General features: G+C 41.1%; 1 protein-coding gene and 1 long non-coding RNA gene across 4 annotated transcripts; one reads left to right on the top strand and one right to left on the bottom strand.

Moving 5' to 3' along the window:
* Nucleotides 1-51,555: 51,555 nt before the first annotated feature.
* LOC125466203 (neurabin-2-like) lies at nt 51,556-262,739 on the bottom strand. Of its 3 annotated transcripts, none has more exons than XM_048560421.2 (11): nt 262,139-262,739; nt 256,011-257,693; nt 133,630-133,762; nt 131,500-131,620; nt 123,615-123,719; nt 110,001-110,136; nt 92,523-92,678; nt 85,221-85,274; nt 79,107-79,336; nt 77,071-77,167; nt 51,556-62,735 (listed from the first exon to the last, which is right to left on the bottom strand). In XM_048560421.2, exons 2-11 carry the CDS (start codon nt 257,559-257,561, stop codon nt 62,682-62,684), a joined length of 2,637 nt encoding a protein of 878 aa, XP_048416378.1. In that variant the 5' UTR covers nt 257,562-257,693; nt 262,139-262,739; the 3' UTR covers nt 51,556-62,681. The 3 variants fall into 3 exon arrangements, with proteins under 3 accessions (XP_048416378.1, XP_048416380.1, XP_048416379.1); XM_048560423.2 differs by lacking the exon at nt 262,139-262,739 and adding an exon at nt 257,804-257,866; XM_048560422.2 differs by lacking the exon at nt 262,139-262,739 and adding an exon at nt 257,804-257,843 and having other exon boundaries at nt 256,011-257,725.
* LOC125466205 (uncharacterized) lies at nt 151,477-200,517 on the top strand. Its single transcript, XR_007250403.2, has 3 exons — nt 151,477-151,708; nt 151,796-151,944; nt 200,334-200,517. It is a non-coding gene; the product is annotated as an uncharacterized LOC125466205 (long non-coding RNA).
* Nucleotides 262,740-270,236: the final 7,497 nt, after the last annotated feature.

Below are 270,236 nucleotides of genomic sequence, written 5' to 3'. Positions count from 1 at the left end.
TTATTAAAATGATTACACTGGATTGATTTTATTGGAAGTGCAATTCTCATTTGAAGGAATGCAATTAGTGTGCTGATGAGTTTAGGTATGTTCCCGATAAAAAAGACACAAAGTGGGATGTTGGCAGCTCTTGACCTTGTGAGGTATGATGGAGGCACCAAAACAGAAAGCAAAGAAGAAGATAAGATAATAAAATGTCAGGCTGGATGAACACAGCAGGCCCAGCAGCATCTCAGGAGCACAAAAGCTGATATTTCGGGCCTAGACCCTTCATCAGAGAGGGGGATGGGGTAAGGGTTCTGGAATAAATAGGGAGAGAGGGGGAGGCGGACCGAAGATGGAGAGAAAAGAAGATAGGTGGAGAGGAGAGTATAAGTGGGGAGGTAGGGAGGGGATAGGTCAAGGAGGTGGGATGAGGTTAGTAGGTAGGAGATGGAGGTGCGGCTTGGGGTGGGAGGAAGGGAGGGGTGAGAGGAAGAACAGGTTAGGGAGGCAGAGACAGGTTGGACTGGTTTTGGGATGCAGTGGGTGTAGGGGAAGAGCTGGGCTGGTTGTGTGGTGCAGTGCAGGGAGGGGATGAACTGGGCTGGTTTTGGGATGCGGTGGGGGAAGGGGAGATTTTGAAGCTGGTGAAGTCCACATTGATACCATTGGGCTACAGGGTTCCCAAGCGGAATATGAGTTGCTGTTCCTGCAACCTTCGGGTGGCATCATTGTGGCACTGCAGGAGGCCCATGATGGACATGTCATCTAAAGAATGGGAGGGGGAGTGGAAATGGTTTGCGACTGGGAGGTGCAGTTCTTTAATGCAAACCAAGCGGAGGTGTTCTGCAAAGCGGTCCCCAAGCCTCCGCTTGGTTTCCCCAATGTAGAGGAAGCCACACCGGGTACAATGGATGCAGTATACCACATTGGCAGATGTGCAGGTGAACCTCTGCTTGGGAACCCTGCAGCCCAATGGTATCAATGTGGACTTCACCAGCTTCAAAATCTCCCCTTCCCCCACCGCATCCCAAAACCAGCCCAGATCGTCCCCTCCCCCCACTGCACCACACAACCAGCCCAGCTCCTCCCCTCCCCCCACTGCATCCCAAAACCAGTCCAACCTGTCTCTGCCTCCCTAACCTGTTCTTCCTCTCACCCCTCCCTTCCTCCCACCCCAAGCCGCACCTGCATCTCCTACCTCTAACCTCATCCCACCTCCTTGACCTGTCCGTCTTCCCTGGACTGTCTATCCCCTCACTACCTCCTCATCTATACTCTCCTCTCCACCTATCTTCTTTTCTCTCCATCTTCGGTCCGCCTCCCCCTCTCTCCCTATTTATTCCAGAACCCTCACCCCATTCCCCTCTCTGATGAAGGGTCTAGGCCCGAAATGTCAGCTTTTGTGCTCCTGAGATGGTGCTGGGCCTGCTATGTTCATCCAGCCTCACATTTTATTATCTTGGATTCTCCAGCATCTGCAGTTCCCATTATCAAAGAAGAAGATAAGTTGACCTTCGAGACTCTCGTGTTTTTCTCAACAACGGAAGAAACGCTTTGAAGGAAGTTAAAGAGCTTTCGGAATGAATAAATGCTGGATGGTGTAGGAGTTCCCAACAGCTGAAGCAAGAATAGGTTGCAGTTACTCACACAATGGAATATAAAATTATCCTTAGGGAACAAGTGAATAAAAAAAATCCTACATTTTGAAGGAGTGTCGCATAGTAGTTTACTCTCAGCAAGGGTCTAGATTTGAAATCTGGACTAAATTAAATGATGACAGTTTGATTTACAAGCAGAGAAAGAAAACTCACAAAGGAATCCCACAAGCTGCTAATTAGCTACATTTTGGCACTAATTAGGCCATTCACTTTTACCCTTTCCTCTTTTTTTGGAACTGAATGCTTTATTTATGTTTTAAAACTATATGTTCATTCTTTTATTTCTGTTATAGGCAGACTCATGATAACAGCTGGAGTGTACAGTTATGCAGAGAACTTTTTGTTGCTCTGAGGAAGTGTCTGTTAGTCTGCACTTTGAACAAGGAATTGATTTTACACTGACAAGATGGTTCAGTGAAGCAAGGGTTGAAAGATGTGTCAACACACTGCAGGGGAGCCAATGTAGCACCATTGTTCAAGAAGCAAGGAAGGGATTTACAAGAAACCTGCAGTCTAACCTCAACCTGTTCTGCATAACGTCTCTTGCTTCGCCACATGCTCAATGCCCAAAGAAAGTCCAACCAGTCCTCCAGTGTTCGGGAGCAACTGATCCATGCAGCAGCTTTAAGTTAGCAAAGTACATATTAGCAAACTTCCAAAATGCATTGAAGAAACAAACCAGTATCCAACTGGCAAGGGAAACTATTGGAAACAGTTCTGAGGCACAGCATTAATCTGTATTTGGAGAGTCAAGGATTAATCAAGAATAGTCAGCATGGTTTTGCTAAGGGAAGATCACATCCTGACCAATTTGAATGGATTATTCTGAGACATGAGATAATGGGAACTGCAGATGCTGGAGATTCCAAGATAATAAAATGTGAGGCTGGATGAACACAGCAGGCCAAGCAGCATCTCAGGAGCACAAAAGCTGACGTTTCGGGCCTAGACCCTTCATCAGAGAGGGGGATGGGGGGAGGGAACTGGAATAAATAGGGAGAGAGGGGGAGGCGGACCGAAGATGGAGAGTAAAGAAGATAGGTGGAGAGAGTGTAGGTGGGGAGGTAGGGAGGGGATAGGTCAGTCCAGGGAAAACGGACAGGTCAAGGAGGTGGGATGAGGTTAGTAGGTAGCTGGGGGTGCGGCTTGGGGTGGGAGGAAGGGATGGGTGAGAGGAAGAACCGGTTAGGGAGGTAGAGACAGGTTGGACTGGTTTTGGGATGCAGTGGGTGGGGGGGAAGAGCTGGGCTGGTTGTGTGGTGCAGTGGGGGGAGGGGATGAACTGGGCTGGTTTAGGGATGCAGTAGGGGAAGGGGAGATTTTGAAACTGGTGAAGTCCACATTGATACCATATGGCTGCAGGATTCCCAGGCGGAATATGAGTTCCCACTTCCTACAGACTAAGGGGGTGGCCATACGCACCCGCATGGGCCCCAGCTATGCCTGCTCTTTGTAGGTTACGTGGAACAGTCCCTCTTCCGCACCTACACAGGCCCCAAACCCCACCTCTTCCTCCGGTACATTGATGACTGTATCGGCGCCGCCTCTTGCTCCCCAGAGGAGCTCGAACAGTTCATCCACTTCACCAACACCTTCCACCCCAACCTTCAGTTCACCTGGGCCATCTCCAGCACATCCCTCACCTTCCTGGACCTCTCAGTCTCCATCTCAGGCAACCAGCTTGTAACTGATGTCCATTTCAAGCCCACCGACTCCCACAGCTACCTAGAATACACCTCCTCCCACGACCCTCCTGCAAAAATTCCATCCCCTATTCCCAATTCCTCCGCCTCCGCCGCATCTGCTCCCACGATAAGACATTCCACTCCCGCACATCCCAGATGTCCAAGTTCTTTAAGAACAGCAACTTTCCCCCCACGGTGATCGAGAACGCCCTTGACCGCGTCTCCCGCATTTCCCGCGACACATCCCTCACACCCCGCCCCCGCCACAACCGCCCCAAGAGGATCCCCCTCGTTCTCACACACCACCCTACCAACCTCTGGATACAACGCATTATCCTCCGACACTTCCGCCATTTACAATCCGACCCCACCACCCAAGACATTTTTCCATCCCCTCCCCTGTCTGCTTTCCGGAGAGACCACTCTCTCCGTGACTCCCTTGTTCGCTCCACACTGCCCTCCAACCCCACCACACCCGGCACCTTCCCCTGCAACCGCAGGAAATGCTACACTTGTCCCCACACCTCCACCCTCACCCCCATCCCAGGCCCCAAGATGACATTCCACATTAAGCAGAGGTTCACCTGCACATCTGCCAATGTGGTATACTGCATCCACTGTACCCGGTGCGGCTTCCTCTACATTGGGGAAACCAAGCGGAGGCTTGGGGACCGCTTTGCAGAACACCTCCGCTCAGTTCGCAACAAACAACTGCACCTCCCAGTCGCAAACCATTTCCACTCCCCCTCCCATTCTCTTGATGACATGTCCATCATGCGCCTCCTGCAGTGCCACAATGATGCCACCCGAAGGTTGCAGGAACAGCAACTCATATTCCGCCTGGGAACCCTGCAGCCATATGGTATCAATGTGGGCTTCACCAGTTTCAAAATCTCCCCTTCCCCAACTGCATCCCTAAACCAGCCCAGTTCATCCCCTCCCCCCACTGCACCACACAACCAGCCCAGCTCTTCCCCCCCACCCACTGCATCCCAAAACCAGTCCAACCTGTCTCTGCCTCCCTAACCGGTTCTTCCTCTCACCCATCCCTTCCTCCCACCCCAAGCCGCACCCCCAGCTACCTACTAACCTCATCCCACCTCCTTGACCTGTCCGTTTTCCCTGGACTGACCTATCCCCTCCCTACCTCCCCACCTACACTCTCTCCACCTATCTTCTTTACTCTCCATCTTCGGTCCGCCTCCCCCTCTCTCCCTATTTATTCCAGTTCCCTCCCCCCATCCCCCTCTCTGATGAAGGGTCTAGGCCCGAAACGTCAGCTTTTGTGCTCCTGAGATGCTGCTTGGCCTGCTGTGTTCATCCAGCCTCACATTTTATTATTCTGAGACATAATCAGTTGATTACATATTGACAATGCATTCTAAGTGGTATCCTTGGACCTTAGCAAGGCTTTTGATAACATCCTGTTTGGAGACTGATAGCGAGGATAGAAACCCATGGAATCCTTGGAAATTTAGCAAATTGGATACAGAATTTGGTGGTGGTCCAATGGTGTTTTGTGCTTGGAAACCTGTGTCCAGTGGGCCCCTGCAGGGATCAGAGTTGGGTCCCTTGCTGTTTGTGGCATAGATTGAAACTTGAAAGTAGGAGGGTTGATTGGTAAGTTTGCGAAAGAAATAAAAGTTTATGGGTTGGTAATTAGTGAGGAGGATAGCTTTAGTTTACAGGGGGATGTGCTGACCAGTGGCAAATGGAATTCAATCTGGATAAGTGTGAAGTGATGCACTTGGGCAAGATAAACAAGGGAAAAGAATATATGATGAATGGTAGGATGTTGGCAAGCACCAAAGGTCATATTTACTAATCCCCTAAGGTAGTTCCTCAGCATCTAGCACATTGCCTGGTTCAATTGTGCAGAACACAGCTTGACAAGATGTTGTTGTACACTCTGTCTAGGCTATACTGGAGGAACTCCAGTAGACTGTTGCAAGCTGCAGAACCACATCTTTAGCAGCCCTACCAACTGTTCCACCAGATAAGAGTGCTGCACACCTAAGTGACTGACAGAGTACAGCAGCAAGAAAACAGTGAGGATAAAGATACACAGTCACTTGATTTCACAGTTACAAAGATGTTAAGATGTGCACTTGCAATGCTAAGCTGCACAAGGCAATGGGCCATGTGCTGAAAAATGGTATTAGAATAGCTAGGTGGTTGTTGCTGACTAGCATGGACATGATAGACTGAAGGGCCATTTTCTGCAGATGTCTATGGCTCTATGACTCAAAACTATTATCATAGATACTGAAATTGCATATAAATTTGCAGGATAGCTTAGAAGAAGCATTTCCACATGGTGTGACATGAAGGATAAGTATACCGCAGAGGGAAATTGTAGGACAGGCTCCATTCCATAGAGCTTGATGTTGCACATGAGTTGTACTACAGACCCTGAAGAAATCTTTGACAAGGCAGCCTACAGAGTAACAAAACACTCAGAGCAATGGAAATCTATAATGATTTTCAAGGAGCATGGAAACATTGCTTTCTAACCCTATGGTAACACAGTTTTAATGAGGAAAAGTGAGAGAAGTTTCTATTACAACATAAATATAAGAAAGGATGGCTTGGGTAGAATGACCTGTCTTTGTGCTTTTTGTCCTATATAATCTTCTGCAAACATAGACTAATTTTGTTTCAGCTACTATTGCAGTATAAGTTGTTTTCACCAAAAATCTTGATGCTGGAAATAGCCAATATTGTGAACTATGAGAAGGCTATAGAGACTATGATGGATTAGGAAATCAATTGGCAGATCAAATGTAATACTGAAAAATGTTGCACAATTGATTCAGGTTGGAAGAATGGGGAGAGGCAATATAAAAGGGATATGCTTCTAAAAGGGGTAAAAGCTTCTGAGGGACTTGGACAGATACATGTACAAACGTTGATGGCAACAAGGCAGTTTGAGGGCATGGTTAATAAAATGTATAGGATTCTATGTTGTAAAGATAGTGTCATTAAGCACAATGACAAGAAAGATATGATAAACCTGTATGAAATGTTGGTTCAGCCTCAACTGAAGTATTATGCAGTTCTAAACATGACAGTTAAGGAAAGATGTTAAGACATTGGGGAGTGGGCAAAAAGTGAATCAATTTTTCCAATAGTTCCAGGCTGAAGCATTTTAGTTACGTGGATATATTGAAGAAGCTGGCACTATTCTCCTTTAAGAAGGATTAGAGAAGAGTTGGTAGCGGTAATCACAATCACAAAGCTTCCATTAGAGTAGACAGTGTAAAACTGTCCCCATTGGTGGAAGGACCAAGAGCCAGAGGACACCAAGTTATCACGTGAAAACAAGCAATGACTACAATGAAAAAGTTTTTAGTTTAACACAATGAGTCATTAGGATCTGGAATGCACTGCCTCATAATGTAGTGCAGGAGACTATAGGAGAGGCAGATTTATTTGTGGCTCTCAAAAAGAAATTGATCGTAATCTGAACAAATAACTTGCAAGGCTAGCAGGAAAAGGAAATTGGAACTGTGCAAGTTGCACTTTGTGAAACTAGGCACAGATGTAATGAGCGTGAACAGCATCTTTTCTGCATTGTGACCATTCTATGAATTGCATAGATGTTCAGAGATGCAATTATTAAGGTAGCCAATACAATCCTCCCTTTAAGGTAACAAGGTGTAGGGCTGGATGAACGCCGCAGGCCAAGCAGCATCAGTGGAGCAGGAAGGCTGACGTTTCAGGCCTAGACCCTTCTTCAGAAATGGATCCTCCCTTTCCCTGCTCTGCATAACCTCTCTTGCTTTGCCACATGCTCAATGCTCAAAGAAAGTCCAACCAGTCCTCCAGTGTTCGGGAGCAACTGATCCATGCAGCAGCTTTAAGTTAGCAAAGTACATATTAGCAAACTTCCAAAATGCATTGAAGAAACAAACCAGTATCCAACTGGCACGCGGCTAATGATCACATTCAATAAGATTGGTGTGTGTCATTTAACTTTGGGTATAGTTATGCAATGTTAAGAAGTCCCGAGAAGAAGCCAATCAGCATTGCACAGATAACTTGTTTTACAATTCCTGCATGGCGTCAGCATCCCCCATCTCTCTGCCTTCTTTCAGCCATCTGCACTTGTCAAGTTCCAGATCTTTTATGCATTTCTGACTTAATAGTTTCATAATTCTTTATTTATCATTTAATGATTGGTCTAAGGTTTAAGTTTTGGAATTTAAATTCAAACATTTCTTAAATCTAACTTCTTGACCAGGGATTTAGTCATTTGTGACTTTTTCTTCTGTGGTTCCATGCCAAATTTTGTTTAAAAACTCTCTGGTGACATATCTTGGAACATTTTATTATCTTAGGGATGTAACATATCTGCGAATTATTGTAGTTACCAACTCCCACAAGAAACTCTACATATCCTAATTGTTGTTACCTACTTGGATCCGAGGGGCCCAATTAATACTTAAAGCGCTGTTCTATTGTCCTATATGCAAGGGGTACAAAATTGTGAATGGACGCCAATTGTTAGGCTGGGTTGGTGAATAAGCAGTACACCCATTAAAGTCATGATCTAATCTCAAATGTTAGTTTGTGCCACCATTTTGTGGTGAACCACCAAGTTGAGGAAAGTACAAACACCTTGATTTCACTCTTTTCCCCAAATGTAAATCAGAAGGGCAGATAGATCATGTATTTTCATCTTTAAGCTGTTGTCAGATCTGATCTCCAGAAGCTCTGGATAACACAATGCACACTCCCTACCCCACTTCCCAATGTGGTCATGCACCTTCATTGCAGGTTGAACTTGGATCTCATATTTCATGTAGATCACTGCCTCTGTTCCTATGTATTCACCGAACTGGACCAAGTCAAGCCCTGACCACCCTCCAGGAGCAGAACTGAAATAAAATCTGAGGCAGTTCACTTATCATATTGCAATACACTCCAGTTGGTTATAATAAGACAAAGCCAAATGTTCATATTCTTGCATGTCCTAAAGTTTGCTAAGGCCAATGGACTACTTTTGAAGTGGAGTTATTGTTGTTGGCTGAGCGTAAAATCTGTATTTAATGCAATCCCATAGTGGAATTTAGTGTAGTAAGTTGAGTTCTCACTGGCTCTCCAACCATCAAGAGCCCCACATAGTCTCTTTTGGGAAAGCCCACTGCATTAAGTATCCATTAGGCTCTATACGGACAGCAGTAGGTCATTCCCCAGGATTAAACCTCAGAGGTTTAAATCCAGTTCCATCTCCATAATAGTTGACAGGTCTGGAGCTTTCATTGAAGGTTTAACTGTGGAAGCAGTGGCAGCTGCAAGACATAGTTCCAGGATCAGCGAAGGAATGTAGGCCACAGTGAGTGAGGTGGGCTAGTGTTCACCAGCTATGGGTCACAGGGGCGTGAAAGTAGCCAGAAGAAAGGGAAATAGGGTTGGTCCTGGCAGGTTCACCTCCTTCCCCATATCTGATCCATGGTTCATGGACTGTGTGCCTTTAAATGAAAGACCCCGGATATCCAGGGGCCTACAAGTAACCCAAAATGCCATATCCCTGTCAATTACTGGAGTGGGATCAGTGTTTTAGGTGGCCATTAATTGCTCTATCAAGCAATTCAATTGTCAGCTGAGTAGAAAGGATGTTCTTAACTTAAGTAACTTAATCAGGGCAGAGGCGGGAAGGTAGCAGCATCCCCATACACCACTGCCCTGTCCAATTAGGTACCCCCTGGACAGGGCATTAAATTCTACCGCATTTCTCTAACCATTTGGTTCAGTCCTAAATTCTCCTTTCAGCTCAGTGTCCTCCTCTCCTTGTAAAGGAACATAAGAGACTGGTTTAAAAAAGGAAAATCACGAATACAGGATGACAAGGCGCAGAGCTGGATGAACACAGCTGTCACCATTCAGCTCTACACCTTGTTATCTCTGATTCTCCAGCATCTGCAGTTCCTACTATCTCTAACTCACAAATATAGATTGGTTTGCAAAAGTAAACCGCATATATATTCATTCCAATCAATTTTTTTTCTAGAGATATAAATATTCATGTAATGCGCAGTAGACTAAATGGACTGAATAGCCTATTTCCGTTCCTACATCAATATCTTATGGTATACCATTCGTCATCAATAATATACCATTTTACAAAAGAAAAACAATTTTGTACTTATTGAATTCAGTAATCACTTCTGATAACTAATTTAAGTGGAATTATTTAATTTAGTTCCAATTGATATTTTCATTACACATGTGGGTATATTCATTACAAATGATGTGACCCTGGTGGGATCGAATTTTACCCATTTCAACTGAGAATGGTCTATTCACAGAGGACAATTTGACTCTAATCTACTAGTTTGATTGAACAGCTGGTGCTGGAATGTTTCAGTAGGTCTACAGAAGGGACCAAACGGTGAGTGAAGATCATGTCGTTTCATTTTTGGAATAACATCTCATAATGTGTTATTAAGTCTCTACCATATCCTCTTGAACGCTGACCATCTATCATAGGGCACTGACTCTTTGCCCTACCTTCAGTGAAACCTATACTATCAATGGCATGGGCTTAGAGAAATTCTTAAATTCTCTTTTAGAAAGTAATATATTTTTTGTATTTTTAATTTTTTAAATGCATTCATTTATTCTTATCTAGTTTGCCATTTTAAGCATAGGCATTAACTTACTTTTTTCAAAGCTATTTTCTTTAAATGCTTTGAAGACCAACATTATTTTAAATGTAATCAGTGATAAATTTTCAAGGGCTGGTGTTTGATATTTAACAACTTGGAACTGTGCAGGGAAAATATATGAGTAGAAGTTTTATTTACAATGTTCTTTTCTTTAAAAGAACTGCTTAATCCTTTCAGCTGTTCACTTCCAACTTCTACATATTGTTTAGTTTATTCATGAATTCACGCCCAGGTTTAATTACTTGAACAGACTGAGCAGTAAAAATATAAAACAGCCACAGTCCCATACAAAGATTAAACAGTAGAGCTTGATATGCATATCTGCCTGTCTTCTCATATCAGCAAATATAATTTGTAATGTTAATTACTTTGTTTTTATTTCTATTCCTTCCTACCTCACAATTCTAATATTTCTCTTGACTACCATTTAATAAGGTTTTAAATGAGTAATAATCTCCCTCACTATTTTAGAATGAGATTGGTATTCAGCAGTTAACAACAAGGGCAAAACTTCACATTAGATTCTGCACTTACAATACATTTCACTTACCCACATACATCCTGCTGTTTATTGCCATCTATTATTTTTTAATAAACTTTACAGAGCAACGTGTGAGCTTCGGAGAGGTAATGAAACCAACAGCTGTGAGCAATGGAAAATATCATGCTGATGTATTAGGGAATACAGCTCAACAGTTTAAGGCACATCATACAGGTAGAATAAGAAGAACCTTGCTCTGCATCTTACCAGTATTGTGCTGAATTTATCAAAATGCCTGATGGAAACACAGGATTGAACCTTAACTTACTTCAGCTAAGTCCGAATAGCTTTGAGATTTTTGGAGAGATTTTTGCCATAAGGCCCTGCTGGTTTTCTCAGCGCTTCTTACCAAACTCACCTCATTAACTACCCACCCAACCCCTATATACACCGTCATGTCTAATTCTAGCCTCAATCTTACTTCACACCATTGCCAAACTGACTAACCACTTAACAGGGATCCCCGAATCTATCTCAGTGTTTCATGCACTTATGCCATCTTTAAAAGCCTGCTGTGCTCTCTCAGTAGGGACCTGTGCTGCACGGTTCCTGAAATTTGCTCCTGACATGGTGGACATTGGTTCCCTGCTCCTCGGGCATGGGCCTGGAGGTCCTGCTTGATGGAGTGGATGTAAAGGTGGCACTTCATCTACTCCCAGGCCCAGCAGTGGAAGGCACTATAGCAGACCGTGCCAGTAGGGTCCAAGGTTGCCACCTGGGTTAAAGTAGCTTATCCATCAGGAAGAATGCATAACATTGTAGGTAGAAAGTTATTGACATTTTCCACCCCTTCAGCCACCATCTTCTCTCTGATACCGCATTCTCTCCCTCTGCTACTGTACCTATGTCCCACCAAGGCCTATGCTCTATCACTCTCGTTAAAGCCTGCAACATCTTCCCTCACTCACTCTCATCCTGGCCAATTTCGTACACAAATAACTCTGCATGTCTTCTGTTGAAATTGTATCAGAGATAATGGGAACTGCAGATGCTGGAGAATCCAAGATAATAAAGTGTGAAGCTGAATGAACACGGCAGGCCAAGCAGCATCTCAGGAGCGCAAAAGCTGACGTTTCGGGCCTAGACCCTTCATCAGAGAGCCTCTCTGATGAAGGGTCTAGGCCCGAAACATCAGCTTTTGTGCTCTGAGATGCTGCTTGGCCTGCTGTGTTCATCCAGCTTCACACTTTATTACCTATGTCTTCCGTTGACACTGCATGTGTTTTTCTAGCATTATGGTACGATTACAGATGGCTTGAACCTCTATTCTTGTTCTGTTTTGAAGATCCACTCGAACATCAGAAGCCCATATATTGGTGAGAAGACAAACACTGACTTTTCCCCTAGGTACTCGGTCACAGCTATTTACCATTTGTAGTTCACATTTAGGAGTCCAGAGAACATGGAAGACAGTGCAGGTTGTGCTTGGCATCATCAGCTGCCGTCTCAGCCTAGTAAACAAGGCACCCCTTGTCTGATTAATCCCAATGACTTTGAGGTATGGAAATTTGGTCAATGCACCTGCAATGTGTTTACTGTATAGTCTTCTGCATGTGCTGTAGATACAAGATTGACGTTGGATAATGTCATACAGCAATCTGCCCACTACTTGATTAATGGCTACTGGCAACCATAGCAAGCTACCTGGCATTGTATCTGCACTAAATGGCAAGGCAAGACTTTGGTACTGTGGGCTATAGGTGTGGCTGAGTGGGCAAGACAAGGCAGGGATGCCGTGAGCATTAAAGTAAGATACAAAGTGAGTGAGCACAAAGAGAGCGAGTGAGAGCTGCTCCCTTGTTCATACCATGAGGCGGGTGCCACTCACTGTATGCAATACATTACAATGAAAGGCATTAGTACATTTCTTAGCCCATGCAACACTAGTGCAGAAGCGCATAATGTAAGTGGATTAGAGATATGTAATGGTGATTAGTGAAACTGGTAGGCATCGGTTGTTGATTATCATGGACTTGGGACTCATGTGGATGCTGCTCCTGGACATGCCCTGAGATGTAGGTGCTGGGTATCCGAGATGGAGGTCCAGAGGAACAAGTGGTAATCTGGATTGACCAGGTAACCACTCTGACTTTCATGTTAGGAATTATCAGCATCTATTTCTATCTGGCAGCTGAGAGAATAGAAACATACATTTGTGGTGGGATTAGACAATCCATCCACCTTGGTCTCTTGGTACTGACTAACCAGAATCTTGTCTCTGTGTCTAAGGCTTGGTTGGAAGTTAGGACTTCTTGACCTCAGTGTTGGGCAGGTCCTCATCAGATAATTCACCCCAATATTCCCAAAGTTTCTCACTATGGCCCATGTTATTCAGGGCTTGGGAACATTTCATAATACATCCTTCTCCAAGTTGTTCCTGTTGCTTTTGTTGATATTCCAGTAACCTTTTAGAACTACATTAATTTTCTTGAGTTAATTCCAATTTTCACCTGAACTCAGGAAACCAAAGCCAGATAAGAAAACATTAGGCGTCACAGCTACTGTAAACCCTTAAAAGGCTCTTTAGACGACCTTAGCTTTCTGTGCAAAGCTTCATTCTCAATCCAGACACAACGTGGGTTCAGCAAATAGATTCTCGCATTGATTCAGTCACACTTGACTGGAACTGTGCCGTGTTTCTCTCTTGTTCTTTCGTTCTTTAGTCCAGTTTTATTAAAATACAATATCTGTCAAAGGCTTTTTCATGTGCTTTTTTCCGTTTTGTCTTTTTCTATTGTTTGACAGGCAGCATTTGTGGTTTGTGTCATATATTTTATGGATCGAACACATTCTCAAATTGATTAGCAATGCTAATGCACATTGAAGTTACATTTTTCCTAATGCAAATCACTTTACCAACTACTACAATAAAATACAAGTTACGCTTTGTAAGACTTGTTTTCTGTTTCTCATGTTATTCGAAAACATTTCATATGGCATTCAGCAATAAAGGCAAGATCTTATTAAAATTACTCTGCCTCCTAGCCTGTGAAAAAGTGACATTGAGGAACTCGGTATTTTCTTGCTAATGGATACCACATAACAGTTAATCACGAAGTGTGGCCCCAAGTGACACAGCCAGACCTTGTCATCAAACTAGAAATTAGGTTTTAGTAATCAGTTATAAATTTCAGTTACCATGGAGACAATCTGTTCATTTTATGTCTACATCTGGAGCACAAAATCACCTTTTTTGAGCAGGCTAATTATTGCTTCCATGTTTTGCTCTCCTTCCATTCCTTACTCAGAGAGGAATGCAGTTTCATGGCACTGCATGCAACCTCTCCTCCTAGTCAAGTGAATGTCTAATAAAATCATGGGAATTCGAGTCTGTCATTGCTCAGAAAACGTAAATGTGAATCTCTTCAGTTAATTATCAAATTACTGGTGGTATGCGGTAGGTGTAAATTCATGTACAGTGGGGTGATTTACCAATTTATCTAAAATCACAAAATAATACATATCACCCTCAATCTTTTCTAATTGATTTGCATTCTGACTGATATACAGATCATTTCAACTCAAATTGAACTAAATTTTAATCTGATTAATCAATATGTCAATGCATGCTTCCTATAACAAGAAATGATCTGTTAAAGGGCTCTTGTGGCATAGTGTTAGTGTCCGTCCAACTTATCCAGAAACTTGGGTTCAAGTGCCATTTGCTCCAGAGGTGTATCATAACAAGGACTGGTTGATTTAACAAAATATAACTGGTCTACTCAGGGATTGCCTGATAGATGCCAATGCATAATGGGTTCACTAACAATGATTCAAACATTATACCGTGTGCCACAGCAAGAGAAGCCAGGCATTTGGAACATGCATACACAGGAACACAACTCTATATTTCCTAAACTTGTCAAATTCAATGATTAAGGAAATCAACAGCACAAAGACTGAGCAATAAATTAGACTTAGTGAATTCAATACCAGTTTAAGTATGAAAAATACAAAGAGGGATAGGAAGTTTGGATTAAGAGGTACAGAGGAGAAAGAGGCAGAAAGAAAAAAAATCATTGAAACATTGTCATTTATAATATCTCCAACAATCAATTTCAGATGGAATAAATCTCTACACTTGTAAAAGAAACTTTCAATGGCAGACAGTTTTAGGCAATAGTGGAGTGGTGCATTTCAGATAACAAATTTTGGATATTGTGTTTTAAGTCCATATCAAAACATTTCTTTGACTGCAAAGTCTGATCCGAAATGTTAGGAGACTAGCTATACTGTGGGACTGTGCACTGTTGATCCATTTTTGGGTCTTGAATTTAGATCAACCAAGTCAATTAAACTTTTATAAGGCTCCAATATTAAAAAATTTTCCATTCTGTACTGAGATGCCAGTTGGGGTAAAAAACAGTAGCAAAATGCCACAAGACAATAGTAAATTAGTATTCACATACACCATAGTTCACATACACCACAAGAATTGGACAATGAATAATTGACATTCAATCCTGAGGATGCACTAATAAGACAGATCAGTAACAGTAATGATAATAGGAACTGCTGATGCTGGAGTCAGAGATAACATTGTGTGGAGCTGGAGGGATGCAGCCAGCCAGGCAGCATCAGAGGAGCAGGAAGGCTGACGTTTTGGGTCAGGACCCTTCTTCATTCCTGACATCTTCATTGCTGCCTGGCCTGCCGTGTTCCTGCACCACCACACTGTGTTACCAGTAACAGTAGTGTTGTTGCTTATAGAGCAACTGACCTATAGCTGATCCAAACATGGTTACTGAAATAAGAAATTATTATTGATGCCTTGAGTATGAAATTCCTGATTATAAACAAAACGACAGTCAATAATGATCAGGTAACAACAGGCATAATGATTAATAAATCATTGAGACTTGGACCTGTGTAAAACAATTAGCTATTTATGAAGACCACTTTAAATCTACTATTTATGAAGGCTAATTGAACCTGTGCTGTTCTGGTGAATATTTTCGGTTTGGAGCTTTAACATACATCAGTATTAGTTTGAAACAACAATAGAAATAGCTGGAGAAACTCAGGTGGTCTGGTAGCAGCTGTGGAGAGAAAGCAGAGTAAATGTTTTGGGTGCAGTCATTCTTCAGAGCTGATTCTAGCTTCCTTTCTCTCTGTCTCCATTCCTTCTCTGAACCCACCTCTCGTCAGATGCTTACGATGCCTTCTGACCTTCATCTCTCTGATGCTGAACATTCTGTACTCAGCAAAGGACTTTGTTTTATCCCTTTGTTCACCCCCTAACTCAAATGAATTTCGAGCACATGATGTTGAACTCTTCTTCTGTTGCGTCTGCCTCTTGCCCATTTCTTTGGACAAGAGTCCTCTCCCCATACCACAGACCCCTTCATCGGCTCCAAAACTCTCCCTCCATCTTGATCAAGTCCCTCTGGCCTTTTACTTGACTTGACCTATTCATCAAGATTTGTCAACATGATATCGGTAGCCTTAACATCTGCACCACCCCTCACCACTATTCAGGCCTATCTCTCTCTGACTGACTGCACTCTGTGCTCTCTGATCCAACCCTGACTTTGTCATCAAGCCTGCGATAAGAGTGATGCTCTACATAGTGAGTGCTGAGCTTCAGCTGTCAGACATCTCCTCCTAGCTCCCCAGGCCATGACCTCAGCATGGAACAACAGACCATTGTGTCCATGACTGTCGCCAACCTCCTCTCACCTGGGGATCTGCCCTCAACAGCCTTTCAACCCAATACAACCCACAGTTACTTCTTTACCAAAATCCACAAACAGGCAGACCCATTGTTTCTACTTGTTGCTGCCCCACAGAACTCATCCTTACCTCGAATCATTTTTTCTTCTGCACTCATTCATTCCCTCCGCACTGACATCCATGATTCTTCTGATGCTTGAGTTCACTGATTCCAGCCGCCTCTCTCTTTGCCAAGAATAATGCAATCCCTTTACATGTCCATCCCCCATCAGAATGGTCTTAGGACACTCTGTTTCTTCTTGGACGAAAGGCCTGAACTGAACCCACCTACCACCACACTCTTCTGCCTGGGCAAAATCATCTGCACTTTGAAACAACTTCTCCTTTAAATCCTCTCACTTTCTTCAGATCAAATGTGTGGGAATGGGTTCCCGCATGGGCCGAGTTATACCTGTCTATTTGTGGGGTTTCCAATTTCCATCCTGCCCTCAGCTTCACCTGGTCCTTTTCTGACTCCTCCCTTCCTTTCGTCAACATCTCTGCTTCCATTTCTGTGGATACACTGATATTCATTACAAACTCACTGACTCCAAAAGTTACCTTGAGTATATATCCTTACACCCTGCTTCCTGGAAGAAATCTATTCCATTCTCCTTTTTCTCTGTCGCATCTGTTCTGGTGATGCCACCTTCCAGAGGGCAGCCTCAGACACGTCCACCTTTCTCTTCAACCGACGAGTCCCTGCCACCATGGTTGACAGGGCCTAAAGCCATATCCAGCTGTTTCCCACAATTCTGCTCTCATCCCCTCTCTTCCCTCCCACAGCATCAATAGTGTCCCCCCCCCGCCCTTATTTTCCATGCCACCAGCATCCACATCTGCAGGATGATAAGCTAATTCTACCACCTCCAGCGGTTTGCCACCATTGCACACACATTTCCTTCCCTTGTCAGCATTCTGCACGGACCATTCCATCTGGCATACTCTGATACACCACTCCTCTACTCTCAACACCTCCACACACCCTTTTGGCACCTTCTCATGAAATCACAGAAAGTGTAATATCTGACCATTTACTTCCTCCTTCTTCACTATCCAAGGCTCCAGATACACCTTCCAGGTGAAGCAGAAATTAACCAGCACTTCATTCAGTTTAATCTGCTGCATTTGCTGCTCACAATGGGATTTCCTCTACACAGGAGAGATGAAACACAGACGGAGCGACTGCTTTGCGGATCACCTATGTTCTGTCTGCAAGAAACACCCCGAGCTTCCGGTCGCCTGCCACTCCAACACAGCTTTGTGTTCCTTGGCCAACATCTCCAACTCAGGCTTGCTGTAGTGCTCCAGCGAAGCTCAGTACCAGCTGGAAGACCAACATCTCACTTTCCGCTTGGTGATCCTGCAGCTTTCACAACTTAAAATTGAATTTAATAATTTTAGGGCCTGAACCTTTTCTTTCTCATTTTTCTCCTTTTCCATACTCCAGGCATTGTCACCACATGGGCTGCTTTCACCACAGCCAACTCATTTTCACCCATTATTGGTCCCCATTAGCAGCATTTTTTTCTCCTGGCTCACTATCATCCATTCCGTTGTCTGCCTAACTGTTGTTCTCTCTCTCTGGGCTCCATCTCCACTTATCATTTAATCCTTCCCCTCTTCCTCCTGCCTCACCCTATTTTCAGCATATGTAACAATTTTTCCTGGCTACAATCCATTTTGAAAAAGGATCATTGGGCCTGGGACACTGAGTTTATTCTTCCTTCATAGGTACAGACAGACCCTCTGAGTTTATCCAGCTATTTCTATAGCTCTGATGAAGGGTCCAGGCCCGAAACGTCAGCTTTTGTGCTCCTGAGATGCTGCTTGGCCTGCTGTGTTCATCCAGCTCCACACTTTGTTATTTCTATTTTTGTTTTAGATTTCTAGCATCCCAGTTATTTGCTGTCTTTTCATTCAGTATCAGTCCATCGCTATATAGTGTGTTAAAAAAGACTGTAACTGTTGGCAATATACAGAGCAGCAAATATCCAACAAAGGTGAAGTATTAAACATGAAGTTAATTCCAAACCCTTATTTAGAATGGAATGAAATTGTTTGCAATAAGCAGGAAAATTGTTCAGAGAACAATTAGCTTTCCAGATTCACTCAATGCCTTAAATGTAAGAAGCTGCAAAGCAAATGGAGCTAGTTGAAAATTAATTTTCCTCATGCTTTTGTGCAAGGTTTATTTGTAGTAACATTTAGAATTTTTTTTAACATAACTCAAGGTCAGGCAGAGATAACAAAGTGTGGAGCTGGATAAACACAGCAGGCCAAGCAGCATCTTAGAAGGCGTTTTAGGCCTAGAGCCTTCATCAGAGAAGGGGGATGGGGAGAGGGTTCTGAAATAAATAGGGGGAGAGGGGAAGGCGAATCAAAGATGGACAGAGGAGAAGATAGGTGGAGAGGAGACAGACAAGTTAAAGGGGCAGGGATGGAGCCTGTAGAGGTGAGTATAGGTGGGGAGGTAGGGAGGGGATAGGTCAGTCTGGGGAGGATGGACAGGTCAAGGGGGTGGATTGATGTTAGTGGGTAAGAAATGGAGGTGCGGCTTGAGGTGGGAGGAGGGGATAGGTGAGAGGAAGAACAGGTTAGGGAGACAGGCACAAGCTGGGCTGGTTTTGGGATGCAGTGGGGGGAGGGGAGATTTTGAAGTTTGTGAAATCCACATTGATACCATTGGGCTGCAGGGTTCCCAAGCAGAATTGAGTTCTTCTTCCTGCAAGCTTTGGGTGGCATCGTTGTGGCACTGCAGGAGGCCCAGGATGGACATGTCATCTAAAGAATGCGAGGGGGAGTTGAAATGGTTCGTAGCTGGGAGGTGCAGTTATTTATTGCAAACCGAATGTAGGTGTTCTGCAAAGTGGTCCCAAGCATCCGCTTGGTTTCCCCAATATAGAGGAAGCCACACCGTGTACAGTGGATACAGTATACCACATTGGCAGATGTGCAGGTGAACATCTGCTTAATATGGAAAGTCATCTTGGGGCCTGGGATAGGGGTGAGGGAGGAGGTGTAGGGGCAAGTGTAGCATTTCCTACCGTTGCAGGGGAAAGTGCCAGGGGATGGTGGGTTGAAGGGGCATGTGGAGCAGACAAGGGTGTCATGGAGAGAGTGGTCCCTCTGGAAGGCAGACAAGGGTGGGGATAGAAAAATGTCTTTGGTGGTGGGGTCGGATTGTAGATGGCAGAAGTGACGGAGGATGATGCGTTGTATCCGGAGGTTGGTGGGGCGGTATGTGAGGATGAGGGGGATTCTCTGGGAGGTTGTTGTGGGGGCGGGCTGTGAGGGAGGTGTTGCGGGAGACACGGTCGAGGGCGTTCTCGACCACCACTGGGGGAATGTTGCAGTCCTTGAAGAATGAGGACATCTGGGATGTACGGGAGTGGAGTGCATCATCCTGGGAGCAGATGCAGCGGAGGCGAAGGGTCAGGCAGACCTTGCCACTTAGCCTTAGCATCCCTGAGTTAAAAAAAAAGTACAATTGAAAAACAACATCCACCGATGTCTTTCTTTCTGTTCCATCTTTCTCTTCCATGCAAAAAACATCCTGATATTTTTCCCTTTTCAATTTTTTTCTCTTGACATCTGAAGTATTGTACATCTGTAATTGTGCCTGCATGCTTCTGTTTTGTAAAATGAGTATGTTTTGTCACAAGTCAGTATTAAACATTCTTACTGAATGGCTCAGCTGTCATAATGGTTGTAATTTGGAAACCAGTTAATTTAGATTGAAGTATTTTGTTTTGACTTATTTTGTCCTCCATACCATTGGTTGACAGTTCTCTTCTCCTTCCTAATCATATCTGATGCTCAAAGCAACACAAGGTACATGGCTTTTCAGCTCCAACTGCATTTTTAAACACTGCATAACGGCATCATGAAGGGTTTCAAATGATTTGTTTATTACTGTAATGAGTGCCTACAGCAAGAAAACAATATTAGATGCAGAAGTACATTCTTTTAATAGTTGATGTTCAGGATTAACTCAATAAAAATATTATAATCCTGTACAGAAAGCTGAAATTGTTTTCACAAATACTGAGTTATCCCTGGGTTTTCATGACCAAATTAGCCACTTCCTTTTCTTTTTCTTATGTTAATTATCTCCTTTCGTATTCTGAAGGAGTGGGCTCTTTACCAGAGTGGAACACTAAAGCTGCTAAATGCCTTCCTGTGCCTTACTTGAGAGGCCATTCTCTCTGACAGCCATATTGGTAACTGCCAATGGCCAGACAGATCAGCATCAATCCCAGTGCTACACTCAGACAGCACACTTCCAGAAATTAGGTTATTTTGCCACTGCCTGATGCTGCAGCGTCACCCTACCATCATTCTGCCTCACATCAATTTCCCAAGGGCAGGGCAAACCTCAAACCTGGGACTTTCCTAATCTGTAACACACATTGACTGGTACATTTAGTAAATTGTCAGTGATGGTTACTGTTTGCCCATTAAACAGGAAGATGTATCTCATATACCAATGTATTATTAATGAAACGTTCAGCACATTAATCCGCTGTAATGTTTGCGAAATTTTGTCCTTGGAACACGTACATTTTCAACTCTTAACAAGGTGACTGTCCAGCAAGCTTCCTAACTCAGAGACAGACAGTGCTGTGATACTCAATGCTCATTCATGTTTTAAAATATCTGCTTTAACTCAGATAAACCAGAGAACCCGGAAGCACACCAGCTGGATCTGGTTGCTGTGGGGTGAAATTCACACACAAACCTGTCAAAATCAAATAACAATGATCAAGTTTTTCACACATTAATTCATGGAAAAGCCACCGCTGCTGTTTGTGACAGAGGTAGAGCTGGGCAAGGTATCTACTTCTACGGGGAAGCAGGACGACTGTTCAATTTTATGGACTAAGCAGGATATTGGTGCTCCTGAGATGCTGCTTGGCCTGCTGTGTTCATCCAGCCTCACATTTTATTATCTTGGAATCTCCAGCATCTGCAGTTCCCATTATCTCTATTGGTGAGAGTTGTTTTTTTTTGTTTGAAAGGAAGGAGACAGAATTGGATTTTTGCAATTTTAAGCAGCAATTAATTACCAACTGGGGCCTTGCTGGTGGAAGATGGATTTGAAAACTCAGGCCCAAAAGGGTGATTTTTGAAGGACACCAGGAATTCTAATCCAACCCAGAGCTGAACCTGCTGGAGAGCCAGAAGTAACTTTGAAAATGTTACACATCTGCCAGAGACGTTTCATAAGGTTTAAAATGCTGTAAGTTGTATGTCAATTGCATCAGTTATACAAAAATACCTTCTCCTTGGATTGGGGTACGAGTTACCTACTAAGTAAGGTGGAATCTTACAGCGTAGGCAGGAAAAGTATTGTATCCAATAATATTATTTACTGTATATCTGGTGCGAGGTCATGTTTGTGGGAGGCAAGATGCCCTCTGGTGGACAACACTGTACAAGCACTGTGACAGTAATGTGCTTGTACAGTGTTAGCGCATAAACCTATTGGTAATGTCAGGTACCAAACAGATTTCAAAGCTATCAAAGAACTGTCAAGCTGTTAAGGAGATCTGTCAACACTGTCAAGGCATTTTAAACTAGTGCAACTCTTTTGAGCTTTGAATAAAATATCTAGATAGTAGGAACTGCTAATGCTGGAGATAACAAGGTGTGGAGCTGGATGATCACAGCAGGCCAAGCAGCATCAGAGGAGCAGGAAGGCTGACGTTTTGGGCCTCAACCCTTCTTCAGAAATGGGGGAGGGGAAGGGATTTCCAAAATAAATAGGGAGAGGGGGAAGGCGAATAGAAGATGGATAAAGGAGAAGACAGGTGGAGACAAGACAGACAGGTCAAAGAGGCGGGGTTGGAGCCGATAAAGGTGAGTGTACGTGGGGAGTTAGGAAGGGGATAAGTCCGTCCAGGGAGGATGGACAGGTCAAGGAGGTGGGATGAAGCTAGTAGGTAGGAGATGGGGGTGGAGCTTGTGGTGGGAGGGGTGGACAGGTGGGAGGACAGGTTAGGGAGGCAGGGACAAGCTAGGCTGGTTTTGGGATGCGGTCAGGGGAAGGGATATTTTGAAGCTTGTCAAGTCCACATTGATACGACTGGACTGCAGGGTTCCCAAGTGAAATATGAGTTGCTGTTCCTGCAACCTTCGGGTGGCATCATTGTGGCACTGCAGGAGGCCCAGGATGGATATGTTGTCCAAGGAGTTGGAGGGGGAATTGAAATGGTTCGTGACTGGGAGGTGCAATTGTTTGTTGTGAACCGAGCCTCGACCGTGTCTCTCGCATTTCCCACAACTCATCCCTCACACCCTGTCCCCGCAATAATAACCAAAACAGAGTCCCCCTCATCCTCACATACCACCCCAGCAACCTCTGGATCCAACGCATCATCCTCCGACACTTCCGCCATCTGCAATCCGACCCCACCACCAAAGACATTTTTCTGTACCGACCCTTATCGGCCTTCCAGAGGGACCACTCTCTCTGTGACTCCCTTGTCTGCTCCACACTCCCGACGTTCTCCAAACCATTCCATTTCAGTGGGACGTCCCCGCAAAGTAGTCCGCTGAAGGACAGTTTCCATGCATCAGTACTAAGGTATCCATTGTCTGCAATAATTAACCGTACCAAGAAAGGATAACGTCTCTTACTGCGTACTGGGCCACGGGGCACTTTAGTGCATCATTCAGCACTACTGCAACCCATTCAGGTCCCAACCGACATGTGCCATTCTCCAAAATAAAGCCTAAGCATCGAACAGAAGGCTGACAGAGCTGCAGTTTCATGGCAGAAACACAGTGCCCTCTCACTACTCACCAGGAGAGAGGGTAAAGCAATTGAACCTTTCTCACAGCTGACATAGTCATTAGGGGCAATTAATAAATCATCAGCATATTGTAAGACCATGCTGTTACAGGGCAGAGAGAGTTCAGGAAGGTCTGCACGGACCGAAGTGGTGTAGACAGTGAGCTCTCAGTATAGCCTTGGGGTTGCCAGGTCCACGTATACAGTCTGCTGCTGTAAGCAAATGCAAAAATGTCTTGGCTATCCTTATGCAGAGGGATCGAAAAGAAAGCTGAGCAGAGGTTAATTACTGTGTGGCAAGTCGAATTGAATTGATGTCAGAGGCCACCAGGGTGCCAGGCACCAAAGCCTGACCGATGGTGTGTAGGTCTTGGACGAAATGCCACTTGCCCTTCCTACCAGGTTTGGGAATGGACAAAATGGGGGTATTACAGGGGCTTTGGGCCAGGCGCAAAAGTGCATCAATGACAGTTCTTATACCCTCCTCTGCTTCAGCAGATAACCTATGCTGTTGAACAGAGGGCAGAGAGGTACCAGAGCAAACAGTAAGCCAATGGGGTGCAGCGGAAGAAACAAGCCCAACATGATTCATGTGCAGGACCCATGAAGAGAAAGGGACAGACTGCGTAAGGAGAGGGAAGAACAAATCCACTGAGGGAGGCAGCTGAAATCAGCAAAAGATAATGGGCCAGGACTCAAACAGCAGCATGATGTAACTTGAGTGGGCTGAAAGGACATGAGCCAAAACAGTTCCAAAAGGCGGAAGGGGAACCGTGATGGAACGCAGTGGGCATTCCACTCGCAAATGTTTCACCATGGGGCCAATCTGTTTAGGGCTCATTGGGGCCTTAATAGCCACAGTGATATGAGGGACTGATGTGGGGCTGATTTGAAACAGAGACCCTCAGGGTCGCGACAGGTCAGTGATGGCTCCCAAACCCAGGAGACTGAAATATATGTAACCGTCAAAACAGAGGGTATCAGGAGCATTAAGAAAAGGGGTTGCCCACTGGACATAGGAAGCGGATTCAGTGTCTTCTGAAAATAGTGCCATAAATGGGTTCTGATAAGTAATCTACTGGTACTGAGCAAATGGGCACAAGTAGTATAAACACTCATCGCCACTGTCGGTTTGGGCTGCACCGAGACACACATTTTCTCAAGGGTGTTATTTTGTAGCTGCCAGCAGTATAGGACAGGGAAGGATTTTGGGCTGTCAGGATGTCATGTTGCAGCTTTAGAAGATTTTGGTTAGACCACATTTAGAGTATTGCATTAATTTTGGTTACCACATTACAGAAAGTATGTGAAAGCTTTGGAGAGGGTGCAGAAGAGGTTTACCAGGATGTTGCCTGGATTGTAGGGCTTGAGCTATAAGGAGAGGCCAGAACAACTCAGGTTGCTTTCTCTGGAGAAGGGAAGGATGAGGGGAGATTTAATAGAAGCCTATAAAGTTATGAGATGCAGAGATAGGTTTGACAGTTGGAATCTTTTTCCCAGAGTTGAAATGACTAAAACTAGGGGACATGCATTTGAGGTCAAAGGGGATAAGTTCAAAGGAGACACAAGGGGCAAGTTTCTTTAAAACTAAGAATGGTAGCAGTCTGGAATGTGCTGCTAGGAGTGGTGGTTGAGACAAATATGATAGAGGCATTTAAAAGACTTTTGGATAAGCACTTGAATATGCAAAGAATGGAGGAATATGGCAGGCAGAAGAGATTAGTTTAATTTGGTGTCATGTTTGGCACAACATGGTGGGCCAAGGGACTTGTTCCTATGCTGTACAGTTCTATGTTTTATCAGACGCCCTGTTCAACTCTTCTCAGGTCAGTCATTCCAGTTTTTAATCCAGCCCTCTGCCCAGAACAAAAATGGGGCAGTCACACAGCCATTGTTATGGGTCAGGTTAATGGCACCAAGAATTCTCCCTTCTCTGTGTTCCTGAGCTACTAACAAAAACTGCAGCCTTGGTGTTTTTCTTGAAATCTTTGCAGTTCTAATGACTTTAGTATATGCTTTTAGTATCAAATGACTTGATGGCAAATGTTAATCACTACCATGACTGAGTGCTAAATATTGAGTTAATCAGAAATGTTAACCACATCCATAATACAGTTTTGGAGAAAGTGACATATTTAACTTGACGCTTTGTGCAAGGTTCGTTATGATTACCACATCATTTTGTCATGTAAGTACTGGAAACTAGATTTTGGATGGATTTCACGCAGAGCGTAATTGCAATCAAGTGAAGTTTAAATAGAGGATTGCATTAAGCAGTGAAGTGAGTTTATGGAACCTTCCACTCCTGGAAGAGGCAAGAAGAATTGAGACCAGGTTAATTTAACTGTGTAAGAGTCAAAAATTCATGATCTCACCATCAGATAAATTATTGCAATTAAGTTGTCAGGCCTTAGAAATGTGTAAATGTCAGGAAGCCTGTTTGCATATACCAGCAGCTCAATCAAACAGCAACTCACTGGAATTTAGTCCTACATTCCAATTCCCTAACTAATCAAAAAAAACCTGCTCCTCAGACCTAACTGCGTATAAAGAGAATTTTGATTTCTTCCTGAACTTGTAAGTGCTTCAGCTCTGTCCCTGTCACAGCACACCTTTAAATGAAGACTTCATTAAGTTACAGTTTACAATCTGCAAATAGATTCATAGCAACAACAGGGGAGGGAAGGCGGCCGCTGTGTTTGAGAAGCAGGTTGGAGGAAAAGCCCAAAGTGGAATGAATAAGGGTCAAACCGACAGGTGTGGGGCACAGTCCACCCATGGGTGGAAAGGTGGTCATCACAACATTTTCTGACCTGTCCTGGGATGGTTGGGAGGCAGATGGAGATGACTGGCACGGGAGAATGACAGAGCGTTGAGTGTTCAAGGTGTGCTCCTTGCTTTAGGAAACTCACATTCAGGGATGTGTCTGGTGGTACTGTGTGGCAGAGGGTATGTTGACAGTCACAGGGAGAGGCAATTAGACAGTGTAGGCTTATCATCTGGGATTGTACTGTTGTGTCAGGGGTTCCTGGAAGGAATGGTTGCAAGTGGCCTCAAGAAAGTAAGCTGCAGCAGAAGTTTGATTAAACGAGATATGACCAAAGGAAGGGAAATCTTAAGAGTTGGGAGATTGTGCAGGTCTCAGGTGAAAATATGATTGCTTGATATAGACAAACACGTTATGATCATTATAGTATTATTAGCATTCATTATATTAATTTTTATAATTACTGCAGTTAACTCTTACTACGTGATATTGCTTTTCACTGCTGCATGATATTATAGTTTCATTCTCTATTCCTCTTATTGTCTCTCCCCAGCTGCCCTCCTTCATCTCTTCATGCCCCTTTTCTCAAACAACTTCCCTCCCTACACACTCTAACTGCCTTCTACACTCCATTATCTTTCCCCTTTCTGTCTCCCACCTGACTTTCTCCTTCACTACTGGCACCCCCTCCCACGCTCCTTCTGGTGCCTGCCCTTCCATAACCATCCCCAGGTGGGGACAGAGCCGTTGAGGGATTGTGGGTCGGTGATGGTGGGTGCTGTGTGTTTGTACCCCAAAGATCAGCGTGAGATCCAGCTCCAGGATTTCCATAGTCAAGTGTTGCATTTGATGCTCACATGCCTGTGTCAACAAATGTAACAAGTAAAGATCACTCTTGAATGCTCATGATCACCATGACAAAGTTAACAGCTCAAGCATGATCATCTGCTATCAGGTTTTTTCACCATTTGATGTCCATTAAGGCTAGCTTCAGGTTTGGGCATCTTAACTCCTGTTTGAATGCTCTTTTATTTTAACTGGAGGAGCGGTTGATGGGGAAGACTTCTAGTTGCATTCCCTCAGGAAGTGGACCTCCCTTCTTTATGGGGGTACTGGACCAATATCCTATTGAGGTGTCATAAATCCCAGGGCCAGGTTCTGTCTGCTTTGAGGTATCTCCAGAGAGGCCCAGAGAGTGAATGCCTGTCTGTGCGATTGTCAGATATGGTGCGTAGTAAGGATGAGATCTCCCTATTCAGCCCTGCCTGATAAGATTTACTACAACTCATGTGTATTTGCAATGACGCAAAAACTGAGATTATGTGAGAAAACACATTCGACCCCAAGAGGAAGTAATGATCTCTAACACACTCAAACTATATTTAAGAGTCCACAATAGAAGGGTCCACCATAAATCTTAGCTGCAGGGAGAAGAAAGAGGCTGGTGTGGAATCATATCAGTGCACCATTGCTCTCAATGTGGTCTAATGCCTGGGAAAGGGGCACAAGGGCAAATGTCTGTCTTGAAATTTTAGGCTTATTTTTCTACCTCTTGTTGAAATACAAGATTTCTTTTCAATAAACGTGGACTTCTTTAATATTATTCATTAAGACATAATGGAGAGCTGGGATAATTGTTTGTATATTATACCTGTGATAACCTTGATAAGGTTCATGGGGGAATCACTAACTAATCTCCTAGTGCAGCGTGTTGAGTATGAGCTCCCTTAGTAAAAGGTTATGGCTTATCCAGCTGGAACTTATCACCTGAGCCCTTTATAGAAGGGGTGTCCCCACTTTTGAGCCAGGAAGCCTGGGTTCAAAACCTACCAAGTGCAAAGGTGTATCATAGCATCTCTGAACAGGTTATTTCAAAAATATATTACAAAGCACAGTGGTATTGCCCTTACTGCTGAGACAGGAAGCTGTGGATCAAATCTCACCTGCTGTAGTGTGTCTGAACAGGCTAATTAGGAAAAATAAATAATGAAGTGGACCCAAGGATGGGTCTACAGAACTGTATGTACTGGGTTGCAACAAGCCTAAGTATGCCAAGCGGAGTGGCTCTATTTTGGTCTTCAACAATAAGTGATGTTCTTTTCTAGTCGGGCTTCCTGAGTTATTACCGAATCATATATAAATTCCACATACTAAATACGTATTTCAAAGGTGAATGGAAACGGTTGATTTTGTATAAATAAACCTCTACGCTTGGGCTTTCCTTGTGAACTGAGTAGAAGCAGAAACATGAAGAATGTGATTGATTCAACTAGCCAGCTCTCCAATATACGGAGAGGGTGAGGAATCGCATCTGCAGGAGTTGGTGATTCTTCATGTTCCCAAGTAGGTCAGGAAAGCCTCCAAGTCTGGCAGGAGATACAGTCAACAGGAGACTTCACCATCTGACTTTCCTTGACGTTTTTGCTGCCTACTTACTTTTACTTCACTTATGATCAGAAGTATAGAAGGAAATCCAGATCCAATGGTTTGTTAATACAAAGTTGTGGAGTCTCTTCCTGACCTTACTTTGCCTCACGTCCACGAACTTGGATGTTCTGCCCTCGCCAAGGTAAACACAAAGAATGCTAGAGAAATTTAACACTGCAGCTTCATCTGTGGAGAGAAATAGAGTTAACATTTCAGGTCTGGTATGACTACTTCTGGATTCTGTTTTACTCTCTCCACAGATACTGCCAGGCCTGCCGAGTTTCTCCAGAATTCTTGGTATTTTGTTTTGGTTTCTAGCATTTGCGGAACTTTTCTTTTATTAAAGGATTAGAAGCAGGCAGGAGCTAAAAGTGTGTGACATATTAGCTCACCGGATCCATCATTCCTCTGGGAGATTCTTATTTGGGCATATGTGGTGGGTATAAGGCTTATTAAGGGCATTTAAAGAATAGGCCTGTTCACGGATGCATGTTGGAATTTTCTAGATTTCCATTTTGGATGCCGGGAGGTGGGCAACAGACAATCTGCTGATGGGGCTCCTCAGAGGTGCATAGAAATATAGATTTCGCATAAAAAAATATATTGGAAGGGCCTAGGCCTGAAATGTCAGCTTTTCTGCTCCTCTGATGCTGCTTGGCCTGCTGTGTTCATCCAGCACTACATCGTGTTATCTGAGGTTCTCCAGCATCTGCAGTTCCTAATATCTCACTGGATCTGGATTTCCTTTTATACTTCTGACCGTAAGTGAGGCAAAAGTAAGTAGGCAGCAAAAACATCAAGGCAAGTCAGATGGTGAGGTCTCCTGCCGATTGTATCTCCTGCCAGACTTAGAGGCTTTCCTGACCTACTTGGGAACAGGAAGAATCACCAACTCTCCTGCAGATGTGATTCTTCACTTTCTCTGCATATTAGAGGGCTGGCTAGTTGAATCAATTTTCGACCTAAATGATTGACAACGGGCTCTACCACGTTGAAGCATCCTTACTAGTTACTGTAAATTACAGCCTGTTGCTCCTTTCAAGTATAAGTTTTCTGACAATGTCATCCAGCTTGTGGACCATGTCCATCACTCTTACTAGGAGGGCAAACCCAGCCATTAATTTGTTACCGCAGGGAAAATCACAGGAGACTGACAGCTGCCCCTTGGAGTCTGAGACCCAGGACAGTTCTCACCTCTGCTTCCCACTCCTGGAATTTGAAGAAGTTGAAAAATAATAAAGGTATTATAATCATTGAAAATAAACCAATTATTTACATGCCTCCCCCCCACCCCCCTCGCCTTGTTGAAAATTTAGGCAGGTCTGTGCTTTCTACCTCAGGGTGGTGTTGCATAAGTTAATGCAGCATATTTGTTATTAATATAATTCACATATCTCTTCACGTAAGCACAACAAAATATAACATCTGGAATATGCCGCAGGGAACTCAGGGCCCATGGCTTCTTCTGTCTTTGCATTGGAAAAGTCTTCTTTTTTTCCTTTCAACCTCAGTTTCAAATTATCTGAGACAAAAGCATTGAAAACAGCTGCTTCTCAACGTATCCCGGCATACATTATTCAATTCCCTAAGGGCCTAAATGCACATTACTCAGAAACATACAAAAATTTCTGCCCTTGAGTTAATATCAACTGGCATTCATGACGAGATGATAAAGAATGCCAGAAGTTGAAATTGCTATTTCTGTGCCTACAATGCTCAGTGCAGTTACTCAGCAGTGATCATAATGTGAAGGTGAAGTAAATTTCTCATCATTAAATAAGCTTGAAAAACAAGCACATTTACAATGAGTGTTTAACTTAGAAAGAAACACATATCATCCAGTTTAGTTGTAACTAACATGGTGAAAAAATTGACTCCTAAGTGAAATAGTTGGGAATAGTACTTGCTTCTATTTTTATTCTGACAATTAATGCCCATGCTTTGGCTCAGAAATATTATTGCAAGTGAGTAAATAAGAACACTCCAAAAAACTCTTTTGGAGGTAACCCATCTTGAATAGGTGACAGTGCATTGTCTGCCCTTTTCACACCTCAATGAAACAGAATCAAGTACAAAGTATGAAATGGAATGTTAATATATTACCAACCGTTATGTATGAGTCCAGGATGAATCACAATGTCTGTATCACACCATCTCATTCTATATCGCTTGTATGTTACAAGTCATGACACAACTGCAGGTTCATTTGGTAAAGTTCAGTATTTTTCAAACATGTTTTTCTGCTATATGATGTTCCTCAAGCTATCAAAACATTCTGTTGCGTACTGCATGACTGGGGATTACAGTCACAGTGACAATGGAAATCTCACCTTGAACACCAGTCTCAATATGGCGTACTGCTCATCAAAGTTGCATCCTGATCTGTTACAGCACTAAGTCAAGTTTGGTTCTCCAAACTGTACCCACTAAAGAGAACACGAGCTGTGCTGGAGCGGAAGCAAAGTACCCCATTTATTTAACAGCCTTTGGATTAAGAGAAGACGTCAGTCAGGAACCAGGAGAGAGGTGTGCACACAGCACTCATCATTGAGAACCAGGATCTGGAGTAGAGTGCTGAGCACTATGGCTAAGGAGCGACACTCAAAAACAGAAAAGGGACTTTGCAAAGTCAAGGAGAGAGAAAGAAGTTACAAGGCCAGTGAGGAAGAAGGAGATTGTGAGGGGTGAAGTGATAGGAATGCTACAAGGAGTGAGGAGAGAGGGAGCCTGCAGGATGGCAGATAAAGGCTGAAAGGCTGCTGTGCGAGTTGATGAAGGCTTCAAAAAACAGAGAGCAATTCTAAACTTGTCAAGGAATGAATACTCAGCTAACTACGAGCCAGGAAAACTGAAAATCACCGAGGTAATCGATTTTTTGTAAAGGAATGTAGAATCGGTAGTTTAAGGCTGCAAATGTTCAGGGGTTGCTATTTGTTAATTGGTGGAGAATGTACAATGAACATTGTATCAATAATAAAATTTAAGCTGGAGACAAACAGAACAGTATAGTACATGTTTGGTTACAATTTTCCAGATTTGTACATCTGAGATGGAAACACAGTCACTGTGACCTCACTGGCTGTGGAAGGGTTTTTTAGGTGATAGTTTTTTGTGTGCATAAGTGCACGGATTATTTTGAAAAAAAAATTATTTTGTTGATAACTCATGCCAGTTGTGACAAGCCAATTTAAATGCCATGTGAGGACTAAGAAAATAAGCTTTTGTGCTCCGGAGGTGCTGCTTGGCCTGCTGTGTTCATCCAGCTTCGCACTTTGTTATTTATAATGTTTGAATTGTTTTGTGGCTTTATGTTTAATAGTCAATTAGTAATTATACAGGGCACTGATGGGTATTTTTTCTAATTCCGCTTTTGTATGAGCTTAAATACCTGAAACGTTGACACAAATATAGATTCACCACGTGACTACATCACTGAATTAATGCACTAGGGAGACTGAAAAGTAGTCCCAAAAGTCAGTAAGTAGCCCTTGGAAAATTTCAGTAAGAGCGCACTGAGTGAGCGAGTATTTTCATCCCTGCTCCCAATTCTGAAGGATGTGATGGGGAGGTCTAAAAAGGTTTGAACTGGGGCTGGTACAAGGGGCCCAGAATATTGGGTAGCACCAGAGACTACTATTTTTCTCCCCGGCCCTGATGTGAAGAATATAAGAGGTAACATGAAGACAAGACAGCAAGTTACAAACAGCAGATAAATATAAAAACGGACTTGTTTGTTTATTTAAGTATGTTAAGGACCATTGTTAAATGATGGCAGTTAATAAAGCATACAAGTTTGCAATGTAGAATCAGCAGTCTCACAGACCTGAAACATGTGCATCTAACACAAGGATTGTTCCTGTTTCTTTCTGACTACGTATCCTCTCACAGTTTGGGAAAAGATCAAGTGGAAACAAGGTCAAGAGTCACATCGTATGCTTTAAGAGATGGTGGGAGAGAGAAACAAAGCTGAGAACTCGCTGTACCCACAACCAGAATAAAATGACAAATAAGCTTGTCACCAGCATCAATTTTGTTTCTACCCACATTCTTTTGTTCCCTTTATTTGTTTATGGGATGAGGGCATTGCTGGCTAGGCAGCACTTATTGCCCATCCCTAATTTCTCAGTGGGCAGCTAAGAGTCACATGTAGGTCTGGCCAGGTAAGGATGGCTGTTTCCTTCCCTAAAGGACATTAGTGAACCAGATGGGTATTTTCCCCCCAACAATCAACAGTGAATTCACAGTCATCATTGGACTCTTAATTCCACATATTTATTGAATTTAAATTCAATGTCTGCTGTGGTGGGATTTGAATCTGGGTCCCCAGAATGTTGTCTGGGTCTCTACATTAACAGTCCAGCAATACCACTAGGCCATCACCTCCCCACCTGCCCCCTGCCTCCACTACTGAAGAGATAATAATATGGGTCCATAAACTTGCATTGCAAAACAAAAGAACTGTATTAAATACAGTAGCAGTGAATGAGAAGAATCCTGCATAATCACAAATCAAGATCTATAAGAAAATATGCATCGTATATTCTGCATAACCCACCAGCAAAAAACAAAGGACAGGAAGGCACCATCTTATTCTGTAGCTTTAAATCATTTGGAATGATGCCTCAGTTTAGTAAGTTTATTAAATGTCTATATGTTATCCATAATGTTGCACTGCTGGGATAAAATGTACATATGGAAATACTGATCAGAGGTCTTAAAAATCCATAGCTTGCACTGCCAACCATGATGCCAGGTGTGCACACATCAGTAAGCTCTATTGCTGATTCCACACGGGCTGCATGGATGCATGTGACATCATACATATTTCTGCAATCTGCCTGCCCTATGCAAGTAGAACATCAGATACTTGCGCGCCACCTAGGGCCATTGCCCAGGCTTCAGCACTTCTGAGATCCTAATGTTTTCACATTCAGCCCTTTGAGATAGGAAACCAATCAAATAAATAGCAGAAGGATTCCGATTTCTTTGAGCTTTACGTCACTTACTAATGGCTAACATCAATTGTAGCCAATTCTGGCTTTTACTGTTCTTTATCTACCCCCAGTGCTATAGCCATCTCCACCTAGGAATTAAAATCCTTTACAATAAAATGAAAAAAGAGAAAACTCAGGGGATTTCTATAATATGGGAGGGGTTCGGTTTGCTGGAAGGCTGGTGTGTTATTCCATCTGATGTCAACAACGTGCAGCAGCTAAAATTATCATGGAGGATTTTCCTTCACAATCTCTCCCGTCAGCAGAGACATGGTGACCCTCAGATTAAACTACCACCACTCAGATCTTTCTACGGTCTGGTAGCTCAATGGAGATTGTATTAATAATGTGGATGGAGTCAACCTGAAATGTCAGTTGTATAGTGGCTGATTGATTTGTCCCTAACTACACATTAAGATTACATATTATGCCAATTTTCAGTTATGCTAAGGGGTTGGTTTTGACTTTTTGGACACTCCATACAGTCAACAATACAATACAAAAAATTACTGCAATTCTAAAGCACTTTTACTATTTATTTTGAGCTGGGTAATGCCCTGATTGCTGAAGATGACAAAACAGTCAAAATCATAAATATTTTTGGTAGTATTGTTGATGCCATCTATGGGGGAGCAAGTTAAGCCACAACCGCCCTAAGAGGATCCCCCTCGTTCTCACACACCACCCCACCAACCTCCGGATACAACGCATCATCCTCCGACACTTCCGCCATCTACAATCCGACCCCACCGCCCAAGAAGCATTTTTCCATCCCCACCCTTGTCTGCTTTCTGGAGAGACCACTCTCTCCGTGACTCCCTTGTTCACTCCACACTGCCCTCCAACCCCACCACACACGGCACTTTCCCCTGCAACTGCAGGAAATGCTACACTTGCCCCCACACCACCTCCCTCACCACCATCCTAGGCCCCAAGATGACTTTCCATATTAAGCAGAGGTTCACCTGCACATCTGCCAATGTGGTGTACTGCATCCACTGTACCCGGTGTGGCTTCCTCTACATTGGGGAAACCAAGCGGAGGCTTGGGGGCCGCTTTGCAGAACACCTCCGCTCGGTTCGCAATAAACAACTGCACCTCCCAGTCGCAAACCATTTCCACTCCCCCTCCCATTCTTTAGATGACATGTCCATCATGGGCCTCCTGCAGTGCCATAATGATGCCACCCGAAGGTTGCAGGAACAGCAACTCATATTCCGCTTGGGAACCCTGCAGCCCAATGGTATCCGTGTGGACTTCACCAGTTTCAAAATCTCCCCTTCCCCCACCGCATCCCAAAACCAGCCCCGTTCGTCCCCTCCCCCCACTGCACCACACAACCAGCCCAGCTCCTCCCCTCCCCCCACTGCATCCCAAAACCAGTCCAACCTGTCTCTGCCTCCCTAACCTGTTCTTCCTCTCACCCATCCCTTCCTCCCACCCCAAGCCGCACCTCGATCTCCTACCTACTAAGCTCATCCCAACTCCTTGACCTGTCCGTCTTCCCTGGACTGATCTATCCCCTCCCCTCCTCCCCACCTATACTCTCCTCTCCACCTATCTTCTTTTCTCTCCATCTTCAGTCCGCCTCCCCCTCTCTCCCTATTTATTCCAGTTCCCTCTCCCCAACCCCCTCTCTGATGAAGGGTCTAGGCCCGAAACGTCAGCTTTTGTGCTCCTGAGATGCTGCTGGGCCTGCTGTGTTCATCCAGCCTCACATTTTATTATCTTAAGTTAAGACCAGAGTTCATTTCTCCTGCATCTGATAGAAGAATTGCAGAATAACTGAGAATTTGATGAATGCAGATCTTATCCTAACCCCGAGGGATGAATGCCACAAACAGCTTTGTGTTAAATCAGCTGTGTAACATGCAGGTTCACTTAATCACTTGGAAAATGACTTTTCTAAACAGAAATTAGAACTTGCACTTTGAAAATATTGATAAGAGTTTGAAATTCATTAGGATTGTCAAACAGAGTCACATACCACAATAGTGTGTTTTTTTAAAATTGTGGGTAAAGGAAAGGTCTCCTTTGATGAATTTACACATAACCTTAGTTAGTATGCTCCTGGTAAAAGCCGTGAATTTAATGCAGGCAAACAACACTGTCATGTTCCACCATTACAGCCTCCTAACATCTGTTGCAAAGCAAAGCAAGTAAATGCTAATGAGGAAAACAGCATAAATTTGCATGACTAAACATCCGTAATATCCCTCATCGAGTCTGTGGGGTGGAAAGTGTTGGCTTCAAATTTTGTCAGAAAAGCAACAGCCTAATTAGAAAATATTTACAAGTGAGTTGCCCGCACATGCAGGACAGCAAGCCTTTGTTCCCTTAATTTGGGGCATTTCATCTAATTTTAGGCACCCTCAATCAATTAAACAGGGTGTAAAGCATGATGGACAGCCCAGTTGTCCTGGTGATTCAATATAGAATGATTATATTTGACTGTTTAGAGATCTTTCATGAGTTATTGTGTTCAGATGATATTAAATAGAACAGAATACTTTTGACATCCCATTTCGTGACATATTTCTTTGAATGTATGCTCTTTAAATGAACTAATTGAGGTGTCTTATTTTAAAACTTTTCTTTCACTATCGAATCTGCTTGTGTAACTTATAACCCAAGTTTTATTTCAAAGTACAGGAAACTCCGCAACAAACTGTTAATGATCTTCTGGTGTTAATGGTGCAACATTCTATTTAATGGCATGTTCATTTCTGTCTGTCTGTCTAGAAAAATTCATATCTGTGTGTTTACGGCGTTATTTTCTCAGCTGATGGTAATAGTGGACAACTCAGGTCCTCAAATAAAATGTGAGTTGATCGATCATAAGTGCCTTTTTTGCAGATTTTGATCATGAGTTAGTTATTCAGTGTTTTCATACTTGGATACCAAAGTTCTTTTAACATTGAAACACAAGTATGTTACACGAAAGAAAACAAAAGTTACAAAGCAATATATGTCAATTTGAAGAGTCTTAACAGAAACAACACAGATTCATTAACAAAAACAGAAATTGCTGGAAAATCTCAACAGGTCTGGCAATGCCTGTGGAGAAAAATCAGTTAACATTTTGGTTTGAGTGACTCTTCCACAGAAGTGAAGTTCAACCTTTGGTGCAGCTTTGTCAGGAATTTGTCAGGAATTCAATCCCAGAGAAACATCACTTTTTCCTTTATCTTAACATTTATCTTCTTAGTTCACTGTTTCTTTCCAGTTTTCCTTCTACAAAAACGGTTTCAAGATTTTTTTGTTCTATTTCCAGTGGCCTGTTCTTCTTTCCAATTGTAAAGGCTGTTTTTTTTATTCTTAATTATGGACTAAAATGTAAAACAAAATGACAGTTCAGAAACCTAAGACTGATGAGCTTCTTGTTGCATTTTTAAAACCAAGTTACTAGAACTCATTGTGAATTCTGTTTATTTGTTGCTTTGTTCAAGCAATGAAGGAGGAGACATAAGATGGTACAGCACCAGAGTCGACATGGAGAAGGTGATTCATCTGCCAACAAATAGATGATTGGCTTTTGCGCATGTGACCAGTTGTGGGTGCTGGAGGGCCCCAACCTGAAAGAACTTTCTGAGCAGCTGCTAGGCAGGTGAATAGCTTGAGGGTTGAAGGATGAAAGGTTTCCAGACTATTGAAGGAGCCAACTTTATATTTCTATCGCTCTGCAGTAAAAGTACTGGAAACCAGTTATTGTCTTTCACCAGTTGCCGCAAGCTGTTGGGATTAATATGCGACTAACAGACCTTGTAATTAGTGAACCGGTTGTCCTGTGCTTCCTGTGAAGAAGCGAAACGAATCTGGAGAAGGAGATTAAGACCAGATGATCTTGGGCAGAAAAACGATCACATAATTGAATCCTATGGACTGATGTTAAAGAACTGTCTTTCTCAGTACTTTTCCCTCCATCAATAACATCATTTTACTCAAAGAGTAGGGACTGCAGATGCTGGAGAATCTGAGATGACAAGGTACAGAGCTGGATGAACACAGCAGGCCAAACAGCATCAGAAGAGTAAGAACGCTGACATTTCAGGACTAGAAGGGACTAGGCCCAAAACATCAGCCTTCCTGCACCTCTAATGCTGCTTGGCCTGCTGTGTTCATCCAGCTCTATAACTTGTTACATCATTTTATTTGTTTGTTTCTGTCTGTCTGTGTCTGTGTTGGGAGGCTTTAAGAAGGAGTTAGAGTTTCAACTGGTAGAGTTAGATGTCGTCAGTTCATAGTTTTATTTGCTTGTGTGTATTTATTTCTAATAAGTAGCCGTTCTTGTTAAGTACAAGAACCTGGTCAGTGTTTTCTGTCACGTGATTCCATCAGACAAGTAAATTGGAGACACTGCATACTGTGATCAAATCATTAACTTATGTACCTATCCCAGCAGTAGCGGTGCTCGAGAATTAAAGTTCTTTCCCAAATGGATCAGAACAGAATTATGCGGCCCTAAATTTTGTTTTACTTAAGACATCTTGAAAGATTGTTGACCAAATACCATTACTTACACTAAAACCTTTCTGCTAGGGTGAAACTGTTCACCTGAACTGAAAAACTCGTCTCTTCCGCAAAGACGGCATTGAAGTCTGATGCTTCTGGAGTTAAACTCAGACTACATTTTCCAGTGTCTCCCAATCATTTGTTTTACTGTGTGCTATAAACTCAGCAGTTAAATAGTTCATCAATCAACACTATCAGTATCTGGCTAGGCACTTAAGTTATGAGCTTTTTTTTGGAAATCTTGTATTTAGGTCACTTTTCCAACTTAACTTCATTTTTAGTCAGAAAGTATCTTGATGGAACAGAAATCAAAAGTCTATTTGCCTTTAGTCTGATAATAATAGATAATAATATCTAATGTGTGCCTCTTTTGCAAGTCATTCTTAGGAAAACCAAATTGTTCTTCCTCTTTCATTGTTTTTACATGAGGCATGGGGTCTTAATGTCTCTAAACTGTGGTCAGCTCCTGAATTTGTGTATTTTTACTTATTAGTGATTAAAGGATTTGATGTTTTCTAAGAAAAGCTGCACAAGTTTGATAAATACATTTCCTGAGAAAAGCATTCAGCACGCAGTCATTGTAATAATGGTAGTGGGCTACGTGGAGAAATGTCCCTGTGACAGTTGAGAAAAATTTCCTCTCCTATGTTTAATGCTACTTTTTCTCTTACTAATGTTCAGTAGCACTGGTAGGAATTAAGAAAATTGTAGCAATGAATGCACGCTCTTATAAGACCATAAGACATGGGAGTGGAAGTAAGGCCATTCAGCCCAGCAAGTCCACTCTATTTAATCATAGCTGATGGGCATTTCAACTCCACTTTCCTGCATTCTCCCCGTAGCCCTTAATTCCTTGCGAGATCAACGACTTCTGATGACAATGGTCACTGAGAGGTTGGATCCCCAGCTTGGAAATCTTGGACGTGGTGTTACAATCTCAGGATAAGGGTTTGATTAACAGAGATGAAGAGACCTTCCCACTTTCCCATACTGACATAGACAGTTATGAACCTTTGGAATTACTTAACCCACAAAGTTGTGGATGATCCATCATTGAGTATATTCAAAACTGAGGTAGTCAGATCTAAAGTCTCTCAGGAAATCAAGTGGTATGGGGAAATGGATGAAAACTTGTAAATGTGAAGTTTTTACAAAAATGTGAACGTAAAAAAAATCAACGGCTGAATTTCCATTCAGGAAGTGGTTAGATGTTGATCTCTGGAAACATACACTAAGACAAATAATAACATTGATGTTTTCAAAAGGACAAACACATGCAAGAACAGGGAATGGACATACATACTGAGGGGAGGGTTGGAAGATTTATCTTGAAACCCAATCTCACTCCTGGAGGGTTTGGAGGTGGGGTGCTGTTTGATCAGAAGAGAAAGTGTAGGCTGGAGCTCATGTCAAGTTTAATTTAATTTTTAATTTTCCATTTAATCAAGTTTTGACATTTCTACCTGCAGTGACTTCATGTTGTCCGGAATAACCTGAAGAGAATGGCTTTGGTGAGATTTATGGCAGAATTGCACAAAAAGTCCAGTGAGGCCTTTCTCAATGTTGGGAGCAATTCGCTGCATCCTTTGTGTATTTGCCAAGCGGTGTGACAAGTTTCTCGCTAGGCCGCAGCGAGGTACAAGCTAAGGGGGATTACAGCTTGTTAAATGCATTACTAGTGGCACAACTAGCCTCATTGATACTCAGCTTCATATCTTAGCAAACTCACCAAAGATGCCAGACATTAAGGAAGCTTCACAAGGAAACAAGAGTGGGGTACCTGGGGACTTCAGCTTGATGCTTACCCTGAAGGACCTGCATGTTGGATACCAGGCACCAACATCTCCATGCTCCATGGGCACTGGCTACAAAGAGCCTACATCCACAGACATTGGCATTTGATATATGCCAGTCCTAAAAAACCCATGGCACATATCTGATCTATTCACAAGACAACAAAAAAAAAAATGCTGCATCTCGGCCTGCACTGGCAACTATCACAGTAAAGCTGCTGCAAGGATATTGTTCACTCAGAGGCGCATGGCTAGCCTATAGATTGGACCAGGCTCTATCTCCAAGCTAGCACACGCTGACATAACCCTTATCCACTCTGAGCCTAGCTGGTCACTCCCAGAACTCTCAGCAGCCTCCAAGAGTCAGTCACTCATGGTGCTCAGGGGTGTCCATGTAAAAAGCAAGCATCTGAATGATGGACAGCACCTTCCCCCCACCCCCCCACCACCCATCCCCAACCTGTCTTGACTCTTTCTGTCCCACTGTGGACTGTTGTCCTCATGAAGTGGAAGAGAAGCAGCTATTAAGGAGATGAAAATGAGTGGCAAGGCTGCTAACTTTGGTGGAGGTGTGGAGTTGACAGCACACAGGGAGTACACGGTTCTGCTGTCAGGGGTTGGGTGATTGGGAGTAAGTGATGGAAGGCATTACAGGCAATAGTGACAGCAGTAAAATATGTGCCTCGGTGGAGAGGTATTACACTAGCAGAGAAGATGGTGGTACTTACATTGCTGAAATGGAGGTCATTGACCTTCTCCCTCCAGGGCTGTGTGCTGCTGGCTGAGATTGCACTGGCCTGGATGGCAACCTTCGGCCATGGTGCATGGTCTAGTGCCCTAGACACCTTTGCTTATCCTGAGGGAAGGGGATGTCCCACCTCTTCAGCAGGACTTTCACAAACGGGGTAATAAATTCCCCTTCACTGCCATGTCCAGGGCAGATGGCAGGAACCAGGCAGGGAGGCACCAGGCTGATTATGCATCCAGGAAAGCACTATGATGATACTGGTACCTGACATGCCAGTCAGCTCCGGGATATCCCCGGCAGTGGTGAGTTGTTCCAGTAATGATGTATGGTAAGATGCGGATAGAATCAGACAAGAGAAAGGCCATGGGGAAGATAGTTAAATGAGGGAAAAACAGAAATTGCTAAAGAACCTCAGCAGTACTGGCAGACTCTTTGGAGAGAAAGCAGAATGAATGTTTCAGGACCAGTGACCAGCAAACTCAGGACTCTGTAGATAGTGGTCTCTCCCAGTCAGTTGAAATGGACTGTAGCTGTAATGTTTTTGAAGAAGCTGTTGTTTTATGTCTCACAGTTAATATATCAGTCTACTTCTAAGAGACATGCTCATAATATCATCACAGTATCATGGCATGTGGTCTGTCAGTGTAATGTCTTATGCTCCAGCTTACCTCAGGATCACTTGAAACATGACGCCCTGTGTGAAACATGTTCCTCTGTTGTGAGCTATTATCCTAAGGCAGCCATGTACCTGAGGAGCAGCAGTCTTGAAGGGACCAATGCCCGTACCACAGCAGTTTTATCTTACGCTGATGCAAAAGAGAGACACAGTTTAACGTGGTCAGTGCAAAGCATGTAAGACAATATCATAGACTGCAGAAACACCAACATGAAATGGGCTGACAGTAACACCTTTACTTAATTACAACTAATTAAACTACCTATGCAGTTCTATTTTACAGATCATGCTATAGAAAATTCTGAGAAAAGAGTTTAAAAGTCTTGTTTTCCATCGGTACCTCTAGGCTTTCCACAATCAGAAAGATCCAAAAAAGATCTAAAAGGGATATAAAGACCAATTCAAGGTAAAAAAAAACACATAACTTTGGGACTAAGAGACTCTAACTCATGTTTTACAGATAACAATTCCAAGAGTTTATTGATTGATCTGTCAGAAAATGCTACACAAAGTGTATGACTGATTTTCTGAAGAGGAACTGTCAGAGAAGTTCATTGATTTGATTATCGTCAAATTAATCAACACCTTAGGAAGGAATTCCAGGGAAGAGAAAGGGCCATACTATTGACATATTACTTGAGGGTAGATGCAAGTTTGAAGTCATTACAGCTGGTCAAAATCAATTACATGCTTTAGGCAGAGAAGATACTATTAGTGCAGTCAGCAGAATGCATCAAAGCAATAAACTTAGTAACATGTTATTTGCTTCACCTGCCCAAAAGCTCTCCAGCTTCTCTTGACATTTGCGAAGCATGTGGAATTAACAAACATTGGCCTTGTCTACGCAGGAAATCTGATTCAAAGGTGAGCACAGACCCCAGAATGAAATTCAAGTGTCTAACAACAACAAAATGGCAGCAAACACAATGTCAAGAAAATGCACAAATGTAAACACATCCATGAAATTATGGTCAATCAAGCAAAAAGTGAGCTTTCAAAAGACAACCAAGCTTTTCATGCTGTCATCTTCAACACAATGTTGACAACATAAGGGAGTCAGTAGCATTTACAATCCTTCACATATCCTGAAAAGGCAAGACAAAAACACATACTCAAAACCCTACCTACATGAGAGTTAGTGCCACCGTTTTGTCACTCCATATCCTGAAAGTCATGTACCACAGCAAGCAGCATTGTATGATACAGTCTACAAGACAACCATTTCACAGCAAATCAAGGATTAATTCCACGCATTGACAAAAGTACACTGTAACACCAAAACACACTTTTTGACTCAGTAGTTAGCACAGCTGCCTCACAGCGCCAGGGACCCAGGTTCGATTCCATTCTTGGGCAAACGTCTCTGTGGAGTTTGCACATTCTCCCCGTGTCTGCATGGATTTCGTCTGGGTGCTCTGGTTTCCTCCTACAGTCCAAAGATGTGCAGGTTAGGTGGACTGGCCTTGCTAAATTGCCCGTAGTGTTGAGGACTGTGTAGATTGGCGGGGGGTGGGTGGGTTTGGGTGGGATGCTGAGAGGGTCGGTGTGGACTTGTTGGGCTGAAGGGCCTGTTTCCACATTGTAGGCATTCTATGATCTTGACTCCTGTACCTGATATATACCAACAATTTAGAAACGGCAAGATTATCAGTATGCATAGATCTAGATTATAGCCAAAATTTATGAGATTCAAACCACACCCTCTGTGTGGCAACATCCTTGTGAATCTTCTCTGAACCCTTTTAAGCTTCACAACATGTGTGGTTTAGCAGTTTGCAGCATTTCATTTCTAATGTCTTATGATCCATTTCAGCTGTGAATTTCTTGTCAAATAAGTAGATGTGTAATCACGTGATACATAACATCATAGCCAATGTCTAAATCTCTAGATTGGAATAATTGGTTTAAACACATGATGGGGTTTTCAAACCAGAAGCAATGGATCTTTCATCTTGCAAAAAAACACACACACTTAGATCATATTGTGATCTGTCTACGCTAGCAATCCTAACTTTCTTGCAGTTGTATTACTGCCATCAGTAAGATTTTGCTGACAAAATTTGTTTGGAAGAACCTAAAATGGAGGTTGACTTGACACATGGGCATCCTTCTGGAGTAGTCCTCTCAGGGGAGATACCTTGACTTGACAACTGGAAAATTGAAAAAAATTCAAGGCAACATTACAAGTGACACAAGTGAATTGGTCAATGACCTCAAATGTCTGTACTTAGACTGTTTTGACAGCATTGACAAATTGAAGGGTGATGAAGTATTGCATTGTAAGAATGCTGGAACTCAATTTATTGGTTCTCCAATGAAGTGCATTGGACACATTCAAAAGAAGTTTCTAGCAAGTGAATGAGTTGGAGTGAATGCACAATTTGGACGGTCAACAAAATTACTGTAGCCACGTCATATGCATCTGAAGAAAGTCAGTGGGATAAGAGTATGCCTAGGTTGAAGGCACCTCAAACTTTCACGTAAAAGGAATCCACACAAAATAGTGGAAGAATTGGTTTGACAGAAGAAAATACCTTTGCAAGACAAATGCAACCTATGTGTACTGGTTTATCTATCCGGCAGAAAAATCCTAAGAGGTCATGACTTTTGTGATGCCATTTGTTCAGTACTGTTTCTAATTGTTATGATTTGGGCTCTCAATTAGCAAAAACATATTCCAGCAGCACATGGATAGGATTATTGATCAGAATCGCATAGCTGCGACTGTGATATCATCAGCTAAGTCAAAGACAGAGCATGATCACAACTTTTATCCATTGATGATAGTACCATGGTGAGAAGGGCTGGTCTTTAACACCATGAAGCGCCAGGTCTGTGTCACCACTTATGCAGTCTGACCTGATCCAAGTAAGATCAAAGATGTTAAAATAACACTGACCTCACAAGATGGTGCCTTGAGTTTTTCAATTTTCCAGTTGTGAAGTCAAGGTATCTCCCCTGAGAGGAATACTCAAGAAAGATGCCCATGTGCCAAGTCAACCTCCATTTTAGATTCTTCCAAACAAATTTTGTCAGCAAAATCTTACTGATGGCAGTAATACAACTGCAAGAAAGTTAGGATTGCTAGCGTAGACAGATCACAATATGATCTAAGTGTGTGTGTTTTTTTGCAAGATGAAAGGTCCATTGCTTCTGGTTTGAAAACCCCATCATGTGTTTAAACCAATTATTCCAAACTAGAGCCTTAGACATTGGCTATGATGTTATGTATCACGTAATTACTTATTTGGCAAGAAATTCACAGCTGAAATGGATCGTAAGACATTAGAAATGAAGTGCTGCAAACTGCTAAACCATAAATGTTGTGAATCTTAAAAGGGTTCAGAGAAGATTCACAAGGATGTTTCTACGGTTGGTGGGTTTGAACGATCGGAAGAGGCTCAATATGCTATTTTCCCTACAGCATTGGAGGCTGCAGTGTAACCTTATGGAAGTTTATAAAATCGCAAACGGCATGGATAAGGTAAATAGTTAAGGACTTTTCCACAAGGTAGGGGATTCCAAAACTAGATGGCATAGGTTTAAAGTGAGAAGGGAAAGATTTAAAAGGGACCTAAGAGGCAACCTTTCCTTGCAGGGGGTTGTACATGTATGGAATGAGCTGCCAGAGGTAGAGCTGGAGGCTGGTACAATTACAACATTTAAAAGGCATCTGAATGGGTTTAGGAATAGGAAATTTTTAAAGAGATATTGGTCTAAATGCTGGCAAATGGAACTAGATTGATTTGGGATATCTGGTTGGCATGGATACATTGGACTGAACGGTCAGTTTCTGAGTTCATCTCTACGACTCAATGACACCTTTATGTTTGCAGTATCTAAGATATAATTTATGTAAAGTTAGAAACTCAGCGTAATATATGTCAGGTACCAAGATGATTACATCTGACATGCCAAACAGATTACCCAAGCCAGACAAAGATCAATATAATACTCTTGATCTACACACTGACAGTTTGGATTAAGCAGTCGAAGTCATCCTCAAGGTTGATGCCTAACATTTTGGCCAGAGCCAATGTAAACAGTTGCAGTCAGCAGCTGCTGAAAATGAGTAACTTTAACGTTGGGAAATGTCATTATCTAGGGAAGGCCTGATGGTATTAGTGTAGTACCCAAAAAGATTCAATAATTTTAAAATGAACTTGGCGTATGAGACATCACTTCCAAAAGTAAATACATCCTATTACCAAAAGCATTATGCTAAGATAACACATTAATCTACGTACTGGCCAGGGATGAATTATAATATTCAATGACTTGTGAAAGCAAGTGAGACATGCCAAACATGCCAACCTCAGCAGAAGAGGGAGCCTTTACATCCACACGACGTTCCACCAGCTGCTTGCATTAAGTAGCGACAAATCTATTCACCATGCATGGAGATGATTACATCTGTGTGATGGATAACCCGTCTACAACCCGTGTGACAACTTAGCAACTCAATGATTGTGGCTCTCAATAATGCAGCACAATCTTAAATTCAACAAATACCTGTAATTAAGAATCTAATTATGACTGTGAATCCATTGCCGATTGTCAGAAAAGCTCAACTGGTTCACGAATGTCCTTTGGGGAAGGAAGCTGCCATCCTTATCTGGTCTGGCCTCCAAATGACTCCAGGCCCACAACAATGTGACTGATTCTTAACTGCCCTTTGGGCAATTAGGGATGGGTAATAAATGCTGCTTAGCCAGCAATGCTCTATTTTTAGATTATTCAATATATCAGAATCGATAGTGTCAGGCAATAGTCTGCAGTTCACTGGCAAACCCATTTCAAAACAGGTGTCCTAAGTGATGTCTGATGCTTTTCACATCATTACTCTACTATCCACACTTACATGTTCTAGCAGAATGTTTGGCTCATAACATCAAATCAACAATCACCAAGTGTCAAGCAACAAAGTTGGATTTCATGTTGCATTGCTACATTTTCATGCAACATTAATGTAACTTAAAGTAACTGCCATCCCCAGATCCTAATGGAAGTGCAGTTGATGTTCCCCTAGTAATCAATTATCTAACCTTCTGAGACAAAGATCTTATTTTTCAAAGACAGGCAAGAACAAATGTTGCTATACACACATTTTCTGCGGCGACAGGCTGAGATCAAGGTAAACCATTTCCTAAATTTTGAGCCCAAAGTCCCAGAAATATGCAATATCTCACCCTCCCTTCTCTCTCTCTCCCTGATCCCCATTCCTTCCCTCTCCCTCCTCTGATCCCTCCTAATACCTCCTGATCCATCATCTGTTCTGATCCCTCCTTGTCTCTTCTATTTGACTCTCAATTTCCCAGGCCAAGATCAGGATACATCTATCCAACAATCTCAATGTACACCGTCAGCAATAGAAAAGTGGCTGTGCCTGGCGGCCTGAACAAAAATTTAACCTCCATCCAGTGGACCTTCGATATTTCACCTGGAAACCAAACCAACAACAACCTGAAAATGGTATCCTGACACCGACACCAGTGGCAGCAATCTCCTCCAATGTAATATACTAGCTTAGTAATAACTCACACTCAGATACCTGAGAAATATGATACTTATGTTAGCTGTAATAACCTTTGTTAAATAATCTTTGTTGGATTCTTCAGTACCACATTATCCACACTGCTACAGGCAAAGTATCCTTTTGGAGGCAGACTCACATCAGATACCATGATGAAACCCATGGCTTACCTGCTTTCTTCCCTAAAGTACTTCTGCAAGGAGTTAAACAGAGATATAAGGATTATGTTAATGAACAAAAGATATACAAATGCCACAACACTAGGAACATGAATTATATTTTATTCACATCTGCCACAAACTTTCTGTTGACCTTTATTCTTTCTCAAATTCGATGTTTCTGCATTGCAGATTAAGCACAATCTCAGGTCAATCAAGTTTTGTCATTTATATTAGACTCCAGCACAAATTACAGAGTACCCACAGCTACAGTATTTTTTTTTCCACAAAAAATGTACAGTACAGCCAAGTGTCAAATGCATTGTTACTAGTGAATATGAACTAATCAAATGGAAGCTTAAATATATGTACAGGACATGTAATGAAGAGCAATGGATTAAAGAGCAAAAACAATATGACATACAAAGATAACACTTCAGTAATATCATAAGGATGTACCTTCAACAATATTGCAATTAGAAGGAACATCACAGAAAGAAGATCATTTTACAAAACAGAACAATAGGTTTAAAAAAAACGTGGGAAACCGGAATTGATGCTGTGAAATGTACTCTGCATCACTATAAATAGCAAATTAAAATATGTATCACAATGTATTTTATAAAGACTCATCTGATGCTTTGCCTTCTCGAATTGTGAATCTGATTATGCTGATGACAAAGTTAATTCAAATAAAGTTTCCTTTTAACATAAAAATATCACTAATACTTTGAAATAAAAACTGGCAATTCAACAGAAATTGCTTTGGAGAATAAACACTCCTTAAGTGAGTCTGCATTGATGCTGTACCTCTCTGCTCATTGAAAGAAATGTTTGATGGGATGGTCAGAAATATAACTGAGGATATTACTGTCTTTTTAGAAATAACATGACAGCTTTCAACAAGACATTGTAAACTCAAACAGTAAACTTTGAAGATTTAATTATAAGCAGAAGGATGGAAAAAATGCAATTTATTATCAAACTATTCAAGCCTTTCAGAAAGCAAGCCATGGATCTTCATATAGCTTCTGTAGAGGCTTTTAAAGGGTAGAAGAAGGTAGAAGATCTTCCGGTGGAAAAATCATTGTTGCAGCAGCAGAGAAAGGAGTCACGTATTCAGATTACACGTAAATCCTGATGCACTTATATTCATGGGAATCGCCCAGGAAGGTGGAATATCTGATGGGCAATTGGGCAATTATCTGCTTTTGCAATCTTCTGAAACAGTCTCCATCTCTGAGGTAGTGTTAGAGATTTCAGTGGGCTCCAACTTGCTAACCCAAATGACCAGCAAAGTTTAGAGGGATCACACTTGCTCTAACTCCTGGTTAGCAATAAAACTGAACATCCAGGCTTACCACTCCTGACTACCAACAGCACAACAATCTGACCTGACGCAATTTCATTCCCTCTCCATTTTATTTAAAGTTAAAATAATTTTGCATATCAAATTGCCAGTGATATATTTAATTCATAATTTCATATCTTCACTAATAACACAAATACAGAAAACTGCATGATATGTTCAGATAAATAAGCTTCTTCAAATCATTTAGATGCCTTTGTGTGTAAGTCAGTACTGTAATAAATTTATGAAAAGCATGCTTTAGTGTTCACAAAATTGCAATTAAAATCTGATGTTTTGAAGAATGATTGAACACTGATTGCATCAATCTCGGACACAGAACTACACAGAGTGACAAAGTGTAATATTTTCCCATTACTGCAATGTGTTTTTAAGGTACATCCTTATTCTAGAAATTCACACTGAAAAGCAACTATTCCAGTTAGATTTCAACAGGCATAGAAAACAGCAAAAGCAGCTTAAACAAATGCACAGAAAACTGCAGAGGAAAGAGCATCCATACATTGGCAGTTCACTGTACAATGGAACATTTACACATATATACATAGAAAATAATTGCAGGCCAGCTGCTCATTTTAATTTGATCAATTGCAAGATAATACAGTTTGCAGAAAAACCTATTGGGTAGGCCACATTGCCGTGGCTTATAGAGTTATTGAGTTACCAGGTCCAATGCCATTTCTTTATTATTCTTCACTTGTTGAAATGTATGCTGTGGATATTTGGTGCTGGAGTAATGAATTCTAGCATTTAATGTTGTGAACTTATCATTTTAGTAATTATCAATATTCAATATCTCTGCTTTCCTGTAAACTAAAACAAGTCATATAGTTACTAAGTAAGGAAAATATCAAATGGCAGGCTGACTAAAGGATTTATCATCGGCTCACCATACTATCATTTACCATGCAAACATGGAAATAGACTAAAATAGGAATATAGTGACTATGTATACCCAAAGAAGCTTATTCTACCTAGATTCTCAATGATTAATATTAGTAAGTAACTCTGGAAATATATGTCTTCATGTCTTATAAATACTCTCACTGTTATCAAAGGGTTAAACTCAGCAAAGCAATAAAATCTTAGTCATTTTGATCCTTTATATTGTAAATAATCACCCAAATTGTAAAGAAGCCACACCTAATTACATGAATGATGCCTGCATCCATTTCTTATGAACTCAGATGGCAATTACTAAGAGAAATCTGAGCAGTTAGCGAACTGGTCAAGAAGTGCAAGCCTTTGGATATAGGCCAGTTACCAAGACCCTGGTGCCACATGGCTTGAGATGATACGCCTAACTGAAACCTTCAGACGTTTGCAAATTTCTTTCTGTGCAAACATGCTACATGCCTCATATTTGTGTATATATGCACCTGCATACTTTGTGACAAATGGGCATTATGCAAGGTAACAAGTCAGAAAAGGTTCACCAGGCTGATTCTCCGGATGGAGGAGTTGCTTTATGAGGAAAGGTTGAGTGATTGGGCCAATATTCATTAGAATTTTGAAACATGCACAGTTATTTTATTGAAACAAAAGATTCTTGACAGGGCAGATGCTGAAAAATGGCTGTCTTTGATAGGGAGGCAAGAACAAAGGGCATAAATGCTCCCAGTTGAGACAGAAATGAGGAGGAATTCTCTCAGAGAATTGCTACGTTTTGGGATTCACTGCTCTGAAGGAGAGGAGGTTGGTTCACACAGTGAGGTCAAGGGTCAGTGAGGCAGTTTCTTTTATCTACAAGACAGTCATGTGTAGGCGGTAGGCAATGAACTGAGACCAATATCAGAACAGCTAAGATTGAAGGGCAAAATGATTTACTCCTGCACCTATTTCTTATATTCCTGTGGGAGGAGTCTTCCTAGCTCCCATTGAATGTCATGGGTCACTGTGATGATGGGAAAATCATGTGAGATGGCCAATAAGGAGTTTCTCTACATCAAGAGCCAAAAGTCTAATTTCCCAGAGATAGTAGGAACTGCAGATACTGGAGAATCTGAGATAACAAGGTATAGAGCTGGATGAACACAGCAGGCCAAGTGGCATCAGAGGAGCGGGAAGGATGATGTTTTGGGCCTAGACCCTTCTTCAGAAAGGTCTAGGCCCAAAATGTCAGCCTTCCCGCTCCTCTGATGCTGCTTGGCCTGCTGTGTTCATCCAGCTCTGTACCCCGTAGTCCAATTTTCCAACCAGGTGCTCAACAGTAGGATGAGATTCTCACGCATGAGTGCTAGAGAACAATCTGTATGCACCAACATCTCATTTTTAGTTAATCCCGCATTATGAATATGTAGTTTCCCAGTCGCCCACTTGTCAAATAGAAACTAAACAGCAATAAATCCCGATATAAAAGATAGAGAGAGTATCTGGCAAGTCCAGCTAACTTCACTGGACTTTCTGTCTAGGACACCAGTCACCAACATCTTAGGTCACACTCCACGGGCAGTGACCACATGTAACTCTTATCCATGGACTCTGGCATCAGGCACATGCTAGGCTCATTGCATTGTCATAGCACATATCCAACTCAATTGCTCTAGCCTTCTGCATTTCAATGCTGCAGTTTGGAAAACACCAGCACTTTTCATTGCAACATTACTGCAAGGATGTTCGCTTTCAGGGGGAGACACCCAAAATGGACCAAGCTGCATCACTGGGCTTTTCTCTCTCTCTCTCTTAGTCATCACTCATTTTGTGGCAACTTCAATGCTTGCAGCATCTCTGCTCTGCCTTGCCTTACAATACTTTTACATCTCAGCTAGTGCTTACACACTCTCACTGTCTTGCCTTCATTTTTACCCACAGACACAAAGCCAGGCAATGTTTCATGGTTGTCAACAGAGATCGGTCAAGAGGGTGGGCAGGCTGCTATATGGCATTGTGCGATGTCAATCTCACACTTGCCGCAGAAGGCAGCAGTGTATGTAACAAACATGTGCATCAATTAAGCAAACATACCTTGAAGTCTAAGGGGAGTAGTATTCAGTCGTCAAGGGGTCCTGGTACAGTAAGTGACAGGCATGGTCAGATCTCACTTCAGGAGCTTAGACATGAACAGTATTCTACTTGAGACAGTCACAGTCAACTCATAGGGATCACCGCAGTCCAGGGAGGGGGCCATGGTTAACCCTGCACGTCCAGTGCTGACAGTTAGGGAACCTGTGCTTTCTTAGTTGGAAGTTTGTGAATAGATCAGTCCAGTCACTCATGAGACAGTCATCAACTGTTGGGAGAGTGGGCCACAGTCAGTCCTGTGGATCATCTGAATGAATGCCAACAAGGGCGACAGGGGTAAGGATGTTATCAGAAGATGCTGGTATGTTAGGGAAAGTTGTAGAAATCAATGCTGAGGACTGAAGGCAGCAGCCTGGGATGCAGAGGAGATTTGATATGTAAGGGGAAAGAGAGGAAAGTGATTTGATAGTATATGGGAATAGAATGTGAGGCTGGATGAACACAGCTGGCTAAGCAGCATCTCAGGAGCACAAAAGCTGACGTTTCGGGCCTAGACCCTTCATCAGTGCTCCTGAGGTGCTGCTTGGCCTGCTGTGTTCATCCAGCCTCACATTCTATTATCTTGGAATTCTCCAGCATCTGCAGTTCCCATTATCTCTGATAGTATATGGGATCATGTGGGAGGGGAGGTTGAAGGCAGTCATCACCAATCACAGCCTCAGTTGGAAGACTGTACATAACGATAGTGGGCAAGACAGAAATGTAATACTGGGGCTCAGGAAGTAACGATGAGAGCTGCAGACATAATTCCAGGCGGTGTGCATGAACACATGGGGGATCTGTACATGTTGGCCATCAAAGGTGGCCCAAGAAGACAGGGACTGTGCGGTTTTTATGTTTGTCTCAAACTGCAAATTAAAAATGGCTGTGACAATAAATGGAGAAGACAGAGTCAAAGCTTTTAATCTGAGTACATGGGCTGTACTTAAGAGTGATTTAAGGCCCTTTAAAGGGACAACACTATTCCGGCATTTTCACAGGACAGAGGGGTGAAGTTATCTGGAAACATAGCATTATGCAGGTGAATGCACAGTGTGCAACTGGGTGAGGTGTGAATGCACAGTGCGCAACTGGGTGAGGTGTGAATGCACAGTGCGCAACGGGGTGAGGTGTGAATGCTGATCACATGCAATCTGAACCATGTCATTTGTCAGTGCAGACTGAAGGCAGTCATCTCTGTGAGGCAGAAGTAATCAGAGACCACCTTAAAAATGGCATCTGCAAGCCACTGTTCACAAATCAAACAAAGATCTCATTGACATCACAAAGGCATGAAACTGATGCCCTTGCACATTGAGCTGCATGTAAGCATCAACTTGCTCTCAAATATAATAATGCCTTTTGTAGGTGATGTGGAGCTGGCAGGTGAAGGATTCAGTCCTCATGTGGCACTTACAATTTCCTACTATCTGTGTGTGACAAAACTGCTGATGCATCCATCAGCATCAGGCTGGGATGTTCACCAGACAGCCATGAAGGTGAGAGGGAACCTGATTGAAGTATTTCAGATTGAGGAACATAGATGGGGCAGAGACAAAAGGTGCATTTTCCATGAGCTGAGAGATTGATAGCCAGGTGGGAAGGTAAGATAAAGAAGACAGAGAACTCGGAAGAAATTTTTCACGCGGAGTGGTGGGAATCTATAGCTCACGGCCTGAAACGGTGATTGGCTCAGAAATTCTCGTGGCATTTAAATCGCATGGAGATATTCACTTGCATTGTCATAGGCTCTAGGGCTATGGGCCAAAAGCTGAAAAATTCATGTACTCAGATCTGTTTACCAGTAGGGGCACGATGGGCTAAAAGGCCTCCTTCCATGGTGTAAACACCTAGGAGACAATGATTCCTACATCAAAATTCCATTTAAAGCAATTCCATAGCCCTAAGTGTCAGTGTATTTAATGTCACACTGTGTCGAAGGCAATGTGTGTGTGATGTGAATGCTGACTGCTCATGTTACTAAAACCCTGTTCCACATCTTATGTTGCACACCAGCTCACCACAATCTAGCCACAGCAAGGGTTATCATTGCTGTTGGCTATGGTGCAGCAAAGGTGCAGGGAAACAAAGTGACCAATGTGACAGCAAGGCGAGGGCCAACAGCAAGCTCCAGCTGATAACAAACAGCTTGTGCCTGAAGAGGTCACAGATGAAGGTATGCTTTGAATGCACAGGAGGGACAAATTCTATTGTCCTTGATGCCACTTCCTCCAGATGAGCAAGGTGCAGTGTCTGGCACTGTTACAGAATTATCCCAGCTGCTGGAGTGAGACTTGTTAGCTGAAGGGATGCTTGGCTGTCACAAGGCGTCAGCTGTGCTAATGTTTTATGCTATTGGCTGCCTCCAAGGCACCAACGGGGACTTGGGCAGGCTCTCTCAAACCACCCACAACTGCTTTATGGCTGCTTCTGATATAATTTGTGCCAGATCTCACCACATCATCTCATTTTCCTCAAGTCGAGGTTAATGTTGCAGCCCAGGGCGCAGGCCGTGCTAACATCACCGGTTTCCTGCTGGTGCAGGGTGCGATAAGTTATACTCACATTGAGAGGCCCATACCATAATGGAGCTGCGTTCATCAACAGAAAAGAGTTCTATTTCACCAATGTGCGAGTGTTCCAAAATCATTGGTATCATGTCTTTGGCATCTGCGTCAGAAAGCTGCCATGATGCTTATTAACCTGGAGGGAAATCTCATGATCCTTCCTCATTCAAAGTGCCGGATGGTTATTGTCAAACAAGGTCTATACTCTGTGACCATGCTGATGACTCCATTACACAACCTCCTGAATGAGGCCTTGTGTTGATACAATGTAGCCCCTTCTTCAACCAGGGTCTTTATGGAGCAGACAATACTGTCCTGAAGGTGAGGTTCCAATGCTTGCATGAGCCTCGGAAGCCATGCAGCATACTCAGATAATGTGTGTCACATAATTCTTACATGTTTGCTTTGCACCACACAAGCAGGCAAACAGGGGAAGGTAATTGCCACTGAAGACCTGGAAAGTGGCAGCAGTCATCTGAGAAGGAGGCTAAGCAGGCAGAAAATCACCTTTCGCATGACAGAATGGTGCAGTGTTGGTTGCAACAAGCCAGGCAAGATTTAATTGATGCTCAGTTCCAGTAAATGAGAACTGAGGGCAATGATCATTGATTGACTGCTGTTGCTTGAATGCAAGCAGTTCATTTCTGCACCAAGAGATTACTGTGACATCTCTTTGTCTGTTGTTTGTTCACTTCTGTTGTTGCTGAATAGAAGTGACTGTTGTGAACTGCCCTGCTGAATAGGGCAGATCTGCATTGAAAATTATAAGATGTTGACTATACCTGACACTAGGGAAAGAGTAGCTCTTCCCTATATTGTATTGCCAAGGACTGGTAAGCTGTATGGTGTGTATCCTCAACAGCAACAGATGTAATACTATGCAATGAAGTACCAGCCATGTCACCTATATGTCCTGAGAAGCATTACTTTCTGGTTGTCCTCCCACACTGTCTACAGTGAAGGGTAATGTCAGACTGTCTGCACTTCACCAGTGTGCTGCTAGGCTTCAAATATGGCACTGGCCCAATGAATGCTGGGAGGTCTGATTGTGATGAGCACTTCTGCTTCTGGCAAATGAGATCAGTCATGGAGCAGTGCATACAAGGATGTGGCACACAGGTAATGATGTGTCTTTGGGACAATGGCATGCTAACTCACTTGGCCTCATGGGGAGAAACACTCGATGAAACTTGCCAAAAAGGACTCTGATTTCTGGTGAGATTCAGTGCACTGCCATTACAATTCCCAAACAATCTATTAACCTTCTGAAACATTTAAAGCCTTATGATTAGACAGCTAGTGTGAACCAGGCCGTTAAACCAAAATCTAGTGACTGTATGGCCAGCATCACTTGGTATTTGAGCATCTTCTTTAACACACTTTATATGCAAGCATTTTGTACTGCTTTTTAAATGTTATATTTATTCACATCTTAGCTTTTCCCTACCAGCTAGGAAAACTGTAAAAGAACATTAGTGCTGGTAGGACAATGTGCTGGTTAGTTCACTTGGCTAGGGAACTAACATATGGATTAGATTAATGTCAACAGCATGGGTTTCAATCCCCATTCCAGATGAAGTCTGCTTGGGAATTGCCTCTTTGCCTTTCCTGTAGCTAAAAAACAAGCATGTTGAATAAATTACAAAGACTTGCCTTTGGGCAATGAAATGAAGAAGCAGTGTCCTCCCACAGCTGATCTGAGAGTTATTTCCCCAGTGATGCTGCACAGAAGCTCAGTTGCAAACATTTAGCAGCGTGATGTCCTTCTAAAACTTGAATCCATGGCCAATGGAACCCTGGATTGTGTGCCTTCCTGTGATTCTATCAGATTCCTTGTTCTGGAAATCAGCCACTCAGCTACTCAAGAAAATATACCTTATAATTAAAGACAAACAGGCTACTTGTTGTTTTGTTGGGTTAAGAAAAATTTTAATTGTTTTAAAGTTAACAACTGTGAGCTGCAATAATGATGTGAAACAAAACTTGCAAGAATTAATTTACTTCACAAGACTAGAAGGATAAAAATGTTTTGGGGGTTGGGAAAGATAAAAAGAATTATATGGAAAGAAAATACATGACTTCTAAATCCAGATTCTTAAATTAGTGACAAACAGTTCCTATCTGCCAAACATAAAAATGTAGCCCTAAACCTATTTCAAATGTATCATTTAATGTGAATATATTAGATTTGTTTCCATATGGTAGTTTCCTCCTTTGAAACTGAAGTTTAAAATGAAGCATGTCTGCCGTTTTAGATTTATTTTTACGAACTGAATATTTTATATCCAAGAAAATACTATGGTGATGATACAGGTATCACCATATTACGACAGTGCATTGTAGATGCTTTGGCTTATCTTAATGCATGAAAGGTGGTACACAAATATAATTTATAATGCCCTTTAGGGAAAGAAATTTGCTCTTTTTACATGGTTAGGCCTACATATGACTTCAGACAATGCAGTTGACTCTTAACGGCCTTCTGAAAGATCCTGGCAAGTTCCAGTACATTCGAGTAGGTGCCTCAACACCACTTCACAAGAGAAATTAGGGATAATCAATAAATGCCACAATATGTTCACATTTTCTAAATTATTATTAAAAAACTGCCTTTACTTGGTTATAAGTCTATCAGCATCAGATCGTCATCGTATGTAGCTGAAATATCCATTAAACTGATGTTTTGTATTAATTCAGTCAAAAAGCTGGACTTTAACTTCAGCCACTTATGAACAAAGTCAACACTGGGTTTCATGCATGCCCACAGTTTGTAAACTTTACTTCAATGTCATGTACAGTAGCAATAAGTAAAAATTGAACTATTATACCATACAGTAGCTTGTTCAGGAACACACAATCATTAATCAATAGCATTATTTCCTCAGCACTATAAAATGATTGATTAAGAATGTTATCAAGCAATAAGAGTAACATTTAAAAGGAAACATCATTGGCCGAATGTACTCAGGCATTGTTATAAGCCAAGCACAGGCTAGCTTCTTTAATGATCATACTCATTAAATATAAACTCTAACTGGCTTCTTTGTAAACTGAATTATTTTATGCACTTGCATATTCAAAAGGATAGCTCTTCCCAGAATCTCCAATTGTTTTGTCAAGCTCTTCACTGCAATTGTTTAGCTTGCCTTCTGGTATATTAAATATTGTCAACAATTTCTTTAATTGATTTTTACTCCATTTGAATGAGGCAATTACCATCCACCATTGTGCTGTGATCATTAAAACAATTCATGGCTCCTAAGATGTGGTTTGTTGAAATTTACAGTATCACAAATTGATATAAAAATGCTTATAATTACATTTTTCTTTATTAAGGCTCTTCAAACTTCACAAACTGTAGTAAGGAAAAGGAAACTGAGAACTAATGAATCTCCAATGTCAATGTATTCATCCAGAAGCCCTATTTCCAGTTTTGACAAATACTAAATGTTGTCTAGTTTTTAATTATGCCTATATTTCAGTAAATATGGATAATATTAAACTTAAAAAGAACGCAAACAATTTATTTATCAGCTGCATTCACATACGTCACTAACAGTTGAAATATTCTTGTCCTTGTCTAATGTTGCTGCAACAATGATAATATAAATTCTTAATGGATTAAAAGTCCAAAAAAGACTTTGAAGGGGATGAAAAGTGACACTACTTCATTTAAATCAAGGATCTAAATTATATTTTGCAGCAACAAAGTTAAGCTTCTTTGTATTTATTATCAAGTTATCCCTTCTGCTTCCCCCACTAATTTTCTTTTATTTGTATGCCTCTGTTCCTGGTGTTGCTAACTCAAGCCAGGGAATGTTGCATTAAACAGCCCTTCAATACCTAGCGCAAGTAGCTAATCTGTGGCTATTAGCCTTTCTTTTGTATTTGTTTAGGGGGTGTGGGCTTCAACGATTGGGCCAAATTCACTGGCAACGTGATGAACACTGACAAGATGTGGTTTTGGTAATTTGTTGGATGACTTTCCTAATTTAAGTGCATTGGCATTTCTAGCACATACAGTAAGATTGTTCTGACCACTATTTTTGATTTAAATCAAAGGCCCTCTCATGAATGATTCTTTCATGATCTTCTAAGGAGGTGAACACCAATAGCACTCAAAAGGCTGATAAGCTAAATTAGCAGGTTATTTCAGATACTTTCTAATCAACGTGCTCAGCAACACAACTCTGGAATAGGTGAGACTTGAACCCAAGCCTCCTAATTCTAAAGGTAGAGACACTATCACTGTGCCACAAGAGTGCCTTAGCAGCTCATTTGAAACAAATGCACAGTAAGTGGTCAGTTCTGTATTGGCCATTGGAGTGCATCAATTTCACCAACAAAGTCTTTAAACAAAGCTTAGTGGATTTGTCATGTGTAAGGACAACAGAAAGTCATCTTCACCGCAGTAGGAAAGTCTAATTATGTCATTTAACCCTCGTTGGTCAATTGCAGTGCATCTTCCCAAATACTGGCTTTATACAGACTCTGCAGTATAACCAGGGGATTTTACAATCTCTGAAGCTAAATATCACTCCAGCTATTTACTCAAAGAGCAACTATCAAAGCTCTGCCATTATTTTTGTTCCCCCGCCTACATCATGTACAATTTACTGATTGAAAAGTGAGCAAGATATCTACTTAGAAGTCCCTTTTTCTTTATATGTAGGTCATAAAGACAGACACCTGGCAAAGCAAAGTGAGCTGACCCCAGTTCACCTCTCCTGGAAGCTAGCACTCTTCAATGCCTTCCCTATGACTTTACTGATACAATGCAACTTTTGTTCGTACGCAGCTCCTTTGCAATTTTTGCTTTTTTCATGGCTGTGCCATTAAGTTATTTTAAAAATGCAGGTTTTAATATTGATAAGATGAGCTTACTGCAAGGGATATGTCAATTTCTTTCTATGCAATATAATCTGAACATGGAAAAAATATGATCTTAAAAGGGCATATCCTACAGAGTGAATTGTCAACTTTATTCTGTACTGTACTGTTTGAATTCATGCTACACATCATTTCTTCTAATGAGTTCAGATATGTTTAATATACATTCAAAATAAAGTAGGTTTTAACAGATGACATTCAAATTTAACATGGGGCAAAACATCAGGACGAGCCTACCTATAAGTCGCAAGACATCCCAGAAACATTAAGAACTCTGTTCCTACAAATTTCTTGTGACAGCCTCAGTGCGATCCTTGTTATAAAACTTAAGGATCTTTTGGACAAGATTAATCATAGTAAAAAGAAACAGAAGGTTAATAATTTCATATAAGCTAGATAATACCTTTTCAACAGGAAATTTAATTAACATTGAGCTAACATGGTTGAAAGCCATAAAATAAACAATTTAACTTTGCTGAAGTTTGTATACATTTCACCAAATACAATTATCACATATACACAAGTGAAATCAATCAATCCCAACAAAATCTCAAATAGTGGACACAGGGCTTAATGCAAACTATTGGCTGCTGAAATCTCAAACCTATAACAGTCTGTAGCAACGGCACCTGTGTACGCAGATAACAAAAACCCAATATGGCTCAGTGTTTTCCACCTCTCCTTCCAAAATAATGGAGAAATGGCAGTTCTAAACAAGAATTTGAACCAGGCTGGATGAGTGGCTTGCTGCTTAAGCTTTTTGCGAATGTTCATTGCAATACTCAGTATAACGTGGAGGCATTTTTGTGCTCTTCAAGGTGACGGATGTCAGTGCCAGTGGAACATTTTACTACTTTTTGCACCTTGTATTAACACAAAGCATTCTGAGGACATGACTAAGATGCAAAGTCATGCTTCCTCTAGACCATTATTATAATGTCCCTTAGCTGTACTCTCATTTTATATATCTCTATCACAGCATGTGATTTGAAATCTAATGTTAATTATTGCTGAGAAAGTGGAAATTGGCTCAGAGTAACCAATGCCATCCACTTCAAACCACTGGAGACAGGAAAAGGACATTGTCACTCTATCAGTTTGGGAAAAGTTCAAAGGACGATGTCACACTGCACCACATAGTCCTTTCTAACATATTACTGGCCACTTATTATAGTTGGAAAGTTGCAATTAATAAGTAACAAAACTTCATAAACTTTCTGATTCCAAATGAAAATTGTTTTCCGCCCCCTTACAAAACCTCCAGTCTGCCACATAACAAGCATGTTCCTTACTTTGTTTAGAAAGATCAAAGAGAACAGAGGTAGACCTCATGTTTCTAGCCTTCCTTCACTGAACACCCTAAATAGACTGTAAAGTTCTTGCTCCAAAGGCTTATCTGATCACCTGGAAACCTCAATCTTTGAGTGCAATAAAATTCAGATAGTGAAAATTATATCACAGCAGAAAATATGATTTGAACTTGCATTTTTGATGAGTCTCCAGAACTCTATCCCACGAGATACTGCTATTTATGTCCAATGTTTCAACTGGCTTTGAGAGATAGTAAATATCCAGGACTAATAATAACTTTCTGGGGCTCTGACAATTTCATTCCTGTGGTTCTAGGAGTACCAAGTTAAGAACAGTGGGCACCAGCAATCAGTGAAGGACCATGTTGTATGGACAATTATGTTGTAATGAAGAGGGTTTAGGGCACAGACATGACAAAACTGCTGGCTACGAGAGGTGGCACAGGGTAGGTCTGACAAACAGCTAGAAAGGTCTTCAGAATGTTTTTTCAAAATGGTGACTTTGTTAACAGATACCACATTCTGAGGTCCAATGGGACTCATGCACTACTGGTGTGCTGATTCAAGGCACCCTTCCCATAGGCCCCCTGCATTAGGTTTCACCAGGTACACCCAAAATGTTACAGTGCTTTTGCTTTTATGTCCAATAGTAAATGGAGCAGAGGCTTATCACCAAATGTCAATGTCTATACTTTAAGCCAGTCACATGTAACCTTTATCTGGTTAAATACAAATGTCTCAAAACTTAATTAATTGGATCAATTTCTGCACAGTCTAAGTCATCTAAAACACTTTAGCTTAGACATTTGTTCAATTGCTTTCCATCTTGTAAAACAGTTTTTGTTGCCCACACACTACTTCCTATTGTTGCCGCATTCAGTGAAGCCACCTTATGCTACAAAAAGAACAAGTGTGGCACAGAGAGGAGTCCAAAAGAGGTTGATCTTCGAGGGTTCTTCTGGAGGAACTCAGTTTTATAGTCAATAATTAATATGAGACTCAACAATGCAAGTACTTGTTGGGTAGACCATCTGGTTGTGATGCCAAGAATATGTAAATGGTATCTAGACGTCAGATGCAGAATGGATGGCCTACATATTTGGAGGCTTGGCCAAGCTGAATATCCAGCCTCTCCCAGTGGCTGGTACTGAAACTGGGACAGGACATGCTGCTAATAGATAGAATGGTTCTCATTTATTAAACATTTTGGATAAGGATAGCAGCTGTACAAATGGAACAATGTTCCACACAAACTGCAACAATTCCCTCCACACCACACCATTTGTACATATTCCAGTGCGAAATTAACTATAGTGTGTGCATATATTTTTATGTTTGTTGGCATGGTAACAAGCAGGAAATTGAACTACTGATGCTTTCATACATTTGAGTCTTATTAGATTCTCTGAAGAGACATGTGCTCTCTCTTCATGTGAATCAAGCCATCTGTTTCTGTCCCATCCCATTTGGAATTGGTAAAGAAATGGACATAGCCATTGAGAATTTACAGGAAAAGTCAGAAATTGGCTTTTGCCAAGTGATACATCTGTGATGACAGGTGGGTAGAGCAAATTAAGGGTTCTAAAAAATAAATGCTAGAATGGATTCATATATATCTATATATTCCTTGCACTACCATCCTCCACCCAATGGAGAAATCATTCAATTACAATAGCAGACTCCTTCGCTTCTGTAATACACAGCTCTAGAAACCTATCTCGCCATGTAACATACTTTTTTTCTTTACAGTGCAGCACTGTTCTTTCGTATTCTTACATCTTATACTAGAAATTACATGGATTTCAGCTATACATCTACACAAACACTCATCTTCGTTTCTGTACATGTGTAATGTCAATATTGAAAAGATCTACCAAATATGGCACAACGAATAATGATAGGAATCAATGATAATGCTTGGTAGATCCAAGAGAAGCATGGAATAAGGAAGCAGATAAAGTTAAAAAAAAAACAGGCAAATACCACAAATGAAATATTTTCAGTATCTTTAACTGAGCAACCATCTACTTCATTAGTCCATTACAGCAACCACTATTCAACTTTACATTCCCAGTTTAATATACAAGTTTTAATTCCACTTCATACTCACTTGTTCAGTAACAAAGTAATGAAATTTGGTTTATCTTATTTTAAAATTATATGTCTAATAACAAAGTTTGTTAAGACAGATACTGGTACCGTCACACTATGCAGATATAAAATGAACCATCCACTGAGGTGACAATATCATTAGTCATATAATGCTTTCCAATACAGAACAGAACAAAACAAACAGATAAAATAAGTATGGCTTACATTAATTTGCAAAAGTAAATCACGCATAACAAGAAAACAAATACACCATTGATTGAACCTGCCTTTGAGCTCAGACATTAAAAAAACTTGTGCATTCTCACTCATGACATAAGGACAAGTGACACCTCATTTTATTCTTGAAGTAATAGTTCACCAAAGACTTAGCTAACAGCAACATTGCAATTTACCTTTGTATTGATGCTGCCTTCAATGAACATTCATTTGTTAGAACCTTTTGATTGTTTCTGTATAAACTAAATAAACTGAATGGGACAGTACTAGTTCGGTGGCTGAAGGAGCAAGTCCAATCTTAGTGCAGACCAGTTCATTGCTGCCCTTTACTACTTCACTGAGCAGCTCTGATTTGGCCATCTGTTTGAAAGTGACTTGGCAAATTGTTTTATGTAAGACAACAATGCAAAAACTCCCCATAAACACAATCCTTTGCACTGAGTGCAACTCATACAAACCTTCCAGAGGAAAACAAACAGGAAAATGTCAATTTTCCAAGGCCTGTTGCTCTGATGTGAAGGTTTTGTTTTAAGTAAAGGTGATGGAAAGAGATCTTCACGTCTAAATTGCATTGGAATTTTTCATTGACTCTAGGCTTGTCTCCAGTTCTGTAACCTGTATAAAATATTCATAAAACAGTAGTAAGAACAGTATGTAAAAAAAATCCATAATCATTCTTTTAATATATTGCTACCGTAATTTTAGGCCATTGACTATGACATCTTTGAAGTGGCTATTATTGAGGGTGGGGAGGTGCAAGTATGCATGGATAGGACAATTTGCTTTTCTCTGACTGACAGAAATAGGTATTTGAATATGCCATTCAGCCTTCAAGTTTGTTCCTCCTTTGAATCAGATAATCGTTGGTGAAATAACTCCAAGGAGATAGGTATCCCATCACCAAGTCACTTTTTTATTGACACATGCACAGTGCAAGGACTGAGATCAATTAGCTCAGACACAATCTCTAGAATAAGGAGGCTCTCTATCTCCTGTTTATATCTGTCAGCCAGGGTGCCCTGATTTACCCAGGTTAGCATCCCCAATCAACAATCCCATAGTCAATGAGATCCACTGGAACCTCGCTCCAATCACTTGTTGGAATCAATCTTAATTACATTGACTCGTTTTGATTACAGGCCCCTTAAAACTATGACTGATTTTCAATATTCTTTGTGGGGGAAAAGAAAATCTCCTGATTTCATTCCTGAATAGTACGCTTTAAAAGTATGATTATACCCACTTGTTCTGGACTTCCTAACAAAGGATGTAGTTTCTCTCCACCCACTCTGAGATCCTTCAATCACTTTAAACACCTCAAACGGAAAAGCATTAAATTGTCCATGCCCATAGGAATAAAAGCCTCAGCAAGACAATTTTTTCTTGTAATTTTTATGCCTTTTAGCCCTGTTAACATTCTGAAGAAGTTGTTCTGCACCTCATCTATCCAAAACCAATGAGGTATGGTACTGACTCACTAGTCGGGGCTTTTTAGAAGCAGAGTTTTATACAACGCAGTATAAATTCCATCCACTAGAATTCCAGCTCTCTTAAGATTAAGGTTAACATTCCATTAACTTTCTTTTTACTGTTTTTTGCACCTGGATACAAAATCAAAAAGGAAATGATTTGGACTTTTCCCAGGATGAACAAAAAAAGAACGCTGTGGTAGTACTGTTACAAAAATTGCAATTACAATTGTAAAGTAATTTCTCTTTTCAATTAATTTGCAATAATGAAAGCTTTGCGCTTATGCATTGCATGGACTCACAATATCTTAAAGTATTTCATAGCCAATGAAGTCCTTTTCATGGATAGTCACTTGTCTACCATAAGAAATGTAACAATTGCTCCAATTTTACATTTTGCTTGATCAGATCACATGCAGGCCAATCCACCACCTTAATCAACTAATTTGTCACTGTTGCCGATTGTCATAGTTTAATTTGAATGCATTTCCCAGTAGATACTGGGCTAGTGATGAACAAGTTGTAGGCTGTGGTGGCATCCAGAGATGGTGAAAGCCATCTGATTCACTACCTGCCTCTTTCAAGGGGTCAAAACCTGTAAGGGCATAAATCTCTAAAGAAGTGTTTTTAAAATATACTTTCCTATTAGGGATGTTACATAAAAGGAAGAAAAAAAATTGGAAATTTCATTCACATGTCAAATTTTAACTTGGTTGAGTAGATTGCTTACCATTCAGACATACATTACAACTTGTAAAAGAGAATAACAAGGTGTAGAGCTGGATGAACACAGCAGACCAAGCAGCATCAGAGGAGCAGGAAAGCTTGACGTCTCGGGTCTGGGCCCTTCTTCTGTGTTCATCCTTCTGTGTTCATCCAGCTCTACACCTTGTTATCTCAGATTCTCCAGCATCGGCAGTTCCTACTATCTCCTTACAACTTGTAAAAGCTGTGTTTAAATGTTTTCGATTATGGAAGGATGAGTCTGAAAGATCATGTACTGACAGCAATGACATTACTTGGCCAACAAATCTAAGATCAACTCTGAAAAGTTAAATAGAAATCAAAAGACACTTCAAATTTAATTCCGTGTTTTTATTCCAAGTCTTATTAAGGCAGAAGCAATAATACAATATACATTAAGCTTGGCAATTCGAACTGACTTATATGCAAAAGGTATCAATGACTGTTTTATTAGTTGCCAATTCAGGAAAGCAGGGCACCAAAGGGAGAAGCCAGGTACGTAGGTGAGTAATGTTGTATAGAAAACATAGTAAGGTACCCAACAAGAACTAGGTGAGCGTGGAGGGAGGCCTTGGAAGGCAGTGGGTAGCGTAATTGCGTGGAAGCTCTAGGTTAAATTCCACTCTGGGACCTATTAGTCATGGAAGGAGTGACAATGACATAACCAAACAGCCTAGTTAACAACCTAGAAATCCTTGTAACATGTCTTTTCCTAGTAGAAAATGTTAGAGGCATTTTGCATTCAACAGTATTCATTTGTGATCATCTGCAATTCAAAAGTGATCTTTTAGTTAGCATATGACATAAAATATTAGTCAAGAGACATAACTGGTAATCAATTGCCATGAAACAAAATCATACAAAGGTTAAACAAAATTATTTGCAAATACTGAGCTTAAATTTGTCCAGAAGGTATTCATTTGACAACGGAAGCAATAAAGAAGTTTGTTCATGAGGAAAATCTTTTAAGTTACAGCAGTCAGAGCTAAAATTGAATAAAAACCAAAAGAACTGTGGATGCTGTGAATCAGGAACAAAAATAAAGTTACTGGAAAAGCTCAGCAGGTCTGGCAGCATCTGTGAAGGATAAAACAGAGCTAACGTTTCGGGTCCAGTGGCCCCTCCTGAGAACTGGGGAAGGGTTTTCTGAGGAAGGGTCACTGGGCCCGAAACGTTAACTCTGTTTTCTCCTCCACAGTTGCTGCCAGACCTGCTGAGCTTTTCCAGTAACTCTTTTTTTGTTCCAAAATTGAGTAAGGCAGTCACCAGAAGTTCAGCTAATCACAGACTAGCAATCTCGGGACTAGAAAGACGTTTCTATCCAACTCCAACCTGCACTTATCAGTGGATCCTGGGGCAGTAAAGTTTTTTTTAAATTTCTCAGCAAGGGGATGGGAATTGCAGGAAGATGGCATCTGAGAGGATAGGTTGCGAGGGTGGGTGTTGGCTTTGAGATGCCACCCCCTGAACATCCCATTCATATCTGTGCCTCTAAATTGGGGCAGATGGCGCTTGACACATCCAAATTGTCGGACAAATCACCTTAGCTTCCCATTTGGGAAACGAGACACATTCCTCACCCTCTGGAAATATTGACCACAGTGTGGGGGTGGGGTGTGGTGAGAAGGGCATCAGTTGAGGCCCTTAACTGATCATAATGCTTCCATTAAGGTTCCTGTTTGTGGCAATTTTAGAAAGTACTCAGTGGACCTTCACTGTCATAAATAATTTAATTGGTCATCTGGTGAGCATGGGACAGGTATCTATCTAGGGCCAAACCACCCAATTCTTTTCCCCTTTTCCTCCAACTGTTTTGCCACCTCCAGGAAGAGGAAATGTCCATGCATAAGCTTCAACTATCAGACTTTCTAAGTCCAAGCTGATGCAGTATTTGTATGAAGTGAGTATAATTGCTTAACATAGGTCAATGCTATTCTCCCATAACTTGATGTCATCAGTAACTAAAAGCTATCAGTGCTTATTCTGAACTTAGTTAAAGCTTCTATATCCTGATGGGGGCAGAGAATTTCAAAGCCTCACTATTTTCTGTGGAGCAATTCCATCTCAACTTATTTCTAAATGTCTTCCTTTTACACTGACACCAGCTCCTGTTCGATGTTGAGAGCTGATTCGCACTATTTGTGCCATTCAGAAATAATGTGTATTCAACAGATCATCCTTTCAAAAGGAAGGCAACACATACTGTTGTCAAAATGTAGTAAAGCTTATCTAGATGCATATGCTTGGGTATCGAGCACATTTTGGTCAGCTTGAATGTTTAAAGTTGATAACTCCTCAGAGATTCACAGCCAAGAGAACAGGTTATATTTGAGCTGTGTTTCTTCGAGAGGAGAGACAAGATGTTCATCTATCGATAGTTAACTACCTTAAGAATTGAGCTGTTACAGGTTGCAAGCTCTGGGGTCTCTGATGGATGTTGGCGCTGGTACAGGTGCACAGAAGATGGTTTAGTATTTGGTATTATTGGCGGATCACCCTCCACAGAATATCTTGCATGGTACAATCTGGTCTCAGTCCATCAGCAGAGTAGCAAACTGCCCTCATGGACAGAGAACTCAGTCATGGTAATGGAACTGGTGGCGAGTGAGCCCAGTGTGGACCCAAGTGGGCCTTGTGGAGATTCATAGTAGCAGCGATGAGCCTGGGTTCCCAGCAGCTTCTGCATTGACGAGGCTGTCCTAGTGCCAGTGCGGGGTTGCTGCGGCGCAGGTGAGTTTGGGCTCCTGCGAGAGTCAACATCCAGCGTAGATTCATGGAGGTGAGTTTGGCCTCAGTACAAAACCCAGTGGCAGCAGCTGAATTGATGGGGTGGACCTGAAGTGGACACATGGTGGCAGTGGAGTCAAGTTTGGGCTGGTGTAGTACCCTGCAGCATCAGTGGTGGCTGCATCAGCGAGGTCCAGTGAGGAATCACAGTGGTGAGGGCTTCAGGGCACCAAAGAATGGCAACTCATACCAGCAGTGCCAGCACAGCAAAGAGGACCCAAGTGACCATAAACAAATAAATATCCTTGTAGGGAGATTTGCTCGTGCTACTCAGCAGGCTTTAAACTAGTAAGGGGTGGTGTGGGAATCAAAATGATAGTGAGAAAAGACTGAGGCTGTGCAGTAGATAAGGGAATCAAGTCAAACAGTCAAGACAGACAAGAGCTTTCTGAGAATGAGGTAGGAATGATGAACTGCACGGTCTTTAATGTAAGAGGCCTAACAGTAAGGCAGATGAACTTAGAGCATGGTTGGTAATATGGGACTGAGATATCAAAGCTTTTACAAAAACGCGGTATGGGGACGGACAGGACTGGCAGCTTAATGGTCCAGGGTATAGATGCTACAAGAAGGACAGAAGGGGAGGCAAGAGAAGAGGGGGAGTGGCACTTTCGATCAAGGATAACATTACAGCTGTACTTAGGGATGATATTTTTGGGAGATCATCCGGTGAAGATATGTTGTTGGAACTTAGAAATAAGAAAGGAAAATCACCTTATTGGGATTGTACTACAGTCAGCAGGAAATTGAGAAGTATATAAGAAGATCGCAGATATCCAGAAGAAAAAAAAAGGGTTTTAATTTCCAAACATGGACTGGGACTGACACAATGTTAAGGGCTCGGATGGAGAGGAATTTGTTAAGTGTGTAAAAGAAAACTTTCTTTCCAATATGTGGGTGTACTGACTGGAGAAGGAGCAATAATTGACCTTCTGTTGGGAAATATGGCAGGGTGAGTGAGTGAGGTGTCAACGGGGGAGCACTTTGGGGCAAGTGGTCATAATTCTAACTCAGATTTCTGAAGATGGGTCCAGCCCCGAAACGTCAGCTTTCCTGCTCCTCTGATGCTGCCTGGCTTGTGTTCATCCAGCCCCACACCTTGTTATCTTGATCATAATTCTATTTGTTTTAAAGTAGTTACAGAAAAGGATAGAAGAAATCAAAAAAGTTAAAGTTCCAAATTGGAGTCAGGCCAATTTTGATGGTATTAGACAGACAGAAACTTACAAAAGTTGTTTGGGGGGAGGCTATTCGCAGGTAAGGAGATGGATGGGGAATGGGAATGAGATAACAAGAGTTCAGAGACAGTATGTTCCTGTTGAGTTTGAAGGGCAAGGCTGGCAGGTGTAGGGAATTCTGGATGATTGGAGAAATTGAGGCTCTGGTCAAGAAAAAGGAGGCATATATCGGATATTGACAGCTGGGACCAGGTGAAGCCCTAGAAAGGTATAAGAGCAGCAGGAGTATACCTAAGAGGTAAATCAAGGGGGCAAAAAAGGGGACGTGAGATAGGTTTGGCAAACAGAGTTAAGGAGAATCCAACGAGATTCAATAAGTACACCGAGGGCAAAAACAGTAACTTGAGAAAGAACAGGAACCCTTAGAGATCATTTCAGCCAGCTATGCATGGAACTACAGGAGATGGGTGAGATACTAAACAAATATTTTGTGTCAGTACTTGTATGGAGAAGGACGTGGAAGCTAGGGAACTTGGGCAAGTAAACAATGCTGGCTTGAAAAGAGTTCATATTACAGAGCAGGAGGTGCTGGAGGTCTTAAAGCACATAAAGATAGATAAATCACTAGGATGTGGTCAGGTGTTTCCTAGAACTTTGTGTGAAGCTACGGAGGAGATTGCTGGGCCCTTGCTGAGATATTTGTATCATCAACAGCCACAGGAGAGGTGCCGGAAGACTTGAGGTCGGCTAATGTGGTTCCATTATTTAAGAAAGGCTGTAAGGAAAAACCAGGGAACCACAGACTGGTGATGGTTAAGTTGTTGGAAGGGTTTCTGAGGGACAGCATTTATACACATTTAGAAAACAAGGACTGATCAGGGATAGGTAACGTGGCTTTTTGTGTGGGAAATTGTGTCTTACTAACTTGAGTGAGTTTTTTGATGAAGTGAAGAAGAAAATTGCTGAAGGCAGAGCAGTAGGCGTTGTATATGTGGTCTTCAGCAAAGAGTTCAACAAGATTCCGCATGGCAGACTGGTCAGTAAGATTAGATCAAACGGGATCCAGGATGAGCTAGCCAACTGGATACAAAATTGGCTTGAAGATAGCTAACAGAGAGTGGTGGCAGTGAATTGCTTTTCGGACTGGAAGTCTGTAACCAGCAGTGTGCTGCAAGGATCAGTGTTGGGTCCACTGCTTTTCATCATTCATATAAATGATGTGGATATGAATATAGTAAATTCGCAGATGACACCAAAATTAGTGATGTGGTGGTTAGCAAATAAAGTTATCTTGGAGTACAACGAGACCTTGATATGATGGGCTAATGGTACAGGGAGTGGTAGATGGAGTTTAATTTAGATAAATGTGAGGTGGTGCATTTTGGGATTTTGTACACTTAATAGTAGGGTCCTGGGCAGTGTTACCAAACAAAGAGATCTTGGGGTGTAGGCGCATAGTTCCTGGAAAGTGCAGTCACAGATAGACAGCATTGGCACGCTAACCTTTGTTGGTCAGAGCACTGAGTAAAGGAGTTGGAATGTTATGTTGCAACTATAGAGGGCATTGATGAGGCCACTGTTAGAATATTGCATATAATTTTGGTCGCCCTCGTATTGTAAAGATGCTGTTAAACTTGACAGGGTGCAGAAAAGATTTGCAAGGATGCTACCAGGACTCCCTCCTCCCCATCACAGGCCCCAGATACACCTTCGAGGTGAAGCAGCTATTTACTTGGATTTCATTCAATCTTGTCTTCTGTATTCACTGCTCACAATGTGGTCTCCTCTACATTGGGGAAACAAAGCTGCAGTGTTCCAGTGAGCCTCAGTGCAAGTTAGAACAACATGTCATTTTCTGCTTGGAGGCCCGGCAGCCTCTGGGACTCAACATTGAGTTCAATACCTTTACAGCCTAATTCCATCCTTCCATGTTTTTTGTTTAACCTAGACTACACTCAGTCCTGTTATGACATGGGCTGTTTTTAGCACAGTCACCAATTCTCACTTACTCCGAGACACATTATCACACCATATGGGTCGCATTCAGCACAGCTAGCTCATTTTTTTCCACTCTTAGCTCTTTGCTATCACTCATTCAGCTCTTCTTCTGACCTGGCCTGTTATCTGTAACCTCCTTATTCATCTACACCTTTTATCTCTCTCTCTCTCTCTCTCTCTCTCTCTGTCTCTCTGTATGTGTCTCCACCTATTGGCTCAACACTCCCTCTCCATCTAAAAAATCTGCTTCAGTATTAATACCACATTTTCTAGCTGCTAATAGTTCTGGACTAGAAATGCTAACTCTGCCTTGCCTTCCAAAGATGCCTCCAGACCTGCTGAGTTTCTCCAGCAATTTCGGTTTTTGTTTCTAATTTATTACAGCTCTGCACTCTGACTGGCCACTGGGATATTAACTATTTCAAGGAGATTTCTTAGGTCTTTCTCTGCAGAAACAAGTGTAATTTTTTGTTTAGTTTCTCTGCTAATTTTCTCTTTCCTATTCCAAATTCTTCACTGTCTACCTGCAATGGACCAGTACTTGTTTAGAAAAGCCTTTATAATCTGTTTTTTTTTAATATTACTTGCTATTTTACGCTCTTATTCTAAACTCTCCTTCTTTATCAATTCATTGGTCCTCTTGCTGAATTCTAAAATTCTCTCAGTTCTCAGTCTTACAACTGTTTTTGGGCAACTTTATATGCTTCCTGAGATAACAAGGTGTATAGCTAGATGAACACAGCAGGCCAAGCAGCATCAGAGGAGCAGGAAAGCTGAGCAGGAAAGTTTCGGGTCTGGACCCTTCTTCAGAAATCTGCTTCCTGCTTTGATCAACTATCATTAACTTCCCTAGTTAGTCAGAGCTCTCTCATTTTTGCTCGTGCATTTTTACCTTCAAAGGAATTTTTTTTGAAAACCAAGAGTACCCTCTTGAAATACCAGCCACTACTTCTCAGTCATCAAACCTTTTAGTGTATTTTTCCACCACAGTCATTTTTCTCCTCACTCACACCTTCATAGTTGCCCTCGTTTAGATTTAAACCTTTAGTTTCAGAACTGGATCTTTTCCTGATTGATTGGAAAATTCTATTACCATGTTCATTATTCTCTGAAGGTTCTTTCACAACAAGATTATGATTTAGCCGTTTCTCAATGCACATTCTTCACCATATTGCTTCAGAAAACTACTTAACACCAACCTCAGAAATTCTTCCTCCTCAGCACTGGAGTCCATTAGATATTGACCTAGTGGTAAGCAGATGACCCATGATCACTGCACTCACCTTGCTACTTACATCTCTAATTTCCTTACTTATACCATGGTCTATATTATCACTTGTGTTTGTCGGTTTACAAACCATTACTGCTGATGTTTGCTGCCCCTACTGCTTCTTAGCTCCATCTAAACAAGGTGGAATGGTGGTTCAGTGGTTAGTTCTGCTGCCTCAGAGTGCTAAAGCCTGGGTTCGATTCTACCCTTGGTCAACTCGTCTGTTTCGAGTTTGGTCTCCCTGTGTCTGTGTGGGTTTCCTCTGGGTACTCCGGTTGCCTCCCACTATCCAAAGATGTGCCGTTTAGGTGAATTGGCCATGGTAAATTGCCCGTAGTGTGCAGGGATGTGTAGATTAGTTGGATTAGCCATGGGAAATGTAGGGTTACAGGGAGAGGATCTGGGTGGGATGCCTTTAGGTGGATCAATTGGACGAATGCCCTTCTCCTACACTTTACGGATTCTATGATTCTGATGCGAAACAGGTTTCACATCCAATTGGAGATCGCCTCTCACTAATACATTGACCCTGACCATTATTATCAGCACCACTCCAAGTTTTCGCCCATCCTTCTTGAATATCAAATATCCTTTAACATTCAGTTCCTATCCTTGGTCGCCCTTGAGCCATATCTTCATAAAGGCAATTGAATCATAACTTTTTACTATTGATAGCATCATAAATTCAATTATTTTGTTCTAAATGATTGGTAATTTCATCTGGATCCTTAGTGCATGCACAGGGACACAGATGGAATGATCCAGGCTACACTCACGAATGATTCGGGATCCATTATACAGCTTGCAAACTGCATCCTGCACTCCTCACACCCGAACATTATTATCTCCAGTCTCTCATGATTGAACGTGCTGTTTTATCAGAAATTCACATGAACATGAAGCATGTTCATGGTCTCATTTTTTTGTGTGGCAAGTTGCAAGAATTATGAAACGACAATGTCAACTGAGATTCACCCATGTTGAAATGTGTATCTGGTCTTAATTGGCTTTGAGAATAAGATTGGTATTTATGTGAAATAGTACAATTACAATATTTCATATCATTAAAATAATAAAAATATTATTTCATGATCTCAGTCACAGCCTTAGGTTTTAAAAATCCATTATTATCCATTAGGATTCGATTTACCCTTTAGTCATCAGATGTTCTGCAAATTTCTCGGGGCTTGACACCACTGTCAAGATGAACCAAACCCTCCCCCCACCCCCACCACCGTTATCTCAAGCTGCAGCAGTTGCATATTCCACTTCCCACCTCCCCAACAACTCACCCCTGGGAAGCAGCAACACCTACCCCTATCCTTGCACCTGGGCTGCAAGAGTTTCAGCCCCTCTCCCTACCGAATGATATCGTTAATCATAAAAATATACACTTACAAATAGAAAACAAAATTAAAACAAAAACAGGAATTACTGGAGAAATTCAAGAAGTCTGGCAGCATCCATGGCGAGAAAGCAGAGTTTTTAAGCAATTTGTGTTTTTGTTTCAGGTTTCCTGCACCCACAGTTCTTTACGTGTCTTTTAGCACAATTGATCCTGAGGCAGACAGGTTCGAGGAGCTATTTTATGAGATCCAATGACTGGATTCATGCTCCTGAAATGGTATCTAAATATGCAACATACAGCATGTATTGAGGCTTACTGACAGTGGATGTGGGTTGGAGAATTGGAACTGAAATGTTATATTGTTATCATATAATACAACTTACAATAGTGGAACCTGAGAAATGACTTCAGTTGCACAATATGAAATAGGGTTGACTTTGTTTCTTTGTCACTTGAGGGCACAGACAGAGATAACTTTGGTAAAGTATCCAGTTTGTTCCCTAGAATGGGCAACTTACTTCCCTGTTTATTTAACACAATTAACAGAGTAATGTTACATTGGCATTTTCATGATAAAGGCACAGCATAGTTTTCCAGATTCTATACTACTTAGTTACCGCTTTGTTAGCAAGTGAAACCAATTTTTTAAAATTAATTCACACACAGCATTTGGGTGTTAGCGACAGGCCTGCAATTATTGCCCATCCCTAACTGCCCAGAGGCCTGTTAAGTGTTAACCACCGGTCTCCCAGTTTTACGAAAGGTGTTAAACTTGAAAGGGTGCAGACAAGACTTACAAGGATGTTGCAGTGTTGGAGAGTTGGAACTATAGGGAGAGGCTGAATAGGCTGGGCCTGTTTTCACTGGAGCATCAGAGGCTGAGGGGCATGGATAGGACAAATAGCCAAGATCTTTTTCCCAGGGTACAGTAGTCCAAAACTAGAGGGCATTGGTTTAAGGTGAGAGGGTCAAGATTTAAAAGGGGCCTGAGGGGCAACTTTTTCACATAGAGGGTGGCGTGCAAATGGAATGAGCTGCCAGAGGAAGTAGTGGAGGCTGGTACAATTACAACATTTAAAAGGCATTTGGATGGGTATACGAATAGGACGGGTTTAGTGGGATATGGGCCAAGTGCTGGCAAATGGGATTAAGATTAATTTAGGATATCTGGTTGGCATGGACAAGTTGGACCACAAGGTCTGTTTCCATGCTGTGGAACCCTATGACATTGCTATGTGTCTCGAGTCACGCGTAGGCCAGACCAGGTAAAGATTGCAGATTTCCTTCCTTCAAAGAAATTAGTGAAGCAGATGGGTTAGTACGACATTCAACAGTGTTAAATGGCCTCCACTGAGCTAGTTTTTGCTGAATTCAAATTTCACCCTACGTAGGAAATAACTATACCTCTGATCGGTAACCTGAGGTGCTAGCTCATTGGTCCAGTGACACCACCAGCACACCAATACTGCCCAACACTTCTGCAATTTTGAAATTTTCATTCACTTCAACTGAACCTTCTCTGTTCCAGCTTTTCTTCACAACAGGAAACTTTCACTCTGGGGCAGAATTCTTTTGGTTGGAGAGGTTTCTTGCACTGTTACCAAAAAAATCTATGGAGGAACACCATTCCATAAACCCCTAGCCCACACCCTAACCCTCCAGTAGCTACCCCACAGCCATTAAACATTCTGGGAAATGTTAGTTATCTGGGTGGGAGATCTTTTCCTCTTTTTGGAGGGGAATTCCTGGAGGCCAATCTCTCTGGCTGGGATAACACTGAGTCCAGCGGAAGTTGTAACCAGAGATCAGGATGTAGATGAATCTGGGAATTACATACTTTGACCAGAACAGGAAATCCCAGAGATAGAGTAGAGCAACAGGGATGAAGGGCTGGATCATTGGGTGACAAAATGCCCAGGGCTGCTCTGACCTGAAGAAGCCCCTGAGCAGGAAAACAGGCCCATGAATGAGGCTCCCCTCCTGCTCAAAGATGAGCAAGTCACTCTGTTGGGTATGTCCTGGACTATACCCACTGGCACCCTGTACGCACCCTCTGACTGGACAAAATCAAACAGTCACCTAGGGGGATAGCAGGTGCCACATATTATGCCTCACTAGCCCCCTGTAAAATTCAGGCCAGGTTGGAGGCAAATATGGATGTCAGAACAAAACCTACACTCTTTTACAGGGATCTCATACTCAGTAGAAACCAGGTGGGAGATTCTGACCCTAACATTACTCCAGTAAATCTTAAATTTACTCCTCTATTTATTTGCAATGGAATAAAAAGGTGTACATTGAGCAACCTGTGACATAGATGTAATGTTTAGAGCTGCAAGGCAGAGGTAAAGTCTCACCCTTGAACTTGTATCTGTATCAATATTTATAGACGTCAACTTTATGACAAAGTGAGAGAATAGGAATAAAACTGACCCTTGGGGTTGGCTCAGTCTTTTCCACAAGATTCTCGCTTAGAATTTGCTGTTGCCAACATCAGCTGCTCAACACATAACTCTCCTATTCATACAGCATTCCACCATCAGTTTAACCAACTATTAAACTACTTATTTTAAATGCTTTGATCTTTCTGCAGAAATTCAATGTCATGCAGCTGCATTATGTACCTGCCTTCAAAGGTTACTAGCAGTAGGTTCAAGATGTATAATCATTGGAGCACACTGCCTTACTCTTTCTGAATTGGGCAAGGTTCTATTTGCATGTTCGTATAAAATGGTTACCCAATGTCACCCCAAACACTATATCATCGGGTGAGGTCTCAGTACTGTTTGAACAAAATCTGCACAGGCATTCCATTATTAAACTTTTAAAATACATGGTTTTTGAAAATAATTAAAATAGCAAGCATAATGGAAACTGAGTTAAAGAATTGGCCAAATTCTTGATCATGACAAAACCATATGATTCCTGATATACTTCCAGCTTTGTTTTATAAAGTAGAAAATATTCTGCTTCAGCAAGTGAGGAGCTTCCCATCAATTTAGAGTGGTAAAAGATTGAATTCTCCCAGGTTGCTCCCACAATATTGCATTAAATGTTTACGTTCCTGCATACCGCCCTAGCCAAGGTATTTAGTGTGTTTGGAGGTGAAAGTGTAGCGCATATTCAAAACTATGTTATTCCAGTTCTGAAAGGGATAATTATCAGAAGTGAACCAAACGCAGAAGTATTATTTAGTGAAGGCAGCATTACACCAGCAAACACTTTCCACATTATCAGACAAATTATTTTCTGTATTTGCATTGTCCGCTAATAATGTGGTCTGTGTTTCCAACTGTATCTTAAAATTTCAATCAAAAGTTTCTCCTGTTATAAATCAGACGTGAACGGACTATGTATGATCCAAAACAGAAACATATAGTTGAAGAAGCAATAATTTGCATCCCAGAGTTAAGTGTGCCCTCTAGTGGACATCCTATCCCAAATTTATTTCACTGCCAGCATCTTATGTTTAAATGAGTTTCAAAATAGGCATAATGGACTGTCTATGTTAGAGCCTTGACGAGTGAATATTAATAGTGGCTTATACCAGGTGGTCACTTCTGTTGTACCTGTTATTCAATGCTACCCAAAACAAATTCCTGGATAAGAAAGTTGCTGCACGGAGAGAGAATGGGTCTATGTTGTCTGAGGTTTAGAAGAATGAGAGATGATCTCTGTAAAACTCAATGAACAAATGAAAATGCGTTGAGGGTTGATGCATTTAGAATAGAGGCTGTTTCTACTGGGAGTCTAGAATTTAAGAACGATGGTCTTTGGATGAGGAGTAAGTGACTTACGGCTGTGATGAGGAAAAATTTCTGCAGACAGTTGTGAATCTTTGAATGCTCTAGCCCAGAAGCTGCGGATGCTCAACTGATGAGTTGATTCAGGATGAAGCTGATAGATTTTTGAGTGCTATGAAACTTAAGGACCGAGGCTGATGTAGAAATTCAGTCTCAACCTTACTGTATGGAGGAACAGGTTTGTTGGGTAATACGGTTAATTCCAATAGTTTATTTTAAATAACGGTTTCTACCCAATCTTAAAATCATTGAGGAATATTTGAGATGTACAATATTGATATATACAATAACTTTGAGGTATGCAAATTATACATTCACCATATTCTAGTACTATGAGGAGGTTGGAATCATACCTTGCTCTTAAGTTTCTCAATCTCTTCTTTATGTGAGTTTTCAGTTTCTTCTAAAGTTCTCCTTTGAGCTGTTTCTTTTTTCAGAAATTCTATTTCCCTAAAAAGGAGTTTGAAAAGCCATGGAACAGAAATAAAAAACAACTTGAGATTCTCAAAGTACAAGTTTCTGTTATTCAAATAACAGGTTAGAGTTTTAAAGAGGATCAAGTTTTAAACTGGCATATTACATTCCAGAGTGTGCTATTGTTGGTGATGTGGTATTCTGAACTGAAGATAAATAATGCACAGGGGGCCATGAGTTGAGAACATTAAATACACACTGCAGATTGAAAGCCCTTTCTGAGCATGTTAATTCTTTTTGATATTCTTCAACAGGAATAACTTAGAATAAACAACCAAGACAGCTCAAGTGTGAATAACTGCCTGACGTGGAAATTTTTTGTAAGCCATATACAATTACCTATGTAGTAAAAGGTTCTGCAAAATAGTCGATTCACTTCCTCTTAAATCAGAGGTTAGCAAGATTTTAGTAATTTTGAAGTCTGAAATGACCCTAAAATCAACAGATTGAACATGACAAAAGATGCAGCAGATTTCGCTTTGGTTGGCACCTGTACCTTTCCTAAACATATCCAAAGATTTTATTAACAGTTAATGTTTTGCAGATTAAAAAAAACGAAAAAGAAATCTATTCCTGTAGTTACACAGATAGTAGGAACTGTCAATGCTGGAGAATCTGAGATAACCCTGTGAAGCTGGATGAACACAGCAGGCCCATCAGCATAAGAAGGGTCTCGACCCGAAATGTCAAACTTTCCTGCTCGGCCTGCTGTGTTCATCCAGCTTCACATCGTGTTATCTCTATTCCTGCAGGGCCTGCACAAGCTCTGGACATCCGAAAAAGCTTCAAATTTGAAATGTAATTACTGTTGTGATGTAGGGACGATATCTAGTGCAGAATTTAATGTAAATTCCATTGTGAGGTTGATGGAAGGGGTACATTTATCCTGACAGCTGAGGATCCATGCCACCTCCAAACCTCTACCTAAGATGAAATCTGAGGCAGGAAAGCCCATGAATGGCCTCTCCATCCTATCGCCAATTGGATGTTTTCAGGAGTTTGCTCATCATATGATTTTCCAAGAAACTATCAAACTAAACTTCTTACCTACATTGTGTAGAATCAGCACATTGTATATTTACTCAAAGGGGGTAATGAAAAACAGCTTTTTTTAAGTATCCAAATGGTATCAATGATTAAAATATTAACAACTGTACACTCTGATGTCTAATCTTAACAAAACTGATCTTTCATCTTTGGAGATGGCTGTGTATTTCCTTCCTTTCAAGTTTCTCTTTAAAATTTTCACAATTTGCAGTTTTTCCTCCATCAGTTAATAGCTATTCCCTATATGTAAGAATAAAGCATTAAGCCCCTGCTCATGGTTCCCTCTGAGGACTGATAAATTATTAATCTTATCAGATGGAAAACGACTGACATCCCATGATTTGTTATTTATGGCAATTGATAAACCAAAATGAGCAGGACAGCAAACATTACCTGCTGTGAAAGATTAGCCAACATTTGTGGGCTTGAGTATTTTATTTGTATGGAGAGCAGCTTAGGAGCACTGATAGGGATTTATTCTGATCGGACTTTCACTGCAGCAATTCTCATAATGCACATGAGCTCATGGAAAGCAGAAAGCATTTTCTTGCATGTGCTTTAAAAAGTGGAATATATTAAGCATGATTTATGGTCTTCTTTGAACACCAAAACCATTTTTTTTGATAAATACAAGCACACTCCATATCAAATTAATTGGGGTTGAATTTTTCATCTTCACCGCCTGGACAGCAATGTGGTGGTTTCAGTCATTTGTCTGTTGACTAATATGATTTTCACACCATGTATCAGACTGATAATCAAGCACGTTTTACACAAAAGTAGAGATCCACTCCAGTCAATCGCCACCTAGTTAGTGAAGATAAAAATCTCCCCTGGTCTAATAACACAGGAGTGGGATGTTTCTTACTTCTGCTGGTATTCCTTAATCAAGCGTTTTGCTTTGCTGTACTTTCTCTCTAAGGCCTGGTACTGAGCCTGTGTCTCTTTCAAATGTTCATCCACAGCTTGACAAAGAGTTTGGGCCTCCATCCAGTAACTCTCCAGCTTCTCCATACGTTCCTTGTTTTCCTCAACACTCTGCTCCAACTGGGCCTTTTCCATTCGCCAACGCATTTTTTCCTGTTCTGTTGAATGAAGCTGAACAGCCATGAAAATAAATATTGTTTAGTCAGAAGCATCATGAAGGGTGGTAATCACCAAAAAAGCTGTTGTCCTATTCAAAACAAAATAAAGTCTGTATCTAATCAATAATTCTACTACTGAATGAATTACATTCAGATAAACATGTGGAGGAATCAATGTAAAATTTATTTCCACTGTGTACTAATTTTTGAATGTTTGTTAATGTGTTCTTGAGCAATTTTTCAACTGAGCTATTTTGATAAAGCCCTAAGATAAGAAGATCAGAGGTTTTATTAGAAAACAAACTAAACATGAATGCATTTAGTAATAAGGTAAAAGTAGTTCATAGGGCAAATTCAATACATCTAAGTATTGAATATAATGTTAATCATAACCTCAAATTGAAAAAAGAATCAGACTAATAGGGTTCTAAAAAGACCTAACTGCTGCAAGTTATATTAAACATGCTCAGTACTTGCATGTTGTAATACAGAACACAGAACATTAGAGCACAGGAATGGCCCCTTCGGTCCCGATTTGTACTGAACATGAAGCCAAATTAACCTAATCTCTTCTGCCGCCCATGGTCCATATCCCTCCATTCCTTGCACATTCATGCGCTTACCTAAAAGTCTCTTAAAAGTGTCATATCTGCTTCCACCACCATCCCTGGCAGTGCATCCCAGACTCCTACCACTCGCTGTGTAAATCACTTGCCCCTCACATCTCCTTTGAATTTTCCCTCTCTCATCTTAAATGCATGCCCCTCAGTATTATACATTTCAACTCTTGGAAAAATTATTCTGACTGTCAATCCTATTTCTGCATTTCGTAACTTTATAGACTTCTAGCAAGTCCCCCCTCAGCCTTTGCCGCTCTACAGAAAAGAACCCGAGTTTTGCTAGCCCCTCTGCGTAGCTCATAGCTAATCCAGGCAGCATCCTGGTGAACCTCAGATGCTAAAATGTCCATATAGGCCACAAAATGAATGAAGAGGTGCATGTAATTGTATGGATTACAAAATTTAAGTGACACCCAGATAAAAGTAGTCAGTATTTCAGTCATTTGATCAAAGCACTAAAGTTACAGAAATCTCCTTCAGATATCAAGATTGAAGGCAGCTGAAAGAGGGTTCAATCTTGGCATGACTAATGATGGATATCATAGTGGTTACAGTGAGCTGCAGTGAATATGCAAACAATGGGCAAACTGGCCTACCAGCTGTTAGAGGTGTTCAGCCCTGCAATTTTACTGAATCATGTTACTTCTCTATCAATGGATGGCAACAGAAAGCATTGAAATGTGGGCATTAGCACAAATTGTTGCCAGTATTTATGCTTTGCAGGAGTGGACTGAGAGATCGGAAACTACATTGCTCACAGGACCACTCACTATGGACAATGGTTTACAATCTCAGCCCAGCAATAATGAATTCTGTTGGTCTTGCACACAGGATTAAATTTTGGGTAAACACAGGTCACAACAACAATCTTCGTAGAACATTACAAAAGGCTTTTGTGGCACAGTGGTTGTGGGCAGCATACATTATAAGATGACTGAATGAATTGTAAAAATTGTGCTCTTGTTCAAACAAAGTGGTGAGGATAAATTAGCAGAAACAGCTGCCTTCAAAACTGAAGGATTGCAGTCAGCAAACTTCTAGAAAGAATCATTCAGAACAGAATTGATAGTCACATAGACAGAAGTGGATTATTCAGGGAGGGCCAGTATGGATTTTGTTTGGAAAAATCATAATGAAGTAATTTGTTGAAGTTCTCTGAAGAAGGTTGATGAGGGTAATGCTGTAGAAGAGCTGTACATGGACCTCTGAAAGGTGTTCAATCCAACAAACTGATGGAAGTGTGAGAGCTTATGGAGTAAAACGGATAGTATCAACATGGATACAAAACTGGCTGAGTGGTAAGCAGTAAAAAATAATGGTTAATGAAAGTTTTTCAAATTAGTGGACGGTTTATAGAGAAGCTTCCCAAAGTAGGTACTGGGACCCTTGCTTTTTCTGATATATATCATATGACCTGATGTATATGAAGCGCAGGGGATAATGTCAAAGTGTGCAGACAATACAAAGCTTGGAAACTTTGTAAACTGTGCGGAGAATAGAGTAGAACTTCAAAAGGATATCAATAAGTTAGTGGAGAGGGCAGATATGTGGCAGATGAAATTCGATGTAGGGAAATATGAGATGATATATTTTAGGTAAAAAACACAGAGACAATATTAAATTAAGGATTAAATTTAAAGTGTGCACAGGAGCAGAGAGACTGGGGTGCGTATGTACGTAAATCATTGACTGTGGCAGGTTACACAAAACAATTCAGTTAACAAAGCAACTCGCACCTCAAACTTTATTAATAGTGACATAAAATACAACTGGAAGGTAATAATGCAGAACCTACAGGAGACACTAGTTAGACCTTAGCTGCAGTACTATGTACAGTTTTGGGCACCACACTTTGGGAAGGATATGAGAGCATAAGGGATCTTGTACATCTTATAAAACAGTTTGCAAGAATAGTTCCAGGGATGGGTAATGTCAGATTGGGAATACTGGGGCTGTTCTCCTTACAGAAAGAGGGAGTTAAGAGGAGATTTGATATTGTTTTCAAAATCATGAGGTCTCGGAGTGCATTGGGAGAAACTGTTCCCACTCAGAGAAAGGATTGGGGTCACAGTCTTACCGTAATTTGCAAAATAAATAAGTGTGATGTGAGAATTTTTTTTAACACAGCAAGTGGTTCAGGTCTGAATACACGCCTGAAAGAGGTATGCCAGCAGCTTCAATTGAGGCATTCTAGAGGGCATTGGATGATTATTTAAACAGAATTAATGTGTAGGTTGCAGGGAAAGGGTGAGAAAATGGCACCGTGTCATTATGGTTGTTCAGGGAGCCAGTGCCGACACAATAGGCTGAATGGCCTCCTTCTGCACAATTCTGTAATTCTACCTGTGATTGATGGCCTATTGATTTCATTGGCGGATGAATATGCTGTAAGCACCTGAGATGATTCTACACAACAAACTAGATGTATTGAATGTTCAGCTGCATGTCAAATAGTTCTTCCTCTGTTAATTGTAGAAATCAGCCTCGGGGGAGATGCTATTACACACCTTTGAGGTGAGTGGGATTTGAACCAAGGCCTTCAGGAATCAGAGACTGGGTCACTACTATTGCACCACAAGAGCACAAGATGCAGGTTAAGAGCACCGATTGGATGATTATATGAACCAGCATGAAGGGGCACTGCCACATAAGCTAGTGGTGTCAGAAGATAAACATTAACGACGTTTTGTGAAAATCACAATATTCATGATGTGTGACTCAATATATCCCAAGTAAACACTAGATGTAGATTCATCCTTCACAAAAGCCTGGCTTTCAGGAGTCTTACTAACTTTACCCACATGAGTATGTACACATCATGGAGTCCTATCTAGCTCCTGGCACACAATTAGCCTGTCAGTGCTTCTTAACCCATTCCAAGAGCACCAGCAGGAGCAGATGTTAGTGTCACTTTTCATTTATATCCAAACAGATTAGAAACATGTTATGTTTTATTCTAATCTTTTCAGATGCACGCAAGAGTGATTCAGTTACACAGACCTATGGATGAAGCATTGCAAATAGCAAACAGACAAGTATTTGCATATTGGAACATGATGTAATTACAGTTAATGGGTTTTATCAGATCTGTTTTTAAGTGGGTTTCACAATATTTTGACAGGAATAAAACATATTGTTTACAAAAAAACTGAGTTAATTCTCGCAGTCTGACAGGAGAGATGACTTATAGACCAAATAGAAGGCTCTTTAATTTCAGTGTTGAGAAATAATGAAATCCATATCTACCATGCATGAATTTACACACAGTCATACAACTGTGTCGGAAGGAAGGGAATTTTTGTCTCACGTCATAAGAAATGTACTTGTTGTTTTAAACTTAGATATTAAGGCACCATGGAACCAGCCAAGAAGCTGCAAGTAGGATTTAGTGTTTTCCTAGGGCTACACGTTTTCCCAGATTGTACTCAACATCTGAGATCCAGAATCCCATTTAATCAAGACAAGAGGGAAAGAAACAGATAAATATGTGGATGAAACTAACGATCAAGGTACAAAAAAAAGTCTGTGAGATTGAAATTTATTGGAGTCCAGCTTTGACAGTATAAATGCAGCGATGAAGAATTTCTGTTCATCAACACACAAGGTCGGCTCCAAATTCCAGGGACAATGTTATTTGAATAAATAGGATAGGTCTCTGATCTACCCAATTTGCTTAAGCAGTGGGGTGCAATCTAAGGTAGAGTTGTCTGAAGGTCTAAAGGGGCTGCGGTGAATGTTTAAAGTTCTCTCATATTTTGCAGCTACCCTCTGCAATTGCGGAGACTGGCCTAGGAATTCAACGACAAACTAAAACGAGGGTGCAGCTCTTCACAGTTCGGTTTGTTTTTTCCTTTGAACGCCTATCACACTTTATAGACTTGTTAAGTAGCTACTTCCAGCACCCAGCCTCTCCTCTGTGCTCCCCTTCAACAAAAGCTAACTTCTGCAGTCTTCTTCTGCTATCTGGCTGCCAAGAACAGATCCAGTCCAGTGCACCTGACCTCCAGCACAGGTAGGGCAAGCAGGTAGGTCCTGAATCCACAGTAGACAGAATAAGGATCAAATCGTGCCCTGCCAGCACCAATCTGATTCAACCCAACAATTCAGCTGGAGTCAAATGACCCCAAGGGGTCCACGTTGGTGTGACAATGTACACCTTTATGTGCATTGTATAGTATGGAAGTTTGAATTACATTGGCAGAAACTCCACTTTTCTTCACATCACATAGCTGACCAAGAATCTCCCCCAACCTGACCACCTGGTCATCCTGAAGATGTAGTGCCAATGAATGCAACTTTACATGCACCAGCCTATATACAGCATCACACATAATATAGAAGTTAGGTGGGGTGGAGGGTGTGCTCACGTGGTGGGTCACCAGGCATACGTGCAATAGCTGGTACAGTGAGATGGAACCACACAGATGCCAGCTCACTGCAGTGAGAGATTATATCCTCACTTTGTGGCAGCGGGTTGAGATGCCAACTTTGATAACCTAACATACTGAAGGAGACTAATGGGAATAACTCAGGTCATTCGGGGTGGCCTGGGGAGTCTGTCGGCGAGCAAGCTTGTGCATAATGGCCAACTCCAACCTGTGTTGAGGCTTGGAGAAAACAGAGACCATTCTGTTAACATGAATCAGCACAAATCATAGCACCATCCAAATCATGTAGCCTATCCAGACAGTTCACACTCACAGCTAGACAGGGAGCTTAAGCAATTAACATCTTGGTTTAGGACACTAATCTAAACAGGGCCTGAAAACAGGAGCTGCGTGTTTGAAATTTAAGGTTGTCTTATAAATGGCCGTTTGGATTACAGCCAGGCGGGATAATCAATGCATTTAAATATCCCATAAATGTCTGGTTTACAGCAATATCACTGTCTTGATTAAAACAATGGATTATTTTGAACTCTCCTCTTGATTTGTGGTAATAAAGTCATATTAAGGTGGGCTGTAGTTTAGAATAGATATGGCCACATAATGGAAATTCTAATGTATTTCAAACATATTAAAGTCTGAAAATGTTTAAATTAATAATGACAACATCGACAATCACAGACCTCTTCCATCTTGATGCGGTTCATGAAATTAAATACTTCTGTAATAGCCTCCTGGTGAAGGCATAAGGAAATCTACATAGATTTCTGAAAAGCTCAATAAAACTCAACTGCAGCATGAGAAGAAGTAGTTCTTCAGTAACAAAAATGAACGACAAATAATGTAACATTTCCTTGCAAACATCAATGTCACTGGGAAACAGAAAACATACCTTTCTTTTCAGCTGCTGAATCTCTGCTTCAGTTACTGCGTGCTTTATTTGAAGCTGATGATTAAAAACAAACCATATTATTATTGATATCACATGTCAGATTTTTATTTTTATTCATTTGTCTTCTCCAGTTCAAATAATACAATTTGCCCAGTCATTCAAATCCAAAACAGTTGAAAGACTGGGACCAGAAAGGGAACTGCCACCCAAACGTTAAAAGGAATTGACAGCATTGAGGATTTAAGCAACATTTTGGACAGTAGGTGATCAATGGGCTGGTAGGGGAGGTGCTGATTTGGACTGGTAGACTGGAGTAGATCGAGTAAGGAATGACTTATGCAGCAATTGCAGCCAAGATCCTTTTAATATTGCGCCTTGAACCTTGCCTCAGTTAGTCCCGAGAGCCTTGGACGCTTTAGGAATCCCATACAGCTTGCAAAGGGTGATCCCGAGAATGAAGGGGTGAACATAGACGTTATTAGGGCAGGAGATTCGATTGGGATGGGTGGTGATTGGGAGAAGATGACTGGTACAGGGATTTGTAGTCCAAGACCTGGAAAGTTAATCTGGGAGACAATCAGGAGCAGGAAGTGATGGTGGGGGAGGGGAAGGAGGAATGGAACTGAGCTTGCAATCATCTTCTGTGAGTAATGGAGTTGACAGCAGGACTCCAAATACTTCCAGCTGCCATTTTCAATGAAATATTGACTTTCAAAATAATTATTTCGGTTGCTTCTTTCAGGGCCACTACTTTGAGCCCATACAGAATCACTTACCTTGATCTAGTGGGGGGAGTGGGGTGGCTGTGTTATGTTCAGCTCATCATCTTGAACATGTCCTGAAATAGACTCCCTATTTGAGAATGTCTTTATTGTTTACCGTTCTGGCAATTTATTCATCACTTTCAAACAATAGTGTGGAAAAACCACAAGTCAGGTCCACAATAGTTAACTTAAGTTGACCAGACAGTGGAGTAGTTATCGCATTACAACTTGCAGACATCCAGGATTTTGAGTTAATTTACAAGGCACGAGTAATAGAACGCTGCTGCAAGACTTAAAGGACTGCAATTGATTTTGGTCACGAAACAAACAGCCTGCATTTTAAACGATTTTTCTACAAAAGCAGGGGCATCATAGCACGTCTCATTCAGAAAGGTATTGGATGTACAATTGAAAATGAAATATTTTGAGTGATGAGTAAAGATCACAGGGAGTGAAATTAATAGGGTAGCTCTTCCAAAGATCTAGTAAACTGGACAAACAACCTCATTCCACACTAAGATTCTATGATTATTAACCATTTGCTAACAATGCATGTCATGATAACAGGGAGTGATGGAAACTTTGAACTCTTTTCTACAGAAGGTAGTTGATGCTAGATCATTTGCTAATTTTAAATGTGAGATCCCACAGATCTTTAGTAACCAAAAGGCACAAAGTGACATGGGCAATGCAGTTAACAGGATCAGTTATGAAAAGAGGGCACAGATTTGAGGGTTAATTCTTTCCATGTAATTCTCATTTTTTATTTTTTTCAGTTATAGTGTAGCCCTTAACTCACTAGAGGATGTTATAACTGGAGAACTGCAAAAACAACCATGGTCTTTAATCTTAGTTAACTAAAGATGAAAGATTCTGATTTCAAAAGATGTCTGCAGCGAATAAGATGATCAGTGTAATATTATTTTTGTTTTAATTGTGATTGTTATTTCAGTTGGAAACATTTTTAGCAGTGAGTTTATTCAAGGATAGTTTGGCAACCATCGAGTACAGGGACATGTCTGGGAGTCCCAAAGACATTATTTCTTAATAGAGAAGTTAAGGGCAGATTATAGTTCTTCCATGGTTGCTCATAATAATCCCAGAAGTCCAGCGTTTTCCACAATGGAGCAGGCTGTCTTTCCTGGTTCAAAGAATTGAGGTGGGAACACAGGAAAAAGGATGGACATGAGTGATCACCTATTTGTATTATTTTTTCATCCACTACCTCCATATCCCTTGATGTTAACACTCGCCAGAAACCCATCAATTCCTGTCTCGGACATGCTCAATGATCGAGCTCCCACAGCCTTCTTGAGTCGAGAATTCCAGAAATTCATCACCTGAGAGACAAAATGCCTCCTCATCAATGTACGAAATGGCCTGTCCCTTTTGCCCAGAGGAAGTGATGGTTGCCTGCCTCTTTGAAGCATTGTGGACTGTGAAATGATGGAGCTAGCAAAATGGAGCTGGGTGGGCAATTCCACCGTTATGACCAATGCTGATTGAGGTTTTAATATTGTATGTCCATTGGTGTGTCACTTGGGAAGAGTTTGGACATTTGGTGTTTTCTTGCACCCACTGCCTTTGACTTTTGAGTTGGTAGAAGTCATGGTTTTTGAGGGTATTGTCAAACAAACCTTGACACGTTGCTACAGAGCATCAAGTAGTTGATTTATTCATCCAGCGCGAAAGGATCTGACATTATGTTTACTTGATAAGGGTCCAATTAAGTAGACTGCTTTGACCTTAATAGTGTCGAGCTTTTTGAATGACATTGGTGTTCTCCCACCCTCAAGTGAGTGGACAGTATTCCAACACATGCCTGACTTGTGCCTAATAGGTTAAAGTGAGGCTTTGGGGAGTTAGGAAGTTAGACACTCTGCAGGATACTCAGATCTGATCTGCGGTCATATCCATTGGACTTGTCTATTTGAGTTTCAGTGGTGGTTTACAGGATGTTAATGGTGGAGCATAGTGATGCTAATGCTATTGAATACCATGGGGAGGTAGTCAGGTTGTTGGAATTCTTGCTGCAATTTAAGGGGCTGTATGTTAAGCAACTTCAATATGAAAATTAAGCAGAGATCCTTTGTGCTGGACTGCAACTATTTTTTGCATCCATCCATTTTCTGCCACCAAATTTGCTGATTGCTGATGGCACGTACACATTCTAAGCAGTGTGATACAAATGTTTTTATCCTTAAATTTCCATTATGTCCTATCATTTTACATCATTGGATTTTGTTGTGGAATTGGTCCAATTGGAATGGAGTAGCTTCTCTGACCAGTGCAGATGCAGAAACAGCTTGAAAAGATTTGGAGGAAAACTCAATATATTGCAGGGAACCCCTTGGCTTAGATTGATCTTGCTTTGAGAACTGAGATGAATGTGATGCAGAGTTCTTGCATCTTTCTTGTCACATGTACAAACACAAGGAAGTTAATGCTATCTTGTTGGGAAACAGCAGCATCCTATGTTCTCAGTTTTAACTTGTCAGTAGTACTGTGCACTGGCTGAGCATGGCCGCTGTTTTACAAGATAGCAAACCTCATGATCTTAATGAACCCTGTGTACCTTCAAAGGGTATGTTGGCCTTCATCACAAGGGGATTTGAGGGCAGCAGTAACGATGGTTTCTCGTGGTTATTATACAGCCTTGGTGAGACTATAAAGGAAGTGCAACAAAGCTTCAGTAAACTAAGCTGTTGGATGGCTGGATTGTATTATGAGGAGATTTTGATGAAACTGGGCCTGTATTCTCTGTAGTTTCAAAGAATGAAAGGTGATCTCAGTAAAACTTACAAGTTTCTTCCAGAGCTTGACAGGGTAGTTCTGGATCGGATAAGTCTCAAACCAGGGCACAAACAAATTAGTCAACTATGAATCCTTCAGTATTAAACAAGGTTCTGACGTTTACCATTATAAATACTTCCACAACCAAATTGCCTATTATTAAATAACTAGTGTGGGCATTTGTGGTTTTTTTTTACAGTTGGGAACGGTTTTGTTTTGCTATTTTTCCAGCTTCTGTATGATACCTTAGGACTTGCTACCAGACAGAAGGCCATGTGCCTGTCTGTGGAACAGCTTGTTCCCTGCAAAAAAGGTGGACTTCTCTCTTGATCATTCACTTCTCCATTCTCCTTCACCCTTTGTAAATTTGACTTTATAAATTAACATGTATCAAAGCTGCCTCAGTTTACAATCATATATCTGTCCTTACCTCTGGGCCAGGAAACTTTGGTTCAAATCCCACCTGCTTGAGAGGTATGTGATAACGTTCAGAACAGTCTAATTAGAAAAGATCGATATCTGTATCCAATAGAGGTTACTAGTCTGGAGGAACACCAGGTCAGGCAGCATCAGAGGAACAGGAAAGTTGACGATTCAGATCTGACAAAGGGCTCTGCCCCGAAACATTGACTTTCCTACTCCTCTGATGCTGCCTGACCTGCTGTGTTGCTCCAGCTCCACACTAAGTTGATTCTGACTCTAGCATCTGCAGTTCTTACTATCTTTGAGGTTACCAGGTATTTGTAGTTCCAGCCAATTTCCCATTCATTCCCTGAACAAGAGACACTAGAACTGCAAGTCTGGTTTAGGTTAACGAACTGAATAAACTCTCTGACCTATTACCAAAGACTATTTCCATTTCACAATGGATTTGTCAATTGTGAGAATTGTTACAAAGACACTTTATATTTACTATTGCTTGGAAGATTTGAGTGTTGAAGGATTGTGAGAAATGAATTTTATTCAGATTTTATGAAAACTGCCGATAATTGAAAAAAAAGCTCCCTTGTCAAGTTCAGAGTTAAATCTATCTGTGCTTTTGAAAGAATACCTCACTGTTGTATTTGCTAAACAAGCTATGTCTATCAGACTTCAGAGAAAATGGTACATGATTTATGACTTGACTATACATGTTCAAATATCGATGCAACTGATTCAAGATTTTACACTTTATTGTTTTCCATGCAAGATTAGGTAAAAAAAGTGCCAGAGGACTACACAGCTGCTCTCTCATTCAAGAGACAATAACTGGTGATGTGTTTGACCTGCATGGTCTGTTGATGTCACTCTGCATCGCAAACCAGCCAACTGAGCTAACCACAACATTTCAAGAATTACCTGCTGGGTTGAAGGCATTTTTTTCAGAAAGCCATATTCTGCACAGAAATCTGTTTTACTTTTATTCTCTTTCCCAAAGATTGTGAATATTGTTTCGGGAGGTTTAGAGGGATAAGCATCTATGCTTCTATATTACTGACTGCATTTGTTAACTAATTATTGCAACTTCACTGAATAAATTGTGTTTTGAAAATAAATCCACGTTTGTCTTTACTAAGAAACCTGGTTGATAGATATTGTTGCCTAAAACCTGATAAATAAAGAAGCATTATTTTTTCATATTGGTAACTGGAAAGAAGTCTTTTCACTTTACGTCGTGGAGTAGTGAGATTAGAGCAATGATGCACCCTTCTACCCTCAATCATTGTTCAATGTACATTTGGTTTACTCTTTCATAAGGCATGACCATGTTCAGCTTTTATTGCCCTTCCCTAACTACCTTGAGAAAGTGGTGGTGAGCACTCTTCTTAAACTGCTACACTGTGATTCACCCACAGTGCTATTAAGGAGGAACGTCTAAGATTCTGATCCACAGGAAGTTGGCTTTGAAGGAGGCTGCCATTTTACATACACCTTATTGAGTGCACTAGGTGGCACTGTGCACTGGAACACTAACATACAGTCATCGAACCATTCTGCATGGAAACAGGCCCTTCAGTTCAACGAGTCCATGCTGGCCACGTTCCCAAACCAAAGGATGCCCATATGCCTGCGTTTGGCCCACATCCCTCTAAATCTTTCCTATTCACGTACCTATTCAGCTGTCTTTTAAATGTTGTAACTGCACCTGCATCTACCATTTCCTCTCGCAGTTCATTCCACATACAAGCCAACCTCTGTGTGAAAACGTTGTCCCTCAGGTCCCTTTAAAATCGTTCTCCTGTCGCCTTAAAAACATGTCCCCTTGTTTTGAACTCCTTCACCTTAGGGAAAAGGCTGTTGCTGTTCACTTTATCTATTGCCCCTAATGATTTTAATAGGGTCACTCCTCAAACTCCTACACTCCACTTAAAGTCCCAGCCTATCCAGTCTATTTTTATAACTCAGACTGTCCATTCCTAGAAACATCTCGGTAGTTTTTTTTTCAATCCTCTCCAGTTTAATTATATCCTTCCTATAACAGGGTGACCAGAACTGCATACGGGTCTCCAGAAGACGCCTCACCAACATGCTGTACAACCTCAACATGATGTCCCAACTCATTTATCAAATGGGAAAAAATGGCTTCTTAATCACTCCTTGAAATCTATTTTATCAAGCAGAAGGCATAACACCTGTCCTGTTACATTCTCATTCCTCACAGTCCAAGGTCCCAAATCTGCTTTCAAGTGAAGCATCAATTTACATGTTCTCCTCTTGTTGTGCTCACAATCCATTATCCTCAACACCATGGAGATTAAATATGGATTGGGTGGCATTTCACAGAATACCTTCATTTATTTTGCAAACATGACCCAGAGTTTTCAGCGGTCTGTCATGTCACCTTGTTCTCATGCTAACATCTCTGCCCTTGGCCTGCTTCACTGTTCCAGTGAAACTCAATGCAAGATCGGGGAACAGCAACTCCTCTTTCAATTAGCACCATTCAACCTTCCGAGCTCAATAATTTTGGAACGCAACCCAATTTCTTTCTTTGTCTTTGCATCTTTCCACCATCGCTCTGGACACATACATTTCTTTTCTCTGTTTCTTTTCTCATCACATCTTCATTTCCTTTACCCTATAAAGACTAACTTTTCTGTCATTCAATATCTCGTGTCCCACCCGATCATAGAACTTTCCTGCACCACCCAACCCCATATCAAAAACTTATATCTCTAACTTTTCCCAGCTCAGGTGAAAGGTCAGCAACCTGAAATGTTAAGTCTGTTTCTCTCTCCATTCAATTATATAAGAATACAACGCGGAGCAAGAATAGACCATTTTGCCCCTTGTACCTGCTGTGCCATTCAATAAGAGCATGGCTCATCTGATTATGGTCTCAACTCCAGATTTTTGCTTAATCGCATTCCCTCCCCCTGCTAACCCACCAACCAATAACCTTTGAGTCTCTTGTTAGTCGAGAACTTCTCTACCTATGCTTCAAAAGACCTGCAAACTTGCTGAGCACCAACAGCATTTCCTGTTCTGTATGGTTTCCAGCCATAATGGATTCTTGAACTCAAATCTGTTACTCTTGTGTGTCACCTTGTGGAGGCCAAGTCTTTCTCTAAGGGACAAAAAAAAAACTGGATGGCCAGCAATTCCAGACTGCTCTTCTACACCCTGCGGAGCTGGCTAGAAAATGGCTTTAACAGAGCTGAAGGAAAGCTGTGGGGAGACACAAAGAAATGGGAGGGAGGGAAGGGAAAGATGACTATTATAATGCTTTTAACATGCGGCAGAATGGTTATAATAAATCTCGTACCTCCTTAAATTTATGCACCAGCTTTTCAGGATCCATTTCCACTGGTGAAAGCATATCTTCATTCTCTGCTAGATCAAAAACTTCAATTGCCATGTCACTGTTAACGAACATAGGGCTCATCTCTTCCTCCTCTTCATCGGTCGCATATTCTCCTGTCTGGTGGTGACATTAGGCAGTTTGTAAGCAGTGCTTTCTCTCCCCCAACCCTCAGTCAGTCAAAAGAAAACCAGGGGATGATTACCGAGAATCAGATATTAACATCAAACTGCACCTGTCTGTCAGACATAAAGTATTGTCTAAGGCACACATGGGCTCTAGTTCAACGGCTACTCATAATAAATGCACTTGATAATGGGAAATGAAACAATGTGAGAACAAATCAAGAGGATATGATTAGATGATTTAGACTCTTTCTGTCCATTTCACACATTTTCTCAGGCATCTTCAATCAGTTCTGTCTGCCTTTCCCCCACACACATGGAAATGAACAGCTGGATATTTGTGAAAAATATCATAAATGAAAGAAAATAAATCAGTTGAAAAATTAGGTCTCACTCATTAACCAGGAAGTGTACTGAAAGGTGTTGGCCTGGTCACAGCTCCAACAGAGATGGGCCATTGCTGACTATTCTATTCCACAATCCACATGCAGTATGAGTTTCAAAACTGCCAGCATCACAACGTTTCACACATACTCTTCAAGTCAAAAAAGGAGCAGACAAGAGAGAGACACTTTCAAAAACACGGGCACAGTTGTTAAGGGCCACATTAATGTATCAGATACTTATCCTGTACATGCTTACGTTGCTGATCTAGTTTCACTTTCAAATGCAAAATATGTGATTCTCTTTAGCGAGGTGGCCACTCAGCCATGTGCATGTCATCCAGCCTATTCTTACATCACACATATACCTCCAGGAAATGACTACTTATGCTCCCAACAATTAATCAAAATAAAATGTAGACTTCAGAGTGATTCATTTTCGTCTCATAGGCAAAACTGGAACTGCCTGAAGTAGCAATCTTACAGGCATTAGTTATTCAATATCTATGAAAGATTTCCCCTGCATGAGATTTCATTAGATGGCTGTCGCATATACAAGTTTAAATTTCATTTTCTTAAGTGCAGAGCTTTTAACAACCTCAGTCCTCTTTGGCTTTCTAGTATTTTCGAAAAGGCTGCACTGTGTTTCTCCTAGATCTATTTAATCATTTTGACACGATGCAGCTGCTGCAAATTGAACAGGGTAACCATGACAACAACAAAACCTTGCATTTATATAGTGTCTTAGCCTGTAACAGTTAAGTCTCCCAATTGGTGCTGCAAAGTAACCTGCTCCACCTCTGCCAACTATCGAATTCATATCATTTAAAATAAATCACTTCACCATCACTGAGCTGATTTCAAAAAAGATGCTGAATTAATGAAGGCATTTTTAAACTACTTAATAACTGTATTTTTGGCACAGAAGGAAAGATTGTATGACTTCCTTTTTCAGAGATAGGGTGTAGGAAAATTCACAGATTATAAAAAAGCCATTTATACAACAAACCTTTACATCCTAAGTAATTGAAAGTTCTAGAATCAGATAAAATGTCACATCTAACCATGTGAAGGAATATTAAGATCGAGGCCAAAAATGCACTGTCAAAAAACAGAATTAGGAAGCATTTTGAAGGAGCAGATATGGTTATGAAGGAAGTTCTCCAGAGGGTATGATCTAGTTAGCTGAAAGCGCATCAACAATGAAAGAGGGAAGACATCTTTGATCCAAAAGATGCCAATATTAGAGGAATATAGAGTCTTCCCGAGCTGAAGGAGGCTACAGAGGGTGGGCAGGGCAAGGCCAGGCAGGGATTTGGATGGAGCCATTGGGTATGTTAAAATTGTGGCACTTCTAGACCAAGAGCTGGGTCAATAGGTGAAAATGACTTACTGCGTCAAGATAATAGCAGGCAGTTTTTGGATGAGTAAGAGGGTGGTAAGAGGGAGGCCAGTCAGAAAAGCGCTAACATAGTCAGGACTGGAAGTGACAGAAGTACGTCTGAGCAGCAAACTGGCTTAGAGGGAATGAAGGTTAACAGAAGTAGAAGTGGCTGGCCGTAGTGATGCAAAGGATACAGAAACAGAAAACTCTATTCAAGGTCAGAGAGATTGTAAATGTTCTGCTTCAACCTCATAGTTACCAGGGCTGTAAGGAGTAAGGCTGTAAGGAAAGGAGTGGTTGACAGGGACTCAAATCAGTGGTTTATGTCTTCCAATATTTATCTGGAAGGAAATTTATGTTCCAAAGTTAGTGACAAGTGACAAATAACAGGTATAAATCAGGTAGTTTGAAGCAGTTCACCAACTACACTGAAAAGCGGAAATATTGAACTGGATTTTCACTTTCAACAATGGGGATGGGAAGTTGGGTAATTTCTTGACAACATGATCTCTCCTTCATCATGGTAGAGTCTGCCCATTATATTTCATCCTGAGAAGGTGACGATGGCCTGAAATGAAGCTGACTGGAGGGAGAGCCAGTGTTGAGAGAAACGAGCTGGCTGACTAGAAGGCCAGACTCCGTTCACTGGCACATGAGCCCATTCTCTCACGCAGTTGTTGTTTGGTCATGACGGCTGAATGTCAGATGCCAATATCAGTGCTTGATGGCTTTGTGCAGCTGGTGCATGCATGGAGCATGGATATCATGTGACGTAAAATACTTAAAACATTTTCTCCTGAAAGTAATGTAATGCATTTGTAATATTTCCACTCACCTTTTACGAACAAAATCCTATCATCAATTACTGCATCAAAACACTTAAATTATCATACACCTAAACAGGACACCTACGTTTGGTAACAGCTTTTAAACTTCCCTATCATAACGTTCATGATTTGATACTAGGGTTCTCTCATGATTTGCAACACCTACAGGAGCTGTGACCAAATCTCCTGCAGACATCTGATTAACCACCAAAATTGCAGAGGGTGGGCAAGTGCGTACACCCTCACAGTATGAAGGGCAGGACTGCCAAGCACAGGACTTTACTTCCGGATTATTCCGGTCAATACAAATTCTACAGGATTGGAATGGGGATAAGAATCCTGAAATCGGCTCGCACCTGCCATATTTAAATCTCTCCTATCTCTGCTTAGATTTGAATAGAAGCTTGGTTCTGCATTCAGAACCAACCTGCATTTCCTTCCTTAGTTTAGGGCAATTGAAACAGTGACAGAATGCAAAATAACTTTCTTTACCTCACAGTGTCTAACAGCACTTACTGTTTCACTTCAAACGTATACGACATTTGTTTGTCACAATATTTTTAATAGACACTGTTCCACATCTTCCGAATGCACATATATTACATCCCAATCACAATCTCCAAATTAGTGACAGCTTTTGCAAGCTATAAAAGTAATTATCAAAAGTTAAACTTCTTCATTCTGATTTATTTTAAATTCCACTGAACTCCAGGGTATAGAAAGTTTTATTTTAAAACACCTAGTAAATGTAAGATGAGTATCTTACATAAACTATTGGTAAAAACAGTAACTAATACTTTAACTCTGTACTTTTCTTATTCAATGCCATTTGATCTGCTGTTTCCAGCTTTTGCTATTTCTACTTCAATAAATATAACCTTCTGTATTATTCCAGTTCTAATATTTTATATTATTGGAGGTGCACAACTTGATTTGCCATTGCCAAATTTGTTTTTTTTTAAAAAACATGGTGAATTAAAGGGATAGATGCGCTTTTAAGCCAACAACAGAAATGTAAAGGCTGTGCCATCAACGTGTGACTATCATCTCTGATGATAATGGCTCCAGCATCAGTGTGCTGTTTTTGAAACTAGCGTCCTTTTGATGGCTTACAGTCTCATTGTTTGGGTACTGAGTTTTACTGACCAAAACAGTAAAATACTCTCAATTTCATTAGAGAGAAGAAAGTTGAGAGGTGACTTAATTGAAACATATAAAATAATCAGAGGGTTAGATAGGGTGGATAGGGAGAGCCTTTTTCCTAGGATGGTGACGGCGAGCACGAGGGGGCATAGCTTTAAATTGCGGGCTGAAAGATGTTGGATAGATGTCAGAGGTAGTTTCTTTACTCAGAGAGTAGTAAGGGAATGGAACGCTTTGCCTGCAACGGTAGTAGATTTGCCAACTTTAGGTACATTTAAGTTGTCATTGGATAAGCATATGGACGTACATGGAATAGTGTAGGTTAGATGGGCTCGAGATCGGTATGATGGGTCAGCACAACATCGAGGGCCGAACTGCCTGTACTGTGCTGTAATGTTCTATGTTCTAATCAAAACTCGTAACAGACAATGATGAACACTCCTTATTTTACCACTAGGTGACAGCAGAAGATCTCTAGTGATATCATGTATGATGCGTTCTTCACAAGAAATCCAGGTGAACTTGTCAACTGAAATGAGACATTTGACTCACGAGTAGATATTTGGGTATAGAACTGTAATATTGGTGAAAACATCGTGAAGATTGGCTCACTTCTGAATTAAATCTGAACTATATGGAATAATGGAAATAATTATAACTCATTGTATCAGATTATATCAAATTGCTGAACAGTTTTCTCTTGCTTTGTTTATTTGAAACATTTAGCTTTACTATCTGGTCTTATTTCTATAATTTTCGCCAAAGTATCTACCGTTACATATAAAACTGTGCTGTGCATTTCCTTTGATTTCTGTTTTCTATGACTGATTAATGAAGAGATAATGTTAATAGCTGCAGACCTGGCCAGTGATAACTTTGTACCACTTTGAGGTCGGGCTGACTGTCCTTTTAGAGTAATTGAAATACATTACCTGCACACCTAAGACGTTGTGTGACAAGCAATTAGGGAAGCAAATTGTATTTTGGTATTTGTTACAAATAAATGGGAGTATATGAGTAAAAACACAATTTTACAGAGCCTTGGTAAGACAATGCCCACAGTGTTATCATAGAATCCCTACAGTGTGGAAACAGGCCCTTTGGCCCAACAAGTCCATACTGACTCTCAGAGCATCCCACCCAGACACGTTCCCCTATAACCCACATAATCTACACATCCTTGAACACCATAGGCAATTTAGCATGGCCTATCCACCTAGCCTGCACATCTTTGGACTGTGGAAGGAAACCGCAGCATCTGGAGGTAACCCACACAGACTTGGGGAGAATGTGCAAACTCCACACAGTCACCCCAGGGTGGAACTGAACCCAGGTCAATGGCACTGTGCAGCAGTAGTGTTAACCACTGAGCCACCATGCTCTATATACTACACTACACTACACTATATATTACACACATACTGTATGTAGTTCTGATTTACTTACCTAAGGAAGGATATACTTAAAGAGAGTGCATGGAAAGTTCACTAGACTGAATACTGGGTTAAGGGAATTCTTCTATACGGACAGATCGAGTCTACTGGGTTTCCTAAACTTCCAAGAATATAAAAGAATGGGGTGATCTAATCCTAAAGGTATATGACAGATTAGATTCTAATAAGATATTTCTCCAGACTATGGAGCCTAGAACTGGGAGCCCTGGTTTTAGAATGCAGAGTCTGTCTGAGATGAGGAACAAAGTCTTTGCTTGAAGTGTCATGAATCGTTCGAATTCTGTACCCTAGAGAGCTGTGGATGTTCAACCATTGCGTGTATTCAAAACAAAGATCAAAAGATATTTTGAGTACTGACCTAGTCAAAGAATACAAGGATAGTGCAAGAGGAAGGTGTAACTAAGATACATCAGCCATGATCTGAGTGAATAGTAGAGCGAGCTTGAGGGGGCGAATGACCTAGTCAAGTTTTATTTATTTCTTCTGTTTTTATATTAATATATTTTATATTAATACTGTATTTAAGCAGCTTCAACTGAATGATGGGTATGCTGATAATCCTTGGAATCTGCTGAGGGTACATTCGTTGCATTTGGTGGTCAATAATCAGAAAAATGTTTTGTCATGGGCAATCTAATCAGAAGTGTTTTGGTGATCTAGTGAAAGGTCCCACATGAATGCCAGAAGAGAATAGTGTATACAATAGGAGAGTGATAAGCTGGCCTCCTAAGAGAGCTATTCCCTAAACCATTCTGAACAGTAATCATGAAATTATGTAAGAACCCTACAATATGAAAATCTAGTTGGGTCTTTATAGAAGACCTGCCATCATCTATCCAACATGTGTCAGAAAACAAAACTCTTCTTGAGTATGTCAATGGTATGTTCCGTCAGAATCCTTTTGGAGGCATTAGCCAGATTATATTTCAATTGCGCAGTTGTACATAAGCCTCTGCAAAGTCACCTGCAACCAGCACTACAACAAGCACCTAGTCATCTTCAAGTCATGGTGGGATAGCAGACTGCCACAAAATAGAGGCATAATGGCTCTACAGTGATCTGATTGATTCAGTTTCAGTGATTCATCACTTACCTAGAAATTAATGAAATGGAAACGTTATTCATTAAAGCAGGTTGCGGGCTTTCCAATTTATGTTACATCAACAAATGTGTACTTTTGAGAAATCAGCCATCTGGAAAGGAGAAGCGCAGTGCTGTCTTATGTTGCTGCCTGCATGATGTTGGGAAAGTGATGAAGCTGTTTCCTTGGCAATCTAGGCTTCATTTATTTGGTGTGTCAGCGTACAGTTGGCATATTAATTTGGCAAACACCTTTACTAGTAGCTGGGAAGGACATGGGATTATACAAATGTAAAGTTGTGGTCACTGTTTCAGTCATGGCCAGAGCTACAACTGTGGTCAAGTTGTGTGGAGGGCCTCAGGGAGACATGTGATTCAGTTATTATCTCCCTGGTGACACAAAGGAATCAAAGGCAGTGTCGCTTGGCACAAACTCACTAGTCTCAACAAACCCATCTTACAGTGATTGCAAATTGAAGCGAAAACAAAGCTTTATTAGTACCTCTTTATCAATGCTCGACAGAAACAATTCTGTCTTACATATTGAGGGATGCCAAAGGAACTGCCACCCTGATCCATTTCATTGCTGCAATTAAGCTTATATGAATAAGTACCTTTAAGGTGCTAACTCTTAAAGGCCATGGAGCAATGTAGCTGAGGAACACTATAAAATTTGATATGGGGTCAATGTACATAGATTTGCCTCAATTTAGATAATCCAATGACACTCTGCTTCATCCACAGCACAGAATCTGTTGTGTTTCCAGAAAGTGAGTAGACTTGAAATCACATAATGTGTATCTTGCCTGACAACTGGGGAGCCAGCAAGAACCCTGCCTGGCTTTCACTGGGGGAAGTCTGCCTTTTCAAGTGTCCTCCAGTATGCCAGGAAAGAACAGCACCACGCTTGTCAGTGTGATGATGATGCTGGGGTTGGCCCTGAAAGAATGGCATGCTTTATATTCAGAAGGAGATAGGTTTCAATCCTTATTCCGGTTACGCAGATCACAATGTACATTCTAAAGACCACTGGGATATTACAAGGTGTATTCCACGAGAGAAGGCTCCATGCATGTTTACTTCTACAGATGTCTATAGCTGCACTCCCTTCCCAATAAATGCTAATGCTTTAAAAGGATGTGCAGAAACATCCACAAGATTTAAATCACAATTTACGTTATTTAACTGTGTCCATAGATTACTTGAACACTTTACAAGTGGCTTTGCACAGGTATTGAGTTATAGCATACTTAAGGTATTCTGACAATTTTGTACAGGAGAAATCCCTTCATATCAATGCAGAAATGGTAGAGAGTAGCTGTCTAAGTGACAAAGAGAAGCCTGTTCCAGATGAATGATGCAAGTTTGTGGTTGTGAAACATGAAAAGAAAGATAAAATCAAAGAACCAACTGTAAAGTTGAGTAAATTGTGTAAATCAGCCATCTGCAAGAAGATATCTACAACCCTGTGAGAACACTATCAGTATGCCACAATTTTGTTTTATTCATGTGCTTACTTTCAAAATAAAAGGCCTTCTCCTCTCTATATCATTGCTAAACTATGCATTGAACAGTTCAGAGGCCTGGAGATTCTGAATCTACTGCTGGGAGGTTTGTATGATAATGCTCGCAATGATTCACCCCACAACCCCTTCCTGTTTCATGGAACACTCTGACTTCCATTTGGTGTCACACTACAGGCGGGAAGTCAGCATGATCATACAAACAAACTCAACCTCACTATTCTGTGGCACCATCTGTTGGCATTCCAATGCACTGCATCAGCAAAGAGCCAGAATATAGAAAAAAAAATCAAACAACAGCTTTCGTAAATTTGCTCAAAACGCTTTTGTTACTTTTAGAAAAGGGATATATTTTGAAGCCTGCAGTCCAATTTGATTCAGAAAAGATTCCACTGTTTATAATTGAGTAAATCAATTTCATTTGGAGGTAAACCAGCAATGCTGCAAAATGTTTGATAGACAAAGGAGATATTGTAGTGGTTTGGATTAAACAATTTGATGTAGATGGGATATAGTCATCAAGCGACCAGTTGTTGTTTAAAGCTGTTCATCTCTTAGCATTCTAAACAGTGCCTCAGTGTCTTCAAAGGAATATCTTATGTTTTAAATGCAGCTTTTGTTTTAACACTACTCATTTTCTGAACATTTACTACGAAGATAATGATAATGGTCTTCGGGACAACCTGCATTGGCCTGGCTTTCTATTGTGCATTACCCAGCTGGTCAATTTCTTGACTAAGATATTATTAGGATGGAAAATACATTAAATCTCCGCCACTCTGGGTCGGAACTTTAACCTCCCCAAGGACAGGCAGGGAAAGACAACAGTTTGTAAATTCTTAAATCCAGCCTCAACCCTCCAACTTTCAAACAGAGGTGGTTCACGTCATTGATTAGATTGGATTAGATTCCTTACAGTGTGGAAATAGGCCCTTCGGCCCAACAAGTCCACACCGCCCCTTGGAACATCCCACCCAGACCCATGCCCCCCATAAACCTCACACCCATGACTACTACGGGCAATTGAGAATGGCCGATCAACCTAGCCTGCACATCTTTGGACTGTGGGAGGAAATCGGAGCACACAGAGGAAACCCACGCAGGCACGGGGAGAATGTGCAAACTCCGCACAGACAGTTACCTGAGGCTGGAATTGAACCCAGGTCCCTGGCACTGTGAGGCTGCAGTGCTAACCACTGAACCACCGTGCTGCCCCAGCCACTGTGCCGCCCCATTGAGCTGCTCTAAGAAGGTGTGTAAGGTATGAACAGATTTTTGAGACAGCCTCCATTTTAACACAATTACACTTTTAAGGTATGGAGCGGAGCATGAATTAGTGAAGCAAATCTGTTCACTGCGCTGGATCAGCAGGAATAGCAGTGTTATACACCAGGCCTAAAATTTAATCAGACTTCCTGCATGCAAACTTGTTTCTCCCACATGTGCTCTCTCTCCAGGAATCTGGGTACTCTCATGGTGTGCAACAGGTATGGTGCATCCATCTGAAACCTGGATCAGAGGGAAAAAAATGTCCTTCTTGCAAGGGAAGAAATAGTGTGCTGGAAAAGGGAATCTTTCAGTTCTTGGTCTGCCAACTGGACAAACTGAAGTAAAATGAGGGCCATTTCAATCTAAGATAACAAAGTGTGGAGCTGGATGAACACAGCAGGCCAAGCAGCATCTCAGGAGCCTGCTGTGTTCATCTAACTCCACACTTTGTTATCTTGGAGTCTCCAGCATCTGCAGTTCCCATTATCTCTGATGCCATTTCAATCTGGTTTGTAATGAAGTTAAGATTGTTCACAAAATGCATTAAATTAGCCATCGATGTCTGAAGCTGGGAGATGTCTTTAAGCTTGTTGGGCATTGGGAGAAAGGAGTTTTCTCACTTGGTGCCTGACCTATATTATACGTGACCTGCTCGAGTTTGATACTTGACCGTGACACGGCTTCCAAAATGAAGGTTGGTGTTCATTCTAACAAATTGTCATTCATCACCGAAAATATTCACATTTCATGATATAATGAAATTCCTGCGGAATAATATTTCATTCAAAAGCATCAGTGCTTGAAATTTATTCCCAAATAGACACAGAAAAATTATCAGCAATCCAACTACAGTTAATTATCAATTTTATAATCAGAGTTCATGTTGGTGAAATTATTCTTTGAGGTTTTTAATGGCACTGAAAAGTCAGAGATGAACACAGGAAGACTTAAAAAGGCTAGATTTTCTGTGGCTTTGCCACATTTACTTAGAGTAATCCTGAGGTACAAGGAGAGCGGGAAGCATTGTAGGTTTTCCTAGTGCCTCCTGTCATCAGTAATTGTGAAAAGACCTTCACAAAGGCAGATTACTACAACTAAAAGGAGGCAGTTATGTGAAAATGACAGCTTAAATCCATTATGTCAGTCATAACACTGTCTGTGAGCAGGGGCAACATCTTCCTGGAGGCCAGTCTGCCATGCTGACTCACTACCCTTCCAGCAAAGTGGAAAATCTAGCCTTTAATGCCTTAGGGAAAAAAAGCACAAGTGAAAGAGTTGGCTCGGACAGGATAAAGCAGAAGTCACAACATGCACTGGTTTCAAACCAAAGATCACAAACCTTTACAGGCAGACAGCTGTTGTTATTATTGTGATTGCTGTTGAAAAAGGCTGTGCTGCTCCTGTCATGTGAAAACAGCTCTAAATCCTACAATACAGTTCAGAACAGAAAATGAAATTATTCGCTACGAGGCTTCACACAATGATTGCAAAAAAGATATAAACGATGAAACACTACATTGAATGACACAAGATTTTCATTGAATTCAATACTTAAGACTTTTTAGCAACCTTACTGTGCTTAACAAATTTGTTTTTTTGAAACTTTTGTTTCTACTCCATAATGCGACATCTTAGTGATCAATACCACCATGTACATATTCAATACCTCGTATAGAAATTACAATTTGGGAAAACAGCATATCACCCAATCACTTAGTTTTGATGCAGCTCCTTTCTATTCCTCTGTAGTTCTAATCATATGCTGTTCCCCTATCCTTTTGTCCCTTTTCCTTCAAGCACCTATCAAACTTAATCTTGAATGTTAATAGTGCTTTCTTTGTTTGTTAGCTGGCACAGTTCACTATCTCACAAATCTGTGAAGTTTCTACTCCCCTGTCCTAACTCAGATTCAATTCTTGACCCCTCAATCATCAGAGACAGTTTGTTCTTTTCTAATCTCTCCTCTTTTCACCCCTACTGATTAACTCAATAATCCCTCTGCTGTAACTAAAATGGTCCTGAGAAGGGTCTAGGCCCGAAACATCAACTTTTGTGCTCCTAAGATGCTGCTTGGCCTGCTGTGTTCATCCAGCTCCACACTTTTCAAAAAAATCTAAAATAGTCCTAGTGGCTTTATTTATGCAAGTAGACTGTAAAATACCCTCCCTACACCTGTCTCTCTGGCTCATTCTCTCCCTTTAAAGTCACTTCTTTGACTGAATATTTGGTCAGCCACCCAACATCTCCTTACGTGACTTGGTGTTTAACTTGTTTAGTTTTTTTGAAATGTTTCATACATTAAATACAAGTTGGTATTGTGTTTATCTATAACTGGGTGCAACATTCAAATAAATCTGCAGTACAGCCTCTCTGTGGCCTCAAAATCCTTCTATGCTGTGGAGTTCGAAATACACCAATACTCCTAATGGGGTCTTGTTGCTATTCCAACTAGATTCACTGTGAAATCTCATCTATTACATTCAGTACTTATTATCTTAAAAGATAAAAGCAGCACCTGTGGTGGAACTAAGATCTTGCAAATGTGAATTTATTTGCTCTGATCACTCAGCTTTCTCCCAGTCAAAACATATACGTTCATAATCAAAATGCACCAAGTGGTATGAAATTTCTATTGGCTTTTGCATTGTGTGACATTGCCCATCATTCTACGCAGGAAGACCCCAGTATACTGAAAGACTGCCATGATCAAATACATTTCAAATAATCATGGGATACAACAGCTACATATTTAATAATTCCTGCAGACTTGAGATTGCAAGATTGTGACAATCTTGAGGTCAATGAAAAGACAGCAGGAGACTTTCTTAATCAAGGCATTTCTTGGAAGTCACAATGTTTTGTGGTGACTGCTTGTTTACTGAAGGCTCCTCGCCTGGGATCAAGGCATTCAGGTTGCAACTTCTGGTACAGGGATTGTTTAAGTCCTTCAGTTGGTAGCTAACCTGGAGAAAAAAAAAGGGAAGAACCTACCCAGCTCAACCTTCCTGTTGGTGAAAACCTCTTGTGTTGGTCCAGTGCAGTACCTGAAGCCTTAACCTCACCGTGCTCCTGAAAAGCATCTGGAAGAATCTCCAAGAAATGATTTTACACCCTTCTCCGAGGAGGCACTGATCCCATGGCATAGACACCTCTTGCTTTGTTGTATCTCAACCAAGTGGTTATTATTCTTGTATGACCTGTAAGCGTTGGCAGGGTGCTGCCCATGAACTTGCATTACAGCCAGGAGGCAGACTGACCTCACCTGTTTGTTACGAGATGTGCCTTCAAGAAGGATTTCTTCTGTCATGTTTCTTTTGAAAGCAAGCATTGCAAAACTTGAAGCTGAGCTGTCTGCTCTGAGTCCAGTTAGCTTTGTTCTTTCTCAAATATTAGAATAATGGAAGCACCATGAAGTGGGGTGGTGTCAAGCCCCCCACAGAACCAGGATTTTACTTTTAACTTTCAGCAGCTGCTGAGGTCTTGAATGTGGACGTGGCAGCTGTTATTCCTCTCTCTGTTATGGCTAAAAGATGGGGTCCTCTTCCTGCTGCTAGAATTGCATGTGAGACAAACTGTTTTACTGAATTTGCCTTTGTCAAGGATGTGTATATGGGATGTCACTATATTGGATCAATTGCTGTTTAGCACTTAAATAACCTACTATTCTGTTAAGTTTTCCAGTAAAGCTAGCCAAATGTTCCTTTCTATTGTTTGTATTTTAACAATAGTACAGTGTGCTCTGCTTCAAGCCTGGTAGTTTGACCCATCAAATTGCATCCAGAACACAACACTTTACACCTGCTTGTAAAAATAAAAAAAGGTTGGGGTCTAGGTCATCTTTGTAATATATTTTGAGGGGTTTTGGTCTGGTCCTTAACATAATGTTCACCTCCAAGGGTGGTAGCTGCTCAACACTGATTGGGAAAATGAAGCTCTGCCTGATTTAACCTCCTTGACAAAAAAAAAGTGTTATGGACATTTATAATGGGTTTACAATTGTCATAGCTCAGAGAAATAACTCAGCAGAAGGAGTTTTAGATGGAGAGGGAATGAAGGATTAAATCTGGGATAACCGTGGTCCATTTTGCTGAATCATTCAATCCATTAGTGAAAGCTTTAGGAAGCCTCAGCTACTGGACTAGAGAAAATGTAGCCACTTGAATAAAATAAATCAGCCTCATCCATGTATATATACACACACACACACACACACACACACACACACACACATTTGAATTGAACAAATCAGCAAAATGACTCAATTTCGTGTTCCAATTATCCTTTCAGGATGAATTACAGCTTGCAACATTCTTAATCTTCTGAGATGACAAGAATGGGTTAGATCACTGATGTTAGGATTAACATACTCAAGAATCATTATATAGATTCACAAGCTGAATAAAAGTGTAGCTCTTCCACGGTTACCAAATGTGAGCTCAATTTAAAACGCAGGTTTCTAAAAAAGCTGAACACAATGATTTCATTGCATGTAGACCATTATTGACACAAAGGCTGGGATAATTCTACTGCCAGTGGTAAAACCAAAATTGCAAGGATTACACGGAGGCTTGGAGATTGCTTTGCTAAACTCCAACGATCGGTTCACAACAAACAACTACATCTCCCGATCATGAACCATTTCAACTCCTCCTCCCATTCCTTAAATGACATGTCCATCCTGGGCCTTTTGCAGTGCCACAATGATGCCACCTGAAGGTTGCAGGATCAGCACCTCATGTTCCGCTTGGGAGGCCTGTGGCCCAATGGTATCAAGTGGTATGCCGGCTCCACTGATTCTGCTTTGCCTGTTGCATTCATCCACCTCTACACCTTGTTACCTCAGATTGTCCAGCATCTGAAGTTCCTACTATCTCTGTAACAGATTCTGCCATTACTTTCAGTTCATGGGAAAGAGAATCAGGTGAGGTGGAAAATGGACTGCTGCTTTGCTACCACTTGTTTTGTGCAACTAAGGCCAATTTAGAATCATAGAATAGAATCCCTACAGTGTGGAAACAGGCCTTTCAGCCCAACAAGCCCATAGCACCCCTTTGAACAGCATCTCACCCAGACCCATTCCACTAATTTCCCAAGTCTCACCCTCCTAACCTAAACACGCCAAGGCACTGTGGACAATTTAGCATGGCCAGTCCAGCTACCCTGCACATCTTTGGACTGTGGGGCGGGGGGGGGAAACCGGAGCACCCAGAGGAAACCCACGCAGACTCGGGGAGAATGAGAAAACTCCAAATAGACAGTCGCCTGAGGCTGGAATCGAACCCAGGTCCCTGGTGCTGTGAGGCAGCAGTGTTAACCACTCAGCCACCGTGCCACTCGTTTCTTTTGAGCAAAACTTTAAAGACTTTGAATACTGCTCATTCACAAAGTTAAAAGATTTTCATCAAGTTCACAGCTAATAACAAAAATACTGGATGTCTAAGGCTGCTTACAGAATAAATACACAGCAGTTTAACTTCATGGAATTAAAAGCCAGCTGAATGTGCAGACAGAATCTCATCTAATTATCCACAAGTGAGTGCTAACTAACTATTCAGCATTATTGAATTCACAAATATTTGTAAATTAGGCTATAATAAAAAGTAAGTAACCATAGTCTAACCAGACCATTTCTGATTAGAGAAAGATGCACTTCAATCGAGGGGAGAGGCTGAGAAGGACGAGCCGCTCATGGTGCCGGAACTGAATCCACGCTGTCAGCAGCATTCTGCATCACAAACTAACCGTCCAAGGAACAACACTGTTAAGATTTTCATTCACATCTTAGACAGTTATTAGCTTGGTCATGCCTTCTCTTTGAATGACACGTACCTTCCACATGCCATAGGAGTACAGGCTATCTTGGAAGGTTCTAGGCAAAGCTGTTGTGAAGTGACTCAGTTTTGATGGCAGGAACACAGAGGCAATCTGAGATAGATGCTACATGCTTAAAATAGGTGCAGAGACAGTCACCTGGCTGTGTTTGCAGAGAAATCATTGAAGGTAGCAGGATAGATCGAGAGCACAGTTGATAAAGCATGGAGTATCCTTGAGTTTAATAATATGGCCCAGAGTATAAGAGCAAGGAGGCTGTGCTAAAATACCAAGGTGTAGAGCTGGATGAACACAGCAGGCCAAGCAGCATCAGAGGAACAGGAAGGCTGACATTTCGGGCCTAGACCCTTCTTCAGAAAAATACTGTTTCAGCATATTCTGCAACAGTGCATCCAGCTTTGGACACCATATTTGCAGAAAGATATGAAGGATCGAAGAGATTGCAGAAAGATTTATATGAATGATTCATATCAGTAACGAGGAACTTTAATCATGTAGACAGACTGGAGAGACTGGGATTGTTATCCTTGGAGGAGAAGATTGACAGGGAACTGATAACAATGTTCAAAATGATGAAGGATCTGAAAAGAGTAAACAGGGGTTAAAATATTCAAACTGATGGAAACATTAAAAACAATAAAAATGAAGGGATTGGAATACACAGAGAATGGTTGAGGCAGGTGCAATTTGGGTTTTCAGGAGGACATTGGATCATTGTCTGAAAATGAACAGTGTGCAGGGTTACTGAAAAAGAGGTGAGGAAATTTGGACAGCCAGTGAAAACACAATGGGCTGAATGGCATCCTTTTGTGCTTTAATAATTATTGTGTGAATCCTGAGCATGCACTGCCATCATTACAATGTTGCAAAGAATGTGACGTGCACACTTTGACATTATGTAAAGCTCCACGACCTACACCTGCAATACTGTCGAGCATCCACCTTTCTCTTCACTGGTTTACCTTAGACATTTATTATATAGATGTAAGTCACTGTTAAGATGCCTAGATTGTTCTATACGTGAGACATAACACAGCTTCCACAGAGAAAGAACAATGTTCTGGCTCTGATTTTGGTGTTGATGGATATAACAATGCAGAAACAGTTCCCACATCCACATGGCAAACGGAAGTCACCTTAGATTGAATGCTCAATACTGGAGTGACGCCAGTGTTTTCTTAACATTGCCTGGTGGGTGCTCAGCAAGTCTAAACATGAATGTAATGATTTTTTTTAGGATTGTTTTAACAAGTTTATTTGTAATAATGTAGGAACCATACTGCAGCACATCCTGAAGGAAATACCTTGTACTTCCCAGAGCATACTGAGGTGAAGTGTAAGCTTCAGTGAGTGTGAACTGTGCATTCTGCAGGAGGTTTTAAGCTTCTGATTGATAGAAATGCAGCAATGCATGCTCAATTATAATTAATATATACAATATATATCTGAGCCAGTTCTGATGACGGGTCACCAAAGAACTAGGTATCAAATTCCAGTTGCATCTCAGCCTCTTGTGTACTGATGCCTGTGTTTAGGGGTTTTTGGATGCAGTGGTAATGTCCCTCCCTCTGGACCAGGAGGTCAAAGTTTAAACTCCATTATGAGGGGCAAAGGATGTTACGATGTAATCCAAGAAGAAGTGTGGTCCCCTTCTTCTGTCTACTTTTCCTGAAAGGGAGAAATATAATACCTTCTTCCGCCCTATCACCCAGTTAAGAATTCTAGGTTAAAGGGAAAGTTAAGAAAGTTAAAAAAACAGACAATATGAATGATGCATTACCTGCTTAATTTAAAACCTAGTGAAAAAGATTAAAGATTGGAGATAAACTTTTACTGTGAGGGCGGGGGAAATGGAGGGAATATGTGGAGATCTTTGGGAATCCAGAGAAATGGTGTAAATTGGATTGATGTGGCCTCTCTAGGTTTCTGCAAATCTCAAAGTAACAGTGGGCACTCAACAGGATGCGCATGGAAATTCAACCCTTTTGTTGTAAATCTGTTGGTGACAAACAATCTGATGAAAGAAGCTGTTCAAGGGGAGAAATGGATTGGCAGGCCATTAGACTTAAAACACTGGAGAGTCAAAGTATGTTAGGATAGGCAGGAATGTAGGCTAATCAGATCAGGATATTATTAACAGGCAGAGCAGGTTTGAGATGCTGAATGGCCTATTTCTGTTGCTATTTCATATATTCACAACTAAGAGACAGTCTGCACCATCACAACAATGTTTTCACGTATGCACTTCACACACAACTGTCCACAGCCTATCAAGTTAGTTTACATTCCTCACATGTCGATCTTGTAGGACAAAGAATTTAAGTTCTTTCATATGATATACAGTCAGTGCTTGTGTGCCAATGAAACGAGTGTTAAAATTGGTTCCTGAAAGGTACATTTATTATGTTTTAAATTTTCTTACCTCCTCATCATCATCGACATATTGCCCGTAATGTTGCTCCATCATTTCCCTCTGCCATCGCTCCTGTTCTAGGGTTTGACGAATCAGCTGAGCTACTTCACTGGTTTCTCCAGGTTTCTCCCGTCCAATCAAAAACCTAAAATTGAGGCAAACTTGTCAATATATTTCCAATTTTTGCATCAATATTACAGAGCTGATTTCTGGTCACCACGTTTGTTTCAAACTGAATCAGATTTATCGAATTAACTCTTCTCATTCAGACAAACAGAACAAAGACAGGTTTAGCAACATATACAAAACCAAAATGAAATCTGAAATTAAAACAGAAAACATCAAAAGTACTCAGCTTTAATGGGAAGAAAGACATATATAAATAAATATTTCAGGAATCTGGCCTTATATTAATAGATCACTGACTTGAGATATTCTCTCAGTTTAGACCATAAGACATAGGAGTGGAAGTAAGGTCATTCGGCACATCGAGTCCACTCCGTCATTTAATCATGGCTGATGGGCATTTCAACTCCACTTCCCTGCACTCTCCCCATAGCCCTTAATTCCTTGCGAGATCAAGAAATGATCAATCTCTGCCTTGAAGGCATTTAACGTCCTGACAGCTGTCTGCACAGATGCTGCTAGACCCTGTAAGTATTTCTAGCACTTCCTTTTTTTCATTTCTATATATGTTTAGACCAGAGCCTGATTAAAAACTGCAAGAGTTTCCAATATACCTTTCAGCTTGATGATGATCTCAAATTGAAAACTGACAGACTAACAGGAAAATACTTCGAGCTTCCTGTTCCACTTGTTACAGAAACCGAAACACGTATTAACACCGCACTGAAGGTGTGATTACATTAATAGACACAGTGATAAAGCCTGGCTTGTCTATCCATTCTATTTTCTCTACCCAAATTCTATCAAAACACCAAGGCGTGAATCCAGATCTTGCTGGACAAAGTTAAGCTGAATTGGTATTTTGAAATTCTGCTGCATATTACAATCATGTGTACCAGCACAACATTCCAGTACATCACAATAGTTTTCTGGATGAGGAAGCTGAATAGCATGCTTTAATAAATCATTAGCAGTTATTAATACACCCAGTCATTGTCGCCACTTCTGGAAGGTATGGTGAGGAAACTTCTAATGTCATACATAAATCGTAAAAAAACTAGACAGAATTTCCTTTCCCAGGTTGGGTGAACAGATTCAGAAAATTCTTACAACAAAGTTCCCTGCAAGGAGTTGTTTTTCATTGTGGGTGTGGTGGTTTGGGGCAGGGGGAGGTGGTGTGGTGAGTTGGGTGGATAGATTCTCTGGGTTCATTCCCAGAATGAATGCCAGGTCAGTATGGGGTTGGAAGGCCTTCCTCAGTGATCCAACATTGTACTGTCTGTGAAACCTGCCTGCGGTAAAATGTGACGAACTCCCCTTTCTGACCCTGCAGAAATAGTAGGTTGGGATTTACAATATTGGGCTGTCTTAGTCATTTCTCAATGACAGTCATATATTTTTTATCTATACTCAAAGGTTTCTCCGAATGTCCAGAGTTTTGAACTTAAGTCAAAAACATCGGAAATAATATTAACTACCTTCTGGGCACAATCTCTGAAAATGCAATGTTGACAAATATTCTCCATAGTAACTGATGTGCATTTTTGTTCAATAGATGTAACTTTTTAAAGTTGTAAATATACTTACTGGTCTGTGACATAATTCCATCATAGATCATGTCTGACTGACAAATATCTGATCAAGATGAGTATTGTCTCTAGTAAGTGCCCCTTAACCTGGAGTCATGAATCGTGGTGAATTACACTTGCCATCTTCAATTCTATAAATCAGGATTTACCCAATTTACAGACTGAAAACAGTCATTGAGAAAATCTTCCCCACCTCACATACCCTTCCAAACCCTCTGTGTAAGTAATTCCTAATTCCTTTTTGTAATGATCTAGTAATGGATCATGATGGTAAATTTTAGCGAACGTAATCTCAGATTCTCAAACTTTGCACATTTCTGACAGTTCTTGTTACAAAGTATCATTTACTAAGAGGTAGTGCTGTTGATTTGATGCACAAAGTGGCCAGCTATTCATTTATACCTTTAATTTTGAGTGAATTTGTCGCCTTTTCCAAACATTTAACATTAGCAGTGTATCCATGATATTCCACACAATTATTTCATCAACTGACACAGGTAAGTACCTGGTAGATATTGAGTAGGTTGAATATCCATGACCCTACTTCTATACTCCAGACCGTGCTCTCATTATTCTCTACATGGCTTGTCCTGCCTGATGGTTTAATAAGTGACTTATTTTTGGCTGAGCGAACAATTCCAAAGGAAAGCTCTTGCCCACACCTCCGAGCCAGGAGACATGGACTCAAGTCCCATCTGCTCCAGCGTTGTGCCATAATATCTCTGAACGGGTTTATTAGAAGATATAAAAATAAAATAATTCCAAATGAAAAGGGACTTTAAATTATTCTGGTGAAGACACAATTGTGCAGACACTGTTATGACAAATATATGAAATCGTGATGGCTGCTTTTAGTACCTCAGCCCTGAAAGTTATTAATAATGGGTTAATGGTTAATTGAATTGCATGAAATGGCCTTGCTGCTTTAAGCATTAACTGAGTTACTGCCTCTTAAAACCGCAAAGAAATTTTACACAAACATATTTCAAAGTTACGGATGGTAATTCCTGAACAATAATTTTTTTGATTGTGCCAATAAATAAAATCCTCACTGGTTGGTTTGGAATGATGGCCAACACCGTGCATTCCATTCCAAAGAAACCTGAGACCCATTCTCCCCCTGCCCTGGGTTTGGGAAATTTAGTGGTTTTTAGCTAGGCCACCTTGCAGCAACACTGCATTCCTCCCTGAGACTAGAGCCTCCCTGAGACTAGACATAAATCACTTGGCAAAAAACCTAAGGCCTACCAGCTGACTAGGTGAAACACTGACTTGTGACTGTATCTCACACTCAACCACCTGCTCAGACAGCAGGAAATGGAGGTGTGCTGATGATCATCTCCACAGAGGCGAAAACATATGGATTCCAAAAGTGCTAAGTACACACAAGTGGAAATTTCTTCAGAGGAAGTCTGTGCAGTGAGCAACACTTTTTCTATCCAGTCATTACCGCTAGGCAAACTAAGCAAAATAAAACAGGGAATTAACTCATGGTTCAGCAGATGCTTTGCCTTAAGCAAGCATTTCAGTAACAGAGTGGCCATTATCTCATCATGTTTTCCGTTTATTTTATTACTTCTTTCTACAAACATAAGGGTTATACAGACAGACTGCTCAGCAGTTTTGTCACTATCAGTGTTTGCCTTTGTAAACACTTTGCGTTTTTAACAAACGGGCACCTGGATTGGGTGACAAAAAATTATGTAAATCTTAGGAGAGTCTGTTTCCAGCTGATGCAAATGGACTTTATGCCATCCAAGGAACAACTGAGCTGTTTAAAGAAATAACTGTAGATTGGTGCAAGAAAATATGATCGGAAAATTCAAAGAAATCTTTGAAGTAAGAAGTGAGACTAATATGTGGTGTGATCAGAACGATTAAGTGAGACTGAGATGAGCAGGATTTTTACCCCCAACAGTGGTGAGCCTGTGGAATTCTCTGCCACACAAAGCATTTGAGATCAAAATATTGAATGTTTTCAAAGAGGATGTATAATTATATAATTAGAGCTCACGGGATTGAAGTGTATAGGGAGAAAGCCAGAGCATGCTGCGAAGTTGAAGGGTCACCCATGGTCATACTCAATGGTAGAACAGACTTGACGGGCTGAATGGCCTACTCCTGGTCCAATTTTCATGCACCACAGGGTAAATGTACATGAAGATATAGCAAACATTAGTTTAAAGTCTACTTGTGAGGCCAAAATAAAAAAGTGACTTCTGGTCTTTTCCTCACCAACCGCTATATGAGGTTTTAACATTGGTGAGGGAGAACTGTAGTCAACCTGGGGCAGAATAACTCCATGACGCACTGGCAAACAGCCAAGCTAATTGCTACAACTAGGGAATTGGAAACAGTCTTGGAGGTTAAAGTTTGGTAAAAATGTGCTGGAGGCTGGAGGCTAAATGTGAGGAGCCATTTGATCTCCGGACAGGAGCTAAAGATTTATTAAAATGTGCTTTACACCAATATTTAAAAAGGTCTCTACGTCCTTGGACTACCACGCACAGCACTTAACATAGCACTGTACGCACCCAAAAATAAATCCACACCACTAATTACATCCTGGCACTAACCCCCTCATTGCCTCATCACCTCAATATTCACTTCCCAAACGAGCTGCCTTGCTAAGTACAAATCTGGTTTATCCATTTATAAATTGACATTGACTCCAAAGCTGACTTTCATTGTCCAAGAATCGTACCTGAACTGATTTTATCAGGGCTTCACCTTGGCTGGCTTTCTGTTTGCAATATCCAGGCCTAACAAAGGCAACAAAACCAGCAAACAGAGATGCCAATTCAATAGAGAGAAACACTCCCACAAAAGCAGGGACATGGTTACAATTTTTACTGTGCCCTGTGGAAAGAAACAAGACACGCAGGCTCATGGGATCACTCATGGCATTCCATTGCTGACATCCCTCTGGCAAATCCGCAGGCTCCCATTTTACCTCCAGATAGTAAGAACTGCCCATGCTGGAGTCAGAGATAACACAGCGTGAAGTTGGAGGAACACAGCAGGCCAGGCAGCATCAGAGGTGCAGGGAAGCTGATGTTTTAGGTTGGGGCACTTCTTGAGAAATTTCTGAAGAGTCCTGACCCGAAACGTCAGCTTTCCTGCTCCTGTGATGCTGCCTGGCCTGTGGCGTTCCTCCATCTCCATACTGTGTTATCTCCAATCTTATCCTGTCATTTACTGATCTGAAATATTTGGGACTGATGGATCCTTAGTAGCACGGATTAGAAAGTGTCAAAAATATAACAAACAAAGTGTTGGTACAGATCGGCATTTCTCAGACTAGAGATGAGTTGAAAGTGGTGATCCCCAGGCATTGGTGTTGGGAATCTTGCTTTTTCTGATTTATATAAACAATTGCCAAGAGTGTTGAACACAACATGTCAAAAATTGCAAAATTAAGCTACGGAGAATAGTTAATTGTGAGGATGATGCTGAGCGACTTCAGGAGGGCCAAATGGACAGACACCTGCAACTCAATTTCAAGAGAAATGGGAGATTGTATTTCTTCTACTGAAATGCACTAAGTGACAATACAGGCTCAATGGTACAAATTGTGAAGTACACGAATGGAGAATCCTTAGAGTTCAAGTGCATAATTCTCTGCAGGTGGCCAGGCTAGTTGAAAAGTTGTTACAAAGGCTTATGAGATCCATGCGATAAATAAAACGAGACGATATTTGGAGTAGTGTGTTCAATTCTAGACACCTTATCTAAGGAAAATTGTTAAAGCTCTGGAGAATGTTACTGGAATTATACCAGGAATGAGGAATTTTAGATACAATAAACGATTAGGGAAATTAGTTTTTTCTCTTTGGAATAAGTCAGTAACACACCTCCTGACTCCTCAAAGCCTGTCCACCATCTACAAGGCACAAGTCAGGAGTGTGATGGAATACTCCCAACTTGCCTGAATGAGTGCAGCCCCAACAACACTCAAGAAGCTTGACACCATCCAAGACAAAGCAGCTGCTTGATTGGCACTACATCTACAGGCATCCATTCCCTCCACCACTGACACTCAGTAGCAGCAGTGTGTACTATCTACAAGATGCACTGCAGAAATTCACTAAAGATCCTCAGACAGCACCTTCCAAACCCACGACCACTTCCATCTAGAAGGACAAGGGCAACAGACATATGGGAACACCACCAACTCCAAGTTCCCCTCCAAGTCACTCATCAGCCTGACTTGGAACTATATCGCCAGCAGAATACAGTGTAGTCATTTCAATGCTCGGTTCCAAGCAAGTCATCAGGTCTTGACTTCAACTAAACTGTTGCCCCAGGAGAAAAGATGCATTTTTCCCACCAGGTTAACATAATGGGAAGAGGTTTTGAAGTCAGAACATCCATAAATTAAGGGAAACTTCTTTACTTTTAGTCTTCCATTTCATCCTGTCAATAAGTGTGCACTTGGTTTGGGGTGACCCGCAAGGAAAGGTGAAGTATCTCTTGTTCCTTGTTCATTCCAAGACCTCTACCTGCGTGTGAAAGACTCTTACTTTGGTTCCTGCCAGCAATCTGCTGCCAGTTGATATGATATTCCTGTCTGCCCTACCGCATTGGTTTTGGGTGAGAAACTGTTCTGGAAGCACATATGCACCCTAGCATTAAATCAGGATTAATTAGTATCATGCTAACATCTTAAGTTTCCTGGAGCAACTTGGTGCACCTGCGTACTCACTGCGAAGTGAAGTCACACAGTTTCTTTAAAGGCTGTGAACCGGGAAAGAATAAAGAAATCCACAAACCATTGGTGGATGCAGGTACAGTTACAATGTTTAAAATACGTTTAGATAAGTTCATATGGTTTAGGGGGATATGGGCCAAGTGCAGGCAAGTGGGATCAGTTTAGTTTGGAACATGGTCGGTGTGGACTGATTGGACTGAAAGGTCTGTTTCCGTGCTGTATAATTCAAACTTGGCACCTGTTCTCTGGAGACACAGACGTGTGTGTCTCCACATTCATTTAGCAATTTCCCACCAATTATTTACAAAGTCTATTTTTACTCACCATAATGCTGCAGCACAACCACTACAGGATTTTGTTCAAATGTGGACATGTTTTAATAATAAATAAGTGGAAAGACAATTTGCATGATGTATATAGCATTTGTTTGACTTACATTTACAAAAGTATTGCAGATGAATGACTTATTGCTACAAAGCAATAAAAGCTATGTTACCACACCCATGTGTAACAGGGAACTTTTTAAACTTAATTTTAAAATTTGCATTTTACAAAATAAAGCTTTGATAGAAAGTGAAATTTCTTAACACAAGTACACTCTGACACTGAGTGGTTGACAACTGGATTAAGCTGATTCATCAGGGAAAAGGACCTCTTGTTTTTTTTCCCCACTTTTGTTGCTAACTATGCAACCCAAACAGAACGGAGGACAAAGGTCTCTGAACAAGACGGGTACGCTCACAGTTTCAGTAATCAAATTAGGCTGCAGAGCCATATTATATGTTGCAAGGCTAGGTGCCCAGTGTTACACTTCCAACGAGAAGGACAACATGGCCAGAGAAAGCGTGGAATGGAGATAAAGCTAAATAGCGCTGCTTGTCTGAGTGTGTAAAGTCATACGTCACACAACACCAGTTACCTGGTGAAGGAGCAGCACTCTGACAGCTTGTGGTTCCAAATAAACCTGTTGGACTATAACCTGGTGTCATGTGACATCTGACTTTGTACATGCAAGGCCACTGTCACACCTCCATATTATGGCTTAGTGTGGATATAAAGCTAAGACCGACAATGACAGCTAGTTTAACCTCAGTGATAAGTCAGCTTTCAGAAATGACAGTTCAAGCTGAATTTAACAATCATTTAGGAAAAAAAGCAGATTAATTAAGGAAAGCCAGTATGGATTTGGAGGCAGCTTACGTTTATCTAAATTGCTTGAGATTTCTTGATCAGATACCAGACAGAGTTGATGAGGGAAATTCTATTGATCTGCTACTGTACATAGACTTACAAGTATACTGGACAGTGACATATAATAAATCTGTGAACAAAGCTGGGGGCCATGGAATAGAAACATGCTTCAGATTGGAATACTGTGTCCAACTCTCAGTCCCACATTTAAAGAAGGATGTAAAAGCACAAGAGAAGATACAAGGAAACACTGACAAGAATGGTCCCAAGAAGAGAAACCTATCTATGTTTGCCTTTTCAACCTTAAAATCCGCATAATTAACCTCTGATCCAAACTAATCATCAACACCAACACCAGCCTACCTCCCTCCCCTCACCCCAGCCACCAAAGGTCTGGTCTAGGTCAGCATCCACGTTGCTCTGATTACTCATTTGCACAGTAGTTACAGAGTTGTAGAGTCGTACAGCATGGGAGCAGACCCTTCAGTCCAACTCGGCCATGCCGACCAGATATCTGAAATAAATCTAGTCCCATTTGCCAGCATTTGGCCCATATCCCTCTAAGCCCTTCCTATGCATGTACCCATCCAGATGCCTTTTAAATGTTGTTATTGTATCAGACTCTACCATTTCCTCTGGCAGCTCATTCCATACACACACCACCCTCTGTGTGAAAAAAGTTGCTCCTTAGATCCCTTTCATTTCTTTCCCCTCTCACCTTAAATGTAGATCCTCTAGGTTAGGACACCCCTATACTATGGAAAAGACCTTGACTATTCACTCCATTCATGCCTTTCACGATTTTATAAACCTCTATAACCACCCCTCAACCGCCATCATTCCAGGAAAAACAATCCCGGCGTATTCAGCCTCTCCCTACAGTTCAAAACCTCCAACTCTGGGAACATCCCTGTAAATCTTTTCTCCATTGTTTCAAGTTTAACAGAACATCTCATATGTTCAAGGTGCTTTGCAAATGTAATCGTTGCTGTTGTTGTTGTTGTAAGTAGTCCTGTTTTGGGCCTGTTTCGCAAGTGTAGATTGATGCATAGCTAAATTCCCTCCTTCAAGCAATTATTAGACATGGATTTATTAGTAAGTTACTGTAATTTAAATCAGTTATAAAAGAGTACAAAATCTTTTCCATCAGTTAAAGTCATTTCCTGGGCAAAATGCCATTTTATCATGAACTGTTTTTCTGTTTGTCCCGATTTGCAGCTTTTCATCCAAAACAGTTTTCAATTTAAACCATTCTCAGGCCTGTACTGTTTTGATATTAGCTGCGCCGTGGGTCCTTTGGGCTTTCCTGTGCATTGCTATAATAAGCAACGGAACAATGAGAGGGTTCGGGATCAAGGGCAAAGCTAGGTTGTTTTCCGAGTCATCAAGCCTTCCAGTCCTGCATTATGTTTCAGGGCAATTTCATGTATAAGTTACATATTCACATGTGCCAATATTTCCTCAGTCAATTCCCTGGGCCTTGCACATGGGCATGTTCAGGATAGGAGTCCTGAATGCATAAGGAGAGAAGGAGGAGCTGAGAATCACATCAAGGAATGGTATAGAGTTGAAAGTAGGACACGATTCAGAGGAGGCAACATAACAGGACGCTCCTGAGGATCAGTGAGAAGAATAGCAAGGAGACGTGATGCTAGAACAGTGAGATGGACATCGGGAGAGACAGAGAAAGAGAGGAAAAGAGGCAAGGCAAGTGAACAGTGAGTGAAGAGCTAAAGAAAATACAGAGGCAGCGTAAAATGTAAGATTAGATTAGCGGTCCTACAGTGTGGAAAAAGGCCCTTTGGCCCAGCAAGTCCACACCGCTCCTTGCAGCCTCCCACCCAAACCCATCCCCCTATAACCCACACACCCCTGAACACTACGGGCAATTTAGCATGGCCAATCCAACTAGCCTGCACATCTTTGGACTGTGGGAGGAAATCAGAGCACCCGGAGGAAACCCACGCAGACACGGGGAGAATGTGCAAACTCCGCACAGACAGTTACCCGAGGCTGGAATCGAACTTGGGTCCCTGGTGCTGTGAGGCTGCAGTGCTAACTGCTGAGCCACCGTGCCACCCCAAAGGAGGAGAGGAGAGAGAAGGAGCCAGTAACAGAAGGAATGGGGAAGAAGAAGAACGAGGAAACTTGGAGAGATGGGAGAGCAGAAGGTAGAGAAGGGGGACTGGGAAGGGGCAAGGAGCTGGATTAAAGGAAAAAAGGAAAGGGCCATGTTCAGGAAGAATTAGAGGGGCAGGATGGTGCAGAGTGAAGGGACAGTTGCAGAGGGAAAAAGTGGAAGAAAGTGGACAGGGTAAGATTTCCCTGGTATAGGGAAGAGGCGAAGGGCAGGGATGTAAACATAGTGAGCAGAGGCTGTCCTCTGCGTCAGAGAGTTCCGAAGATACAGCACCCTCTTATTCTGATTTGGATAATGTCACTGTAGATGAAAGGCAATGAGGACGAATCAAGGTGGAAATACAAATTAGCTACAGATTGGATATAGTAGGGGAGCAGTGGGGGGAAAAGAGAGAGAGATGGCGCGAGGGGGCGCGAGGGGGGGCGAGGGGGGGCGAGAGGGGGGCGAGAGGGGGGCGAGAGGGGGGCGAGAGGGGGGCGAGAGGGGGGCGAGAGGGGGGCGAGAGGGGGGCGAGAGGGGGGCGAGGGGGGGGCGAGGGGGGGGGCGAGGGGGGGGGCGAGGGGGGGGCGAGGGGGGGGGCGCGAGGGGGGGGGCGCGAGGGGGGGGGCGCGAGGGGGGGGGCGAGGGGGGGGCGAGGGGGGGGCGAGGGGGGGGCGAGGGGGGGCGAGGGGGGGGGCGAGGGGGCGAGAGCGAGCGCGAGAGGGAGCGAGCGCGAGAGGGAGCGAGCGCGAGAGGGAGCGAGCGCGAGAGGGAGCGAGCGCGAGAGGGAGCGAGCGCGAGACAGAGCGCGAGAGGGAGCGAGTGCGAGAGGGAGCGAGCGCGCGAGAGAGCGCGAGAGGGAGCGCGAGAGGGAGCGCGAGAGGGAGCGCGAGAGGGAGCGCGAGAGGGAGCGCGAGAGGGAGCGCGAGAGAGAGCGCGAGAGCGAGCGCGAGAGAGAGCGAGCGCGAGAGAGAGCGAGCGCGAGAGAGAGCGAGCGCGAGAGAGAGCGAGCGCGAGGGCGAGAGAGAGCGCGAGTGCGAGAGGGCGAGAGAGAGCGAGTGCGAGAGGGCGAGAGAGAGCCAGCGCGAGAGGGCGAGCGAACTGCACAGGATGGCTTATGGCCGTGACCGCGGTCCCCGCAGCTCAGTGGACCTATGTTGGGCTCTATATGGCTGTGCAACCTCAGGCTCAGCCCAGAACTTGCTGCTGAAGGACTGCCCTGTGTCATCTGTAGGTTCCAGCTAATATCAGGTAACTTGGGTTTGCATCCAAAAAAATCCAGATGCCCAGTGGAAAGTGCCCTCAATTGGTACTTCTGGCCCTTATTTGGCATAATTGCTGACTACCACTGGTGGTGAGTATCCATTACATCTCCTGCCTTGTGCCCTCTTAAGTCAAAAACCTGCTAGAAATAGGCCAGAGGTAGGCATATACTAGCTGAGCAGCACTCCTAACTGGGCCAGGAGTGAGGAATTGCTAACACATATACCTCTGCCACAGAGTAAGAAATGGCTTTATTGATTCTTGCCCTCTCTTTACTGGAGTCCATCAAGTTGGTGTCAATGCCACAGATGTCACAGTACCAGCAAAACATCTTATTGGGTAATGTTGTTTTGTCTCTGGATAAACCATTGATGGCAGGGGAAGGGGAGCCAACAGATTAGCTCAGTTGTATAGATTATGGCTCAGTGTCATGCCAACAGCATAGGGTTCAATCCATATTCTATCTGAAGCAGATGGGGCCCTCTCTGCTCGCCCTGTCCTGGTCAATTTCAGTAACCAACAATACTACATGGGGAAGAAGGATCCACTGATGATTTAGATGACCATTTTATGATGTCCTGCATGGAAAGCACATCCTGCTGGATTATTCTTTGCCGTCTTGCCCCATTTTCCTGTCTCACCAGGTGCTGCTCGGCTTGGCCTCATCTCTTCCTCCGATTCCTACCCCAATCAAGGGGCAATGAAAAAGGTGACAACAACCAATCTTTTCCCTTCTTCCAATGACCCCCATAATACATTAAATAAGGAGGAAGAGTAGCACAGCACTCATTGTTTTACAGGTGAAGCCCTCAGAGCATATGTTAGAAAAATCTTGTGTCTTGACCAAAGATCTCAAAATGCCTTCTGAGGTGTCTAAAAAGCTCTCTGCTGACTGCAATCAGTCAATCTCCAGTATGAAGAGCACAATGAAAGCCCAGCAAAAACGGTCTGTGCCTGGATAGCTGCAAGTTGTTTGAAGAGGTTGTTAAATGAAGTTGTACCCAGCATAATGCTATGTCTTTTAACTAAGCCTCTTCAATGACTGCAAGCAGGCATCATAAATGACGATCAATCCCACAATGATCCTTCAGGCAGTTGTTCCTTGTGCAAACCGCTAGTCTTTGGCTAATGTGGCGTCATGCACAGGTGAAAACATCATTCTGGCTTAAAATCCTATTGAGAACATCTTGGAGGCCCAAAAGAACCTGAAATCTTCAGCGAAAATCAACCTGTTCATGCCTGTATTAACATGCTCAAACCTCAAGCTGTTGCATTTATAAATATGATGCAAATCCCTATTTATAGGGATGAAGTTTCTCCCTAACTCATAACTCTCTTGATTGGATTTTTTTAAAACAAATTTTGGCCAGGATACCAACTCATCGACATATATCAGCATCTATGTAACCAAAGAGTCTAACAAAACATTGTGTATCATCACTGAGTGATGCTGCTGGACAAACCTGCCAATCACTGCAGAACCAGCTGCTTGAGACTACTTGGGTTTTTCGCATTTACTGGCTTTATAAACCGGAAGTCCTGACTTCTTGTGAGTGTGCAGCTACCAAAGATGAAGCGAAACAACAAGATACATTTACTTAACACCTTCAACATGACGAGTAGTCTAATATGGTTGAGGGAGCAGGAGGTTAATCCAACGAACAATATAAAGTTGGAAAAACACGAAAGGAGATGGGACAGAAGGAAGAAATCAATGCAAGTTTAGGGCCAGAGCAGGGGGTCCTTCATGGAAAGTCTGGCCCAGTGGGCGAGTGGAAGGTTCAACTGACGTTAAAACATAAGGGGCAACAAAAGGGAGTGGCTATGAGTAGCTGAGACTGAATGCTTCTGCTTATCTGGAGTTAAACACATGAAAAGGTTCCATGGCTGCCGGCTGAAAAATATGATTACGTTCAGTGTTTGAAGCAATCCTCAGAATTTAATGAGCAAGCCAAAATATCTAGTGAGACCTGAAGCCAAGTCAGCTACAACATAATCAGCGCAAATGTATTGGGATTTTACTGAAAGGGGAACTATGAAACAGAACCCAACTTTGTTCAAGGTTGGAAATTGTTGTACTTAACAGGCATTCAAGAAAAATGGCTTGACAGACAAAGTGTTATAAAGGATTCGGCCTTTGGGAGAGGATTGTGTGCTCAGAACTTTAGTTGAATAGTATTTCAAGCTCTTATTAATTGAAGTGCAACATAAATCTTACTCCCCCAGAGTTAGTTACTCAAAAAATTAAAGTGTTAATCTTCCAACTACTTACAGTAACTGCTACCTCTATGGGCAAGCAGTTACAGGGAATGTAACAGATAACAAGATGTAGAGCTGGACGAACACAGCAGGCCAGGCAGCATCAGAGGAGTAGGAAAGCTGGCGGTTCGTACCCGAAATGTCAGCTTTCCTGCTCCTCTGATGCTGCCTGGCCTGCTGTGTTCGTCCAGCTCCACACCTTGTTATCTCAGTAGGAACTGCCATTGCTGGAGTCTCTCTCTACAGGGAATGTAATGTGTGAGACTACTATCCAACTTTCAGCAGGAAACTGGAAGAACCTCTGTAGAAATTCTACTTGTTATCTTTAAGATCTGGTTGTCTAAGACTTTCATGAACAATATTACCTGACAGTGCCTTTCGTGTTTCGAAGGACTGAAGCTGCAAAGCTCTGGGTCACACCAACTAGACTGATGCCATCAACCTCCACAATTAGATCATTCACTTGGATTCTGAAGAGCAGAAAATAAGGAAAATCAGCATTCATTAGACATAAATAAACTTTGTTCTGTCTCTACAGCAACTATTTTGAATACAGCCCAGTCATAATGATTAGGTCTACAAGATGTCACAGTCAAGCAGCAAACAACTATTTTAAAACTTTTTTTTTAGTTCAATCCACAACATAAATAGAAAGTGGCATCGCAGGATGAATAATAATTGCAGAATATCTCGCAATCAATTCCCATTTCAAAGGAAGGTTTCTCATGGATTGGATGAAGCTAAAATTATACTTGCAGTTTTGTTAATTTCATAATTAATATTCTTGAATAAAATGTTCATTTGCAGTTAGAATTCAGATGACAGATCATGTTGCAAAGTGTTTATTTGGAATAGGATATGATCAATTTGCTTCAATGTAAATGTCATTCAAAAGGTGATGACTTTATACACAGGTGAGATGTAGCTTTATGACAGAATAAAGTTTGATAGAAATTAAAGGACAGAGATTTGGCCTTCAAATTCTAACAATGGTACAGATTATTGTTATGACAACTTTACCACTGAAAGGGAGGGAGCAACCCTTCATTTCACCAGGTTTAAGTAACCCTAGGCAGCAGAGTCCATTTTCAGCTGTTAGGCAACTCGCATGACAGATTCACTTTGGATCTGAAACACACATGAAGCAGTGAGACCCCAAATGATCTTTCAGTGATGGGGACATTTGAAGGCATAAGAGATGGCTAAATAAGAAATCTGTGGGAACAGGTCAACAATTTCACCACCAGTTTCAGGATTGTGTGTGACCAAGGATTCCTAAGCTGGCAATGTCAATCCACATGCTTCTGATCAATTAAAGCTCAACAACTAATCTGAAGTGCTGAACAGTTACTTGATGGCATGCTACATCTTTCCGTTTTGAGGAAGCATGTAAGGGCAATTCTGAACTGATCCTTGCATTACAGTACATTAGAGCAGTGAATATGAAGTCAGGAAATCAGTACATTTTTTGAAGAGACTCCTTCATACTTGTTGTGACCACTGGCCTTTTATAAGATGGTCGTGCATTAAACGGAATCTTTTCATTCAAGGTAAACTGGAATGGTTTACAGAGGGGTATGTGACTTTTGACAAAATCATCCCAGAGACAAGCCCATGTGACCTGATGGGTATAGAGGTGCAGTTCGAGACTACTGAATGTAAGGTGCAGATTTTAACAACTGGATACAAAAAAGGAGGCAGTTGTTCTCGCTGAGTACGTATTCACAGATTCTCAGATTAAGGGTCCAGACCCAAAACGTCAGCTTTCCTGCTCCTCTGATGCTGCTTGGCCTGCTGTGTTCATCCAGCTCTAGCCTTGTTGTCTCAGAGTCAGCCATGATTAACACTCCCCTCTCCATGGATGGTCTCACTTCCTGGAGTTCTGCATACTGGACACTTTTAGCCAAATTTCGTTATCCAGTTTAAAAGCTCAAAATAATGCTATGATAATTTTGAGCAATTAAAGGTTCCAAAAAGCAGAAACCTGAAACATGCTGAGTTCCTCAGAAGTTCTTCCTCTCATGTGCAGTTGCTCTCTGAAGGTAGAATTCTCAAACCATCATTGATTTCTTGCAAACTCCTAGAATTTCAAGAATCTGTAAAAATTCTCTCTATGATCCACTTCGAGCTGGTACCATTTGGTACAGAGACTTGGCCTCCTCTGTTTGGTTGCAGTCAAATTAGCTTTCTTTATCCAAAACTCAACAACATCATACCTCATTTGTTCACAATGCAAGCCACATTTACATCACATGAAATAATTAAATAAAGCAGACCGAAGCCGTCCAGTAATGAGGAAGTGCATCATTTAATGGTTTTCGTTTTACATCATTGGTCTCCATACCTTTCTGAGCTTGAATTTCCAACCCACAATCCTTAGACCCCAGGAGGCGGAGCTGCACCAGCACACATACCAGAAAGGGAGCTAGGAGCCATTTCTGAAGAAGGGTCCCGACCCGAAACGTCAACTTTCCTGCTTGTCTGATGCTGCCCAGCCTGCTGGGTTCCTTCAGCTCCTCACGCTGTTATCTCTGACTCCAATATGTGCAGTTTTTGCTTTTCCCACGTAATTTGCAAGGTACTGTATCTCCACTGGCAGTTGAGGTCAGAGATGCTCAATGCCATAGTGCAACGCTCGATTCCAAAATCAAAGTCAAGGTTAAGTATTTAAATTTAATTTTTTCCTCAGGTTTCACACCTTGAGATGAGGTGTTGTCTCTTGGAACATTGATGATACATTCTAACCACACTCATTCATTTGTTACAGCCCCGTTAAGCCCACAAAAGGCCTTGAAACATGCGACATACTCACAAAAGCTAAGATGGGCTCAGACAAAAGGAGGAGAACAGCAAAGAGAGAGACTATTATAAACCATTGCATGGATTCCATACATTGTTTGAATATGTAACTGAAACCTCAGCATAGCATCTTGATACTGAAAGTGTTAACTTGTGCTTTTATGCACAAGTGCTTCTTGATGCATAAATATACCTTATTTATTATTTATTACTGTCTTAATTATGCATGTGTAACACTGTGCCAAATTTGAACAGTGTGAATATTCCTGTCTGACTTCAGGCATGACCCCAGTCACCAAGTAATTTAATCAATGGAGGGACTGACTTTTACAATTCTGTATCATTGTTTAATGGAAGGGGCAGCTTCAACCTTCAGAAAAAACATTGGAAGTTTATTAACATTTTAGTACAACTATAAATAGAATTAAGGAAAATGAGGGTAAATACTGATACACGGGAGGGTTCTCGGCCAAAAATTATGTCTAAAATACTTACTGTATCCGAACAAAGAGACAAAATCCACTGGATATGAAAACTATGAAGTGACCTGTTCCAATAACTCATGAGCAGCAGTCACTGAGGAACTTTAAAAACTAGGTCACATGCTGGGCATTGCTTACATTTGACAGAATCTCATCTGCAAATCAGGGCTTCAACAATTCATCTTATCATAAATACTGATTATAGTTTCAGTAAAAATCCAAAACAAATTCTGAATTCTTCTGAGCAGAAACATTTAACAACTGTGTGTGCGTGCGCGGGGGTGTGTGTGTGTGAGAGTGAGAGTGAGTGTGTGTGTGTGTGTGAGAGAAGTGAGAGAGAGAGAGAGAGAGAGAGAGAGAGAGAGAGAGAGAGAGAGAGAGAGAGAGAGAGAGAGAGAGCACGCGCGCGAGAGAGAGAGAGCACGCGCGCGAGAGAGAGAGAGAGCGCACGCGCGCGAGAGAGAGAGAGCGCACGCGCGCGAGAGAGAGAGAGCGCACGCGCGCGAGAGAGAGAGAGAGAGAGAGAGAGAGAGTGTGCCGCGCGAGAGACAGAGAGCGCGCGAGAGACAGAGAGCGCGCGAGAGACAGAGAGCGCGCGAGAGACAGAGAGCGCGCGAGAGAGAGCGCGAGAGCGCCGCGCGAGAGAGAGAGCGCGCCGCAAGGGCGCGCGCGAGAGAGGGAGGGGCGCGCGCGAGAGAGGGAGGGGCGCGCGCGAGAGAGGGAGGGGCGCGCGCGAGAGAGGGAGGGGCGCGCGCGAGAGAGGGAGGGGCGCGCGCGAGAGAGGGAGGGGCGCGCGCGAGAGAGGGAGGGGCGCGCGCGAGAGAGGGAGGGGCGCGCGCGAGAGAGGGAGGGGCGCGCGCGAGAGAGGGAGGGGCGCGCGCGAGAGAGGGAGGGGCGCGCGCGAGAGAGGGAGGGGCGCGCGCGCGAGAGGGAGGGGGCGCGCGCGCGAGAGAGAGGGGCGCGCGCGAGAGAGAGAGGGGCGCGCGCGAGAGAGAGAGGGGGCGCGCGCGAGAGAGAGAGCGCGCGCGCGAGAGAGGGAGGGGCGCGCGCGAGAGAGGCAGGGGCACGCGCGAGAGAGGCAGGGGCACGCGCGAGAGAGGGAGGGGCACGCGCGAGAGAGGGAGGGGCACGCGCGAGAGAGGGAGGGGCACGCGCGAGAGAGGGAGGGGCACGCGCGAGAGAGGGAGGGGCACGCGCGAGAGAGGGAGGGGCACGCGCGAGAGAGGGAGGGGCACGCGCGAGAGAGGGAGGGGCGCGCGCGCGAGAGAGAGAGGGGCGCGCGCGCGAGAGAGAGAGGGGCGCGCGCGCGAGAGAGAGAGGGGCGCGCGCGCGAGAGAGAGAGGGGCGCGCGCGAGAGAGAGAGGGGCGCGCGCGAGAGAGAGAGGGGCGCGCGCGAGAGAGAGAGGGGCGCGCGCGAGAGAGAGAGCGCGCGCGCGAGAAGACCCTCAAAGCAGGGATAACACTTGCTTATGGCGAGAACGTGTGTGTGGAGACTTTTAACGTGATGAAGTACTGACTTGGATAACCAGCCATGATCATGTTGAATGGCGGAGCAGGCCAAATGGCCTACTCCAGCTTCTATTTTCCATGTTTTGATACGGTTGAACATTCTTACCGCTTATAATAACCACATTTGATGGCTTTACTCCTCCCACCTCAAGCCCCACCACCATCTCCTACCCACTAACCTCATCCCGTCCCCCTGACCTGTCCGCCTCCCCCCGTCTCCCTATTTATTTCAGAATCCCCTTCCCCTCCCCCATTTCTGAAGAAGGGTAACAACCTGAAATGTCAGCTTTCCTGCTCCTCTGATGCTGCTTGGCCTGCTATGTTCATCCAGCTCTACACCTTGTTATCTCAGATTCTCCAGCATCGGCAGTTCCTATCATCTCTGGAAATCAACCTGTCGGGTTGCACTTCAACACACATTCCGTGGTATTCAAGGTGGGACTTGAACCCAGAGCTTCTGGCCAAGAAGCAGGGATACGACCGCCTCTTAGTCAATAGTCCATCTCTCTGGAAAACGCTGATCTTGACAGTGATTACAAAAGTTGAGGAACCAACATTAACAAAATTCTTCTTGCCCATTTTACTTTTCAGTGATAAGCTAAAAACTTAGAATGATATGGATGCAGCCTACTCTAACCTGCAAGGTTTGAGTCACATAACATTCATGGATATTTTATATGCGTTACCCTGGGGACAGGTGTGCCTCTCCTGTGAGACTGTGCTTCAGAGGTTAACAAGGTGTAGAGCTGGATGAACCCAGCAGGCCAAGCAGCATCACAGGTGCAGGAAAGCTGACGTTTCGGCTCTAGAGCCTTCTTCAGAAACAGGGGAGGGGCAGGGGATTCTGAAATAAATAGGGACGGGAAGGCGGATAGAAGATGGATAAAGGAGAAGATAGGTTGAGAGGAGACAGACAGGCCAAAGGAGGTGGGGTTGGAGCCAGTAAAGGAGGGTGTAGGTGGGGAGTTAGGGAGGGGATAGGTCAGTCCAGGGAGGACGGACAGGTGAAGGAGGCCCACCTCCTTGGCCTGTCTGTCTCCTCTCCACCTATCTTCTCCTTTATCCATCTTCTCTCTGCCTCTCCCTTTCTCCCTATTTATTTCAGAATCCCCTTCCCCTCCCCCATTTCTGAAGAAGGGTCTAGACCCGAAACATCAGTTTTCCTGCTTCGTTCATCCAGCTCGATACCTTTTTTTCCTCAGATTCTCCAGCATCTGCAGTTTCTACTATCTCTGTGCTTCAGAGGTGTTTGATTTTGTGATTGGTTTGAATTCAATTTGGAATGGGAAGCTATTTATGCTGTTTAAGATCAGGTTGTTTGAGTGCTGGAAAATTGGCCGGACAAGTTGCTTCTTAAAGGGATGGGAGTGATACAGGCATGAGGAAACTGCAATTGTGGGCCAACCAATGCTGACAGGTTATGGGCAGAGAAGACAAAACACACCAAATAAAGAGTGAAGCTTACAATTAGCATTGGCTGCACTATCACCCTAGGTCAAAGCAATCAGTTTTAAATGCCAATCTGGAAGAGATTTCAGGTTTTTGGAATAACAATGTTTTCAAAATAACCAATCACTACTTACAAATATTTTCAGTAACTGCCATTCCCTCACTTACAGCTACACAATAAACTGCTACTTACAAGTTTACAACCTAACTTTCAGTTTCCTTTTTACCAAATTCTCATATGTTGAGAAAGAAAATGGAATTATGTCTTCCAACAAAAATGTAGTGAACATGTAAGGTGAATGAGCAGAATGCATCCTTCCATGTTATAAAACAACCCAGGAGTGAATTGAAACCTCACAAATATTAACAATGGGAAGAAATTAAATCGATCAAACCATCTATCCAGCATAACGTCTGAGCTATATACCTGGAAATGTCAAATACTATGGAATATATTGTTGACTTTCTCTGCCTTGATGTCTAAAACAGGAAGAAGCATCGCCCACATGGTTATTTCACACTGCATTTCAGTAAAAAGCTGATTGCACAGGAAAACAGCCCTGAGGTAGGGGGCATTTTTTTAAAAAATGGGTAAAAGTCAGTGATGATATTCGCACATTACGCCATGTATACATTTCATTGGAATTCAAACCAACTGGACAAAACAAAATGATCAAAAGATGCAGTTGAAAGTAACACAATTAAAAATGAAATACTAAATAATGATAGTCTTCGTTTCACTGGACAAGAAACAAGCAGCTTTTCTGTCAGTAATTTATTTATAGACAGCTGCTTCTTTTTTCACAGTTCCCTTCAATAACCACAACCTGAGATACAATACATGTGTTTCCAGCTGCATGACAGATCCTTTTAGCTGTGACATAGACAAATGCCTTCACAGGCCTGTCTTAAAAGCGCAAATGGTAGAGTACATTAAGATTCACCAACGACTCGTTTTCACACCCCGTTGGTTTTTGAACTGGAAAAGCAATCAAAGGGTGTTGCCACTAAATTATTCATCAGTCAGCCTGCCTTTCACACATGTATTTTCCATTACAATCGTACCAAAAATTTTATCCATTCATTATGTCTTAAGGAATAATATAAACTTCCTACAAAAAAATAGCTTGATCATTCATCCAGATAGGCAGCCAAAACTCAAGTACGATTTAGTGAAAAGACATCAAAATACATTTGAAGGTGAGATAACTCAAAGATTGCTAACTGTTTTTGGAAAAATACAACTGAAGTATATATTTTTGGTATGGCAATGGTGACTGCTGCATTGAAGAATACCACTTTCCATTCAGATATGAAACAGCAAGGATTTTCAGTCCTGCGTAGAATGTATTCTATACTATTGTAGCAAAGTAACAACAAAGATTAAGGACTATTGTCTGGTTACATCAATGCTTTCTGACATGCTCCATAATAGGATAATCTACCTAGCAACTTCTCTTTGCGCAGGGGTGCATCCCGTTTGTAAACCCAGTCACTCTCAAATTGTTATGACATCAGCAAAGGATACAGCAATATCATAGAATTTTGACCCATTAAATCGAATTATTGCATAACCACACTCATGTAAAGCTATCAACTCATATTTTTTGCATTAAAGATCTAGTTGAAACTATTCTAATAAGCAAATAATTATGATTTCAGCACAAGTTATCCTAATAGCGATCAGCACAAATCTGAATCTCACTAAATGGCCTTTCAAATTATTAGCTGTTTCTTGACATAATCCTGGAGATTTGTGACTTTATCTCCTAATCCTCACTAATTATTTGGAAAACATTTAGCGTTTTCTATGCTGCATGAAAATATCAAAGCAAGTTGGCAGTATTTAAGAAATGTGTCATATTTTGAGTCAAACTTGGTCTTCCAAGAATGGTAGCCAATAATTAGCATCTCCTGCTTTATTTGCACAGATATGGCGATATTTAAGGTATACAGTGTTCTTGAATATTATAAATAAATATAATTTTGGTTAAAACAAATCAAGCCTTACCTGCCATCCCTGTGAGCTGCTCCCCCTTCAGTTACTGTCTTCACAAATATTCCAAGCTTTTCCAAGCCCATATCAGCTCCAGCTCCCATACCGATGATACTGATACCCAGGCCATCACCATCTACAGTCAGAAAGAAAGGTGCAATTCAGTTGAGGAAACAATCTACAGTACTTTCAACAGAATGAAATACTCTAAGCTACATTAAGTAGTGGGAGCCTTAAGGAATGTATGCCAAGCAAAAGTTATGAGAAGATTTTAAGAGGATGACTGACAGCACAGTCAAGTACATCAAATATTATTCATACATTTGAAGATGGACAAACATTTGACAAGGTGGAAAGCCAAGAAAACTAATTCTAAATCTATGGAAAGATCATTTAAGTGTAATTCTGTGAATGTTATTCAAGATGGAAGCAGGGAATGGGTGCACTGTAGGCCAGAGCAGGGAAATGAAACGCAACTGTCTGCATGGAGTTTGCACATTTGCCCCATGTCTGCGTGGGTTTACTCCGGGTGCTGCAGTTCCCACCATCCAAAGAATTGCAAGTTAGGTGAATTGGGTACATTAAATTGTCCATAGTGTCCTGGGATGTGTAGGCTAGGTGAATTAGCCATTGGGAGTGCAGGGTTACAGGAAAAGGGTAGGGCAGGTGTGTCTGGGTGGGATGCTCTTAGGAGGTTCAGTGTGGACTCAATGGTCCGAATAGCCTGCTTTCACACTTCACGCATTCTATGACAAACTAAGGAGTAACACAGAAGGGGTCTGAAACAGTCCTGATGGTCTGGGTAGCTTCCTCGGTTCTGTAACCACTCTATGATTCAATGAACAGCATGAAATGAAGTCACAAAGTTTTGTAGGCACAATTTTGCTAGGTAACTAGAATAGGACAACTATACAGTAGAGAAGAAAGACAGGATATTTGGAATAGAATTTGGACGAGGTGGAGCTTGTGTCAAAGGAACTGGGGATTAATGGTATTAACAAAGCAGTGCCTTGAGGCAATCAAAGCATTAGAGACTGTTTCAGAAGCAATGGGTGGAGGGTGTGGGGTTAATGTTCAATCACGGGTGAGCAATGTTACATGTGAAAGATGGAGCTATCGATGACAAATCTAGTGTGAGATTTGAAGATTTGTTCAGGGACAAGCACAATGCTGATGTTATGTTGGCGCATAGTGACAATAGAAGGCTGCAATTAATTGACAAATTAGAAGGTGGTGTGGGGGTTGGTGTGACCACATTTGAATAAACTGCAATGATTGAAAGAGAAACAGCCGCAAAAAAAAATGCACTAGTTGCGGTGGAGCAGGAAAGAATCGAACCATAATGGGGCAACAGTATGGAAGACAGTCTTTAGAGTTGACAGGCAGAAGGCACAGATGGGTTAACAGTTCTTGTTGTACCATGGAGTAATACCTCCAGTCAACTTGTCAACACCGCCTCTCAATTTGGCACAGGTTTTGTGAAAGTATGATAATAAAACTAAAAAGCAGAACATATTACTTTAAAATGCGGAACAAATTGTATCTCCATGCTCTGTTGCCTTGCTACTCTATCCTCTAAATACCTTGCTTCTAAAAAAAATGCATTTTGTCTCTTTACCTGTGTGTCACATAATGTAATATAAACATATACAAAATACATATAGGTTTCTCTGTACTTTGAAATTTTCTGTGCGAAATATTAGATTACATTAATATCATTTTAAAAGCTTTGTGAACGTATGTTATAGTAACTAACTCAATGTTGAAACAGATTGTTTTATGAATTTCAACAACTGTTTCTGGAATTTATACCAATGTTATTAAAAATTGGTGCAAATGGTTCAATATTTCATCTGCTGGCCAGTAATATTACACTCAAACTTTTCGTGTCCATCAAGTCCATGTTATATTAATCATTTTCACAGCCTGATAACAAGACACCAAAATTAGAATGAAAGCAAAGTACTGCAGGTGTTGGAAATCTGAAATAAAAACAGAAAGTATTGGAGAAACACATCATGTTTGGCAGTATCTGCACAAAAAGTAAGCACCCTATGGAACATTATAACCTGTCTTAAAGTTATTATCTTCAAGACAAATAGAGGTAAGAATAGATTAATATTTTGGAACTCTGCTATAACTTACCCTTTTCAAGTTCCACAGGAAAGAGATCCAGCCTTTCCACACGTTTTTCCAGTTCATATTCTGCTGATGCTGCCATGGGATCCACATCATCATTTCGCCTGTCATAGTCCTCATTGGAATAAGTAGTGAATACCTAGCAGAACAGTATTGACATTTTTAATAGTTAAATAAACGATGAAAAGTACATCCACATATGTAACTTGAACCTGTCCTTGTCAAATAACTGATCTTTGAATAATCAAAAGGCAACAGGAATCTTACTGGCATTAACAGTTAGGTTTGCACATGGCTTAACTCTCTCACAGATCAAGCTTTTCACTTTAAACAAACCGAGGACCATGAAGGTGTAAAGAGCCTAAGAGAAAGATCTTTCTTTCTGTGCCCTTTATAGCAACCTCACAAACATTTAGAAACAGAAGCACATTTAATTGAAGTGGAAGCAAAGTTGGGTAGGCTTCAGTGCGCACACACACACAGCATCCCTCACTCAATACAGGCAAGTTAGGAAATTGTGTCATAATTAAGTTACTTCTCGAAATGTGTTAAAAAATGTGCTACTCTTAAAATGTTACAAAAAAAACTTGCAACTTATACAGTGCCTTTCACCAACACAAGACACTAAAAGCACTAAACAAATCTCTAGCAGTGAAGCATTCCCTCGGCCCCATAGAGATTGTAAAGCCTGGATAACATGCTTAAATCTCTGTTAAACTTGAACCAGCAACCTTCTGGCTCAGAGGTGAGAATGACACAAATGAGCCAAGACAGAAAAAGCTAACGGTCATGATTCCAATTGAAACTGATCTTCAATTCAGTCCTTATCCACCTTTCACTGCATTAACCAGAAATCATTAATAAGAAGAAACAATTTTTCAAGCCCTCATTTCCTAAATTTATGTAAGTAATAATTATATTTCTAAACATGTAACATGCATTGAATAATATCCATAAAGGATTAAATGGAGACAATGGATACCTAAGTAATTGAGAGCCAGGGTAAAACAGCACTGACACTGTTTCTGATGTTGCAGGGCTAGTGTCGCTATCTCAGATCCAGGAGACCTGGCTTCAAGTCCCATCTGCTCCTGAGCAGTGTGATAATATCCCCAAATAGGTAAATTAGAGAAAACAAAATGGCACCAACACATTTTTAAAGACCAGTGATCCAACAAAAAGGTCAGTATACAGGCATGCAAATACGTGGAACGCTTACTGCGGCTGGAATGCTAAAATCAACATTTTACAAAATTATCAGAGGTTATGAGAGTTCTGACAAAAAGATTAAATTTCCTGATTTCAAGAAACAACATAACTTGGAGGTTTTTGAGTCCATTGTTGAGTCGTAATTGGGAGAAATAACACATCCAACATTACATGTGGTAGTTCACATAAACCATATTTATGTTTTACTACGGTATGATACAAAATCGGATGAGCATTACTAATGAGTTTTGTTTCATCATGAAAATATGTTACAATTATACCCTGAGGTGCAGACAGATGAGAGGAAATGCACATGGAACATAAACACCATCACCAACGAATCAGGCTGAAGTTGCCTCTTCCAACACTGTACATTCTATATAGCTCAAACGTTGCATGCCATACTGCCTCAGAAACTTTCAGTAGTAGCTATGATGTTAGCATTTGTATCATAAATTGAGATCTGATCAATCAACAGATGCAGTTGGAGGAACAAGTATGTGAACCGATTATTAAGATTTCACTTCAGTATATCATTGTCACCTGCACAGCTTTCTATAAAGCCAGAAAGAGTGTTAAAAATTGCTGTTGTCCTCCAGGTTAATTAGTCTAACTAGTGGATAAGTACAGAAGCCTTCTTTCACCTAACAGCTACTTAAACTGATTAGGGTTATTTGCACATTCCTATTTTACTTAGTATTTGCATACATTTGTTGCAAGTCTTTACATGCATAGATGATTTTCTTTTGTGCCACTGTTGTTGTCACGATGAGGGAGTTACCATGGTTACATCTGTGGGTCTATCTAAGGAAAATTGCTGGTCGCAGTTTACTGAGCCTGCTTTAATTTGATGCTCAAGATGGGGGCAAGTTAGAATGAAATGAGAACTGGTGGCAAACTGGGAGAGGGAACACAGCTCCTTTCAGAATTGAACATGTCTGTCTGTCTGTAATAAATATTCCACTGTGTTTTATATTGGAATATGGAAGAGATAGCTAAAATACTGAGGTCACTCATTCACCAGTAGATGCACAGTGACGTATTGCAATACAGCGTGTTCCAGAAATTCACACATTTATCATAGATAATGAATTGAAGGAGGTCACACTGATTTAAGGAGGTCACCTCTTACATCAGGCAAGCCCTCAGCTGGATACAGGCATCAGGCTTCTCCCTGTTTGCAAAACCTGACTGAACACAGGTAAATGTGTAAAAGCTGAATGGTACATGGCCGTAGTCATGCTATTATATTTAAAGTACTCACTCATCTCCTTGGAGTAGACAGACAGGTTTCCAAACAGTAACACCTCAGAAAATGCCAAAAATGGACAGTTCAGCAAATTTGAATTGAGCAACTGATCAAAATCTGACTTTAACAAACCTGATTTGACAAAACCTCCAGTTTTTGTTTGGGTTAAATTCCTTCTTTAATCTGTCTTTGTGGAATCTTAGCACTACACTAGGGACCTCTGGCATGATAATACCAAGTTTTAAGTCCATGTTCCTAACCATTTATATGTATCTCAAATGCGTGACATGAAATAATCTTAACATTAATGGCTCCACCACTTACACATCAACACAAAATAGTTATTTCCAAAACACTACTATTATGAACCCAGCTAATGGTATTACTGGACAGATCCCAGAATAGACCCGATGTTTAATTTTTATAATTGGTTCATGAGGTACTTAGCCATAGAAACATACTAACATGAGGCTGCAAATGTTCTTCAGCAACAGAATCTAAGTTTATTACGCCAAAGAAAAAGGACATCTACATGACAGAAAGGTCTTAACAGCAAAATAGAATTTCAACCTGTTCTCTATGCTACCCTTTCATTAGTAATTGATTCCACAGACATTTCACTCCTATCACTTTTTAACTCAACTGACTTCTTCCATTTTCTTTTCCTTTATTTGTTGAGACAGTTTTATGATTCCTTTCTGATTTGACTGACAGGAATCTTTCACAAATCTAAACTTTTTTCTTTGCTACAGGGAGACTTTGTTCCATTCCACTGTTAGAAATAACACATATTAAATCGCATTGTCATACACTAACTTCAACTGTTGAAACCTTCCTGCTCCTCTGATGCTGCTTGGGCTGCTGTGTTCATCCAGCTCGACACCTTATTATCTCAGATTCTCCAGCATCTGCAGTTCCTACTATCTCTGTTCAGTTTCAGACTTGTTTTTTGGTCAGGGAATGTGACTTAGAGATGTTTGTACAGTCATTCAGTGACATCAAACACTAATGTACCCATATACATGACAAAGTTGGAAGATCTCGGCATTGCAATTATACCTTCAACCCTCTGTCACCTTTCCTGTACTTTTCTTTTACTCTGTCAAATGTAGCTCCTGCTCTTCCTGCTCGATAACATCTGCTTCTGTTTCCATTTCTATCTCGTGCACATGTGAGGATTTCAGATTCCTGAACTAGCTTTGGATCTACTGTGAGCTCAATTTCGGGCATGACTACAACCTGAAATATTCCAGTTCACCGGACCCGAAAGGTAAACTCTAGATATCTCTTCACAGATGCTGCCAGACCTGTTGAGCTTTTCCAGCAACATCTGTTTTTTGTTCCTGAAATATTATTGTTTCCTCTACTCCTGAAGGCCATATGAATATGATTGACTTTGCCTAAAAAAAGGCCATTTAACTATTTGGTGGCTATCATGGCAAGAGCAGCATCCACATTTCTGACTCTGGGACGATGAACTTGGCACGGAACTCACTAAAAATCCAGTCAATATTCCCTGCCGGCTCAGAAAATGAATTCTCTTGCAATTTGCAGCAATATTTTCTGCAAGAATTGATGGCCATGCCCTCACTGCAGACTTCCTTCCACATCAGCTTATTGCCTTCACTCAAAATCTTACCCATTTTTTGTTCTTCTGCAGTCAACTGCTTCCTGGAATAACTTCATTTAAAGCTTCCTATATTACCTCTTATCAAGTATTGATTTATTAAAAAATACACGCAAATACTCAGAAAAAACAATTTATTTAAAAACCCGGTGCTACATCACATAAAGCTTGGATGTGACTAGGGTTTTAAAAATACAGCCAAACCCGTGAAGTTTAAGGGAGTATTGATGTTGGATTACTCACATTATATTTTGGAAATTATATACATGCTCCATTTTACATTTTTATACATTAGTTACTTTTTTAATTGATGAAGGAATGTGGTTTATTTTAAGACTTGTTCTTCTTTGCTATTTTCTCTTTAGTAAAGCATAAATAAAGTCAGTAAAGCTTGTTTCTGTGAATCCTGACAGTCTTCTCAGCTCACTTGATTACAGGGGTTTTCCCTCACATCTTGTCTTAGATTGTGGAGAACTCATTAATACAGACTGACTGATATTATTTGTAAAAACTCATCTATTATTGAATCATACAGTTAACAGAGGCTGAGAAGTTTAATTAGATGGACATTCTTGAGCTGGATATTACTATATTGGGCAAAGTGTGATTTTATTTTGAATATCATGAAGTTTCCTCTCTGGCAGTTCTAACATGTTTTCTCACACCATCCTCTCAAACTTGCCACATTAACCAGCTACCATGATCCTATGGTGCCCGTCTCACCAGATGCTACAGCAAATTCCTCCACTCAACATAGCTGGAAGTTCTCACCAATACCAGGATTGTCTTGCACAGTTCATGATGTCTGGCCCAAACATGACAGATAAAGGGAAACTGGCATCCTGCTTTGAGGGCAGGGGATCTGAAGGACCTGAAGGATGTCATGATGCTGAGGAGGGTGTCCATTTCCCCCAGGGACCAGAACAGGTAGCCTTCAGAGCCTGACAGCCTGGTCTGGTGTCGTCAATCAGGTCAGTGCAGTCTCAGCCTTTCAGAGGAGCACCCAGCAGTGTATGGGCTATGTACCATCATCGTCTCTCTGCTATCACATACTCATCAAATTTGCTACTGCACCACTTTCCACCCGGGTTCATGCTCCACTATTCTTGCTGTCGCCTGCAACATCGTCCCTTACTTGCTCTTGTTCAGCCAAACCACCCCACACCGCTTACCCTATCTGGCCTGTGTGCTACCTACCCAGTCAAAGCAGGACTCTTCACCAACTTTCCCCACCTGCACCACTTTTAACTGCTGTGCCACTTGCTTTCATTTCACTTGATTCTACTACATGTGTCATTCCACGGGAAAACAGCACCGAATAGGGCAGAAAGAGTTAAGGCTCACTTTGAGGAGAATGCCCTGGTACTGACCACCCTGAGAAGCTGAATGCCCAGACACCAAGTCCCTAGACTGGTAATAGAGGCTGTCCTTGACCTATTGTGCCAGGACCCACTGTCTGAAGGGTCTCTCCATTTAACTGACTGTGGACTACTCCCCTTAAACTTGGAGGCATGGCAATTTACTTGAAGCACATGCTCTACGTATTCCACGGTGCAAGTGTGAAACTGACAATAGTACAGAGTCATACTGCAACATGTCCACCCCTTCGACTGATGGCTGCTGACATGAATGACCAACTTTTTGGCATTATAAACTGCACAAAAAGGCAAGTTAAAACAGAAATCCTGTGCAACCGCAAAATGCAAAAAAGCAAGGCAGGGCATGGGAAGGCAAAGTAGGGGGGATGCTGTGAGCAGGGAGGTGGGCACTAAGTGAGTGAGTGCTAAGAAAACAAACGAGTAGCCCTGTGATGCAGTCTGGTCCAATCCATGTGCTCCTGCTTATCCCAGCAGACAAAGCGACCCCATAGCATCATTCCAACGATAATCTCCGGTGCTTTCCGAGGTGCAGCATGAAAGAGCACAAGCATACCACAAGTGGACTGGAGATGTGCAGTAATGATGCAGAGAGGCAGGTAAATGTTGAATACCAATGACCATAGACATGGGATGTGTGTAGCCACTGGTCATGGAGCATTTGCTGAGAGATTGGTGCTGGGTGTCCAAGATGAATGTCCAGAGGAGCGAGCAGTGAGCTGGAGAAATTCAGATCAGAAATTCTTAGTTAACAAAGTGTGGAGCTGGATGAACACAGCAGGCCAAACAGGGTGGTAGAATGAGAAAGCACCTCTTCATGAGGTGAGCTTAAGTTACAGTAATAATGAACAATAATTCCAGTTAATAAACCCCCTCACCGCACACGCACATCCCTCACCAGCAAGAGTCACGTATCGCGGTTTGGAAATTAGTTGGAAAACATGACTTGTTGCTCCTGCTATTGACAAAGACCTCGCTCAAATTATCACACTATTCTCCCAAATTTCTTGATATTGCCCATGGTCACTCTAGGCCTGCCATTATTCCACCCTTGGTGCTCCTTTCATCAAGCGGTTCCTGTGTCTCCATAACTATTCCAGTGATAATATATCAACAATAAACTGTTCACAAGATCTTTCTCACATACAATTTCTCCTTCTCTGTGAGCAAAGAGTATGAACAGTGGATCTGGATCCTCAATTCTGCTCTGCATCCATTAAGGTCATGGCAGATTTCCTACCTCATTGCACCCCATTCCCAGCTCAAGATTCGCTTGAGCCTCTTTGGATTCAAAAATTTCTGTACTGCACACAAATGAATCTGTGATATTTATCTGTTTTTGTCTTTTTGACAAAGCACTTGAAAATCACACAGTGTATGCATAACTGAGGCAAAACTGAGACAATCAAAACATCCTTTTTATGCAGATTCTGCATCTCATTCTGTCTTTTATATAAAATCTTCCAAAATGGCACAACAGAGTCACTTAAACCTTAAAAGATCATCAGTCAACTTGACTCAGTGTTCTCACAATGATGATAGCAAACAGTTACTTGAAGGAACTTCAGGTGGGAATCAGTGCCATGTGATAAGACTTTGAATGCAGTCCCCTATTGGAAATGCGGATTCATCAAACTTATTTTCTGATGAACAACAATGTTGCACTATTGTCTCTGGCTGCTCAATTGGATTAACCCAAGTCATGAGCAAATTTTATTTAATACATTCAGCATGCCAAACCAATCGGTAGAAGGAATTAGTAACAAAGTAGTCTTTTTATTAACAATGATTTGCCGTTACAACCTGCTAGAAAAAAGAGTAAAAATACAGGGGCAAATGCATCTAATCACTGACTTAATGGAATCACAGAGATGTACAATAGGTGGCCAATCTACTAATGTACTGCCAACACTTATTTTAACCTCAATTAGGTTTATGCAATAATTTTATTTGAAAGTCCAGTGAGAATTTTACTGCCCCACTCCCACCAGCAAATATAAAAAGGGGAACTAAGGGAGGAGAGGGAGCTCTCAAAAAACAAATGTTTACTTTATACATCACATTCCCATTTGATTTTGACTTGTCTCCCATACAACATTGGGTGGACAAAGACAGAAGTTACAAGGCACCAGGTTATTGTCTCACAGGTTTAATTGAAATTACAAGCTTTCGGGCAACTGCTTCATCAGGTGAAATCTGCTCTTGGGCTCTTTAAGGCCCTTCTGTGTCCAATTAACAGCTCATTAAGGCCTCATTCCACTTTTGTCAGGACAATACATGCAGTAGGTGGGTAACTCAGCAGTTCTCTATGTGTCCCCCACTTCTTCTCTGAAGCTGGCAACACTCAAGTAGTTGGCAGCTCCATCCAAAATCATACGTCTCACCTGAAGACCATGATCCCTGTTTTCTTTCCCAAAATGGCTGGCACTGCTGGCCACCAGAGTTACTGGTTAATCAAAATGGGTCAACAGCTCTCTGGAGTGGGACATCCCAAAGGAACACTTCTGCAGGGTAACCAGATTTTGACAGGACAAACAAATCACAGACATTTCACCGTGCAACCCTTCCTAGTATTTGCTTCCCTTCCTTAATTGCCCAGAGGGCCCTCAGAACATCCCTGGTTAACAGTCTAGTGATAATACCACTGGGCCATCAGCTCCCCATCATCTTGTTAATTTATATTGTTAATCTTGTTAATAAAGTGACAAATTTGATTTTGTGTTTAGGACTGCAACATGTAATCCACAATATCCAAGACACCGGAGTGTCTCAAAACTCCTCTTTGCCTGAAACATTAACGCTAGTTAATGTATAGTCGCCAATAGTCTGGATTTCTTAATTGTTGGCAAAATATGGATTCCCTGTCAAACTCACTGTATAATTCCTGCCATTGGCATTGTGTAATTATAACGGCCTACTTCTTAAGTTTAAGACGCTGGTCTATTGAACAAATAAAGGTGCTGTGCAGAGATACAGGAAAATAAATCATTCCATAGCCTAACAGAATGTGAGGTATTCAATTTACTGTGAAGTATTTTTGCCAGTTGACCTATCTGTAACATGGTACCATACATATACATACATAAGACAAATTTTCAAAGGACAACACCAAGACCCAGATGAATTTGAGATTCTGACACTACATCTCAAGTGCATCACTCATAGAACACTATTTTTACAGTCGTACAATATTGCTGAGAAAAGACACATTTTGTCAAAACTTTTCATCTTGAACTCACCAAGACAATTCATTCAGGATAATAACGGGCATTCTTGCAAATTGTGCTAACGATTGACAAAAGGCCAGTCTTTTTTCAGCAATACTATTTTAACAGTAAATACATAAATGGGGCAGAATGTGTGAGTTCAGTCCCCAACTGGTGAGGTGGGAGTCTCCCACAGGCAGAGCAACCTTTCAGGGCATTGGCATCACAGACAGATGGCACCTGCATTGGAGATGCCATGCCAAAGAGGGCAAGCAGAAGAATGGCTTGAGATTGAAGTGACCCAGCCAAACAAAAGCAGTACGCAAGTTCTGACATTATTGCACAAATATTCAGGGTCTGAAAGTGTTTCCCTGGTCCTGTAGTGAACTTGTCAGATGAACACTAACATGTCCCAGACTGTATAGGTTCACCAAAATCATCAGTCAAAATTGCAGCCCCAATCTCTCAACTCCTGGAGCCCCTGTGAGAAAAAAATTGAGGAAACTGTATACTCTAAAGTTTCAGAGAATGAGGGATCGCCACAAAACTTATAAAATTCTTAAATAAAGCAAAGAAGTAGAGATGCTGGGAATCGGAAACAAAAACTGAAATTGCTTGAGAAACTTAACAGATCTGGCAGCACCTGTAGTCAGAAAGCAGAGTTAACATTTCAAGTCCAGTCGCCCTTCTTCTTTTTCTATTTCTGATTTTGTCTCAAAATGCTGACAAGGTAGATGTAGGTGGGATGCTGTTGAGTTCATTTTAGAACCAGGAGACACAGACTCAGAATAAGAGGTAGGCTATTTAAGACTGAAATGTTGAGAAATTTCTTCACGCAGACAATGATGAATCTTTGGAACTTTCTACTCCAGACAGCTGTGAAAGCTCAAATATTGAGTAAGTTCAAGACAGAAACCGAAGATTTCTGAAAACCAATGACATCAAGGAATGTGGAGACAGCATGGGAAACTGGCGTGGACATGAATGATCAGACATGACTTAATCAAAAGCCAGAGCAGGCCAACAGGCTTAACAGCCAGTTACTGTGCTCCTAGCCTTTTAATAAGCTCCCAAGGCAATTTAGTAGGTCTTTAATTGTAAGTGAGTCAGTTCCCCTTCTCTTCAGCCCAACAACACTTTGAAAAGTTCAGGCTCCAAGAGGATCAGGGTCTTGATGTGAAATCAGGATCTTGATGTGAAATCAGGATTACAATTTTGAAGTCTTGCCTACACCAGTTCCCACTCTGCCAGTGGTGGAAAATCAGACCACTGCATCCGAGGGAGCTCATAACCAACAGTAAGTGGTGAAAAACACTCTGTACCATTCAACACATGATCACATTTTAAGTTGAAGTCAAATAAAAACACAACTGTTACAATTAAATTCTTAATTGTTCATAAAATGCTTTTATCCAGCGTCTTTCTTGTTAAAGTACATGTTTGTATTTAAATACAGCACAGGGTGAAATAGGGCATTCTGGATAATGTAAAGCCGTATCACATAGAAATAATTGACTTATCCAATCACCTGGATTACGCAAATGAACTATAGAACAAGTTGAATATTCAGCTTTAAGAAGCTGTAATAATCATACACCTTAAACTAAAACTGAGTTGGTGCAGGCTACCTGTATTTCAAGCTGCAGAAATGAAACTAACAGCTACTGGAGCTTGAATATGGTGCTAAAAATGAATCCAACATTTACAACTTTCTAACATGTCACTATCATAGAAAAAACATACACTATCCTTAATTCTGTTCGAAATTACAGAAGTGATTTCCATTGGCTTTGGCTTGTGTAACTGGTCCTCAAAATGAATAATTCCACTGAAAATCTGTTACTACTGGCATATATTTCAAAATCTCACCACTGCCACTGTGCTGTATTTCTGGATACTAGCTTTGCGAGCAGGATATTTGTTGTAGTTGTGTCCATTGGGAACATCCTCCTTATTGCTATTTATCTACATCACTGATACCAGCACAATGTCTTCAGCGCCAGTGAGACTCCGTCTTCATGAAAAGAATAGGTTTATTACATAGAGCTTAAGAACAATTTACATCAGAGTTACATGAAAGTTCACTGCCTCAGGTATACTTCAGAGTGAGTACATATTGCAGTTAACATTAAATGCTTAGTACTGAAATCGAACTGAGCGAGAACTTAAAGTTTCCATAAATATATAAAACTAAAAAAGAGTGGCTAAAGTAAACATTGGCCCTTTAGAGGATGAGAAGGAGAATTTAGTAATGGGATATGGTGAAATGGCCGAGGCATTGAACAGGTATTTTGTATCGGTCTTCACAGTGAAGAACACATAACATGCCAGTAATTGACAAAGACACGAAGGTAGGTGAGGGCCTAGATACAATCATTATTACGGAAGAGATAGTATTGGGCAAGCTAATGGAGCTAAGTGTTGATAAGTCTCCTGGCCCTGATGGAATGCATCCCAGGGTACTAAAAGAGCTGGCAGGAGAAATAGCAGGTGCACTGGTGGTAAGTTTCCAAAATTCACTGGACTGCCCCAGCAAATTGGCAAACAGCAAATGTGACGCCACTGTTAAAAAAGTGAGATAGACAAAAGATGGGGAATTATAGACCAGTTAGCTTAATCTCTGTCGTGGGGAAGATGCTGGAGTCTATTATCAAGGAAGAAATAGCAAGGCATCTCAATAGAAATTGTCCTGTTGGGCAGATGCAGCATGGGTTCATGAAGGGCAGGTCATGCTTGACAGATCTTTTGGAATTCTATGAAGCCATTACAAGCAAGGTGGACAATGGTGACCCAGTGGATGTGGTGTACCTAGATTTCCGAAAGGCCTTCGGCAAGTTGCTGCACAAGAGTCTGCTGCATAAGATAAGGATGCATGGCATTAGGGGTAAAGTATTAGCATGGATAGAGGATTGGTTGACTAACAGGAAGCAAAGAGTGGGGATAAACGAGTGCTATTCTGGCTGGCGATCAGTGACTAGTGATGTGCCTCAGGGATCGGTGTTGGGACTGCAATTATTTGCAATTTATATAGACGATTTGGAGTTGGGGACCATGTGTAGGGTGTCAAAGTTCGCAGGTGACACTAAGATGAGCGGCAGAGCAAAGTGTGCAGAGGACTGTGAAACTTTGCAAAGGAACACAGATACATTGAGTGAGTGGACAAAGATCTGGCTGATGGAATACAATGTAAATAAATGTTAAGTCATACATTTTGGGAGGGGTAATAGTAAAAGGGATTATTACTTGAATGGTAAAAAGTTACAGCATGCTGCTATGCAGAGGGACCTGGGTGTCCTTGTCCATGAATCACATGAAGGTTGGTCTACAGGTACAACAAGTAATTAGAAAAGCAAATGGAATTTTGTCCTTCATTGCTAAAGGGATTGAGTTTAAAAGCAGAGAGGTTACAGTGCAGCTGTACAAGGTGCTGGTGAGACCACACCTGGAGTGCTGTGTGCAGTTTTGGGCTCCTTACTTGAGCAAGGATGTACTGGGCCGGGAGGGGGTGCAGAGGAGGTTCACTGGGTTGATTCCGGAGTTGAGAGTGTTGGTTTATGAGGAGAGACGGAGTAGGTTGGGATTATATTCATTGGAATTCAGAAGATTGAAGTGGGATCTTATAGAAACATATAAAATTATGAACGGAATAGATAAGATAGAAGTAGAGAGGATGTTCCCACTGGCAGGTGAAACTAGGGCAAGAGGGCATAGCCTCAAGATTAGAGGGAGCAGATTTAGGATGGAATTGAGAAGGAACTTCTTCACTCAGAGGGGTGTTAATCTATGGAATTCCTTGCCCAGGTGAAGTAGTTGATGCTACTTCAGTAAAATGTTTTTAAAGCCAGCTAGATTTTTTTTGAACAATAAAGGAGTTAAGGTATACCGTGATAACATGGGTAAGTGGATCTGAGTCCACAAAAAGATCAGCCATGATCTTACTGCATGGTGGAGCAGGCTTGAAGGGCCGAACGGCCTACTCCTGCTCGTAGTTCTTACGTTCTTATCAAGGTTGCTCCTTCCAGGAATAGACATCCATAATTGATGAGCAAAGCTTATCTCACGATGTCAACTCTTTCAGTTAGGAACTGCCTTACACAATTAATAATATTACTGTACTCGACAAAACTAAGTTTAAAAAACTGCTGGTAAGAGCTGCAAAAAAGTTAATTATTTTAAATTTGCTGACAATCGCTATTGCTACTTAAAATCATTTACATATCTGCCTCCAAAAACAGCACTTTCCAGTTCCAGGCAAAACGCCATGCCTTCTTACAGAGTCTATTTAATTATTTATCTGCTGAATCAGTTTTAATCCATCACACTTTTATATATCTGAATTCAAACTACCATACTTCAATATGAATGCAAACCAATCTTCAGATATTTCTCCTTGTTACTAACCAGCAAGAGAAAAATAATACCCACCAACAGATACTCAGAAGGAAGAATTTTTGCTCATTGTGTGCTATTAGATGTGACCTTAAAGAGACAGACAGACTAGTTATAACTTAGCAGCCAAATGATGTGTGATAACAAGGTGTAGAGCTGGATGAACACAGCAGACCAAGCTTGGCCTGCTGTGTTCATCCAGTTCTACATGTTGTTATCTCAGATTCTCCAGCATCTGCAGTTCCTACTATCTCTGAGCCAAATCCTGTGTGTTGTGTTACATAATACAGGGTTACTGTTTTATCATGTGGTTTACCAGAAGTAGTGGCCCACTCGCAAGGTAATAAAACAAAATGAACTGGAAGAGACCATCATGCTCGCTTCACTGCAATGAAACCTAGCCAAGGCATTTCATATAAAGGGTAAAATACTCGATACAGTGTCTCCCCATTATATGGAGCAGCAGTCCGGACCACCATCCAGTCTAAAGTATCAGCACCAGTGGTCCCCCACGGCAAGATGCTGATGGATCACTTTGTGGTACATGAGGTGCACACATGTGTGTGTGTGTCTCTGTGTCCATGTGTGTGTTTGTGCGCATGTGCACGTGCACCTGCAGACTAGCAGTCCTAAAGAAGAGTCACAGCGGACTTGAAACGTTAGCTCTGTTTCTCTCTCCACAGGAGCTGCCAGACCTGAAGTTCCCCAATAGTTTCTGTATTTATTTAAGAATTTGTTCACCTTTGTGTCAAAAATATCCAATGTCCCTGACTCCACCACCAGCCGAGGCAGAAGTTTCAAAGTTGCACAACCCTTTGTCCTTAAAGGGTGGCCCTTAATTTTAAACACAATGCTCCTATTCTAGATTCATTCAGAAGAGGAAACACACTCTCCATGTCTTCTTTGTCAAGACCATTCAGGATCACTTTTCTAAACTCCACTGGAAACGTGCTTTATTAATCTTTCCTTATAAGACAAACCACTCCTTCCAGATCTCATTCCAGTGTACCTCCTCTGAACTACTTCCAGTGCATTTACATCCTTCCCTAAATAAGGAGAATAAAACTACACAAAGTATACATAATGTGGTCTCACCAATATTGTGTAACTGAAGGAGAACCTCCTTTCTCCACTTGCTCTCCTGATAAAAGATAGAATTCCGTTAGACTTCTTAATTACTTGTTGCATTTTCTGTCTCAGACTAGAACACCTTGATCCCTCTGCACCTCAGAATTTTGCAGGTGTTTTCCATTTATGTAATACTTAACTCTCCCACCAAAGTGAATAAATGAATATATTCCCACATTTTATCCGTGCCAGATTTTTGACTTCAATTAATCTATGTCTATCAGTCTGCAACCTTGTTATCTTCACATTATACTTTTCAACCTATCTTTGTCATCTGAAACAAGTTCTATCAATTAGCTTAATTCAACATAATCCTACGCCTCCATTTCTCTCATGTAAGTCACAGAGATAAATTGTTAAAAGTTGAAGCCTCAAAGACTCATATGAACCTCAATCTGAAAAAAACTCATGTATGCACACTGTTTTCTGCCAGCTAGTTAATCTTCTCATCTTCTATTGATGTTAATCCATCCTTGAGATTCTACTTTGTGCAATAGCCCTTTCAAATGCCTTCTGCAAATCCAACTGGCTTCACTTTATTCACAGTGCATGTTACTCCATCAAAATTTCTAATAAATTGGTTATACATGATTTCCCTTTAATAATAAAACAATACCGACTCTTCCCAATTATCCTGAGGTTTTGGAAATGCCTGATTATAATCTCCTTAATGATAATTTTTAATATGTCCCCTACAATAGACCTCCAACTAACTGACACACAATTTCCTGTTTTCTGCTCCCTTCCCTTTTTGAATAGAGTGGTTATATTTTCTACTTTTCAGTCGATAGGAAGTTTTCAGAATAGAGTAATGCTTGAAAAATGCACCTACTACCTCATTAGACAGCTCTTTAATTCCTAAAACAAACTCCATCTGTCTCTGGAAACTCAATCAATCCAACCTTAATTCGCTTAGTACTGTTTTTCTTGTGACTGCAATTTCACCAAGTTCCTTTCTCCTTCTGAATTCCTGATTTATAGCTTTTACTGGTTTTTTTTGTATCTTCTATAGTGAAGACAGAGCTAAATATTTATTCATTACATCTACCAGTTCTTTATTATCACTCTTTAACTGTCTTATGTCATCATTATATTTATTCTTTTCTTTATCCAGCAGGCAAATTCAATGCCATCTTACAATTGGAATACATTGCTGTTGTGACAGGATCTAATATAATGAAAGTTCTAAAGAATATCTACTTAATGGATTTATTGGTGTATATTTGTAGTCACATTAAAGAACAGTAAAGTTACTAAAACAAGAGTGGTTCACTGAGACCTATGATACAATGAGGAAATCAACATGTCTTGATGAGAGAGTCAGGCAGAAGGTGATGTTGGAGGGCAGAAATCAGTTAACTCTGGGTTGATGTAGCAAACGTATCAGAGTAAATATATGAAACCACTTCCAGCCAACACCTCAAAATTAGGCACATGTTTGAAATGTTGCAACTGGGCAGAAGACTTTTGAAAGAGGTGTGGGAGCAAGGAAACAGTCTAATGAAGTCTTTCTCCCAGGAAATGGTATGTGCAGAGCAATCATTGCATTTGAGTAAGATTTCTGACCAAAAACGCAGTAAGATTTTAACTCATGCAAAACTCATTCATTTCATACAGTTATCAATGGACTTAGTGAGTCAAGTTACAATCCTGGGGGTCATGGAGATGACTCTATGGGGTCGAACTTGATGATTTTAACCAGGTAGAAAGAGAACATACATGAATTTGATGGATAGGGAACAGCACACAATATAAAACAAGCAGCAAACAGACTACCTTCGCGAAATGCATTGCCAGAGAGGGTAGTAGAGTCAGCCTCATTAGGGGCATTTAAGCGGCTATTAGATAGGCATATGGATGATAATATAAGGTAGCGGTGGAGGTTAGATAGACCTTAGGTTTCGGGTAAAATTGTGCCACAACATCGTGGGCCGAAGGGCCTGTACTGTTCTATGTTCTATGTATCCTGTTCAGTGGTACCAGCTACAGCTGCCCCATTTATCAATAGTAGTTGTGCTGTAAGATACCAAATCAGATTGAATACATACACCTCGACCACAAGGAAGACAACAATGTGAAACTGGACTATGAATTTAATGACTTGCAACAGAAGATACTATTAAATCCATTAATTCAAATTGTTTTATGTTCATGGTTTGAAGAATATTAATATAGCACTGGATATTTGGACATCATAAGTCAAATTATTGACAGCTTTATTTATTCACAATTTCAATTTTGTAGATATAATGAAACACAAACTACACAAATTAAAATAAAATCCTTTATCCAGCTTGCAATTTTACCTACTAGCCTTTTTCTACATTCACCAAAATGTCTGCATCCATCTGTCAGAAAGATTCTTGGATGCTATCTCTTTTGATTCCCATACAATAGACTCAAAATGCTGGAATTTCATCGAGTCTATACCTTGCTGCTCTCCATGTCGCTGCTGGACTGATGGAGTGGACTGGAGTTAGTGCTTCCTTCAGTGCGTAATGGTGATTATAATTGACAGCAACTACCTTCCTCCTTCCAGCAGCAACAAAGCCAACCCAAAAAATAGCACCAAACAGGCAATAAAGTGCTATCGGGCAGTATTTGACTGGCTTACCAAGTACTGTGTCACTTAAATACTTCTTTTATTTGAAACTGCCAGCTAATTAGAGGTCGTCAATCACCGAAAGTTGGAGGTTGTCAGTAAAAGCTCAGGCTGTGCTGCAATGAAGACCTGCCTGGCAAGAAAATAAGTGGTTTTTTTTCTGGTGGGAATCGTGTGGGGAAATCATGAATGAAGGTCAGATGGAAAGCAACACTGGGATTTGGGGTCAAAGGTAAGTCCAAGAGGGTGGTTTTCAGTAGCCACACTCTTGCTCCCAATCCATACCACACTTGAACTGTTTTGGGATAATTAGAGACTCCCTTCCACGATGTAGCAGACAGGCCAATCTGGTATCCCTGATTGGAAGGCAGTCACTTTTCCCATTGCTAGGAAGACAGGCAATCAAGGAGGTTGTGTGTTGAAACGCTGAAGAGGCCAATAATTAAATATGTGGCACCCCAGGATAGGAATTCACATAACATTAGCTCTTATCACTTTACAAATTATTTGATAATATAACTTCAGGATTTGTTTTTAAAATGAACTAAACATCTACTTCGCACAAAAGCTTGATTATCAACAGTTTCTGTTGCACGTTGTACATTAACACTGCAACATTTTACTAGGTCCTTTTAAGTTCATTTGGAAATTAGATAAGTAATTAACTTAATTCTGAAAACCCAGTCTGCAAGGCACTGCTCATTTGATCCTCTAATAAATAATAATTCAGGGGGAAAATACAGCAGTCATTCTTACTGGCCTATCATTATCATCTATTCTCCCTCTCCCCTCCTTCCCCAGTACCTATACCAGCAGTCCTCCATTAAACCTCGATCAAATGGACGTGACCCCCACAGGATCCTCGACACTGAATATTATGAAATGATGATCTAAACAGCAAGCCATAAAACCTGACGCAACACAGGAAGCTGGTTTTTGCAATGTGAGTCATGCTCGGGTTAATAACCACTTAGCCTACCATTGCGTTGCTGAAATTTAGCAAGGGAACCTTTCTTATAACAAAGCAATTTGGGGTTCCATTGCAAGTCAGTGAGAATAACTGGACAGATCCTTCAGAGAGTCAGCACAGGCAGGATGGATCAAATGGCCATTTATGGCATTTTGAAAGCCCTGCCCAACAAGCTTTGAGGCTTGGCCGTTACACTGGAGGAAATGTGTGGTGTGGAGTCAGGACAGTTCCTGAGTAGCTGTCATGTGTTTCTTGTACCAGATCAGAAGTGAAAATAGCAAAAACCGAAACTACTTCCCATTCTACTGGGAATGATCCACTGCAAGGAGGTGAGTATAAAGCTTAAAATGGTGGTTTTAAAAAAGAAATGCTCCAGTGATTTGCATACTCCTGAAATGTTTACATCATGCATTTAGATGCCATGCAAACCACCGAACGCCATTTCAGAAGAAGGGTCTAGACCCGAAACGTCAGCCTTCCTGCTCCTCTGCTGCTGCTTGGCCTGCTGTCTTCATCCAGCCCTACATCTTGTTATAACACTTACAACAGATACCTTTTGAGGCTGGTAGGTAATGGTTTAAAGAAGCAAACTATTCCCATGTTACACAATGTCATAGAACATAGAACATTACAGCACAGTACAGGCCCTTCAGCCCTCGATGTTGTGCTGACCTGTCATACCGATCTCAAGCCCATCTTACCTACACTATTCCATGTACGTCCATATGCTTATCCAATGACGACTTAAATGTACCTCAAGTTGGCAAATCTGCTACCGTTGCAGGCAAAGCATTCCATTCCCTTACTACTCTCCGAGTAAAGAAACTACCCCTGACATCTGTCCTATATCTTTCACCCCTCAATTTAAAGCTATGCCCCCTCGTACTCGCCGTCACCATCCTAGGAAAAAGGCTCTCCCTGTTCACCCTATCTAACCTTCTGATTATTTTATATGTTTCAATTAAGTCACCTCTCAACCTTCTTCTCTCTAATGAAAACAGCCTCAAGTCCCTCAGCCTTTCCTCATAAGACCTTCCCTCCATACCAGGCAACATCCTAGTAAATCTCCTCTGCACCCTTTCCACAGCTTCCACATCCTTCTTATAATGCGGTGACCAGAATTGTACACAATACTCCAAGTGCGGCCGCACCAGAGTTTTGTACAGCTTCACCATAACCTCTTGGTTCCGGAACTCGATCCCTCTATTAATAGAAGCTAAAACACTGTATGCCTTCTCAACAGTCCTGTCAACCTGGGTGGCAACTTTCAAGGATAATATCAAATAGCCACACTCACTTTTCAATACTTCTGGTCCATTATAATACCATAAAAAATCCTGGTTTGTTACTGGCATAGTATTTCTGGCAGGGCAAAATGAGATCTCTTTTACTTAAGTAAGCTTGATTGGAAATTTAGAAAAGGCAAGATTTTGTGGACATCAATGCTAACTGTTAGTATATTTCTGGGCCAGGACAGGGGTGCCTGGGTAGAGTAAGTGGTCTAGTGGTATTGCCTCTGAACTATTAATTCAGAATTCCAGATTCATGTCCTGGGCACATGGGTATGAATCCCACCACAGTCAATGGCAAAATTTGAATGTGATAAAAAGCTGGAATTAAGAAACATATCTAATGGGGTCCATGTCATAAAAACCCAGCAAGCTCATTAATGGCCTTTAGGGGTATAAATCTGACATTTTTACCTGGTCTGGTCTACATGTGACAGCAGACCCACAGCAATAATGGATGGGCAAATACTGCTGGCCGAGCTAATAATGCCCACATCCTGTGAACAAAAAATGAAATAAAACAACGGCCCAGATGAATACCTGAAAAAAAAGTTTGTGCTCTCTGGTCTGTTTTCCATTCATGATTATCCTAGACAAACCTGATTCAACTCAGGCCTACATGTTACAAACAACAAAGCGTGCACTGTGATGAGGGTGACGATGGTCAGGCCATGTAACTTTATTTTGTCAATGGAGTAAAGTGTGATGTAAAATTGCTGGTGCCAATATATCATGCCTTTGTTGCTGCCTTGGGTTTAATGAAAATACCACCTGTATGTTATAACTGTGGTGCAGAAAAAAAACCATACTTCATTCATCCCTTGATACGGGAGGAAGTCACTGAAATGTTCAGTGTCACTTGGAATCCAAGATTTGAGCTTGACTCAAATTTTCAGGTTTGTCAAGAAAATATTGCCAAAGGATTTTGTTCAAATAAAGTAAGGAGAACCAGGGTCTCTGTACATTTTGGGACACGACCAATTCAATATACCAAAACTCCAACCAACAGGTTCAAGATCAGTTTCTTCCCTGCTGCTGTTAGGCTTCTGAATTGACCTCTCAAATTTCAAACCTAATGTTGGTCTTGCTTTTTATACACCTTCACTGCAGGTGTAAATTGTATACCCTGTTCTGTTCACTCACTGTACGATCTTTGTATGACATGACCTGCCTGTACCGCACACAAAACAAAAATCTTTCACTGTACTTAGGCACATGTGACATTAATAAATCAAAAAGGTATAACATTCCATGACATTATATTTATTTTGATGCATTTCTTCTGTTTTCTCTGTTGCTGCACTCCAAGCCTGGTTCATAAAGACAGCTGAATGATCTCCTCTCAAGAAAAGTGGTTCACCAATATATAATCAGTCACTTGGTAGTACAGGACTGGAATCCTGCTCCCCAAATGAAAAGTTGTATTTAACAGTAGACACTTTGTTTTGAGTTTTGCAAATGCAAGTTGGCCTTGATGCCAGGTAAATACAGCAGTACAGTCCAGGTAATAGCCGATCAAATCAAATAGCATGGTGTTTTGGCTGTTTGAAACCTGCAGAGTGCAAACTATATTCAACCAGCTCGGACTTGCAAAGCTCAAACCAGAGAACGTATACTATTGTGCGATTCTGCTTCTTAACAATTTCACTTGCTTAACAATCTTACCAGCTACACAAACAACCAATTTCACATAACCAGTTAAGTGTGTGATGTGCTTATTTACACAAGCTAGAAGCAACATACATTCATATGAAGGAACCCATACTCTCCAAGCAAAAGCAACATGTTCAAGACTTGAGAGAGATAATGGGAACTGCAGATGCTGGAGAATCCGAGATAACAAAGTGTGGAGCTGGATGAACACAGCAGGCCAAGCAGCATCTCAGGAGCACAAAAGCTGACGTTTCGGGCCTAGACCCTTCATCAGAGAGGGGGATGGGGAGAGGGTTCTGGAATGAGTAGGGAGAGAGGGGGAGGCGGACCAAAGATGGAGAGAAAAGAAGATAACTGGAGAGGAGAGTATAGGTGGGGAGGTAGGGAGGGGAAGCCTGTAGTTGCCTGTTGCTTTCTCCATTGCAATATTTCGGCCAGAGTTCAACTGCCAAACAATTAGCACCCACTTCTCCTCAGTATAAACTCCTATAGTCATTTGAAACTTGGAGTTCTTGCATCTGTCCTAATGAGTAGAAGAAAGAAAACCTGTCCCTTCTTTTCAACAATAATCTACAATCAGGAATTCTACATTAGAAAGCACTTGAAAATTATACATTAAACACAATCTGCATTCCCCCTAACACCGCTTCCTAAATTCTCTCTGACAAAGAAAACTCGTCACCTCATTTGACAGTCTCCGTATTACCTTGTATAAAATATAAGTTTAAGCATTGGATTGTGAGAGTAAACCTAATGCATGACCAATGAGTGATGCAATGCATTGGCAAAACAGTGTGCACCATTACTGGAATGTATACATCCTGTTATTGTCCTTCACACTTTCTCAGATCTTGAGCCTGGAAGCAGAAAAAGCAAACTTGCTAGTTGGCTGGGAAAAGACCCAGCTTCTGAAATGAACTATACGGCTCCTGTCCAAAAATACCAATAACAAGCACACACAATATTCAACTGTGTAAATGCTGCAAGACACTTTGGGAAAATGAATGCAACATGACTACTGAAGGAAGCAGCTTAAGAACTGGTAGTATAGTAAAGTCATTAGTGTAAATGGAGCTTGTTAAAACACAAACAGCTATTAATTACATAAATATAGCACTACTCACAATCCAATAAAGTTACCAGATAAATGACACAAAGTCAATCTGCTCCCTGTATTTACTTTTTTGTGATTACAACAAAGAGCTGCTAAATGTGCTGAGTTACAAATTTACGAGGTCTACAAGGACTAGTGTGTAACTCATGAAGAAGTGATAAAAACAGCATTAATCTATCTGGATTATTTCTGAACAGAGGTTAAATTGCTGCAGGCCACAACTGATCAGCTACAATGGGATCACAAATGGCAGTACCCTGCAGTGTTGAATCCAAGTAATGAAACTTCAGTTTCCTTTATTTCTCTCCATATCTTAACCCTTGGAGTCAATATATCATTCCAGAAAACCAAAGTTTCATTCCCACCAAAACCAAGGTATCCTTCCTCAGGTGTGCTACCTGCTGTATGAGTCTGGAGGGGGTTGATACTGGTTCAGTGTCATAAGTATCACCCAAAGGGAGGTGAAGGTCCAGTGGCATGATCACAAGGCTGTTAATCCAGAGAGCCCAGGTAATGTTCGGACGACCCAAGTTCAAATCCCGCCACAGCAGATGGTGGAATTTGAATTTAATAAAAATCTAAAATTAAGAGTCTAATGATGACCATGAATCCATTGTTGGTAAAACCCATCTAGTTCACTAATGTCCTTTAGGGAAGGAAACTGCCATCCTCGCCTGGTCTGGTCTACATGTGACTGCAGACCCGCTGCAACGTGGCCGACTCTTAGCCATCTCCTCGGCAATTAGGGATGGTCAGTAAGTACAGGATTATCAGAGACTCCATCATCCAGGTCACAGCACATAACTGCTCACAATCTGGCACAGGCCAATGTTGAACACATGAGTGCATAAGGAGTACATACAGTGGCCTATTTAGTGAGTTATAGTTATTGTAGGACACAAAATTTCACTTTAATCAACTAGTTTATTTCCTAAGGCATAACAGAGACAGAGACAGTCTCATTTTGCATCTGACCTATAGGAGATGCATGATAACAATGAATATCATAAGCAACGCACTTCACTTTCGCTAATTATGCACAAAGTTTACCAGAAATGTAAAAGGAACTAAGTACAACGTTCATTGTCCCTTCTAGTCTTGCATAGCTAACCCGCAATCCCAGAAAAATTACTGCAAGGAAGTGTTCCAAACAATTCAATCAAACAAAGTCAACTGGTTCCATTCTACTGTATTTAAAACTGTAAGCATTTCTACATCTATGAATTAAAGCTTCACAGTGTCCTTAAAAACTGAAGGCATTCCAACGTACTACAACGTCATTTTCATAAAATACAAGAGACAGGAAATGTGACAAGCTGTTGGTTAAAAATGGAACAACCAATCTATTCATAACAGAAATGGCTTTATTGGTTGAATCTGTCTTGGGCTGTCATTAAAGAAGCTGAATTACTGGTAAAGGGATTAAATGCTGTATCAGTAATGACCAATGTGTGTGATACTTACACTAACAATAAGCCTCTGTGCAGAAATGAGTCTCCAAAGGATACTGCAAATCCACTGGGTGCCCTTCCACATTACTCAGGGCAGAGTTTCAGTTACTGTCTTATGCCCTTACGAAAAAAACAAATGATGAGGCTTCATAAGTTGAGGCATTTATTTGATCAAAGGGACATTGGATTTTAAATTTAAAACATTGCGTATAGGAAAGATTGCAATATACCGACGCATGCAGAGCAGCCCTTACAGCTTTGGGGTTAACCAAGGGGCTTTCTCAAACTCTTGATTCTCCTTTAAGGCAGAACTTCAGGGAAAATCACTAAGTTTACTTTAAAAATCTGCTATCTTTTAACAAAATCTGCTTTAATCTTGTTGCCAAGATGAAAAAGCCCTGGAAGTCCTTCCCTGATAGCACTGTGGGTGTACTTATACTACAAAGTCTAGTGGTTTAATCTGGCAGCTCACCACCACCTCCCCAAGGGATGGGCAATAAAGACTGCCTCAACCAATGGTGACACACATTCCATGAAAGAATACATTTTGAAAAGTCCATAACGCAACAGAATTGGACATTTGTCAGCGCATGGATTCATAACTGCAGTACTGACTGGATCCTTTTTTCATCTTGATGATATAAGCAAGATGTCACCCATCTCGTTTTCAGATGAACACCTGGGTTTAACATCAACTTTAAGTATTGCTCCTCTTCCTATTAGATTTTTTAATTGTCTTTCAGGGCTGCATTATTCACTATGACTCCATTCCAAGTTAGTTTAAAGCCATTCTTCTTTTGAGAGCTTGAAATGTGATGGAAAATGGACAGTACAGTAAAGTATATACTTCCTTTTTGCAGAAAATCTCAGGACTTACGTTGTTGATTAACTTTCCGGTGATCTAATATTCTATCAAAACTATGCTCATGCAGGATGTGTGTGGAGGATCCTCAATTGATCATTTAGAGTTTCCTACATAATGTTCCTGTAACATTCTGTAAAATTAAACAATAAATTTTGGGCAAATACCACAGCCTTGCTTAAGTTATCAATGGAAATAGACTGAAGCTACTGGGAAAGGAATCATATCCCCTGGGTTTTTTTCTTTTCAAGATGATTTGCTGTTTATCTGCTGTATAATCTCTGGTTTGGCTTTGGTCCTCACACCCTAAGAAATAAATAGTTTCAAGACCGCTCAGTGCTCTGCATGACAAGCATAACATTTCTGGTTTCTGTAAATCTTCATAAAGGAAGCATTGTTGTACTGTGACTCACATCACAGTGGACAAAATAACAAAAATGCCAAACAAGTTTTGGGGATAAAACCAAGCGCTTAATGTCAGCCTATCAGAAAACCAATTCAAATCTACCCAATCTATAAAAAAAAGCCCATTACTGACTAACTGTTGAGTTGAAGCTAGTGCAAATAATGATAAATGAAAATTAACAGCTGGGTCTCCATCCCCCAACTCCTCAATCTAAGAGGAGAGCTCTTGATGTGAACTCTACCCGACCTTCTCCTATTGATGTACTGCTTCCACATCCACTCAAGCTTTGCACAAAGAATCATGGGCAGAAATCCAGCTGGACCCTGCAGCAGTGTGCTGTCATGTGATTTGACGCCATATTATGAGTTTGGGTTCAAGGCCGACTGTTCGAGAAGGCAAAGTCGAGTCATCTCTGGGCTTAGGTTTCAGAGTAACTCTATTTCGTATCCATTAATAATAAATACAATCACTCACGGTGGCTCCAACCTTATCATTACTTTAGGGATGGGCTAAACTTCCTCTGTGTGTTCATATGCTCATTTATATGGAGAAAATCTACAGAAAGCTGCAACACAATGAGACTTGAGACTTGTACTAGTGCACAAACCACAGAAAGCTAGCACATAAACCAACAAGCAATCAGGAAGGCTAATGGTACACTGGCCCTTATTTCAAGGGGGGTTGGAGTATAAGAATAGGGAGGTTTTGCTACAGCTCTACAGGGTGCGAGTGAGACCACGTCTGGAGTACTGGCAGCAGTTTTGGTCATCTCATTCAAGGAAAGATACAATTTCATTGGAGACAGTTCAGCGAAGGTTCACCTGATGTGGAGGGATTGTCTTAACAGCTAAACAGGTTGGGATTAAATTCACAGGGGTTTAGAAGAATGAGAGGTGAACTCATTGAATTATATAAGATTCTTAAGGGGCTTTACAAGGTGAATGATGACAAGGATGTTCACCTTCATGGGTGAGTCTTGGACCAAAGGGCTTAATCTCAGAATGAAGGGATGCCAATTTCAGACTGAGATGAGGAGGATTTTCTTCTCTCAGCAGGTTGAGATGCTTTGGAACTCCTTGTGTATATTTATAGTTGATTTAGATTCTTGATCAAAATGGGAACCAAGAGTCGCGGGGAAAGGGCAGGAAAGCATAAGTGAGGAGTATTGAATCAGCCATGGTCCTCTTGAATAGTGGAGCAGGTCTGAGGGGCTGAGTGACCTACTCCTCTTCTTATTTTTTCTGGTTATGGTCTTATGCTCTCAAGTTCTCTTTAAATGTCCACTTTAGTGTGATGTGGTTTAGGTGAAGTGTAACTGCATCCATACTGTGCTATTTATGATTAGTGATGTGCAATTCTGTGACATCAGTGCAAGGTTGGTCCCAGGTCCTGAAACCCTTACATGCAGTAATATTTGATAGTTGCAGATATTCTGAACAGCAGCGAGAAAGCCTTCAACTGTAATCTCGGTCCTGTTTTGAAAAGAAAACACATATTCGGAACCCTGCCAGTGCCATTCTAAACCACCTCAGATAATTTGACTGGTGCTGGATATGAAGCTTCAGGTCAGTTCTTCTTGCTACTCTTCCAAATGGCCATGACCCTGGTCCTGAAGGTAAACCTGAAGCAGGAGTGTCTGCACACCTCTCTTTCCTCCTATTTTTATGTCTGTCCTTCCCTGGAGGATAAACACACTGCTGTAACCGGGATCAACAATTTCTTTTTTGCTCTCTTTGTAAACTGGGGCTAAGTGGTCTCTTATTGGAGAAAAATGGGGGGGGGAAAAAAGTGCCCCGTTAAATTCACATGCTCCAAGAATTTCAAATGCTGAGCACTTTAGGTTGTGGTGAATCAAATTAAGGCCCCCAATTAGGAACTGATGAGATTCCAGTGTCAAAGGCGAGAATGAAGCAGAATATCAGCAGCTACTTCTCAAACAAATTAAATGCAAATAGCTCATGTTATGGTTCCTTCATCTTGTTATAAACCTGAAGAGAACTAGATTTCAACACAGCATGGAACAGATATTGAAGAATATTATATGAGTTAGGAATAACTGACATTGTACCACAAGGGCATTAAGTACTGATTGCTCAGCAGGAACACATCATAGCAGATGCCATTAATCATCACTAAACAGTCAGACCTCTCCACCAACCACAACCCTGAATTAAGACTGACTATTTGCAACTCCTTCCAAATTGTGCCATGGTGTCTCTGAACTACTGTGTGCAGCCTTATACAGGATTAGTAATATCACTTTTGTCTGAATTGTGTGTGTCTGATTGCACTGTTTAAAGTACACAGGAAACGAGAACTTCATTTCAGATAATCCTCACCATTAATGTCTTTGTATTTGATTATATCTTTTAAAGTATAGAGGAAATGAAACTTCATTATAGATAATCCTCACCAGTAATGTCTAGGAATGGGACCCTGCAAATTCAGCAATCTATTGGAAGATCAGTTAAACACAATGCTCAAGAAAACTCCTGCAGAATTTGTCATTGTACTGAAAAAGAGACTCTTCAGCCTCGTGGGTGGTACAGCCTCTGAAACGAAATGGAAAATAGGAGTTAACTAACCTGTCTTTTAACGCCTAAACCACTACAGTGTCCTGAATTAACACTGGCTGAATCTTTCAATCACAAGACTATCACACTGGAGACTATCGCACAGAATCTTATCAGCCCTGCAGGAGTGGCTTTGGAGCTGAGAGAATGGGGAAAGTATTGAAAGGTTGTCTACCTAGCATGCTTTCTGCCTTTCAGAGATCCTGCCGGATGCAATGTCAGGCTGATATTGGCTATCCATTCCCCAATGGTGTGTAGTCAATTAATGGCTATTAGGTGCCAACTTGGGCAAAAATTGGGTGAAGCCACTGGTATCTCCCTGACAACAGTCACACTCTCACATCCCAGCTGAAGCTGAAGACAAGCAGATATCTTGAGTAGGCCTCCCAGTTGACAGGATGGATGGCCAGTGATGCCCTCGTTTAACTTTCCCACCTTCGTCCCTGGAGCCAATGATGCAGGAGGGCCACAGTTATAGTGGCAAGTTATCTTGTATTTCCTGCAACTCATTCCTCACACCCCGCCCCCGCAATAACCACCAAAAGAGAATCCCCTCATCCTCACATACCACCCCACCAACCTCCGGATACAACGCATCATCCTCCTACACTTCCACCATCTACACTCTGACCCCACCACTAAAGACATTTTTCCATCCCCACCCTTGTCTGCCTTCCGGAGAGACCACTCTCTCCGTGACTCCCTTGTCCGCTCTACACTCCCCTCCAACCCCACCACACCTGGCAGCTTCCCTTGCAACTGCAGGAAATGCTACACTTGGCCCCCACACCTCCTCCCTCACCCCCATCCCAGGCCCCGAGAAATCTTCCCACATCAAGCAGGTGTTCACCTGCACATCTGCCTATGTGGTATACTGCATCCACTGTACCCGTTGTGGCTTTCTCTACAAATCGGGGAAACCCAGCGGAGGCTTGGGGACGGCTTTGCAGAACACCTCCGCTCAGTTCGCAATAAACAACTGCACCTCCCAGTCGCGAACCATTTCCACTCCCCCTCCCATTCTTTAGATGACATGTCCATCCTGGGCCTCCTGCAGTCCCATAATGATGCCACCCATAGTTTGCAGGAACAGCAACTCATATTCCGCTTTGGAACCCAGCAGCCCAATGGTATCAATGTGGATTTCACAAGCTTCAAAATCTCCCCTTCCCCCACTGCATCCCAAAACCAGCACAGCTCGTCCCCCCCTCCCTAATCTGTTCTTCCTCTCACCTATCCCCTCCTCCCACCTCAAGCTGCACCTCCATTTCCTACCTACTAACCTCATCCCGTCCCCTTGACCTGTCCATCCTCCCCAGACTGACCTATCCCCTCCTTATCTCCCCACCTATACTCTCCTCTCTACCTATCTTCTTCTGTATCCATCTACAGTCCACCTCCCCCCTCTCCCCATCCCCCTTTTCTGATGAAGGGTCTCGGCCTGAAACGTCAGCTTTGGTGCTCCTCAGATGCTGCTTGGCCCGCTTTGTTCATCCAGCCCCACACTTTGTTATCTCATTCTCCAGCATCTGCAGTTCCCATTACCTCTGATCTTATACATGTGTTCCCTTCTTCACAATCATGGGGTGACAGCATTTACTTATTTCACTTATGGATTCTTTCGCCGGATTTGGATGTCGCTGGCCAGACCTGCCTTTATTGCCTTTCCTTAGCTGAGGCCTTTTCAATCGGGTGTTTTGTAGGTGCTATTGAAGGGGCTTTGGCGAGCTGCTGCAGTGTATTTTGTGCATCAATGGTGGATTTAGTGTATGTTAAAGTCGATGGATGGGGTGCCAATCATGCAGGCTGTTTCGCTCTGAACAGCATTGAGTTTCTTGAGTGTTGTTGGAGCTGTGTAAACATTTAGGCAAGTTGAGGGGTCTGCATCATGTTCTCGTCTTGCACTTTGCAGGTGGTGAACGTGAGTTAGGGAGCCGGGAGGGGAGTTCTTGATGCAGAATTCTCTGCTTCTGACTTGCTCTTGTAGCCACAGCATTTCTATGTCTAGACTAGCTCAGTTTCTGGTCACTGGTAACTCTCAGGATATTGATCAGTAGATTCAGCAGTGGTAATGCCATTGAATGTCAAAGTGAGATGGTCAAATTCTCTTCTGTTGGAGATGATCATGACCTGACAATTGTATTGTGCAAGGGTTTGTCATTTCTACCAGGTTTTGAAGTCTTTTCAGGGTACTTCCAGCTTAAAGCCTCGTCCTGTTTGATGTCAACTTTTTGGGAGATCTCATAGCTGGATTCATTTGGACAGCAGATGCAGGAGCTACAGATGGCCCTGATCCCTGTTCTGTTATAATGTCAGCAAGAGTCTGCTCAACAACAGCACATGGTAATGACACTTGTAAGTGTCCTAGACAAATGCTGATCAAAAAGAAAATCAGTGTTGCAACTCAGGTAATAGGTTACATCTTAACAAAACAAAAATAGGAGTCAGATCACTTGCTGAGCAGTATAGATGTTCTGGAAGTGTTCCAGGGCCAATTTAATGCCTTTAATTCCAACTGACTGAGGAGCTATGTGAGCTGTTCCATTATCCACTTGCGTGGGTACACTATCTATTAGGGAAAGTTGGTTATCACACTGAATTGTACTGGACGCCAGTGAAGAAGGATCTTTGGAATCCAGTGTCCTCAAGGGATTATGATGAAATGTCCAAAGGTGAGATTTCTTGAGATTACAGTGCCTATTTATTTTGATGTGTTTAGTTTGAGAAACAAAATCCAGATGTTCCTTGTTGGTATATTTCATGAACTCCATGCAATTTTGAGAAGTTTCGGAAATAGCCTTTTGTGCAACAATCAGGAACAGCATTAATTGCAAAGAGAGTATACAATGTATTTAAGTCTCTGACAAATGCTAATGCAGGTTTCATGATCCAATTGCAAGGTCAGTTAACAAGGTGTTGAGCTGGATGTACACAGCAGGCCAAGCAGCATCAGAGGAGCAGGAAAGCTGACATTTCGACCTAGACCCATCTTCAGAAATGGGAGAAGGGAAGGAGGTTCTGAAATAAATAGGGAAAGAATCAGCCCAGCTTGTCCCCGCCTCCCTAACCTGTACTTCCTCCGTGGACTGACCTATCCCCTCCCTAACTGCCCATCTACATTCAGCTTTACTGGCTCCATCCCCGCCCCTTTGACCTGTTTGTCTCCTCTCCACCTATCTTGTTCTCTATCCATCTTCCATCCGCCTCCCCCCCACCTCCCTATTTATTTCAGAACTCTCTTCCCCTCCCTTATTTCTGAAGGGTCTAGGCCCGAAACGTCAGCTTTCCTGCTCCTATGATGCTGCTTGGCCTGCTGTGTTCATCCAGCTGTTCACCTTGTAATCTCAGATTCTCCAGCATCGGCAGTTCCTACTATCTCTCCAGGTTAGTTTGTTTTGGTATGTTCAATATATTTCAAGGGTCTGTGGATAGAAGCACAGTGCACAGTCCAATGAGACTGCGCTAGCTCTCACTTAGTATGTACTTTTCAAGTTCTTTCCTCTAATTTGGTTTTGCCTTCTTTAGTTGTTCTTTTCTTGGCTACCTTCAGAACACAGGATTAGTTATTGATCTAACCATTCAGCCACACAACATGACAGTTCTTTTGTTTGTTGGCTTGGCTTGAGGAATTAGGATATGACAGATTACAACACACTACGGATGGTGTTGACATATTAATCTCTGAGGAAATCCAAGAAAGAAACACAAAACTGTAGACAGGATGGATAAGTTAACATTCTAATGTCTCATTCAATTAGGCTATTCTTATCACTAGTTTGGAAATGTCAGGCTGCATTCTCCTCTAATTTGTAGCGCTGCCATGAGGCAAGATTTTTGTCTCCCATGATTCTCACCCAATTTCCTGTTTCAGAGGTCACTGCACTTACACAACATGCTCCCATAAGGGAACTGGAAGACATGGGGACAGCTGTAACATTTTAAGCAAATGAAGTCAAATTGAAAGTGATCAACTGACCTCTTCAGACCTCAGGAACATTTTTTAAAAAAAACAGACAAATGAAAGAACAGCCTGCATTTAGATAATACCACTCCTGACCTGATGATTTCCCGAATTACAGCCAATCAAATATCTTTTGAAGTGGTCACTATTATAATGCAACTAATTTTCTCACAAGGTCCTACACACAGCACGAACAAGTTGGCTGTTTCGTTCCTTTAAACAATATAACCTGCTTCTGTGATCTTGCTGGAGGATAAATATTGAATGGGAGAGTGAAATGGGATCATTTAGATCTATGCTTCCATCTAGGAAGGCAGGCATTGAAGACTGGCTTCAAATGTCTCTGCAGCACACTACATTACTAAGAGTAAAGGACACCCTCAGTACTGCACAATATGTCATCTTAGAATTTGTGCTCCAGTCCCTGGATTGGGGCTTGAACTTGCAACCTACTGCCTCAGAGGCAACACTGCCTACCTCCGAGTCAGTTAATAACTGAAAGATGAATCCTTGAGATGTTAATGTGAGTAAAGATTTCACAGAAGGACACTTTCCCTCCAAACAGGGTAATGAGGGTCTTCTACCACTGCCTCAGTGACGAGCACTTTCTCCTTTCCAGTAGTCCCTGGAGCCATGTATGACTCTGAACCCTGTTTAGCTATGACATCAGTAAGAGTCTGTTCAATAACACCTTATGGTATTAGTATTTGTAAGTGTCAATCCTGGATAAGTGAAAAGAGAAAAGATTAATGTTGTGACCCAGACGCAGGTTGCATCTTGAAAAAAGTAGGAGTCAGAACACTTGGTGGTGTATCAGAGATTGCACATATTCTCAAGAAGCGAGATTGGTGCTGGAAGAACGGGAAATTTTCAAGCTTGCCGGTCCCGAATATTGCTGGTATTTCCATGTGACAAGAAAACCTTCCTGGCTGCAGCAGTGGGATTTGAGATTGGTGTGGGTTTTCTAAAATCTATGTTGGTAAACGAATCAGTAGAGTTTGATAGGAATACTCAACTGGGGAAAATGAAATATCCTAGGTCCTGTGGTTTGATGCATGATCTTAGTTCAAGAGGTCACATGGATCAGGGCCTCTCTGAAACAAGGTCCCCCACATCCCCATGGTGCTCCAACAGTGAATGGTGACCACGCAATGAAGGCAAATGGCCATACCTAAATTGAGCAAGGAGATCTACAATCTCTTTTGAGTGTGATCACACATTCCTACTTGCAATTTCCCTTGATCATGGACTACACCCAAACAATTCCAAGCCATGGCACTGAACCAAACAAAGAGACAGTTTTAGGAGCCATTTAATTTGAATGAAAATGAATTGCTGAGGACATATACCATGGTGAGTGCATAACACCCCTTTTAATGGCCTGCACAGCCACATTCCCATTTCAATGGTTTACGTACAAGCACCGACAAACTGGGAGGTAGTAAGAATGGCCAAAGCTGAAGTCAGACAACACAGTGTGGAGCTGGATGAACACAGCAGGCCAGGCAGCATCAGATGAGAAGGAAAGTTGACGTTTCCTGGCCCGTTGTGCTCCTCCAGCTCGACACTGTTATCAGTTATAAACCGGGCTGTTTTACCTCAAATTTGCATTGAAATCCCAATCAACATGTAATCCTAATTTAACTACATCTGCCAATGTGGTATACTGCATCCACTGTACCCGGTGCGGCTTCCTCTACATTGGGGAAACCAAGCGGAGGCTTGGGGACCGCTTTGCAGAACACCTCCGCTCAGTCTGCAACAAACAACTGCACCTCCCAGTCGCAAACCATTTCCACTCCCCCTCCCATTCTCTAGATGACATGTCCATCATGGGCCTCCTGCAGTGCCACAATGATGCCACCCGAAGGTTGCAGGAACAGCAACTCATATTCCGCCTGGGAACCCTGCAGCCATATGGTATCAATGTGGACTTCACCAGTTTCAAAATCTCCCCTTCTCCTACTGCATCCCTAAACCAGCCCAGTTCGTCCCCTCCCCCCACTGCACCACACAACCAGCCCAGCTCTTCCCCCCCACCCACTGCATCCCAAAACCAGTCCAACCTGTCTCTGCCTCCCTAACCGGTTCTTCCTCTCACCCATCCCTTCCTCCCACCCCAAGCCGCACCCCCAGCTACCTACTAACCTCATCCCACCTCCTTGACCTGTCCGTCTTCCCTGGACTGACCTATCCCCTCCCTACTTCCCCACCTACACTCTCTCCACCTATCTTCTTTACTCTCCATCTTCGGTCCGCCTCCCCCTCTCTCCCTATTTATTCCAGTTCCCTCCCCCCATCCCCCTCTCTGATGAAGGGTCTAGGCCCGAAACGTCAGCTTTTGTGCTCCTGAGATGCTGCTTGGCCTGCTGTGTTCATCCAGCCTCACATTTTATTATCTTGGAATTCTCCAGCATCTGCAGTTCCCATTATCTCTTAACTACAGTATGGGATTGCTGGGCAAATGCACTTGTAGTCATCAGCATTTAACAGCAATTAATCTGTTAATTCTTGTGATCTGATTCACGATTTGAGTGTTGAGTTGACAATAGGCTGGAGGTGAATATCCAGTATGTGCGCATCTTTTTGGAATCTAGCTCATGGGAAGACTCATGTTATCTGCATTTCTATTGGAACCAATGGGGCTCTTTGCACATCGATTCTTTTCTGTGGTGTAAAATGATCCTACTTTGATTTCGATTGAAGTGCACTTCTTATGCACACTAGCATCAAATGAAATATACTTTGCACTCTGTATGCTGAATAATAATATAAATAATGCATTTGGAAAAACAGGTTAGTCTGGTCTATAGGCATATTTTATTGAGTCACAAATTTGTTTAGGCCCTTCTTAAATGCAAAATACTTGGCAAGCTTCAAGGGCAGGCAGCCTTGACGCTGAAGACGAGAAGCCCACCTGAAATTAGGTGCCAGACTTATTTTAATAACAGAAGTAACCTGCTGAGTCCTTAACATGTCTAGAAGAAGCTCCCTTGACCTCTAACTCTGACAGCAGACCTCAGTAAAGTAGTGCAAGGGGGTTGTGCAGAAAAGCACAGGTCAGCTTCATATGGACTGACGATGCCCTTAAATGATGCTGCGGAGCTGGCAGGGGTTCCCTCGATCTGCAAGACAGGATGGTAAAGAAAAAGCATCTCTCTCAACCATGTTTTTTCCCCGAGACCTCTGGTGGACCCTTTCCTGAACAGGAACAGCTAGTTGCAGAATGCACACGACCAAGAGTCTCTGGAACCAGGCTCAAGGCATTTCTTAACATATTCAGTTTGCTCCAATTTTACTTTCCAGTGACCACTAGAAACATCTAAAAGCAGCAATGACCACTGCAGAGATAGCCACACCACCAGTCCAGTTTTCATTCTCAATGTTATACATTGGGTGTGCTTTATGCGTGAGACACAGGCAACATGACAACCAAATTCAATCCCACTATAGTTAGTTGATCAGTTAGGCGCATTATTGTGTGATGTAGAAAAATCCATTTGGATAGTCGCTATCACTCTCCCTTTCCCAGCCAACTGATCAAAATTGCAAACTACCTATTTATTCAATGTTTATAAGGTATCACTGGCACTCTTGCGTATTTAGTTTCACCCAGTGATGTTACAAATGAGGGCGAAATTGGAGAAGTTTACAATGCTTTCGGCACAATGTCACAACAGACTTGGGATGAGTTTGGTATATTCATCGGCAATTATAGTTCATCTATCATTTTCAGCCACAGACAGAAAGACATTGTTTATGTCGAAGTGGCGAGATTCAGAATTATATTTTCTTGAGACTGAGACTCAGGTATTTTTCAATCTCATTGTATTTTCACACATTTCTCTCCATTGGCCACACCACTCAAAGGCTGGGAAAAATTCTGTTTTTATCTCTTATTGGTTTACTGATAATTTGGAAGCTGCCCACAAGGATGATTCATACACATTAAAGAAAGAATCTGTACTCATATGATGACTTTTGTATCCTTGGAATGCTCCAACATACTACTGAAGTGCTGCCATTGTTGAAACTAACTGAACTTGGAAACGTGTGCACACTAAGTCCCATGAGAAAAGGAATAATTGATCAAATTTTCTGCTCAGACAGCATCAATTGAAAGAAACCTGTTGGTAAGGACCCAAAGTAGAACCTCTCTGTTCTTAGAGTATTTGTTATGAAATCTTTTACTTAAATCTGAGGCCGGGCGGGGGGGGGTGCTGCGTGGAATGGCTTCACTAAAGGATGGCATCCCGACAGTGCAGCTTTCATTCAGTCCTGATGGTAGATATCAGTCTAAATAATGCGTTCGCTTGCTTGCCGTGGGGTTGAGCCCTCAGTTCTCTAACTTTCAAACCAAGGCTGACACCAGAGACAAGAAACGCTCAGCAGCACAGCTTATATTTAAGGTAAGTGACTTGGCATGCTGTAATTTTCTTCAACAAACTCTGCAAAGCTTGACACTTCCGGTTGCAGCATACATTGCTATTCAAAAAAAAAATGTCGCATGAGAAGTTCTCAAATGTGCTAAAATAGGATTATGGATGATAGCAACTCATTTACTCTTATAACTCAATGATTATCCAGTTGTAGGTTTTCACAGCCACAGGATGTTCTAAGCACTTTACCGCCAATGAGCTAGCAGTGGAGTTCAGATATTGTTGTAATACAAGGCATAAGTTACACATGACAAGCTCCCACCAACAGCAATATGACAATCTGCTTTCTGTACTGTTGATTAAGGGATAAATGTGTCTCTGGTCAGGCCAGTGATAACTACCCTGCTCCTCTTCCAAAATAATGCCATGGAATCTTTTACATTCACCTGGGACATCAGGGCAGTCTGCAGTTTAATATCTCATCTGAAATACTAAATTCATTCAATGGCAAGTCCTTACTCCAAACCACACATGTGAACATCCCTAGCACACTCCAGTTAGAGGTCTGGCCAATTTTATTATATTCAGTTCTGTAACTTGCGCAATCAACCACAATACAGGCCAAAGCTCTTGGCCAATTTAAACTCATGTAACAAAATAGTCTCCATAGGAGATGCATGTCTTCAATAGATTCTTTGTTTACATTTTCTCAGAGTGGAAGAACCGATGTCAGAACATGCAAAATTAATGTTTGCAAGCTTCATTGTATTAAAATTTTATTGTTCTGCTCTGGGAGCGGTGCTCCCAGACCTTTAATAATTGCCAGTGCAGCAGTAAAAACAGCTGGACAGGAGTTACGGTACAGCATATGAACAGTGCAGAGAGAATTTAAGAAAATTGTAAATCCAGAAAGTTAAGACATTGAGTTTAATGACTTCTCTTAACTTCCTGCAACTACTTTGCATAATCCTTTCACTTGTTTGAATGTGGAGCCACATTTTAGCAGCCCAGCATGCATTGTTACACAGCTCTTTAAGTTAACAACCACATCTCCCAAAATTCAAAGATGACAATTAAAATGTTGACAAGAAGATAAGTAGCTTCCGTGGTTCACAGCATGCAAGTGATTTCAGAAAAAGTGTGACTGGAATTAAGGTTCCAGCTTCACTGATTTATACTGAGAGACAGAGGGGTAGGGGTCACTTGTGCAATGATCTTTTATATCATTGGAAACAAAGAATAGTCACTCAGTTATGGAATCTGCCATGAACCATTATTATGAGGTTAATCACAAAAGAGAAAGTAATTATATGTGCTTTTTAATTGAAAGAAATGTGCTCACTAGCCTTATCAGCTGTTTTATTTCTCGCACATTGTGCAAACTGTCACCTCCTTCACTCCAGGAGGAACGTTAGATGCTACTACTGGATTCTTTTGTAGCTGGGAATGGGATTTGCAATACCGGTTATTTCATTACATTTGTTCACAAGTTAACTCATCTCAGTGGTGAACGGCTTTCCTTGAAGTGCCCCAGTGCTGAATGGAGATGGACAACTTATACCAGCAGTTATAATTCCCTCTCGAAGCCTGTTACTTGGAGTCACTGAAGGCTCGCTTCAAAACTGTGAGAAGTTGCAACGGAGATCACAGTCATAGACCCTTCAGTCCAACACATCCATACTGAATGGATATCCTAAATTAATCCAGTCCTGTTTGCCAGCATTTAGTCCACATCCCTCTAAACCATTCTTATTTATAGACCCATCCAGATGCCTTTTAAATGTTGTAATTGTACCAACCTCCATCACTTCTCCTGCCAGCTCATTCCATACATGCACTACCCTCTGCATGAAAAAGTTGCCCCTTAAGTCCCTTTTAAATCTTTCCCCTCTCACCTTGTACCTACACCCTATGGAGATGGTGAATCTTCCTGTTTTTGGTTCTGAATTCCTGGCAGGAACTATCAGAATATTTCAAGGTCAAAATATATGGATAAACACAGAAGAGTTGAATTGAAACTAATGTATTTTAACATAGGAATAGATATTTTCATTACAAAATGTGGCTCCCAATTGAAACATTTCATTCAACACATGGGAATATGTTACGCAAAACATACTTGTGTCTGTGACATCAGAGATTCTCGAGAATTAATTACCTTTCCTGACAAGAGCATTTCATTTCATTTCTTATGCATGTTACGTTGGGAGCTCAGCTTTCCACCAGCTCTCTAAGTTTAGTTTTGCCTGTTTTTCTTCCACTGAGCCAATCTCTGGCCCTTTAATATTTAAAAAAAACTGCAGCTGGTGGCAACAAGCATCACGTCTTCCGACCAGCTGCAGTTAGGAACTTAAACTTGCCAACGTCTTTTATTCTGTTGGAAGAACTGGCCTACTTTTCCATCGGGGTCGGAGGGGGAGGTGGGGGAATGGTGTTAAAATATCCCGTTTGGCTTTTCTCCAGTACCTGAAGGAGAACACTGTCAGTGAAGGTTAAGCAACTCAAGACTGGAAATGGCTGCTTTGAATCGCTCCACAAAAGCTTTCCTTAAAAATGAAAATTGCACGAGGATTTCATTACATGGAACAACTCCAGTCTGCGAACAGTGCTAGTCTAAGAGAAGTGTGCCAAAATTCACAATACTCTTTCAGTTTCATAGGAAAAAGTACCCACTGAAAACTAAATCCTGTATCTAGTTAAAACATGACTTCTGGAGTCTTCTATTCACGTGAGCTTCAGAGTATTAACAATCCACAGTGACCGTCCATCATGCCTGCTACAATAACCTAAATATGGTGGATGCTGGAGATCTGAAATTAAAACAGGAAGGGCTGGGGAAAAATAGCAGATTGGCCGCATCTTTGGAACGAGAACCTGAGCCGATGTTTCATGTCCAATATGACTCTTCTCCAGAAACTGAGAAAAATCCCTGAGAAGAATAACTCCAGGAATCCTAAGAAGAATCATGGGGCTTGAGACATTAGCTCTGTATCTCTCTCTCTCTCTCAAACGTAGCCAAACCGAAGTCTGTCTCTACTTACAGAATACCTTTTAAAGGTACGAAATATCCCAAGCATTCAAAGGACCATTATAAAACAAAGTATGGCAACAAACAACAAAGGGGAAATTAGGTCAAACAATCAAAAGCTGGGTGAAGGAGAATATCTTAAAGGAGGAAAGTGAGGTAGAGCGGTGGAGCACTGTCAGAAGGGAATTCCAGAACTTGGGACCTGGAAAAATTGAAGATAGGATCTGACCACAAATGGCAGAACAATTATGATTAGGAGTGTGCAAGATGACAGAGATAGAGGTGTACGGTTATGTCAGAGGACAGAAAGTTGTCTGAAACAATGCACTGCAAGATGTCCTATAATACAATGTCTGCCAGAGAAGGTTAATTAATTAGGTAATTAATTAAGAGGTTTGTACCTACAACAGAAAACTGAACATAGCGGGTAAGCAATTCAGTAAATGAAACAAATAACATATCCTTTTGCTAAACTCCACTGTAAATGAGACTATTCTGATATTTTAAGCAGAAGTTGATTACCTTAGAGCATAGAACATTACAGCACAGTACAGGCCCTTCGGCTCTCGATGTTGTGCCGACCTGTCATACCGATCTCAAGCCCATCTAACCTACACTATTCCATGTACGTCCATGTCCTTCAGAGTTCTGATGGAGAGTCACCTAGACTCAATGTTAGCTTGCTTTCTCTCCACGGATGTTGTCTGACTTGCTGTGATCTCCAGCATGTTTTGTCTTCAAAATAAATTCCAACATCTGCAGTAATTTGCTTCTACTTGGTTGTACTCTTATTATCTATCAGTAATCAATTAAGAATACAGGGGTTGAATGCTGCTACACTTTCCACCCTACTCGAAAAATCTATACTCTTCTCATTGCGTTATACCCATCATACAGAACAGAAGTAGAATCTGTGGACCAGCCAGTCCCTACTGAACCTAATCCCAAACTAAACTAGTTGCACGAGTCTGCTCCTGGCCTATATCCCTTCAAACCCTTCCTATTCATGTACTTATCCAAATGTCTTTTAAACATTGTAATTGTACCCACGTTCACCACTTCCTCAAAGTTCACTTCACACACAAGCCACCCTCTGTTAAAAAAAAATGTCCCTCATGATTTTTTAAAATCTCTTTGCTCTCACCTTAAACATGTGCCCCAAACCTTTAAATCCCCCATCCTAGTGAAAAGACAACTACCATCAACGCTATCTATATCCCTCAATACTTTCTAAACTTCCCAGGTTGCCTCTCAAACTCCTATGCTCCAGTGAAAGAAGTCCTAGTCCATCCAGCCTTTGACAAAGTCTGACTGCTTAACATAACATATCATACCCATCTCTCGTCCAACTTTCAGACCTATGATTAAAGCTTAAAGCCATTTGACAAGAGTGCGGCCTAAGCACAAAACTCTAAGGTTAGTTACAGCATTATATCAATTAATGAAGATAACTATGTTAGGGATGTGGAATTACAACCATTACTCGCAAATCTACTTACCCTTCTATCAGTCTAAGTCTCACGCAGCATCAATAATATAATTTCACACTTTTTTTTCCAAAATAACAAAATATTTTACACAATGACAGAGCCAGGCTGAAGGAGGAAGGAAATTCAAGCACTGTCTTTTGTTCAGTAATGTTTATTAATTTTACAACTTTTAAATCTATTTTATAACAAAATAACAATTATGGTCAGTAGTTTCTGAAGAAAAAAAGCACTGTTCAATTAAAGTGTATATTAAATTCCTTCTGTACTCAAAAACATAAAAATGGTAATTCCTAGTTGTATTCTCCCAAATGCAACATAAATGGTTATGTGTCTGACAATTCCTAATCTTTAACCAAATGTTTCAAAGACTCTGCTTTATATTTCTTCATCCATAAGATGTTGGAGTCACTGGCAAGGCTAGTTTTTATACCCATCCATAATTGTCCCTGAGATAACAGCACTGAACTACTGCCTTGAACCCCTAGTGGTCAATTAGGGAATGCACTCCCAAAAGCGTCCCAAAAAGTAGACTTCCAGGATTTCCGGCCCAGGGTTGGTGAAGAAATGGTCACATTCCAAGTCAGGATGGTGCATACCTTGGAGGAAATACAATGTGGGAAAGTGGGTGGCTATGCTCTTTGGTAGGAAGAATAGAGGTGTAGACTATTTCAAAATGGGGAAGTCTTTGGAAATCTGAAGCGCAAATGATTTAGCAGTCCCTATTCAGGATTCTCTTAAGGTCAACATGCAGTTTCAGTTGACAGTTAGGAAGGCAAATACAATGCTGGTTTTCAATTCAAGATGCCAAAATACAACAGCAGGGATGTTTTGCTGAGGCTGTACTAGGCTATAGTCAGAATGCATTTGGATAATTGTGAGCAGTTTTGGGCCCTGTATCTGAGGAAGAATGTGCTAGCATTAGAGAGAGTCCAAAGGAGGTTCAGAAGAATTATCCCAAGATGAAAGGCTTGTCATAGGGGGAGCAGTTGGGGACTCTGGTTCTGCACACAATAGAATTTAGAAGGATGAGGTGGGATCTGATTGAAACTTGCAGGATACTGAAAAGCCTGGATAAAATGGATATGGAGAAGCTGAATGTAGGAGGGACTAGGACTCCAGGGCACAGCCTCCGAGTGAAGGGATGACCCTTTAAAACTGAGATGAGGGGGAATTTCTTTGGCTAGAGGGTGGTGAATTTGTGGAGCTCATTGTCACAGAAGGCTAGAGTGGTGAAGTCATGGAGTGTATTTAAAACAGAGATAGATAGGTACTAAGCGGAAAAAAGGAACTACAGATGCTTGATGTCAGAAACAGAAACAAAAATTGTTGTACAAATTCAGCAGGTCTGGCAGGTGTGGAGAGAGGAGCAGTGTTAACATTTCAGGTCGTGACCCTTCTTCAGAACTGTATTTGAAATGTAATGTCTGCATTCTCCCCACAAATGCTGCCAGACCTGCTGACTTTTTACAGCAATTTTTGTTTTTGTTACAGATAGACGTTTTTGATTAGTAAGTAAGTCAATAGTTGAGGAGATGGCATGAGAATGAGGTTGAGAAACACATGAGCCATGAGTGAATGGCAGAGCAGACTCGATGAGCCAAATCACCTAATTCTGCTCCCATTTCTTATTGTCTTGCAGTCTTATGGAAATTTATATATGGTTAACAAGGCTGTTTCCCTTGTCATCTTATGTCCTTGCTTACTGATTTACCATCCTATACCAATGCGACATTCTAAAGATTTTGAGTTCCGATGAATTCAGAAAGAATGAATAATCTTCAGGAATAGAATTCAAGTCAAGAATACTTCAAGTGGGAGTCATGATGCCCATATCTATCTGCCAGATGTGATGAGTTCTATTACAAGGTCACTGCTCATCCTATTCCCCAAGTTAAAACTCTTTCCTCATATAATGCATTCCTTACGCTTTGTTGAAAATGTCTGCCACTTAGTTCAAGCGTTAGATATTTTGATTTAAATAGTTCGATGCTTTTATATCCAAAAATATTCTGTTAATTCTTCTAGACTAACGTTCTGAAAAAATACATCCTGACACAGCAATCTGAAGTCGACAGCCAGATCCTTCGGACAACCACCCAGCCCCGCAATCTATCACCTCCACCTTTCCCTGTCCTCGCCATCTCACCAAACTCCTCTTGAAGTGGTAGCCTGAAATTGAAATCCATGTCATTGATGATTTGCAGAGGGTGCCTGTAACGTGGATGTTTGATTCAGAGGTCTGAAGCCCAATGCCACATACTCACTCCAAAATTTTAATTCACAACAGTGGGGCAGTACTATTCAATTACATGCCAGTTATTCCTCTCCAAGTTTAATATGTTTTCCTGAAGGAAATAGGACGTGGCTGCTCGTGGACCTAAAATTCAGTTAATTAATATAAAATTTGAAATTGAAGCTAGTGTTAGTGATGGAGCCATGAAACTATCATAGATTGCTGTTAAAACAAAACTGATTTCACTAATGTCCTGCAAGGAAACAAATCTGTTTTCCTGACCTGACATGGTGTACATGTGACTCTTAACTGCCCTCTGAAGTGGCCGAGCAACCCATGCAATTATACCCAACCACTGCAAAAAAGTCAAAACAGTATGAAACTGGATGGACCACTTGACATCAACTTCGGCTCCAGAAACAACAACAGCCTTGTCCATTCCGCAAAGACCACTTACAAATGTCTGAAAAATCTGAAAACATCTTCAGTTAGAAATACTGAGTACAAAATCCATCGTAGTCTCCTCCTGAGATCCACAATGTCACAGACGCCCATTGTGAGCCAGTTCAATTACTTCAGGTCAAGAAACCGTTAAAGACACTGACTATTCAAAGAACATAGCCCCAACATTCAGTACTGAAGACTTGAGCTCCAGTAAAGTGATGGAAGGTTTCAGTGACAGCGCTTACCCAGTAAGAATTCACTCACAGACACTCAGCTTGGGTTCCACCAGGACCATTCTGCCCCTGACTTCACTACAACCTTGCTCCAATCATGGACAAAATAGCTGATCTCCGGCAGTGTAGTATCAATATTTGCCACTGGCACTGAGACAGGATTTAACTGAGCATGGCACCAAAAAGTCGTCAATGGAAGTCAGGAGGAAACCTCTCTACTCACTGGAGTCATACTCAGCATTAATTAACATGGCTGTTTTTGTTAGGCCAATTATATCAGTCCCAGAATCACTGCAGTAGTTCTTCAGGGCAGGATCCTGGGACCAATGATCTTCAGCTGATTCATCAACTCACTGTCCATCATCAGATCAGAAGTGAGGATGTTTGCTAATGACTGCACAGCGTTTATCTCTATTTGCTAATTCTCCAATACCGAAGCAATCTATGTCCATATGCAACAAGAACTGACAACAAAAACTCCCTGTTATGAGGAAGGGTCACCGGACCTGAAACATTAACTCTGAATTTTTCTTCACAGATGCTGCCAGACCTGCTGAGCTTTTCCAGTAACTTCTGTTTTTGTTCCTGATTTACAACATCCACAGTTCTTTTTATTAAGAATTGACAATTGGGCTAACAAGTAGCAGTGACATTTGCACTATGCTAGGTAATGGCTATCTATAACAAGAGAATTTAATCATCACCCCTTGATATCAAGTGGCACTATCATCAGTGAATCCCCCACTATCAATATCCTGGAGGTTATTATTGATCAGGAACTGAACTGGGCCAGCTACCCTATAAATACTGTGGCTACAAGAGCAGGTCAGAGGTTGAGAATTCTGAATTGAACTCGTCACCTTCTGAGTCCCAAGGCTTGATCAACATTTACAAGGTGTAAATCCAAAGTGAAATGGAATACATTCTATTTGCCTGGATGAGTGCCACTCTAACAACACTCCAAAGATGTTCTATATACTATCTAGCAGATTACTTGACTGGCACCTCATCCACCATCCTAAACATTCATTGCCTTCATCATCAATGCACTGTGGCACCAATGTGTACCATCTACATGATGCACTGCAGCAACGTGCTAAAGATCCTGCCACAGCTCCTTTCAAGCCCATATCCTCCACCAGTTAGAAGGACAAGGGCAGCAGATACATGGAACAGCAACTACCTGCAAGTTTCCCTGTAAGCCATACACAATCCTGCCTTGGGACTGTATCACTGTTTCTGGATCAAAACTGTGGAATTCCCTTCCTAACAACACTGTCAATGATACCTACATCAAAAATTGGCTCACCAGGCAGTTTTTCAAGGTCCATTAGTAGGCAGCACCACCCACATTTCATGAAAGAACAACAAAGATAACACTCAATTTCAGCTTTCAAGAACAGACAGGAAACCATAAACACAATGAGCTGTGGGATTTTGACCAGTTCTTTTAGCAATTGATTCCAGGGGTCTATGTTCCTGGAATGGACAGGAAGCACAACTTACCAAGGCTCTGGAAAATGTTTGAAATGTCATAATTGTTAATGTGCAAAGACATATGTACATGTCAAAAATGTGCAATGAATCACATCATACCACAGTCTCTAGCAGCAAGACAACCTGTATATTATTTCAGTTCCAGATGTTACTACATCCACAGCAAATTCTTCAGTTTGTGATTTTAATGGCAATCTTAACCATTTTCAAAACAGCACAAAAAGTAGCAGATACAGTGGTTAGACAGTATCCCAAAAGGGATGCTAATTGCCAGGCTGCTGTTGAATACAAATTCCTCCTACTAACTGCTTTAACCCAATGGGCCTGAAATGTTAAGGGTTGGGAATAACTTGCTCAACGCTGAGAGTTTACATTCCAGCAGTAAATGTGAAATTAATTTGATAGCAAGAATTTTCCCCATTTGAACGTTAATGTTTAGTAAGCATCTAATGATGAGAGAATACGAAATTGTTTACATTATAATCTGCCATTGAACAGATTTATTATCTGCACACATTTCCCCCAGTTCTGGGTTCTAAACTGAAACGTGCTTGAGACACGCACTGTGTAATTTTCCAAGTGCCAGTCAATTAACCCCTAGGAACAGCTCACCATTCAAAGGGACTGCACGTACACAGGCTCCTGATGCTGGAAGGTTAATGGGAGACTCTCCAGGACACTAGAGTCCAGTAGCCCCAGTAGCTGAGATGGGTGCTTCCAATCTTAACATTAAAACATAGGAAGACAATCGGAAGTACATTTTCTTTTGTAAAATCCACAGCCAGCAGAATATGATCCCAGGCAATGGCCAGCAGCTGTGGGCCTGCCAAACACCATGGAACCAGGGAGAAGTCTGTCACATGATCCTTTTAGCCCCACCCCACCCCTACTAAACTCCCACCTCCCCCATAAAGGGTTCAGACTAACATGAGCAGTCTCTAAGTTCCAGGCAGCCTAAAAACACCTTTAATTAACTATAATTGAGCTTAAGTGGTTACAGGAAGAGCAGTTTATCTGACTGAGCTACCCTCATTCAAAATAGCTCTTGGATGGGAATGTGGCAGAAAGCCAAAACATGGGCCACTGGCAACAAACTCTGCAGGAAAACACTTGAAATCCAAACCCTGATCAGCTACAAAATTCAGCTCAGATATCTGTCTAACCTGCTCAGATTTGCATAAAATACTAGCCAGTCAAGTAAGGCCAGAACACCTCCACCAATAAAGAAAACTGTATGTGCTCTAAGTAATAAACATCCTCTCTGTCTGGTGTTAACAATGAGCTGAGTCAGTGAAAGCCATGTTTTGTGCTTGGTTCTCAATTTGTGAACCCCCTACTTAAAGCAATAAAATAGTCACTGTGCAAATTCAAAACACATCCTCTGTAAGTGGTCCTTTCACACTGACGTTATGCCTTTACGCTTGATTGCTCGTGAAATCTACAAAGAATAGTTCAAACAAGGCATGCATTAAACAAGTTTAGAAAAGAATTGATTTAGTTTCATTCCACAAGCTATGATAGTTACATTATAACAGAATACACAACTGTAGCTGCTGATTACTGGACTTATGAATGTAATGCATATGTTAACAGTATGGCATCTACATGTTAACACAGACATCTAAGATATTAAAAGCTGCCAATATGAAGCTGACTGGTTATCAAAACACAGTCAGAAGCTGAAAAGTATTTGAGGAAGTCAGGGAAATGTTATGGAAAAATCTCCATGTCGCAAAGATTCCAAATCGATTAACTTGCCTGCAGGAAGCCATTGAAGTTCTGCAGTGATTGTAACAAAATGATTTGAAATTATAACACACCAGTGGGTTTAGTACATAATTTTGGCACTACTGGCTGATAGTAATAATTTGAACTTCCCTCAAAGTGCAACAGGAGATAGCTGTAGGATTTGTGCTCACTGATGAAACACAATGTTCACAGAACTTTTAAGAATGATTCTACTTATCCACCTCCACTGAAGGTATAGAGTGCACTGGATGACACACAGCCCCAAGGTTCAGGGTAGCCAAGGAAAAGGAGAGTGCGTAGACAATTTTGGCATAGCACTGAAAATCCAGACAAGGTAGTCCAGCGGAGCAGTTGACCGATTTCCGCTATGGAGGTAGGGAACATTCTTGATGTAAATAAAATGTGGTGCAGTATTAGAGAATGCAAAACTGCCTCAGTAATAACTTGTTTATTCCCAATCTGCTGGACACTCAGTGCATTAGGTAAAGCATCACTCAACAAAATGCTGCGCAGCCTTATTAAAAGCATTAACCGGTAATTTAAATGGTAATTTTCCCTTAACGATCCTCTGAATAGCAGTTCTTACAACAAACTTCTATTTCTTTACCAAAAATGTTTCCACACTAAACATAGCAAACTGGTTTTTCAGATCAATATCTTGGCCAACTAGAAAGCTACTGAGTAACTGGAGGAAGCATCGAAAAAATTTTCCCTCTGTTTTGCAGTAAACCAAAACTCACTCAAAGGTGGAAACAGGACACCAAGGCTTTGCACAGAGTTGGTACAGAAGGTGGCTTAGTAGTTTGATGACATTACTTGATCTGTATCTACTAGTGCGAAAAAAAATCTTTGGGTTGGGCGAACTGGAAAGGAAAGATCTTTTCATGATCGTCCAGGTCAAAAGGTATTTGGATCGTATGGTAGCATTGATGGGGACTGTTGTATCATGGAACCAACCACTAATCTGCTGCCACCAAGCCTCCTTTCCGGATATGTTCTAACCAACATAATTGAAGATGTCATGACATACCTCTGCAGCAGGTAGGACTTGAAACGTAGGTTATAAACTGGACAAACTACCATTGCCTATTCGGTGAGCTGTGGTAAAAGATAATCCATTAAATAAGTCTGAAAAGAGGCACCTGCCTTAACAGCAAGTAGTTTATTGCATGACAGCAATAAATCCAACCCAACCATCTAAGACTATCAGGAGCCTGCAAGGACACATCTGACCCCACTGGGATCTGAAGCTAGAATCCTCATTCTCTATCCAAGAATGTACAATATATCAGGTTTGCAGTTTCCAACATCACATTTTCAGAACCCATTAGTTTACACAACAAAGGTGACCATGGTTACAGAAAGCTAATTTTGGATATTAGCAGCATACATTTGTACAGAACTGTGTATGATCGAAAATACGTATTTTTTTCTGAAACACTGGTAGAGCATTTTTATACCACGATACTGAACAGTAAAAGCCAATCCACATGAATCAATGCGCAATTAAAAACATTTGGCCAGGGAAATGGAACGTTCCAAGGAAAAAAAAGACTAAAAGAATTAGATCAAAAAGAAACTGTCTGTAAGAAGAAACTGAGTACAATGAATTTCAAAGACGTGTAATTCCCCACATCCCTCCCTGAATTCAAAATAACCTCTTTGAATAAACATAGGATTTTAGCAAAACAGGAGCATTCAAAATAAATGGCTGCATCTTCTTGGACAAAGTCAGTTCAAACAAAATGAAAAGCAGCATTGGGCTGCACCCAAACATGCCTTCTGCACACTAAATGCAAATGTCAGAGACTACCGTTTTCAGAACAATGCTTTCCATTCACTGAAATAGGAAACAGTGAACTCAGGCTGGCTCACAATGTAGGCCAATCTGAAATTACTGGGGCTGGCTTTTGCTGTGAGGTTCATGTTCATCTCCCTGCAGCTCTCGTGAAAGTCTCCAAATAGGAAGTGTGAATCTACAAGTTGAAACGACTGGATAATGACAGTCATTATCAACGGACAGAGGGAAGGACAGCCGATCCTACTTTTTAAAACGTATCTTGGCAGAAGTCTGCTCTGTTTTGTTTCTCTGAACACATTTTTATAGCATCAGTAAAAGTAAGGTATAAAAAAAAACTTCTAATGACTGCATATTCCTAAGCAGATGGAAGTGAATGTGCATAAATGGTAGTCATTTGGTTTGAAACTTTAATTTTCATACTCAGGATGAATGTATGGTAATTAATTCAGCACTTCTCTCAATACAATTATATCAATGAGACTGATAGGAAATTTCTGTCTGAACAGCTTTCAGCAAAATGGATGCATGAAGAAGTGTAATCTCTGGTCTAACTTCCTAATAATGCCACCTCAGGAATCAAATTTGTTTTGTTTTCACTGAAACAAATTCTTTGATGGTGCAAAAAGTCCAGTCCCTGATTCCTGGCTCCTCCACTTCCAGAAACTAAAGAGACAGTATGAGATCAACATCATATGTTCTCAAAACCAAGTGGCTCTTCATCTTGACTGACCACTGCACAACATGAGGGCGATCAGTAATCAAAACAGTTGCAACTGAACCAGATAAGCTCTTTATGCAGATGCAAAAAGCTAATAATCAGCCACGGTTTGAGAAAGACAGCACAAAATAGCATTCGTACAGGGTATATAAGGTCAACAGATGTAATTTGTGCAGCTCCAGGGGTGTAATTTCCTGAAATGTTCTATTTTTTCACGATGGATACAGCAGGATACCATTTGTCATTGTAGTTTTCAACTGTACACAGGGAAGTATGTATTTATTAGCTGAGTCATAACTGCAAAACCACATGATTAAGAGACACTAAGTTGTGCCATGAGATGCCTGCTAATGTTACATTATCTGGTAAAGTATATTTACATCGGTAACAATCAAGCAAAAACACAGCACTATGTCAAAGCATCATTGAAGGGGGTGTGTTGATCGGTGAACTTCAAATAACTCAATCATTTCATTTTTCTGCTTGTTCTGTTCCTCACCCTTCTCATCATCTGCTGTTTACGGACAGCAAAATGCGAAGCTCTTTTTTGTATCGAGGTTTCTCCCTCAAGGGTGTGGAACGCCCTGCCTGCAACAGTAGTAGCCTCGCCAAGTTTAAGGGCATTTAAATGGTCATTGGATAAACATATGGATGATAATGGAATAGTGTAGGTTAGATGGGCTTCAGTTTGGTTTCACAGGTCAGCGCAACAGAGGGCCGAACGGCCTGTACTTCGCTGTAATGTTCTATGTTCTTGTGCTACTTGAAGCTAATCTGAATAATCCACGTATGATTAGTTAACATTGTTCCTCCCGATTAAGACTCTTAAACTGTGGAAGCATAAGACACTGTGAACTTCCAATGTAAACTGAGAACGGAAACATAAAATTGGGGATCATTTGTATTTGTGTATAGTTCAGTATCAGGAAGCTGGGGTAATTTACTTTCCTTAACTACTGCTCATGAACACTAGCAACATGGGTTAAACAGAAGGAACTGGTCAATCACAAGCTTCTGATCTTGATTTCACTGAAGACCAAATTTGAACACTTCTTTGTCCAAACTGCCAAAACCTTTTGTAAATTTTTGAAAGGAGTTTAAGTATTGGCATCATGAGCTCAGAGTTTTGACTGAGCATCAAATATTTAAAAAAATTAAAAGTGCTAGCCTTGTGGTCGTTAATATCCACTGTGTTCTTTTTAGTGCTTTTTAAATTAACTTTAGAAGAACTTGTTATTGGCCATTAGCAACCACAAGGTTGGTAAGTTATGTATCAGAAAATCTGACTCTCAATCAGAAGACTGAGCTCAAACCCAAGGACTACAGCTAATTCTTACTGCATTCTAAATTTTGATTCATGGGTCAGGTCTTGGGGGGTAAAAAAAACCCTGCTCTTAGTGCCAAGTATCTCGGCACAACCTGACTCATGGTCAGTGACTAAATTACCTTAGCAGACTTGCCTGTGAAGAGATTTCTGGAATCCCTGAAAGATGAAAAGTCTCATCAATGGGCTGCTAACCTCACAGACTAGTGAACACCCACTTGAAGGATGCCAGTGTTACATCCTGGTATTAAGTAACAACCCTCGACACAATCAGCCAATCTGGCACTGATCAAATGTTGGCTAGTGTACAAGTCATTGAGATATATGGCAAGGAAACAGACCCTTCGGTCTAGCCCATCCATGCCGACCAGATATCCTAAATTAATCTAGTCCCGTTTGCCAGCATTTGGCCCATATCCCCCTAAACCATTCCTATGCACATTCCCATCCAGATGCCTTTTAAATGTTATAACTGTACCAGCCTCCACCACTTCATCCCAAACATGCACCTTTGTGAAAAAGGTACCCATTAGATCCCTTTTAAATCTTTCCCCTCACCTTAAACCTATGCCCCCTAGGTTTGGACTCCCCCAACCCTGGGAAAAAGACCTTGTTTATTCACCCTATCCATGCCACTCATGATTTATAAACCTCTATAAAGTTCACCCTTCAGCGAATATAACCCCAGCCAATTCAACGTCTCTTCTGAAGCCTTTCAAGTTTCACAATATCCTTCCTATAGCAGGGAGACCAGAATTGCACACAGTATTCCAATAATGGCCTAACCAATGTTCTGTACAGCTGCAACACCACGTCCCAACTCCCAAATGAAGATGTTAGTTGACACCCTTGGGATTAGGCAGCAGATAGATGTGCTGGATGGGGTGGGACAGACATGTGACGACATGGGAGAATCGCATTCCGACAAGGAATGTCTGACCTCATTACAGCAAGGTGCCTCTGGTCGATCATATGTATACTTACATTGCAGAGAACAGAAATTGGCAACTTGCAAAACAATGATATTGACAGTGCAAGAAAGCTCCAGCAAGTGCACTGGGAAGCAGAAAGCCTGAGGACTGACATCACGGATCTTTCTGATCATAGTGGATGTCAGAGCCTTGACCATTCTATTTATGTACAGAAGAAAAGCATCACCATGCAATGGGTTTCTTGGTGTCACCAAGAGTTGGTAAAGTTGGAAAAGCTGTGAACCTAATAGGTCTTAGGACAATATTAAAGAGAATAGTGGCTAAACCCAAAGCTATAAACATCATATGGTTCCATCTCCAAACAACTGATGCAGGTGATGACACAGCTGTGTTCAAAAGATCCAAGAGACTACTGATGGCATCTTCAAACTCAACTTGGCTCCATCAGTGTTTTTGGATGTGCATTTTAATAAGCTGCCCAATATACTATAACCGTGCTCCCCAAAAATATCACATGCCTGACAATGAAATTTAACCACTGCCATTTGTAAAAGTGATTCTACAATGGCAAACAGATTGGATCTTTTTATGTCTTGCTTGTTAAGGGAATTTGAAAATAGAGTTGGAATAATGGGCTGGCAAAGCTGAGTTTAATGATAATGATTTATTAAAGATTTAAATACGAGGAAATGCAGATGTGATACCAAAGCAAAGTTTGCTGTGTATGAAATATTCTGCGTGGTAACTGGTAATGCTGTCTTTGCCACATTACCATAAGTGGGGAATTCACAATTATTTTCTGCATACAAGCAAAGGCTTGTAAAAATATGGAGCTGAATCATGATAAATACACAACCAGTATGTCATGCAATGCCACCCTTGGATCGGATTCAGTCAGTAAATCTTTAAACACAACTCATTCAATAATGCAGTCTGGGGAATGGCAATGGGAAAAAAAAACTTGCACTGCAGACAAAAGTGATCAGACTTCTCAAATGTGCCATTATTTCTTGCTAATATTCAGTACCAATTAAATTTTTGAAATGGGATGTGATATTTACATGCTGCATTTGGATGGAGAATTCAGATAACGAACCTCTTGTTGTCTGTTCAATGTTACTTATTCAACCAATTTGATCATCTGTTTTTGGCATTAGTTTCTCTTTGCTGCGTGACTTTCAAACTGTCGGATATCTCGGAATTTTGTAACGCAAATAGTATTTTACATTATCAGTTGTAAGTATTATTAGCTGCAAGTAGGAATGGTTAGATTAGAATTTTGCTCTTAAAAACAGCCTAAGGTTGATTGCACCTACCTGCTTGCTCTCAAAAATATTGAATGACTTGCGGAACCATATTTAGTTGAGAATGGCAGCCATTCCAGGCTTATTACAAGATTGAACTTGCTGCTCAAGTTTCAATAGATGGCGGGACAACAGTCAACAGTCTCACTGTTTGGCAATATACTGTGTTCAGCGTTGTGGTAATGGAATATGGATCCGGCCATGAAGTTCCTGCTGTGGGAAAATCAGTGAGATCAATAACAGGGTTTCGCCTGTGCATCTCTCACTGACTGTTAAGTGAGAAACAAAACATATGGAAGGAAGTCACAGGGTAACTCTGGGGCTATACATTATGTCAGGAGGATTGCAAGTGTGATGGAAGCGAGCTGCTCGCTACCACCGGACGTTAGCTCCAAATGGATGGACTTCCAGAAAGTTTGCCCTGCAGGAGTGAAATAACAGATTCCCTCCCCGTTGGCAGACAATCAATTAAATTGGTCTGGTGTTTAAAGAACCCTTTGCAAAAGTAGTCTTTGCACTCTGGCCATCCTACCATAATCCAGTACTTTAGATATTTTTAAGCATTCTATTCAGAGATGTGTTACATGACTCTGGACCAGGTGGGACTTAAACTTGGACCTTGCTGGTACGCAGGTAGAGATTAAGAGACTGTCTCTCTGTTCCCCATCCAATTAAGGATAGGGAAATTAGTGCTCAAAGCAGAAGTAGAGGACATTAAGGGCAACTCCAAAAGGAGGTAAGCCACCCCAACTGTGAGACCATAGAGGGTACTGCAGTGGGCCAGACTGGATGAGCAGTATAAAGGCAATGCAGCTACCATTCATGCATGACGAATTGCAGCCAGACATTAAAATGAGATGAGATATTTCCATTGTTTCAGAGCTCAGTGCTTAGCTGTGGTATGGACAGGCAATACTTGCCATTTACTTCTGCCAAGCTCCTTCACAACCTGAGCTTTAAGAAGATACTGACTTCCTACCGTGAGGCTATTTTCTCTGAGACTGGGGGACAGGAGCTGAATGACAAAGCAGTGGAGACCATGCATCTTTCATAAAATTGCCTGTTCAATTGTTCCAATTTCCATGTAATCCCACCAGTCACAGGCAGGCAGCCACAACTGCTTCTAGCTTGTCTGTGACAGAAGCACATGAAAGCAGGAGCTTGTCAACCTACAAAACTAAATCTTGACTTCCTACTTCCAAAGACAATGATGTATAGGTATGCCAGCTCACTCTGCTGCATGAGCAGCTGCTCATTGTGACATTTGCTGCCACCATCTTTAAGTGTATGAAACTATTGGGCTTGTTTGGTCTTGTGTTAGGCCAGGGGGTGAGTTTCCTCTAACATGATATTTATTGCACAATAGCAACCATTTCCAGGTTACATTGATCTGATGGAAATTGTTATAGAAACTTTGAGGATGGACCAGATGTTATATTTCACTCTTAAGAGACCCTATTGTTCTACCACAAGTCCACGTAACACTGTCAGTGTTATGTATTGCACTCCTCTGTATTAGCCCTTTGAGATCCATATCCAACAACGATAAAACTTTAAATTCTGCCCTTTTAGCTATTGAGAAATATTTCAAATTCACCTTTTCTACATCTGTAAAAGACACTTAAATACATTCCTAAAATATAAAACACTGCACAACCTATTTATCTGCAGTATTCTGTACCACCCTGAAACCAAGCCTTATTTCTGTTCACCACAGTGAAAAGTAGGGCAGTTCTCTAAATAACTTTCCACCCTGCAATTACAACACTTCTATCACCTCCCCTACTAAGACAGGGACCTCGTTGGTCAACATGACTTCAGGACTTACTACAAATGCACCTTGTCCTAGGCCACTGCAACATTAGAACTCTTTCCCACATCTACTATTCTCCAACTGAACAAGGGACAGATTCATGAAGAAACATCTTTTCTGATTCCCTTCTCAAGTTAAACGTAAAAGACGAAATCAAAGCAAAATTGGCTTTCTTATTCTAACTGGTTTAATTCTAGTTTATCTAGACATCAACATCCGATAACAATGATAGAAATGAATATCCAACACACAGTCAACACCCAGCTTGCATCTTTTTTGCTATAACGGACTGGATAAAGGAATGTTCAATGCAATCAGATGTTTATTTCGTTTAAAGCATTCTTCCAAAAAATATGCCTGTAACTTATAATTATCTTTTGCCTCTCATATATACTGTAATACTTTACTGAAACGGAAATTCTGTCATGTTATTACTCCATTAACAACACTATGGTGACTCATCAGTGATTTTTATCAAAAGGTATTTTGTTTCCAACATGATGTATCACACCAAACACAACACTCCAACTATGCTCCATTAAGGAAAATTCAAGAGTTTTCAGGTCTGGAAACAGTTTGCAAAGTATAACTGTTGAATGATGAAAGATGCCATCTTTAATAAGATGAATGCTCAACTGTTGTTCTTACCTGTTTTTTTTACATAATTGAGCATTTTGTATGTTCTTTCACAATTGAGCACTTAGAATTTCTTTAAGGGTGAGGATGTGATATTCTGGCAAGATGGAAGAAACATGCAACAATCAAAATGCTCTTACGCTGTTGTTACCAACTTGCTTAAAACCATAAGATTATAAGACATAGGAGCAGAAATTAGGCAATTTGGCCTATTAAGTCTGTTCTGCCATTCAATCATGGTGATAATTTCCTCAACCCCATTCTCCTGCTTTCTCCCCGTTACCCTTCATCTCCTTGATAATTAAACATTCAGTGGCGTTCATCCATCCACTGTTTCAATGACCATAACTGTCTTTCTATTACTACCAACTTTGCAAAATAGTGAAGATGTGAATTTCATCAGTATCTGAAGACTTAGCATCAAATTTCAGTAACAAATCCACTAGCAGTTGGCTTTCTAACAGTATTAGCAATGGCCTGCTAAACCTGGCATGCAATGGGTGAAAGAAATAAACAGGATAAATATTATATACATGTACTTGCATCCTATCATTCCAGAATTAATGAATATACACCGGAATCTGCAGATAATATGTACCAGTTCTTCACTTTGGCTACTCTGGATGGACTTTTATAAAATCATTTTTTTTATTGGAATTAAATGACCTTTTATGATACTTTTTAAAGGCCTTATTGACTGGAATCTCACCCCACTCCAATGCAACAGATAGAAGTGCTCAGTTTATCATGATCGGCCTTAATATCCTCACTCCCCTAGTTTATTCCTTGGTTATTTCAAATAATCCTCTTTTTATCTCTCTTTCATTACAAATTTTGATTAATTCAGTTCCTCTTTGTAATTTCACAACTGTATTAATATGTTTGTTTTTTTTATTTAGACTAAAGAAAAAAATACCTCAAAACTTGTAATTTGCCAGTTTGCTAGAATGTATGGAGAAAAACTTTTTGAAACAATGAATGTATAGTTTCATTCAAAACAGATGAGAAAGTGTTGATTATCTACCTTAGTGTAAATCAGCCACTACTGCCTATATGTCAACTAACGTAGCACAGCACAGAAGGTAGACACTTGGCATATCATGTCTGCACCAGCTCCTCAAATAAGCCGCATTTACTGACTCCCAGTCTCCTGCTTTTTCCCCATATCCTTGCACATTATTCCCATCCAAATAATCCTCCAATACACTCTTGAATGCCTCCACCACACTGCCAGCCAGTGCATTTCATAACCAAGCACAAGGTAAAGTTGCCATAGTGTTACAGCTCACAGGGCATGGTTTATCCCGAGGGTCACTCTGTATCAGGTGAGGGGAGGTTGAGAAACTGAATCCTTCATGGCAACCTGAGGAATTGAATCCACACTGTTCATGTCACTCTACATTGCAAACCAGCTGTCCAGCCAACTGAGCTAAATCAACCCCCTACCCTAACAACTTAATGTATGAAAAAGCCTTTTTTTCCTCACCTCACCATTGATTATGTTACAAATCACTTTAAATCAGGGCCCCCTGGGTCTTGATCCTTTTATGAGTGGGAACAGTTTCTCCCTGTCTACTCTGGGTAAGGGTTATAGTCAAAAAGGGCTGTAGAGTGGGTTCTATGCTTATTTATGTTACCGTATGTTACGTAGCCACAACTGAACACATTGTATTGGCTCCATGGCACTGACAGGGTGAATAAAGCAAGATGGATATCTTTAAATCAGAGTATCACATATCATGGTGTCATGTAATTATCTGCCTAGTCTGAAAATTGCAGTAACACATCACATAATATGCACGAATATTGCTTTTATAAAGGCTGGCCAAAACTTAAAGCTTACTTTATAGCAGCTCCCCCAACCCCCTTCCACAAGATATGTAAAGAATTTAGCTCAATTAATAATTGATGAAAAGTAGAACAATTTCACTGAAACATCATTATGGATGTATACCAAAATATCAAGGAACTAGAAAAGTCCTTGAGGAGCTATAGCCTTTCATTGTACACACAACAATTTAAGATGGATTTATTAATAAAGAAAAGATGAAAGGGCATTCAAAGATATTGGCAGATAAATTGGGCTTACCAAATCTTACATACTCACAAATATTACACTCCAATACAGGTAGCAAACAACACTGCATAAAAAGAACTAATTTAATCTAAAGAAAAAACAAAATAGTTGTGGATGCTGTAAATCAGGAACAAAAACAGAAGTTGTTGGAAAAGCTCAGCAGGTGTGGCAGCATCTGTGGAGGAAAAAAAAAATCAGTTAATGTTTCGGTTCCAGTGACCTGAAATGTTCTGAGGAAGGGTCACCGGACCTGAAACATTAACTCTGATTTTTTTTCTCCACAGATGCTGCCAGGCCTGGTGAGCTTTTTCAGCAACTTGTTTTTGTTCTTAATTTAATCTAAACTTCTTACTTTAAAAGATTTATTCAGGAGTCTCTAAAAGGAGCAATTTTGTAAGGTAACCCTCAAAATTGTTTACCATTCCATTCTCATTGTATGTTTTTTAAACACTATAACGGTTCAGATTGTCATTAACACAGCTCTTGCCCTTTCGATATAACACATGAAAATTATCCCAGGATTTGGACATGCATTTTGTAGGGACCAATGCAGTATTTGCGTAAGGTCAGCTAACTCACTAAATACCACTTAGATTTCTTCCAAGTACAACATATTTTGGCACAAACACTTTTAATATCCTTAGCAAGCTAACTTGGCAGCCAGGTTCAGAGGATGTTGGATTCCATCTTTCAGAAGCTGCAGACCCACAAACTGTAAGAAAAAGTAACTCTGAGGTTAGTACTGAATTGATTTTTTGCAACAAAATCCTTTTCAGTATTTTTCTTTTATGTCTAAGAGCCATTTATGGTACAGAAGAAAGCCATTTGGCACATGGAGCCCATGCCATTTCCCTAAGGGGCACTCTAGTCCGTCTCGCCTCCCCACACTTTAGCTCTGTAATTTTAGTTCTTTCAAATGCATATCCAATTCCCTTTTTGGATCAGTGATCACTTTGGCATCTACCACCTTGGTGGTCAGGGAGTGCCAGGTCATTAACACTTGCTATGGTGAAAAGTAGAACTACTTCATCGGAATATCTCTATGGATCTGTACCAAAATATCAAGGAACCCAAAAAAAAACCTTGGTGAACTATGGCTTCTTATTGTTTAAACAGAAATTTAATGTGGATTTATTAATAAAGTGAGGATGAAACAATTCATGGGGATTGGCAGATTAACTGGGATAACTGAATCTTAGATGCTCACATACATTACACTCCCAATACTGCTATCAAACAACACAGCAATTTTCAGGCAGAATTGCGGCATAAAAAGAACCAATTTAAGTCTAAGAGATAGTAAGAACTGCCGATGCTGGAGTCAGAGATAACACACTGTGGAGCTGAAGGAACACAGCAAGCCAGGCAGCAGAGGAGTAGGAAAGCTGACGTTTTGGGTCGGGACCCTTCTTAAGAAACATTTCTGCAGAGAGGTCCCAACGTGAAATGTCAGCTTTCCTACTTCTCTGATGCTGCCTGGCTTGCTGTGTTCTTCCAGCTCCAGTGTGCTATCTAATTTTAAGTCTAGTTCTTAGTCAACAAAGTTCTTCCTCACACTTCCCTCTGCATCTCTTGTCCAAAACTTTAAATGTGTGTCTCTTGGTCCTTGTACAATCAGTTAAGAGGAAGAGGTTTTCCTTGTCTCATAATCCAGTACACATCTAACAAATCTTGCCCCAGTTTCGTTTGGTCCTAGAAGAATAATACCATTCTTTCCAACCCAATCTTGTAACTAAAACAATCTCCTATTATTGGAACCAGCCTCCTCTGCATTCTTTCAAAGGCCTTCACATCTTTTCAAAAGTTTAGTGAACAGTCCTAGATGTAGAACTCTACTGATGGTCTAATAGCATTTTATTAACAGTTCAGGATAACTTTCTTGCTTTTGTACCCATGAATTTCTAAAGAAAAAGATCCCTAAAAGTTCATGAAGTCCAAGATCCCATGCGCTTTGCTAACCACACTCCCATTTCATCCTGCCAGCTTCAAAGATTCTACTTCCAGCTCTTTCTGTACTGATCAATTTTTAAAATTATGCCATTAAGTCTATATCACCTCTCCCCACCCCTCCTGTTAAAATGAATCACCTCGCACTACTCTGCATTAAATTCCATCCATTGCACATTTACCTATGTCTAGTTATGAAGGCATTATGTATCATCCTCAGTGTTTGTCACTTTTCCAAAGTTGGTATTATCATGAAAGTTTGAAATTTTACTGCATATCCCATTTTTAAACACTAACCTTTAGGAATCAGCACTGTCCCAGTACCCACCAGATCAAAAATAACCATCTACTAGAATTTCCTACTTTCTATCATTTAGCCAAATTTTAAAATCAAAATTACAGATGACCATCTTATTCTAAAAGCCTTAATTTAATTAATCAGTCTTTTCTGTGGAACCCCGTCAAATGTGTTCTAAAAATCCAAACAAACATCTATCACATTTCCCTTCCTGTCTTACTCCAAATTCAGTTGCAAGGTGGTCCATGTTACTTGCTCCCCACAATCTTATGATTTCCTTCAACTTGTCCCCTTTAGCATTCAACCCTCCTACTTTCTGCTTAGCTACTTTATATACAGACAGCCAGCTCATACTATTAATCCTAATCAGATTTATAGGAACAAGTAGCTGTTATCATAATAGTGGAATTTCTCACATCAGAATCTCACTTTAAGGATGAGGATGATTGAACAGCAAAGGGATTGATATGAAAAGCTTGAAGCCCAACATCTGCTTTAGCTCTGAGCTAAATATGAATGGGCCAAAGGTTAATTCAAAAACCTACATTTCATGCTTGCTTATTTTGATTAATTCACTGGAGATTATCAGAAATACCCCCCAGAGGTTATATACTTGAAATTCATTCCAACAATTTAAGCTCAATCTTACCCACTCTACTACAGTTCTGTAAGAGCACTTAGAATATTGAGAAATCTTTCTTCAGAGAAGACATTGCTGCCCAGTGTTGAGGTGGCCAGACAGTAAAAATCCTATGAATTGATATAGCAGTCTGAGAATAACTCTTCACTTCATCGCAAGGCCAAATTAATTGGCTCTTCATTTCATTGCTGTTTATGTGGTTACATACATAACTCTCAACACTGTCCAGCAAATCACTTATTGTACGTGCATTGTTGACAAAAAATATGATAAAGTTGTAAATGTCCGGCTGGATTTTCTTTGTGGGATACTGAATCCTGTTATGGATCAGGCCAGACCTCCAAAGTATATTAAGGAGGCAGCCTAGACTTTTAGATTTTTCTAAAGGCAACTTTCAGGCATTGTGTTCCAGATATGAATTGATTGGTCTACCATTGCATTTTAGTAAACACACAATTTATTCTTACAACATAATTAAAATATGACAAAAAGGAAGATTTCATTACAATAACTTTACCTTGTTAAGCATTTCAATAAGGTAATTTCTTATTTAACCACGAACCATCAACTTTTCCAATGGAGTCAGCATTCCATAAACACAGCCTGGACAAAATTCAGCAACAGTTATGATTGTCACATGCTGTCACTCTCCAGTCCAGTAGAAATAAACTCCAAAAGAAACATTTTCTGAAGAAGGGTCTAGACCCGAAACATCAGCTTTCCTGCTCCTCTGATGTTGCTCGGCCTGCTGTGTTCATCCATCTCTACACCTTGTTATTTCCAAAAGAACAATTTGCTCCTCTGATTTTTAAGAGGAAGCCTCACTGCATAAGACTTCACTCTAGCAGCAGGGAACTCAAACTTTAAGGCCCAGCAGCCAGAAAAACACCACCAACCAACTGCAAACAAAACTAGAGTTGTTTTCTTTGGTCTGTGTGAACCTGACCCCATCCACTCATGATTATTTTGACTCATTCAAACACCCAGGGAGAACTCCAAGCTGTTTACCAACTACCTGAGAAAAAGGAGGTATTTCAGCACCACTGTGGCAAAACTGCTCTGCAAGAACCGAACACATCTCTTAAAAGGGACAGTATGGTCACAATCCCATCATCAGGCTCAAATGCATTTCAGAATTCACACCATGGGGAAGGCACTCATTCAATAAGGTTTTCCACTCAACAGGATGGCCTCCTCCTTCTGCTGCAAGCAGGTGAGTAAGTTAGGCCTCAAAGCTTGCCTGAAAATTCTAGGTCCCATGCTTACATAGAAAGCTGCTGCTAGATACCTAACTGGAGTTTGCAGCCTGTACAAACGTGGAGGCTGACTGAACATTCCCAGTAAACAAGTGCCATTCAATCTTTTTTTAATCTTTAAAGCATTAGTCCATTTATCCAAGTAAAGGTCGATTATCTGCTGCATGCAATAAATACCCTAGATAAGATGGAGCTGGAGAAAAGGTACGCTGGCTAGCCACATTACATTTCGTACTGTGCACCACCTTTCCTGCTTCTCCCAGTCAAGTCCAAAATTGTTGTTTATAATGACTAAACAGATCAATATTGCTTCTACAAGGACAGGCAAACAGCAAGCAACTTAGCCAGGCACAAACTGCACTTATTCTCTGAAATTAATTGTTACGTTTAAGATTGCAATTGTAACTGTCTTACTATAGCAACCATCCTTAACGTATTCTAATTTATTCAGGTGAATGGGGCATCTTGCTTTCAGTTATACAATTGACTCATTTAATCACAACTTCCATCTTTACATTGAATGCAATGCAAATTGTTGATTAACCATATGAGCTAAGACTGAAAACCGATGAGATAGAATGAGCTACTTAAAAGAATGCAATGAACAGGGTAATAGATGGTAACTTTTTTTTGGGCTGGTACAACAACTCAATGACGTTCTTATAACCTTTACAATGCCTCCACCAGGTAATATGTAACAGAAATAAATGCCGATCAGCCTTTGCATCTGTGTCCACTATGGTTTTAGACAAAGGATTGGAACATTTAATTCCATACAAATCTTTATTTATATTTTATGAAAATATTCATGTCTCTAACTAAATTTTTCCTTCCTATTCCATGAGGAGTCACCCTCTGCTATAACCATATATCTTTGCTGTTCTCTTTCTGAAATTAATTACCAGTGGCATTTTCCACTTTCCCTTCTCATGAACAAATTGATCAATGTTATCAGTCAGTCGTCAGCACTAAAAAGCAGCTCTTGGGATTTTAGAAACTGCCATTTCAATTCCAGCTGACTTCATTCTACCCTTATTCAATGTTTCTGCTCTTAGCTCAGCGGCTGGATTTTTTTAATGCACTCCTGGGACATGGGGGTCACTGGCAGGTCAGCATTTAATGCTCATCCCTAGCTGCCGTGAACTGAATGGCTTGCTCGGCTATTTCAGAGGGTTGCTGACAGTCAACCATACTTCTGTGGGTCTGAAGTCACATAAGTAAGCAAGTTGGGTTTTTCCAACAATTGGTATTAGTTTCACGGTCATGAGTATATTCTTAATTCCAGATTCTTTTTTAACAGAATCCAAATTCTGCCATGGTGGGATTCAAACCTGGCTCCCTATAACATTAGCCAACCTCCTGGCTTAATAGTCTGCTGATAATACCGTTTGACTACTGCCTCCCTTCAAAGGCTGGTTTGCAATGCAGGCTGACGTCAATAGTGTGGGTTCAATTCCCCACAATAGATGAGGTTACCGTGAACCGTGAAGGACTCTCCATCTCAACCCTTCCTCTTGCCTAAGGTGTGATGACCCTCAGGTTCAACCATCATCCGTCATCTCCATCTGGTGAGACAGCAGCCCGCTAGCTTTCTGGAAATATGATGACCGTACCTTTAACCTGCACTTGTTTCTGCTCTACCAAAGGCCCACCTCCCACCTCAAAATCCTCCCTTGTTCATCTTTCTTGGTGATCCCATTCAACACTTCTCACTGTCCTCCGCACCCCCAATCCCATTGCTCAATGTTTCACTCCTCGCAATTCTGCTACTGTATCCCATTAATTCCAAGGGCAGCATGGTGGCTCAGTGGATAGCGATGCTGTCTCACAGCATCAGGGACCCAGACAATTCCACCCTTGGGCGATTATCTGTGCAGAGTTTGCACATTCTCCCTGTGTCTGCATGTGTTTCCTTCCTCCAGGTGCTCTGGTTTCCTCTCACTGTTCAAAGACGTGCAGGTTAGGTGGATTGGCCATGCTAAATTGTCCACAATGGACAGGGATGTGCAGGCTAGGAAGATTAGCCATGGGAATGCAGGATTTACAGATAGCATAGGGGTGGAGTCTGGGTGGACTGCTCTTTGGAGGATCAGTGCAGATTCAAATGGACCAAATGGCCTTCTTCCACGCTGTTGGAATTCTCTGATTCTGTCTCGTGTCTATTTTTAATCAAACTGCCCAGACATGTTATGATGAACTTCTGGAGCAGGTGGGACTTGAACCCGAGCTTCTGGCCCAGACATAGAGAATGCTAGCACAATAGCCAAATAAGCTCTGCCAGAGGCAGGTCCTTGGCTTATTATCAACTGATGTTCTTTTTGAGCCATTTTCTTTGGAATTTTTCTTGTTTTTTTTTGTTTTTCCACAAGCCGACTAATTATCCTGTAACAAATACACTGCCCACAATGAGATCATGAGAGCTTCCAGATCGTCTGCACAGAATGCTACATCAGATTTACCCACCCCATCCACGCCAAATAAAATCAACTTACATTTCTGAAGAAGGTCCAGACCCAAAATGTCAGCTTTTCTGCTCCTCCGATACTGCTTGGCCTGGTGCGTTCATCCAGCTCTACATCTTGTTATCTTGCATTTACTTAATGCCTTTTACATTAGAAAAAAATCTCTCAAAAGACTTCAAGAGGAGTAATCGGGACAATATAACAATCTGTATACTTTTCATCCAAAATGGTTGAACATCTCCAGTGCTTTTCCTACTAAAACTCTAAGAGGATTGTCCACTTTTCTTGTAATGATTCTAACTTCAATTGTAAACAGTTGTGCCTAAACTGTCCATTTAATTTAGGACCTAAAGATAGCAAATCAGCAGTTTTACTTGGATACAACACCCATATGATTTTATGGTGATTCACTTTGAGATGGGAAGCCTTTGTGAGATTGGCTTAGAGGCACAAATGTCATTGTGCCAGGAAGTGGGGCACAGAGAGCAATTCAGGCTGAAAGTCTCCAAGGTTCACCACCAGGAATGTGAATCACCATCGTAACCTCAGAGCTCATGACCCAAATAATTATAGAACTACTATCATGACAACTGTCACCAACATAGGTGAACATATATTTGTTTATGGGTTATTGGCATTGCTATGGTTGTAGCATTTGCCTATCTTTTGAACTGAATGATTTTCTAGACCATAGCAAAGGAAAGTTAATAATCAACCACATTGCTATGTTTGGAGTAAGTAAGTGAGGGAGGGAGGGAGGGAGGGAGGGAGGGAGTAGGCTTCCAGCCCTAAAGAATAGTGAAATAACTCCACAGAGGCTGGTATCCCATCACCAGTCACACTTTATTCACACACGCGCGCACTACTTGACTGGTCCAGCTTCCTCAAAGCCAGCTCTCAGAGTGACAGCCTCTGACACTCCCATTTTTATCTGCCAGGGCTCCCTGATTTGGGTTGTTAACCTGATCCAATCAGGAAACTCAGATTCTATGAGGTCCACCTGACTGAACTCGTTATGATCACTACAAGTACTGATGCATTAGATGGTTTTTACAACATCTCATCATCACAGTTATGAAGACTAAATTTCAATTCCAGATTTTAAAATCGAGTGCAAATGCCACAATGGGATTGAATCTCATGCCCCCACAATAATAGCTTGTATCCCTCAATTAACAGTCTAGCAGAGTTACCATAATGCCAGCTCTCCAACTGCCGTGAATGCAAAATCTTCATATTTTTCTTTTCAAACAAACCAACTTATCCAATTATCAAACTCTGACACAGAAGTGAAGATAACAGATCACAGCAATACTAAAATATCTTTCCAATATCTCATGGGAGGTGGTCGTCTCGTGGTATTATTATTGGACTGATGATGTTCTGGTGTCCCCAGTTCAAATCCCACCACAGCAGATCTGAATTCAATAAACACCTGGAATTAAGAATCTAATAATGACGCTGAATCCATTGTCGATTGTTGAAAAAACAAAACGCGTCTGCTTCACCATGCCCTTTAGGGGAAGAAAGCCATCCTTATCTGGTCTGGCCTACATGTGGCTCCAGGCCCACAGTAATGTGGTTGGCTCTTAACTCCCCTCTGGGCAATTAGGATGGGCAACAAATGCTGCCAAGCCAGTCTTGCCCTCATCCCAGGAATGAATAAAGAAAAAAACATTAACAGTTCTATATATAATGGTCATTCATCTTCTAGCTACAAACATCTGCACACAAGCCAATGTACTAAGTGATGAAAACAAGAACGTGCAATAGTAATTAATTACATTGGCTTTAAGAGTGAATTTAAAGCAGGGGCAATCACTTGAACAGAGTTAAAATTAGGTTTAATGTAGTTACCAAGAATACCAGAGATAAATCTGTGCAAAACTCACATCTAAATGCAGAGTCAAAAAAAGGAAATAAAGTGTCAATTTAGTTCAAAAGCAGATAACATCAGTATGCTGAACAAACCGGACATAGGTAAAGAGGCTGTCATGCATAAACAACATGTATGTGACAAAACAAGCAACTGCACACATGGCTAGACTTTGGACCGGAAGAAACATTACCAGGAGTAGAACACAAGCCAAATAAAGCAGCATCACCAGCCATTTCACAGGAAAAAGAAGATCAAACCCATTTCGTCGGCAACAACTGGCCAAACATTAGGAAGAAAAACCACAGATGAACAAGGTTCACTATAGCCAAGAAGACAGGATATTTACTAATAGGCTTAAAATACTGAACAAACCCCCAAGCCATGATTTATCAATAAAATGAAGAACTGCGGATGCCAAAGATCTGAAACAAAAACAGCAGTCTGTTTTTTAATTAAAGATTAAAGATAATTAAAGCCACATCTATGCTATTGTCATTATATTTAACGAATTAATCTTTACTTTTCTAAAAACTGTGTCTACAATGAGATGACTGTTTAATTCAACATAAATCCATTGGATTGACATAATGACAAAAATAATAAATGAAAATTAACTAACTAGGTAGAAACATTTTCTCTGAAGTAATCTTCAGAGTAAGTGCTTTTCTTCTTCCTTTCTATGAGGCAGTCATACATTTTACGCAAAGTGATTGGATGTTTTCTATTCAAGTTCCTTGGTACCCTGTCACTTTAACTCAAGCACCTCAGCTAAGTGAATTTAATCAGTAGATCAGGTGAGCATGAAATGGAACCCCCTGTGAAAAGGAAGCACTGAATCCTAGGGTTGAGGAAAGAATGACATTATTGAGCCATCCCACATTAATCCTCCTTCCTGCAAGTTGCTATTTTGTCTCATCAACTGGTAAAAAACATGAAGGGCCAGAGTGGGGAAACCATGCAAGGCAAAACAACAAAATTGCTCACGCGGACATTATGTTGTAAATTACAGTTTTGTGTCCTATCAAAAATGAAGCAGAGGTTAAAACTGTTTACTGGCTTGACATCTTGGGTAGGAATTGCTCAACCTAGCTCCTGGTCAGAACAAATGTGTGCCATGAACCGGTGACAAGGCTATTTAACCAATGTATTAGCATGCTGCCCCAGGATCCCGACTAGTTGGGGAGGGTGGGGTGGGAAGAAATAATAAGTCAAAAGGAGAGATTTCTTATTGATGGGTCCATGACATTCATGGGTTTGGTTTTTTTATATGTTTATCCATATATTGTCATAATAGGTGTTTTAAATTCATTTACAATACCTTGTATTTACAAGACTACATTAGCACATAGTTACACAAAGTTCTGTCTACAGATATTATTGTACGTTACATGTAAATGACTGACTGAATACACTACAATAAGTAATTATGTGCAGACAGTGACTGAAGACAGTCAAAACAAAAAACTTAATTGATTTTTTAAAGTATCTTAATTGGTTTCCTACAGATCTACGCTCACCTCAGAACCCTTCCTGGATTGCTTCGGAATGATAATGGGATACCAAGCCATTGCTACATTTAGGAGACTTCACTCCCTGTACACACCTGAACACATCTCCGAAACCTGGGAAAATTCCATCTCAACAGAGTTTTAAATCTCATGAGATAATGGGAACTGCAGATGCTGGAGAATTCCAAGATAATAAAATGTGAGGCTGGATGAACACAGCAGGCCAAGCACCATCTCAGGAGCACGAAAGCTGACGTTTCGGGCCTAGACCCTCTCTGATGAAGGGTCTAGGCCCGAAACGTCAGCTTTTGTGTTCCTGAGATGCTGCTTGGCCTGCTGTGTTCATCCAGCCTCACATTTTATTATCTTAGAGTTTTAAATGTAACAGTGCAACATCAGACTATTCAGCCTAATAAAATGGTGTTTCATTCAGGAAGTACTGTATTACAAACATCTCCAAACACATCACAGCATGCACCCTCTGTTGTCATTCCAATGTGTTCCGCTGTCAACCTCTCCTTCAGCTTTGGATGCACAGTTTATGGTCATCGCACTTACAGACTCTGCAATTTTTTTCCCTAAACCACACAGCTTAACAACTGTTCTTTAATATTCTCTGCAAAAACGTACTTCCAACCATGCCTTTGATTTTATAGCCCAAATTCTTACCCTCACGAAACAAAAGTCTTGGAACATTTTGTCTTGAGTTCCCATTCTGAATCCCTTTTTGATAAGCATGTATAGGACATGGAGTCAAGTCTGCTGTGCATGTTTTGTGCAATTTACGTTCGTTTATATATATCTAAAAGATGTTACTGAATTGCACAACAAATTCATAAGTTTTTTTTCCTGAGCTAACACAGTATAGAGTTGGATGAACACAACAGGCCCAGCAGCATCAGAAGAGCAGGAAGGCAGACGTTTCGGGCCTGAAGGGTCTTAATCCTGAAGAAGATTTTTGTTTTGTTTGTATGCTGACGATAAGAGAGTTGCATCTTAATGTCAATGTAAATCTACAATTGCTCGAAACAGCTAACAATGAGTTAAGGGTCCAGACCCGAAACATCAGCTTTCCTGCTTGGCCTGCTGTGTTCATCAGCTCTACACCTTGTTATCTCAGATTCTCCAGCATCGGCAGTTCCTATTATCTTAGCAAGTTTTTTTTTCCTCTTTGTGTTCTCACATCAACCATTCTCAGACTGATATGAATTTCACTGGCCATTCAGTGATATTTTTGGTTCAGTCTATGCTGACGAGAATTTACATTGGAACTACTTAAATTATGCTGAAATTCCTACTGCTACTGAAGATTGTACGAACCAGCAATGCAATATGGATACAAAAAGCATGGACTGTCAACAGGGTTTCTTCAATTCAGTTTTGGCATGCATTTAACTAGTTTGTAGCAAATGGGTGCTCTACTATTTTTATGTTGTTGCTATAGTAACAACAACTAAACAGAGTAACAAAATTGTCTGGCTGCAAGACAAACAGCCCACAAGCTTTGCAGCATCTACAATAAATTTGCTTTTCCCCCGGTTTACATTTCACAAACGTGCAATCTTCCTGAACAAGTCACCTTACATGATGTGCAGTTTATTTCTTATATTAGGTTGCTGCATTTTGCATCATGGCTAGCAACTGCACTGACACACCCACATACAAACGTATGACTGCAGATGGTGTTGATATGTGCAAACTCTGAGGCTGAGGCGTCATTAACCTTCTGCAACACAATGCAGAACAAGCATTCAACTGAAAAATGGGATCGTCGAGTGTGCTGTTCACTGTCAGTATGCAAATACTGCATTTGCCTAGGAAAGATTATCCACCAAAAAATTTCCTTTTGCATAATATTTAATACAAAGTGCACTGCTCAGCATAATATGGAGAATGATAGAACATTACTAGGTTTGGCAACATGTTCCCATGATTACAAAGAAGCATAGGCAACAATGCATTCAGCACATAGTCAAGAACTCCTGTTAGGAGAGAAATGAGAGGAGAAAATTTAGTGAAATAGAATGGCTGATTTCTTAATGCTCAATTTCCTAATTTTCTCTTCTGACTAACCCTAGCTAATCAATGGTGTGAGGCTGGACAAAGTGGTGATATTCAATCATGATCAGCAGAAGCTGAAATAGAAAAGTTAACCAAGATTATTAGTACTGGAGTCCCAAAACAATGTCAATTAATCCAAGGTCCATAATGAGTAACACATTACTCCTAGCTTGCACCATAGCTCACGTCCACCATTCAGCCTAAATCCTGGGGGAAGAGGCAGCACACAGCAGCAAGGCTATTGGTCGCATGTTCTGATCCATTTCCAGTCAGTGGGACAGTTCATGATTGTAGCTTTTAAATACTTATACATAGATAAAGTTTATCTTTGTCCTGCTGTCAGGAAAATGTGTACGGTTCCAGCACAATGGAAACCAAGGTAAATGGGGCCATTCCTTTGTCAGAATTTAACCATGTTTATTGCTTAAAAAGCAACTGACAGGATATTTTGCACCTTATAAAGTTGTGAAAGTGGCAGGTTTATTCTCATTCCGTTCACATTGGTTATGAGCGCTGCTCAAACTGGGAAGACATTGAATGTACAGATAAAATCTTTCAGAATGGCAGAGGAGGAGGGTGGGCTCAGTCCGGGGGCTTGAGACAAATGCGCACCGTTGTGGTATTGGAATCCCGTACAACTGTGCTTCGTGAAATATGAAAGAAAAACAAAATCCAGGATCACAAGCACTGAAAAAAAAGGTCCAAGCCCCAACACAAAACTCACAAAGGTAGGCTACATTGCAAGGCTTTCATTTCAAACATTCCAACAAAAGTTGATGATATTAAAACATTAGATCAGTCGGTTGGACAGCTGGTTCACGATACAGAGTAATGAAAGCAATGAAGGCTTAAATCCTACACTGGCTGAGGTTACCATTGGAGTTTCCATCATTTCAACATCACCCTTTCCCTGTAGGGTGTTGATGCTCAGCTCATGGTGAGTTTAACCTATCTCTCTATAATGAGAAAAACAACCCTATGGTCCCCTGGGGCTATGACAACTTTACCTTATTTAAAATGAAACCAGGCTAATTGGGTTATGTGTGGTCTATGTTTTCATGATTCATATGTCCTTCACTGCTTTTCTACTTTGAACCACCTCATCGAACTTCTTGTCAGGTAGCATGCAGTAAGAAGTGATGAGCAATGCTTTTATTATGACTTTAATCATTACCAGGCAAGTCAGATCCTCATCAGTAACCTAACTTGATACATCATATTTTGATTTGCTTTGGTTTTAACAAAGTGGTCATTCACAGAACCTCAGATTTTGTGTGAATAATGAAGTTTATAAACAAAAGAAATGAAGATCAAATTGAATAAACCAAATCAGCTACTTATAAACACCACTCCAGTATGTTAAAAGCACAGTTAGGAATAATCCCACTTATTCTAATAAATTTCTTTATAAATTGAAAAAATCAACAAAACAGGCTTTGCATACATAGAAACATAGATATACAGAAGATAGGAGCAGGCGTAGGCCATTCAGTCCTTCAAGCATGCTCCGCCATTCTTCATGATCACAGTTGATCATCCAACTCAATATCCTAATCCTGCTTTTTGTTCAGAATCTTCAATCCCATTCACCCCAAGTGCTATATCTAGCTGCCTTTTGAGTACATTCAGTATTTTGGCATCAAATACTTCCTGAGGTAATGAATTCTACAGGCTCACCACTCGTGAAGAAATGTCTCCTCATCACTGTCCCAAATGGCCTACGCTGAATCCTCATACTGTGGCCCCTGGTTCTGGACACACACACCATCAGGAGCATCCTCCCTGCATCTACCCTGTCTAGTATTGTTAGAATTTTATAGGTCTCTATGAGATTCCCTCATTTATCTGAACTCCAACAAAAACAATCCCAACCTGGTCAATCTGTTGTCGTACATGAATCCCACCATCCCCGGAATCTGTCTGGTAAACCTTCACTGCACTCCCTCGAGAGCAACAACATCCTTCCTCAGAAAAGGAGACCAAAACTGCACACGATATTCTATCCGTGGCCTCACCAAGGCCCTGTATAACTGAAACAGCACATCCCTGCTCTTGTACTCGAAACCTCTTGCAATGAAGGCCAACATACCATGTGCCTTCTTTACCACCTGCTGCACCTACATGCTTACCTTCAGTGACTGGTGCACAAGGACACCTAGGTCCCACTGCACACACTCCTCTCTCAGTTTACAGCCATTCAGGTAGCAATCTGCCTTCTCGTTTTAGCTTGCAAAGTGAATAACTTCATTATCCAAATTATACTGCAAATTATACAATATGGAGCCAACATTAACACTTCACTCTATGGTAACTTAGAGTTACTAAACATTTCCCAGGCTTATCCGAACGTCACATGCATGGAATCTAGCTACCAGCACCACATTAACTGCATGGAGCCTCTTCCGCTGCTCACGACTAATTGACTGATCACTGGCTGCTGCTCACTGGCCCTCGAATCGATCTGAGACTCATTATCCCAGAGTCTTTCCCCTAGTCAGAGGCAAACTGACACGTTCAAGCATTCTTTGCCTTAAATGTAAGGGTCTTCAATTATCAAATTGTCATTCTAGACCGTTTTCAACTCACAGATCACATGGAGACAATAATAGTGAAAGGATTTTGGCACACATCTCACATCTGTACTTCATTGATCCCTGAAGTTCAATTCATTATTGACTTTGACTACAATGAGCCATGTAAAGTTGTTCGATCCTTGTTAGAGAAAATGCAATTATTCTGTTTTATGATAATGGAAGTATGTACATATCATACTGGCACCTCACAAGATTCTTTCTGCAAACTGACGCAAGTTTAACTGTCATAAGTAACTATTGTACTACTAACAGCAGATGTCAACAAATAATTTACAAGAGAGATTAAACAGCTAAATAATGGACTGAATCAGATCATAGAATCCCTACAGTGTAACAGGCCATTCAGCCTATCGAGTCCATACCGACTCTTGGAAGAGCATCCCACCCAGGCCTACCCCATCCCTGTAACCCTGCATTTTCTGTGGCTAATTCACTCAGTGTGCATATCCCTGGATACTTTGGGGCAATTTAACATAGCCAATCCAGCTAACCTATACATCTTTGGACTTTGGGAGGAAACCCAAACACAAGGAGGAAACCCACACAAACACGAGGAGAAGGTGCAAACTCCACACAGTCACCCAAGGATGGAACTGAACATGGTCCCTAGCACAGAGAGACAGCAGTGCTAACTACTGAGCCACGATACTGCCCACTCACTTGGCTGAAATGAAATATTACATTCTGAACTCATGAGATAGAAGCATCACAGTCAACAAAAACATTCATTCCCATTCCTTTGCTTTTCTTAATATACCTTCTTGCTGCACAAATGCTCATTAAGCATCATCTTCAACAGTCATTAACCAGCTTTTGGCATCATCACTGATACTAAATCAGCAGGATATTTCAGTTTCACTGCAGGATTTAGAAAGAATGCCTCCATATTGTGAAATGAGTATTTTTGCAGAGGCAAGTATGAAAAAGGCAAATTAAAATGATTATTATTTTATTCACAAATTGCTTGCCATAATGGCTGACCAACATTACACCTTCCATTAAGAATTATCCTGAAAAGAAAATTAATGAGAAAACAATCAAAAGAAGTAATTTAAAGTAGTAAATTATATCAGAATTAAATCCCCAAAATGCATTAGCAGAAAGCCACAGAAAGCACCAATAGAGTCATACTGTAATGACAGATGAGACTAAACCAGGTTCAGCATCTACTAATTCAAACATAAAACTTTGGAATACTCGATGACAATATCATGATTGATTTTTGTTTAAGCAGTTAGAGAATTTTTATAAAAACATTCAAAAAGGCACAGGGGTTCTTGTCCATTTTATATTCATATTTAGGCATACCCTCTATCCTTTTCTAATCAAGGAAACTATCACAATCATGAGAGGTTGCTCACTGCTGACACGACGATTTATTTCCACAAACACACACATTATCACTGTACAATAAAGTGTAAAATTTCAAACAATGCAATTAGCTTGAAGCTTCTAACTAATCATTTCATGCAATGGTTGCATTCATGGTGAACTCCGAACCAAGATGGCAGAATGTGCTTCTGCTCTACTCAGTACTGATCAGATAAAAGTGTCACAGTCCTGAAGGACCACAGGGCTGATCCTTCATTAGAGATCGGCTGGATGGATTGTTGATTTGTGATGTAGAGTGAGCAATACTTGCACTGGATGAGGTTACCCTGAAGGATGTTCCTCCTTGACCTCTCCCTCACCTGGAGGTGTGGTAATCCTCACGTTAAATGACCACCAGTCATCTCTCTCTAATGAGAGCGAGCAGCCCTACAGTCTGCTAAGACTATGACGACTTTATCTTTTACTGATCAGGCAGTTCACAAAATTAATCTAATGGGTATCTCTGGCAAAATTGAGTCATCGATCCACCCAGTAAGCATGTTCCTTTCCTTTTTGAAGTGGTCGTCCGTTGGCAAAATAAATTTGGCTAACTAGCATCTCTGGCGGCAATGTGAGTGAAGTATTCAATTCACCACAGGTACTCCACATGGGTCGCATTAACGACATTTCTCAAGTGTCATTGTCAATTGATGCAAAATAACCAACAATTACATTCAATGTCTTTGAAACTGCACACTACATCAAACTGGTAATGTGGCAACTAAAGAAAAATACAGCTTTGTCATCAGTAAAGACTGAAGGATAGAAACTATTAATGATCCAAACCCAATTCTTCAGTTACAGGTAGTGTGATAGCGTACAGAATTTTGTAACTGATCTAAATAAAGAATTCAATGCAATTGATGCTGTTCAACTTTAATTCATTGATGGATACTGTCAAAGGAGATAAATTGCTTTATTTTCCAAGCCGGTTGATTCATTTTACAAATTTGCAAGTTTCTTTTGATAAATAGCTATTGCGTGCATGTACTTATTGTCAAGGAAATGAAAACTATATTGATGTTTTAAATTCCAGATTCATCAGGAAAGGAGTAAGAGAGGAGTTAGGACTGGTAAGATGATTTGAGGGCAAAACATATTCATCACACTATCCTGGCACACCATCCCCTATCACCATTTTTACTGACCTCAATTCAGGCACAAGAAAGCTACCCATCAGAGGAACAGGAACCTGATTGAAAGAGAAGTGCCAAGTCACAGGACATACATGGTATCTTAAGAATGATCAGCAAAAACATTCTGCATCACCTCTGGCAAATCAGCAAAAAACAGCCGCAGCGAGGTTCCAAATCCAAATGACAGTTGTTTTTTAAAGTTTTCAAAAGGTTCCATGAAAAATACTCCCTCTTGGGATCCACATGTTACTTATCAAGATGGAGGTTCTTTCTGTGGGCCGCCGGCCATGGATTTTCACACCCCAACCAACACATGATCCCTGCGAGTCGCACCATTTCTGCCAGCTGCCAGCAGCAGTCAGTGTCAAGACTTGCAAATGACATCTTTGGGATAAATCTCACAGGGCCTTGATGGAAGATGGTAACAGGAAAGTAGACAATTTAACACAAATATGACGAGGAAACCAATTTATTAAAATCTCTCTAAATAAATAAAGTATATTTTGTTGGATCATGTCCGATTCAATAAAAGGTACGTTTGATGTCCTTCAGCCATTTGCCATCATTTACTTCAGCCCTGCACAACCCATGTCCTCCAGCCCAGGGAAAAGCACCAGAAGAATTCCTAGCAGTATGATTACAGAGCTTAATCATTTTAGAATGTATCACTGTATTGCCTCTACACAGTCAACAATTTCACTAAAGGTCCTTTTTTTTGACATTGTATATAATCCTAATTCTGCACATTTATCTCCAACATGAATGTGTGCCGTTTACTCAATTTACACTTCCTATTCCAAGTGCATCAAAGTTTTTTTTATAATTTTAAAATGCTTTGGCTATAATTAACAGACATGATCTTTGTCACGTATTGCTGGCATGCATTAATATACTGGGAGTACATAAGAGCACGAGGAGGAGATGCCTTTCACGACACAGTGGGGGGGAAAATCCCTTTTGGATTAATGAAACAACAGTTTAAAAAGCATCAGTATCTTGATTAACTGGAAACCATTCATGAATGGACTTATGTGGCAGATCATTATTTCTTGCCTACGTCGTGACAATGCATCACTTGTAGCCTATTGCAAAATGATGCAGTGTTTGACAGAAATATTGTTTCTCAGTAGATCCATCACAGTTCAATAATGGTACATCTCAGGATATACCAATATTGACTCAGCTCCAACCTCTATGATGCTCTGGCACTTTGAGAAGAAACACACAAGGGTTTGACACAATAATACTGTATCCATGCTATGAATATGGTGGAAACACAGCTGTAAAGTGAGTAAGCAGATGCAATGACATCCAGCTAACGGTGCTCCAAACAACGTTTTACTCCATCAAACCGACAGTCACAGAAGCTGAGGTGATTGTAGTAAATGCCATCAGCTCATGAAAATGCTTCAGTTATCACAGTTGCTACCGTCTTCACAACCAGGCTGTTCTCATAATTACATCACGGAGCACCAATGCCTGTAAATGTGGTTAAAGGACATGAAATCTACCTTTATTGAATCCGATATGATCCAACAAAATATACTTTTTTTGGTAATTTGTTTAGGGATATTTTAGCAAACTGGTTTCCTTTGTATATTTGCATTAAATTGTCTAAAATCGACTCAAACAAATCCAAATCCAAGTAATGGTCTTTTTCTAATCTTTAAGAAGTTCCATTAAAAATACTTCTCTTGAACTCTGCATATTACTTGTCAAGATGGAGGCTGTTTCTGTAGTCCCCTGACCATTGATCCACCATCTAGTTCTAGCTTCTTGTTTTCCCACCCTAAACTTCTCCACCACTTTTTCAAAGACCCTTCTTAAAACTTACCTCTTTGATCGAGCTTTTTGTATCTCCTCCTCATATTTCACCTTCTACAGCTCAGAGTCAACATTTGTTTACTATCACTTCAGTGAAAGGCCCCAGAACAGTTTTCTTCGTTAAAAGGCACAATATCAACAGATTATTGTTGTTATTGTTATTTCAAATGAACACACGCAAATTAAAAGCATGTATGTTTTAACAAAGTCGCAATTTAAGTCAACTGTATCAACTAAATGACTTATTGCAAAAGCAATTATTCCCATTAGGTACACCACAGAAAAAATGAGAGACGGTCTTTGGTTGCTTACTGGGAAAATCTGGTATGCTTTGCGAATTAATACAGACCACGCCAGGGCGGCATTTACGAAGCAAAATGCTTTATCCATATCTGTGTTACTGTCTAACGTATCCTCATTACAGACAAATGGTTTAAGAATCATATGTGCCCAAGCAATTTTGGAGTCTTTGCATCTGGAACATCTGCAGTTTGGTCAAAATCTCATTTTACCAGCTGCTGTTTTTACACTCATTCAGAAATCCAAGAATTCAGGAACAGGCAGCAGACACCCACGAACATGGATGATCCTTGAACAGCTTTCTGGCTATGTGCGCAATTAACTCAGAGCATTAAGTTGTTAATGCTGGCGTATACTTTATTAGAACAGGAAATGAATGCTTATTTCAGGCAGATGGACCCTTGGTTCCGCTCTTTTCATGCAACGTAAAACTTGTGATGACTTACAGCCAGATTGAGAAAGTTATTTTGAAACAGGATTTGCTCTCCCAGAGGGCTTGATAAAAGGAAGGCCCTGATTTTATTTTTGTGCGGTATTAAAAATTAGAATAAAAGATACATGGTAAGAACTATAACCATACTTCTCCTCTGAATAACTCCCACTTTTCCCATGCCAATATCAAGAGCTGGACCCTGTGAATTCCAAATAAAAACTGCAAGAACTGCGGATGCTGTAAATGAGGAATGAAAACAGAAGTTGCCGGAAAAGCTCACCAGGTACGGCAGTGTCTGAAGAAAAAATTATCTAGGTTAATGTTTCGGGTCTGGTGACCCTTCCTTAGAACTTTCCTGTGAATCCTATGTTAACAGCCTCTGAGGAGGGCAGCAAAATTTGGCCTTCAAATGTTTCTCAGAGAAGCTTCTGCAAGGAACTGCCTGAAATTTTGGTACATCTCCCGGGACCATCTATCCTCTCTTTTTTTGACGAGCTGTCATTTGCCTTTGTATGGACAAGCCAGTACACTACACCGTATGAGCTACTGTTTATTAAGAAAATTGCTGCCACTATCTTCTTATATTGTAGGTAATAACAGGGCCTGTTGTTAGGTAGAATGTAGTAGAGGGAACCCAGTCTCTAGTAGTTATCAAGATACAGATTTTCACATGCAATTATTTGCAGGATATATTGATATGACAGATATTGCTACAGGGACTTTGCGGAGAACCAGATGTTAAGTCACACTTCTTCAAGATCCTAAGCTGTCTGCCCACAAGTCCATATAACAACTTCATAGCGTTCGGTACCCTTATGGGATGCTGCTGTATTAACTTTTTCAGATCCCTTCAGACCCATTTACAACCAAAGGAAGTGCTGGTATAGCAGATTATGCTAATAATTTTGAATAACGAAAGTGATGTGCCATTCAAATCTCATGATTCTGAAGCCTATTTCATCGGCTTCCCAATAACTTGACAACCTCGAATTAAGATTCTGGCCCAGGGACAATCATGCAAGAAGCCACAGGACATTTTGAACATCCCTGAAACAGAATACAAGTTCAAAGAGCTTTGTCAGAACGGCTTACTGTAAATCATTTTTACTTAATAAGAGTTTGAATGAAATTGAAGAGCTCAGTCACCATTAATGTTATTCACCACTTCTGTTATATGGGACAATGGAGTCAGCCTGTCTCAAGCTGCTTCTTACATATTCCATTCTGAATGGCTTTTGACAGGAAGGTGGACTGGACCTTAGTCTAACATATAAAGACATTGAAAACGTAACACTCCCTAAATGCTGTACCGTCACATTGAGAAGGATTATATTTGGGGCTGGATCCTTGACTTAAATGCTAGAATGCTACACTAAACCAAGGCTGACAACTGGAATTACCCTGGTGAATACAGACTGCAATACTAACCTTTTCACTCTTCTACTTTAAGTTGGTGAGCAAATGTTTGTCTATTCAGCTCACAGCATAAGGGAGCTCATCTAATCAAGCACTAAATTTTACTTGTACTTCAGATAATGAGTATCATGTAAAGATGGTATTCATAGTAATCTAATGAATTCTATGACTCTGGCTAAGAGGTGCATCTTACAAATAGAGGAAATGTATAAATTACTGTTGGTTGAAAAATTATTGATACAAGTGAATCTCAGGAACAAACAGCTATCACTTGAAAGTTTATTAATCTTTCTATAACTGCAGCTTGACTTGCTAAGCATTTCCAGCGTTTTCTCTTTTCATTTCCAGTTTTCACCATCCACAGTATTTCACTTTAGATGTTGTCACGTGCTGCCAACTGAACACAGAAGCATTGCAACATAATAGATGCTACAACAGAATTATTCAACTTTGGCAGCAAGATAATTCAAAAGTACAGTCTCACTACATGTCCATGACTAACCGAAAATGATGATACGCTGATCTCACTGCCCATTTAATAAAGGAGTCAAAAAGTGACACTCATCTCTTCTGGGAGCATTGCGTGTTGAGTCAAATCAGGCTGCCCCACCTTCATTCTAATTGTTGGTTATATATTTATGTTATGTTGATTGAAGCCTGGGCACAGAATAGAAAAGCTCAGAGAAAGAAACATTAAAAAACACTATGTATATATTCAAGAAATAACATGTAACAGGGCATAATGATTATTACTATAACAGATGCAACTACAAACTCACCTGAGCAGTCGTTTCTACCAAACTATAACTTATTACAGTTTTGATTTGAATTTGTTCTCTTCTATGGTATCACACTTTAACCAATGCGATAGTTGTTCAGGATTAACTGCAGTTCACATGGGAATGTCCTCCCAATAGAATATACAACATATATATGCTTAACATTTCCATGATAGAATGCTATGGTGTAGTCAAATAACATGCCTCTGAATGGATATTTTAAGCATCTGATTGAAGATGATGCTTTTGTCAAGAGCTCACATGTTCTTCTTTTAAACGTTGTGACTTTTTTTAGCAAAGTTAAAAGTTTTTGTTCCTGCACATCAGGGCTGATATGTAAGAAATGAAACTTGTAAAAGGGAACATCAATTTACACAGCTAGATGACATCATGACATTTTACACTTTACTACAAGAAATCTCCATTATTATTGATGCCTTTCAAATAGATGGATTCATGTGTTAATCTGCTTTTCTTTTGTACCCATGCAGCATTTATTTTCAACATGGTAAGCTCGGAGGGACTATAAAAGTTATTCAGATCATGGGTAGACTTGATATTGCAATAGGGAATTTTTGGTGTTGAAACTGAAATATCCATTACCTCATAGATCACTATAATACACAGATCTACACACGTCATCGAGAAAAGAATAAATTGATTAGGGATAGTCAGCACAGTTTTGTGAAGGGAAGGTCGTGCCTCACAAACCTTATTGAGTTCTTTGAGAAGGTGACCAAACAGGTAGATGAGAGTAAACTGATTGATGTGGTGTATATGGATTTCAGCAAGGTGTTCGATAAGGTTCCCCACAGTAGGCTATTGTACAAAATGCGGAGGAATGGAATTGTGGGAGATATAGCAGTTTGGATCGGAAATTGGCTTGCTGAAAGAAGACAGAGGGTGGTAGTTGATGGGAAATGTTCATCCTGGAGACCAGTTACTAGTGGTGTACCGCAAGGGTCGGTGTTGAGTCCATTGCTGTTTGTTATTTTTATAAATGACCTGGATGAGGGCATAGAAGGATGGGTTAGTAAATTTGCAGACGACACTAAGGTCGGTGGAGTTGTGGATAGTGACGAAGGATGTTGTAGGTTGCAGAGAGACATGGATAAGCTGCAGAGCTGGGCTGAGAGGTGGCAAATGGAGTTTAATGCAGACAAGTGTGAGGTGATGCACTTTGGTCGGAGTGACCAGAAAACAAAGTACTGGGCTAATGGTAAGATTCTTAGTAGTGTAGATGAGCAGACAGATCTCTGTGTCCATGTACACAGATCCTTGAAAGTTGCCACCCAGGTTGACAGGGTTGTTAAGAAGGCATACAGTGTTTTAGCTTTTTATTAATAGAGGGATCAAGTTCCGGAACCAAGAGGTTATGGTGAAGCTGTACAAAACTCTGGTGCGGCCGCACTTGGAGTATTGTGTACAGTTCTCGTCACCGCATTATAAGAAGGATGTGGAAGCTTTGGAAAGGGTGCAGAGGAGATTTACTAGGATGTTGCCTGGTATGGAGGGAAGGTCTTATGAGGAAAGGCTGAGGGACTTGAGGCTGTTTTCATTAGAGAGAAGAAGGTTGAAAGGTGACTTAATTGAAACATATAAAATAATCAGAGGGTTAGATAGGCTGGATAGGGAGAGCCTTTTTCCTAGGATGGTGACGGCGAGCACGAGGAGGCATAGCTTTAAATTGTGGGGTGCAAGATATAGGACAGATGTCAGAGGTAGTTTCTTTACTCAGAGAGTAGTAAGGGAATGGAACGCTTTGCCTGCAACGGTAGTAGATTTGCCAACTTTAAGTACATTTACGTCATCATTGGATAAGCATATGGACGTACATGGAATAGTGTAGGTTAGATGGGCTTGAGATCGGTATGACAGGTCGGCACAACATCGAGGATCGAAGGGCCTGTGCTGTGCTGTGCTGTAATGTTCTATATTCTATGTTCTATGTACACAGGGTAAGAGTAATAATAGAAGGTCCTTCTGTAATAACATTGTAAAAAATTTCAAGTGTCCATCCTGGAGACAAGTATTGACATTTATGACAGATGATGTCAATCCGAACGATATCAGACCCATTATAAGTAGTTACGTTAATTGTATACAGACTGCACAAAATTGTTAGTTTCCTGAATACATCCATATTAGAATTATAAGAGAGACATTTACACTTGCACCAAAATTAATCTTGGCAATATAGTGTCTGTTGGACCAAAAACAAAATCAAGGAACAGTACACAAGGAACAGGCCCTTTGGCCCACCAAGACACATGAGGCCTTTCTAAACTAAAAGCCTTTTGCCTCTACGGTGTCTGTATCCCACCATCCCCTGCCTATTCATATATCTGCCAAGGCGCCTCTTAAATGTGGCTATCCACCTGCTTTAGTAGGAACTTCCAGGCGCATACCACCTTCCTTGTAAAAAAATGCTTGCCTTTCACCTTTTACCTTAAGCCTATCTCCACTAGTGAACAGGCATTTCTACCCTGGGAGAAAGACTCTGACTATCTATTCCATCCATGTCTCTCATAATTTTGTTGTCTATTTCTTTTAGCATATATCACTTGGATGGAGGTAAATGCTTCAATTTTTCGAACAGCATCCCTTTGGTGTAACAAGTTAGGCACATGTAGTGTGTGACTGCGGTCTGCAAGCTGTAACAATACCAGAATCTTGTATACTTTATGGAGATGTTTGCATGTCATGGACAGAATTTTGGATACATTTTTGGCATTGTTACTTTTTGGCTCTCCATTGTATTCTGCTGTGTAGCATTTTGTTACACTTTTGGCTTCTCCAAGCACCTGGACATCTTGCACGTTTCAGGCAAATTTCCTCTTGAAGACCGTGGCTTGCATATATCATGCAAAGCTAGGTTCTCTTACGATAGGGGAGACAATCCACGTCTCGTACAAAACTTGGATGTTTTACTGACCTTGTTGGTAGCTGCAATAGCTGTTGCAGGGCCAATCACTTGTAGGTACTGCTGTCCTGCTACCATTGCTTAGAGAGTGTGTCAACAGTACAATCTTTAGGATTGTCCAAATCACACTGAAGCATTTCTACATCCTCGTCACAGCTCACCTCCACCCAGCTTGGTGTAATTCTGCAAACTTGGAGATATTACATTTAGTTCCCTCATCCAAATCAGTCATGTCATAGTGGAATAGCAGGGCTGTTAGCACTGATCCCTGCCATGCCACATTAGTCACTAGTTGCTATCCAGAAAATCATCGGTTTATTCCTATCCTTTGTTTCCTATCAGGCACTCGTACTCTATCCAGCACAATACATGACCCCAAATCCTAATGCTCATCTTTAATGTGGGACTTGGTTGAAAATCTTCTGAAAGTCCAAACAAACCACATCAACTGGCTCCCCCTCATCAACTCTTCTGGCTACTTCCTTGAAGAATCCCAGTAGATTTGTCAAGCATGATTTCCCTTTTGTAATCCTGGCACTTCCCCCACCCCCCCACCCCCAAGTGCTCGGCTATTAAATCTTCCAGAACATATTCTAAGCATTTTACCAATCCCAATGTCAGGCTGAGTCGTCTATAATTCCTGGTTTAGCTGCCTTAAAAGGTACAATGTCTTTGTGAGATCTGCACAATAATGTAACATTTACAGTCGTATGCCTAAAGGGTACAGGCTACTCGAGTGGACATCAGAATTAAAGGGGTGTTTTGGAAGGGAAACAAAATTAGCTAAATCCTCTCTGTGAAGCATGCCACCTTCTAAGGGGGACATGATTGCAGGGAACTGCCCCTCTGTTTTGAGTTTATCTGTATGTTTTTTCACAGACACAGACAATTTATAAATGGAGGTGGGACAGCTTGAAAAGAAGCAGACAGAAAAAAAAACTGGCATCAGCTGTAGACCATTAAACAAAAAGTTAACCGAGTGTCCATTATCATGAACCACTTATGGAGAGTTACAGAGGAACTTAGTGCCAGTGGCTGGATTCCTAAGAGATAGCATACCTCAAAACAAAAAGCAGGAACACTTATCAGCAAAATAAATTCCCAAGAACTGTGGGACACCTTGGTTTGATTTTGGAAAACATGAGATAACCCTCAAAAGAAAGCATAAGAGAACCATCAAGCAGAACAAAACAGAATGGGAAGCTACCCATTGAGATGTTTGTGCTTAGCAAATAAATGCTTACAAAATACAGTGGTTGTTAGTAGAATTTACTTTTCCTTTTGGATAAGAGGTAAACAAGGTTGTTTTTGTTTAAAATGTGAAAATGTGAAGTTATTCTTTCAGTCAATAACTGGGAGCTTAAATTTCCTTCTAAAAGTCAATAATCTCTGACAACAGGTCGCAACAGAATCTGGTGCTTTACTGGCAGCTGGTCAGCTTTTCAGAAAAGGGTATTCTGAACATTGAACTTATCAGCACAGACAGCAGCATTCTGCAGTGGATACAGCTGTCACCTCTTCCAGTTTCAAACTGGACTCAAGGAAAACAAATTGAAGTTTGAGCTGATTTACTGCTCAAGACAAGGCCAGTTCTATATACACATGTGTGATCATCACTGAAATATAGCTCTGTGTATATTTTTTGAAGTGTATATGCACAGAATAAACATTAAAAGAATTTACAACTGAGAATAAAATGAATCAAATGAACTCCTCTCTAGCCAGCTACAAAGTGAGAGAAATTGAGCTATATGCCTTGAGATTGCACACTTCTTCAATGGCAACATTAAAACAAAAGAATACACATGAACATTAGGATTAATCACTGATCTTGCTAAATCTGACTTTGCATTGTGCTGTGTCAAAAGCCATCAATAATCCTGCCTGCAGTTTGACAATCCATTTTTTGTTTATTCATTCACAAAGACGAAGATAACGCTGGCTAGGTCAGCATTTATTGTCCGCCCCTAATTGTACAAGGGGCAGTTAAGAGTCAAACACATTACTGTGGGTCTGGAGTCACATGTAGGTCAGACCAGGTGAGGATGACAGATTTACATCACTGAAGGACATTAGTGAATGAGATTTTTTTTTTCTTTTTGACAAACGACAATGGTTTCATGGTTATCAGAGATTCTTAACTCCATATTTTTCTGCTGTAGCAGGATTTGAACCCGGGTCCTCAGAGCTTTAGCTGAGTTTAAAAAAATAATAGTCTAGATAATACCACTAGGCTATCGCTCCCCGCTCCCCACCCTCCCACCAATCCTTTTAATGTTAAGACTGCCATACTTCAGTATATGACCACCTTTCAGGCAGTACTTTAAAATTTTCAATAAATTATAGGAAGGATATTATCAAGCTGGACAGGTTTCAGAAGAGGTTGACCAGGATGTTGCCAGGTATGGTGGGTTTGGGTTATAAAGAAAGGCTGAATAGGCTAGGACTTTTTTTCACCGCAGCGTAGAAGTTCGAGAGGCAACCTGATAGAAATTTATAAAATATTGAGAGGGAGAGATAGCGTTTTCCCTAGGATAGGGGACTAGAGTATGGGGCACATTTTTAAGGTGAGAGGAGAGAGACTTAAAAGGACATGAGGAGTAAATATTTTACAAAGTGAGGTTCACATGCGGAATAAACCTCCTGTGGAAATGATGAATGTGGGTACAATTATAATGTTTAAAAGACATTTGGATAAGTATATGAATGGGAAAGGTTTGGAGGGATATGGGCCAGGAGCAGACAGGTGGGACTAGTTTAGTTTGGGATTATGTTCAGCATGGAGTGGTTGGACCAAAGGATTTTTTTTCCCCCATGTTGTGTGACGCTATGATTTTAAGGACAGACTGTTAAAAGGGCCTCTGCGAATCAGGTGACTTCTGGCAAAATCAGTTCCAAACAACCCTGAGACTCAAAAAAACAGCTAATTAAAAATGACCATTTGCAGTCAGCCAGGAACTCTTTAAGTATCGAACTTCTATGAAAGGATGACTGCAATTTCAAACAATATCATTTCAACACATGCAAAAGGCACTTTGCAACCTGGCATGTTAGATAAATCTGAATGAGTTCATATCAACCTCCCCCACTATGATGGTGTCTCATCAAATCACAGGCTGACTAAATTTCAAAGAGTCAAATGACAACTCAAACAGTTATTGAGCTGATCGCCCACCTGAGTTCTCAAAAAAACTCTGGATAAGTAACAAGTCATGTGGATGAGACAGTTTTTGTTGTTGTATGCTTGTAAACAATAAGAATCAGGTGTGGAGAGACATAAAGACCTCTGTTAAGAACTGAAGTAGCTGCAGTCAACTGAGAACCAGACCAATAAGTGGAAGGTGACTGAAACTAAGAACTAACCTCCTGGCAATAAGTAGGCTCACAGCTCACTGAGAAACCTCTGGCTCATCCAGCCAAAGAATCAACTCATTTAAGAAACTACAGGACTGCCACAAAAGAAAGATGGATACACTTACATATTATAATCATATTTCTTCCTTCATGTTTATCTAATCTTTGTATGAGCAATCTTGGGAAACTTGAGCCACATGTCACGTTTTCAACCCCAGAGAAAGGAAGTGATAATGAATAACTGAGTTTTAAAATTCAAAGATGTCCAGAATGGTTTAAACTGGCCAATCATTATGTGGTTAAAAAAAATACTCCCTCACATACAAAACACATTGATAAAAAGGTATAAAGAAAATGCAAGTCTGGACTTTAACCACAATAGACAGCATCTTCCAGGGGTCTCGCCCATTTCCAACCCAAACAGGGCAACTCTGACTTACGGACCGGGGGGGGGGGGGGGGGGGGGGGGGGGGTTGGTGCAGGTGCAGTGTGTGTGTGGCTGCAAGTCACATTTCATGTGCGTGCATGTCACAGAAGCAGCTACCCATTTAAATCAGCAGCCACTCCCACTTAAGACAGATTTTGCCCACCTAGGAGTTTGAAACCGGAGTGTGAAGTGAAAAAACTAGTAAGAATATTTACCCCTTGATAAAGCAATCTCAGTCAACCAAAACATGTACATAGAAAGTCTAGTAAATGTTGAGACCTGGCCAACCACTCACGCTCCCACTGTCACTGTTAAAAGTTCCAGGTAGGCTCCTGAACAGCAAGTATGACATGGCACCCAATTTTCTGCAAACCAATCCCAACGATCCATCAAACTCAGTACAAAAAAAGCTGGAGAAGCTCAGCAGGTCTGGCAGCATCTGTGAAGGTCAAAACAGAGTTAACATTTCAGGTCTGGTGACCCTTCCTCAGAACTACAAGGTCACGGATTCAATACAGAACAAAATTTAAGAACCTGGCCAGCAGAGCACAGATGAGATCTGCACTTCCATTCCCCATTTAGATGTGCACTGCACTTCCTTGGAACCCCATTCCAAGCACAAGTCTTCATAGTTTCACATGCCTAACCATTCCCCTTCCCCCTTTCACATGCACGGGCTGTCACAATTAGCATCACTCCATCTCATTGCACACGTGTTGTTCGTGCTCTCACATGCTGCAATCTAGGTGTACTCTGCCAAAAGTGCCAATACGTAGCTGCAGAATGGAGAGTGGAAAATAAAGCACATTCAGCTACCCCTACTAAATCCAATCAGATCCTGCAATGTATGTTCTGCAAACGACTACACCAATAGATTGATTGCTGCTGTTATGTGTTTTGAGTAGCTCCTGAGAAGCTATTAATCCCTGTTTAACGTCCTGTATTCACAGAAAACTGCATTTCAAAGGCAGCACTGTGTGGACTCTGAAGGCAAGAATAATAATCATGTGCAAATTCTGCATCAAATAAGGAGGTTAGGATAAGTGGAGCATTCTGGTGCAATCCTATTCTTTAACAAAACCCTTGCCCATCCAAAAAAGAAAGATTTATTTTCAGATTTATGTTGGCTGACCTGTTTTTAAAACAGGCCCACAACAAAACAAATTTCTGGCATGTCTTTTGGCTTTGCCGTCCACAGAGGGTGTTTAAGGCACTTAGCATGTTACTGGTGGTCTTATTTCAACGTAAATTCCGATATGAATTTCAACAACGTGGAAGACAGTGATTCTAAATGGAAGATAGTCTTTCTTTTGATTGTGTACAATATAACTTTGAAAGCTCGGGAAATATGCCTGCTTGAGTTGGAGTCAGCCAAACATTGATGCAGTGGGGCGAGACTGAAACTATATGGAGTGGCTCACAGCCAGACAGATTAGCCAGTCAACAAATGGAACTGGCAGGAGGCCCACTCCATTTTGAGAGCCAGGTTAATGTGTGTACAGAGATCTGTGTAAGCCACATGAGAATCCTGATGCAGACCGTTAGCTCCAGCCAAAAGACTTTCGGGTGGTCCTGATGCTGACTGAACCAAGAGGAAAAGAGATACAAGTTGGGGCATGCACTGCAATGAAGGAAACTTTGGGGAGCTCAGTATGTAGAATTCATTTATTCATAGAATCCCTACAGTGTGGAAACAGGCCCTCTGGCCCAACAAGTCCATCCAGACCCATCCTACTGTAACCAACCTATCCTATACAGCCCTGAACAGTTAGGACAATTTAGCATGACCAATCCATTTAGGCTGTACATCTTTGGACTGTGGGAGGAAACCGGAGCACCCAGACAAAAGCCATGCAAACATGGGGAAAATGTGCACAGTCGTCTGAGGGTGGAATCGAACCTGGGTCCCCAGGCACTATGAAGCAGCAGCACAAACCACTGAGCCACATGTCATCCCAAGAGCGGCCATATTTTTTTCTCAGAAATCCCAAAGGCCATAGTCCACCTACCTCACCAAATATAGCTGTATAACTTATCTTTTCATGCATGTTCCTTCTGAATGGGCTTTACTGACTCCCAAAGGCTCTACCCAACAGGCAGTGTGAAAAGAACCAGAATCATGTAAAAATTATTTGCAGAGCTCAGTGAGGCTCCTGGCTGAATCAGGCTTCTCCCTGGATTAGCAACCCATGGAGAAGGCCTCAAAAAAAAATGACAGCAAGTCTATCATTATCGCTGTTATAGACATGTTTCTATCGGGTAGAGGAGGTTCATATCTAACCCTTTCAGTTTATTTGGGAATGCTAGAGACCACTGTTTGGAGAATTCTGAGAAATCTGCTCATTATCAGCTGATGGCAACAAAAGTAACATTCACATGATTCAAAACGAGCAAGTCAAAGTGGTATATCTTTGATGCCAATCAGCATGTAGTTAACAAAATATTGACCTCACCACCACCTTCTTAAGAATAGATGAGCAATAAATGTCAGTGGTGCCCACAGCAAGTGGTAAAGAAGGCAAATGGTATGTTGGCCTTCATAGCGAGAGACTTCAAGTACAGGACCGGGGATGTGTTGTTGCTGTTATACAGGGCCTTGGTGAGGCCACAGCTCGACTGTGTGCACTTTTGGTCTCCTTTTCTCAGGAAGGATGTTTTGCTCTCGAGGGAGTGCAGTGAAGGTTTATCAGGCTGATTCTGGGGATGGCGGGACTGATGTATGAGGAAAGATTGACTACATCAGGATTGTTTTTGCTGGAGTTGAGCTGGATGAGGGGGAAATCTCAGAGACTTGCAAAATTCTAACAGGACTAGACAGGTTAGATGCAGACAGGATGTTCCCAATGGTGGGTGTGTCCAGAACCAGCGGTCACAGTCTGATGATTTGGGGTAGATGGTTTAGGACAGAGATGAGGAGACATTTCTTTACCCAAAGAGTGGTGAGCCTGTGGAATTCATTACCCAGGAAGTAGTTGATGCCAAAACATTGAATGCATTCAAGAGGCGACTAGATATAGCACTTGGGGTGAATGGGATCAAAGGTTATGGGGAAAAAGCAGGAATAGGCTATTGTGATGGATGATCAGCCATAATCGTGAAGAATGGCGGAGCAGGCTCAAAGGAACGAATGGCCTCCTCCTGCTCCTACCCTCTATGTTTCTATATCCTGACAAACAAATTTTAAAACTTGCTTTCTTTTCTTTTCTCAAGTAAAATCATGATTTAAAACTTGCAACAGTTGAGAGATTACAATGATATGCCACCCTTTTTGTTCCTGCTGCAATGGGTAGGTGAAATTTCTTATTGAACCAGTTGGCTTTACCGTGAAAAGAAAAGCCAATCCAGCCATTGTGTGCCAAAAGGCTCCGACTGTAGATCTATCATCAGGTAGAAACACAAAAGGTAAAGCTACAGAAAGTGACTGGTCACATTGTGCTGTCTCAAGTTACTAGTCTCACCTCAGGTTTGTGCCTTAATTTAACACTACAATACTTTAAAAAATATTTTCCACTTTTAGGTTAAAATGACTACAGTTTTAAAAGAAATCATTTAATATATCCCTACAAACATGCAAATAAATTAGTTGCAGGATTATTCCATTCGATCTCATCAGCCTGCTGCCCCTTCAATAATTCTATGGTTGGTTTGATTGCAGTCTCAATCCACATTCTCATCTACCTTCAATACCATTTGATTGTTTGATAGCCAAGAATTCATCCACCTCTGCCTTCAAACATAAGACCAATCCCTCCTGACCCCAGCTCTGCTGTTTTTAAGAGGGAACAGGATTCCACCAACTGGCGACACTCAATGAAACAAAAATTATTTTTAATATCTGCCCCTAATTCTAGTCTCTCTGACTGCACCATGACAGTAAGTAGATGTAGGGAAATATACTCCAAGGAACTGTCAGACAACAACAGCACAATATAAAGTTTCTGCTAATAACCTCAAACCATGATTCAGCTCAGGTTCTTGAGTAGATCTAGAGCTCAGGTTATGGATGCGGTGGTTGATTGGCTCACCAGGTTGGTTCTTTAGTTTGCAGATGTTGCATTACCCTGCTGGTAACATCATCAGTACAGCATCCGATGAAGCACTGTTGCGTTTTCCCACCTGGTGTTTAAACTCTGGGGTCTGCTGGATTTGACTACCTCATTTCCCGTTTTCTTTCGCAATGGTTTATACATAGGGTCTAGTTCTGTGTTTGTGTTATGACCTTCTCGGCAGAGAACCAGAACTCTAGGAATTCCTGTGCTTGTCTTTGTTTGGCCTATTCTACGATCCTTGAGTTGCCCGAATCGAACTGGTCATTCTCCTCACCCGTGTGAATGGAGAGGAGTGAGCATTGATCCTGTCTTTTTGTTGCTAATTGGCGTTCATGTATTCTTGAGGCCAGTATTTTTCCTGTGTGTCCAACGTAACGTTTGTCACAGTCCTTGCATGGAATCTTGTATATTACATTGGTCCTGTCCATAGTGGGTAAGGAGTCTTTGTTTTGAGTTAGCAGTTGGTGTAGGGTTGATGTGGGTTTGTGAGATACTCTGATGCCCAATGGTCATAGGAGTCTTGCGGTCAGTTTGGATATATTCTTGATGTATGGTAGCATGATGAGTGTGTTAGGGCGTACAGTATCTTCCTGTTGTTGTTTGTGTGATAGGCATCGTTGGATCCAGTTGTATGGGTATCTGTTATCCTTAAATACTCTACTACTCTTCTTTTTGGCATAGTTCTGGGTTGCGACTGTGTGTTGTCACTTGTTTAAGTTGTTTTTTTTGCAACTTCATTAGTGTGTGTTGGAATGGTTACTGTTGACATTCAATACTTGGTCAGTGTGTGTGGCTTTTCTGCGTACACTATGGGGTGAATCTGTATTTGCAGATAACATTCTATTTTGTTCAAAAAGCACACAATTTAAAGACACAGTGGAGTTTTACAATTCCTACTTTAGAAATAAAACCAGTCTGACTCCAAACCAAAACACACAGATTCCAAACAAAGGCTCACACCTAACATGCAGTGTCTGACCTTAAATGTCACCTCTTCTTTACACTGATAAATCCTTCAGTTCTCTCAGGGCAGTGACTTCAAAGGAATTTGGGGACTTACATATACATGTTAATTCATTAAAACCTTTTAACAGATTAAAGATTTAACACCATCTTAGGTTTGTTAGTACATCTTCGTCAGTGATTTGCCACTTTGGTCTTTTACTTATAAATTCTGTGTCTGATATTACCTCTCTCACTAACACCTGAAGAAGGAATAAGACTCTGAAAGCTTGTGTTTTCAAATAAACCCATTGGGCCTATTGTTCATCATTAAGATAAATAGCACTGCCATTCGAGGCTGTAAATACCTATATTTCAATTTATGAACTCATGTAGAAGATTTTCAATATGACTCAAACTGAGCTGAGAACTGGAAAAGAAGTTCACAGCAATGAAATAAAATTGATTCAGTGAATATTATTCATCACTAGTTCCCACAAGTGACAGAACAGGTGACAACATCTTCTGCACAACATTCCTCACCACTAGTGGCCCGCAAGACTGTACTCAGCCCCTCACTAATCCCTTATACATTCATGATAGTGTGGCCAAATTCAGGTCTAACTCAATTTGCAAATTTGCTGATGGCTCCACTGTAGTGGGTTGGATCACAAACACCGGTGAGACAGGTTACACAAAAGAGATAGAGAGCTTAAACGACTTGTTGTAAAGACAACAATCTCTCTCATTGTTAGCGAAATGAAGGAGCTGATCATCAACTTCAGGAAGTGGAGGGGCAGACATGGCCCTGCCTGTGTCACTGGTGCTGAGGTGGAGGTGGCCGAGAGTTTCCCTGTTCTAAGAATAAATATCACAAACAATCTGTCCTAGTCCATCCATATCAACACCTCTACTTCCTCAGAAGGCTAAGGAAATTCAACATGTCCACAATGGCTGTAACCAATTTTTATAGATGCACCATAGAAAGCATCATATCTGGGTGCTTTGCAGCTTGGTATGGCAACTGCTCTGCCCAAGACCACACAAAATTACAAAAAGTTGTGAACATAGACCAGGCCATCATGAAAACCAGCCTTCCATCCATTAAGTCCATCTACACTTCCCGGTGCCTTGGGACAGCAGGCAACATAATCAGAGACTCCTCCCATCTTGGGTATACTCTCTTCCATTGGGCAAAAGATACAAAAGTTTGAAAACACGAATCAACAGATTCAAAAACAGCTTCATCCCTGCTGTTATCAGACTTAAGAACAGACCTCTCATATTAGAGTTTTTTTTTAAATCAACTTTAGCTTTAACACATTCTGTTCTGTTTTCCTGTTGAATTTATGGAAGAAACGATTTGTCTGGTTAACACACAAAATCATACCTTTTACTGTATCTTGGCACATGTGGCAATAATAAATCAAATCAAAACATGTAGCATGTACCACATAGTATGAACGACTACAAATGGTAGAATTTTTTTTATCATCACTAAGTTACAGATGTTATAACTTTTCTTAAATCTCTAGTGGCCAACTTGATCAAGGGAAAAATTACCACAATTAGAATTAGATTGATTATTATGTGTATTCAAGTACAGAAATACAGCAGTGCACTAAAAATAAATTACAATGTTGCCCTTCACTGCGTCATATTAGGTACAAAGTACTCGGGTAAAAGTCTTAGATAAAAATAAAAGAATTGTGATGTCATTGGCCAACCACAGATATCAACATTTCTCAACCATCTGTAACAAGGTCAACAATTGTTCAGTTTGTTTGTAACATGCTTTGAATTGAAAATAATTGATCTATAGGACTAAAATTAGGCATGGCATCTTCAAAAATGGTTTACAAACTTCTCCTTATATTTCAGTTTTCATTTGCTTTCTACCTGCTCAATGTCAGGACACCAAAACTGGACCAAGGAACAATACCCACTCATAAGAATGCCTCTATTGCCTCATTATTTTTGAATCTAAAATGTTCAGAAGTATCAGATGAGTCAGTTTTTAAAGGAGATCTGTGTCCCCACGGCCCACTCTCACTGAAGAGAAATTGTTCCTCATACTGCATGATTCACTCACTCTTTACACAGCTATTTCTAATTCACCTGGGTTGCCATAACATCTTTCTCACACTGAAAGTGATGGATAAATGATATTACTGAAGGTTCGTAAGTTCCTGTGAAAAATTTACAGGAAGTAAATGCTATGGCAACCAACATATCTTCCGTAACTGAGTGTAATCTGTTTTGTCAGGAAATAAAATGGAGGAAAGTCACTATAACATCGAAAGGCCTGCAAACCTTTCAATGCCAATTGTGTTACTGTGACTCTGAACTGCAAACAGGCTTGATGTCTGGTGAAATTTTAAAATCAAGACATTATTTTAAGGGACTGGTTTCAATTTCACATGCTTCCCCATTTAGGTATTTGCAAAAATAAAGTTACGTAATCTTTGCCTTGAAGAACAACATTTGGTACTTAATTTAGTCCCTCCTCTTACACTGAGTCTCTCTCTTATCTTCGGATGTCCAGACACAGATGAAGATATTTTGCTGATGCTCGAGCTCTATGATTTAATCACTCCAGTATCTTCACTGATAAGCTTTGGATGCTTATCTATTGGTTATGTGATTTAACTAACAACTGTTTAAATGCAAACAGTAAGCAATTTGTAAGGTATCTATTATACTATGGGATTAATTTTGTACACAAGGTTTTTGAAGAAAGTAATTTCAATAAACTTTCCTAACAGTACTGCGAGTGTACCTTCTCCAAAATTCTCAATCCTAAACATGATGCATTATGTTTTAAAGAAAAGTTATCCTCTTGGCATCTCTGGTTGTCTGTTTTCAGTCACCCTCAATTCTGAGCCCTCTGGTTATCAACTCTGCAGTTCATTAAGAGCAGGTTCTCTTTGTTTACTTTTGATGAATTCTGCTGAATTTACATAGCTATCAAAGTTCCTGTCAGGCTCTTATGCTCTGAACAGAACAGCCCACAGTGAGTCAAGTCTCTGCAACAAATCCCTCACACGTGGAACCATTATTCAGATCCCCTGAAACCTCATCTTCCACGATTTGAGATTATTTCAACTTTGCCCACACCACTTTTCAGCCACGTGACTATTGTTACAAATGGTTGGGTACTTGATCAATCCAATCTTGTGAAGTATTTGCATAAAACGTAAGAATTTTAAATATAACTATTAGGTACAGCAGTAACCCATTCTGCCCTTCGAGCCTGCCCACTATTCCATAAGTTCATGGCTGATCTGATTACAGTCTCAGTTCCATTTCTCTGCCTGTTCCCTAAATTTCAACTCCCAAATTGTTGAAAAATCAACCTCAGCCTTGAATATATTCAATGACTCAGCCACCACACCTTTCTGGGATAGAAAATTCTAGCATTAATGACCTTGCGAGAGAAGAAATTTCTCCTTACTTCTTTCTCTTAATGAATTCCAACTCAGATATGGTGGTCTTACATTGCGTATTTATAAGCATCAATGTTCTTCTGCTTTCTTCTAAACTTAGTCCTCACTGAAATACCAAAAGCATTCAAAGCGTTCAAACTTCAAATAACTGATGCCATTTTAAGACTTTATGAGGCAATTTAAACTCAGCTTAGCTGACGATAATGAAACCGTAGCCACCTCAAATTGAAGTCAGTAGACTCACTACCCAGTACCACCAATAATCTGGTCACCACTGTCTTGAAAGAGCTGTGCTGTTATCACCTGCTTTATCCAGCAAATCCTTTTAATATACAAATTGTTGATCCATGATGACGAACAATAAAACTGGCAGAAAAAGCCCCAAAATGGTAGCTTTAAATTGTGTTCATGTTTTGAGTTATTTTAGCAAGGTCAGGGAAATCCATCAAGAAGAAGAAAGCTTTTCTGCCCACTCAGGTTATGGTATCTTGATCAGTAGATGTCATTTATGGAAACAAAAACTGAAACTAAGCTGTTCTGAGCTACTAACCACACAGAGTGGGTGGCCAAAGCTGCGGACAGATCTAATAAATAATGGCTGTACCATTGGTGCAGGTACCATAAGTATCAGAGCTATATCATTGCTGTGACAAAGTCAGGAAACAAATCACCTAACGTCTTTGAAATTAAAAACCAAAAGAACTGTGGATGCTGAAAATCAGGAACATAAACAAAAGTTGCTGGAAAAACTCAGCAGGTCCAGCTGCATCTGTGAAAAAAAAATCAGAGAGAGTTAATATTTCAGGTCCAGCGGCCCTTCCTCAGAACTAATGGTAGCTAGGAAAATGTGATCAGAGATAACGGGAACTGCAGATGCTGGAGAATCCGAGGTAACAAAGTGTGGAGCTGGATGAACACAGCAGGCCAAGCAGGTCTAGGCCCGAAACGTCAGCTTTCGTGCTCCTAAGATGCTGCTTGACCTGCTGTGTTCATTCAGCTCCACACTTTGTTATCGTGGCTAGGAAAATGTCATTTTATATGCAGAAGACAGGGGAGGGGGAGGCGGTAAGCAGTAAACTTTCCACAGATAGGTGGGAATAGAGCCCAAACACAGAAGAACAGTTAGACAGGCAATGGAGTCAATAACAATCTGGCAAGGAGGGTGAATAGCTGTTAATGAGGACTGTTAGTGCCTAACAATGGGTAATGTGTAATGGCAGGCTACGTGATAACAAAGTCTGATGTATGGGGTTGGGTGGGGGGGGGGCTAGGGACATGGGAGAGTTCAGGCCCTAAAATTAGGGCAGAACTTGATAATGAGTCCAGAGGGCTGCAGGGTCCCCAAGTGGAAAATGAAGTGTTAACTTCCAGCTTGTGCTAAGCTTTGTTGGAACACTGCAGCAAGCCTTAAGCAGAGACGTCTGGCCAGGGGATAAGGTGGTGTGTTAAAGCAACCTCACTCCCAACAACCCTGCAACAGTCTCAGAGCCCCTTCCACTGCCACCACCGAAGGTGTAACATCTGTCCATTTGCCTCCTCTCTCCCCAGTATCCAAGGGCCCAAACATACTGTTTAGGTGAAGCAACACTTCACCTTCACTTCCCAGAATCTTATCTACTGCTTTTGCTGCTCACAATGTGGTCTCCTCTAGATTGGGGAAACCTGGTGTAGATTAGGTGAGCACTTCGCAGAACATCTACGTTCGGTCCTCAAGACTGACCCTGAGCTTACGGTTGCTTGCCACTTTAACATACCGCCCTGATCCCTGGCCAACATCTTTGTCTCAGGCTTGCTGCGGTGTTCCAGCAAAACTCAGTGCAAGCCGGAAGGACAACACCTCATTTTCTGCTTGGGAACCCTGCAGCCCTCTGGACTCAGCATCAAGTTCAATAATTTTAGGGTCTGAACTCTCCCATATCCTAGCTCCCAACCCACACACCAGGCCTCGTTATCACTAGTCTGCCATTACATACTACCTGTTGTTAGGCACTAACAATCTCCATTAACAGCTATTCATCCTCCCAGTTAGATCGTTACCAATTCTTTGTCCAACTGTTCTCTCGCTTTGGGCTCTATCCATTACTTACGCCTTAACCCCTCCCCCCAGTCTATCTTCTGCACATTCACTGACACTTTCCTAGCTACGATCGGTTCTGAAGAAGGGTCGCTGGACCCGAAACGTTAGCCCTGATTTTTCTTCACAGATGCTGCCAGGCCTGTTGAGCTTTTCCAGCAATTTTTGTTTTTGTCCCTTTCTTTGAAATTAAGTTGTCAGCATTTGCTCCCCATTCCTAATTGGTTCAGAAACGATGGTAGAGAGGCGTCCTGTTGAACTCCCACTGTCAAATAAACTTTTTCTTTCTTATGTTCAAGTCTGAAATGTTTTTTGAACAAACGTGGAGTCAAAAGTTACTGAACAGGCAGGAAACTGCAGTTGAAGCCATGAGCAGTCAATGCACATACATACAGAATTGTGAAGAAGGTTCAAGGTGCTGAATGGTCTACTCCCACTCTTCCATGTTAAACCTGATATTCTTCAATACAAATATCTCACAATACACACACATCAACTACCCAACTGTTGGTGATGGAACAGTGGTGCGGCTGAAAAGCAATGTGGAAGAAGTCAAAATACTCACAGATCATAGAAATTGAGATAACAAAGTGTGGAGCTGGATGAACACAGCAGACCAAGCAGCAGCTTAGGAGCACAAAAGCTGACGTTTCAGGCCTAGACCCTTCATCAGAAAAGCGAAGAAAAGACAGAAACTGAGTTAGTTTGGGGGCAGGGAGGGGATGAGGATAGTTCCGGGGAGAGAATTTTGTTACAAATAAAGATATACAGGAATTGGTGGGGTCGCTCTCTTCAGAGCCGGAGAGATGAAGATAAACATAGATGGCTGTTTAAAATCAGAAAAAGGTTCACAAAAAGTAAATACAGAGAACCTGCATCCAAAACCCGAATAGGTGACAACCAGACAGCACAGAATTGGGGGTATACTGAAAACAGAAAACCAGAGATGCCAAGACAAAAAGCATTTTTTAAAGAAGCACAAAGGATCATATTACGGATTCAGAGTGAATTGGCAGATCGAGTGGGAGGAACAGTTTCAATAGCAGCTTTCAAGAGGGAATGAGCTAAGTACTCAATGGAGAAGACACTGCAGTGATATTGGGAAACATATGTAAAACGGAACTGCACATCAAGAGAAATGATGCTACTTTGATAGAGCCGAATGATTTACTTCTGCACTGTGCTATTTTGTGATTCTATGAATAAGTTATGGTCAACAGGGAACTGAACTTGAACAGGGAAAATACTGCAGGTAGGCTGACAGAATCTTAATTGGCACCTATTTAAAATACTTGAAAACACAGTTAAAAGCTTTTTGTCCTGAATTTGGCACCAGTTCCATTCCTGGATATAACAGCACTAGAAATCTGCACAATAATTTGATGGTTTTTGTCAAATCAATGTCTGTCAATCCAAAAAAGTATTTCCACAGAAGTTTTATTCTTTTCCTGATAAACTCTCCAAGTTAATCTCTCTTTATAAACAGCAAGACCAGAATTCACCTCACTTAAATCCATTCATGATCTGTATTACAGAACAAATTGCATTTCTTAACTCTGGCACATTCCACAAACTTTGCAGCATTCAATCGTTGGTGTAATTTTTACGTGTGTGGTTTTCATCCAAAGTAGACTGAGGTTATAGGAAGATACTAATTGTAAAGTGCCATTAGCGCCATAGCGTAATTTAAAATAACTTACCTTTGTATAATTGTGTGGTTCATGAAATATTGTTTGTTTACACTTAGCAACCTAATTCAAACTCTGCCAGAAAAATACATTGAAGGCACTGCCTTCTGACCATGAGCAGGCCAAAAATCAAACAACAGAAATTCAGATATTTTTTATCTAATTCTCACAACAGCACAGGTACACTTGATAAAAATGCTGTAACAGCACAACACAACTACAATAGCAAATGGCGATCTCACAGAGAGAAACCGTGAGAATGTGCATGCTACTGCTCTTTTAAAGTATATCTTAAGCAAATCTTAAAGGATATCATTATGAATGAAACCTGAACATGACCTGATTTTTTACCTGTTTGAAAAATAGGTTATTATTGCTATTCATAGCGCTGCCCTCTTTCACTCCATCAGTATGAATACATTTCAAAAAGAAATCCAGACAAAGGAATTCCGTTCAATACCTAATTATGAGATCACGTTATCTTATTGAATAATCAAAATATGTAACTAAGGAAAGGCAAGTCCTTAATACATAAACACTCCTGCTATTCAGTGACTGGATTTATTCTTGTATTCGGTATGAAGAAGCTTTCTTCTAATTATGTAAGGAACAAAATAAATTATTCTAAAACCTGACAGCTTCAAGGATATTTGCAAAGCTTATTATTGTAGTCTAAATGCAACATTCAACTGTGCAGATTGAAGGTGAAGGATAAGAAGTATACATGCAACTGTTGTTCCAACAATAAACTAGTGACATTATTGTAATGTTTAGTTAATGATCATCATCGCTATGATCTTGTTTACTGTACTTCAATATGTAACCTCTTAAACAGTAATTGTACTCCCACCAAGTCCTATTCATCTATCACCCTTTTGTTCACGTACCTGCATTGGCTCCAGTCAAGCAACATTTTGATTTTAAATTTCCAAAGTTCCAAATATAATGCAACAGCTTATAAAGCTGCAATTACTGCTCCCAGAGCTTGAGGAAATAAGCTCCAACACTGAAAATACCTCAAAAAGAAGCAGCAGCTCATACAGCCACAATTTTTTCCCGTCCTCCATCTTGGATTGCCCAGAATTCCTTTTTTTTAAAAAAGTGTTTGTCCTTGTTTTAGAATATCTCCATGGCCTCACCACTCCCTATCTCTTTCACCTCTTCCAGCCCCACAACCTACTGAGATACTGGGACTCATATGAACCGAACCTGGATAACTAATATTAATCACGCTATTATTGATGGCCACAGTTGATAAGACGCTAACCTCTGAAGTTCTCTCCTTAAATCTCTCCACCTCTTAACCTCAGTTGTTCCATGAAGACATTCTTTAAAACATCTTCAATGAAGCACTTGACAAAAACAAAAAAAAAGAAAGAACTGCCCATGCTGGAAATCTGGAACAAAAACAATAGGTCTTTCAGCATGTGTGGATAGAAATCAAAGTTACCACTTCAAGTCCAGTGAAGAAGGATCTGGAGAAGAGTACGACAATTTCTATTTTTGTTTCTTTAATGAAGCTTTTGGTAACTGAACCAAATATTTCCTGTGGTTTGTGTCATATTTTACTTTATAATGTCCCTGTGAAGCCCTTTGGGATGATTTATTACTTTGGAGGTATTATACAAGTAAACATTCTTGTTGTTTTAAGCAGTCCTGTTCAATGTTTTTATTCAAGATTATGTTAAGAGCCCTTTTTTTAAGGTTATGAACCAAATCATTCATGTTGAAGCAAGGTAATTTAAATTAAGTTGCCCCAATTGAGAAACTCCAGCTTGCAACACGAATGTCATCCTACCCTTAGAGTTTCATAGATACTTTGGATTGAATATTTATCAATATCACGCACATTTTATACTGATCACTCTTTGATACAAGGATTCCCTTTAATTATATTTTAATAGAACACTTGAAAAACATACATAGTAGAAACCAATTCTATAATACTTAATGGCAATTTTACATGATTTTATTGTTACTTAAAAGGTGAGCACTGTAATTTTTTTCTAAATAAACATCATATAGCAGTCACAACTTAAAGAGGGTATTGGTGCACCATGTCACTCAAATACACGGTTAAGTGATTCTCTGGGACATGTCATTAACTAATCTGTCTGCTTAAATTCACAGAAAAATGTGGCATTCACTGAAACGGGATAAAGCAATGATGCTATTTCAGAAGAATGCTATTAGCACACAATTCCAATAGCCACTAATCAAAATAACAAAGTGTGAAGCTGGATGAACACAGCAGGCCAAGCAGCATCTCAGGAGCACAAAAGCTGACGTTTCGGGCCTAGACCCTTGCTGTGTTCATCCAGCTTCACACTTTGTTATCTTGGATTCTCCAGCATCTGCAGTTCCCATCATCTCTGAGCCACTAATCAAGAAATGCTTTGACTTAAATCCAGACTAGGTATGTTGAACAGATCCATTATTTTTTCTCAGTGGAAGAATCCTTCACACAAGGAGGTCTGAAGGTGGTCACTGGACATGAAACATTAACTCTGATTTCTCTCCACACATGCTGCCAGATCTGCTGACCTTTTCCAGCAATTTCTGTTTTTGCTTCACATCAACTTCACATATAAATGGACTGTTACAGAGGGTAACAGTCATCCAATTTGGGTAATGTCGACAGACATTGTGTAAGTGATCTATCCATTTAGTGGGTTATGTATGAATCAGATATTATACAAGAAGCAAATGCTAAGGAGATTTGGTCACTCTAAATGCCCAGGATCCTGGCCAAATGCACCTTTTTTTTCTGAAGGAGGGTCCAGGCCCGAAATGTCAGTTTTCCTGCTCTTCTGATGCTGTCTGGCCTGCTGTGTTCATCCAGCTCTACACCTTGTTATACACATCTTACATTTGTTTATGATATAGCACGTGTAACCTTGTAAAGACAGTGCACACTACACCCTTTGGAAAACACAGAAAACTGAACATACAAGGGTAGGGAATTGACAGTAGGCTGGAAATTCTTAAGCCTCATCAGACTGACAGGTTTATGAGTGGCTTTAATCAGGACATTGGTAATTGGGCAGTAATATTTTGTTATCACTTTGTAGTTCTGTCAAAAATGCTATGGTCACAAATTAAACTCAAAATTCTTTTAGGTTAACAAAGCTGCCACCATCCTCTTTCCTGGCAGGAACGCACAGAGCTTGCTTTTCTCTGGCATGGTAAAGGAAAATCACCTGATAGCCAAATGAGAAGAGGCTCTTCTATTAAACAAGATATGCGCTGTAGTGGGCTAGCAACTAAGTACAATGTACTTTCAATGACAGACAGTGCTACTGAGACTATAAGGGGCACATCAATTGAGGTCTTACTCCTTTGAGAACTTAAAGCAGTTTCCTTGCCCAAAACCACATGACATCATCATATTGGGGGGTGTTTAACGCACTGTTCAGCATTAACTCTTTCAGACTTGTCAGAAGCTAGGGAAGTGATTACTGGGCTCGTTGCCGAGATATGAGGTGTACTGGAAGACTAGAGCATGCCTAATGTGCTGCTATTACTTAAGACAGGTGATAAGGAAAAGCCAGGGAACGACAGGCCAGTGAGCCTGACATCAGTGATGGCTAAGTTGCTGGAGGGGCTTCCAACAGACAGGATTTGAATCTATTTGGAAAAGGAAAGGATTGATTAGAGATTGTTAACACAGCTTTGAGCATGGGGAAATTGTGTCTCACTAACTTGATTGAGTTTTTTGAGGAAATCACAGAAGACAACTGATGAAGGTACAGCAGTGGATGTTGTCTATATGGTCTTCAACAAGACATTTGACAAGGTTCTGCATGGTAGACTGGTTAGCAAGGTTACATCTTATGGTGTCCAGGGAAACCAAGCCACCTGGATACACAATTGACTTGTAAATGAGAGACAGAGGGTGATGGTGGAGGGTTGCTTTGCAGACTGCAGGCGTGTGGCCAGGTTGCAAGGACTAGCGCTGGGTCCACTGTTTTTTGTCATTCATATAAATGATTTGGATTTGAATATAGGAGGAATGGTTAAGTAAGTTTGCGAATGACACCAAAATTAATTGTGCAGTGGGCAATGAAGAAGGTCATCTCAGAGATCGACAGGGCCTTGATCAGATGGGCTGATAGGTGAAGAGTGGCAGATGGAGTTTATTTTAGATAAACATGAGGTGTTACATTTTGGTAAGGCAAATCAGACAAGGACATTATACATTTAATAGTCAGGTCCTGACCATTTTAAAACCATTGTGGAATTGTTTGAAAAATTCAGTCTCAGGAAATGGACAATGCTGGCGAGAGCAGCATTTATTGCCCATTCACAGATAAAGGAAACATCCCATTTAACGATAACGCTGCTGTAGTGCTTGTAAGGAGATCAGCCAGCCGAACTTCATGGAATATGTGCTCCCTGATTGGGGCTGTTAATCTGGTTCAATCAGGGAGCCCTGGCTGACAGATAAAAAGGGGAGTTTCAGAGATACTGCCATTCTGATAGCTGACACTGGCTGAGGCAGTGCCAAAGTCAAGGAATGATCATGTGTAAATAAAGGGTGACTTGATGACACGATACCAGCCTCTGTGGAGTCATTTCATTTGTCAGCAATTTTATGAATTGGCTCTGTCAGAAGAGAGGCTGTTTAAATAATACGTAACAATAAAAACTCTGAAATTCTTCAAGTTTTTCCCATCTCCTTTCAAAACAATACAAGATCCAAGAAAGCTCTATCAAAACAGCATAAACGTTATTTTCAGTCATTATCACTTGGTTACTGCAAGGAAACCTTATGGAATGTCAATGCTAAAATCCACAGTATACCTCCATGTTTTGTGTATAAGAAATAGATACATAGCCTCAGTATTTCAAGAATGAATGTCATACCTGTATCAAATCTATATTTCACATTTCAGTTATAGCCTTAAATAACCATGTTCGACATTGATTAAGCTCCAATCACTCCCATGATTAGTCAGGCTGAGAGCCAACTGTCATAGAGGCAATCAATCAAATGGGTCAAGTCCTCCACTCGGTTCGCAAAAAACAACTGCACCTCCCAGTCGCGAACCATTTTAACTCCCCCTCCCATGCCTCAGATGACATGTCCATCATGGGCCTCCTGCAGTGCCACAATGATGCCACCTGAAGGTTGCAGGAACAGCAACTCATATTCCGCTTGGGAACCCTGCGGCCCAATGGTATCAATGTGGACTTCACAAGCTTCAAAATCTCCCCTTCCCCCACCGCATCCCAAAACCAGCCCAGTTCTTCCCCTCCCCCCACTGCATCACAAAACTAGCCCAGCTCGTCCCCTCCCCCACACAGCATCCCAAAACCAGCCCAGCCTGTCTCCGCTTCCCTAACCTGTTCTTCCTCCCACCCATCCCTTCCTCCCACCTCAAGCCGCACTTCCATTTCCTGCCTACCACCTCATCCCACCTCCTTGGCCTGTCCGTCTTCCCTGGACTGACCTTATCTCCTCCCTACCTCCTCACCTATACTCTCCTCTCTACCTATCTTCTTTTCTCTCCATCTTCGGTCCGCCTCCCCCTCTCCTTATTTATTCCAGTTCCCTCTCCCCATCCCCCTCTCTGATGAAGGATCTAGGCCCGAAACGTCAGCTTTTGTGCTCCTAAGCTGCTGCTTGGCCTGCTGTGTTCATCCAGCTCCACGCTTTGTTATCTTGGATTCTCCAGCATCTGCAGTTCCCATTATCACAAATGGGTCGTCATCTCTTTTTTGATGCCATCTCATTTCTGACTCTGATGAGGAACACACATCTGGGAAGACCATAGCAGTTTTAACCCTGCCTGCCTGACAAGCAGCTTAAAGCGCGCAGCTATCTTCCTACTAGAAAATGAGGGGGAGTAGGATTTGGTATAAGGTCCTAACTTTTTCCTCAAAAATTAAAAGTCTAGATCTCTGTGCATAACTTCAAGTTTATAGTTTATAGAAAAATGTGGAAGCATTGTAAACTGTGAAGAGCACAGTGTAGAACTCAAAAGGGCATGGCCATGTTGGTGGAGTGGGCAGATAGGCTGCTGATGACGTTCAATAAGAGAAGTGTGAGCTGATGCTTTTAATGGGAAGATCATGGACTGACAACATAAAATAGAGGGTACAATACTGAAATTGGGGGGAGGGGTGGTGAAAAAGCAGAGGGACTGTGTATAAATCACTGAAGGTAGCAAGAAAGGTTGTGAGAGTGGCAAATAAAGCATATGACGTTCCGGGATTTACAAACAGGGGCAGACAGTACAAAAGCAAGGAGGTTATGACAAACCTGCAGAAACCAAATGTTTTGGAGTTGAGACTACTTCACTCTGGTGACACCACATTTAATAGATGACATGAAGGCACTAGATTGGTTACAGATAATATTAACAAGAACGGTTACAAGAATAAAGAACTTCAGTTACACAAGTAGACTGGAGAAGGTGGAAACAGCAATTAGTAAAGCATCAATTTATTTGGCTTAATCAACCAGGGCATAGAGTGGGAGGGTAAGGAGGTTATGCTGAACTTATAAAAGAAACTTGATAGGCATGAGATATGGAGAGTACTATGGGTTCATGTACATTATTCCTTTGAAAGTTGCACCACAGGTAAACAGGGTGATAAAGAAGGCATTTAGCGTGCTTGTCTTCATTGCTCGGACCACTGAGTATAGGAGTTGGGGTGTCACGTTGCGGTTGTACAGGATGTTGGTGAGACACTTCTGAGTACTGTGCAAGGTTCTAGTCAGTCTGCTATGGGAAGGATATTATTAAATTGAAGAGGATGTAGAAAAGATTTAAGGTTATTACCAGGTCTGGAGGGTTTGAGTTATAGGTAGACACTGGATAAGCTGGGACATTTTTCACTGGAGCATAGGAGGTTGAAGAGTGACCTTGCAGAGGTTCATAAAATTAGGAGGGGCACAGATAAGGAGAATAACAAAAGACTTTTCCCTGCAGTAGGGGAATTCAGCTCTAGAGGGCATAATTTTAAGGTGAGAAGTGGAAGATTTAAAACGGACCCGAGGAGCAACTTTTTGACTTAGAGGATGGTTCATACGTGGAATGAACAGCCAGAGGAGGTGGTAAATGCAAGTACAGTTACAACATTTAAAAGATATTTGGACAGGTACATGAATACGAAGGGTTGAGAGGGATATGCACCAAATACAGGCAAGTGGGATTGATTTAGCTTGGGAAACTTGGTCGGTATGGACTATTTGGACTGAAGGGTCTGTTTCCATGCTGTGGGACTTTACGACTCTGTATGGTGCACAATTTTGGTGCCACACTTTAAGGAGGATGTGAGCCATTTGTTGAGAGTACAGAAGAGATTCGTAAAAATGGACCGAAGCAGGCCTGTGTTATAAGGGTAGATTAGAGAAGTTGGGACCTCTCCCCTGGTGAGAGAAACATTAAGAAGAGATCTGACAGAAGTTTACAAAGTCATGCAAGGTCTTAATACATAGGAAGTAACTGCTGAGAACAACAGGACGCAGATTTAAAGTGATTTGCAATCATTGCAAATGGGATGTGAGAAAAGCCTTTTACACACAATGGTTCAGGTCTGGAAAACATTGCTAGGAAGTGCAGTGAAGGCAGGGTCAACTGAGGCATTCAAGATGGCACTGGATGACTATTTGAATCTAAACAACATGTAAGGGTATGGGGGAAAGGCAGGCAAAGGGCACTGAGCTATCATGTTTGTGGGACAGCAGATACTTCTGTATGTATGTGACGCATCATACACATCATAGTATCACCCTGCTAAAATGTCAAATCGTGGACAAGTTGGATACAAATTTGGCTTGATAATAGAAGACAGTGTGGTGGTAGAGGGTTGTTTTTCAGATGTGAGGCCTGTGAACAGTGCTGTGCCATGGCAATCAGTACTGGGCCCACTGTTATTCGTCATTTATATGAATAAACTGGATGAGAATTTAGGAGGCATGGTTAGTAAGCCTTTGGATGATGCCAAGTTTGGTGGTATAGTGGACCATGAAGAAGGTTATCTGGGAATGTAGCAAGATCTTGATTGACTGAGCCAATGGGTTGAGAAATGACAATGGAGTTTAATCCAGATAAATGCAAGGTGTTGCATTTTGGTGGATCAAACCAGGGCAGGACTTACACAGTCAATGGTAAATGCATTCTGGGGAGTGTTAAGGAACAAAGGGATCTAGGGGCAGAGGTTCATAGCTTGTTGAAAGTGGAAACACAGATAGACAGGGTGGTGAAGGCGGCATTCGGCATGCTTGCTTTCATTGGCCCGAGCACTGAGCATAAGAGTTGGCATTTCTTGCAGCACAAGTATACGATGTTGGTAAGGCCACATTTGGAGTACTGCATGCAATTCTGGTCAACCTACCATAGAAAGGATATTACTAAACTAGAAAGAGTGTAGAAAAGATTTGCCAGGATGCTACTGGACTGGAAGCATGAGTTATAAAGGAGAGGCTAGATAGGCTGGGACTTAAGAGGCATAGATAAGGTAGACAGCCAACTGCTTTTCCCCATCATAGGGGAGTCTAAAACTAGAGGGCATAGATTTCAGGTGAGAGGGGAGAGACATAAAAGGGTCCAGACGGGCAATTTTTATCACACAAAGGTTGGCGAGTGTCTGGAATGGACTGCCAGAGGTAGTGGTGGGAGTGAGTACAATTTCATCATTAAAGAAACGTTTAGAAAGGAACATGGGTGGAATAGGATGAACCAAACGCAGGCTAATGGGGCAAGTTTAATTGTGAAAACTGGGTGGAATGGACGAGTTGGGCCGAAGGGCCTGTTTCCATGCTGTAGACCTTTCAGACTCAGACTCTAAATAGTGAAAACTGCAGTAGGGACACCCTAATGCTGAAATGTAGAATATAAATTAGCATTTGTTAGGGGAATGAATGGAGTTTCTTGACTTCTAAAAGTAGTAACATAAAACAGACAATACTGTATCCATTCCTCCAGTTGCCCTGTTCTGGCTTTTTGAAAGAGCCAAATGATTAGTCCCACTGGACCCCTACAAATTGTCCCTTTTCAGCATTTATTGAATTCTCTTTGGAATGTTGAACCTGCTTTTTGTGATGGTGACTGAAAGACAGACATTGGTCAAGGACATCAGTGGAACTCCCCTGCTAGATTTTCCACTAGTCTCTACTTTGGTTGGGTCAGCATCCGCAATCTGCCGACTTTTATAAACAACTGCTTTAAAAAGTGTTTAAAAAATAAGTTTTAAAAACATCTGAGGGGCTTTGAATCTTTTGGCACCAGTGTCATGTTTTCACTTCACATCAGCAACACAACATTACGTGATGGAATTAGAGAGATTTTTGGAGGTTTCCACCAGAATTTTTCTGGAAGCCCCAACAGCACCACCGCAAGTGACTGTCCAAGCCATTTCTCAGATTTCTATCAATCTTCTGCAAAATTATACTGAGAGATCAGGAGGAACCGGGTGATAACTCTACTACATTACCTTGGTAAATTTGATGCGAGAATTGCAATGGGATGATGCCAAGTTACACTTTAGATATGGAGAATCACTAGATAACATCAGAAACCAAACTGCAGATTCAAAACTATCCATACTGAATCCCAAAGGCAATCTACTTGCGACTGATATAAAATAAATGCAAATACATATGTTCCAATCATTTGAGAACTGTTAGAGAAAGTTAGCTGAACATTTGTTATTTTGTTTCTCACTTGTAGTTACCGACGTTCTCAAGCTTAAATCTCAAATAAAAATCCAGCATATTTCTGATGTATGTACAGTTATCTGCTCAGTTCAAAATTGATTTATGCAATATTTTCAACCTAGGAACATTAACAGTAGAGATAACAGGAACTGCAGATGCCGGAGAATCCGTGATAACAAGGTGTAGAGCTGGATGAACACAGCAGGCAAAGCAACGTCTTAGGAGCAGGAAAGCTGATGTTTCGGGCTTAGACCCATTATCTAATGAAGGGTCTAGCAGGAAATGTCAGCTTTCCTGCTCCTAAGATGCTGCTTGGCCTGCTGTGTTCATCCAGCTCCACACCTTGTTATCACTACATTAATAGTAGACTCAGTATTTAATGTTCCATAAAGGGTTGAATTATCAGATAATCTGAGTTGTGGCTGATTTAAGGAGTACGCTAGTCAAACATAACCACAAAAGGTCGCAGTGCTTGAATTAGGATACATAATGGACTACCACTCTTTAAATTTTACTCGTGTAAACAAATGATTAAAACAGATGAGCCAAAATCACTTCCAACAGCAGAACATAAATTTGATTGTTCAACAGATCACATGTCAAAGTGCATTCGAGATTCGAGTATGATTCAAAGCCATGTGAGTTGCAGCCTATGTCGCAAGATATTGGATTTTCATACAAATGCCATGTAAATTAACACTATACTGAAACACAGGTAGAAAAGATAATTCAAAGTGTGAGAGAGAATGACTTCTCTTGCCCATGAAAAAGGGACAGAATAACAGCCACTCTCTCCACCACTAGCAATATATGCCTGCAATGTGCTTTGAAGGGCTTTGAAGGGACTTGTCGAGGCTTCTTCACCATTGCCTCCCAAACCCACAGCTCCACAATAAAATCTAGTTCAACTTGCAGTGTCACATTTGTCTGGCAGCACAGTGCAACAATGCAGAGGCACTGGTCCCTCCATAGCCTTACTTTACTACACAAGTATCTTCCTGATGTTCCAAGGAAGCAGAGAGATGCTGCCCCACTTACATGGTAATGAAGGAAGACTTCTCTGCTTTAATGCTTGGAAAATTGGTTCAAATTAAAAATAGCAAAACGGCTGGTCAAATGAGGAAGCTCTGCCATTCATGGAACTGGGCAGTTATCACAATCTACTTTTTCTGACTTATTTAGATATCAAGTGAGAATAATACCAGGCTTTAGTTGTGTTTCTCCCCATAGTCAAATAGCTTGGACTATTTACTTCTTTTTTCGAGTTACCTCAGCAGGAATTACCTGCAAACTGTGCCAAGTATAAAAAAAAATCATGAAAGCCTTTATTACTAATAAAACTGGGTCTAATGCATTTACAGAATCCCTTCATTACCTCATGAAGGGGGAGTTGTTCTTCAACGCTGTGCTTCTGCTGGGTCTCCTTGACCATTTTTAGAATTGGCTGTTGCACAAATTAGGGGATGACAATACATCTTCCCATAAACTGATGAAGTAGCGGATGCTGTACAAAAATAACACCAAGCATGTCCATTCATGGATTCTTTAACATTTATGTTACTTGAACAGTTGAAGGGATCCTTAGAATTTTAAAGGGCTAAACAGCCTATCGAAGGGATAGGTGAACATTTTCCTTTAATCTTCTGATTTTCTTTTTGACAGTTCACAAGGCAACAAAAAGATGCCTGATGCAACCAATCACTGTTCTGCCCATCTAATAAACTCCCCTAAACGAAGTGTATTAGAGTGAAACATTAACTCTGTTTCTGACTCCCCAGATGCGTCAAGATTTGCTGTGTTTTTCCAGCACTTTCCGTTTTTGCCTGAAATCCTGCCTTATCAAGAAGGTTACGGTCATGTCAACAGATATCATTCTTTTGTTTTCAGATATAGAGGATTGACTTAGACATCACTCACGACGATGATTTCAGATAAACTTGGTGACAGAAAAGCTGAACATATTGAAGGATTAAGATCCACAAATTGGATCTTCCTCAGAGTCTCTATGAAGGCTATGAATCTTATTTTTTTTTGGTTAACTACAAGCTGTTTGGATTTTTCGGAGGCATTCTTGCCATGAGGCCGACTGGGCTCTCTTGTCATATCTGACCATATGTGCCTCATTATTCACCTACCCTGTCCCATGGTATTCTTCACATTCAATTCTCGTCCCACTTTATCATGTGTCACTCTGAGGACAAATCATTAATGAGTGGTATCTGCTGGAAGACTGGCATCCCTTCTGCGTACCCATCTTTGAAAGGTCACTGTGCAATCAGACCCTGGCAATCCGCTGTTTCCTCTCACCCGCAAAATAATGGCATAACAGCCAGAAAGGCACAGACCCTCCTTCACCCATGCAACCCCATTCTCTTACCCGAGCTGCCATTTAACCACTAGGCCACATGCTTTACCTGTCTTTGGATACATCTCAACTGAAGACGATCTCAGAGACCCTGCAGCCTGCAGTCCATGACTGCCTGCTGAACCCAGCTCCCGTCAACCAGAATCAGGTACCAATCAGGTCTTGTATAGCCCGAGGCAGCTAAGCTCCACAATCCACCAGGTCAGCATGCTCCAGCTCAGTGTCCCTTCTCCTCAGACATCTGCTCCTGTTCTCTATGATCCTCAGCATTTATCCCATCACCTCATTACCTACTCCAATTGTGCAGAACACAGCATGCCAGGATGGTGCAGCACACACTGTTCAAACTATACTGCTGCTACATCCCCCATTCCCCCGAAGAAGTGTGTGCAAACAAAATGTAGCTACAGTTTACAAAATCATGTGTTTGCCCCCTAAATGTCCTATCTCCTACCAGACATGGATCCTGCACTTTCATCCACTAAAGTGACACTGACACTGCCCACCCTGGGCATTGTCCGAGATATTTTTCAGCTGCACTGCACATCTAGAGAAAGGCATGTGATGGCAGGCAACACAGCTTGCGATGGACAATGTCAGCACCAGGTTCTGCCTATTCATCAAGGCACCTACACGCCCTTTTAGCTTGCAGTATCTCAGCAGCCCATTTCGAGTCTCACCCAATCCCCCCAACGTGTGCACATCCACTACACTGAACCTTCAACTATCCACCTTATACCTGAGCTCAACAGCACACCTCTATGATGTTCCACACTGCACCTCTACACTCCCACTGTGAGACCACAATGGTGGTCACTGTCAATTATCACACCCAGCCCCTTTTCCCACTTCTCGCAGCCCACCATGCCCTCTGATGCTGCTCCACGTGTCATGTTCATACCCCCACAACTGCCTCAGTTTTCTCAGAATGGCCTTGACTTCTCCACCTCTTTGATCTCCATTCTGCCCCTACTACGCTCCCCACTCCCCACCGACAACCCAGAACCGTCCGTCACAATGAACATCCAGGATCGTATTTGCCCCAGACCTCCAAATGTCTTTGACAAGCAGCTTGTAGACATGACTGATCAGACAGGATTGCTCTCTATTCCTATTGGTTCACTGATGGCTGCTCCTGGCCCCACAAGACAGACCATTATCCACTCTCCAGAATACAGTCAGACAGACCCCCCGATGGTGAGCATTACAAGTTGACAATTAATTGGGCTCAAGCCCCTAGACTGTGTGCACACTGTGCCTCAAACCAATGACACTGGGAGCCTCTGGTGCTCCCCCTTGACTGAACCGCAAATTAACTCCCACCCAGTTTCTGACATGGTTATTTGGTTGAATGACTGTGCAGTGTGCAGCTGGCACACGCTTTAGGTGTTAAATTGACATCTTGGTGTATGTCATGAAGCAAGATGTCTCCCAAACAGATCTCTACTGGCAGGTAAGACATACGTACTTGCGTGTGACAAGCAATCTTGCATTGGCCAGTACCATGTCTGTGTAAAAATGTTTGTCAATACAGCAGTAATATAAGCTTTTGGTTTTGTCTGCAGGGCCTCGCAGAACAAAACAAGGCATGGATGCTGTCAGCACACAGGTAGGCGTTAAACATCTGAGTGCTAGCAGAGCAAGTGAGCAGCCCTAGGTGTGGCCTGACCATATCCACGAGCTGGGAGCCTATCCCTGTGCACAAAGCGTACTCAGTGCAGCAAGTTGTCAGGCTTTGCAGATCAGTGCTTCCTAAAAGGCCTGCAATTGGATCAGAGAGGGACCATGCCGAGTGTGAGGTGTTGGCAATTGTCAGATGCCAATATCCATGGACAAGAGGTAGGTGTGGTTGGTGCCTGTGGGTTTTGCCCTGAAATGCTGTTTCTCAAATCGATCGGAAGGCAATCTGAAGTCGCCTGCTACCCTCTGTGACTTCCATGTAAAGATTTCTTGATAACTGGCATGTTCAGTAAGAAGGAAATTAACATTTAATGAAACAATTTGGACTATCAACAAAGCATTTAACAAATAATAGTCCCCCTTAATTAGGCCTCTGCCTAAGGAGAACCACATCATGTTTGTGCTCAACAAAAGCACAAAAGATGCAGGGAGATCCTTCCAATGGCAAGGCAGGCCTGGCTGGACTTCCTGTCTGATTCCGCCACAGTTTCGCTAAAGCCCACATTGATCACACCTTGTAGGATTGCATCAAATGTCTATCACATCAGCGTAAGTTGTATGTAGTTGCAGTCATGTCATGAACTAATTCTCTTTTAAGATAAGAGCCTCCTGTTGATAGATCATCAAGTGGCTTTCCTCTAGCACACGAAAGCAAGGAGGCCCTGCAGATCAAAATTAGTGACATTTAAGCAACTGCTGGACATGCACATGGACAGTAGTGAATTGAGGGGTATGTAGGTTAGGTTATTCTATTTTTGGGTTAGGATTAATCCACGGCACAACATCGTGGACCGAAGGGCCTGTACTGTGCTGTATTTTTCTATGTTCTATGCTCTATCTCTGACAGGACAGAGGCTGGTGGCAGCAAATCTGCCCAATAACATAGTGAGTGGTGGGAGGATTCATCTTTGAACAACCTAGTCTGTGAGTAATGTTATGTTAAAATGGTTCCTCTCAAAAACAATTACTACCCATTATGATTCTTCAAACACTAAGATGTCATGTATTTAAAATAAATAAAGGGACACATGAATACATATACACATGTAAAGAGAAAAGATTATAAAGAAACAAGTTATTTTAACAAATTTATTTTAATTGATACAGGGCTTCAATATTTAACTAATTTTGCCAATTATTCATTATAAAAAGCAAACAATCAGAATGTGGGTATGTAGCATGACAGGAATTGAGTTATATAGTACAGAAGGCTGGCGATACTGGTTAGGTCTGGAGATGGTTGTGCCAAATATTCTGTGGTATTAATTGCAAAAATTCTGATAGCAGCAAAAAAAAATCCCTGATGTCTTTCAGCCAAAAAGATTGCCACTCCTCAGTCTGGACAACATGTGACTCCAGTTTTAACCTATATATCTAACTCTTTGTACCCCTCAGAAGCAATCTAGCAAGCTTCCTCTGGTAAGAAATCCCAAGAAACTCAACAAAAAGAAAACCAAAGAGCACTACGTCAAGATATGACTAAAACAATTCCAACCCACTAAACCCTTTAAAATCCCCTTCATGGAAACATTAGGCACAGAAGTACATCATTTTTGTTACCAGCATAACACCTGATTTACAAGGAGTAATCCCATAGGACATTACTGCATATTATGTACACTCAGACAAGTAAGAATTTGAAGACTGACCTTAAAGGTTGTACTAAACTCCTTTTCAGCAGCTAGGCATGGCTTTGCTGCCAAGCTTCGAATAACTGTCAGCAACATCCTGGGGACAGATCAGCTCGTTAAGAAAAAAAAACTAATCACTCGAATTAGAGGACTCCAGATTTCAACCAGCAGGCACCAAAACTAACTAGGCGATGAGAGGAAAGAAAATTTGCCAAGTGTCGCAAGGAACTGATCTACTGGACCATACGCTACCACCTTGCTTCTTTATAAGATTTGTAACTAATTAAAAAACTAACAGCCACCTCATACAGGGCATCAGGTCGAATTCTGTAATGTTATTAAATAACATCACTCTTAAGAAGTCAAAGTTGTATTTATACTTAAGCAGATGGTAAAAGGATTTAGATTACCCACTGACTCAACCAATTGAAATAATGAATGCTTTAATTTCAAACAAGTGGTTAATTTCAAACAAAACAATTTCAGCCTCCATCATTAAATTGATTTTCATTGCTTTCCATGTGCCAAATGCAACAGATAGCCTCTTATTCCCTTAGGATCTCCACCATGAGCGCAGTTATTGTGATCAGTCTAAAAGACATAAGTCCCATTTGCTGGGTTGAGTCAAGTGCCTGTCTTTTTAAAAAAAAATGGAAAAAAACCAAAGCAGGACCCAAGGTACTGAATCTCACTGAATGCTGCAGTTGACACTGGTACAGGCATTTTAGGCAAAAGGCTAGCCAATTCAATAACTCCTCATGGGTTACACTCTAACTATTAATCACAGCAACTTCAGCTCCATCCAATTTTGAAGAGATTTTGATGTTACAATGAAAATAAAAAGGAACAGTCATCTTCTATGACTAAGTGCCACTCAGCACCGTCACGTATTTACACAGTCCGCACAATTTACTCACTCTTATATTAGTCAGTCATAAGTACGTTTGCACAAAGTCCTCTAAATCAGCAAAGTATTACAGCAAGACATCTAAGAGCAATACAACTGGTTCCAGTAACCAAAAGATTCAAGCACCATGGACCCACAATTAACATTCAGATTCTTACTCGTCTGTGTGTACTTCATATGTAATGACCTTCCACAGGCTTGCTCCTCATAAATCAGATATTATGCTGGTAACAAGAATGCAAAAGTTCTGTGCCTAGCATTTCCGTGAGAAGGATTTTGCAAGGTTTACTAGGGTGGGATTGCTTTAGCCATCTGCTGCTCTCAATCCTGTTTGAACCGTATAATAATGTAACCTGGAAGTACATTATGTTACTGAACCTATGCAAATTCCACCCATTCACTCTGAATAGGAATAAACATTCTGTTCTAAATCTACTGCGAGTTTTCTGAAAAATGATTTTTTTTAAAAAAGATTCTTCAAAATTATAGCAAACTTTATAGCCCTGTCAGCTACTTTGTAATGCAATAACCTGTTTTATTTTCAATAAATAGATAATATTTGTAAATAAATAAATGAGAAACAAAAAAGCTCCCTTAAAATAGAAGGCAGAGTAACATGATACTACTGCAATAGACACATTAATCAGTAATAATGTCAACAACAATTTCTGATTTTGTGTAAACAACCTTTTTGAATCTTGATTCCTTACTTTTTACAGTCGATAGTTAAATACTTCACTTTCATGTTTCCTAAAATAATGCATGCAACGTTTATATCCCTTCTACACAGATTATGATGGTGTGTGAAACCAAATAAAATTTTCAAAACATGAGTAGAACATAAAAACTTTAACTTATATAGCACCTTTTATTATCTCTGCATGGAAGTGCTTTATTGCCAAGTACTTTCCAAGTAGTTTTGTGCAACTGGAAATGTGGCAATTTGTGTACAGCAAACGCCCATGAATAACAATGAAATAAGTACCAGGTTATCCACTTTTAGTGGCGCTGGGTGAAAGATAACTATCAGCTAGGATAGAGAAAATTGTTCAGCTCGTCTTCAAAAGAATAACATGGTAACTTAATCAAAACATATAGAATGATTAGCATGTCTTTCATAAATTAGTAATGTGGTTAGTTACCTACCATGGGGAAATTTGCAGCTTAGTGAGGTATGTCAGGAATAATCATAGTCAAACCCTTCACTCACAACCTGCTGTGACAACGTGTGCTGGATTGACAGTCTTCTGATATAGCTTTAAGAGTTTTCACCGATTTACTGAGCGCTCAGACATCAGAGCCGCCTACGTACATTGTGTAATCTGTTTGATGAAGTTGTAGAATAAAAAATATCAGAACAAAAGTCTCTGTGGAAACATCAGAGAGGAAAGCGATCTTCCAGTAGTAGCACCAAGCAAACCCTTGCATGATGTGTTTTGCTGAAAGTGTTCTATCTTAATTCCATCCAGACTCGCTGTTATTTTGGGAAGACCAACATCATTGGCTTTGAACCCTAGCCACAAGCCTATGCTCCCTTGCCACTGATTTCAATGCCCTCCCTGGTCACTATTTCAGGCTGAAACAGACGGCTAGCACGCTGAGAGGCTTACATTACCCAAAGTTGAGCTTTACACCATGTATTCCGTCCAATATAAAAGACAATCCACTTCACATCAGCCAACTCTTCCTGCCTCAGCTCATCAGCTGCTGAACACTCAAACACACTTTAATTAGCTTACCACTCAACATGTCCAATCCTGTCCTGGCCAATCTCCCATTTTACATCCTTCATACATTTCAACTCACCCAAAACTCTGTTGCCTGTATCCAACTTCACCCCCATGATCACCAGTCAACATTAATTCGTGACTCACCAACATCTCGAATCACTTTGATGGTTCAATCCTCTCTATTTCTCTAATAGAATTCCACACGGATGGAGTGTGTCTCCAGCCATCCCTGGCACCTTACACAGTCCTCACAATCTCTGCCTTATCAGTGGTAGTTATGCTCAGAGGTCTGGAATTCCTCCATAAACTGGCCCACTTTTCTGGGTCTCCTTTAAGGCCCACCTTACACCCTAGTTCTTTGGCCAATTTTTGAATCACCTTTCCTACATATCCCTTCTATTGTACAGTGTCAATGTTTCTCTAATTGCATATCTGCGTAGCAAACATTCTGGGATGTTTCCACACATTAAAGGTGTTTTACAAATGCTTTGTGAAACACCTATGCTTGGTTCGCAACAAATTACTGCGCCTTCCAGTCGCAAACCATTTCAACTCCCCCTCCCATTCCTCAGACGACATGTCCGTCCTGGGCCTCCTGCAGTGCCACAATGATGCCACCCGAAGGTTGCAGGAACAGCATCTCCTATTTTGCTTGGGAACCCTACAGCTCAATGGTATCAACGTGGACTTCACAAGCTTCAAAAATCTACCCTCTCCCAACCGCAATCGCAAAAATGCCCAGCTCATCCCCACCTCCCTAACCTGTCCTTCCTCCCACCTATCCCCTCCTTCCACTTCAAACCCCACCCCCCATCTCCTACCAACCAGCCTCATCCCCACCTCCTTGACTTGTCCGTCCTCCATAGACTGACCTATCCCCTCCCTACCTCCCCACGTACATTCACCTTTACTGGCTCCATCCCTGCATCTTTGACCTGTCTGTCTCCTCTCCACATATCTTCTCCTTTATAGAACATAGAACATAGAACAGTACAGCACAGAACAGGCCCTTCAGCCCACTATGTTGTGCCAACCTCCATCCTCTATCTGCCTCCCCCTCTCCTCCCTATTTATTTCAAAATACCCTGCCCCTCCCCCATTTCTGAAGAAGGATCTAGGCCCGAAAAGTCAGCCTTCCTGCTCCTCTGTTGCTGTTTGGCCTGCTGTGTTCATCCAGCTCTCCACTTTGTTTCTCACATTCTGCAGCATCAGCAGTTCCCACAATCTCTTTTACAAATGCAAGTGTTTTTCTTGAAAGTCACAAAGCAATGCAATATTTTAGACAAAACCATGATCCTCGCAAGTGTATGAATATAACTGAACATTTCAAACGTTGATCCATGATAGAACACAAGCTTTAATTAGAGGCTGTTTACAACATAAAGCAAGATTGATAGCAGGTCATTCCTGACAAGACCATCTTTAAGCACTTATTTCAAAGTTTGGTTCGTTTACTACTTTCCCTAAATACTAAGACAAACAGTCCGGTGAAGGAACAGGACTTGACTGAAAGAGTTTCAGCAATGAAAGTACTGATATTAGTTTAACTGACATTGTTTAACATAGTTGAAGAAAACATTTCAAACACCAAGCTAAGTTATTAGCTTCATTGGCAAACAAGCACACTTGTGTTTTTCCTTACAGGTCTATTTTGAATACCAGAAACCATGCAAATCAATTTCAATTAATTGAAAAGTGTATTTGCTTCTCCTTTACTTGAATCCATCATATACAAAGATATCGTAATATCTGAAAACAGCACAGGAGGAGGCCATTAGACCCATTGTGCCTGTGCTGTTTCTTAGGTAGGGCTGTCTAATTAGACCCACTCACTTGCTCTTTCCTGATGTTCTTTTAATTATTCTTTCCTTCAAGTGCTCACCCAGTTCATTCATGGGTGTTAAAACTAAATCTACATTCACTATTCTTCCAGGCAGAGCATTCCATACAACAACTCACTGGGTAAAAGAAAGATTCCACATGTCACTGATTCCCTTAAATCTGTGTCCTATTGTGACAAGCCCTTCTACCCATGGACACTATAGTGATTGTAACGAGGTCAACCAGATGGACCTCACAGCTTATTAGTTTCCTGACTGGGGCTGTTAATCTGGTCCAATCAAAGCCATGGCTAAACAGGAGTGTCAGACATCCCTGTTCACTCAGAGCTGGCTCTGAAGGAATAGAATCAGTTTCAAGGACATTCCACGTGTAAATAGAGGGTGACTTGGTGACAGGTCACAGGTCTCTGCAGTTTGCAGTTATTTCAATAGCAACAAGGCTGACTCATGCTCCTGAAGAAATTCGCTCGCAATAGTCGTCTTTGAGTTACGGGAAGCAGTTCTGACGTTCTGCCAGTATTTGGGAAGCTTGACTTATTTGATCCTGCCGTCCAAAACTGGGCCCAGTATGTGGAAAGAATTTATATTTTTTTCTGGACAAATGACACTGGCGAAGGTGAAAAGCGACGAGAAATTCTCCTGACAGCTCGTGGACCAACAGTTTCGTCGATTATTAGGGCCCTAACTTTCCCTGAGGCACCAGTTCCCAAAACCTTTCAAGAGTTGATGGATTTAGTTAAGGAATGTTACAACTAAAACTCCTCTAATTCTGAGATGCTATTGGTTTTACTTCGCAATTTGAGAACCAGGGGAATCCATACTGATATTTTTGATGAGGCTAAGATGACTGGTAGAGGCAGGTGGCTTTGCTTTAATCCTGAATTAGATGTTGAGATACTGTTTGGTATGTGGTAGTAATGCCATTCCTATGCAAAAGCACCTACTAGCTGAAGCCCAACTGGACTTCAAGCAGGAACTACAAGTCACTTTATCTTTAGAAAATCCAGCAAGTGGAGCAAATGAGTTGCAGGTTATTCTGATGGAAGTGGAAAACCTCGCCAGACTGACTGAGCTTCGAGAACACCTCATGAGTGAAGGCCATTGCATAGCCTCACTCGGGACATATCCTGAATAGACTGACTCTGGGTCCGCCCATAGCAAAACCATAAAACAAGACTAAACCTCAACCAAACGGTTAAAGTTTTCTTCACGAGCTGGGTAGGCAAGCAATTGTAATTGCTGCTGGTATGTGGACTCAAGACAGCCAAATAGCCCCAGCAGACCTAAACACAGTAAGAGAACAAACCCTCAACAGTCCACATACACCTGGTTTGGAACAGTTGAACTGCTTAGCAACATGTCAATCAGAACCAATCAAATAAACTTCTGGTTAAATGGTCATCCAATTCTAAGGGAGGTCGATACCTGCTTGGCCATTTCAGTGATTGCAGAACCAGTCTTTAACAAAATTTGCTCTGCACGCCAGCCCTTAAGTTTGTGCAAGATCTCCGCTGCACTGAGAAGCTGTACCCGGGAACCTCCTAAAGGTAGGGGTACAGCTTTGGCTCTGGTCTCTTATGAGAAGCAGCTGGTTATGTAATCATTGACTGTGGAAAAATGCTGGGGCCCAAGCCTGATGGGGCAAAATTGTTTGAGAAAGAAAGATGGACTTAGATTGGCTCAACATTTTTCAATTAGAAAGTGGCTGTCCGAGCAAAATCCGAGAAGTTTGTCAGGAAGGTCGAGGGTAGGTGCAACAGACCTGAACAAGTACCTGGACCATATGAAAGCTGAAAACTCACAAATGGGAAGGGAGCAAAACATGCTTGGCTCCTCAGAACAGTCGAAAAGGCTGGCTGAAACAATGGAGAGGGAGAACCTGCGAAGCGTTGAAGGGACGTCCAAATCTGTGAAAGACATGGTGGGTGGTATCCTTGCCATCTGAAGGAGAGAATGAATTTCTTCTGAGATACTCCTGATGCAAGAAGCAAGCTACTGTGTGTTACACGTCACCTCTATCTGATGCAGAGTCATCAGAACCTGATCCAATGCTAAAACGCCCAAGGGGAAGCCACAAAATAAAAGAACTGGCCTCTGTCCACAGAGGGATGTAATTATTCTAACAAGGTCAGCCAGTTAGACACCACAGAATAAATTCCCTGATTGGGGCTGTAGGGACCCCTGGCTGACAGTTAAAAACAGAGTGTCAGACATCTTACATTCTTGAGAGCTAGCTCTGAGGGAGCTGGATCAGTTTCAAGGACGTTCCACATGTAAATAAAAGGGTGATTTGATGACAGGATACCAGCCTCTGAGTTATTTCAGACATTAACTACTCTTCGGTTACTCCACCAAAATTACTCATCCCTTCCTTACCATCTCCGCTCTAAAGGAACACCACATCATAGTTTTTAAGACTCTGTACATAACTCAAACCCTCAAACCTGGTGCCTAAATCTCTTTAGCATTCTCTTCAAAGAGTTTGTCTCATACCCCGAATTGAACACAAATGCTAATCTGAGTTCTAACCGATTGAAAATGCCTTTGGCTAATGAAGTGACAGATTCCAGATGCAATTTCAACAATCTTTGTAGTTTGTCATCAAAGATTAGTGTGTACATACACTCCTGGGTCTCACCATTCAAAACTGTATTATTTACATTTATTGCCTCTCTTCATTCATCTCCTCCGCGCAAAGATGAATCACATCACACTTTTCCATGTTCAATATTGCGTGTCTTGAGGTCTACCCACTTGATCAGTCTGTCTACTTATTGAAGTGTTTTGTTTTATTATCTCTCTCATTGTTTATTATATTCCCAAGATTCTTATTAGTTGAAACCTTTGAAACTACGCTGTATACAGCCAATTCTGGATTACTAATATATATACTAAAAAGTACTGTGGTCCAGATACTCATCCATGGGTTACAGATCCCAGTCCAAAAAACAAGCAAATACTTTTTGAAAGTCCATACATACAACAAGAACACAACTGTGAATCAGATATTAAATACTGTGAAAAAAATCCTGAGATGGCACAGCCATAAGAAAACAAAAATACTAGTTTTTCTGTCGAGTGTACAATGAACTAACTGAAAGTGAGACATTTCTTTCATGAAAATGTAAAATCCTGTCTGTGTACAACGATAACTGTACTTTAAAATTCATCCACTCAGACACAACATACTTTCTAAATACAGGTATTAATATTTACTCTTTTCTTTTACAAAGATCAACAAATAATTGACTACTGGTCAGACAGATAGCATGCAAATTAAAAAGCACGAGAACTTTTGAGTCTTTTTTAAAAATTGCAAAGCGAACAAAACTCATGTGAAAGGTCAGAGAGTATTTAAAACAGATCCAGACATTGCGATGAGAAGGGGGTGACCCATATTTCTTGGACAGATGAGTTGACTGGCCAACTGGCCTTCCTCAACCATAACTATCCTTTCATCAATATCATAACACTCACTAAGAAATTCAAGGATGCAACTGATGGAGCAACACTTTCTATAGGTTAAAATATCAACAAAATCCAACTGATTATGAATATCTTAAAAATATCAGCACTGGTTATTATGTAACATCTCTGATTAAACAAGATCGTTAATGCTGAAAGTTGTCTTTAAATTGAACTCAATTTTCATTTGAACCTTTTACACAGGAAGTCTTGTCATGTTGCTTCCTGTTGTGTGTAGGACATTCTGTGGTATCCAATTAGTGAACCAATCCTGAATAATAAAAGGTGTTGAAACGGAGAAATGACAACAGTTCTAAAATTCAATAGTTCTCAGTTGACAACTTAAACGGCCAAAAATATGGCTGGTGCACACATTTTAAATCACTGGTAGTCTGACAATAACTGAATCACATCAGAGTTCATGGAACTACCCAATGAGATTTATAGATTTATCAAACAATGTTTTTGACTTTTCAGTGTTTATAGTTAAACTCACCTCATTACAATAAAAGAAAAAAAGTCAATTAACTCCAGATTGCTTTCATCATTATGTCCCAAATACTCCTAACATCCCCACAGATGATAATTTTCCTTAATTTACAGCAGCAGACTCCAATATACATTATGAAGGAACAGTGCACTAACCTAGAAGGTATAGGTATGTAATGAAATAGATTGATACATTTACTATACGAATGAACCTAAATTTTTACCTTGATACTTCATGTTCTTACTTGAACATAAGACACTAAATTGATGACAGATAATAAAATGTGAGGCTGGATGAACACAGCAGGCCAAGCAGCATCTCAGGAGCACAAAAGCTGACGTTTCGGGCCTAGACCCTTCATCAGATGAGGGGTCTAGGCCCGAAACGTCAGCTTTTGTGCTCCTGAGATGCTGCTTGGCCTGCTGTGTTCATCCAGCCTCACATTTTATTATCTTGGAATCTCCAGCATCTGCAGTTCCCATTATCTCTGATACAATTGATGACAGAGTCATGTTTAGATGTGCAAATGCAGTCAAACTAATCCCACCCTCACATAGGAATACTAGTGATTTCAGTTACTAGTTTCCTGGAGTTAACAGCCTTTCAGAATTATTGTTAAGTTTGTAAAATGTCCATCTACTGCTGTGAAAAATATTCAGACTGCCGCCTCGCTATAAAATGACTATAAATCCACGCCAGTCATTTACAAGGGGATCATGAAAATAATTAAAGTTCAGTCCATCAAGTTGATAATGCCAGATAAAGTTGTATACTACTGAAACTGATTAAAACCACTATTTAACTATTAAGTTATTTAATTCTGATATAATTATCATATAATAACCAAGAACATATAATAAATAATGTTAATGCATAATTCCACATTTCAAAGATGAAGAATAATTGTTGATACAAAAATCGTAAACCTTTTAATTCAACAAAAATTTAAGATTACATGTCACAAATTGTAGCATATTTAAACTTATCCTTTCCTGTAACTTCAGGTTATTTAAAGACTTAATTTCAGCCTTTCACAGACATTTTCAATGACTGGACATGTTCCTTTTTTATCAGGACTTACTTTAATTGATGCGGTGCTAAAGCGAATCTTTCTATGTGGCATGGGTTCCTCTTCATCAGATAATCCAGTGATCTCTGAATAGCCACTTTCTGGTTCAAAGGCATCATCCTCATCATCATCCAGACAACTTCCTTCAGATTCATCACCAACCCCACTAAAGGCGCTAATATCCACCATATCAGCCTCAGAAACATCTTCATTTTTTTTGCAATGATCATATAGATCTAGGTCATTTTTAACCTGCTCACCCTCTTCAAAGGAATCTGCTTTAGATGACAAGGACTCCTCGACCTGATGTGCAGTCCCTTCTGTGGATTCCAAAGGAGAGGGCTGGAAACGATCCAAAGAGTCTTTGGGAAGATCTCCATTTTCTGAACCAGCATCATGGAGCAGGGCTCCGGTCTCAACCGATTTAATCTCACAAGTTTCCAAAATGGCATCTCCCTTTTGGAGTCCAGTGTCATTTTCAGAGTCGTTCAGAACAGGTTCTGGATCCTCTTTTCCATCATCCGTAGGTCCAGGTTTCTGATCACAAACTACAGTGTCTTCCACTTCCACTGGCCTAATTTTTCTGACTTCGTCAACTTTTTGTGACCTCTGTGCAGTTGCTGTTGGCCTGGTTTCTTTCAAGCTGTCCCCGTGCTTCACAAGTGATGCCAACTTGCTGGCTAAGTTGTTTCCAGATGGGGAACCACCCAGAGGCTTATCAGACTGCAGTTCCTCATTTTCTTTTCTGATTTGGCCTGAGGCCCCAGGTAGATCAAAGGAGGCATCGCCATCGCTGTTACTCCCACCTTCTGTCTTAAGTGCCTCTTGCTGGTTCTTAAGAACTAATTTTGACTTTCTGGATAGTGGTTTGGAACTGAGGGGGCAGGTGCCTGGCCTTGGCCCTCGCTCTAGGGCTTTGCGCTGGTTGGCACCGCTTTCAAAGACAGCACTGAGCTGACTGACTGTGGGTGAAATGGCCTCCGTCTCTAGGCTGTCCAATGACTCGGTGCTCCCATTGAAGCGGACCACCACGTCCAACTTGCTATCCTTGAGCCCAGCCCTTTCCTTTTTCAGCAAGATCCGGTTGGAGACGTTCTTCTCCTGGATGTTCTTCTCAAAGAGCTTCCTGGTCTCCTGCAGCTTGGAGAAGGGTCTCTCGGTCTTGGTGTCAAAGCGGCTCACCCGCTCCGAGACACTAGTGCCAAGCTTCAGGAGGGCACTGTGGTCAACATTCTCATTCAGGCTGCTGGCTCTGGGTAGGGACAAGCGTACAGCCCTTTCCTTGCCTTTGGCTGGTATGCCAGTCGCTTCATTCGGGGTGGTGCCCATCTTCTGCAGGAACATGTTCTTGATCCTGTGGACATTGGATCCGTACTTCTTGCCCCGGCTCTGCTTCCTCCCTTCGGCATCCTCAGCTGCTTTCTGCTCTCCATTGGCAGTGGGTTTGCTGTCGCTGCTATTTTGCTGCAGAGCCTGAATCTCTGCTTCATAGGCATTGCGGTGGGGAGAAGGGCTCCTCAGGCTCGCTGCTGCTGATGCTGAGGATGTATCGGTCTTCATCATGTTTAATGCAGCCCTCCCGGTCTCCAGAGCTGCATTCTTCCCGATCAGCACACAGACAGAGAAAGAAACAGCTACAGCATAAAGCTCATGGTTGCAATTCTGTCGCCCTCAGGAAGGCTGATAGCACTCCATCTACAAAAGGGGGGGGAGAAAAAAAACAAAGACTGGAATAAAAATCCGGGAATAGAGTACCGAATGCAGCAAAGATTGCAAGACGCCTGATGGATTGCAAACATTTAAACCTTTGATTGCATCATTTTGATCGCAAAAGGCTGATCGCTTGATCCTTCTGCATTATCAACCTACAGCGGACTAATTTGCTCTCACTGGGTCCTACAGTCCGCCGCATGCAATTACAACGTGCAGGCTGCTTAGCATATTCTCCTACACATTATCCTTACAATATAAAACAAAGGCAAGCACCATGTATAATGTTCACTTACTGGTACAGTTAAGTTTTCTTTAAGTCGTCAATTTGAACAGAAAATGTAAATGCTTTTTCTCAACATTATCTCTCAGATCCACATATTTTGCACTTGAAGTTTTTGAAATTGTGCAAGGCACAGAATGTGAGGGGAATTTATTTGTTCATTTGATTCTCCAGGTAATGAGAATGGAAAAATATCCAGTCTCCCAAAAGATTGTATATCCATATTTGTATTAATGATAACACCCCAAAATTACCTTATAGTCCTTGCTGTTTTTTTAAAAAAAATTATTGAATGAAAAATGTTTCCACTAACGTATTTACCATATAAAGACAACAATATGGATGTAAAGCTTTAAAAGATCTTGGTTATAAATAACAACACTAAATTACTAAGGAAATAGATACTTTAATTTCCCAGCCCCTTCTAAAAAGTCACTGCTAACTATATTTAAAAGGAAAACCATTGACCCTTTATGTTTTGAAATTACATTTCATGGTTGTTCATTACTGAATATGGAATAATGCATTATGAGAAACTCTAATGAACTGTAATAACAGCAAGAAAAATCTTTGAACAATGACTTTTTGAAATGAGGATGATCTAAAACCTAAAACCACAACATACAAAGATAATTGGAAGGCATTTTAAAAAGTTCTAAAACACTTGGGTTAGTTTAATAACACATCTCTAAAGCAGTTAAAATTCTCTCTGAAGTTACAATGGAGCATCTCAGAAACCATATAAAATATTTTGATACTGTCTCTAAAGGTCACAGTAAAATTGTTATTTAATTAAAGGTCCCTGAACAGGTATGTATAATAATACACAATTTATTGACAGTAAAATCCTGTCCTCAAAAGCAACACAAGTTCTAGTTACGGTGTAATTTTAAGTTAGTGAATTATATAGTGGTGCTTAAGTAATATGAATAATGTGGTTAATATTGCTGAGCCACTTTTTTAAATATGGGAATTTTTCCATACTAATTTCTATATTTGTAATGTCTGTGATTTTTCTACTTTCTAATCAGTAAAGAACTCATCACATCAGCATTTTATTCAGTTCTTATTGATTATTCTACCAGGGAAAATAACTATTTGGATTACATTAGTAAGCATTTCTGATTTGCTACTGTACTTCCCTATCTGCCAGTCACATTCCACAAAACATAATGTGCAATAAAGGGCTGTTGCAGTGACTAATTACAATTGACTGGTAAGGAGGACACCAAATATATGCATCTAGTATTCACTGGACAGTACGGCCTTAGCAGCTCACATTTCAAGATAGAGAAGAGAAGGAAAAAAGCCCACTTCTTTAAAAAATACATGAGGTCACGGTGTGACAATTAAGAGATGTGACTTAAAGCTGACTTGAAAACATAATCTTTCAATTGTTCTCAAAAGTTAAGGGATAAGTGTATACACAGAGGAATTTAGACAGTGATGCTAGAGATTTTACTGTGCAAAATATTGACACAAAACTGTGAGGAGATATTGTCACAAGGCAATTTGCTTTATAAATAGAAAATATATTAACATTTTACATCCTTCTGACTAATTGATACTCCGAAATAACAGATTTGAAGATCTATGAGCATTTAGGGTGTTATGTCTAGCTATATTTCCATCATAAATTCCCATGCCCACATTTATTATGGAAATTACCCATGTAAACCTGTCACACTCCAATTATACTTGCTGACTACTGGTGGCACTATATTGCCTCAGTTTTGTGCTATGTGACTTCTTAACCTATTCAGCAGCGAAACCTTCATTCCTACCAACTATATATCTCTGTTTCATATAAATTTGTTTGTTTTTACTGTTAAGTGATAACATGTAACATTAAACCACGTAAAAATAAGAGAAAAATATTTGGCTTTAAAATGGACATTGGGTTATATCTGAAAACCATGTGCAATTTTCATGACAAAGGTACAGCATGAGAGATTACTAGTTACATATAAAATTGTGCTTTCCAGAATTTAAGTTGACATTTGATCTCTAAGAATAATTTAGTGAAAGTGTATTTTACCTGAAAGATTTGGAGTTATTGGCCAAGCAGTCTATCACTATAAAAAAAACTTCATTTGCAGTATATAGTACTCTCTGTGTATTTCATGATTGCACTTCACCTTGGAATGTTCCTCCTGAAAAAAAGATGCTGGAGTACTACTTAAAATGTTTGTTTTTCCTTGTTTTGTCTAGTCTCCTAAATTACATGTTACTACATTTTCTTTTCCCAAGTTACCTGGACTGACTTGTCTATCCAAAGCAACAGGAGTCCTCAATTACATTTTAACTGTAAATATAATTGGTCTCAGATATTTCTCATGTAATTGTATATATAAATACAAGTTCAATCTAAAAAAAATCAGCAATTCAATCAGTAATCACTGCTACTGGCACTACTTTAACTCTAACCAACACTTATGAATCTGCAAACATCTGTTTCATAATCAGACCATTTGTCTACTAAAAATTGCACTACAGCTATTACATTAATGGAGTACACCTACAATTCAATGTTGTAAGGACTGTATTTACAATATGATCTTGAATATGGTCTTTAGGATACAGCATGGCTTTGAATCAATAACAGTTGAAGTTAAGATCATTAAAACTTCAAAGACAGAAGTAGCAGTAGGAGTAGGCCTTTCAGTTCTTTGAGCTTTGTCTGTCATTTAATAAAATCATAGTTGATCATGCAATTCAACTCCATTTTTCTGTATCATTCCCATAACCTTTAATTCCCTTTGTGAGGGTTGGTTAGCTCACTTGGCTGAGCGGCTGGATTGCAATACCCAGATTAAAGCCAACAGTATGGGCTGAATTCCTGCACCAGCTGAGGTTACCCTGATGGACTCTCCTTCTCAATCTCAGGTAAGGGACCTGAGATGTGGTGACCCTCAGGTAGGGCTATGGTGACTTTTTGTTTTAATTCCCTTAGTATCCAGAAATATATCAATCTCTGTCCTGAATAAACTCAATAACTGAACTACTCTGAGAGCAGAAAACTCCAAAGATAGACAACACTTTGAGGGAAGACATGTCTCCTCATCTCAGTTCTAAATAGCCAAATTCTCAGTCCAAGAACCTTAATCCTGGCTTCACAGCCACAGGAAATTGCTCCAGAATTCATCATACAAAGGCCCCTGAGAATTTTATATATTTCAATTAGATCACCGCCGAATCTTCTAAATTCTAGGGAATCTAGGCTTTGTCTACTAAAAGGTTAAACTGTTAATACAATTAAATCTCCAATTCTTGTTGTCATTAAAGTGAAAATTAAATCAACAGAAGTCTTTTCCCTCATTTGGACATTTTGCATTAGCAAATGAATAGTTATATTAACTTTGCTCCCTGTTTATAAACAATTTCCTAGTGATTTAACAGTACAGGATAATAGACTCCTGATATGTCTGAACTCTTCAACACCATTGAATTATATTTCCATAACCTGTGCAGAAGAAGTTCAGCAATTAAGAATTAGATCCCACGAGTTCTCTTGGTGTTAAAGATTTTCTCAGATTTCACTTTCCATGTTCCTGTCATGTTTACAGGCATTCACAGAAGCATTCAACCCTTATAAATTACTGGCTTTACTAATTCAGATTAACCCTTTTTGTTTAGTTGCACTGAATATATAATTCAAAAGGCGTGCAAGCACACTTAAATAAAACGACTTGCATTTGCATTGTGCCTTTAACGATCCCAGGATGTCCCAATTATCTTAAAACTAATCAAATACATTAGAAGAACTGTTCAACAGAATTTTGTTTTAAGATGATCAAATACACGTGTGGTAGTATCTATTAAGCAATAATATGTCCCGTGTCTGTCCGTATACTGTATAAAGTACAAATGTTCTGAATGAGAATCTAGTCTCAGTCGCACTAGGATCCAGGAGAAAGCCACTATACAAAAGGCCTGACTACGTTGCGTTTCCTGCGCGTTATTTCCCATTTCCCTGATTAACTGTCATTTTAGCCCAAAACGTCGGATCCGGAAAGTGTTACAAACAGGAAACGTTCCCCCATTAGATTCTTTCTCTGTTTTTTGAAAGAAAAACCGTAAGTTGCTGCTGTCATTCAGCAATTGCAGCTTTGCGCTGGGGAGGAGAGGGAAAAGGAAGCTGACTTACATTGTAACCCGTTTGCAGTTTTGTTGTTTCCTTGTCGCTGTCTATGTTTCCTCGTCTGTGATGTGCCGCAATACTGGATTTCACCAGCTATACATGTCACATCGTCTTGACCCACCGACAGTCACGCTGCAGGCGGAGCTTCTACACAATACCAGAGCGTGTATTCATGTGGATGTCGCCTTTGTGTGTGGACTCGCAACCTCTTGCTGTATATTTATTTATCTTAGTTCATTTCAGGGAATGAAAAATAATGTTCCGTCACAAGCTCTTAGTGCGATAAGATCGTTATGCCTTCCATTCGAACCCTCTTGGATTCCTGGCAGCTCCGGGAAATATTCTTAAGGCAGTGACTATCAATTTCGACAATTATGCTTAAACAAACCCACCTCCACAGTCATAAAAAATATTCTCTAAGTAGTATTGGTGCTGTAATAATTATGTTAAACAATTATAAGCTCTTTCTATTGGTGTCTTCCTTTCCTGCCTTCTCTCCTGTTCCATACTGACTTGTAATTTATACCAAGACCTAATTACCCGACCGACACCCTTCACACACAAAAAAACCCTACAGCTCCAACTCAAATCCTTCATTCGTTTAGGAAATGGGACACACATCGAAAAAGAATAGTTACCCCTGATTGGATGAATGTAACCCCAATCTGTATTTTACAGCCAGTGGAAGCTGAGAATCTTGGTGATTGACAGTCACATCATCGCGGCGTTCAGATCAAATATATGCCCTTTTTAAAAAAAAGTCAGGTAGAAATGAATGGGTCAGCTAAAACACTGGAGCCAAATCATTTCTTTAAGACCTGTTCAAAGCTGAACAAAAATATTTTGTCCGTCTGACTGATCCATTGCTTTTATGAGTATATTAGGAGGTAAAGATTGTATGATTGTTAACATAATATGGAAGAAATATTCATTAATAAATGTATTCTCACACAGTAACCATTGTTCATTATGGCTTGGAATGTTGCATATCATAATAATGTTACTCTGATGTTTGTTGATTTGGGAATAAAGTCACCATAAATACAACTGGACCAGAGGACTGCTCCCTTATTTGAGAGAGACACGGTTCGAAGTGGCTTAACCTGTCGGTCACCGCACCTCAGGTGAGGGGAGGAGTTGAGAAGAGTCCTTCATGGTAATCTCAGCCAGTGAGGGATATTAACACATTCTGCTGGTATCATTCTACATTGCAAACCAGATGCCCAGCCAACTGAGCTGTTGTTGTAGCACCCTAATTAAATTCTAAAGGGAGAATCTTCCCACATCCTGAATGATGTGGGCTATGGCAAGAGAATTGGGAAAATTGCAAGGGAAGTCAAGCAAGGCCTTTCTCAAGTCACACTTTCCAATTAAGTTCCAAACATCAATAGGAGATTCTTGCCAGTGAGTGGCAAGAGATATACTAATGGAAATTACCACTCATTATCACCTTAATTATTACACAATTGCAGCTCATTAAGAAGCACTCTCCTAGCACATACCAGATTGATGCTATACTCTAAGAATTCCAGACATGAAAATCAGAGTAGGTACCTCCAGACTTACATTTTGGATTTCCAGCACCAATGACTCCACATTTGGAGGTGTTGGCATCCAAAACATGCCTGTCTTGCCATGCCATCATAGTACATCTTTGATCCACTTCAAAGATACTTCAGTATTGCACTTCAGGGGCTTTCAGAGATTCTGCCAGAGCCAGGGATTCCAGTGGTGACAAGAACTTCCATATGCAGCCATAGGGAGAATTGGCATGTATCAGAAGAGAATGGTGAGCAGGGGTGGGTAGTAGTAAAGGAGGTGAGTTTAGGACAATAGTGTGAGAAAACTCAGTGGGATACATGAGGAGAAACCTTCCATAATGCTCAACAAAAGTGACACTTTTCTAAAACAAGTAAGATTCAGCCCTGAGTGATTCAAAGAAACAAAGAAACCTACAGCACAGGAACAGGCCCTTCGGCCCTCCAAGCCTGCGCCGATCAAGATCCTCTGTCTAACTTGTCATCTATTTTCCAACGGTCTGTGTCCATTTGCTCCCTGCCCATCCATGTACCTGTCCAAATATATCTTAAAAGATGCTAATGTGTCTGCGTCTACCACCTCCGCCGGCAACACGTTCCAGGCACCCACCACCTTCTGTGTAAAGAACTTACCACGCATATCTCCCATAAACTTTCCTCCTCTCACTTTGAACTCATGAACCCGAGTAATTGAGTCCCCCACTCTGGGAAAAAGCTTTTTGCTATCCACCCTGTCTATACCCCTCATGATTTTGTAGACCTCAATCAGGTCCCCCCTCAATGTCAGTCTTTCTAATGAAAACAATCCTAATCTATTCAACCTCTCTTCAAAGCTAGCACCCTCCATACCAGGCAACATCCTGGTGAACCTCCTCTGCACCCTCTCCAAAGCATCCACATCCTTTTGGTACTGTGGCAACCAGAACTGTACACAGTACTCCAAATGTGGCCGAACCAAAGTCCTATACAACTGCAACACGAACTGCCAACTCTTGTACTCAATACCCCGCCCAATGAAGGAAAGCATGCCATATGCCTTCTTGACCACCCTATTGACCTGCGTTGTCACCTTCAGGGAACAATGGACCTGAACACCCAGATCTCTCTGTTCATCAAATTTCCCTAGGACTTTTCCATTTACTGTATAGTTCGCCCTTGAATTTGATCTTCCAAAATGCATCACCTCGCATTTGCCCAGATTGAACTCCATCTGCCATTTATCTGCCCAACTCTCCAGTCTATCTACATTCTGCTGTAATTGCTGACAGTCCCCTTCACTATTCATTGGCTGTGAAGCATCTTGTGATGGCTTGATAATGTTAAGAACTACTCAAACTATCAAAGTTCTTCCTTAAATGTAAAATACAATTATAAATAGTGAATCCTGTTCAACAGTCAACAAGACAGTGGTTATGTTTCATATTTGGGTGAGTATGAGATATGTCTTTGTAGAATTTCTAGGGAGCCCCAAAAGAAATGGGTAAAATTCACAGAAATTAGATACTCCCTATCATTTTTGCTATTATTTAGAAACACAAAATGTTCTAAAGGCAAATAAATGCAAAATTACCCTGCAGGCATATTACCCAAAAATAAGCAACATCTTGACTTTTTTTCAAATGCATTGCATTTTGCAATTATAATTCTGCAAAGCCAAAAAAAGTCACAAGGTAGGATGCCTTTGTTATATTTTGTAACGTAGGTTTGTCCCTTTCATTTGAATGGGTTGAAAGGATATGGAAAACATGATGGAAGAGTAGGCTCCACTCCAATTTCATCAGAAAGTACAAAGTGAATGGGTCATTTTCACTTAAGAGGACTGATTCTTACTGAGACATTCATAAATGCAACTATCGACTGGCAATCAAATATTCCTTGTAACAATATGTACAATGATGGCTATGCATATTTAGCTTCAGGGACAAAGAAACATTAAAGGAAGTTGTTATTCATTATCATCAAGATTAACCATTTAACAAAGCTAAAGGTTCCAAATTCATCAACGTCTCAAAGTAGGGTGGAAGGCTGTGAGAAGGGTGCAGAGATGCTTCACTGTGATTTTGACAAGCCTATTGTGCAGGTAACTGCATAACAAATGAAGTATAAAGTAGATAAATGTGTATTTATCAACTTTGGTAGCAAAATCAGTAAGATTGATTATCATTTGAATGGCCATAGGCTGGGAAAGAGAGAGAGGTGCAGTGGGACACATGTGCCTTTGCATACCAGATGCAAATCATGCAGGTGCAACAGGTGAAGAAGGCAACAAATGGAACGTTGACCTTCACAGCAAGACGATTTGAGTAAAGGAGCAGGGATGTCTTGCTGCAGTTGTACATGCCTTAGTGAGTAAAATACATATCCTCAGTACTGTGTGCATTTTTTGTCTCCTTACCTAAGGAAGGTTGTCCTGATAATAGAGAAAAGACAACAGAGATTAACTCAGCTGATTCATGGGACAGCAGGTCTGACATATGAAGAGAGAATGGATTGGTTAGGACTATGTTCACTGGAGTTTAGAAGAATGTGAGGGCATCTCATGGAAACATAGAAAATCCTAAACAGGATTAATCAGGGTAAATGCGGAAAGGCTGTTTCCAGTGACCACAAGACCAGAACCAGATGTACATCGAGTTTTGAGAAGGTGTATATCTAAGGATACAGAGTACGCCATTTAGAACTGACATGAGGAGAAATGTCTTCACTGGGGGACTGGTGAATGCATGGAATTCTCTGTCACAGAATGCAGTTGAGGCCAAAACATTGAATGTTTTCAAACTGAGTTAGGTATAGCTCTTAGGGCTAAACGGAATCAAAGGGTATGAGAAGAGAGTGGTAACAGGTTGCTGAACTGGACAATCAGCCATGATCATATTGAATGGCAGAGCAGGCCCAAAGGGCTGAATGGCCTGCTCCTATTTCCTATGTTTATATGTCCAAAACTCCATGAGTTAAAAATCACAGACAAGGTCTTTCATATCTTGAAGAAGATGATACAAAAGTGTTGGCCACAGAAAAAATACTGAGGAAATAAGCCAACCTGTTTACGCATGCTTGGTCTTCATCCACTGAAGGTCTAAGATCAATGTAAATATTTCTGACCTATAAAGAAAATATTGTACCAAAAGTATGTCTGTGTTTTCTGATTATCCCTGATCAATGTATTTTATAACAAAAAAGAGGTTTATGTTGTCTTATTAATGGTGTTCAAGTTCCTATTAAATAATTCCAGCAGGGAGCTTTTGTGAGTTTTAAAATAAACAGTTCATTTATTCTCACACATTTATCCCGAATTTAAAACAGGTCTCAAGCACTCATTTCCCCACACACAAAGTTGGTTATAAGTATATGAATTCTCACAAATTATGGGGCAACTCCATCTCTGGTTTACATTCTCCAAACCCATCAAGCTCCCTCACAATTGTCTAAGTTTCAGTAAAATCACCACTCACTGTTCTGAACTCTTAAAAAATAGAAGTTTAACTTGTTTAGCCATTCTTAATCAGTGAAACCCCTCAGTTCAGGAATCAGCTTGAATCACCTCCATTGTACATCGTTTATTAAATGCAGAACTGAAACTGTATATTGCACACCAGTTGTAGACTACCAACATTGCGCATAGGTGGAACAAGACTCCACTATTTTTAAACTACAACTGCCTAATTAAAAAAACCCTAAATTTCAGCTTTTTCTTACTTAATAATGAACCCTTGTGTTTCCCCAATAACTGATGGTAAGCTTACGGGTCTACTGTGTTCTGAACTCCGTCACCCTCCCTTCCTGAACAGGGCATCACATTAATTGTTATCCAATTTGATGAAGTCCTCCCGGAAGTGAGTGAATTCTTACACTTTTCAACCAACGCCTCCACCATCTTCTGCAGAAACTTCCTTTAGATCACTTTGAGGCAAGCAATCAGGTTCTGATTATTTGAAGACAACAAAATGTGAGGCTGGATGAACACAGCAGGCCAAGCAGCATCTCAGGAGCACAAAAGCTGACGTTTCGGGCCTAGACCCTTCATCAGAGCTCCTGAGATGCTGCTTGGCCTGCTGTGTTCATCCAGCCTCACATTTTGTTGTCTTGGAATCTCCAGCATCTGCAGTTCCCATTATCTCAGGTTCTGATTATTTGTCTATTTTCAGTCCCATAGGTTTCGTAAATACTTTTTCTTAGTAATAGACACTGTTATGAGATCTTTCCTCCCATTAGCCCTTTGCTTAGCTGTTACCTCTGAAATGTTTAGAGTGACTGCCACCATGAAGGTCAACACAGAATTTGGTTTAAATTATCTGGCATTTCCTTGGTCCCCATTATGAATTCCCTTGTCTCATCCTCTAAGGGGTCTAATGGACTTTAGATCCTCCATTTCTTTTTATGCAGTTGCAGAACCTCTTGATTTCATTTAATTTTTTGCCAATTTATTTTCATAATCAATTTTCTCCTGCTTTGTTTGCTTTTTAGCAGTCTACTCTTGGCTTCTAAAACATTCCTGATTCTCTAGTCCATCATCAGTTTTTGTTGCTTTGTTTACCTTAGTTTTTAAATTAGAACCACCTTTGTTTAACAAGGATGGATCATTCTTCTCATTTAGTCTTTCTTTTTGATTGGAATAAATATCTACTGAGCAGTATGACACCACAAAGACAGTTACTTGCCCACTCCTGTCTGCTTTCCACAGTGCCTGCTCATTCTGTGACTCCGACATCAGTTCTACACTGCCTACCAACCTCTCCACCACGCTATTCCCTGCAACTGCAAAAGAGTTGCAACAGCTGTCCTTACACCTCCCCTCTCACCTCCATCTAAGGCCCCAAACAATCCTTCCACATCCAGCAAAGATTCACCTGCACTTCATCCAACCTGATCTATTGTGTGTATTGCTCCCGATGTGGTCTCCTCCATATGGGGGACATCAAATACTGACTTGGGGGCTGGTTCGCAGAGCATCTGCCCACTGCATGCATCAAGCAACCTGACCTTCTGGTTTCCTTCCATCCATCCATTCAACTCCCATTCCCCTGGTGACATGTCCATCCTTGGCCTCCCTCACTGTCAGGGTGAGGCCAAATGTAAACTGGAGGAACAAGATCTGAAATTTCACCATGGGAGCTTACAGCCCAATGGCCTCAATATTGACTTCACCAGCTTCAAAACCCCTCCGAACCTATGCTTATCCCAGGTCCAACCCACCCCCTCCTGACCCGTCCATCTTCCTACTCACCTACCCACTTCACCCTTCCCACTGATCAATCACAATAACCTCCTACCTGCATCCACCTATCACCATCCAATCTACACTTCCCTCAGCCCCACCCTCTCTCTCTATTTACATCTGGGCTCCCCTCCCCAGGCCTGCTAAAGTGTTTTGGCCCAAAACATTGACATTCCTGCTCCTCAGATGCTGTCTGGCTGACTGTGCTTTTCAAGCTTCATATTATGAAGTATCTGCTTAACTAGGGAATGGCACAGTGGTTAGTACTGCTGCCTCACAGTGTCAGCGACCTGGGTTCAATTCCACCCCCAGCCACCTGTCTGTGTGGGGTTTGCATGCTATTTTTTTATTAGAATCCCTACAGTGTGGAAACAGACCCTTTGGCCCAGCAAATGCCCCTAATCTACACATCCCTGCACACTGTGGGAAATCTAGCATGGCCATTCCACCTCACCTGCACATCTTTGGACCATGGGAGGAAACTGGAGCACCTGGAGGAAACCCACGCAAACACAGAGAGAATGTGCAAACTCCACAGACAGTCGCCCGAGGGTGTATTCGTGTCTGGGTAGTTTAGTTCCAGGTGCTCTGGTTTCATCCCACATTCCAAAGATGTGTAGGTTGGGTGGATTAGCAATGCTAAATTGCCCATAATATTAGGGATGTGGAGGTTAGATGGATTATCCAGAGGAAATGCAGGGTTACAGGGATAGGGTAGATTGGACGTGGATCTGGGTGGTAGGTTCTTCGGAGGATCAGTGAGACTTGATGGGCTGAATGGCCTGTTTCCACACTGTAGGGATTCTACGATTATTTACTACTTCTCATCTGCTGACTTTACCCTTGTATATATTTTTATTCCACTTCAGGCAAGTCTTCCTTCATACCTCAGCAATGCCCTTATTTAAGTTAAGGACGCTGTTTTGAGTCCTGAATTGCTACCCCACAATTTGAATTCGAAATTCTACCACAAATTGAATGCTTTCCTCTACAGGATCCTTAAAGAGATATCTTAATGATCCTACCTGAGCACATATTACAATATCTAAAATAGCCTGTTCCCAAATTGTTTCTAACAACAGTACATTGCAGAACCTATGTCCAATGCAGTGTCCAAATTTATCTTCCATGTTACTCTTGCCCATTTCATTTGTCCAGTCAATAAGCAGATTAAAATCATCCTTGACAATTGTAGTGCCATTTTTTAATACCTTCAACATTTCCCAAATTTATATTTTGACCGACAAAGAAGCAATTCTTTAGGAACCTATAAAATTGCTAGGTTCTATATGACTGTTTTCCACATGACTGTTTTCCCTTGCTATTCCTTATTTCCAAACAAATTGCTTCC

The sequence above is a fragment of the Stegostoma tigrinum genome, chromosome 31, assembly GCF_030684315.1.
Source record: "Stegostoma tigrinum isolate sSteTig4 chromosome 31, sSteTig4.hap1, whole genome shotgun sequence".
NCBI classification, from domain to species: Eukaryota; Metazoa; Chordata; class Chondrichthyes; order Orectolobiformes; family Stegostomatidae; genus Stegostoma; species Stegostoma tigrinum.
Note: the sequence above shows the minus strand (reverse complement) of the source record. Positions and strands in the feature narration are given on the sequence as shown.

What these genes read in the sequence shown, in the direction of transcription:
- LOC125466203 (XM_048560421.2), bottom strand. Translation starts at nt 257,561, where the DNA reads ATGATGAAGACCGATACATCCTCAGCATCAGCAGCAGCGAGCCTGAGG. An exon ending in TTCAGCAGCTGAAAAGAAAG is followed by an intron (nt 79,337 to 85,220) that starts GTATGTTTTCTG and finishes ATGGCTGTTCAG; the next exon opens with CTTCATTCAACAGAACAGGA. An exon ending in ATTAAGGAATACCAGCAGAA is followed by an intron (nt 77,168 to 79,106) that starts GTAAGAAACATC and finishes ACTCCTTTTTAG; the next exon opens with GGAAATAGAATTTCTGAAAA.